We start from the raw sequence: 288,358 nt of genomic DNA, 5'->3' as shown, positions 1-288,358 counted from the left end.
ATCGATCAGACCGAATGGAGGAGAACAAATAGTCTTTATCTCAATCTGTTACTGAACATCTGTTTGGAATAGAGTTGGGGAAGCTAAGCACTAAAAGTTGTTCAACTACAGTCAAGTTGGCCTTTAAAAAATTTGCTAGAAACTCTTCAAAATATTATCTTTAAATAAATAAATAAGATGCATACAAAAATGTAAAACAATTAAAAATATATAACTTTACATATGAGACACAATGAGAGTCAACCTTAATTAGACAAAGAGTGAGAGTTTTACAGTTGCATTGACCATATGGGATCCATCTTTAAAGCAACCTCAATCAGACGTAAATCACTCCGGCTGTCGGATCGAGAGTGGATCATGTTTTCAGTGTTTTCTCAGAAACGGCAGGTGTTGAGAGGGTGACACTTTAACGATGCTTATAAGTGCCCATTACACTAAAAAATGGATTGAGAACCAGCCAGCATCAGTTAAATTACCAACAGACCCAGAATCACAAAAGTTTAAACGGTGTTCAACATAGAAAAATAACTCGAGGCAGGAACAGACTGATTACAGCTAAACTCAACTAGAGTAATTTGACAGCATCATTCTTCAGCATTTTGCAGTCAGTAACATCTCTTCTTCAGAATTTATATCTGCTAAAACACAACATATAGCTAAATTTCAGACTTGCACAACTGAATTCACCTCTATAACAACCCAAATAGTGTCAGAATGCATGTCACTGCAATTCAACACCCAAAATACAAAATGGCTGCCAAGTTTCAAAGAAAACAACACAATAAAAACTGAAACTGCACAAATATTACTCAGATTCAAAGAAGAAAATGGTTTAAATCTCAGACAATTTTGGCTTGATTGACAATTTGATGCTCCTATTGCGCCTCAGTGTTCTGTTCAAACAAAACGAACACCTTAAACATCCTTTTCATCTACCTCGAGTGCAATCATTGTCCATAATTACGCTTGTAATGTGGCTAAGGGTAAAATGACTGAAACAGACCACTTGTCGCTTCATGCGGAGAGGAAGAGAGCAGTCGTGATTGTGTTCAGAGTTCTGCTCTAATGAACACGCAGCACCTGCTTCCAATCGAGGCTTCTTGGCTGAGCAGGAGGAAGTTCGTCCTCTCTGATTATATCACAGAAATGTGCTTTTAATGTGTCAGTCCTCCATTTCAGCGCTGAGAGGGAAACGTAATGCTCTGTAATGAGCCTCATTTTTCTTTGCTTGATAAAGGGAGGACAGATAAAGCACTTCAGCGCAGTGGTCCTGCTGAGCACAAAGAAGTTTAATAGGAAGTGTTTGGAATGATTATTAGCTTAGATCATTTGCTTATTATCAGTTATGGTAATACATTTAGAAAGAATAGAACAGAATAGAATATTTTCATAAATGTGTTTACTTTATATGATTATGTTATATCAGGTTTTATCCTACATTTTGTTGACATTTTTGGTTATAAATTTAGAAAGAATATTATAGAATTTAATATTTTCAGAAATGTGTTTACTTTTTATGATTATATTATATTATATTAGTATTTTCCCAAAATTCTTACATTTTTGGTAGATATAGACATTTTTCAGAAATGTGTTGACTTTTTATGATGAAGAATTTCTAATGATATAATATAATTATTACTAATAAATGTGTAAATTATAGAATAATATTAGAATAATATTTCCAAAATCTATTGATTTCTTATTATTTTAGGACATTTATGAATATTATATTATATGATATTAGTATTTTTACTAAATAATATGTTGACATTTTTGGTAATAAATGTAGATGTAATAAAAAAATATGCTGTATCTGCTGTGCTGTTCATGCACATTTCATGCCTCCATTTTCTAACGTTATCTTGGCTTTTGCAACCTCCTACTAAGCATTTAAAATTTGCTGTCAATTAAAACTGACTCTGGTTGCTACGCTTCCAGCAACACCGAGCAAAACACGAGCCGAGATGTGCGCTCGCCCTGCTGGAGAACTCAATCTGATGTCATGCGCCCCGTCTCGGCCTGCCACGATCTTTACTGACTGTCAGTCAAGAGGGAATCTCAGGACCACATCCCCAAATTACTTCCTCTAATCCCCTCATTCTCATTGATGGCCCATAATCAGTGTATTTAGTGTCACTTCTTTGTCACATAAGATTTATGTTCCTTCTATATAGCTCAGATTTAGAAGATCTATATTTGACGACCACCCCAAACCCTGTACTACTGAGGTATATAATACCTGGAGAAAGCTATACGGTTGCATTCCCATTCCTGACTGGCTGCCTCAAGACTCCCAGGAAGTATATGACATGAAATCTGTGTGAATATACATATATACTTTAGGTCTAGATGTTGTATTCATGACATCTACCAGCTGGGGCTAACGGGTCATGCTAACCAGCCAAAACCTTGACCTTCCTGCATTTCAGCCATATGGCCTCAAACAAGCAAACAATGATCCCTATCTGCCCCCGACATCAGGATCCATGGAGATGGGGCAAAATTCAGATTATGCACTTGACAAATATGGCCGTCTGGAAGTGTGTGGTGGGAGTTTCTGAGGCAAAGCATTTACGTCTTTTGTTTAATAGAAAGAAGAAAAAATGCTCATTGAAGGGCTGCCAGAATCCGACACACAATGCTGCAAAGTAAACGTCCTGCCATCATTTAAAGGATCTTTTCCCCCTCTTACAAGCAGAGTTTCAAAGAAACTTTAAAGAAAAGATCCATTAGGCACTTAAAGACAAATGCCAGAAATAAGGCGTTCAAACCTGATATCTGGGAAAGAGCAGATTTTGTTGCAAAAACGCATTGGAATTTTGCTCAAACTCTCCAATGATTCATTAACTGATTCACTGGCAAAATCCAACATGGATGTCGTGGATTTTAAGTGAAGAATTTTTTTTTTTTTGTCTTTTTATCACCTAAAACTATCACATGACTTCACTAGACTTATAATATAGAGCACTTGTTTTTGTGTAATTTTTTTTACGCTTCAAAGCTTTAGTCCACATTTATTGTAATTGGATGGAAAAGAGGAACATATTTTGACGAATGATTCAACTGTTTTTGTCCATTTAATGAAAGTCAATGGGGTCCAAAACAACACGGCACAGCATTGACTTTCATTGCATGGACAAATAACACTGAGACAGTCTGTGTGTTCCACAAGAAGAAAGTAAGACATACCGGTTTGGAATAAATGATGACAGACATTTGAGATGAGTGCATTAAACATTAAAACAGTGTAAATGCAGCCCAGAAGTCTGAACAAATTTTCCTTTGGCTCACACACGTTTGTGACTCAAAGGAGTAATAAAGAAGCAAGAAAGCAGACTGAACTTAGACAGAAGTGTTCTCTCTTTGTTCAGGGCTGATCCTTGTAAACCTGGTCTGGCTGAAGCGATTAGACCTGGTCTATAGGGGGTCTCTCATGCAGACTTGACAGGAACCAGCTGAGACTCCAGGAGAAGTGTTAAACTGATAACTACCCCCAACACAAGACCCCCCAGCATTCACTGTTGACACAGGATGGACTTTCCCTTATCTCCTCTGCATCTGATATCTACTTTAAACACTGGATATACCGGAATCATTCCAGTTCTTTTTCCTCATTCACTTGAGCTAACATTCGTGGCACTTTTGGTATTTCATTTCCTCGCCTTGTTTTTAGAGCAAAACCTGCTGTAGCACACCGTAAAAAGTGAAAATGTACCTTGAGGAGCAATTTTTACACTTAAAAACTTATTTTGTTGTTGTAACCCAATGCAATCTGGTTGATTCAGTCGTACTAAATTATATTTCAACAAGAATAAAACCAGTGAATTTAGATGTTACCAAATTAAGAGTTTTTGCTTAGATTACCTGAAACTTGACTTATTTTTGCAGACTTGCCAATTTTTCATTGTATTGAAATTTTTACTTAACTTTTTTGCTATTTTGCATCATTTTATAATTATATAATAAAATATTTCAATATATGGTAAATGTATAATTATAATATTGTACATACTACTATTTTATATTATATACAGAATATATATATATATATATATATATATATATGAAGAGTTCAGATGCAAAGACCTCTAAGTGCCATCTGAAATTTTCTTCTAGAATGATCATTTTTATTTAAGTTCAGAAATTTCACTTAAATGGCAATTAATAGGTCATTTTCATCGCCATTTAAGTGAAATTACTGAACTTAAATATATGAGCTTCATAAAAATGATCATTCTACAAGAACATTTCAGATGACACTTAGAGGTCTTTGCATCTGAACTCTTCATATATATATATATATATATATATATATATATATATATATATATATATATATATATACACACATACATACACAACAATAAATAATATGTTATTTTATTAAATTATGTAATGTAATAAAATTATAATCACTATTGCAGTAGCATAAATAATTACATATTTTAATATATGACAATACATATATTAATATAATATTTTATGCATTACTAGATTATATATATTTAAGTATATATATGTGTATGTATGTGTGTGTGTGTGTATATATATATATATATATATATATATATATATATATATATATATATATATATATATATATATATATGTTACCGGCAAAGTGTGTAATCCGGCATTCTATAGAATGCCTAGGTAATGTATAGAATTATGTAATGTATTTTTTGCAAAAAACATCAGGCATTCTATACATTGCCTAGGCATTCTACACAATACCGGGATTTCACACTTTGCCGGTAACATATATATATATATATATATATATATATATATATATATATATATATATATATATATAAACAATACAATATACAACATATTAACAAATACATACAAAAAAATATATACACAATTATATATATTAAATCTTTACTAAAAAAAATTAAACACTATTGAAGTAGCATTTGTTTCCGGAGACTGCGTTGCCACAAGTTGCCATCAAACAGACTGAACGGTTGAGCGGTTTGTTTAAAAAGTCTGATAGAGAGTGATTGTTTTTTATTTGCCGTGCAGCCGCAGAGACCAGCAGAGGGAAGCCTTTCATCCCTTTAATGTGTTCCCTCTTTTCAAAGATGACAAAAGTTGTCCTCTGATTCTTAACAAACATCTCAGCTTCTCAGTTTGGAACATAATAAACCCTGCATGCGTAAGGAGCGAGTCTCTCAGGACAGATGTGAGCGCTAGCACGGATCAGACCTCCGGCTCTGCTTTGCTGGGGTTGAGTGCTATGACACACCTGCTGCTTCTAGATGCCTATCGACCAGTGGATACTGAGTCTGATGACTGGAGTTTGAGTATGGCTCGTATGTGCAAATGTATATTGTTTAATGGGTTTGTGTTTCTTTGACTTCTTTCCTTTTTTGTAAGGTTTGTATGTTTAGTATATTTGTATTAACTGTAATCACGAATGGATGTAAATAATCTCCTTATGGAATCTTGGACCAACAAAAGTCCATCATCACATTCATTAAAGTTTGTACTAGATGGAAAGCAATACCGCAACATCAAAAGAAACAACTTGAACTGAAGAGAGAAGGAAACTTACTATACCACCAAAAACGTTTAAAACACAGTCATTTTTATCATGTTACCATAAAGGGCCAATCATATATAGCCAACTGTAATTAACAGATTATCATGAAAAAATTACTGTAAGCATTTTTTTATGTTGAAAATAGCTTTCAGGTTTCATTTGGTAAAGATCTGGGTAAATGCATCCAAGTACATAGCCATTATTTAATATATTTAATTTAATATATTAAGTTTTAACTCCAATTTAATATATTGAATTAATATTGTTAATGAATAAAACAATTGTAAATGTACAACATATAAACAAACAAATATATTCACAACAATATATTAGTTATTATAATTACATAGTTTTTTCACTGTTGTGTATTTTATATTACATTATTAAAGTCCATCATTTTTATACATTTTATAATTGTTATCTCATATAATTTCCTAAAAATATGTCTTACATTTTGGTTAACTGGCAATAAATAAACCCATATAAATTAGGGTACAACAACAATGTACTAAAAAACTGAAAAGTTTTTACTTTGTGTTTTTCAAATACAGACGACAACATTGTCAAAACTTCCCGGATCAGTGAAAACGATTAAAAACGCTGTATTATTCATGCTAGACCAGTAGAAGTCACTTTGTAAAGAAACGCTACCCACCTATAGACTGAACATGTAATACACATACGCATGACGTCACCATTTTCACAAATTTGTGTTTTTGTAGTTTACACTGATACGAAAATGGTATAGTTTTTTTAAAGACTTGCACTGAACCCATTTTCAAACATTTACGTTTTCAGTGCTGTTGTCGTGTAAATGAACGGCCAAACGCATAAAAAGTTTTCTCTTTTTAGTTAAAAATGGTGTTGTGGCCCCTCAGTTGCTAAATTATTAGCCATTAATTAATAATAAAACATTTTTTTAACTAAAATGGTACCTTTGGGGTAAGTTGTGCCAGATGCATTGGGGTAAGTTGTGCCAGCGCCATCAACTAACAGTGATATTATTTACAGCATTTAAAGGCGAATCTCACTATTACAAATAATCTTTCAGTAGCAAATACCAATTCAAAGTGGTTGAAGAAATTGCCACATTTATATATTCTGAATATTAAAAACAATTCCTAGATAGTTTAAGCTAAAATAAATAATATGCATTGTGCATTACTAAACTGTTGGCTCTCATTTATGCAAATTGTTCATGTATTCCCCAACAATTAAACTTTAACCAATTTTCTTTCAATCCCCATTGCCTAGAGAAAATAGGTAAAAAAGTGGCACAACTTACCCCCACTCTCACCTAGTGTAATTTTCTGCTTCAGTGAAATGTAAATAAACACAAATATAAAGTGATTTATTTACTGTCCTGCGTCATGCATTCGTCTTCGGTTGTCCGTCAGCTCTTCGTGAGAACAAAGTGAAGGAAAACGTTTCTCTGAAACACGAAACCTGAGGATGTGAAACGTGCCCTCTGCCCTCTAAAGTGATACAAGTTGCAGAGTTGTCACTTAGGTCAGTAGTGATGTTTGGTAATCTTTTCAACATCCTCCTGCTCACTTGCACTTTAAACAAGGCCAAGGGTTGAGATCAACAATGTGAACATTAACGCAGGATTTACTAATATCACTGGACGCCACAAAGCCAGAAAAAACAACAAAGTCAAAAAAAGTTCGAGCGCTTACATTTTAAAGCTGAAAATCCGAGCGTTTGATCTCAGATCAAAAGGGATCACTAAAATACTCAGAGTGTACATTTAAACAACAAAGAAAATACTTCTGTTGTTTAACAGGGATCATTGTTTTTCCACCTGCAATATTGTTTGTTATACGTGCCAAACGTCACTCCTGTGACTAAATATTACGAACTGCAAGACGTTTGAAGTGCCACTGAAACACAACAGACTCTCGATGGCCTCAAAAACATATAGTTAATGTTAAGTTTGTATACCACTCTTTTTCACATGCCTGTTGTTTGCACCTCGGCTGACCGCTTGATAACTATCAACACCCTCTAAAGTTTACGGGCTGTTAAGGGGGTTTGGTCTCTCAGCGTGAGGGTCTGAATGCAGCCTATTAAAAGTGTAACACAGTGTCTCCACTGACTCTGTTTGAAAGGTACTTCACCAGCCACTGTTTTATGGAGACGGACACTCACATGCCCTTGCTTTGGTCTGTGCTCGTTTTTTGGGGTTTTTCGCTTTGTTGCAAAGGCCTGTTCAACTGGGCAAGAACTTTTATTGTTCAATTAATCAATGCATTCAAATGTGCTACGTCAGGACGTGTCACGCTAGTGATAGTGATCGTGGAAAATGGCATGACACGTCTTAACGCCCCATATTTGAATGAAAACAAATGCAAATTAATTTGGCAGAGCAAATTATAACAGTTTTGGTCTGTTAATTACACATCTTATGGCTTCAGATATATAATAAAATGAAATAAACATTAAATAAAAAAGTTATAATTTTTATATTATATAATTTCTTTAAAATATTCTATGTTGGTTAACTGCCGATAAATATTTGGCAGATTAGTCACAAATTATTAATGATTTGGGGTAAGATGTGCCAGTGACTTCGGGGTAAGTTGTGCCAGTGGCATCAACTAACAGTTATTTACAGCATTTGGAGGCAAGCTCACTATTACAAATATTATTTCTAAATATTCTAAATTATTAAATATTTTGAATATAAAATACTTTTCCTTGATAGTTTAAGAGAAAAAAATGCTGCAAAATAAAATGTTTTAATGTAATGTTAAAGTCAATCCAATTTCCCATGGCTTTTATCTTGTGACCAAAAAAATATATATTATTGTAACACTTGTTTGGCAGCTTTTCCATCACATTTCTTTAATTATAATTGTCTACAAAACAAATTTCCAGCATTTAAGCATAAGCTTTTAGGTCTTAAAGATCACAAAAAGTGTGCATTCAAACTTCTGCCTTCAGATACACCCGAATCATATAGAATCCTAAAATGGAGGGAATCTGCTGGTAAACTGAGAGCCAGGAAATACAGCAGCGCCAGTTAAGTGAAAGTCGACTACCAGAAAAACATGACATGAAACAAACAATAACAAATCGAAGCATTGAGAAACAACAATACTGAGATAACAGCAGGGACTCTGCTTTCTCCGCTCCTCTGAGAAGAGAAAAAAGATGCAGAGGAAGATAGAAACAAGAGAGAGAGAGTCTGAGTCAGACTATCACTGTTGAATCTTTGCCAGAACATTTTCAGACTTTCGCTGCAGAGAAGGTGGCAGTCGGAGGACAGGGTCCAGCCCCCCTCCTCCTTCATCCCCTCCTCCTGAGAAAGGGGGGGTGTTTCCCTCTGGTCCTCAGTCTTAACACTTCGCAGAGCTCTGAGACGCCACACTGAGCTCTGGAAGCTAGCTGTGACGGACAAAAGCCACACACACACACACAGACACACTTGGCATGGATAGCAAAGTTCTAGCGCTGGTGGCCCTGCTGACGCTCGCCATATGGAGCCCAGAGACTGACGGTAAGTGGGCTACGACTAACATTTACAGATTTACAGCATTTAAGTTTTCAGATGATGCTTTGACGTGTTGTGTTGCAATTCAGTTAATTATAAATACATTGTAAAATAAATTTGCTGCCTAACATTTTTAAGTACAATCAACTTGGATGTTTAATTAATTTCAGCTTAATTTACATTTTACTGACTTTAAAAAATGAGTTGAATCTTGTTTAACATAAAAAAGTTGAAAATTGCTTAACTTATTTTGATGAGTTTAAGCAATGTAAAAACATGTTGTCATAACTTATTGATCTTATAATTTTTTTAAGTGTAGCAAGACTGGTGTATCATCCTGGGCATCTTACACTAAAATAAAAAAAAATAAAACTTGTTTTATTTTGAATAACACATTTATAATAAATGAAATTAGTGTATTCATTATAAATGTAATAAAATAATATATTGTAATGTAACAATCAATGTAATATTGTAATGTAACAAAATAAATATGTTCAAAGTGACTAAAAATGTATTTTGTTATTTTGAAAAATACATTTATAATGTGTAATATTAATTCATTTTAAATTCGCCACTCAAAACAAAATATATACTAAACAAAATCAAAGCTAAGCTAAACTAAAAACTAAACAAAAACAAAGCAAAACTAAAAACTAAACAAATACAAAGCAAACTAAAAAGTAAACAAAAACAAAGCTAAAATAAACTAAAAACAAAAAACAAAACAAAAACTCATTGCTTTCCTATTAAACACTGAAGAAAATGGTGTAGGATTTACTTTGAAACAATTTTCAATAGTTTGAGAAATTGCTTGTAAAATTCACAATAATTACAAAGAAACGGCAAGTAACATTTAATAAAACAGGAAATATTTAAGTAGAAACCCTGAAATAGTATTTTCTTGCAAAACATACTCCAATAATCTTTGTTTTATTTACAACTTCGTAAAAGTTTTTACAGTGTATGTTCTGCTGAAATGTTTTATTACTTGAGCCATAAATTGCAGAACTGCTGTATTAAGTTTTCCAGAACAGTGACTGTTTTCAGTTAATGATCATTAAGGAGTTAACGGTCATTAAGAGGTCCCATTAATATCACCTTGCAGCTGGTAAATGCCCTGCATAAATTAGCATAATATGTCTTCACTATATAGCTGTACATGTCTTTACATGTTAGCGGGCCTGATCTAAAAGGCCAGAAGGTTTGGGTGAGATGTTTAACCAGCTGAAGTCTGGCTTTGTTGTTTCTGCTGTGCAAAAAAAAAAAAAAAAAACTAACACTGTTTACTTATCCGCAAGCTCTATTAATTACTGTCTAATTAGGGAATAGTAAGCAAAAAGTTCCTGCGCTGTTCACTTGGCGCAGTGTTTAGTCAAGGCTTAATGGGCCGGTGTTTAACATGATAAAGGGAACAGAGAGTGTCGGGAATATCTGTGGGAATTCAGAGTTTGACTTGCCTCATAACCGGGTCCGTTTCGGCAAAGTGCAAAGGGAAACCAGGGAGATGTGAAACCATTCAGAGAATGTTCTTCAGCAGATTCATTTAATGCACAAATTCAGGTCTAAACCTGGAGTGGCATAGTGTGATTATGGGATTGTGCCGTATTTAATGTTGAGGACCCTCAGAAAGGCTCCTGATGAAAAACGTGGCGAGTGAAAAGCCAGGCCGGCCCCTGTGTGAATGGACGAGGGCCACTAGAATGCAGACTAATCTCTTTTTAATGATCAGGGTTTGTTAATGGACGCAGGTGATCGGACACTTTCAGAAGATGCTTTCGAGAGTTCAGTGATTTGAGTTGTACTGTAGGATGATATTGCACTAACAGGAACTATGGATTGCTTTAGTTGGGAATTAAGTTTCTAATATGTGATTTCATTGCGTCTTTGTAAGTTCTGAATACAAAGGTTTTGTCAAGTAATTTTAAAGGTTCAGATCAGCTAGAAACAGCTGTTTATCCATCTTGTTATTGTATGCATTACAAAAACTTTGTGATAATCTGTTGCAATGTAAAAATATATATATATATATTTGGGTATTTTTTGGGCATTTTTTTACATAGGACACAAATCAGTATACATTAAATTTTAAAATTGAAAACAAGATTTGTTTTAAACTATATTTCCATGAATTAATGAAAATAATATGAAGAGAAGCAAGGAATTATCTTAAGTATTTTAAATATTTTAAAATATGTTTCTAATATAATATCTGTATTTTGAAGATCTTATACACTACTATTGAAACATTTGGGATTTTTTACATGCTATTGAAAGAAGTCTCTTCTGTTGCATTTGATGATCAAGAAATACAGTAAAAACAGTAAAATTGTGAAATATTATTATCATTTAAAATATTGTTTTTCTATTTGAACATATTTCAAAATGCAATTTATTCCTGTGGTGCAAAGCTGAATTTTCAGCATCAATCCTCCAGTCTTCAGTGTCACATGATCCTTCAGGAATCAGTCTAATATTTAATGTCCAAGAAACATTTATGATTATTATCAGTGTTGAAAACAGTTGTGCTGCTTAATATTTTTGAGGAAACTGAATAAAATGAATAATGAATAAAAAATGAATAAAAAAATTCAAAAGAACAGCATTTATTTAAAACAGAAGTAACATTATGAATGTCTTTACTGTCACTTTTGATCAATTTAATGCATCCTTGCCAAATAAAAGTATTAATTTCTTTCAAAAACAAACCAAACTTTTGAATTCATTAATTAAAGTGTATTGATTTATCACTTCAATACAAACTGTAACTTCAAATCTCTTTGATATAAGAGGCATTTTTCATATTTCTCCTGCACTGACTCCATACTTTCTGTTCTGATCCCGTCACAGCGAAACCCATCAGTCTGGTGGAGAGATGTTGGTGCCGGTCCACTCTCAACACCGTCCCGCAGAGGAGCATCCGTGAGATTAAGTTCCTCCACACGCCCAGCTGCCCGTTCCAAGTCATGTGAGTCGACATCCCACGGCCGTCTATCTCACAACAGCAAAACTCTACCACATTTTTCATGCTTTCCACAACTACATTAAAGTACACCAACGATAGTCCTTTTAAGAGCGCCAGAAATAGCTCTTAAAGTTGCAAATTTCCACAAACCATGTGGGAAAGAAGCAATGTGTCCTGTTATTCAGTAACAGAGTAACAAAAAAGGACCGAATGAGAACATTTGAGAGAGTGATTTTGTCCATCATGAGCGTTCAGGTTTTCATGACACAATAATTGTTAAGGGTCAAAATGATTAGCTTTGTGTTACGGGTGACCTTGTCCTTTTCATTTTACCAGCATTTGGTATTACTTCAGTGGTCTGGAATGTATTAAACCGAATCATTTGTACCCCGTCAGCAGCAGAAAAGCCAAAGCGCTAAAGGCGATCAAGGTTACAGGGGTTACGGAGGTTAGCATGTAGCCAAGGGTCATTTGGGGAACAAACTTTGGCCGGAGGAAATCACCTTTAATCTGCCACCTTCCACACATCTTGTTTAGAAATCCTTTCGGATTCATTGGCCTAGATGAAAGACAGCCACCTACCCTTTCCCCCCTAGACACGCACATCACTCATTTTGTTGTTAGCATTAGCTAGCTGTGAGGTAATTACTACCTGCTGGCTCGGTCCCAGACCACCGACAAGCTCGCGCAAAAGATCGTTTAGACTAGCTAGATTAACTCAGAGCCCTAATCACAAACAAACAAACAAATAAAGCAAACTCTCTCAAGATAAACTCAATGGAAGACATCCCGCCGGAAAACAAACAGGGGGTAGCATTACACTTTTAGTTAGCTTACTGATCGGGAGGTTGATTGGGAGGATTCGTGTAGAATTGGGGTTAAGCGGATCTTTTATCTGAGCCGACAGGCTCCATTTGTCTAGACAGATTGAGAGATCCGTATGTGTGTGAGGTGTAAGCAATACGAATAGGAGCCATTTGAATGGCAACGTGAGCCGCTAACTCTCAAACACAACCTTTTGCCACTGAGGTGCGAAGTCTGGGTGTCATTTGTGTTGTTTTCTCCATGTGTGGGTGAACGAAGCGTTTGAGGGGATTTTCTTGGCTGTGCCGAAGCAAATTTGGAGGTCAGATATCAATCAAAAAGATTTCTGCTCGAGTAATTTCAGACACTTTACTTTTTCTATTTGTCGTTAACCAACAAATTCTCCCAGCAACAGTTTTTTTTTTTTTTTTTTTCAAATATCACGGTAAATATTGCTGTAGGCCTAGTTATTGCAAGGATGTAACATAGATAGATAGATAGATAGATAGATAGATAGATAGATAGATAGATAGATAGATAGATAGATAGATAGATAGATAGATAGATAGATAGATAGATAGATAGATCAAATAACATAGATAGATAGATAGATCTTTTGACAAACTATATGCACAAGCACAGTTCTGGGAATCTCAGTCAAAATCTTCAGAATCATCAAAAATTCCGAACTTCCAGACAGCAGCACATTATCCTCACGAACCGGACCGCCTCTAATTCAATCCCGTTATCTGATGGAGTGCAGTGACTCCTGCCAGTACAGTAGAATAGAGGAGCTGAAATGTAGTCCATGACGGACAGCTGATACGATCTGATGAAACACACTATAGAACCGCAGAGGGAGAAAGGTACAGTCTCTCTTTTGCTCTCGTCCGAAACAAATCCCTTCTTTTCTCCCTCTCATTACCAGTGCCAAGCTGAAGAACAACAGAGAGGTCTGCATCAACCCCAAGACCAAATGGCTTCAGCAGTATCTAAAGAATGCCATTAACAAGTAAGAAGAAACTCTTTCTACACTAGAAAAAAAACAGTTCACTGGGAATCATGAGATAAGATACAGTCTGTTTCCTTATAGACTTAAAAACTGTGAATTAAAATGTAAACAAATCTACTGGAAAAGAAATCATGTTTAAAACTTAAACTACAAAATGTTTATTCTAAGGTGCTACGACACGGTTTTCAACAATACACTGAAAACTCTCTATGTGTTTTGGTCGTTCATTTACACAACAACGGTGTTCTGAGAGCCTGAAAGTGCAAACTTTTGAAACGGGTTTCAAAGTGCACATTTTTGAAAACGATACCGTTATCGTCTCCGTGTAAACTACAAAAACACGAATCTGTGAAAACGGTGACGGCATGCGTATTACGTGTTCAGTCAATAGGCTCGTAGTATTAATTTACAAAGTGACATCGCCATCTACTGGCCTGGCATGAATAATACAGCGTCTTTAGTCGTTTTTCGCCGATCCACTTGAACAGGGATCGTTTTGACAACAAAAAATGCAAAGGAAGCTGTTTTTAGTACATCGTTGTTGTGTAAACGTACCCTTACTGATCTCAGTAATAAATGTAACAAAAAGTTACGTGTATACACTTCACATACAAAAAAGTATGTAAAGTGTAGACGTAACATTACACATAACACTAGCTGCGTTTCCATTACCCTTCAAACTGCGCAAATTGAAAATGCGAATTTGAAAATACGCCCAATGGAAACACATCAATTTCACAAAAACTCCCATATATCGCAAAAAGGTTTTTACACTCGCATGAGGTGGTTTTTCTGCCAATTCGAAAAAGGAATATTTCGCAAAACTGCAAACAGTTTTTCCGCATTTAGAGATCACCTGGCGAGACACCTGGACACCTCACAACAGTTCCTCTGTGAAATCGTGAACTATAACCTACAGAAACATCTCATATGTTCTGCTCCCAAGTATAAGGGGCTTTTTTCTTGCCATTAATGCTTGGATAACACGCTTACGTCTCGTTCGATTAAAAATAATGGCTAGTGCAGTGGCTGCGATATACATAGACTTATCAACATTAGTTACCATGATTTCTGGAATGACTTATCGCGTGAAAAAAAAAAATGTTTTTGTCACATAACATCGGTTAATGGAAACGGCGTCATTGTGCAAATTTTTTTTAGCGACATTTAGGAAATATCGCAAAAGTTTTGCGCAAAACTGTAATGGAAACCAGGCTATATGCGATTTTTACAAAAACAAACATTTTCATGTACATGCAACTTGGGAGATTCGTTCTAATTGTCAAAACCGGAAATAGCCATGACCTTTGAGGTAATTTTACACCTCTAATTATAAAACGTTAAAAAAAAAAGTAAAACAATGCTTTACATAAGAAAACCTATCATGGAATCACACCGATTTATTAAAAAGAAATAATGAAATGTATATGTTCTGATGTAATCAGCTGTATTAAATTTGCAGTGAGAAGGATTTACAGAATGTTAATTTACGCAATTTACTTTACATCAAAAGCAAATGTAAAGGTGCTGTAGCATTAAGTGTTTTAAAACAAATCTTAGCTGCAATTTACAAGTTGTTGTTCCTGACAATTAAATGGCATATGTGGAATGTTATTGGGTAATTTAAGATTATATAAATTACACGTTTACCTAAGTAGGTAATTAGGCTCCACCACAGAGCCTTAAGCATTTAACCCCTGTTCATTGATCACACTAATTGTAGATTAATGTTGAGGTAACAGGCAGAGCAGAGAGGTTTTACACCACTATAATCGGCCTCCTATTGTGCCACTGAGCCAAACTGAATGATACCATTAAAACATAAAAAGGGAGAAAAAAAAAACACTATAGATGTGTTGATTATTATGGGTCAGTCTGGAGCAAAAAAAGCAAAACTAATAATGATGACAAAAGCACATAGCAAAATTAGTAAAACTTAAAGTAAAACAAATTTACAAATAAAAACCCATTCAAAAATATGAACAAGTGCTATATTAGTATATAAATAATACTAAAATAGCACTGCTCTACTATCTGCCTTCGAATTTATTACAATAAATCTAAAACTTAGTAATCTTTTTGTTCCAAGTGATGTACTTGCAAAAGACTTTTTGACAAAACTATGTTCTGGATTGATAAAAAAAAAAAAACGTTGCATGCATTAACAGAATAGTTCATAGAAATGTTCAAAGACTACAAGTTTCATCCTCAGAAATGTAATAAATGTTTCAGCACTGACATCTACAGTATTGGTCTTGAAAGTAGTACTGTATATGGAAAACAAAACAAGTGGTTGTTCATCTCTAATAACATGACTTTTCTTTCTCTTTCAGAATAAAGAAGTCAAAGAAGCGTTCAAAGTAAACGCGCGAGGATGTGCGGGGAGGACCATGGTGCATCTCTGACCTCTAAAGAGGCGCACGTCCTCTTCCCTCGCTCTCTTAGATCACTCTTCCTCTTTCTGGACTGCTTGCACAAACAGCACTTCACCTAAACCAGCCTGCAGCTCACCAAAACACAACCAAACACCTTCATCCCGACGCACTGCTACTGCTGGCTGTGACTATTTACTGGTGCACGAGTGAATGAAGCGATCGAACGCGACCTTAAACGTGTGAATGTGAAGGCAAGAGAAATATTTACAGGTTTTCCGCAACTTAAAGGGCAGTAAAAATGAGAGTTTGTGGATTTGTGTCATAGGGATGTTTAACCTTTAGGATAGTTTGGGATTAATAAGGGACGCAAGCAAGTGAAAAAGATGCAAAAAGTTAAAACTGCCCCTGTTCAAGCTTACTTTAGCTGTAGTCTAGGTGTTTAAAAGCTCATCAGCACACATGAATGATCTAGCATGCTAATGCTAGCTCTGTTCCAAAACCTAATGAGTCGCCTACCTAGACACCCAATGTGAAAAACGACTAAATAAACTGCCTTTTATTAAATTTAAGTCAGTATCAGTTGTATTTCACAATCGAAGCAATCCCAGAATGCATTGCGACAAGCTCAATTCAAAATCCAAGAAGGCGGACATGAAAAGCAATTCATAAATATACTCAAATTTCATTCAATTCTAAATAAAAAGTTAAACATGGACTATTCCCTATATTTCTATGCGTTTTTATTCTTAAAAATTGCGCAATTAGCTTAGCAACATGCTAACGCCAAACTGTTTGGAATCAGTTGTGAGCTTAACATTTTTGTGGAGTGTTTCAAATCAATCACTTACAAAGTTCCATAACAGTTTACGCGACACCAATTTCAACTAAAAACGTCAAACATTTTATGTGTTTTGGCCGTTTATTTACACGACAACGCCGTTTTGAGGGCCTGAAAACGCAATCTTTTGAAAACGGGTTTCAAAGTACACGCTTTTGAAAACGATACTGTTATCGTCTCTGTGTAAACAACAAAAATGCGAATTTGTGAAAACATTTTCAGTCTATGGGCGTCTAGTGTTTCCTTACAAAGTGACATCGCCATCTACTGGCCTGGCATGAATAATATAGCGTTTTTAGTCGTTTTCACGGATCCGTGTGAACGGAGATCGTTTTGACAATGTTGTCGTCTCAATGCAAAGGAAAAACGTTTGGATTTTTAGTACATCGTTGTGTAAACCTACCCTTAGAAGATAGTAGACACTATGTGTTGTGCACTTAGCAGTCCACTATTTAAGTAAGAGATAGCAAGGTTTTGGAACAGAGACACGTTTGGCACAGGGCTGCTATACTACAGGAAACAGAATCATAGTTTCCTGCCTTCCTCTTCCTCTCTGCTACCTGTGTGTAGCAAATGCCATACACTGAAATTCAAGAAATATGCAGTTTAAATGCAGTTTAATATGTATAAAGCAGGTGTTGTTAATGCAATCACGCCATGGCAGCTTAAAACTTCTGCTCATGTGTATCGAGCGATATTCCAGATCTGCACTGTCGAGTGGCCTAAATGTGTGTCATACTGGTTGTGACTTGGATCCAACAAGAACAACCAACATGTAAATATTCTCCAGCACTAAATGGCTGTCAGTAAATGGGTTGAACAGGGACCAAAACTGAACCGCATAAATGCAAGCGATTTTTGTAGACTAAATTAATATTACTTTATGTATTCCATATGTATCGTGAATTGTTTTTAGCCACAAAATTAAGATATGACTGTGATTATGGTCTCCATGACATTAACACATTTATCTAACACACATTGTTTCTGATCATGTTTTGACTCAAATGCCCAATTGCTGTTTTTGAGCCACTTTAAAAATATAAGGAGTTTGTAATGTAATGATTTATTTTTGTATTTTGTATTGATCGATATGAATAAAAACACAACTGTACAATGAAGGAATTTCTAGAGAGCATTGTATTACAGATCACACTTCCACAATTATTCACTTGTCCGAGTTATATGCTGTTTACAAGCTCATTTAAATGAAACATTTGAAAAGAAAATTTTATATCATATCATTTTTATAACTTGTAAAATGTTATTTTATACATATATATATATATATATATATATATATATATATATATATATATATTATATTAATTGCCAACATATAAAACCATATAAATTATTTGGCTAAAGATTACTCAATTATAAAGCCATAGATTACTAAATTATTAGTTTTACTAAACTGGTAGTGTATATATATATATATATATATATATATATATATATATATATATATATATATATATATATATATATATGTATATATATATAAAAGCACATTTTTAAAATATATATTTATATATTGTTTTTATATACAATATGTATACATACATAAATTCATCATCACATTTCCTTATATGAATTTTCCTCTGTAAACTCTAGGAACCAAAAGCAAACAGTCAAACATGTGTTTTTCATCAGCTCTTTCTAATAAGCACTGGACAGATGTATGTTTCTCTTGTTTTCCACTGTTACTAAATGCAACTTTTTATTGTAAAAATGTCCTATTAAAAAGGCCCCAGTGTGAATGTTGCCTCAGGGTCAGTAGAGCCAGACGTCTGCACCCTAAAACACGGATTTCTGGAAAAGACATTTGCTGGACCGTACACTCTAAAAACTGCTGGGTTAAAAAATAACCCAACCTTAACCACACGGCTGGGTCACTATTGGACAGAACACGCGCTGGGTTGGTTTGACCCAGGTGCTGGGTTTTACCATTTAACCCATATTTCTGGGTCATTCATTTGACCCAACCAGTGGGTGAAATTAACCCTCTTGCTGGGTTAAGTCTTACTCATGTGCTGGGTTATTTCTTGTCTCATTGCCTTAATAAAATTAGAAACAAATATTTGTTATATTATGAACTAAAATAATTATTATCTCTGTAATACAATAAACCAGAGAGGCCACTGTATGATTTAAATCTCATTTTTTTTATTTTATACATTTCTTTAATACTTTTCTTTATCGAATACAAATGTTAATCAATGTCAAAGGTCTGACATGTCCCCCTCATTTCATCCCTGAGGCACAGAATGTGCAGCAATTCACCAGTCATCTCATTTTGTAAATATTCAACCATGTTGATCCTCACCTGTTGATTACACAAGTCAAGTCATCTTTATTTATATAGCGCTTTTTACAATACAGATTGTATCAAAGCAGCTTCATAGTGATACTGTAACATGAATATAATACAACAAAGTTTGTTTCTAGAAGAATATTGCATCATCGTCCACCTTAAGTAAGGCAGATCAATAATATCGTTGAATATTAAATGTCCCCAAGCAAGCCAAAAGCCAAGGCAACACTCAAAAAAATGATTTTAGCTCTTTGTTCAATTTCATTAATTAAAATGAGCATATACAACACAACCCTTCATAGAAATGATTCCAGCTTAATTTCATTAAATGTAATCAATGTAATTTTTAAAAAATTTGGTTTACCAAATTTTTTTTAATTGAGTCAACATGAATATTTTTCGTTCGTCTTAACCGGATGTCACTCAAAAAAAGAATTTTGGCCTCTTGTTAAAATAATTAATTACAATAAGCAAAAGTAACACGATTGTTTAATATTGTCACAACTTAATTTAATTGTGTTCAATCAACCTAATTCATTTGAGTGAAAACTACATGAATCATTGTTGTTGACATCTAACTGGGCAGTGGATCTGTAGTTCCCAGCATGCTTTGCAAGGGACTGCATTAAGAGGGTCAATTTAGGGAAAAAGTGTTATTTTATGTGTTTTTCAGTAAATGGAAAGATGTTGTTAGTTAATGTTAGTGTTTAATGTTCAGTTATGTTATAAACTTAGAGGACTTTCTGTAATGTTTTTGAATTTTGTGGTTACCATTATGCAGAAGAGTGGCGACTGTGTTTAGGCTGTGGGCTCAGTATTATGCTATATGTGCATTAAACCTCATGTTCAGGCTGTGGGCACTCAGTATACACTGTGTAAACCTCACTCACAGACCTGCACAAGTAATAATTCAATTTAATAATTCAGTAGTGTCTATCATTAGAAGTGACCATAGAGTCTAATTAATTAAAATTATAATGTTGGTTATTTAAGGCAGGACAAAAACTAAATGTAGTTAACCTGACATAACTTTATCTAGCAGGAATGACTAAATTAATTTAAATTCATACAACAAGATTACAACAAATTATATCAAACTATTTAGATTTTGTTGGAAAAATGTAATTCAATTTCGTGGAAAACCTTTCCTTAATTTAATTAAGTTCGTTCAACAGATTATTTTTTTGAGTGAACAGTGGCAAGGAACCAAAACTCCATCAGTGACAGAATGGAGAAAAAAACCTTGGGAGAAACCAGTCTCAGTCGCTCAGTTCTCCTCTGGCCAACGAGCGAACAGTGTATGATTATGATCCAGGCAGCATTACAGGTCAGAAGTCAGATTGAATAAGAACATTCAGAATATTTATCCAGTTTCATCTGGTTGGAAGTTGGAGTCATCACACTGGTATGGAGACGAGTTTGTTGAGGATCAGTCGTGTCGATGAGGCCTTCACAGGGCTAATGAGGCTGGCACTTCAGGGATGCGTCATGGATGGGTCCAGGCGCAGGTCCACCTTCTGATCTGGATACGGCCCGGATCCGGCTGACTTCAGTAAACTTTAGAATGAACAGAAAGACAAACATTAGCATAGATGCCATTCTTCTTATTAAATAATGAGTACATCAGGTGTGAAAGCATCCCTGGTTTCAGCTGACCTATGTTAAATGTTGACCTATGTCAAGTTAAGCTTTTTTTGTGGAAGTATCAATTTATTATTGAATATGCAATTAAAATTATTGCAAACATTACCAAATGACCAAATGTGAAAAACAAACAAAATGTGTATTCAGCATTTGCAAACTGAATTATAGTAATAGTAATAAAATAGTAAGTTGGACAAATATTATCAACATTAAGGCATTAAAATAAAACATTATTTTATTAAAAGTAAAATATTACTGTAATGTTGAAAGTGTCTTTAACATTAAAACTCACAAACCCACAAAGCTGCTCGTTAATCTCCTGACTGGCAGCGCTGATGATCGCCTCGTTTAGATGTTAACTTACACACAATAAAATGAAAGATGACATGCATCATGGTAGGGTAGGCTATCATGTAAGTTTACATTTTTTAAGTTTTAAATATTGACGATCATTCGTTCAACTAAACGGGTATACTTTTCTTCTCAAAACTGGCGCCTGTCCATTTATTTCTCCTTTCCTCAGTCGATGTTTATAAAGATTAAAAGTCATACATTTACTAAAAAAAAAAACTAGGCTATATCAAGCTCTTGAAAGCCTTTTTTTTTTTGTCAGAAACTATGGTTCGAGACATTACAGAAGACACACGCAGACTGTGCTGGAACTTACCTCAGTCATTTCTTCTGACGAGTATTTCTAAAACTACGCCAGCAGACTTTTCACTCACAACTCACTAGCTAGCCTACATTAGAGACTCATTTCCCGCTGATTTTACGTGCGAGCCCTGTGAGGGAAACTGCGTGTGTGGATTTCATACAAGGGCAATTCTTAGACTACGGGCACTTTCATGTCCTTTGATCATATTTTATAAAAAACATTTAATTTTGAAAAATTAACACTTTCATAGTTAAATTTACAATGAAAGTACTTTAGGAACTTTTTACCGGTAGTCTATGATGATTTTTTCACCTTTTTAAACATCATTATACATGCAAATATTGCTGTTTTGTGCTTGTCCCACACCCAGACTTTTGATCTTCAATAATGAAAAAGAAGTGTAAAAAAATTATTTATCTTTTTTTTTTATTATGACTGAATAAAGTTTCAGTAAAAGAATCAAAACATAATTGAGGTATTTAAGGTCAGACAACTATTAATGTGATTTTATATACAAAATGTAGTTGTCCCACAGTATTGCCGTCATTTCCACCACAACGCTGTAATGTCCCTTTAAAAAGTTTTTTTGAAAGATTGTTTGGGTAGTTTCAATGGAGATGAACAATGACATCACAGCACATGTCTGACATGGAGGAGATTTTAAATTTCTTCAGCAACTTGGATAAGAAAACTCAAGGTAAATGTTGCTTAAAATGAAAATATTTTTATTGTATGTCATTTCCAAACATGGCGTAACAATAAATGAGTTTGTAAATAAATTAATTTTTTAACACAAATAGATGTATTTTGTAGGCATGCAATGCTAACTACCAATTCATAGCTAATATGTAATACTAGCTTGGATTTTTTTACAAAATACTGTAGGATTATCATTTCCACCACGGTCATTTCCACCACATTTCCACCACATTATTCTTGGGTGGAAATGACAAAGGTGTGGTGGAAATGACATTTATGCTTACAAGGTGGAATTCTTAGATTGAGTGGCTACATATGAATATTTTATTTATTGAAATGTACAACACTAATGTATTTATTCAAATATATATTTGTTTAAATGCCTTTACATCTATTTTTAAGATGCTGCGGAGGTCAACTGGATAAAGGTCTCACTATTTGTGGTTAAAGTTGTTTACAGTAAGACTGTAACTGTTCATCTGGTTATGGAACCAAACAGACTAATGACTAATGATTTGTTAAATGGGTTTCAACTAAATGTTTTCTGTTTTTCTACATGGACGTCCATTCATTGTCATTTCCACAACACCCAGTCATTTCCACCACCTCATAACTTTTTTAAAAATATGTACAAAATTCTAATCACTCATTAAAAAATTCTGCATATTTTATGGGATAATGTTCCACTTAATGTAATAACACAAGTAGTTATTTTTCTGAAATGTATCTAACCAATGCAATATTATATTTCAGGTTGTGGTGGATGTAAGCTTTGTGTTTGGGCCTCATGACAATTAATTAATTTAATCCACAAATCTATGGTAATTGCAATATAGGTATAAATTGGTCAAACTATGTGTGGAAGTGGTTTTACACTGTTGAGAAATTATGTATATCATAAGAATTTTAAATAATAATCAAATATTTGCATGTGATGGAAATGACATTTGTTCAGTGCGGATCGGAAAATATGTCAAAAAACACCAATTTGTCTTATAATGTAAGTGCGTTCTCTTATGGATCATTAAACTAGACTAGTTATATTTAACTGTAAGACTGTGACAATTTTGATTTGAACACTTTTTTTTACATCAAGTTCACAAGGCCAAAAGTGCCCGTAGTTGAAGAACCACCCACAAAACGCTTTTCTCACTTTTAAATACAACGTCCACAATGAATAGGCCTACGATAATTACATGATGAATTTAGAATTTAAACTGCATATTTCAAAAAGGCTGCTGATATAGCTGGTTTAATTTCAACTAAGGATTTAACGATGCGGCATATTGTCAAAAATTCTCACCGGCTAGCTGTGGCTAATTAATGTTTCACAGAATAAATACGTTACCCCTCACACTTCCATATCAAAGACTGTATGTTGAACAGTGAAATTAGCTTGCTGCTACCACCACAACTTATTAAAAATATAGGTAAACATCATATTAACTTACCATAAAACACTGCCTGCTCCGAGTGGCGTGCTCCTCGAGTCAGGTCAGAAGTGAAGAATCCAGAAAGTTCCGCAAAGAATGAAAAAAGTAACCAGTTGCTGGGTCAAAATAACCCAACCAGCGGTTTATTTGTGAATGACCCCCTTACAACTCATTTGACCCAGCATGAGCAACCCAATAATGTGTTTACAGTACCCCAAACAACCCAACTTTTTGACCCAGCACAATCAACCCAACAATTTGTTTACAGAAACAACCCAGCATTTTTTTGAGTGTAACATATCAAATGCATTTATATTTACTAAGATTATCAATGCTGATTTTAAGGACTGAGACCTGAAATTTGTACATTTATAAATCACCTTTTTCTATAATAATAATAAAAAAACGGCTCTGAGAATCTAAAACTACACCTACAAAAATGTGGTTCAGTTTAACCGAACTGTACCAAACTGTAGGTTTGTGTCAATCAGAGATTGTCAGTCAGTGAACAATAGAGTGCTGAAATCAATACAGCTGGTATTTATTGTAAAAATCACTAGATTTCTTCAAGATGTTTGACCTTGAGGAAAGGCTGGACCCCTGGACTCATTTTTAACACCTAAGTGTATGATATCTGTAGTGAAAGTTTGATATGAGTCCTCCGCAACAAGGTCGGTCTTCAAATACATTGAAAGTGTCACTTCTAAAACTGGAAACATATGACACAGATTGACTCCTCGTCTGACTAAGCTTTCATACTGAGAACAGAGGGAACGGTTTATGTGGACGGGTTTAAAATGTGCTTTCAAAAGTATTGTATAATACGCATAAATCATCAATATAATCAGTGTTGGGAGTAATTAATTAATAAATAATCTAATTGCTGAAGTTTAATTACTTTTCCCTTGAGGGATTACTCTTAATATTTCTCTTATTTAATTACAGCTTCTGCAGTAATTGCATTAAATACTGACAATTCTGAATAGTAAAAAAATATTGTTGGTTTTAATTTAGAAAAAAGTAAGTTAGTTGCCATTTAAAAATTTGAGTTAATTGAAGTTAAAAATTTGAGTTAATGCAATGAAGGAGATTGGTTTAATAAATAGAAACTCAAAATATTATGTTATCTGAACCACGTTAATTATCTAAGTTGATTTTACAAAAGAATAAAGTTAATTGTGCTAGAAAATCATGAAAATATTTTTTTACAGTGTGGGTTTATCATCAAAATTCAATGTTAAGTTTTAATGTAACCCTACACACTGGTCAGTTCAAGAATAATTCATGAAATTGTATATTGTTTATTTGAAAGAATCAAAAGTGCAGTTTCGTGTCTATCCCTTTATTGTTTAACTGGTCGAGGTTGATAGGATTTAATTAGTAATAGGCTAATCCAATATTTTGTAGAGAAAGTAATTATAATCTGAGAAGAATTACTTTTTTAGAGTAACTTAACACTGCTAATAATGCGCTACACAAGTAGGCTAGGTGAGTGGGTTTAGTTTTGGGATATAAATAGAGCCGCATACCAAAATCAAGCTCCAGACCTCCGGTTTTTTACATCCAGATGTTCATTACCGAAATACATTGACGTTCTGCATAATTATGTGTTGTAGTATACGTGCTGCGATAAAGAAATGTTTCTGGTTCAATCAATGACTAAATTCACGAAAGGCCATCAAACTCAGCTCGAATCAGCTCGAGATCAATCTAGAACAGCGGCGGTCCATGTTATCCCGTCTCTGGAGAGCTGGAGAAATCCAGGGAGTGAGATTAGGTCATGTTTAACTGTACGGCTCTGAACAGCTCAATCTAGTACTAATAAGAACCACACACAGGTCTCGCTCTTTGGGCGGACAGGAACCGCAGCGCGTTGGGCTCGAATCAATCACACGGTAATTTGTCCCGCCTTTCCTCGGCGCGGGAGAACAGGCTCGTGACAGCGCGATCCTGAGGGAAACCGACACCTTCATTTCCTCAACCTCAAACACAAGCCCATTTGTTCGTGAGCCAAATAAATGAAGACTTATCTGTATCGTGCTATTTCATCTGATGCGCCTGTACATCTTCATTTGGAAAGTTCTTGGAAGGTTCTCGGGGTTCTGCAAATTGTTATCAGAAGAGTGAATTAAGATGTTTGAAACCGCTCCAAGCCACACAGACACTGGGAAATCAGTGTCACTCGTCTATTTGATAATAGACTTGCTGCAACAGAGTGATTACACTGCAAAAAAAAGTTTCCAGTATTTTTATTAAATAATTAAATTCCATAAGATATTAAAGGGATAGTTCACCCAAAAATGGAAATTTGAAACTCGCCTTCAAGTTGTTTCAAACTTGTATGAGTTTCTTTCTTCTGTTGAACACAAAAGAAGATATTTTGAAAAATGCAACCAGTTAACAGGATTTTCTTATGGAAGTCAATGGCCACTGTCAACTGTTTGGTTACCAACGTTCTCATCTTATTTTATGTTCAACAGAAGAAAGAAACTCTTGGTCTGAGACGGAGCGGTCGGATATATTTTAATAAATAAATGTTTGATATTTTTAGACAAAAATACTGATGTATTCTTTCACAAATGACATAAGACTATTAAATCATGCATTATGTGAAATGGTTTAAGCAGAAGTCTGACTTTTTGAGAATATCTCTTTCCTCCAGTGTTGATGTATCGCTTCCTGGCGGTAGTTTTCATTCATATTTAATTCACTTTTTTAATGTCTTTTACAGAAACAAAAAGTTGATATAGGCTAATTGAAATAAAACCTCTGTGTTACACAAATGAATTCTACAAGATCAGGACGAATCCTGTAGTTGGGATCAAAAAGTTTGGATCAAACTGGGGAATTCATAGATTTTTACATTGTCAGAACAAAATATGATAGGTTAAGTACAAAACTCACTGCCACAATGCTACAGTGTTGTAAATGCGTTGCAAGGGCATTGCTATACAGTTGCCAAAATGTTCCTGGTGGTTTTTAGTACATTTCCGTAGGGTAGTTAAAAGAGCCCTATAGGCCTATCTAATGGTTTTTGTCCCTCTATCAGTGTGTCTATGGTATTTTTGAACCCATTTTTCATCTTCCAGGTGTAACTTTAATTACATTGAAAGCTGCACAAGTGTGTTCAGGACGAGTTACACACAAAAATTCGTTCAAGGATATGCTCCATCAAGCTGAAATCTGATGTTTGCCAGCAAAACAACATGAAAATCTACTAGCTTGAAAATAAAAGAGCTATTGCAGTTTTCTGGTTTGGGTCAGGCTGTCATAACTGATCAGAAACTACATTAAGAATATGGAGAATCACCATCCTTAAAGACAAATGTCTTCGTGCAGGACAAAAAGTTCATAGCATCCCATCAAACATCCCTCGTGTTTGACAAGCGACATCCATAATGGACCGTTTGTAACTGTAAACAGATCTGGAATGTTCCAAGATCCATCATGACTCGGGAAAACTGTTTCCTTAACCCTGGGATGGAGGGAAGGGTCAAGCTGCTGCAGTAGGCCTATTGAAAACAGGCTGTTCAAAGGAACAAGACAAAGAAAGATGGAAAAGGGAGAGAAAGGTGAGAGCGTTGATTCATATGCGGGTTTGGGCACACACTTTATTGATGTGATTTTAATGGGATGATTTCTCAACCATGTTATAGCAGCTCTGGTTTTTCACAGGAACAGAAATTTCGATGGCTATACAGGATTCATTCATTACTCATAGGATAATTTCTTAGTTTGTCTGTGAGGATTTGTTTAGAAATTATTCATTGGTAAGTTACGTCATGTCCATAAGTAAATTTTAATTTAAGATTAATCACTTCAGATTTTGGCTTCATGACTCCGAAAAGATTGTGGCGCCCTTGGACTTGGCTTGATTTTTTAAATAAATCATTATGTTTTCGTTGTATTATATGTGAGTTCAACTTCTTTCAAATAATTTTACTGAATAACTTGAGAATATTAACCAACAGGCCTATGTTTTGCATGCTTTGAAGCTCCATTATCATGTGACTCCATCTCTCAGCTTTAGGATATTTATTTTATCAAGATTTAACGACAACAATTTGAATGAGCATAGATAAATATATAGCCTATAAGCATACAGTAGCCTAATTCAGCTATTTCACTCGAGCAAGAGCGTTGTTGTTTCCCTTATGCCTCGTGCCACACGGACGACCAAGTCACGCCTCTATACAACAGTTCAATAAACAAGAAATTAATATTAAGTAGCCTACTCACGTTTTTAGGCACAGTATCGCCAGATATGCAATTCATTTTTGGTCCGCCAAAGAAAATAGTTCCAGTCCCGTTTTCGATCAACATTCAGCAGTGGTGATTCGTTATGAATCAATCAAAGTTTTTGAACAAATCAATTCAGCGAAACATTCAAAAACTCTCGCAATATTGCACTTGTCGCCGCCTACTGGAGAAATCATGTAACCTGCAGAAAGGCCACTAGAAATCCTCACAATTTACAGCCTGACTGAACTAAGCGGAGTGATACAAACAGTGAAAAGTGCTGTTGCCAAGTGCGGCTTGGCCAATCAAATTCGAGGGCTGAAACTAAATCGCAGAATCAATTTGGTCTGGTGACCTGCTGCCTGGTGTTGAAATCATTTAATCTAAATTACACAACCATAATGTTTGTTAATGTAGGCCGTGAGAAACCTTTTTCTGACATTCGCAACTTTCTTGAGAACAACAGGTTTCTGATATTTTGTTAGCTGTGATTTGTCAAAGCAATGGTTTCATATCTATGTCTCTTTTGCTGGCTGACCGTTGCATGGGTGAAAATAGTTCAGAATGAAACCAGTTTCTTGGCAGGACAATTTGGAACTTAAAACAAAAATGCAAAAACTATACTCTGGTCAGAGTTAAAAATTGTACAAGAGATGAAATATTAAGTCTTTCAAAACATAAATGTATAAGTTCAGTGAAAAATACATAGTTTGTCTATAAATCTGGCACGAATGGTACAAACACGAAGGACCAAATTTCACATCAACGTGAATGAAGTGGTTGTCAAATCACAATGAAGTCAGCCAAAAGTCCAGAGTTCCCAGAAAACCATTTATTCAAAAATGACAGTGTATATTTTCACAAGGTCAGCAACACAAAGTTGGTCATAAATGGTTTCACACATCGACCTAACCTTTTTTAAAAGCACCCAATATCATATTTACACACATTTCTGCTTGCCAGATATCCAAGGGTTAACAGTACATGGAAGAGCAATAAAACCATGCTAAATAACACAATAAATAATTTCTTGCACATTCTTCAGTGAATATTAAGTATTATTCTCAGTTCTAGACCTGATTTAATAGATGACGTGACCCTGCTGCTCCCAACCTGCTCTGCGATATGGCTTCCTATCTGCAATTAAAGGAAGTTATTTTTGGAGGCCGAAAAGCAAAGCTTTCATTGAGAGCAGATGAGATATATTATGGCCGACTGAGTCACGTCAGAGACATAAGGAGCCTCTTTTGGTCCTACAGGAGCAATAACCACAATAGCAAATGAACCGATCGAGGTTCCTCTAGTGCTGTCTTGGGAGCACATCAGCCTATTAAACAGACACCTTTTTAAGCCATGAGAGAAGATTCAATGAAGACCGGTCTGACCTTCAGAAGGACCACACAGGTGAAAGGTCATGGGACCCCGGTCTGGGTGGCATGATGGAATGCTCTCCAAATAGCGCCCCTGGGGTACCATGAGGACATTATGATGCAGCAGTGGGAGCAGTTTCACGGATCATTTTGGGTAGCGTAAAATCATTTATGCTTAAACCTGGAAGTTAGCATCAACTCTGGTTCCCTCGATTCATTTGGCTTTTGGATTATTGCAGATAATAAGCTCTGTGACCAACAAAAGTTTATGGTTCTTATATGTTTTGTTCATCAAGATAATCTTTACAAATGAACACAACTTTTAGGAATTTTGAAGCCTAAATACAATCGCCAAAAACCCATTCACAAATCCATTGTCTTCTGGACAACTGAGAGCAAAAATGTTCAATCGTTTCCTTAGTTTACGACTCATTTTTGCATCACTTTACTGGTTATCAGCTGGTCAACCAGCCACCATGTTCTCAAAGATGGTATACAAGCTCAGACTAACTACTAGCTCAGTGTTTCCCAATCCTTTTCCTGAATCCGCAGCAACACTACACATTTTCAAACTCTTCTGAATCAAACACACCTGATTAAATTCATCAGCTCATTGGCAAAGACTCCAAATCCACGACCTCTGATGACGACACAGCTGTTCCACGATTGGCCGAATCCACGACCTCTGATGATGACACAGCTGTTCCACGATTGGCCGAATCCACGACCTCTGATGACGACACAGCTGTTCCACGATTGGCCGAATCCACGACCTCTGATGACGGCACAGCTGTTCCACGATTGGCCGAATCCACGACCTCTGATGACGACACAGCTGTTCCACGATTGGCCGAATCCACGACCTCTGATGACGACACAGCTGTTCCACGATTGGCCGAATCCACGACCTCTGATGACGACACAGCTGTTCCACGATTGGCCGAATCCACGACCTCTGATGATGACACAGCTGTTCCACGATTGGCCGAATCCACGACCTCTGATGACGACACAGCTGTTCCACGATTGACCGAATCCACGACCTCTGATGACGACACAGCTGTTCCACGATTGGCCGAATCCACGACCTCTGATGACGGCACCGTTGTTCCACGATTGACCGAATCCACGACCTCTGATGACGACACAGCTGTTCCACGATTGGCCGAATCCACGACCTCTGATGACGGCACCGCTGTTCCACGATTGACCGAATCCACGACCTCTGATGACGACACAGCTGTTCCACGATTGGCCGAATCCACGACCTCTGATGACGGCACCGCTGTTCCACGATTGACCGAATCCACGACCTCTGATGACGACACAGCTGTTCCACGATTGGCCGAATCCACGACCTCTGATGACGGCACCGCTGTTCCACGATTGACCGAATCCACGACCTCTGATGACGACACAGCTGTTCCACGATTGGCCGAATCCATGACCTCTGATGACGGCACCGCTGTTCCACGATTGACCGAATCCACGACCTCTGATGACGACACAGCTGTTCCACGATTGACCGAATCCACGACCTCTGATGACGACACAGCTGTTCCACGATTGGCCGAATCCACGACCTCTGATGACGACACAGCTGTTCCACGATTGGCCGAATCCACGACCTCTGATGACGGCACCGCTGTTCCACGATTGACCGAATCCACGACCTCTGATGACGACACAGCTGTTCCACGATTGGCCGAATCCACAACCTCTGATGACGGCACCGCTGTTCCACGATTGGCCGAATCCACGACCTCTGATGACGGCACCGCTGTTCCACGATTGACCGAATCCACAACCTCTGATGACGACACAGCTGTTCCACGATTGGCCGAATCCACGACCTCTGATGACGACACAGCTGTTCCACGATTGGCCGAATCCACGACCTCTGATGACGGCACCGCTGTTCCACGATTGACCGAATCCACGACCTCTGATGACGACACAGCTGTTCCACGATTGGCCGAATCTACGACCTCTGATGACGACACAGCTGTTCCACGATTGACCGAATCCACGACCTCTGATGACGGCACCGCTGTTCCACGATTGACCGAATCCACGACCTCTGATGACGACACAGCTGTTCCACGATTGGCCGAATCCACGACCTCTGATGACGGCACCGCTGTTCCACGATTGACCGAATCCACGACCTCTGATGACGACACAGCTGTTCCACGATTGGCCGAATCCACAACCTCTGATGACGGCACCGCTGTTCCACGATTGGCCGAATCCACGACCTCTGATGACGGCACCGCTGTTCCACGATTGACCGAATCCACAACCTCTGATGACGACACAGCTGTTCCACGATTGGCCGAATCCACGACCTCTGATGACGACACAGCTGTTCCACGATTGGCCGAATCCACGACCTCTGATGACGGCACCGCTGTTCCACGATTGACCGAATCCACGACCTCTGATGACGACACAGCTGTTCCACGATTGGCCGAATCTACGACCTCTGATGACGACACAGCTGTTCCACGATTGACCGAATCCACGACCTCTGATGACGACACAGCTGTTCCACGATTGGCCGAATCCACGACCTCTGATGACGACACAGCTGTTCCACGATTGACCGAATCCACGACCTCTGATGACGACACAGCTGTTCCACGATTGACCGAATCCACGACCTCTGATGACGACACAGCTGTTCCACGATTGGCCGAATCCACGACCTCTGATGACGACACAGCTGTTCCACGATTGACCGAATCCACGACCTCTGATGACGACACAGCTGTTCCACGATTGGCCGAATCCACGACCTCTGATGACGACACAGCTGTTCCACGATTGGCCGAATCCCCCATATGACAACGATCACGTGCGCTTCGTGTTTATTCTCACACCTTCAGTTCCACTAACACTCTCAAATCTGTTTTTTATAACAGTAAAATCTCTTTTCATGTAGTCGCGATGTTATATTGTGTCATGTTTATCAAAATAAAACAGATTAAAAAAACGTAGACCCCACTTCATTGATAGTAGCTTATGTTGAACTTTATTCTTGTACAATACGCTGTATTAAGCAGTACATAAAGTATTGAATGAAAATGTCTCTGAAAAGTCTGTGTATTTGACAAATATTGCATTTATTTCACTTCAGCTGTTGTAAAGTATGCAAACACAGCACACGTCACTACGCGAAGCAGAAAGTGTCCGACTTCACGTCTCCATCTTCAGCTCCTCCAGCCTGCACATGGCAACTCTCTCCGATCGGTTTCATCCAGCCGCAGCCGATGTCAAACACACCTATTATCATGGACTAGCAAATGACCTATAGACTACCTTGAACCACCTAATGAGCTAATGTCCATCTTGGACTAACAAATAAGATTACCAACTTGAACTAGCTAATGAGCTAATGACCAGATTGGACTAACAAATGACCTATAGACCAGCTTGAACTGGCTAATGAGATGATTAATATATTGGATTAGCAAATGCCAGTTGGTGACCAGCTACCCTGTACCAAAACACAGCTATCATCTTTGGCAGGATTTTGTTTCAGTGGGATAAATTGGTGTACAAAAAGATATGGCTAATGCCAGTGGGTTCTGTGGGAGTGATGCTATGTGACTGTATTGGTCTCCATGTTCGCAGAACCGCTTGGCACAGCTTCATCACCATCCTGGGACCATAAACAAAAGGTTGAGACAGAGAGGTCTGACCTCTGGCCATTTATCTTCAACTTTGACCAGTCACATCAGTCAACGGACCCACCGGGCACCACTGGCACTCCCATAACAAAGAAAGAAACCTCCCTATGACCATACACAGTCATATCGAGCTACGTTAAATTATGTTGATGAATTAAGTAGATGACAAGATTGCTTGGAAAACTCACAAGACTTCAGTTAAATATGAGATATATTTAATGCCAGAACATGATCAGTGGTTTGATAGCCATCATACTTTTTTAGGATATAGCTAGCTTATGTTTTTGCCAAGCTAAGATGACAATGATATCTTAATCACCACTATAACTAGGGTAATCCAATATGGTTACTATTATTTTTCCCCTTCTGTTAAATCAACAAAGAAGAAAAAGCAGAGACAGTTAATGAAAACTGCAACAACAAACATTTTATTTCTTCAAATAATGCAGATTGGTGGTCTACCACTGATCTTCTAATCATGATCAAAATTACACAATGACATTTTTTTAAAGAAATAGGTCGATTGTGATTCATTCATTTTTTTTCTTTAATGCAAAAATCGGTGGAAAATCAAATTTCGGAAGTGGTTCTCACAGTTGTTATGGGAGTTTTGGATGTCATGTATCGAAGCATGTCAAAAACGGGGGTAGTTGTCCAGGGTCGGTCTACAGTAGAGAGGTCAAATGACTTGACTTTGGACTCTAGAGAGACGAACGCCAGTGGATATTAGCTTGAGACCTGAGATTCTTGCTAGGGCACATCAAATAGCTGTAAACATGAGAAAAACAGACTTTCTCTTCTAGAAACCCTTCTTTGGCCCCCCATCATTCAGACCACAGACGACCCAATGGGAGTGAGAGGAGCGGGACATTGAGTTGCAAATATAGGAATACAATGCCCTAGTGAAAAAAAACAAAAAAACTTTCTTGTATTTGAAATATTCCTTTTTCAAAAGTATATTGCATATACTAACAAAACATTTTTACTATCTTTTTAAATATATGCTTTTACCTATTTTCACATTACAACTTTTAACACACTTTAAAATAATTGTACTTTAGTATATTTTCTAAAAATATATTTGAGCAAAAAAAAAATACTTAAAGTGAAAATTCTGTTTATTTTTTAAAAGTGTATTTATTTGCATTTTGTTAAAAATATATTTTAGGTATATTTTAACTGTGTGCTGGAAAATGTCATTGTAACAATGCATTGAAAGTATGCTTTCAAAATACATTATAGTATACAATAGAATTTTGTATTTGTTTATTAATATGTATTTGTCATTGAAGACGAAGTTTGCAATTTGTTTGGAATAAGCCAAAGGTATTACTGAGCATGTACTTTTTACTCAAATATAATACACTTATGGTATATTGCTTGTATGTTTCGAAGACACTCGTAATGAATTTGTAATGTACTTGTAACACAAATAAAGTACACTTTAATATCACCAATCAAGCATGTAATTAGTCCCTACCCAGGCATATACTTAAGTATAATCGAAGTTCCAATTTAGCACACAAAAGTATACTAAATACGCTTAAAGTTATGCTTTACTACAATTTATTTACAACTAAAATATACTTAGTATAAAATTAGTTGTTTCAAAATGGCACACTTCAAGTTACCTAATCATTAACACACTTGAAGTATACTAAATTAGTCTGTCTGCAAGTATACTTAACTTTTTTTCTTTTTTTTTTCACCAGGGTGGGATGCAGGGATTTTGACCGTATTAGATCTATATATGCTTTGGCAAAATGAGTGAATGTTGATGGAAGTCATATTTATTGTGTTCAAAAAGACAATAGCCTATGGGTCAACTGAAAAAATTTTAAGAATTATTTAGCTGTTTCTAAATGGCATCTTATCAAGGATGTCTCAATTTCACCCCTAATTTTGTTGGCTTGATCTGTAAATTCAAGAGAAGCTTTTTGGAGCTCAATTTGTCTTTTTAATGATGCTCAGTGGGATTAATTTTGGTCGCTTGGACTGCTTTTTGTTTATTAGCACATCCTGTCATGTTCTGCCAAAAGAATTACTCTAAAAGTTCTCTAAAGTTTACACTATTTGCATTGACTTAAATTATCTCTCAACAGGCGTTTAACCTTTAACATAGAATAAAGCCATCCGTTTATGACTGCATGATTGTTCGCACCACTCTAAAAAGTAGAAATGTGTTTAAATCATCTGTTCAATAGCGTAAATGTGATTCTTCCTGGAGCAGTTATGAGTATTCCAGATGTGAGCCACGTTTTAAGTATTCACAAAGGACGTGTCACATTAAATTAACTGCTGGTGGTAAGTCCAGGGGCTTATTTTAATTGAGATGAAATGTCCTTTTATCATGAACAGAAAGACTTGTTTATTTTAGAGGCGAGGCAGTATTGAAAAGCAAGTTTCAGCTAAATAAATGTAACAGGGGTGCATGCAAGTTCATAGGAAATGAAAGAAATCGAACGGGGTATTTACACTCAAAACAAAATGAATATGTAGCCTATATAAAATTGTGTTTTCAGCGGGATATATTGCATGGCTTACATTAAACAATAGAACAGCAATAAAACAGATGTGTTAAGGTTCACCTGTCACATATTTTGCCAGAACAAACTTCAGTTCTCAATAGTGCAAAGAAACTAGTGATGACATGATGTGAAAAATAAGTTGTGCAGATACGCCAAAAAACATTTTTATACTACACCTCCAAAATCTAGCGAGCTGCCTACCTAGTACCTACTATAGACAGCATTTTTTTGGCAATGTAAGCTCAACACGAAGGCTGCGTTCCAAAAGGTAAGCAGAAGTATTATGTTTCCTTTTAAGATACCACATTTCGACCAAATTCTTAAACAGAATTGCATGGATCCTTCTTATACAAGGCAATCCCAAAACTGCGACAAGCTTAGTGGAAAAAAACCCATCCAAAATGGCCGACGAGCCAAGCGAATTGTTTACTACAAATACTTGTATTCTATTAAATACTGAAGTCTTAATAAAAAACCTTAAAATTACTATTTTACAATTCTCAATATTTGTGTTTATGTATATTTTGTGCATGCGTATTGTTAGCTTAGCAACATGCTAACATCAAACTGTTGGAATCAATAGAGTGCAATAGTTCCCGCCCATTTTTTCCATTAAATTTTCCCATAGGGATTTCAAAAAAGTATTTGGCTGTGTTCGAAATCGCCCCCATACCCTCATTTACTACTCCCTACATTACTCCATTAACATAGTCCACTTGGAGGAGTAAATGAAAACGAGTGAGTGAATTCGGACACTGAATGCAATGCGCAAGAACGGCTGCCTCTTTTGCATAGTTTGTCCTTGCTGTATAATAATCATTTGAAACTTAGCAAACTGGCAGCTCCAGTAGTAAAGAAAAGATTTATCTTGTAATCTGTCATGGAAAAAAAAAATTATAAGCCTTAATTAAACAAGTTAGCAATCAAGTAAAAATGAAAATCAGACAAAAATACCAAACTGTGTACTTAACAGCTTTAGTGAGGAAAAGAACTACAATCCAAAATATAGGATAAAAAATATGCATATATATTCAAAGATTTAAGTATTTTGAGAGCGTTGGGAAACCGACTTGATTACGTCATTCTAGTGCTTCATTGGAGTGGGCGGATCTAAATAACTCTTTTGGCAAGTTTGATAGTTTCGACTCTCTGATTGGTGGAATTTTCTGTACAGCATCATGGGTAATGGAGTTTTTCACCACAAATTCCACTATTAAACTATTTTAAATCTAAGTTGAACTAATGAGGACAGACGGCTTCAACAGAAGCAAATACAAAAAATAACAACTTAATAGCTCACAGTAGGGCTGACTTTAAAGGTTTATAAGGTATTGTTAAAAATCAATTTCCTCATGGAGGAAATGAATGAGTTTTACTTCCTGAACCGACTGTTGTTTCACGAGTAGATTCCTAAATTCCTAAGAGCGCTGCAAATCAGTCACTTATGTTCCATGTTGTCTTAGAAGGTGATGCATATGTAGGCAGTCCTCAAAAACAGGACTGTGGCATCCGCCTGATTCATTCTGAAATAATGTTACATACCAAAGATTGTTACATGCAAATCTTCAGCCCGCTGGGATTTAAAACTGACACCGTGAAGAGATGTACTTGAATTTCATTACAGGTCCATATGTTTTATATAAAAACCGTTCAGCCCACTACCACAACAGTGGGCTAACAAAGCAGCCTTTATCTATCGAGCTCTATTGAATGAAAATCCGAAATCATATTCAGGATAAAGGTTTGCGTAAACATTATAGATGGTGTATATTACACAGAAAAAAAAGCAATGCTACTCCCGGGTTATAGATTTGTCCTTAAAACGAACCGGGCTATAGCTGTACAGTGGAGTACATTAGGACAGTGTGCAGAGTTATTGAGAGGATTGTTTTGCCTGCACTTGTGTTGTGGGTGAAAAGGGAGGTTCTGATTCCTGTTTGACTTGTCGAAGGCCAGGCAAAATGTTTATTAGTCTAACAGTTGGACGTCAGTGACTCAGGGTGGGGCGCACTTGTTCAATACAGTTTTATATAAATCCTGACACATATTCATTGCCAATGTTAGCAAAGTCATTTTTTTTCGAAAAAAGTGAGCACTGCACAAAACTTGCCAACATCATTTTTAGGGTACGCTTACATGACAACAATGTACTAAAAACAGAAACGTTTTTCCTTTGCGTTTTTGCATGTACAGATGACAACGATTCTCGATCATCTAGATCCGCGAAAACGATTAAAAGCGATGTATTATTTAAGCCAGGCCAGTAGGTGGCGATGTCACTTACTACTCGCCTATAGACTGAACGTGTAACACGCATGCGCATGCATAGATATCATATAAAGGTTAGATGTCTTAAGGCGGAGTCACTTCCGGCATCACCGGCGGCCATCTTACTACAGGGCTCTGTGAATTAAGGTGAGTGATCAGCATGCACACAAATCCTCTTATCTCGGTGAAATCTTGACGGATTTACAAACGGTTTGGTTTCTTACAAACGTCATTACCGTGGCTATAATTCTTTCATATGGAAGTCCATTTGTATAATTTTTCATATGTATGCAGTTTCATAGCTACATCTCTGACGTTTATAACAAACCAAACCGTTTGAAAATCGGTAGAAAATTGAGCAAGTTATGGTTATTTAAAAGTACATGCACCATGTTACGAGTGAGCGAGCACCCTGTCGTAAGATGGCCGCCGTGTGCGGACGTCGACCTCCATTGGCCAGCAGCGCGGACGAGACATCTAGCCTTTATATGATATCTATGTGCGCATGACGTCACCGTTTTCACAAATTCACATTTTTGTAGTTTACACAGAGACGATAACAGTACCGTTTTCAAAAACGTGCAGTTTGAAACCCGTTTTCAGGCCCCCAAAATGCTGTTGTCGTGTAAATTAATACAAAAAAAAATTCCATTAAGATAATCTTATCATTTTAAAATTTAATATTTTTTTAAGTTATTTGCAGTATTTTTCACAGTATAAACGATCTATTAAACAAAATAACTCCAGTATGTGCATGTAAAGCCAGTCTTAGGGATGTAAAAAACCTACAGGCTTTCCTGAAGTTTATTTTCAGGAGTCTATAGCTTACCTTTCCACTACCCCAAATCAGAGACGCCCCTGGGGCAGCCATTATGCAAACTGAAGAGAGCGACCCGAGATCCTCAACGGTCTTCCAGAAGAGCTGGTAAAGACGCCCTAGAGCACCCGAGCCGAACATCACCCGCACATGTGCGTAGAACAGATCCAGCTGTAGGTGAGTGAGAGGGTTTGGTTAAAAACACTTTGTAGGTGTTAACATAATAAACCAGGACTTATTCTGAGAATTAATGGATAGTGATGTTGTTTAAGAGACTCGCTGAAGGCCTGTGGGCTTCAAAGTCTCCACACGGCAGCTGAGTAAATATAACGTAGGAAACCAGGGGTCAAAAAAGGGGGGAACATGATGAAGGCATGATGAGAAAGATGGTCAATGCAAATTTGAAGTTATCTATATGAATTACTGGGAATACAAGCATTTAGTAAGATCAAAAGAGTCTGAAAGCATAATTTATCGTAACTGCAGGTAAAAGGACACCAAATTAGTGCTCTTGTTAGATCAGAAGGTGAAAATATCCAGATATGAAGTACGTCGATATTTGGCTCATGATAGTTTTAAGTGCCATGCGAGACAAAAACCAGCCGTGGCCCTTAAAACACAATCAGCAGTTAAAACAGAGATGATTACTGAAATAATATTTCTACATATGACCCATCACATTCCTTAAAGAACATCTGTATTTCAGTGAGAAACTCCATTTTGTCTTTTTAGCACTGCTTGAGTGAGCCAGAATAAGATCCAGAACAAATACTTTGGAGTTTTGCTATGCTTCGCTAGTCACTAACTGTCAACGCTGTCAATGATGTAAATGTTGCGCTAATTCGCCAAATCCAACATAAATGGGGTCTAAATCAAATAAACCCTCTGCAGAGAGACCTCACAGTAGATAATCTGGGCAGTTCATCTCATGATGTAAAGGATCCAAGCTAAATTACGTGTCGTTCTGGGCTATTTGATTTTATACAAATGGAAAAATAACAGAAGTGCAATCGTGTTGCAGCCCGATTAATAAAACCTCACTCGTGCTCACAAATCTTGGCTAAATTATAACATTGTGATTTGGTAAAATAAAGAAAACAAACAGGATGCTGCTTTCTGCCATCACGGTTTCCTTTCCGTGAAGCTTGAGGAGCTCGTCACAAAAATTAATAGAATAGGCTAGCAAGCTCTTGCGTGACATCTGAACTTTTGTTTTTGGTTGGCGCATGGATCGTCTCTTCTTCTTCTGCTCTTTTTCCTGTTGTGACGGTTAGCAAACAGCGTTGCATTACCGCACACACCCCCTCCTGGATTGGAGTGTGGATCACCTGTGACTGACTGTAGTAGCTTTCATTACAGATTTGCGCAAAACGTTTGCGATGTTTTCTAAATGTCGATAGGAAACTATTGAGAAAATAGTTCCAGAAGTCCCCAGAATTCATTCCAGAAATCATGGCAACGGATGTTGGTAGGTTTACGCATACTTGCAGCCACTGCACTAACCATTATTTTTAATCGAAGGAGACGTAGGCATGTTATCCAAGCATTAATGGAAAGGAAAGTCCCTTATACTTGGGAGCGACTACCTATGAGGTGTTTCTTGGTGTTTCTCCCTCATATCTGCTTCAAGGTCTTGATAAATTGGCATTTCTTTGTTGTTTAGAATCCAGTATTCCAGTAATACTTTTGTCTTTCATGAGTTTAATGAAGAGCTCTGTCTCGTCTTCTGTCCAAACATACCACTCCATCTTTAAAGAATGATCGACATTTACGTACGCCAGGTGACCTGTAAAGGCGGAAAGAAAAAATGTTTCCATTGCAGTTTTGCGAAATATTCTTTTTCAGAGTTGCCTGAAAACCACCTCATGCGAGCTAAAAACATTTTTGCGATATATGGGAGTTTTTGTGAAATCGACGTGTTTCAATTGCGCATATTTTCAATTGGCAATTTCAATTTGCGCAATTTGAAGGGTAATGGAAACGTGGCTTGTATTCGCCGTCTGACTGTATGCACTGAAGCGTGATGTCCATAGCGTGACACCCCTAATATATATATTGGAAAATGTGACCTCTGAGCAGCAAAATGTTTCTAGGGTAGGTTCAGTGAAGATAAGTCTAGATTTCTTGAAGGCACGTTAACCAGGCATTTAAAAGTGACTCATGCAGGCCTGTATTTGATGGCTCTGACCAAAAGAATCAAGAGATGTTTACCTGCATCAGTGTTTACCAGGGAAAGTCCTCTCTCTCCCCAGAGACACACTGATCAGTGAGATTGGGAAAGAGCTATTCACACGGGTTTTGAGCACAATGAGGTATTGGGTGTGTGGTGTGCTAGTAGTTTGTGTGTGTACCCCCTAACGAGGCCAATGCCGCCCTCTACGGAAGCATTGGCGACTGCAGAGCAGTGACAGCAGGAGACAGGAAGAGCCACAAATACAGGAACACAGTTTACCAGAGACAGAGAGCAGACACAGGGAGTAATGAGAGGAGAATCACACGTCCACTAATCAGAGAGAGAGAGAGAGAGAGAGAGAGAGAGAGAGAGAGAGAGAGAGAGAGAGAGAGAGAGAGAGAGGGGACGGACGGACAGACGGATGCTGTGAAAAGATTTCTAGTAAGAACAGTATAGAGTCATGGTATAGTGACTATAGTGATGGGGGAGGGGGGGTGCAAAAGTATGACGTAGTGTCAATAAAATCATTAATTTCAGTATTTATCATGTTATGAGTATTGCATCTCAAAACCCTCGGTATAATCTATAATTTACAGCAATAAACACACATGACCTATTTTTGTCATTTTTCTGACTATGACTACTTTGACGCTCTTAAGCTCATAATTAGATTCTGCGACTTTAGCCGGGGTTTCACAGGTGGGGTCACAATTACTCACCCCTCATGTAGTTCCAAACCCGTAAAACCCGTTCATCTTTCTAACACAAATAAAGATATTTTTGATGAAATCTGAGAGCGTTCTGACGCCACATAGACTGCAATGTCATAACCATTTTCAAGGCCCAGAATGATAGTAAAGACATCATGTGAGCACACCGACGCATGAGTTCTGAGTCGGCGTTCTGACGTAGAACCCGGAAGCGCTGCACTGTTTACTACGTGAACAGCATCGGAGAAGGGAAGGGAAGAGAAAAAAAAATTGTTGAAAAAAGTTATTTTTGTTTTTTTGCGCACTAAAATTTTCTCATTGCTTCACAACACTGTAGTAACATGGAGTATTTTAATGATGTCTTTACTACCTTTCTGGGCCTTGAAACTGCTAATTACACTGCAAACTATGTGGGGTCAGAAAGCTCTCGGATTTCAAATATGAACGGGTTTTTATGGGCTTGGAACGACATGAGGGTGAGTAATTAATGACAGAATTTTCATTTTTGGGTGAACTAACCCTTTAACACACACTGCATAAAAAAATTCAGTGTTGTCATATTTCGAATACCTCAACTGTATTAAGGTAATTTATTTTATTTGTTGTTATTTTATTGTAATAGACTGTTTACTTGTCTTTTTTGCAAATTCAATACAGTTTGAAATCAAGCTCGCTTGTGCTGTGTGAGCTATTGCAACAGAGTTACCCTATTGTAAAGACAAATACACAGTGAGCAAATGTTTAAGTTAGATTATTGTAATGGTTATTGATCAATGTTTAAATATGTAAACAAAAGCCTAAATTAAAACCCGTTCATCGTATAAAGTGGACGTGTCTCTCTTCAGAAGACTTGAATTAGCCTAAACTTTTCCATTCAAATAGATTACTATTACAATGAGTTTTGTGCTTTTTGAAGCTTGAAAATAATGATTGCCTTGACAGAATGGATGGACAAACTTTTAGATATTAAAATATTAAAATGTAGTTTTCCCAATTGTATTGAAAATGATACTGAATATTGACATTTTTCAAAGTGTCATATTGAAGTTAGAAATTCTAGTATCATGACCAATAATTAACGCCCTTCGTCAATAAGGTAAAAATGTGTTAAAAGTAGCTATTTTCTACATAGATCTATGATTTGATTGAATATTTATTGGTAATACATTAACTATCGCTGGCTAAAAAGTAACTAGTAACTAGTACTCTGAGTATTTTTTAAGAAAAGTAATTTGTACTTTTACTTAAGTACTTTTTTGACACCAGTACTTTTACTTGTAATTGAGTATTATTTCAGCAATGTAACAGTACTTGTACTTGAGTACAAATTTTCAGTACTCTTTCCACCACTGATTAAGACCTGTGGCTCTACTCGCCAGGGTGACCCTCATTATCATTAACTATGATGAAAACTAAATGAAACTAAACGAAAAACTAAATGAGAAAATGTAACTAAACAAAACAAAAATGAGGAATTTGCCATAGTAAGTGAAGTAAAATCTAAAACAGAAATACAAATAAATTACATGATCTAAATAGTAATATTTAAAAAAATAATACAAATGACAAAAGCACATATCAAACTGACTAAAAATGTATCTTAATTAAAAGGAATACTGAAAAATAAAATTAAAAGTTAATTCAAAATATTAATACAAATTATTATAGTATATAAATACTAAAATACCCCACACATGCATAAGTACACGCCAACAAATACGTACACAAATGGCAACACATAGCAGCACACACCCTCACACATGACGGCAAAATATGCAGAAATATCAGTCAGCACACAAATATGTGCATTCAAACCTGAACACACAGTCACTGCTCTTTTGAGAACTGTATTTAGCAGCAGTTGTGCATTACTGGCAACACAATCAGCGGACCACACAATGGATCCGTGTCATAATTTATGTTTGAGTCTGCAGACAGACCATCTATGAATAAACAATTGTTTCCACGGCTGTATATTGTAGTAACGGTATGTGCAGCAGGAATCCCCCAAGGCTTTGTCCTCAGTCCCATATAGTTGTTGTAATGGTCTATAACTGGCCCTCTGTGGGCCGTTTCTGCGTAGGGAATCCGGATCACCTACTCCCAGAGACCTGATATCTGAAATCAGCCGCCAAACATAACACAACAAATCAACTTATCAGCCATAAACCATGTTCACTTCAGATTACAGACTTTGAGAAACAGATTGAGGGAGTCAGGAAAAGGGGTAACAGGAACCATGTAAATTGCAAGAGAGGGATTCTCATATGTATGTGTGTGTGTGTGTGCACATACATGTACAGAACAATCTGAGCCAGGCTGGGTGTATTCACTATGAACCCCCTGCTGAGACAGAGGCCTGGGATAGAGCAATACAGACATACAGCTCGATCCCTTTGTCCAGCCTTGAGAACAGACTTGTGGTCACCATACATCTGATGATCTGCAAGCTTAAAGGAATATAAAAATAAAAACAAAAGTCAGTTATCATTTACCCACTGTTATGCATTTCTAACATTCTATTTTCCATTCTATAAAAAGTAGAAATCACAACCAGGATTGACATCAGGATTACTGCATAAATTCAGCATATACTATTATCTTCTTATAACATCAATTAAAAGTTGACATTAACAATATTTAATGCAAAAAAAAAAAATTAAATATATGTATATGTAATACATTTAATGCATTATAAAAAAATAATTATTATTTTTGAATTATTTAAATTCAGTAAAAAGGGTTCATTATTTGGTCATAATACCATTGTGGGATGCTTTACCATATGTATAGTACATAAGTTATTTCCATGTTAGAAGACAACATACAGTATAATGCATCTCAAGCTTTAGTGGACAATTATATTTCATACATACACATTTAAGACTGGCATTCTCAGAACAGCTCTGTGAGTCTTCTGAATGTTCCTATATAAATCAAACCAATATAAGGCAGTTAATTGCCCATATAAGGGTGAATTAAGTTTAGAGTAAGTATATGAAATATATTTAAACCAGACCAAATAGGGCAATGTTTCTATCTTTAAGATCATTCTTCCATGACAAAGAATGAGAGAGATACATACAAAAATGTACAAGATAGAAAAATATAGGAGGGGGAAAAAAAGTTCTGCTGAGGATTCTCAAAAATAGCAGCGTTGTATTCTTAAAGGATTACTCCCAAGTGAAAATTGAAGGGGAAAATGGTAACGGTTCAAAAAGGAGATTATATGAACTCCAAAAATCAATTTAACAGACATTTGGCATGCTAAACAATAACTCCCCAAATGAAAACTGTCTATTGTCTATTGTATGGGGATGTCTAGCTTTGCTCATGTAGTGAAAATATTAGCGAACAGAGCACTATTACTGGAAAAAACACTAACTCAGAGAATGGACTCTCAGCTTGTTATCTTCTAACAGTCCTATGTGTTATGTCTTATGGCTAACACAATACGTGTAAGACACTTAGAACATATCAGAACTAAATAGAGCTTTGATAGAATCTCATAAAAACATGTAAGAAAATAATCTCATATATATATATATACAGTAAACCTTTATATAGGCCTACTGTGTGTATGTATGTGTGTATATATATATATATATATATATATATATATACACTCACCTAAAGGATTATTAGGAACACCTGTTCAATTTCTCATTAATGCAATTATCTAATCAACCAATCACATGGCAGTTGCTTCAATGCATTTAGGGGTGTGGTCCTGGTCAAGACAATCTCCTGAACTCCAAACTGAATGTCAGAATGGGAAAGAAAGGTGATTTAAGCAATTTTGAGCGTGGCATGGTTGTTGGTGCCAGACGGGCCGGTCTGAGTATTTCACAATCTGCTCAGTTACTGGGATTTTCATGCACAACCATTTCTAGGGTTTACAAAGAATGGTGTGAAAAGGGAAAAACATCCAGTATGGGCAGTCCGGTGGGCGAAAATGCCTTGTTGATGCTAGAGGTCAGAGGAGAATGGGCCGGCTGATTCAAGCTGATAGAAGAGCAACTTTGACTGAAATAACCACTCGTTACAACCGAGGTATGCAGCAAAGCATTTGTGTAGCCACAACACGCACAACCTTGAGGCGGATGGGCTACAACAGCAGAAGATCCCACCGGGTACCACTCATCTCCACTACAAATAGGAAAAAGAGGCTACAATTTGCACGAGCTCACCAAAATTGGACAGTTGAAGACTGGAAAAATGTTGCCTGGTCTGATGAGTCTCGATTTCTGTTGAGACATTCAGATGGTAGAGTCAGAATTTGGCGTAAACAGAATGAGAACATGGATCCATCATGCCTTGTTACCACTGTGCAGGCTGGTGGTGGTGGTGTAATGGTGTGGGGGATGTTTTCTTGGCACACTTTAGGCCCCTTAGTGCCAATTGGGCATCGTTTAAATGCCACGGCCTACCTGAGCATTGTTTCTGACCATGTCCATCCCTTTATGACCACCATGTACACATCCTCTGATGGCTACTTCCAGCAGGATAATGCACCATGTCACAAAGCTTGAATCATTTCAAATTGGTTTCTTGAACATGACAATGAGTTCACTGTACTAAAATGGCCCCCACAGTCACCAGATCTCAACCCAATAGAGCATCTTTGGGATGTGGTGGAACGGGAGCTTCGTGCCCTGGATGTGCATCCCACAAATCTCCATCAACTGCAAGATGCTATCCTATCAATATGGGCCAACATTTCTAAAGAATGCTTTCAGCACCTTGTTGAATCAATGCCACGTAGAATTAAGGCAGTTCTGAATGCGAAAGGGGGGTCAAACACAGTATTAGTATGGTGTTCCTAATAATCCTTTAGGTGAGTGTATATATATCCTTTTAGATAGATATATAGATAGAGATAGATGGAAGGATGAAGGAAGGGATGGATGGATGGAAGGAAGGATGGATGGAAGGATGAAGGAAGGGATGGATGGATGGAAGGAAGGATGGATGGAAGGATGAAGGAAGGGATGGATGGATGGAAGGAAGGATGAAGGAAGGGATGGATGGATGGAAGGAAGGATGAAGGAAGGGATGGATGGATGGATGGAAGGAAGGATGGATGGATGAAAGGATGGAGGGAAGGAAGGAAGGATGTGGAAGGATGAAGGAAGGGATGGATGGATGGAAGGAAGGATGAAGGAAGGGATGGATGGATGGATGGAAGGAAGGATGGATGGATGAAAGGATGGAGGGAAGGAAGGAAGGATGTGGAAGGATGAAGGAAGGGATGGATGGATGGGTGGGTGGGTGGATGAAGGAAGGATTGATAGAAGGATGAAATAATAGATAGATGGAAGGATGGATGAAAGGATGGATGGATGGATGGATGGATGGAAGGAAGGATGGAAGAAAGGGTGGATGGAAGGATGGATGGAAGGAAGGGTGGATGGAATGATGGATGGATGGCTGGAAGGATAGAAGGAAGGGTGGATGGAAGGATGGATGGATGGAAGGAAGGAAGGATGGAAGGAAGGAAGGAAGGAAGGATGGATGGATGAATGGATAGATTAGTTTAAACTGTAATTGCAGCATATGAAACAGGTAAACATATTACAGTACACGACTAAGTAGGTATAAATGTATAAGCTCTATCCATTATTACTATGACACCTGTGAAGGACAGACCGGATCTTCTCCAGGAATGACTGTGGACAGACACATCAGCGTGTGTGCAGGTGTCCTTGACTTGACAGTCCGGAAATGTGTTTTCTTTCGCCTCATATGCTGTTACTCATGGCTGATGTATGTTGGGGCAGTGCATCTGGTGTTCAGCAGGGCTCAGGGAAAGGCTTGTACATGAAGCCTGTCAGCAGGAGCTGTTTTTTTACAGTTCATAACCCTATCCACCCTTGAGACTCATTCATTGGCTTGCATGCGTGTCACAATGCAATCTCAGTATCAGAGGGGAAACTCTAAAAAATCCAATCTAAGACCCATTTCCATGTCCCACCTGTGATTATAGGCCTTGTATATTTAAGTAAAGCAGGCAGTCAAGCCAACATAAATGTTTAGAAGCCCTTCAAATGTCCAGTACACATTATTAATGGCTTCTCAGTCGTCTGCTACACAATACATGAATGGTGTCTTGGTGTTAGAGTCCTGTAGTCACGTATTATTCATCATTAGTCATCTATGAGCTGGAGTTTGTGTGCCCCTCGAGGCCTCCACTCCTTGGTACATTGGTACAACTCCTTGGTACTCCAATCCCGGTACATGCCTGCTTGATGCAAACACTTTCCTTTCTTTGTTATCCAAACTGTTTTCTGCGAGCAGCGCGAGGCATGTTTCTAATTATAGTCCAGCGGAGGCTCCCGCCAACATGTGATTCATGGAGCAGGTGATCTGGAGACTCTTCCCTTGAACGTCTGGAGGAGAAGGACTCGCAGGATTTACACTCAGACTCTTGCTGTGCTAAATCAATGCTGCACTACTGTAAACTATATATCATGCCCTATCACCTATTCGGTGATGTTTGCAAAGTCACTATTACTATTGCTAATACTTAAGCCATTTTGGTTTGTACCTCATCCTGCACCAGTCCACAGACATGACTGACTGAGATCATGCGGCTTGTTTGTTTGGACAATAAAAAGGGTGAAAATCTCATAGACTTCTATTGAAGAAGGGACAAAAATATCTAATATTTATAAATCTTTATATTCTGCACTGTACATGGCTCCTAGAAACATAGAACGATAGATAGAATGATGGATGGAACGATACATATATGGATAAACAGATAGACTGATAGACAGACAGACAGATGGACCGATACATAGATAGATGGATAGATATATGGATAAACAGATAGACTGATAGACAGACAGATGGAATGATACATAGATAGACAAATAAGATAGATGGATGGATGGAATGATAGATGGATAGAATAATAGATGATAGATGGATGGATAGAGCGATAGATTGATGGACGGAAAGATAGATGGATGGAACGATAGATAATAGACAAGATAGAAAGATGGATGGTTAGAACGATAGATAGACAGATAGATAGACAGATAGATAGATAGATAGATAGATAGATAGATAGATAGATAGATAGACTGATAGACAGACAGATGTAACGATACATAAATAGATGGATAGATAGACAAATAAGATAGATGGATGGATGGAACAATAGATGGATAGAACAAGAGATGATGGATGGATGGATGGATAGAGCGATGGATGGATGGATGGAACAATAGATGGGTGGATGGATGGAACGATAGATAGACAGATAAGATGGAGGGATGAATGGAACGATAGATGGATAGAACAATAGATGATGGATGGATGGATAGAGCGATAGATGGATGGACGGAACGATAGATGGATGGAACGATAGATAATAGACATAAGATAGAAAGATGGATGGTTAGAACGATAGATAGATAGATAGATAGATAGATAGATAGACAAATAAGATAGATGGATGAATGGAACGATAGATGGATAGAACAATAGATGATAGATGGATGGATAGAGCGATAGATGGATGGATAGATGGAACAATAGATGGGTGGATGGATGGATCGATGGAACGATAGATAGACAGATAAGATGGATGGATGAATGGAACGATAGATGGATAGAACGAATGATGATAGATGGATGGAATGATAGATAGATAGACAGATAAGATAGAGGGAAGGATGAATGGATAGAACGATAGATGGGTGGAACGATAGATAGAAAGATAAGATAGACAGATTGATGGAACGATAGATAGACAGATAAATGTACAGATGGATGGATGGAACGATAAATGAATAGATGGATGGAACGATAGATGGATAGACATAAGATAGACAGATGGATGGATAGAACGATAGATGATAGATGGATGGATGAATGGAACAATAGATGGATAGAGAGATGGATGGATTGATGGACTATAGATGAATAGATAGATAGATAGATAGATAGATAGATAGATAGATAGATAGATAGATAGATAGATAGATAGATAGATAGATAGATAGATAGATAGATATTAAGCCATGATATAATTTCCACATACAGCGGACACATTAAATAGCTCATTAAAACTAAAACACTAGCACACTCTATAATTAATTTAACGCAACATTATGGACTATGAGGCTTACTAAAATGTTCACATTCATCCCATTGCAAAAGCAGCTTAAGCCATCCTAAGTTAGCTGGTTTAAAGTGGTTAGGGGCAGTTGTCAGCTGGTTAGGCCAGCTAAATAAACTGAACACCAGCTTGACCATCAAAACCAGCTTAAACCTGCTCCATTTCCAACAGGATCAGCTCTTCAAACACAGTCAGCCTGTTTTTCCGAGAGCAAATGCTCCACAGATTTGTCACACCCTTGTTGATCAGTTTACTTAAACTGTACATTGGAGAAAACAAGGGGAAATCCTAACAGACAGGAAGGTTCTCCTTTTATAAAACGAGACTCAAAACTGCAGTGCCAAAAATATTCAGGCAACAAAACAATGCGCGAGCAAAATATCTGGATGACAAATTTGAGCCTCGACGACTAACAATTGATCAGAGTGATGTCACCGCCACTATCACCGACTCAAAGTCCTCCTGTGATCCGTGTACAGGAATCCAGCCCGCGTGATAATCACCCTCCAGTCCCAAATATGCACATAAACAATGGAACTCGCATTGAATATGAAATAGCACAGCGGTGAAGTCAAGGCCAAAGCAATATTGTTGATGTTAGGAAGTTTGTCCCTAATAAACACAGAGGTGGGCGGTCATCACGCGGAGCGCAAAATAAAGAAGTCAAAGCTGGAGCACTCGAAGACATGAAAGAGCTATGAAAGTGCCAAAGGGCTTTTCAATACTCGGACGTGGATTTGCAGAGGGAAAACGTCTTTGTTCCTTTGTTTAAGTGGAGCGGCTTGTCTGTAGTCCGATCTAAGGTGCATTATAATAGTGTTGTATCCTTATGTGCAGGTCATGTGCCCTGTCAAACTCATGGCAGGCGGATCCCATATTCATAAGAACACACTGACATAAATAGAAGGAAGTACTTCAGATCACTATAGGCTTTTGGAAAACACGACTTCCTGATTATGTGATAGTAGGCCTATATGCTGATTAAAGATGATGAATGTGTCTGACACATGTATCGAATTTTAAGCATGACTGAGATCATTTTCATTGTTATAGCAATAATATACAGGGCTCATGCAAGAACATAAATATGGAATGCATTTTCTGCCAAAATAAATCAATTAAATTATACAAATTAAAACTAAAACCAGATTAACCATTTAATTACAGAAAACTGTACGCAAAATATGTGACAAAATTGAAAATGAAATTAAATGATTTCATTTTCACAGTGACAGTGCATCATCCCTGTCAAATTGAAAAATAAAATGCAATTGGTGATTTCACGTTTCATTTTCACTACAATCTCGAGGTAAGACTGCCAATATGTGAGCCTGGACCACAAAATCAGTCACATGGGTAAATTTTCTGAAATTGAGATTTATACATCATCTGAATGCTGATTAAATAAGCTTTCCATTGATGTATGGTTTGTTAGGATAGGGCAATATTTGGCCGAGATACGACTATTTGAACATCTGGAATCTGAGGGTTAAAATTTAAAATCGCCTTTAAATTTGTCCATTTATGTTCGCGATTCTGCTGCATTCACTCACAAAAATAAATGTTTTATATATTTACAGTAGGAAATCTACAAAATATGTTCATGGAACATGATCTTTACTTAATATAGGCTACTAATGATTTTTGGCATAAAAGAAAAATCGATAATTTGACCCATTCAATGTTGGCTATTGCCACAAATTTACCCGTGCAACTTGTGACTGGTTTTGTGATGCAGGGTCACATGTAAACTGTATTTAAATGGTTAATCTGGTTTTAGTTTTCATTTTTTTAACATTTAATTGATTTCATTTAGGCAGAAAATGCCTTCCATACATATACGCCATGGGCGTTTTTAAAAATATGTTTTTAACAGTAAATATTGCTTTGTGGTCAAAAGTGTCATTTCTGCCTCACAGCAAATACGTTAACAAAAATAACACATTTTCTGATCATGTCAGTGCTGCTTGCTAGGACAAAACTCACCGTCACGACGTTGGCCTGAAAAGTACCAGAATATGCTAAAGCACTTCTGGACGGTTGCTTACCACCCTGAATCAAAAATAACCCCACTACCAAGTCTCAGTAGCATTTTAATGCCTAAATGTGTGTGTGGCCCCTTTGAAATGCACTGTGGTGGGTAAGTCTACGGTGGGATGCATAGACATAATATACATAGACGCCCTATTGGCCGCTGGATCGTACGTCAACGGCGCCGCCATACTGCGGAGGGCAACTTTCCCATACCTCTCATAACGAGAATTGAGAAAAATGCCTATTTGCTGCTTGGGGCTTTACAAATCGCCACACAATTGAAAACAGGTCTCAGGGAATTACCTTTCTCAAGCAAAACTGAAAATTTGTTTCTGGTTGCATTTCATTTACTATTTTTATTTTCAGAGGAGAAAGGCCACGAAATTTAAAAATACTACTGTTATTGTGTCACGAAATGTAGTTTTAAGAGTTTTTCAGTCGACAATGTAGTTGTTTAAAGCTCAAATCTGTGGTTTATTTATAAAGATAGCGCCTTTTTAAAAATGTTATCTGACGGTTTCGGAGTTGTGAGATCCAGCGATCCCCGCGGGCGCTCAGCGCTCATGTACCCCGCCGAGAACAGCCTTGCCTCGGCTATAGTGCCTGTCGTACACCGCTTCTGAGTTCTGACGTTAGTCGCTGTCAGTCTAGTGAGAATAATTCGTCTTGTGTTTATCTAACGGGCGATCTTTGGTTTCATTGATCTATAATTTGTTCCTTGGCAGATTGTTTTGGCTGAGGGCAAAGTGAAGTTTCATAACTTAATATATTTAGGCTATTATAACAGTGTAGCCTGCTGTATGTTTGACTGGATCGTTTACTTTATTTCTTGATTTGTATAGCTTCTTATACCTTTTAAAAACTGAAATTTAACAAAAAGAGACAGGGTTGCGTCATTTTTTATTTTATATAGCCTATGTAATAATATTTTAAAATGTATAAATTTACATTATTTATTATTGTTATTATAATAATATACCACTTACAATTATCAATCTATTATAGTTATGCTGTCAAATTATTTTACTATTCATAGTAACTATTTAACCTATTATTTTTTATTGTCTATATTCTGTAATTGATATTTCATATTCTACTGCTATTATTAAAGTATACATAAACTATATGCTATTATCAATATATTATTATTATTATTATTATTATTATTATATTAGTACTTATGATATTATATAATTATACTTTTCATTACTATTTTATTTACTGTATACTGTTTGTTTATTTTATTGACTAAACTATTTACTATTAGCCTACCTCTCACTTTATCTTATATTTACTATTTGCATTGCACTGTAGTTGTACCATATCATATTACCATAAAGGATCCATCAGTTATCTTTGTTATTGCTAAAATCGGGTCAATGACAGAATATGCTTTTCCCACAATAAGAAAACTTTATTTAATTTAATGTGAAAATTAAATTATATCTCAGTATGGGGGTGTTCACAATTCTTATCCAAGAATGAAAAGCTAAATACATGACAAGCCAGAGCTTTGGCCATTCCTTATTAAAAAAAATAATAATAATATATAAGTCTAACTATCGAGAGTTTAACTAACTACAGATGGAACTTTTTTTGTACACCACATACAAACCACTGAAATCGGTTGATAAATGTAATTTTTTTTTGGTTTTTATACAGAAAAACCGCAGCTCAGCAGTTTACTTGCATTTGATTACAGCGCAGTCTTGCCCTCCACAAAATGGCGGACGCGTTGACGTATCGCAGCAACGTTCCAAAGCGGCCAATAGGGCGTCTATATATATGTCTATGGTGGGATGCAGGTGATTGTTTCTTTCAACCGTTTTTACCGTCCGCCGCGTGATTCGAGAGATTATCTAGTTTCTACTGACATCTACTGGTGAAGGTTGAAATCGCGCCTGGATTTAAACCAGTTAAAATGATCAACAATATTACAATTTATCAAAATGATCATAGGTCAAAATACAACTTTGTTATATTATATTATATTATATTATATTATATTATATTATATTATATTATATTATATTATATTATATTATATTATATTATATTATATTATATTATATTATATTATATTATCTGATTCCTGTTATAGACAATATTATAATTTATTGAATTTATCAAAATGATCATAGGTCAAAATACAACTTTATTATTATATTATATTATATTATATTATATTATATTATATTATATTATATTATATTATATTATATTATATTATATTATATTATTGACCATGTCAGTTTCCTGATATAGACAACAATATTATAATTTATTGAATTTATCAAAATGATCATAGGTCAAAATATACATTATATTATATTATATTATATTATATTATATTATATTATATTATATTATATTATATTATATTACATTATAGACATTGTCAGATTCCTGTTATAGACAACAATATTATCATTTATTTAAATATCAAAATGATCATAGGTCATATTATATTATATTATATTATATTATATTATATTATATTATATTATATTATATTATATTATATTATATTATATTATATTATATTATATTATCATTGTCTGATTCCTGTTATAGACAATATTATAATTTATTGAATTTATCAAAATGATCATAGGTCAAAATACAACTTTATTATATTTTATTATATTATATTATATTATATTATATTATATTATATTATATTATATTATATTATATTATATTATATTATATTATAATATATTATATTATATTATATTATATTATATTATATTATATTATATTACTGACCATGTCAGTTTCCTGATTTAGACAACAATATTATAATTTATTTCATTTATCAAAATGATCATAGGTCAAAATATACATTATATTATATTATATTATATTATATTATATTATATTATATTATATTATATTATATTATATTATATTATATTACATTATATTATATTATATTATATTATATTATATTATATTATATTACATTATAGACATGGTCAGATTCCTGTTATAGACAACAATATTATCATTTATTTAAATATAAAAATAATCATAGGTCAAAATATATATTATATTATATTATATTATATTATATTATATTATATTATATTATATTATATTATATTATATTATATTAACATTGTCAGATTCCTGATAGACAACAATATTATCATTTATTTAATTTAGCATCGCAGACGTTTTTATCCAAAATGACATACGTTGCATTCAAGCTATACAATTTCTCCTCAGTTAATTTTTTCCTTTTTTTATTTGTTTGTCAGTTCAGGCTCATATTGTAGCCCACTGACACTGAATTGTTTTGATATAGACAAAAATAAATAAAAAATCTTAGCCTACAACTTACTGGTTAGTAATTGTCACTCACAACCTTTTGTCAAAAGTGTTCAATAAAAAAGACAAAATGAAACAAATAGATCGAATAAGAGACTTGTATAAACAAAGTACTGTGTCATATTGCTCACTCGTTCACTCATGCACTCTTTGCGATGACACTTGTCCACTATAAAGGTAAGGTAATAAGTTTTTTTTTTTTTTTTTTTTTTTTTTTTTTATTGCATAACAACATACATATACAGAGGAAACACAATGTATTATTATCTATTACATTCATAATAGCATCAAAGAAACAATAAAATTAAAATAAAATAATAAAAAAAAATAACAGGGGAAAAATAAAAAATTACAAAGAAAAGGATTCAAAAATTTTATACATCTGTTTTGCTTTTTTATTTCTAACATCTTTTAGGGCTTCAATATAATGTTTAAGCTCAATTTTAAATAATATAATGTTAGGTTTATTATTTGTCCATTTCTGCTTATGTATATGGTATTTTCCATACATAATTATTAAGTTAACAACAAAATTTTGTTCCACACTCTTATTTTTGTATAACAAAAATATATCTTTACCAGATAGTTGAATCTTTAATTTTGTGAATTTAAATATCAGATATTCAACATCAATCCAAAACAGTTGGGTAAATACACATTCAAAGAATAAGTGTTTTATTGATTCTTCTTCTGTATTACAAAAGTTGCATGTAGTTTCCATGTCTCTAAAAAATCTTGAGACTACTTGTCTCACTGGATAAATCAAGTGAATAATCTTATATGTAATTTCTTTAACTTTATTGGTCAGACAGTATTTACTGGGTAAGTTCCAGACCTCTTTCCAATCAATCTGATTATACATTGAGTTCCAAAAAGGTTTGCATTTAGGCAATAACGTAATCCTACATAATTCTCTAATATAAAAGTTGTTAAACTTTTTATCTATAATTTTCACGCCATCAATACTTAACTGATTAGTAGTATATATGGGGATAGCTTCGGAAGATACATTGCCTGATAAAAGTTGAATAAGGCCACTAGGAATGGCATCAAAAACCACTGCAAACTCCTTAGCCGCCACAGGGATCTTGTAATAGTTAAGGAATTCACAGTAATTAAAAAGATGTCCATTATTCTTAAATAACTGTCTGACCAAAATTATACCGTTATTGTACCAATTTCTGTAAAATAAAGATTTATTTTTAAATGTAATATATTTGTTGTTCCAAATCACAGATTTGTGTGGAGAAAAATTATGCTTAAAAATGAGCATCCATAATAGAAAAACCTGTTTATGAAAAGAAGAAAGCTTTATCGGAATCTTATTTACATCAAAATTACACCTCAAAAAAAAATCTAAGCCCCCCAGCTTATCAAAAATGAACTCAGGGATGATATTCTAAATTTTGCCTTTAGAGTTAAAGTAGTTCTTTATCCACTTATTTTTAAATACGCAATTAGCAGTGTTAAAGTCAAGTACATTTAGACCACCATCCTCAATTGGATTGCATAAAACAGTTTTTTTTAAATAATGAGGTCTGTTCTTCCAAATGAAATTGAACAAAATAGTATCCACCTCTTTTATAATTGATTGTGGAACATCTAATGCAAGAGCTGTATATACCAAGCGTGACAATCCTTCAGTTTTGGATAATAATATTCTTCCTTTTAATGAGAGATCTCTCATTAACCATGAATTAAATTTTTGTTTAATTTTCCTTATAATTGGTGTAAAATTTAAATTATTTCTCTCTTTTTGGTCTTTACAGATCTTAATACCTAAATAATCTACTAACTCCTTTACTGGAATACCAAAAATGTTATTATGATTACATGTTTTCAAGGGGAATAACACACATTTTTTAATGTTTAAACATAAACCAGATACAGAAGAGAAAACATTAAGACACTCAATAGCTTTTTTAACTTCAGTTTCACTTTTTAAAAAAATAGCAGTGTCGTCCGCTAATTGAGAGCATTTTAACTCTTTCTCCAAAAGTCTAATAGGCTACCACAAAATGTATCTCTTTTAATATGTATGGCCATGGTTTGTGTTACCAGTAAGAAAAGAAACGGTGAAATGGGACAGCCTTGTCGTATACCTCTATTAATTTTAAACCTTGATGACGTTCCATATGATAACTTAACTGAGCTGGGTAAGGTAATAAGTGAACGAAACGAGTGAGCGAGTTCAGACGTCATTCTGCTTCCTGTTTGAGGCGGGATTAGTTTTGTAAACACGCATTCAATATGATGTGAACTGCAGCAGACTGCAAACACAGCATTATCAGGTAAAATAACAGCCGTCCTGTTCTACATAGCTGAAGAACGCGTGTAATATCCATATTAATGTAATAACAATCATTTAGAGGGATAAACTTACTTGCCGACTGTCTTACACAAGTCAATGTCACGCGCATGACCAATAATGTCACAATGGGTATGAGTTGCGCAATGAAGACTGACACTAGACAGTGATGATTATGCGGTTTATCGCTATTGACAGAAGAGTATCTAAACATGTTTGCTTTTAAACGCCACAGCTCATCTTCTCTGTTTATCAAGCAGACATAAATAACTGGCACGAGTTCATGATGGCTGCAGATTCAGCAGAGAACACCCTCACTGAAAGCAATGATGATATTCTCAGGTACTCTGTTCTCTTACAGTGCTATTAAGACATGTATCTTAAATAGAAAGCACATCAAATTGACCTTGAATGTACTTGTTTTGAGGGTGCATTACATTTCTTCTCCTTAAAAAAAGTTTTACACCTAAAGAAATAAATAGTTGGCCTTCTTTTGACAAAAATGCTGAAACTCATGAAAGCTTTCATTCATATTGGCTTTGTCCAAACTTGACAGGCTTGTTTAAATATCAAACACGATTGTATTATTCTATGTATGTTTGTAAGTTTACTACTGTAGTATAGTAGACTTTATAAGTTATACAAGACTGAATGCATTTAAGTCAGTTTAATGTAATTTAAGTTGAAATGACTTAAACATCCAAGTTGTTTGTGCTTAATTTTTTTTACAGTGTATATACTGCCTACTTTAAATCTAAATCTGTAATATTTGATATAGAACACATTATGAAACCTATGGAAGCTTGTTTTTGCTAGAAATAAAGAAATAAATGCTAGAAATAAAGTCAGATTTGTGTGTTATAAAATAAAAAATGTGAGATATAAACTCGCAATTTAGAAAAAAACAGTCGATTTTTTTTTCCCCGCAATCGCGACTTTGGTTTATATCTCACAATTCTGAAAAATAAAAATAAAAAAGTCAAAATTGCGTGTTTATATCTCGCAAATCTGACTTTATAACTCGCAATTGTGGGGAAAAAAGTCAGAATTGTGAAATAAAAAAAAATAGCAATTACTTTTTTATTTTTATTCTGAGGCGGAAACAAGCTTCCATAGAAAGCCCCTTGATGTGGCAACACATGGTATCACATGACCTACCAAAACTATACAGTTCATCTCAGTAATTTACCCTCATTTTATCGGATTGATTAATCGGTATCGGAAGTTATTCATAAGTAATGCCATTCAAAACTCCAACTGGCTATTGCATGAATTTACATCCAAGCCAGTAGGTGGCGGTATAGAGCATAACAGATTTTTATCTTTATAAATCTTTTTTTTCAGTCCTGATGACCTGTCAGAAGTGTTGGCGGCTGGAACCAAGGAATCTCACGACAAAGCCGAGAACTCGCCATTTGTCAAGGACTTCCTGAGGGGCCGAATCAAACGAGAACTTTTTAAGGTGAGTCTAATGACTCTTGTGGGGTTTGACAAAAACAGCTCATCATGTTCTGACCTTCACGCTTGTGATATTTTGTCATCTTATCAACCCCAGCTTGGCACAACCGGACTGTACCATGTGTATTCTGCCATTGAGGAAGAGATCGAGAAGAATAAGGACCATCCCATGTTTGCCCCACTATATTTTCCCTCTGAGCTTCATCGGCGAGACGCCTTGGCCAAAGACCTGGAGTATTTCTACGGTGAAGACTGGGAGAGCAAGATCTCCTGCTCGGCGGCCACCAAGCCCTACGTAGACCGCATTCACGAGGTGGGTCGCAACGACCCGGTTCTTTTGGTTGCGCACGCTTGGACCCGCTACATGGGTGACCTATCAGGAGGGCAGATTCTAAAGAAAGTGGCTCAGCGGGCCCTCAAACTGCCCCCTACTGGCGAGGGGTTGAACTTCTTCCATTTCGAGGGCATCCACAACCCCACGGCCTTCAAGAGGCTGTACCGCAGTCGGATGAACGAGCTGGAAGTGGATGCTGAGACCAAAGAGAAGCTGCTAGACGAAGCCAACCTGGCTTTTAAATATAATTTGGACGTAAGAGGATTATCAAAGACCAAGTCTTTTAGGTTATGTGATGTGGGAATACATAGTCATTTTTATACCTCTCTCCATGTTCTTTGCTTTTCCGTCAGGTATTCTCAGAGTTGCAGGAGATTGGGAAAGACATTAAGGAGGAAGTGCAGGACGTTGGCTTCCCTGCACACGGGGATATGGGTGGGGACATCAGTAAATGTCCCTACTATGCAGCCAAAATGGGTGAGGAAGTTGTTAGCGACAACATTTAAAAATGTTTTAAAAGTGATATTTTTACTGTACTGCTTTCCTTCTCGTCTGTCTAGCGGTGAGTGGAAACACGACCCACGCATGCCAGTTTGCTAGGATGCTGCTTCGACAATCCACAGTACAGGTGATTCTGGCCACATGGGTCGCTGCTGTTGCCGGATTGGCTGCCTGGTACCTCATGTGATCACCTTTACCCGAGTCAGCCAATCAGAGATGAGAATAGGAAAAGGCTGGCCTTAAAAAAGTTAAAATCTTTCACTCACAAGGTCGTGTTGTGAAAATGTTCCTGCTGATCAAATGTTAACCCTCAATCTATACAACATATGTGTATTAAATACAATGCAAGTTTTTAAGTCATACTGAGAAGGGAAATGATGTTCTTTATCCTGTTTTCACTCTCAGTCAAGAGTGTAAGCACACTTTTAAGGGCATGCAAGAAGTGAAGACAATGAAACAATTTATGTCAGGACTTTATCTTTTCTGTTGCACAGTAATACATGTTCCCTGAAAATATATCCAGGTACATCACTGTGCTGTGAATGATTCATAAGAATGATGTCTGGCCTGATTTCTAAGTCCATGTTTTCCCAAAGAGGAGATTAGGAGATCATAAACTTTTTTTGGGCTGGGCTGTGTATGTCCTCACTGCGGCACTCTATTATAATTTTCATCAGTTATGTGAAATAAAATCAATATATACTTTAACACAACATCTTTATTTGTCACTTTTCAATGGGAAAACAATATCCAGTGGTGTAGCTTATGACATGACAACATTAAACCAAAAAAGTAAATTCATGACAAACTCCCGAAAACTTTCTCAAATGCATTTCTGTCCACCACTCGCCCCAGTCTGGTGGAAAAGTACATAGTGTCAGAACTGCTGTAGCGCTTTAATGAAAGGATCGGCTCTCCTTTGGTGTCCCCTGAGTCTCCCAGCGTCATGACATCAGACACGGGCACGTATACGTCCCGCCTGTGACCCCAGAAGGTCAGGTGCGACACCTTTAGGACGGTCTGCGTTGAATCCAGATACATCATGCCCACCACTCTTCTGACATAGTGGCTTATAGAGTAGAGCATGAAGCCAGCAAACACTGCTATGCCTGTGGTGTAACTCACCAGCATCCCTGAGGCCTGTCCCTGCAGGTACAGGTAATACACCGCGGGCAGTAAGACCACAGTGATGCCCGTCTGCATCAGTTTGAGTCTCGAAAGAGCTCGCAGGCCTTTGATAGCCGGGAAAGCATACATTAGATTGAATTCTCTCGAGGCAAGGTCAGAGCAGAATGACACAGGTTGAATCTGCAGGGTGCGTGAGAACGTGACGGGCATCCGTCGACCGGTGTGTGTCGGGTCACTGCTGTAGAGCACCTTAGCTTGTGAAATGAGTCCTGCATGATAACACCGGCACCCATATAGAGGAAGGCGGGAAATTAAGCGTGATGACATCATCTGAGGAGACAGTAACCATGGCAACAGTTGTTATAATTAATACAACGGCTGAGATTGCTTTTTAAACTTTAGTAATATAGCTCACTTGCTTAAAAATACTTTAAACACGTTTATTCTGTTTATGAGATTAAAGACACCGTCAAGGACAATCCTAATGCGATTAGGCGACTAATATATGATAAAAAAGGCCACAATAATTCAATAAAATGTATTAATAGTAACAATTCGTGCTGTTTTGAAAGCACTTACCATCTCTACACAAGTTTAGTGCATCGCGAGGTGCTTCTGTGAAGCTGGACATAGTAGAAAGTCAGGGAAACTTCAAAATAAAAGTATTTTAGTTTTATTGCTTTACAATATTTTTATATAAACTTGTCAAATGTAAAACTGTTTTCAATTGTAAGATACAAAATGAAGCAAATAATTTAAACTGTTGTCTTATTGTTTTGACACGTTTACATTTTTTGCGATCCCCCCCCCCCCCCCCCCCTCGTATCAATCAAAATCCTTTACGTTACAGGGACGTTTATGTTTTAGTCAAGTCACGTATGTCAAGGGCAATCCATGTGTGAAGGTTTGGAGGACATTTTCTACCGTATTACAGGCAGTAATAATAATGACAAAGAAATACACCAAACAAAATGGTCAAAATAACTATAACAAAATGCATTATATTAACAATTTGTGCAGTTTTTAAAACTCACCATCTCCTACTGGAGAGCAGTTCATCTCGCAGTGCAGCTGTGAACATGCACTTCAAAATAAAAGTCTTTAAGTTTTTATAGCAATAAAATAATTGTATGTAAACACACACACACACACACACACACACACACACACACACACACACACACACACACACACACACACACACACACACACACACATATATATATATATACACATACATACATATATATATATATATATATTATATATATACACACACACACACACACACACACACACACAAATGTTAAACAACAATAATAATAATAACAACAACAACATAAACCGTTGTTTTGATGCTTTGTCACTTTATGTTTTGCTAAATTTATTCTTATCATAATTTACACACAGGGACTTTTATGTCTTAGTCAAGTTATCCTGTTCTATTGTAGGACGTTTCCACCACGGAATCGCATAGATAGATAGTATTTTAAAGATCTTGCGCTCTTTGTTCGTGAAGCAGGTTATCGGCACGCAGTTTAAAAGGCATTTATTCAAGATGCCTTTAATATCAGATGACGCTCTTTATCGTGATGAGGTCAGGAGCGCGAGCAATTCCGAACGTTATTCGTGATGATGTCATCAATACAACACATGACAGTTCGTTAGCAGGTTTCTGACAGACGGTTGTGTGGCGATGAATGACTCAAACTGAACACTCCTGTGTCAACATTTTGATGACACTCGCAATGTGGATTTCATCTGAAAGCAACGATCGAGCAGTATCGTAAATAAGTAACATTTATTGATTTAGTTGCAGAAACAGCGCTTGGTTTGGGTTTGTAGGTTCCGTTTCCTCATCATGCTTCAGTTAGGAGACGGGCTCACCCTCTTCTCTGCGGTCTTCGTCGTGGTTCTGCTGGGAACCAGAAGCGCCGTCTGGCCCACGGTGCTCACGGCCTCTCTCTACCTGTTTCTGGTGATGTTTCGGTTCCCGCAGGTGCCCTCCAGCCGGGCCAGACAGGTGCTGCGGCCCGGGACTAGAGCGTCGGCGAGCGGCGTGTCAGCAGTGGCGCACCGCGGCGGAGGACACGACGCTCCCGAGAACACCATCGCTGCTATACGGACGGTGGGAACAACATAATGATTCATTTCGGTTTAATGTGAATATGTTTATTTTTTTCTCGCGTGGCAGTATTAATTTAAAGCCACTGTATGCTTATTTTTAAAGGCTATACATAAAGTGATATTTTACAGGTAACGTTAACGTCGTTAGGTAAGAAAACATCACTGACAACGTGAACGAATTGTTGTTTTGATTCGGATCTCGTATTGAATCGATTCAAATAAATGATTTTTAACGAATCAATCAAAGCGGTTCATTGACAGAATACTGAAAAACGTCTTTTTCGAGAACAACTAAAAAAAAGATATGTTTAGTCATTGATTAGGTGTTGTAAAACATTTGAAAAAAACGATTTTGGTCATGCTCGGGTTAATAAAAGTGTTAACCAACTGTTAGTGTTTGTTGTATATTAATTTACTGCGTTTTGACTGAAATGTCTGCTTTCATGTGATTTTTTATTAAAAAAAATTATAGAGTTCATACATACTATGCACGTGATAAGCATCACATGCTCCTCAACCTTAAAATAGCATTTCTCTTATTACACATTGTGAAAGCATTGCGTTAACTGTGGTTTTCCTCAATCTACAGATCTAAGCAGTGGTTTCTTCCTCTTTCAATGACTCTTGATTTCTAACTGAAAGGCAAGTGAGAATGGAGCCATGGGTGTAGAGCTGGACCTGGAGTTCACGGCGGATGGGGTTCCCATACTGATGCACGACGACACTGTGGACCGGACCACCAACGGGTCGGGACCACTGAACAAGCTGCTCTTCTCTGAACTGCGCAATCTAGATGCGGCCGCCAAACACAGATTCAGGTTAGATGGGAAGAACGACAGAGTAGTTTTCAAACGTAGAGTGTGAATAAGCAAGAGCAAGTTGAAGGCAGCAGGTGGTATGTTTGTGTTGATTGCGTGGCAGTGAGCGTTTCCGAGGTGAGAAGGTCCCAACGCTGCAGGAGGCTGTAGAGGAATGCATCAAGCTCAAGTTGACCATTTACTTCGATGTCAAAGGTCATCCAGATGAGGTACTGTCGCAACTTGCATTGCTCTGCGCGAGTCCATTATTGGTTGGACCGTTTCTGTGCACCAGTCTTGATCCTTTGAGCTCTTACTTCGCAATCGCTTATTGATTTAATGATTCCACAATGGTAGTGCTTTCATGCATGTTATCTGTTGTCCATAGGCAGCTGCAGCACTAAAAGAACTATTTCAGAAGTATCCAGTGCTCTACAACACTAGTATCGTCTGCTCATTTGAGCCCAAAGTCATCTATAGGGTAATATAATTCAGTTTATTTGCATCTGATGGGACTTGAGTTTATCTTGGAACATGTTTTAGGTACTTCACCAAGGCTGCATTTCTTTGATTAAAAGTACAAAAAATAAATAAAACATTAATATTGTGAAATACTATTACAATTTTAAACAGCTGTTTTCTATGTGAATATATAGTAAAGTGTAATTTATTCCTGTGATCAAAGCTGAATTTTCATTATCATTACTCAGTGTCACATGATCCTTCAGAAATCATTCTAATATGCCGATTTGATGCTCAAAAAACATATTCATCAAAGAATCCTGAATAAAAAGTTACACAACTGTTTTCAACATTGATAATAATAACAAATGAATCAAAATCCTCATAATAGAATGATTTCTGAAGGATCATGTGACACTGAAGACTGGAGTAATGATGCTGAAAATTCAGCTTTGATCACAGGAATAAATTACATTTTAAAATATATTAAAATAGAAAACAGTTATATTAAATTGTCATAATATTTAACAGTATTACTTTTTTTGTATTTTTAATCAAAGAAATGCAGCTTTAGTGAGCAGAAGAGACTTATTTTAAAAACATAAATCTCACCGATCCAAAACTTTTGAGCGGCATTGTAAATTGGACAGTAATACACTAATACTGAATTGTATCGGCTGCTCACCTCCTTTCCAGATGCGGCAGGCGGATCCCAATGTGGTGACCGCGCTGACCCATCGGCCGTGGAGTCTGAGTCATCTGGGCGACGGGACGCCGCGGTTCTCGTCCGCGTGGAAACATCACTGGATGTGTGTGTTGGACGTGCTCCTCGACTGGGCCCATCATCACCTCCTGTGGAAACTGTGCGGAGTCTCTGCCTTCCTGGTGCAGAAGAACTTCATCTCGCCGTGAGTTCCAAAACTGGTCATTTTCATTGACATTTTTACATAATTATTGTGAAGCCATGTTATTATGTGCATTACATTACCGTAGGATCTTTAACACACCTACCACAGGTCCTAAAATAAACTGCGCATATCAGTCACAGTAAAGCAACCACTGAAATGACCACTGTGTGGTTGTGTTTCAATACAGACTAAAGCACTGACCATTATTCTTGACCACTGCTAAACAACCCTAACACTTTTATTATTTTAGTCGTCTCTTGAATGCCACTGCTGGGACCTTCAGTGGTTATTGGTGCTGTCAGGGGTCATATTATTGCTTTTACCTATGGTTAGGGAGACATATTGACTGCTTGGTTATTCATTTACATTATACATTTTTCAACATTTTAGCTTTCGTGTTTTGGGGACTGCAACTCCTATTCAAAATAATCAAATATAGAATTTTCACCCGTGCAAAAATAAACACCCCTAGAAGCACACTAAAGGCCCGTTCACATCAAGCATGATAACTATAAAGATAAAGATATAGTTCTAAAATTCATTCTCAATATTAAAAAATAGCACGGGTCACACCACAGCTATAAGGATAACGGCACCGAGAAACGATATTGTTGGAATCACTTTCAGAATGATTTCATCCAGCTAATGAACAATAAAAACATAGACAGCCAATCAGAATCCATCCTGCTGTAACGAGCTTGGGCATTTAAAGTGACAGACAAGCACACGCTTAGAATAAACGGAACGATATTATGCGCTGGTGTGGATGCTAATATATATACGTTTTTATAGTTATCGTTCTTGGTGTGAACGGGTCTTAAGGCTATGAGAATGCAGCAGAGATGACAATTTTGAAAATGAAAATCGCACAGGGCTCTCGAAAAGTTGAAGATTTGAGTTGGAATAGTTTGCAAGAGTGCAATTCTAAACACAATGTGGCTGTGAAAGCGACTAGTGAGTAGATGAGTTTACCTGTTCAACGTAAAAGCTTTAAAAAAAAAAAAGTAAGTGGTGTTGTAGTACTGATGTATTTATGCTGTAGAATAAATGAGAAAACATCTTCACCACAGCCCTTTGTTCAGGCATTTAACCCCAAAAAACAGTCAAGAACATGGGAGTAAATCTGAAAGTGAATCTGTGTGGGAACATTCAAAGTGTATTTAAACATCAGCGCCATCTACAGCGTGGGAGTGTGTGTTGCGCTTCGAGATGGTCACTGTGTTGTTTCATCAGGGACTATGTGCAATACTGGGCAGCCCGAGGTGTGGAGGTGGTGAGCTGGACGGTGAACACGGCCGTGGAGCAGCAGTACTACCAGCAACTACTGAAGATCAACTACATCACCGACAGTCTCGTAGAAGACTGTGAACCGCACTACTGAAACGCCACTTGTACAATCATTAGGCCTTTTATAATTCCAGCAACTAACCTCTGTGGTTCTTTACTCAAAATACAACGATATGTCTGTATTGAATTGCTTTGATTTAGGCAGCATGCTATAGAGACTTAAATTACAGGGTAACTAAGTGCTTTCATTGCGTGAAATTTTTTAAATGGGAGATTGTAAGTATTACTGTTCGATTTTACTGTACACACCCACTCAGGTGAGCCAATTTATGACTATATAGATATTATTACATCATTCATTTGATACAGTTCCCCTTTTAATGCCATTATTTATCGAAGAAGGCTTTTATTTGTGTGGAAACAACATTGGAAATAAACTGCTGAGTTTAATGTATGGCTTCGTTCTCAGTCATGACATTAGTTGTGTATGCCTTGCTATTTAGGTTTGTTCATTGTTTGGAAGTTTGATATTAATAGCTGATGAACAGGTTACTTTTGAAACAACATGTCTAAAGTAATATCTTCCTTATGGGGGTCAATACATTTATTATAAGCAATAACAATGGTCTTAATCTGAGGTAGGTTCTCTGGCAGCTACCAAATGTCAACCTAATGTTGGACACATAAATACTAATCCAGGATTACTTGAAAATGTACACGTTTCTCTGTTTTCTCTGGTGATTATAATACAATAAAATGAATACATTCCTAATTAAGAGTCATTTTGTCACAGACGTTGCTTTTCAAGGACTGTTGTACAACAGTTGTTGTGTAACAATTGCATCAGACGGTTTTCCTATCTTTTACTCAATCATGTTTAATGAGTGAAAGGTGTAACTTAAGTACCTGCACGGTTAGTGAGATTAACGTTATGTTTTAATTAACCCAAACACAGCAAGGTTCGGGACTGTTAATGTGTATGAAGTAAAGCCTGTCCGGCTCCCACATGGTGCGTGAAGCGCCTCATAGCCGCGCACATTTGCGCAAACCGCTGTCTTTACTATTACGCGCTCGTTATGTTGTACATTAATCGATGTTTGAAGGCATGAAGAAACTAATGTTTAGATTTTACACAAGAAGAGTCAGTAGCTTGCATGTTTCCCACACGGTGCGTGAAGCCCCTCGTTGCAGCGCACATATGCGCAGCCAAGTTATCATTATCAAGCAGAGCGTTCATCAGTTGAACGTTTGTCGGCATGCATGATAAAACCCGTGTTTATACTGTACATAGTCTATTAGTACATTGATGTCCACAAGGTGAGTAGGTGAAAGGTGACCCCGGTTGTACGTCGCGGGGGGCGTGCCGTGACGTCACGGGGGAAGGTTGCAATCTGAACGTCCCAATTTTATAGCATAGTCCAGAGTCCAGACTGAACCAGAACTCAGAAAGTTTCTCCGCAGCGACACATCGCACACAGGACAGTCTGCGAATTAACCCGACGCGTAATTAGGGTAATAAACGCGCTTAACCTTCATTGACCTTACGCCTGCTGCTGTGAGTAAATACACGGCGCTTAAGTCCCGTTGGCTGCAAGCGACTGGACGACAGATTTGCGAACCGGATCGACGCTGCTTATTTCCAAGGTGGCTGCGTCAAGAGAGCTCCGTCCTGAAGGGGGATCGCGTGACGTTTCCTGGCGTGCATATAATCGTGACATTCGCACTGACCGATCCGTAGACCTCGCGTGGATCCATCGTGCCGCAGGGGTCCTTCAGAAACCGTCTCGCACATGATGTACACAATAACCAGAGGTCCCAGCAAACTTGTTACACAACGGAGAACAGGTACAGATTTGAACGGCATGCACAGTCTATAAAATAAGCGCAATCGCCGTCAATGGTCGGTAATTTAACGCAAGTACAGTAAGAATTAACCACCCTTTAATCTGGTTACTGACATTACTTTAGAGACGTATTAACAGATATTATTTCTTGCAGGCCCTACGCAACAGATTGAGAGCAAAGCGAGCGACCTGAAACAGAAGCAAAGCCCCTTGCTTGCATCGGAGTGAGTAATTCAATTTATATGCACTAACGTTACCTAAGCTCGCGATGCTCTCTTCACGTGAGTTTAGTCGCTGTGGTGAAACTTAAGAATGATTTAACTTCACCTTTAAAAATGTCCTCAGCGTCACAGTCTCGTTTATAAGCTTAACGCACTTTAAAGTATCCGTACTGAACAAGCTGGCCTCAATTATTAATCAGGACGTCCCTTTTACGCCTTTGCCAAAGTCCCTTGTTTTTTCTTGCGCCGTGTGACCTTGCAAGTGTAGCGCGTGCGCGCGTGGAATGACGGCGTGTTCGAGGATTCTGTCGCGATTCCATTCGTTATGATTTCTGTTGACGGTTTAATAACTAACCTTTTGCAGTTATTATAATGCGAGCACATGCTTGTCACACACCCCTCTTATATTCCCACAAGGACGTTGTGCTGCTTTCGAGGCTAAAGAGAGTCACGGCGCATTTTACGCCACACGTTCGCGTTTGTCTGTCATTTGTGTGTTTGATATTTCAATAACGATCAATATATGTCTGGGTTTATGCTGATATAATCAGCAACTGGGTTTCATAACGTGTAGCTAGCTGTCACTATAGAAACGACATTGTGTAAGGAAGGAAGTATTTGGCCTTAAAGAAACAGTTCACCCCAAAATTCTTCTTCGTTTTCCAACCCTCAAGTCGTTACAAAACATGTATGAATATGTTGAAGAATGTACACGCTCTTTTCCACATAATGGAAATCATTGGGTTGGCTTTCTAAATTAATAACCTGTTCTTTTATTTAAATGAAAAGCATGAGAAATTAATCGAATGTTAAATGGATCAATTAAATATAATGTATTCTGAATGGGGTCCAAATGTAAAAATTCAAGGTTATTGAAAACCCATATTAATCAACGTGATTTCCCTTTGTTTGTGTAGTTCACCAGCTATACCAGCAATACAACCGAAAATTGTATTTCAACGGCTGAACGGAAAGCGGTACCACGGATCCACCTCTCCAAACGCTGCCAACACTACTGAAGGATTCACCCCAGCACACGAGGACAATGTTCGATTTGTTTATGAGGGTGAGTTAATTTTCCAGAACACCAGTATTTTCGTTACCTTGATGTTTAAGACCTTGAGGAGGGCCAAGGTTGGGTAGTATTTCCCAAGACCTTAATACACTGAGGAGAGACCAAATGTATTCAAAGCTCTACAATAACTGGAAGTTGTTACAAATTTGCGGTTGCAAATGGTGCATATTAGGTGTTGAGCCATTAAAACAACACTAAATCACTATAATTGTACATTGCGAGGTAAGTTCAGCAGAGTTTGTGTGAAGAAGGGCAGTTGTTATCTTCAGGAGGAGGGTTTTTGTCTGCAGGCCAGACTCCACCTCCACAGGCTGATGCAACGGACCCTCAAGGGCAGGTTTATGCTCTTTTGTACAGTGACAGGCTAGTCAACTGAGGCTTTATACTTTCTAGAACTGCTTTACAGTCAATAGAAAAGACAACCGGTTTAGGGAGTGTAAAGGAATGTTCAGAATTGGTAAAAGTAACGACCTAATTCTAACAAGATCCCAACGAGAAGAGCATGTTTTTCTAGCTGTAAATTGTTCTTTTGGTGGAACACATGGCACTGTTTTCAGAACTACCGTGAAACATGTATTCCTAAAATGCTATTCACTGCGTCCCTGTACCTTTGTTCACTGAATAAAGGAGTTTAAAAGCCATTCAGACTGATTGATAAATGAATCATTCAGTTGATTTTGTGAATCTGTTAATTTATTAAAAAGAATCAAATTGACTTCTAAATTAGACATCAGTATGGCTTGCTGGCAAGTTTTACACTACAAAAGATCAATATAAAGACGATTAAATATATTTAGCATGTGAAAAATGTGTGTGTATATCTTTTACAAACTTGCTGGCAAACCATATGTCAATTATTTTCAATCAATTATTTAAATCTATTTCAAGTTGGATTTTAAAATCCTTTTAGTAAACAAACAAAGTAATTATTTATATATATATATATATATATATATATATATATATATATATATATATATATATATATATATATATATATATATATATATATATATATATATATATATAAATAAAATATATATATATATATACACACAATTTTTATTTTTTATATAAAGTAAAATACAACTCCCTTCCTCACTCATATACATGATATAATTTACGGTATACATGCTATAATTTTCAATATTTGTTTGATTGCAGCTTGGCAGGAGGTGGAGCAGAAGCTTGGAGAGGGATCCCAGCCGGAGAACGGGAAAGGGCCAGTGCAGTACGCGGAGAGAAGCCCCAATCCCAGCATGAAGAGTCAGTCAATGACTTCTGTCCTACTTACTCTCTTTAAATAGTCTCTTCTTTGCTGACTTGCTCTCTCTGCTCAGCCCCTCGTGGAGGCCTTCGCTGTCATTACGATATACATATTCACGTTATTCAAGTAAAAATAAAAATTCTGCCATTTACTCACTCTCATGTCATTCAAAACTTGCGTGACTTCCTGTCAGGAACGGAAAAGAATATATTTTGAAGAATGTTCATGTTGCTTCCACACTATGAAAGGAGAAAAAAAGTGGATATTTTGTTTGGTGTTTATCCATATATATGGTGAAATCTCAAGAACTTACTCTCTTTTGTCAGATTTTGTGCCTATTGATCTTGAGGAGTGGTGGGCCCAGCGCTTCCTGGCCAACATTGTCAACCTGTCATGACAGGTGCATGATGGGGCATGAGGAGATGGTCCTGACTGAGGCAGAGCAGCCTGACTCTCCTGAGGAGCTCAGGTGATGATGTGAGAGATTCACACACGCTGTATGAATTCAGCCCTTCCTGTGGAACTGTTAGCCCAGCCGGACCCAGATTTTCTCTCGTGCACACGGAAGACGATCAGATGTTTTTCTTCTGCTTGTCTGTCTTTGTTAGAATGTGAGATGTCTGTTTTTCTCTGCAGATCTTTGCAAAAAAAGTGATGTTATAAAACAAAACAAAACAAAAAAAGTAAACTTTTTTTCAAGACGTCTTGGTTCTGTGATTATTATTTTCCACTGTTGGTTACAATATAAAATCATGGGATCAATTTTGTAAAGATATTTGGATCATATTTTAAAATCATTTTTATTCTTTTAATTTTAATTTTATTCTTTTATTTAGTACAAGTGGGAATTGTATTTATGATACAATAATGAAAACTATAATTTCTGCACACATTACATATATAGTTTAAAAAAATTCTTTACATAATGCCAGTTGAGCGAGTGCAATTAAATGTGCTTGTTTGTCAGGAAAATTTGTTAAACTATGATCCGCATATGAAATCTTAACTGTTTGTTTGAGGCACATTTTGGTTAAAGGAATGTAAAACTGCTGGGTGAAATTTAATAAGAACAGTTGAAATGAAATGAATCAATTATTGTATAAAAACACGAGACACATTAAGAAATGTATTTTAATTACATTATCCAGACATTAAATTAAATTCATTTAAAAATATTTTCAATTCAAAAATTGTACAAAAAAAAACATCAATATGAAGCTGATAAAAAAAGGCATTATTTAAATCTTTTCACTCTTAAGACCATGAGTGTGTTTTTTTTTTTTGTGGAAAAGATGAACATTGTATTTTAACAATTTCTTCTGAAAATGATGTAGTTTCACATTATTTTATTTCAGCCCTCATGCAACTCCTCCATTGGGCTTAGCTGTTTTTTTCCTCCCTCTTCCAGCTGCACTTCCATTAGTTTTCCCACCTCGCTTCCTGCGGGAAGAGGCATTCTGGCCTTGTTTGGCCGTACTGAAAGTGATGCACTGGGAGTCCAGGAAGTCTAGTAGCTTAGCAGCACCTAACCTGATGCCTGCCGCTTTCAAGCTGGACCGCAGCTCCGCCAGGGAGAGAGGCTGGTACTGCAGCACTCGTCCGTACAGTTTGGGGTCGGATAGGATGAACTGACGAACTGCGAGGAGTTTGTCCTTCTCACGCACAACAGCCTGAGACGCTGTGATGCCCTCGCTGTCCGAGTCATCGTCTCCGGACACACACAGCTCTGGGTTCGACCTGGATAGAAGAAAACGGTTGAACAATACTTCTTTAGGCACTTTTAAACGACATGGTACGGCTCGGCTTTTCCACTGCAGTTTAGTACCGCTTGAAAGTGGGTGGGATTATAGACTGATCATTACAGATGTGCCGCCTCTACTACCGTGACATCATCGTGACACAAACACGCAACACAAACAAACGCACAACACAGGAGCAATGGAGAATATCGATGGAATGGTGTTCTTGATTCTCGGCTTGTGGATGTTTATCACTGCAAGACGAAGAAGTTTGGTGTCTCGTGTAGCAAATCCAATGACGCTGGTAGTAACGATGACCAATCAGTGATCTGCAGTGTTTACACGTCACATTTTAGTATCGGTACACCTCGCTTGGAATCTCATCTGAGGTGGTACTATTTAAGTTAGCCATACCATGCAGTGGAAAAGCAGCATATTTAGTATTAATTGTGTGTATAGCAGGGATGGATTATCACACAAGCTACTGAGCATGTGCCCAGGGTATAGCCGTATAGGAGCTGTACCTTTCGGACTCCGCAGTGGAGGACGTGTTAGAGTTTTGAGAGGCTGATAAAAGCTCATCTTCTTCACTTGTCGGTAGTTTCATAGGGGAGACAGCAGGGGGCGCTGTAGGTTGCTTAAAGGAGAGCGGCGCAGACTGGGAGTTGGAGGCATTCGGGGGGCGTTGGGGTCCAGAGGTCTCCTCCTCAGACTCGGAGCTCTGCAGCTGGTGGGTGTACTGATGGATCTCTTTCAGCTTCAGAACCATCTGTTTCTTGGGCAGCGGACGCACACCAAACCTAGACAAAAAAACATTATGCATCTCTGTGTTTTTGAGCATTTTGCTTTGGCTATGCGAGGGCAAAGTTGCACAACATCTGGATTTGATTCTCATTTGAAAGTTGAATATTTTAATACTTTAAAAAACGATTAGGATCTACATTATGATGATTCGGTTTCATAACGTGGCTACCACTGTCAATCAAGAAATGGCACGTAAGAATGTGCGTTTGTTTATACATTACAAAACAATAAACACACCCTATTCAAAATTAAGACAATGGATTAAAAAAAAAATCAGTCCATAGTTTCTGTGATGAACTCTGATGAATTAAAACTGACTAAAAATGATCCAGTTCATAACGTTAGTTCTGAAAATAAAAAGTTGCAGTATAATGTATTCCACTTGGTTTGATATTTTGCTAACTATTGCAATGACATGAATAATTTAAGTGTGACAGTGTCTAAATATCTCACCTATTGAGTTTGTTTTTGAGCTCAGGTGTGTCCATATCAGAGTAGCCTGGCATGGGAGTGATGGGTATCAGCGGTCCTTTATTCCTCTTTCTGCAAGCAACTGTGCAGAAAGTTGAAATTGATTTTAGGAAGGTTTTCTAAAACAAACTAAAATAAATGACTTGCAGGAAAAAATCTAACAGGGCTTTCTGATGCACAGATCTGTGCAGCCATATCAGAATAAATATGAGCTCCAGGGAAACATAATTGACATGATAAAAAAAAAAGAGGACAACATGTATTACCTGGAGTCTTAAGTTCAGCAACTCTCTTGGCAGAGGGAGCTGCCAGTCTCTGAGAAAGAGGAAGCGGAGCGTTCTCTTCCTCCCCCCAATCATCCCACATGTCAGGGTCAGGAAGGCTGTGATTGAACGGACCTGGACTTGGATCAGGAGTTTTGTTACAAGCTCCAGATGCAAGTGGAGACGTGGCGTGTAGACCTGTCGTTTGTCCCTTACCCTCGAGACCTGGTGGACTAACTGTACCTTCACTGCTATCAAGTCTTAGACTAAAGTGGGGCTTCTGGCTTACAACACCTCCATCCAAGCCCCAGGAGTCGTCAAACGCTATAGGAGGCTCATCCATGTCACAGAATGAGTTTCCCGCAATATCCACCACGTCTTCAACACTTTGATTGGGATGCTCTTCTCCCACTCTTCTTCCAAACTCATCCTTGTCACAGAATGAGTTTCCCGCAATATCCACCACTTCTTCAACACTTTGATTGGGAAGATCTTCTCCCACTTCCATTTGCTCCATCCCATCGTTCTCTCTCTCTCTCGATCTTTCAGGATGACTGTAACTCAGAGAGTTTGGGGATGGACTGGAGCATTCCTGCTGAAGAGAGCTTTTCTTCTTCTCAGGTGTTTTACTAGGGGAAGCAAAACTCAGTTGTAGAGACACTAGGCCAACTTTCCCCTCACAGTCACCAACCGTCGGGGAGCCGAACGTGATCTGACGTTGTAAAGAAGAGTCTGAATGGAGAGGAGTGCTACTTGAGGGCTGTGGGACACCCTGGATTTGTCGTCCCATGATGGTGCCGGTGTGGGAGCCATCAGAAGCCCTTGTAGAACAGACCTGAGACAGTCTTAGAAGTTGAAGTGGTCTCTGGTAACCTGGAGAGCGATCCGTATCAGTGCTCGGACGTTCTTTGGAGAGAATCTGATCTGGTTTGAACAGTTTGGACAAGGGAACCGGCTCTTCTCTAAGGCAGTTGCTGCTTAAAGAAGCAAAGCTGGTAAGTTTCAAACTGTCCGAGACAGAGGAAGAGGAAGAAGAGGACGATGCAGAGCAAGATTTGGGGAAGAGTTGGGTTCGGCGCATGCTAACGCATGTCTGGGTAGAGCTACAGCGTGTGGATGCTACCGGAGTGGCTGGAATCAGCCAGGAAACCTCAGCAGAGCCATCAAACACACTTTCATTTGCATCCCCAGGACTACAGTGCTCTGGTCGGTCAGACTTGGCTTCTGTATCAGTCGTCACCTGCTTGGAAGCATTTACCTGTTTCCCGGCATGGCCTTGGGATCCAGATTCTTTGAAACTGTTTTCTGCCAGTTTAACTTTGCAAGCATAGCTTGTGGACGGTTCTGAGGGAGATTTGAACGGAGACAGAGGGGACAAAGCACATTTAGTAGACGCTGCATTGTCACCATCCACATCCTCACCGGAATCATCTGAGAGTACAATGAGCTCAACCTCTTTGCTGTGTGATTTTGGAGGGGAAGGAGGGTTTTCTTTTCCCTGGCAGCTTGAGTTGTCTTCACTTAGGGGAGACTTGCCTTTATCTACCGTATCTTCACCATTATGTGGAACAGGAGACACCCCAGGCATGGGAAAGGAAGTTTCACCTGACATACCTGAGCTTAGCGGAGGGCTTATGGACAGGTCAATCACCTCACTGACACATGAAGGGCGAAATGGGGTAGGTGTGTTTCGCTGTAGTGTGCGTGACTGTTTTTGCTGAGAGCATGATGCTGGCGTCTGTGACGGTTCCATGTATTCGCCTACAGACTGGGAGAATAAACGGTCGTAACTCTTGTCTGGACTGGCATCTGGGTCCCTGTTTTCAGTTGTGCCGTCATCAAATTCTGGAATCAAACTAACTCTCTCAGTCTCTGGGCTGGGCTTTTTAAGGGTTTCTGTTGGACTTGTTACCATGGCAGCCTCTGTCCCGTCCACGCCTTGTTTGTTACTATGGCAACTGCCGGCAGACTTCTCAAAGAGGGATTCTGTCTCATTTTTCTCTATCCCTTCATCTTTCTTTTCATTTTCGAGGGATGAATTTGCATGTCCCTCCTCTTCCTCGGTCTCTGTCGCAGTCTCCATCTTCCTTTGTGTTGCTGCAAACTCATAGATCTCATCAAGCTCTTCCTCATCCACCTGGTCCTCTTTCTCTCCATCTCCTCTCTCTCTCTCCTCTTCCATGTCTCCTTCCTCTCCACCAGTCTCTTTAAAATCATCCTCTTCTTCGCTGTCCTCATGCTGCCACATTGATTGGAGGAGCTCCAAGAAGTTGCTTTCTGCCAAGTTCTGGTCTTCTTGGTCCCTGAGATGAGACTCAGGCGCTGGAAACATTTTAGATTCTCCTCTTGGGTTTTCCTCCACGCTTCCGGAATATTCCTCACACTGCTGTTGCAGCTCAGCCAGACCAAACCTGAAGCACAACACAGATTTATTATCCACAATATACGTCATCTATAATCTATATATATACAGAAATAATTGTAATATTTGAAACCACACCATACTAGTTGTAATACTGACCTATCAGCAAGCTCCTGTACGTGTGGTAGCAGTGTATGTGTCAGAGGACAGTGGGCTGTGTAAAGATACTGCAGGAGGGCCAGTACTGCCTCCCCAAGCACATCGCCCAACAACACCCTCTGAGCAACAGGCATACCCTCCTCCTGAACACCAAAACCTGAGTCATGAACCTACAAACACATGGTTCCAGCTTGGTTATTCATCTGCACTTCTTAATGGTTAACGTTTGTGGCGTCAGTGTAGAGATGCACTAACCATGTTGGCCAGCAGGGGGCATCGCGCGTACAGCATAAACGAGTGTGTGAAGAAGACGTCCCCACTGTCCACCTGTAACTGCACATCACTGAGTTGAGGGTTGTTGACCATACTGCTCAGATCTGATGATAGCTTTGAAACGTACACCTGAAAAACACAACAACGGACATAGTAAAGTACTCCAGAACATTTAATATTGAGCCAATCATGATAGAGTACAGTAACAGGAAGATACAATTGAAGGAAATTCTTACTGAGGCTGTTTTGGGTGTCTTATTGTCATTTGTCTCTGGAACAAACCCACTTGAGGGAAGTTCATTCGTGGCATCGTCTTTATCTAAAGAACAGGGGACAGCGTGAGTCGAGTGTAATAAAAAAAACTGAGTCTTTTTGTTTCACAATACCAGTATTACCTGACTTGTCCCCTGTGGCTGTGTACTGGGTGAGCGTCATGCCTTCCTCTGCAAGCTCCATCAGGTCCTGCAGAGCCTGGGTGCCTGGTGTACCCGAACAGGCAGTGAGAGGACAGGTAGACCTGTGCTGTGCTGGGCTCTGATCCGGAGGCTTTTCCTGGAACAAATCGGCCTCTGAAGTCACAGCTGGAGGTTTCTTGACTGGAGTTACTTCAAGAGACTTGACTTTTTCCCTCTGAAGTAGTAATATAAAGAAACTTTAAGAAACAGCATCCACAACTTCTTTAACAAACAAAATATTCAGTGAGAAATAATGTAGAACGTGATTTTATCCATTGGGATTTGAATGTGAAATGAAAATGATGGCAAGGAATGTAACAATCACGACTGTCCCTATTCTAAATTCCTAACTAATGATATGTACTAGCCTACATTTCATAATGTAGTAATGTTGGTTCATGTTTTTTAATAAATTATTTAAATAAAATAATTTTTACAGTTAACATGTTTAAGAAATGCATGTAAAATATTTATAGAATTTTTTCATGAAACTTTTTTTTCTGACACTGTGCAGAATCAGAAATTAAAGGAAATTAAAGTAAATTTTCCAGTAAAAATATTAATGAATACTCTAGCTGCCACAGAGTTATACTTTAAAGCTATTATTGTAAATTATAATTATATATATTTGTTGTACTAAAACATAAATTCTAACATCTACATAGGCTTATATATTCATGTTTATAAAAATGCAATTTTTATAGTTACATCATTTTGATAAAAATACACCTTATTTATGAACAAACTTTTTCCTTTGGAATAAGAATAAGACAAGGGGAATCTCTTCAAGTAGATGTCTCACCTCTGGTGCAACCCATGGCTGTATGAAGTTGCTTAGTTCAGATGTGTAAAACTCTGAAACCGAGTCTGGTCCTCCTCCGTGAAGAGCACTTTTGTCCCAGAGGGGGGCGTGAGGCTGGAGAGGGAGTGCGGAGGGGGATAGGGTGGGTGTTGGCGGAGAGGGGGGTCTGGAACGGAGCAGGAGAGATGAAACCCGCTCCTGTCGACGATTCAGTGCTGTCTGAGGGTCCTGAATGAGGAGTAGTGGTGGGTGGACAGGAGATGCTCCCTTCCTTCTCTTTCCACGGCCCTTTCCTGAAAGAGAACATGAATGATATGCTATGTGTAATACAAATCTACAATTTTACTGCTTAAACTGAACAAAAAGTGAGTTTACCTGCACCAGGTCTCCACTGTAAGACAGGAGCTGCCGTTGCTGGAGGGCTGGAGAGCTGAGCCAGTATCTCTCTTTCCTCCACCATCTCTCGCTCCTTTTCCATTTCCTGCTCAAGTAGAGAGCGGGACAGAGCCAGCGCCATGATGGTGTCCTCGTCCAACTTCTGGGCTTTCCTCCTGGTTCTCTTTTTCACAGGCACACCATCCCTCCTTGTTGTGCTACCTACTTGTTGTCTGAAGAACATGGAACATGAAATACAATATGTATTTACAAGATCTCCTAAGGGGCAATTTTTATTATTGTGGTGTGAAGCAGGGTGGGGCCGAGAGCCGTGGGAGCGGAGCGAATGCTGATGAGAGACACCTGCGCGAACACAACGCTCTCGCGTCCCATGGAGGAGCTCTGGAAGGATAAAAGGAGGAGCACCAACAACGAAGGGCGAGAGAGGACCAGGCCTGGGACATTTTAAGTTGATGTTTTATTATGTTATAGGCAGCAGTCTGCAGAACGCTCACTGCTGTTCTTTCGTTTGGATTATTTTGTCATTAAACTTTATGTTGACTGTTTGCCAGGTCCCACATCCTTCTTCCCCGAGCCTGAACTTTACTACAATTATATTTATTTTGAAAAATTGGTAACCCTTTTTGTAAGAAAGCTCCATTTGTTAACATTTACATGAACTAACAATGAAAAATACTTCTAAGCATTTATTAATCTTAGTTAAAGTTATAAAGTAAAAATAATAATGAACAGTTGGTTTTTTATAAACTAACATTAACAAAGTTTAATAAATACTGTAATAAATGTAGCTATTGCTTATTTTTAGATAATGCATTAACTGACATTATTGGGACCTTATTATAAAGTGTTACAGAAAAATTTATTTATGTCTATAAATATAATATATTTTTTATTTATTGTATTGAAAAACATCTGGACGTAGACTAAAAAATCCCTTGGCTAGAAAAATGTCTATAAAAGATCTTTTCTTCAAATGGCAGTGATTATCTTAAATCGTACAGTGTTTTAATTGAAATAATAGAACGGCTGGTAATATTTTTATATTTTATAAATCTTAGTGTTTAACTATATAATTCTTTGAATTTGTGCTGTTGATGTGTGATGTGTTTTTTAAGCAGTGAATGTATGTTACAGTGTCAAAGAAAAATTTCCGCTCTGTGAAAACAGACTGGACAATAAAGTTCAATCAATCAAGATCATTTATTTTATTAATTTAATTGACTGTTTTGGCCATAATTTTTATTTTTTAAATCTAATGGGATTTTTAAATATTATATCTTTATTTTTTCAAATTGCTGTGATGAGTTTTTTTTGTATTGCAGTAATAAAATGTGAGGGTAAAATTGTGCAAAGATGTCATGAAAATGTCACAATGGAAAATAATTAAAGTAAAAAAAAGATATAAAGAATATATATATATATATATATATATATATATATATATATATATATAAGAACATATTATTGTCAAACATATAAAGTCAAAAAGCTGACTTACGATTGGTCGGAGGAGTTTTGGCTCACTGTCTCAGCAGCTTGTCTCCTCAGAGCCTGGACAAGATCATTGGGCTTCACTCCCATATCAGTCGAGCAACGCTTTAGGTGGACAGACCGGCTTTTCTCTGATTTAAAACTCTTTCCACAAATGGGACACTCTGGGACCCGTGGTCTAGGGTGGGAATGATGGGATGTCGAGGGAGCGCTGCTTTCACTGGCATCCAGACATCTAAAGAGAGCAGGAGAAAGAGGCAGAAGACAAAGGTGAAACTCACACTGCATTGTTTGTGAAACAGAGAAGAATGATGCCACATAATCTAGAGTGTGTTGAGGTTATAATGCACCTGTTGATGTGCTGAGTGCGTAGCGGGGGACTCATGCTCGACAGATCTTTCTGACAGAGCTGGCAGAAGAACAATCCTGCCTCTTCCACGTTCCCAGCAGCCCGAGCCTCGCGATCCATCTCCTGCTGAAGCTGAAGAGCCAGGGCTTCATCTCCGCTCACATCTGCTGTAGGAAAACATGCACATTCACTTTTAGCAAAAATTACTTTCATCGATCACGTTAAAAAATGTCAAATTGTAAATGTTTTACTTTTTTTTTTAACTTTGGTTGAAAGTCAAAGCATTAGTCATGTTTTGCACCATATGCCACAATTTTTACAGTAGAAGTATAAATGTATAGCTGTTATGGATAAAGCCTAATGAATCTTGACATTGTCATCCTGGAATATGGCCATGATGTTTCTTCCTACATGGTTGTTTAAGAAATGAAAAGCTACACACTCCATCAATTAGGGTTAGAAGAACTGTTGCCAAACATATAACATGCTAGAAACATAATATTCACTGCAATAATGATCCAATCATAGACACTTAAGCATTTGCCTATTTAAAGCCAAACTTTTTTGGGAGGGGGTCGGGAAGTGTATGTTTATATATAAGCAAAACAAAAATACTTATTGCTGAGCTGAGGCCTGTAAACATACAGAAATCCAGTTATTAAGAAACCTCTAACTTCATACCTAATGATCTGCATGACTAAATATGATGTGTCAAAATAATTGAATGTGTTTATGAAAATTGAGAGGCTTGGGTGGGTGATCCCTGGGTCTGTAAAGATTCGACACCATACCTGTGTGCTGGATCCCGGCAGTGGTGGGACAGTTTCCCTCAGACTCTGTGGCTGTGGGTTGGTTGGTCTCAGCATGTAGGAGTCTCTCTGGACTGGCTCTCTTAAACTGTTGCATTCTGCGGATCACGGCATCTTTGACCTTCCCTGTGCCAGAGACATCAGGGACAGGCTGGGAAGCATCGCCAGATACTACAGCCTGTTGAGTCTTGTTGATGTTACTCTTTATTTTAGTCTTAGCAGCATCTTTAGTCTTCTTCCTCCTCTTAGGGGGGTTTCTTCTAGAAGAGGGGGAGGATGGCTCCTCATCCTTGGCTGCTGATTTTTTCTCATCTCCAGATCCTCCTTTCCTCCTCACTCTTTTAAGGAGACGAGAGCACAGGTCGGTGAAGTCCTGATCCGAGTCGTCCATGATGAGCCAATCACACACATGATCTGTCACATCAGTATGCATTATTAAACATCATTTGAATCTTTATATTGTGGATGAAATGCATGAAGCTACATCAAGATCGTCCGTTTGCTTTCAAAAAGTACAAGGAAGAGATATATGTAAGCAAATGCATCATATTTACCTTTGTTTACATTTTACTTTGCCACTATTCGAACCTTATAGGCTACTTAATGTCGGTTAACGTCCTTTTACCACGATTCATTTCATAACAGCTTAAATATAGACCGTTGGCAAGATGCACTTCATTTTATGTCTTTATTCGAATGATTTTATGTCGTAAAACGACGATTTTCTTGTAAAATGTGCGGCAGAGGTCTATGTTGTTCAAAATACTGTCCAGCAAACCGCCGCCGTCTACTTCCGGTGACGCGCAGTGCGCGGTGACGTAGTGACTGCGTCGATTGCGAAACAATCATCATATGATATAACCATCAACTTACGAAACAGTTAAATTGTTAAAAAGATTGTAAATCCCACTAAATATGGCAAATAACTAATTTAATTTATCATATTACAGTTTTTTTTTATCATATTACTTCTAAATCTGACAGGAATTAAATAAACCCACGGACGCAACAATCTAACGTTAACACACACATACATATTATATATAATAAATATATAAAAAAACATTAAAGACACATGTTTTTGATCTGTTGCACACAGTTTATTTAACAATATGGTATATAAGTAAGAAATAAGTTTTTCAACCAGTTTATACAATGATTCCATTCTCTCTTCCTTATATTTATAGTACTTTGCTTAATAACTTGCATGATTTACATTGAGGGAAAGAGTAGAGCCCCTGTTCAAGTTTGTTTGAGAGGAATGAGGATCAATACCAATACCAGAATCCATAACTGCTCGATCGCCCATTCTCTCTCGCTCAGCTTAAGGGCCCTCTCTCTCCCTCTTTCTCTCTCTCTCTTTCTAGCTCTCTTTACATTTATATATCTGTATAACAAAATCAGGACAAAAAGCAACAATTTTCTACATCTGCAAGACAGAACCTCTGGATCCAGGCCAGTGAGATGTTGTAAATGTGTACATGTCCTCTTGGATTCTGTGTTGTATTGTCTGAGCGATGAATATGTGTGTCTCTGTGTGTCTGCATACATGCGTATGCACAGTTCCTATCAATACAAACAAATAGTTCTCCTCATACAAACTTCACAATGAGGAGAGGAGGAAATGCCTCCGAATGCATGTCTGAAAAAAAAATGGTACAACACTAGAATACAATCGCCAGGAAGAATGACAGACAGAGCAGAGAAACCCTGACCTAAACTCCCAGACAAATTATTTTACAGTCTTTCAACACAAAAATGCTGTAAAGTTAGATAAGGTACAAAACAAAAGGTATGAATATTATAATGAAGTTTCGTAATTTTCTTAAAAAAAAGAAAAGGCATGAAACCAGACCCCCCGCGCGCCCCCGAAACAAAACAAAAATTAAACCGTAAAACAAAGCATTGACCACACACGGGTCTAAACTGAACAAAAAATATATTCTTTGTGATTTATATTTCTTTTAAACAATTTTCAAATCCCTCTTAAAAGGAAGAAATCAGTCTTGTTTTTAGGAAACAATAACATTCCCAATCCTTATCAACATAAATTTCTTTCTTTTTTTCATACATTTCTTCAAACCATCTGTCAGTACAAATGACATTACATGTCAGTACAAAATTTTTTGAATATTAGGAGAAAACCCAACAGAGCCACAAAAAAAAAAAAAAAAAAAAAAAGGAGGAACGGGGAGACTGTGGTGGGTGGAGTCTCCCATTAAACGCTACAATCCCTCCACAAATTTCTCCAGCGTGTCTCCCGTTGTGTCTCCCACCATTCCTAAGTCACTGGGCAGCCCTCCGCGGTTGGGCGTGTTAAGCTGCGGGAGCATTGCACTCTGCTCAGGTGTGCCCAGGTGTCCCTGCTCCATGGAGCCAGGCATGGGTGTCGTCAGACCAGGGTGTGGTGACCCTGTGTGAGACGGCACGTGCTGCGGTGACGGCTGTGGCTGAACCTGTGGGGAAGGACTGGAATGTGGAGGAAGTTGCCGCGACGGAGGTCTGGGCGACTGTACGGGAGCCGGTGAGCACACCTGGTTACTGAGTGCATTAGCCATGGGCTGGCCGGCTAGGTGCGCACCTTGCGGCTGACCAGAAAGCAGGTGAGCTTGTGGGCTCATGGGACTCGATTGCGCCGGTGAGCCCATTGGAGGCTTGAGGACGACCTGCTGCTGCTGTTGGAGCATGCGTTGGTGCAGGAGGTTGGGTGTGCCGTCCATTCCCATCTGGCCCATGGGTCCACCTGCTCCCTGCATGGCCAACTGCTGCTGCTGCTGCTGCATTCGGAGTTGCGTGTAGTTGGTAGCAGTCCCTTGTGCCTGCGGGAACTGGCCATGTGCTTGCGGCATCACTCCCTGCTGTTGCTGTTGCTGTTGTTGTTGTTGTTGTTGCTGCTGCTGGTGTCGCAAAAGCTGACGGCGGTACAGCTCCTGCAGCTGCGGGTTGTTCATGAGCTGACTCTGCGGTCCAAGAGCTGCCATGCCTTGTGGTGTGGGCTGTTGCTGCTGAGGTGCCATGCCAGGTCGAGGCACTCCCTGCATGGCTGCCATGTTGGGCATCGCTGGCTGTGCTGCATGCATGCCCTGTGGCGGTTGTTGCTGCTGCGGCTGGTTGGCGTGGTACTTCAAAGTCCTCTGTTTGATGAAGGCGGCCATGAGTTGCGGGTTTGATTTGAGGATGTTCAACACCTGCTGCTGTTGTTGGGGCGAGCTGGGTGACTTGAGGGTTGCTAGCAGCTCCTGCAAGGCATTGGAGGCGATGGCTCCAGGTCTCTGTGGTGCTTGCAGTCGCGGACCCTGTGTGGGCACCATCAGGCGTGGCTGTTGTGTTTGTTGGGGCATCGTGGGCCTCTGCATAGGCATGGTCTGCTGAGGGCCCTGTGCAGTCTGTTGCGGAGCAACCTGCTGCTGAGCCGCTTGCATGCCTGGTTGAGGGCCTCCTGTCCACTGCCCTTGCGACATGGGTTGCATCACCTGCTGTCCACGTGGTCCAACAAGCTGCATGGGCTGCTGCATCAGGCCTGGCATGCGCGGCTGCTGGTGGTTCATGGGAAGGCCGTTCATGGTCATGCGATAGTTCTGGTTGTGTTGAGCCTGTGCGATTATCTCTATGTGCCGTGCCATTTTGACCGCCATAGGCGGAGGCTGCTGCTGAGGAGGCTGTTGGGGCGCCGGCTGCTGTTGGGGAGGCTGCGGGAGCGGAGACGGCTGCTGGTGTAGCGGGGAGGCCTGTGGGCCAGGCTTGCCTTGTGAAGCTTGAGGAGGGGGATGTCCATTTCGGGGTGCACTGGGATAAGCCGGAGACATGACGCCTGCATTGGGCGTAGCTGGCTGGCTGGACAGCGGTTGCGGCGTTTGAGGGGTGTTGGGTTGCTGATGCGAGGTGGGTGTGCTGGGGGCTGTTGATGCAGGTGGTGACGGCAGACTCTGAGGCACGGCTCGGCCCTGCATAGTGGCCATGCGTCTTCGCATCATCTGCGCCTGCTGCACCCTGTGTTGCAGCTGCTGCTGACGCAGTTTGTGCTTGATATTGAGGCAGAAGGGCACGGGGCACTTGTTCTCCTGGCAGTGCTTGGCATGATAGCAGCAGAGTGCAATGAGCTGCTTGCACACCGGACAGCCACCGTTTGTCTTGCGCTTGCAGCCCTTAGTGTGCTGCACCACACGCTTCATCTTCTGGCAAGATGGCAGGGAGCAGTTGGCATTGCGACATTGGCAGGCATGCACCAGAGACTGGATGCAACGCTGGATGCTCAGACGCCGACTCTCCTGAGGACTCTTGGAGGCCTCGCCGCTTTGGCTGTTGCTGTCATCGTCCAGACCCAGACCCCACTTAACCATCTGGTGCTCATGGCCCTTAGTGTTGTAGCAACTAATGCACAGGTCAAAGTCCTGAGGAAAGATGAGGACACCGTGATCAAGCAAGGGATGACCGGAACATAAAAAGTAATCTCATAAGAAGTCAAGTAAAAGATGCATTAATAACTGGACAAAACATATAAGGATTTGTTTACACTACTAGTAGAATAATAGCTATCCCCAAGTTTCCCTAAGTTTCATACTCCCAAGAGGTTTATTTCTATTGCACTCCAATCAAAATAAAAACGATAAACGCACCCATCCACTACTGTTCATTAAAGACAGCTGTAGCATGTTACAGGAGCCTCTGGATCTTACCTCACAGAGAGTACAGTGCCAACGTGTCTCGACATGGTGTTTACATTCATTGCAGGTGTAGACAAAGCGGTCCTGGCCCTGGTTGTGCAATTCCACCAGCATGCACATGGTGCTCCACTTGCAGCGCCGCAAAGAGCTGAACTCCCAGTGCTTATCCCGTGCTAATGTCAAGAAGGCGTCCCTTCCGTCCATCAGGTCACAGGTCAGCGGGGGATCGGGGTCAATGATGGGTAGTAGTGAGTTGACTATGGGCCCAGAGTGCAGATGGATTACAAAAAACACCTGGGAGAACAAGCAGGAACAGGTAAGAGGTTTCTTCAAGTTATTCCCAAGAAAACCACTTGACTTACATGCATATCAAAAGCTGACATTCAAAACAAACAATGCAAATTAATCATGCAATGCCTCAGAGAGCAGGTTAACGGTCAGATGAAGAACATATAGTAGACCTCTTTGTGTTTCTCCATTGCGGCGTAGAGTTTCTGAGAAAGGTCATTGGCTACATTCGGCATCCCAGGTTTCTTTTTATTCGCTCGGCTCACGCTGCTTTTATTTTTATTTGTTTTCTTATTGTTCTTCTTCTTCGCATTCTTACTGTCCCCTGGCGTGCCCTGTTAGAAAGGAGGAAAATGTCAGGATGTCTAAATAGGACGTTTCAGGTTTATAAAACAACAGGAATTACTTAAACATCACATAGGCCAGAGATGTACATTCATCTACAGAGTATCAAAATATATATAAAAAAGGCTTCTCTCATTCACCTCTGGAGTTTCACAAGCAGCCGTGTTTTCTTCTTTTTTCCTCTCCTCTTCCTCTTGTTCCAACTCCTTGATGCTCTCCTCCAATACATTGGGCCAAAAATCACCCTCAAAATATGGAAGTTCGTTTGCACTCGTCAAACGGTCCTCTGTGGCTTGCTTAAAGATATCCTATCAAATACAAACACCTTTCATTTATACCATATACTAAGGTACTCGTTGGCATATACACAATGAATTGGTTTCTATTTTACAAAAAGATCATATGGTCTCTGCTATACCTTGTAGTCGTGCAGTATTCGCTCGGCAAAGGCCTTGTCCAACATTTTGCGGTACCAGTCTTGCAGGCGCTTGGGCTTGGGGATTTTCTGGTCGGCAGGGTGACAGTGGAAGATATAGTCATCGCCTTCACTAGGCGGACATGCCCAGATGTGCGCCGTAACGTATCTACAGTGGAAATGTTCAAAGTTCAGGGCATGAATGGCAACTGTACTTGTTGGACTTGAGTAAAAAGTAAATGGTGAAACCTACCCAAGCTTCTTGACGTATTCCAAATAGCCAATGAGAATTTCGTGATAGACTGCTGTTCTCAGCAAGCGAGGTCTGAAGAAGTGAATACTATCGAGGTACGATACGTATACCCGTCTAGGTAGGTAAAAAAAGACAAAGAGAGACTTAACTTCATTGCTTGCCAAGCACTATAAGCGTTGCTTTAAGTATCTGTTTTTCACTAAAGAACTTGGGTAAGAGTTTACCTGGTGTTAGGGAAAGGGCAATCAGAGCCGTACTCTTGAACGTGCATGCCGAAGAAACACACGTCCACTCCGTCAATCTCCTCAAAGGCGAAAAGTGCTTTGGTTCTGTAGGGGAAGCTCTCAGACATCTCTCCTGTGTCTACAAACCTGAAACGAAACAGGGGATTAAGCCACCTTTACCTTTTCAAAGAACAAATATTAACACGCCACTATAGCATCAACATTTTGATTAATGAACCAATATTGAAACAGGTGAAACTTTGATCAGGCAAATAAGTCTATGACAAGATTTTTTTCTTTACACAACACTGCATATACAGAGCAACCAAGCCAGTTAACTGATTGGTTTTGGCATCCATACTTGCCCCCTGAAGGATCATCTGAAGGTTAAAACACCAAATTGTGAGACTGGCTTATAGGAAAATAAAAGGTAAGCAAGGTTAAATTTACCTGGCCTTCATGCCAGGTTTGATTTCTACCATCTTGTCTGAACTGGCTACAACTCGCACAAACACCTCTCCAGCTTCCGGATGGTTCTGTCGCTTCAAGTACTTGTTCACCCGATCCTCTATGTACGTGCCTAACCGCGTTGTCTGCAACCCTGCATCGAAGACGACAACATTTAGCACAAAAACTATTTTAAAGGGATAGTTTTTAATGAAACCTGAAAGATTTCACCATCAAATATGGTAAATGGAAGCTCAAACATGCAAATGTTTCCATTTGATGCGCTTTATGTTTGAGATGATCAATGTTTAAGGGCTAAATTAAATATGTCCATCATTTAAATCAATCAAATATCTTCAGAAGACTTGAGATTAAACCGCTCAATTCATATGAATTACTTTTACGATGTCTTTATGAACTTTTTCAATCGTCCAAGTTTTGGTTGCATGGAGTTTCAAAGAAGGGACAGAAATCTCTCAGGTTTCGTTAAAAATATCTTCATTTGTGCTTCAAAGATGAACGAAAGTCTTACGGGTTTGGAACGACATGATGGTGAGTAATTGATGACAGAATTTTCAGTTTTCAGGGTTAACTATTCATTTAACATTAATGCATCACTTGAACAGACCTATCACTTACTTTTTGCTGAAAACTTGTTCTCTTTTCTCGACTTTCCACTCTTTTTCAAACAGTTAGCACAGATGAAACTGCAGAGAGAAACGCTCATTAGTACTGATTTCCCACATCGTGTCCAGAATCGATATCAAAGCAACACTGTTCGCTCTGAGGTGCCTTCAAACTCACCCAGAAGACCAGATGACATCATAATGCAGGACACATATCTGATGCATCTTCCGCCCACAATCTTTACATTCAACAAACCTGAGAAGAGGAAAATTGATTAACGGGGGATATAAGCTCTCTGTATTCTGGCAGGTTTCACTTTGGCATGTGTCTGAATGTGTAATCACTAACTGCAAGTGCAGGTAGTTAAGGTAAAACATCATTCGGATTCTTTTCCTCCAGTTCTTACGCATTTGCAAGCAGGCCAATGCAATTGCGCCTTTGTAGGAGGTGTGGACTTGGACAACTTTAGGATAATACTGATACTTGGAGACTGTTAGTGCTACGTTTGTGTGGTGGATGTGTTTGTATGCCATATGTTGGTTACAACAGGGGGCGCCACAACTATATGAGGCAATACCGACCATACGGCCATTCTATTAGAGCATGTGCTACTTGATAGTGCGTTGATTGCTGCCTCATGGAATTCTGGGAAACAAAGTTTAGCATTTACTCACGGCTCAGGATCTAACGTGTCATTCTTCTTCCTTTCAAACTGGTGTTTAGAGATCATGCTGCATTCAAAGAAGATCAGATATAGATTGAACATTCAAGACATTCAAAGGTTTCAAAAAAGATTTATTCTGAATGATTTTGATCCATAAAATCTACTAAACCAAGCTTGAATATATTGAACTATTAAAAGAGAAGGGGAACAATCACTTACGTCTGTGGCTGAGCAGGATCATCTCCTAGCGTCACACTGTCACCCTGAATCTCGTTGAAGCACTTTTCGCAGAAATGATACCTATACAGTCACAAAAAACACAAGTTGAGTCATGAATCACTTCAGGAATTACATGGAGGTGCACAAGCAATTCACACAAGAGCGATTTATTTATTAACATTTGTATGATGATTATTCCCTGAATGTCATGATATGCCTGTCGAATATCACAGTGCAAATGTAATGTGAATGCTTCCAAGAGTTAACTGGGAAACATTAATGCCAGGATGTATATAACTAAGAATAAGGAGAAACTCTGCCAAATGCTGACATAAAAAAAGACCAAATTCAGTGGATGTGAGTGTATAAGCGAGCGAGAGCGGCTGTGTCTGTTTGCCAGTGACATGCTCTTTGCTACAGGGGGCGCAAGGGAGCCTGTTCTGAGGTAGCAGGCAATTTGCAGCAAAAAGAAAAACTCACAAATGTGCCAGTGCAAATATTACAACTGCCAATAAATTAAGACTGGCTGGAGACTTCAAACTGAGTAACCGTGAAGAAAGAGAAAAGGGGGAGGGGGTTGAGAGCGAGTATGCCGTCGAATGTTTAGCAAATACATGTGAACAGGCCTGAGAGTAAACTATGCTAGCGTACACATATCCACACAGGGAGGTTTAATGCCAGTGTATGATCTGACGAATCAAAACAATTACAATTATCGCTCCGTGCCAAACCGCACACACACAAAACCACACCACATTTCAGGGAGCACATCTGCTTGAATTGAAAGTGTCCTCTTAAACGTTTAAGGCTGTTGACAACATGGATGTCACCTCAAGGAATGGCAAGCGTGTCGTCTTACCTGTTCTGATAACTGTAATAAGTGCCATCTCTGGGTATCGTACACAGTTGCTTCCCGTAACAGCACAGTGTCTGAGGAGAAAACTCGTACTGTTGGAGGAAAGGAGAAAAGAGAGTTTAGAAACATGACTGGAAAATCCTGTTTATGTCAGTTTGTGAACGAGTCAGTTGACTAGATATAAAAATATAAATATAAAAATACTGGAGGTTCTTCAACAGTTGCACTGAAAATATGACAATAATGGAACTGACGTTGTATTACTATTACTTGCACCACAAAAACCAAAAGTATGTTGGCAAAAATAACAAATTAATAATTAATAGACAAAACTGCATAATTTGTGTAAGGGATAATGTATAGAGAGGCGGTCGTTATAGCGAATAACAACCCCGACAGGCTGAACAGGACTTGAATCAGCCAGAAGGGGTTGTTATTCGCTATAACGACCGCCTCTCTATACATTATCCCGCTTATTACATGGCTACCTACAAAATAAATAAATAATTTGACACGAATTATTGATTTAAAAAGGAGTTTATTGATTTAAAAACGATTGTATTGCCTCCGCCAAAGAAAATAGTCCGTTCCGCGTCCATAGCAACGCGCTGTTTTTCATGGCAACAGTGTGTTATACTTCGCAGCGGTCTGTTATCAAGAAATAACAGACCGCATTCTACATTGGAATTCAGCCAAGCCATGTAATAATATATAATAATATATTTAATATAAATGTATTATTACTTTTGTGGAGAGATATTGTATAACCATTTACTATGCAATTTCTAAAATATTTAATACACATTTGCTTGCATTTATTATTATCATTATTGTCAGGCAAAATTATTGTAAAACCATTTCTTATATAATTATATATTTATTTGCACATAAGTATTGTTATTATTATTGTGGAAAAATATTATTGGATAATTTATTAAACAATGATATATTTAATACACATTTATTTGCACATTATTATTTTTACAACACATTATTGATATTTTATAATCATTTTTATGAAGATATTATAAAGCATATATATATATATATATATATATATATATATAAAATCACACACTATTACTTTTGTGGAGAGATATTATTGGATAACCATTTATTATACAATAATACACACACAACACATTTATTAGCACATTTATAATTATTATTAATAATAATAATAGCGCAGCAATATAACTGCACCATTTATTTAAAAAATCAAGTAAAGTCACCTTTATTTAAATAGCATTTTATATAATACAGATTGTTTCAAAGCAGCTTTACAGTGATAACAGGAAAATAACAGAATCAGATATGCAAAACTTCAATTCTGCAGTAAAGCAGCTCTTAAAAGACAATAGTGTTATTGTTCAGTTCTGTATTCAATAATACATTTATTTGCACATTATTATTACTTTATGTTATTATCTGTGAAATTAATATGACAACAGAATCGGAGCTGAAAGTCAGTGATCATCTCACCTTCCTCCCGCAGCAGTAGCCGAGGCCCTGCATGACCGGGTCGATCTCCTGCTCGAACACCTCCGCCAGTTTAGAGCAGTACTTGTACACGCGCGATGTCTTCCTGTTGTACAGCCACGCGTTGTTGAACATCAGCCACACGTCGTCTACGTACTGCCAGGGCTCCTGATACTGACCCGTGTCTAGTTTGCGCTTGATAGTGGACAGGTCAATGGGGTTCTTCACGATATCGAAGTAGTCCTAAAGGCAGGAAAGGAAACCCCTTCATAATTCAGTCAAATATGTACTCGTACAGTTTCCACACTTGGGTATTAGATATATTTTTCCAGTCATTTCACAGAGATGCAAGCACGTATGTATTTAAGACTCACAGGGATGCCCAGAAGTGTCGGGTCCACAGGCTGTCGGAAGGGCAGAGACTCTGGATCCTGCCTGTACAGAGACTCCAGCGTCGGCATCAACGCCTGTCGCAATTCTTCCGGCTTAAAGACTGAGAAGAAAGAGAGAGCAAGAAACACAAAAGACAGGGACAGACAAAAGATTAATGAGGACCTATTATGCTTTTTCACATTTTCAACTTTCTTTAGTGCATAATGCAGCACCATGTCACTCCAGAAAGAGTCCAGGGCTCGCAAAATTTCAAAATCGCTGGTAGCCCTTCGGGCAGGCACTCTTCAGATTTTGGTAGCCCGAAATGAATTTGACTAGCCCAGATAAAAAGTCAATTTTATTAATCTAGAATATTGGTTAGGAGTCAAAACAATGAATCAAAAACTTTTTCAAAACACAAAATATCAACAAATATGCATCTGGTTCTAACTGAACTGAAAGGTGTGTGGCCAGTATGGAACATGAATCCGTCTGTGTCTGTGGCTCAGCCCCCAATGAGGGTATGATAAAATAAAAAAGTAACACTTTAGTTTAGGGTCTAATGCTCACTATTAAGTTTCATTAACATGCAGATGGCAGGGTTTTATCATCACGGAGGTCCCGAATGTGAGGTAGGCTAGTGAGGGGGGTTCAGGGGCACCCCCGAGAAAATGTTGATTTCTCTGATCTACATATGTGCATTTTAAGATGTTTTGAGGGCCAAAAAAATTGGATAACAATAGCTTTAAATCCATGTAAGAGGGCAGCTGATTATTTTTCTCTCCTCATCAGCATCACACTCCTATTCTCTTTGTTTTTCTCTTGCTCTGTCTCTTCCCCTCCTAAAGCTGAGCTTTGACTGATATAGGTATATATTAGGTATATACTGATATATTTTCATTTTTGTCTGTCAGTGAAGTAAACTTAGGGTCAACTGATAGGTTGATTTATGAATCATTTTCTCAGACGCATTAATTTACTGAAAGCTACTAGGAAAGCTAGGTAGCCTAACTAAGTTTATTAAATTCATTCACAGTATGTACACATTCATTATTGATCTTATTCCTAATAAAGGGCTTTATAATCAAATAGGTCCTACATTTAAGGTTATTAGGGGGTTCAAATTTTTTATTTCTCTGATATGTCCATTTCAAGACGTTTGAAGGCCAAAAAAGGATAAGAAATAGCTTTAAAACAATGTCAGTGGGCAGTAGATTGTGTCAATACCTGCTCTCACTTCTTATCCATCACTCTTTCTTTTTCTCTCAGTCTCCTCATCTTGCCCTGTCTCTTCCCCTCCTAAAGCTGAAGTTTTTTAATTTACTGAAGGCTACAAATTGCATATTAATTCTCAACATGTACACATTCAGTATTAATCTTGTGCCTAACATGAAAACGGATTTGTTAATGCTAATGTCCCCTCACAATGACAGTAAACTAATTATTAGTCACGTTACATAGGCCTATTTTCAGTTCAAAATGGCGAGATTCGACAAAAGTATATTCATTTGTCTGATTAATTTTGTCATTCGTTTTACATTTATGACCTAAAAAAGCTGTCAAATATGAAATGTTTAGTTTAGCTACTTACATCTTATCTCGCACTTGGCCGTAAACTGAAGCGTCGAGTCGCTCTGCTCAAATTCGCGCTCTGCAGCTTCTTGTGAACATAAAGCCCGCCTACTTTGATTTGATTGGTCATCTCAAATATTCTGACATTGACAGACCAATGAGACTCAAATTAACACACACACACACACACACACACCCCTTTCTGACGTGCGCTCTCTGGCTCTGCTCTCCGCCGCTGCGGATTGAAGATGAAGAACGCGCTGAATCTGATTAAATAACAAAACTGAAGCGAACACTATTTCAGATAGCCCGTCGGGCAGGCTGGTTATGCATTTTGGTAGCCCGACTGGAAAACACAATAGCCCCGGGACGTCGGGCAGGCGATTTTGCGAGCCCTGGAGTCATTCTCTACATCAGAGCTCACTGTTTCTGAACTCCCTGAAATGCCTCCATTGTAGTCTTGAGTTTTCTTCCAGGAACGAACACATCACATAATCCCACATAATTTCTGTCCAAGGCATATGCAAAATAAAGAGGCGGCGCCTGGTTGGGTTAGTTAGTATTGTGTTAAAACTCATGGTTATGGTAAGGGGCGTGACATTTCCCAAACACGGCCAAAGTGGTCAACCAATTAGAGAACATTGTGCTTTTCAGAAGGAGGGGCTTCAGAGAGACAGAAACTAAACAGAACGTTACTAACAGACTGGAAAGAGAGGAGCTGCAACAATTGAGAATATGTGAAAAATAATTAACATTGTTGAACATGAAAACCTCTTCTTCTAGTGGACCCCAAAAACAAAATGAAGACTTTGAAAAGGGGCATAATATGGTATCTTTCATGAGACTAACAACAACAAAACCTACAAGGACAGAGAATTGTAGAGCTCACATAAGAGAAATATAGGTTCATACTTTTCCTGCGAGACTGGGGCGGCGAAGAGGACGTTGTGCCGTTTGTCCTGCTTTCATCCTCCTCTTTGGTCTCGGTCTTCAAGTCCATCTTCTTGTCTTCCGCCTCCATTGGCTCCTGCTTGGCCTCCAACCCCTCTTGCTCCTCCTTTTTGACCAATAGGGAGCCTGTGTCGTCCTCCATCTAACAGAGACCAGAAACATCATCAGAATCTGACACACTCATGCCAAGTTTGGGGTCGGTAAAATTGTTTCTTGGAAAAAGTCTCTTATGCTCAAGAAATACAGTAAAAACTGTAATATTGTATTTTCTATTTGAATATATATATTAAAATGTAACTTATTCCTGTGATTCAAAGCTGAATTTTAAGCATCATTACTCCAGAAATCTGAATATAATATACAATACATATATACAATCTATAAATGTAATACACACCTCCATCTTGGGCTCTGTTTTGATGCTTATGTCATAGTCCTGCTCTTCTGTTTTAGTGTCACTGGGCGGTACGTCAGGCACGGCATGCTGGGAGTGCAGCTCGGCGCTGGCTGCTGATGCAGGAGTGGGCACACGGTTTTCACCACTCTGAAAGAGAGAGTGTGTCTGATTTTCTACCTTTAAAACATTTTCATTTGAATTTTGTCTTAAAACTGAAAAATTACCGTCTCATTTTTGGCAGTTTTGCTTGATTACAATAACATAACTTTGTTCCAAAACCTAGTGAGCGGCCCTACTGAGGTCAAAGTTGAGCCTTTTCCCCTAAAGTTGGTGAAATTTCACGAGCAAAAAAGGTCCATGTTCTATTTTGTAGTGATGTATGAAGCAGATTTCTGTTGGTCAACACAGGCGAATGTGTGAATGACCTGAACCCGTTGCGAAATTTGCATGGGGAAATCTTTTACCATCTCGATTTCATGCTATTAAAATGACTGGATTTCAGCCACAAACATTTGCTGAATAACTGCAAAAGTTCCCGAACATTAAAGGCCGTTACACACCAAGACGTTGACCAATGTCAGGCCGTCGTTGAGTGTATGTACACATTTTTTTTTTTTTTTTAAATGCGTTCTGCATCGTCAGCACTAGTCAGACCCCTGTCAGCAGCTTTTTGGTCAACCGAGCGTGCTGAATCACTCTGACTGGCTTAGCGAACTAGTACACAAAAAGACAAATGGAAGTTACGCAGCAAGCAAACGATGGTTAACGATAGTCAAGAGGTAAACCAGCACTGTTTTATATCCTAGCTCTTCCGGTTTCCCTTTTTAAATAAGGAATGGAACAAATTTCGAATAACAACTTGAGTTATTTCCCCTCACGCAGGCACAGGACGTACTTGCCAGTTGGCCATTGGTTGTAGTCTTTGCTGTGTGCTCAAGAGCAACTTTTGGCCTGGATGCAGGCGACGCGAGGTGAAACCAGTCGGCTTTCGTCCAAAAATCATGCAGCAGTTCATGTATCCTTCATGAAAAATGTAATCACAGAATGAACTGCAATAAGCTTAAAAATGTAACCAAAGAGTGCAAAAAATTTTACCAAAATAAAAGCTTGATGGTTTACCGCAGGGGTCGGCAACCCAAAATGTTGAAAGAGCCATATTGGACCGAAAAAAAAAAAAAAAATCTGTCTGGAGCCGCAAAAAATTAAAAGCCTTATAAGCCTTATAATGAAGGCAACACATGCTGTAAGTGTCTATATTAGCTTTATTAGCCCCCTAGTATCAAAATGATAAGTAGGCTACAAATACATAATGAGCATTCATTATTAAATGTTTATTGTCCCTGCAGCACATCCTGGAGAGAATGACGCACCACGTGACTAATCTGCTGTACAATCGTGCTTTAAGTTTAACTTCCATTATCATTTTAATGTATTATGTTTCGATTTATTTATTCGTGTATTATGTTTACAACGTTGAAAAACTTTAACCCTTTCACACGTAAGTTTAAAATATTCTGACTGACAGTATTCAGTATTCTACTGATTCCCCCCTGCATGAGTTTTTCAAGGCGACCATTATTTAGAATGTCACTTTATGGTTTCCATGGTGACGCGGCATTGCGTGTCACGTGACACACCGCAGCAGCAACAGAGCTGAATGAATGATGATCTGCTTTTATGTCATTTTTCCTTTTTTATTCAAAATATTCACAAATTTGTTAGATATGGCATGAAATATCTGATATTCCGATTGTCAAATATATGCAAGTGGAAGCGTTTTGTTGTTTAAACACCTTTATAACGATCGCGTTAGTTGAGCTGTCGGATCTGTTGGATTTACAACACGTGAATTCATCCACTTCTCCCGAAATACATAAAAGTAAGTGGCTGGTGAAATGGGAGAAGAATAGAGTAAACTTTAAAGTTACTTACACAATGTGTATCTAATATGAATAAAACGTGTCTAATTATAATGGAAATGGTTATTATTGCCTCTTCCTTTAACATCAGTATGTATTTTACAAACTCTAACGTTAAATGTATTTTTTATTTTTTTTTAGTATTATATGTCTGAAACCTAAAATAAACATTATGTGGTTGAAAACACTGAAAAGTTGTGTTATATGACAGCTCTGAGCGCGCCTGTCTCTGGCTCAGCGCCAGCCAACGCGTGAGAGCCATAGGGTGAGAGCACATTTGAATTTAGCAGTTGATCACGTGATGCACTGACCGTTCTAATCACACCGACCGATGTGATCGTACGTGCGAAAGGGTTAAGAATGTTTGTCATGTTTTTCCTCCTACAGAAATTATATTAAAACAAAAAATATTTTTTCCATTTTCATATTTTTGAAAAAGCTCCAGGGAGCCACTAGGGCGGCGCTTAAGAGCCGCATGCGGCTCTAGAGCCGCGGGTTGCCGACCCCTGGTTTACCGTTTGAAAATTAAGATATTAAAGATATCGTTCCTCCAAAATGAATATTCATCATTTACTCACCCTCAAGTTGTTCCACTGTACGAGTGTTTTTTTTCTTCTGTTGAACACAAAAGATGATATTTTGAAGAATGTGGGTAACCAAACAGTTGATGGACCCCATTGACTTCCACAGTATATTTTTTTTCATACTATGGAAGTCAATAGCTACCGTCAACTGTTTGGTTACCCACATTCTTCAAAATATCTTCCTTTTGTAAAGAAAGAAACTCATACAGGTTTATGCAACTTGAGGGAGAGTAAATGATGACAGAATTTTCATTTTTGGGTCAACTATCCCTTTAAGACAGTCATAAATATTACTGTAATTTTACAGTTGTACTGTAAAATAAAATTATATTATTTTTAATATTTTATTTAGTAATAATAATTATTATTATTATAATTAGTATTATTATTTCTGGTTTAGGGTTAATATTTTATAGTCATATTGATATATAAAATCACACATATTTGGGCCAAATTGTGCAGCACTACAAACAAGCATAGCAAACCTGGCCTCTTCAAAACAAAACGCATTTTAAATTGCGATCAAATTTTTTTTTTAAAACAAAGAAAAAGGGAGAATTAATCGCAATTAATTCCTCCAAATCATGTAGCCCTAGTTTCATATGAAGTGCAATTTGTGTGGTGCCTAAAACATTTCTGTCCATGTCCTGAATGAGTTGGATATAAGGTTTCATTTGGGTCAGGATGCTGCCTATATGGGGCAGCTCACTAGGTTTGGTAACGGTTATTTGAGGACGGCTCTGCGGGGTCTCACCGGTGTTCCAGGGAGGGGCAGCTCCGCCTGGGGCTGCATGTGGGGCGGGGTGCCCTGAGCAGGGGCGGGGTTGGGTGTGGAGGCCTGACTGGGCTGCAGTGCTGCTGGCAGGTTAGTGGTGCTGGCGGTGGCGTTGGGGGGTGGTGTGGCGCGGAGTGGAGCCTGAGGGGGCGCGGGGCAGCCTAGTGAGGGGCCCAAGGGCCCAAGTGCATTCAGGGGGAGGTTAGCGTTCGGCTGCTGCTGGGGAAGGAGAGATTGCACGCACACAAGCAGGGACAAAACATGTTAAGAGGGGAAATCGCCATGCGGAATGAGGTTACTTTAGGAACGTGAGTGCATGTGTGCACCTGTGAAACGGCCGCCTGCGCGTTGGGCTGGCCCATGTTAACATTCATGGCATTGGTGTTGGCAGGGAACTGCGGTTGAGCCATGAACGGCGTCTGGTTGGCCGTCTGCGCCACCATGTTCCCAGCGTGAGCTCCCAACATGCCTTGCGTTGGGGGCATTCGAGTGGGAGACATATTTATCTGAAAGAAAAAAAAAAAGAGGAAAAAATTGGTGAGAAATAAACAATGAGATGCGTGTTCAGAAAATATTGAAAGTTTTAAACCTAAATGAAAAATACCTTTTTAGTGTGGCTTTCTTGTAATAGTACATTGACTTTAGTACATGTTTAAATTAATCAGTGTTTCCCCTAGAAATTTTTCCAGCAGCGGTGCTGTTACGTTTTGTTACGTGGGCATGCACCTCCGGAAGATTTTTTTTTAAATAACCCCTTAAACCATGACTTCTGGCAAGTTTTGTGGATAGAAATGGACATTTTGAGACATACAAATATACCATCAACAGATTCAAGGCATGATTATTGCAACACGTACCTTGAACTGGTCACAAACAGAAACCGTCATTTTATAATTCATGTTAACAGGATTATTCATGTTTTTCTTTTGTGTTAATTTTCAGCTATAATGTAGAAATTGATAGGGGAAAAATGAAACAGAACAACTCAGAGAAAGATTATTTACAATTTATTGAAAATTTTATCTTACTGGCAAAGGCCACACCCAATCTGTGAGCACTTAATTTTTCTGGGCTTTTCATAGAAGATCTCTAAGGCTCTTTGGTAATTGAATGCTATTGTGGGGGGGGCATTAATGGTGACACGCATGCACGTGGCCATGCTGTCCTTGTAGCCTATTCCTCAGGTCTGTCTTCACCTAGAAATAACTTAAAGGTGAATATTTTTTCTGTGATTTTTTTTTTTCACTGAAAAATGTTAATATTCGGTAAAAATTAGGGGTGGAACGGTACACAGAAGTCACGGTTCGGTTCAGACATCACGGTTCGTTACGAGTTCGGTACAATGGAGGGAAAAGCAAAACAAAAATGCAGAAGGCTTGTGCATGTCTCAGGCTGTACCACCAAAGGAAAATAAATTACTTAAGCCTTGAATTTTTTAAATAAGTTTTATTAATAAAGTAAAGGCATAGAACCAGTTTATTTGTAGTGCACTGACAATAGTTTTATATAATTAGTTTATTAATTAAATTAATAAAAGACCTTGAGATATGTTTGGTAATTGTACCTGAATGAATTGAAAATTTATTTGCTACATTTCAGATTAATATATTTGTTTTCCTTAAAATTTTAATTAACAGTAACAAACAGTTTGAATGATGTCCTGTATAAACAAAATGACGGGAGTATGTTTTTATTTTCCACTGTTCGATCGCGCCCGCGCCTCACACACACACACGCGCGCGCGCACACACACATACAAGTAAACACTTTACACGCCTCCCTCCCTCCCTCCCTCTCTCTCTCTCTCTCGTTGCTATGCAAACATGAACAGAGAGGACCGCCTGGAAAAACGAGCGTGCCGCGTCTGCATTTTAAATTTGCACTCGCAAAAAACGCGCTATGTGAACGGCCTCTTATGGCAACGTGACATTAGCCTAATCGAAAATATTTCCATATGTGGCTCTTTCCTCCTCTCTTGTCAACAAGTGGATTCAGATCCACCGCATTAGCAGCGCCGCCGGTCGTCATATCTCAGTGTTTTTAGTGTGTGAATGAAGTGAATGTCGTGATATTACTGATCATGTGAAGATTTTGCAGCGGCGCTGAAAATCCAGTGGCGGCGCTGCGCCGCTGCTGAATACATTGTAAGGGAAACACTGTTAATCATCACTAATTTTTTTTTTTTTTTCACCATTTTATGCTTTTAACTTTTAATGTTATTGTTATAATCTATTATTGGGTCTTATTTTAATCCTAGTGTCAATTTCTTGTTCTTGCCTCCTGTAAAATACTTTGAACTGCATTGATTTGTTTGGAAAAGTGATATATAAATAACATTTTATTGATTGATTGATTGATTGAGCAAGGAGCCAGAAATGAAGACTGACCGTAGGGACTTGGTTCATGTTGATCTGTTGATGGTTTATCGGAGAGGCAGCACGTGTTGCCATGGGAGCCTGAGACATCGGCACATTGGGAATTGCACTGAATGGATTCATCCCTGTTGGAGAACACATCACACAAGATTGATAACGCAGAGTTTTTTGTTTAAAGTTGAGAAAACAAATGTGTTTCCCCAGACATGATTTGCGGCGAATGGGACTGGCGAAGTACCTTGAGACACCTGCATGCGATTGATGATCGGATTTGGCACATTAGGCATAGGCACGGGTCCATCTGAAGAGAGGGACGAGACAAAATGAGATCAGAAAACCTGCAAAGTTCGTGCATTTGTGTGTTTTTAAACCTCATGTTGTGTTCAGGTTATTTTGACCGAAAGAGTTTTTTCTCCCTGCTAATTAATGTTATCACATTGGACTAAAACTTACTCACATAGGGTATAACAACTTCTCCCCCAATTGACGAAACGATTGAATCCAATATTTGGTGATAATGTAGCATAAATGACTCACTCTGCCGAGGTCCCATGACATTAGGCTGGTTGAGGGCCGGTGGCTGTTGTCCCGCTGCAGTCATGGGTGCCTGGTTAATAATCTGCTTCTGTAATCGAGACCTTCTCTTCTCCTCCAGTTCTTTCTGGATCTTATAGATCTTCTCCGCCAGGAAGTGATAGTACTCGTCCTGTACAACACACACAGACTACGTTATTAAAATCAACAGTACTGAAGAACTTTCACTTTACTTTATCCACCTTTAGGATGAGGTGTAAGCTTGACTGTTGGTTTGCGCTCACCCTGCTGTTGGCGGACTCGTACATATCCCCCTCCACTTTTCGTGCGTACGCCACCAGGTTCTCCATACGGCGGTCCTTCAGGGCGGCGGGGTCTGGCGTAGGGAAGATGGCCTGCACACTAAAACACACAGAGACCAAAACTACGTTTTTTCTAAGTTTAAGTTACTTATTACAAAGAACAATCCCCCTGGATTCAACAGGACAAATTTAAAATATACATAAATGTTATAGCTGAAGCCTTATTTTATTTTTTTTTACTTTAAGAGGTCTTAAATTTGGTCACGGAAACAGGAAACGCAATACAGCTCAATGTGAATATTAAACTTCAATAGGCGATGATTTGCTGAACATTTCAAAGTGAAAAAATGGCACTGTTGCGCTGTTCTACAAGCTCGAGGTTTCAGAAAAAACTGTTTATTAATGCCCAGTAAATGCTTATGATCTACTCTTGATGAATTATGACATTGTTTACTTTATGGCGTTTGTATTGTAATGTGTTTTAGATGGTTGTAAGAGTGCTTACTGTAAAAAGTAATCATTTCAAAATAATGATTAAAAAAAAAGATACTAAAAAAAGTCCCACGTAATGATGAACCAATTTTTATCTGCTTATTTTGGTTACAAAATAAACTGCATAGTGCATTTAATCCAATGGTAATATACATAATTCCATAATTATCAAATAAACAGAAAAAACCTAGCACACTTTTTGTATTCAAATAAATTAAATAATTTTGCTTGTACATGTCTCCTGTCCCATTTTTATAATAAGGAAAAACATCAATTATTTGATAAATTGTTATTGTGCAATAGTAGAGTAATGATGCTGAAAATTCAGCTTCGATCACAGGAATAAATTACATCTTAAAATATTAAAACAAAATATTAGAATTAAAATAATATTAAATATGAAAATAAAAACTTTCAAAATTGCAAAAATATTTCACAATATTACCGTTTTTACTGCATTTTTGATTAAATAAAAGCAGCCTTGGTGAGCAAAAATATTTAAAATATATGGTAACACTCTTAAGTTTAGGGTCCAATTCTTACTATTCACTAGTTGCTTATTAGCAGGCATCTTAATCCCACCCAATACCTAAACTTAACTACCTTACTATTAATAAGCAGTATTTATGAGTTTATTGAGACAAAAGTCATAGTTAATAGTGAGAATTGAACCCTAAATGACTAAATCTACATAGTGCAAGAGCAGCTTTTACTAACAGTTTGTGTACGAGGTGGTTACGGAGGTCCTGAGTGACATGCTCGTGCCAGGCTTTCCTCACACCGGTGGCTGACAGAGGGGCCGCTGTGGGCAGGTTACCCATGCTGCCTACCGTAGTGCCGTCCGGCATCAGCTGACTGCGCCAGGGGAATCAGGAGACTTAGTTAGCACACAGATTTAAAACATCAATTTTTAGCAATTAAGAGCTGGAGGTGTGTTTTGGTTGGTGTGTGTCCGTGTCGTACTTGTTAGAGTTAAGTGTTGACGACATGGTGCCATCTGGGAGCAGCTTAGACTGTTCTGATGTCGGGACGCCGATTTGGTTCAACTGACCACCCCCTGGACAAAAAAATAAACAAATAAAAATACATATATACAATTATAACAATAAATAAATATACATAAATAAAATACTATATATACTGTAGTTTATATATCATTTATATACAAATTTCATATATTTTAACAATATATATGTACTTGTTTTAATTTAATATATTTATTTATTTATCAGCAGCAATGGCAAAATCTATATTATTTAAATTTCCCCCCCCAAAAATGCATATATATATATATATATATATATATATATATATATATATATATATATATATATATATATATATATATGCATGTTGCATATTATTACTACTATTTACTACTATTATTATTATTAATATATTTCTTTGCAATAAAGTAATTAAGTGTTTACCGAGCGCATTGATGGTTCTAATTTGCTGCTGGTGTGGCGTCTGTGCAGTCGGCTGCCCGGGGCCCTGCGTCTGTGCAGGGGTCTGGGTCTGTGTGGGGCTCTGGTTGCTGTAGGGGAGACCGAGGGCAGCGTATGCCCGTTTCATGGAGCTGGGGTCGATGGGTGTGGAGCTGGGTAGAGCGGGCGCCGTCTGCTGCCCCGTGCCGACCGACCCGATGGGGGATTGCAGACCAGCGTTGGGGGGACTCAGCATTGCTGTAATGCAGGAAAGAGATGTTAGAAGCCTTCTGGGAAGGCGACATCTGCATATTTCAAACAAGATATAAAAAAAAAAAAAATCAAAACCTGCCAAACAGCCATCTGGAAGAAAACATTATTTGTGGGGAAAAAACTGAGGAAAGTAGAAAGGAAAGGGAGTGGGTCCGAGACGCCATTTGCATGAGGAAGAAATATCACAACACAGACTCTCCAACATGTAAATCCCGCAGCGCAAAAACAAACACTTTAACTGCCTCGCACTCTCAGAGTCATGATGAGAGACGCTTTGAAGAGGGAGAGGCAGTTTGCAGGTCTGTAACAGCGTGAGATTTTAATGAGTCACCGGCGCGCTCGGCCAGTGGGGCGGCACGATTCTCCTCATCTTTCGAGCCCCTCCTCCTCAGCAAACATACACGGGCCACATAAAACATTCACACACTCACAGCTACTGAACTACAATGACGCCTTTCCTCGCAGAATCCAACCGAATATCTACATATCCAGAAAACACCATGCAACTGAATTTGTTTTAATTCTGAATTTTGATCTAAACGTTTAAATGCTTCATAACAGCTCTGTGGACAAATATAAACAGTGATTACAACTATTTTAATGGATACTGTTTAAAGCATAACTTAGAAAAATAGTGTTTTGGATACTGTTGGATACTGTTTAAAGCTTGTAAAAAAGTAGTGCACTTAATTGTAGAAGAACGGAGGTTGCAGTGCACACACAGAAAAATTCAGAAGCACAGAATCTTGTTATCAACGCGGTCCCGCGACTTTTGGTAATAAAATAGCGGCTATTCTGAAACTCACAGCTTCGTTTGTTAATAGAAAAAAAGAGACTCTGAACTAGGGATGTCCCGATACCACTTTTTCACTTCCGATACCGATACCGATGCCGCAGCTTTGGCTATTTGCCGATACCGATATCAATCCGATATTTTTATTTTATTCTTGAACTAATACTACTAATAATAAAATATAATGGAAGCACTTTCCTCAATTAGCCACTTAAAAACATCTCACTCAAATGGAGAACAAATACTTCTCCAGTATATAGTCCACAACAACAGTTGATAATGAAAGACTGCCAGCCTTTATTCAAAAGACCTTGAGATATGTTTGGTAACCTGAATGAATTTAAAATTAATTTGCTATATTTCAGATCAATATATTTGTTTCCTTTAAATTTTAATTAACTTTAACTTTATTCTCATCTGAATTATAAATAATTTATTTCTGTATAAAATAATACTACTTTTAAAAACACATTTGATTTTCTTTTTTATTCAATGTAGAATGTGTAACTTAAAAATAAACAGATTAGTGCTCTGTTTTAGGACAAGAAATGAAAACCAATGCAATATGATGAATGTCCAAAAGATGAGATCATTTTTGCTTTTAAACAGCGTGTGCGCGTGTGTGTGTGTGTGTGTGTGTGTGTGTGTGTGTGTGTGTGTGTGTGATTTTGGTTGAGTGACAGTTACAGTTTGACAAGAGTTTACAGCAGGGTTCACCAATCTCGGTCCTGGAGGGCCGCTGTCCTGCAGAGTTTAGCTCCAGCCCCAATTAAACACACCTGAACCAGCTAATCAAGGTCTCACTAGGCATACTAGAAACTTTCAAACAGGTGTGTTGGAGCTGGTTGGAGCTAAACTCTGCAGGACAGCGGCCCTCCAGGACCGAGATTGGTGAACCCTGGTTTACAGTTTGACAAAAGCACAATGTTGGGTTTTACACAAATATAAGAAGGCTAAACACTTTTTCCAGTTTTAATGATGTCCTGTATGAAAATGACGGAGTATGTTTTTTTTGTTTCCACTGTTCGATCGCGCCCGTGCCTCTCTCTCTGACACACACACACACACACACACCAGCATTGCAATCTTGACATCGCAGCCTGTTCATTTTGCTGCGTTCACACCAAAACGCGAATAGAGCGTCAAATTTGCGTCTATCGCGTCTAGTTCGATGCTTGAACAGTTTGAATCCATTCGTGCGTCCAAAGCGAATAGGACGCGCCGCGCGCGTATAATGATAAAGTGAGCGTTTGAAGCGATAGACGCGCGTTCAGAGCTAAGGCGGGCTACAGATTAGGTGTCCCTAAAGAACCCGCATATGCGCGTATCTAACAGTAACGTTAGTTTCGTATTACATTAATTAATGTGCACGCGAGATTTATTTATTTTTATACCGTGTATTCTCTGTGTAAATCCATGCACCGAACGTACGTTCAGTACGAATACGTACCGTTCCACCCCTAATGGGTATCGGATCATAGGTATCGGATAATTTTTTTTCTCCCCTCCGATATCCGATCTAGCGTTTTGGGCCAGTATCGGCACGATACCGATGCCGTGGATCGGATCGGGACATCCCTACTCTGAACAGACGCAGGTAATTCACACACGCATCTCTCATCTCATTAATTCAAATAAATACTATAATTCATTCATTCATTCAAATAAATGTTATCTTAAATCTCAACAGAAGTAATTATGAAATTAAATATAAAGATGTCAAGTCCTACTTAAAAAAATGCATTTAATTTAAAATTAAACTATAAAACATTCTCATTTGATGGCAGTTAACATGTAATTAAGTGTCTGAAACATGTAATTAATTTTGAACTACTTAAAGGGATAGTTCACTTTGAAATTTAATTTTGGTATGTTTTAGCTTACCTGAAGGGCATCCAAGATGTAGGTGTCTTTGTTTCCGCAGTAGTTTCAATTTTGATATTTTTAGGTCAAACCGTTCTTGTCTGTCAGTCATATAATGCAGGTCTATGGTCACTGTCTCAAAGAGCATGCACAGAGTCCAAATTAAAACAATTCCCCGTCGTCCAAATTAACGCAGACTGGTGCATAGATATATACACTAGATGTCGCCTTGTCTACGGCAGTTCATTGGAACTAATGACTTTAAGGCGGCATCTAGTGTATACCAGTCTGCGCACACGTCACACACCAGGAAGCGCCCGCGCCCTCAGATCACTTGGACGTGTGCTGTGTATAAGAGGTAAACACGATATAAATACTGTTCGTTTTCTCACACAAACCGCTCGTTTCGTGTCTTAGGCCATCAATGTGTACTTACGATGGGGAATTGTTTAATTTGGACGATGGGGAATTGTTTTAATTTGGACTCTGTGCATGCTCTTTGAGACAGTGACCATAGACCTGCATTATATGACTGTCAGACAAGAACGGTTTGACCTAAAAATATCAAAATTGAAACTACTGCGGAAAAAAAGACACCTACATCTTGGATGCCCTTGAGGTAAGCTAAAACATACCAAAATTTTATTTCAAAGTGAACTATCCCTTTAAGTGTATTCTTTTAAAGTATACTGTGTCCAAATACTATTTTAAAAGTAAGCTAAAGCGTACTTTTTCCACATGGGGAAGTTAGTTGAGAAAGCATCCAAAGAGTGCAAAGCTGGAATCTAGACAAATCTACTTTGAATCATTGTCATCATTGTATATTTCATAATTTATAATTCTCAAGCTTCCATTTGTTCTTTCACAGACATTTAATTTTTTTTATAAACTAAATCCAGCTATAATACATAATTAGTATTATAATTTCAGATGTAATATAAATATATAAATAATTATCAACATAAAAATACAGAATTATTAACAGTACATAATTATTTTATATTGTAGTGAAGTAAAGAAGAGGCGGATGTTTGACGCCGGAAAGACTCACGTTGCTGGTTGCGCTTGTCACTGGCGTTCTTCAGCGGGAGGCAGACGGGACAGTCGTGTCTCGTGCAGTTCTTCCAGTGCGAGATGATCTGCCTCGATGAAGCACAGTGAGCCACTGCAGAGACAGAGAGAGAAGAAAGCCTGAGCCAAAGTACAAATGTTGCAAAACTGGGAGCAAAAAAGGTCCCGTGGGAAAGCAGGTCTTCACGGAGCTGTACGCAGCAGACGCACACACAGATGTGATTTTAAAGCATTCAGTAGCACACACAAAGCTGCCTCTCAAACAGCTCACAAGTGCCAAACTGAGTGCTTTTCCACGGATTATTGCACTTAAATGGTCAGAAATGCACAAAATTGTCAAAATGCCCGTCTTGGCAAGTACTTACATAAACACAGTCAGTCATGTCTTGATGTGAACGTAAACAGTTGAGAAAGAAAATGCATGTGTATCAGTAAATTGGATCTGTGCATTAGCTCTTAAAGTGACAGCAGCCTAATTACCTGCTGCTGTCTGTGTCATTAATGTTAATCAAACAACAAAAGATACAGAGAAGAATGAATATCTATTTAATTTATACAATGAAACATTCAATTTATTCAATATCTGTAGTATTCCTGTACCTGAATACTGTTGGTCCTACCTGAAAACCTTAAAGCACTCTGCCTTTCCTTTGTATTTTTATTTTATTGCATTTATTTGTGCTTCTGCTTTTTAATTTGTTAGTTTGTTCTTGTTTACTTGTCTTTTGAATTGAATTTACAAAATAATTGAATTTCAAAAAAAGCTTCCTCGTGCTGGGTGTAACAAAATTACCCCATTGTAAAAACACAAATGCATAGAGTCGCCTCCAAAATGAAATCCAGGCCCTGTTATTCCTCAAGTATTTTTAAAGCAGTGCTGTTAAGTATTTGAGTAAATATAATTAGTTACTGAACTCAAGTATCTTTTTTATATCATACACAGCGACCAAGTTGTCACATTGCCTGTTTCCAATATTGACAATTATGATTTACTGCTGCTGTGATTTACTGGTTTGAATGAGGTGCAAGCATAACAATGTTGATGGTTCTAAAAGGAAGCGAGTTCTGCCAAGAGAGCCTACAGGATGCTTTAAACACTGTCTGCAAGAACATGACGCTTTAAGAATGATCTCTACAGACGTTCACTTTCCCCAGGAGTCCGAGAGAGAGGGAGAGATACGGGTGTCACCGCGGGCAGGGAACAACAGGAAATGAGCTGGCAGCGTGGAGGTACGTTTGGCACCACGCTTGCGTTTGAGTTGAAATGAAGCCCTGTGCTCCGGGTCCAACAACAACTACGGCACTAAGAGCAAAGCAGCCGGGCAGCATCGGGCCGCCGTAAGCCCTCTCCTGCTGTTTGCCAACTCCTTAATACTGCATTATACCATAAAGGCAAGAGTTTCTCTCTAAATGGACTATTATATTTGAGACGGAGCAAAGCATTTGCTCGGGAAATTCCCTGTGTTTGTGAATGAAACGTTACTAGTTGTGAACCGAAAAGTGTTAGGCCAAAAATAAACATTTATTGTGGTGGTAACAAACCTCAATGGGGCGACTTTCGAATGTGCCATTAAATCGGATGTTATTAAAAAAGCTAGGTGTAAGCGCTGCAGCTCTTTCTGACGCACACAATGCTCCAAACCCCACATCAGACAAAAAACATCTCATTACCACTCTCGCTGAGACTAAACAGAGCACAGACAGCAGATTAAAACAGGTCTGCTACTGCACACCTCAACCCACAAAATACAGCAGACACACCTCAATGGATTATCCCTCTCCTCACACGCGCACACACACACAATTTTCTGCATGAAAATCACTCTTCACGCAACCCTTGTTCCAAAGATTTGAACTCGTTTTAATAAATATTTCATGTTGAATGAAAATAATATTGTATTACATGCATGAAAATAAGAAACATTTTTAATTAATGAATATTTTGTTTTCATGCATGTAATTCTTCACATTATTAATTCTTCATTAATTTGTATAAAATACCACAAATAAAAAAATGTGCACACATATTTGTTTATATTTTTTATAAGTTAACCTATCAATTCCAGTTAATGAATATTTGTATAACTAAAATTAATATCAATTAGCAAAATATGAACAAAATTAACATAACATTAATTATATTAATAAAAAAAAAGTAGTTAAAAGTTTGTGCATGAAACACATGGAATTGCATTTCTTATACTTATAGTACTTATAAGTACTAAAATAAATCTGAATGGAATCATTAAGGAACCAGAAGTGTTAGGAATTCAAATCTGAGAGAAATGGATCTTGTAATACTTTTTAGAACAACATTCTCAACCAATCTTTAGTAAACCTTTTCTCTATTTATTGCCTATTCTTGCCACCTTCTGTTTAGCAACTTTATAATATCGCCTTTCTGTAACACTATCAGCACAACTTTTCATGTTGTGGTCAAAAGCAGCGTGCGACACTCATTCAATGTCGACTCACCTTGGCAGGATTTGCCGGCCTGGCAGTGTGTCATGTGGTTGAGGACGTTCTTCATGGTCCTGCAGTGGGGCAGGGCGCAGGCTCGCACCTCTCCGTTGGCCTGCTCGCGCCGCTGGCACTTGTGGGCGTGGAGCAGCAGAACCAGCTGCTGCTGGATCAGCTTACGCTTCTCCGGGTCGGCCGTGGGGCCCGCGGACACGCTCTGACCCGCCACCATCCCCACCGACACCTGCTGCTGCTGAGGCTGCGGGTGAGAGAACGGGCGACGGCGTCACAGGATTAACTTTGGCCTGCAAGCTCCATACAGTTTGTGTGCATGATGGGAAACTCACCATGTTTGGCACGCTGGTGACCGTCGCTCCTTTTAGGTCCGTTGGAAACGGGGGCAGGCTGTTGGGAAGGCCGCCTTTATTCTGAGCGTTCACTCCGGTCGTGCCCATTTGTGTCCCTCCACCCTGGTACTGACCAAACGGACTGTTGCCACCTGCCATGCCCATCTACAAACGAAAGAAAAATGGAAATATCATTGCAGGTGAGTCATCAGAAGTTCCAGACACAGAATCACGCATCTAAAATTTCAGTTTCAGATAGCGCTCGTACACCGAATTGATTCCTCTTTTGTGTTTCCTTGCCCTTGAAAGGACACATGCACGCACAATTGTCAAAATACCCATCTAAATACCCGTCTCGGCAAGTATTCTCTCGGTTATGTCATAAGTTGAGAAAGAAAACAGATGTTTATCAGTTTTTTCGGTCCGTGCATTTGATCTCATACTGACAGCAGATGTTCATTAATGTTAATAAAACAACAAAATACAGCTTTAAGTAATAAATGAAAAGCAAAGTTGAATGTTACGTCATGCAAACATGCCGTGTTAACCAAAATAAAACTAGTTTGTTTGAAAGTGACTTATGTGTGAGCTGTGCTTCATACATCACCTCACTAGTGACAACAATGGACCTTTTCGGTCCACAAAATTCTGCCAAAGTGTCAGCGCACCCTATGAATTAGTTAACCCTCAGAGTCTTCGTTTAGCAGTCACACTCAGTGCCTTCCCGGTCAGAAGTGACCGGACACCTAAAAATGAAACTTCCTCCATCCCAGTAAAAACCAATGCAATTTATTTTTGTTCTATAATATTTATTCTTTTTAATTTAGTATTTTGAGACAATTTGATTGAACTTATTAATATTTATGCAATATTTATAGTCCATTTTTTACCGATTTGTAGATTGTACAGACAAAAATTCTGAGAATTTTTGTGTTTTTGTAAATTTCCCATTCATTTCCTATGGGTCGGTCATTTTTGACCGAAGGCACTGAGTGTGACTTTTTTTTACGACCACTTAGCATGCTCGGATCATGACCTCAATTTTTTTTTTTGCATACACATACCTAATGCCATAAAAGTCACCAAGTATCATAACCTTCCGATGAAGCTGTGATTTTTTTAAATTCAAAACAGAAAATTTTTCGGTCAGAAGTGACCGAAGACTCTCTGAGGGTTAAATGATACGAACTGACAGCGATATAGTTTTAACTGTGATTTTTTTATCAGTCAGGGGAATTCAATATGAGTGTTTATTTCTCCTTTTTTACAGTTAAAAGGACTGTAAAATTCCAGTTAAAATCACTTAAAATTCCTTAATTTAATAACACTTACATTTAATCTTTAGAATATCTCAAAATGAATATCCTAATTAATAATGAAAACAATCAATTATGTGTTATTTTAGTATCATTGAGTACTATTAGTTTTTTTATTATATATTTTTAATTTGAAAGTTTTAGTAATTTAAGTTTGTTTTTATAGTCTTTATATGTCTAACTTTTATTCTTTTTTATGTCAGTTTTACACCAGGTTAACTAAATGAAAATGAGAAATGCTGCTTTGGCAACTAGCTGAAATAAAATATGTTTATTTTTTATGTATATTTTATTTAATTTCAGTTAGCATTTGTTTTATTTCTGTTAACTAAAATGATTATGGTTTTAGTTTTAGTTAACGACAATAACCCTTTGATTAACAATGAATTTTATTCAGTGATGGCACTAAAAATCTTCATAATGCAGACATTTCTATGAAAAAAACACAAAACACATTTGGCCATTATATTCATATAATGTGAGCATTTGCACATGCATCTAAAATGCATCTAAATTTTCCCAGCTCAATATGATCTTGAGCATGCACGGCTTCCCCCTCCCTCTCCCTGTGCTGATCTCCGGCAGCGTGCCGGCCGTCCACTCTCCTCTGTTGACATCGCTCCAGCAAACCAGATAAAAGAGGCCAGCGGAGTGGCACACGCACCAACAGCCCCTCCTCTCTGCTCACTCATTCATGCACACCAACACACTTCTCACGCTACTCGCTCTGCTTACTCATCCACACACACATGCTCTCTCTCTCCCGGGGCAGCCAGGATTCCCTTTCCCAGCAGATCTAAAGGCCCATTCAAACCAAGCCTAACTATATAAATAATATCTCGAAAGATTTAAGGTAGTAACAAGGGACAATATTTGGGGAATCACTTTTAGAAAAAATTGTTCCAGCTGATAAATGATAAAAACATAAACAGACAATCAGAATCCATCCTGTTTGAAAGAGCTTGAGCATTTGACCTGGCAGAAAATATAAACAGAACGTTATCATGCATTGGTGTGGATGCTAATATAGTTATCGTTATTGGTGTGTGAATGGGACTTCAGGTACTTAATATGTAAAATTATTTCATTGTAACTGGACACTATCGTATACAAATGTTACATGCGCTCGAGATTCATATACTCCCACAGACTTCTTTAAAATGGCCCATCGTTTAAAAATGACACTGATGTGGCCAATAACAAAAGCTGAAGTATGTTTAACTTAGGGCTGGACGATATGGCCAAAATTTATGTCACAATAAATTTCGGCCAATACGATACAATTCCGATATCGATATGAACAATATAAAAGCCTCAGGAAAAACTGCCAAGAACGCACACAACGAATGTCTGTACCTACAAACTTCTGAAAAATTAATTTGCCAACTCTCTGAAAACTCTCCTCCTATAAAACTATATCATATTTTAGAAATAAAAATGGTACAAATAAATTGTTAATTTTTTATTTGTATTTAACCTTCATACAAACAAGAAATCTGAAATCACCGTCAAATAAACATAAGACTCAACTTATTAATATTAATATCTTTAACTTTCAACTATAGGCTAACATAGGCTGATTATATTATTCTCATAGCCATGCTTCAGCCAGGATAAAGAATATGAAGAGTTGCTGTAGAAAAAAAAAAGTGAGCAACGACAAAAACACATGTTGATGAATTGATGAATCTGAATGTAGTGTTTACATGAACGTTAAACAAGTGATCGGGTTGATGTGTGTGTTTATGTCAAATCGAAATAGATTTTTTGACATGCGCTCACTACACAAATAGAGTTTCCCGCTGTTTGCACATAATAACTATTCTCCTACGTTGATTCTTTATTTGTTTTAAACAGCAGACTTAATATTTATCCATTTCTGGTCATAATTTGGAGACAATGAACATATGAACCGTTGTGCCGTGTTGCTTATATTTATCACGCAGTAAAAATGCTCCTCACTGTGTCGTCTGTGGATGAGAATCTGAAACAAGGACTGGTGGGACGTTGTCCAGCTTCACTTCACAGACGCAGTGAAATGAGAATTTTAGAATGACGGGACTATCATTTATATGACAATTTATTCAACAGGAAAAATGGATCGTTCGCTCGTCATACATCATTACGCTATTTCAACGCCATTGCACATGCGCAGTCCTTTTAGTTTCGGTGTTCAATCCAATCAAGTGTTTTACATGTCCTCTAGATCGTATTAGAAAAGGAATAAACCACCGCTCTCAATTCGACCTAAATTTCATTCGGATCGAGCTCAATCGTATCGATTAAGGCGTTTAAATGAAGACTTTTCAGTCCGATTGAGCCATCAATCCGATTAATTGTAGTAAATAGTAGGCTTGTTGCGATAGTCGGTGTTACCGGTGATACACGGTGTTTAACCCACCTACCGGTCATAGCACTTGACCACCGGCACCGTCCCCATCGTGTTGAAGTTTTAGCCTATAGTAATAAAGCACTTAATTCAGTTAGTGACTACGTGCCTTCGTAATTTAAGCGGAACGAGCGCCGCAGTAAAGCAGCAGGTGTCCGATTTCATTTATCATTTGAGGAGAGTGAGGCGAGCTAACTGGCAAAGGATGGCGGAAGATCTGGTTTCAAAGAGAAATGCAAACGTGAGTTTAATTTTTATATTAGTTTTTTTTTGCACTTTCAAGTGTCCAGTGATTATTCGGGTAGGCTACCTTATTTAACGAAGTTTTTGATGTTCGTTCGTTCATTTTTTTTTGCTGAAAAAGGCAGGCACTTTATTTAACGAATAGTGATTTTTTTTATATAATTTCTTGTTTGATACTTGCACGATGTGTGCACTGTGCAGTGGTTCGTTTTGTTAATAAATGCACTTTAAAGGTGTTTCATAAGTGCTTTTGTTTAGTTTTTACATGGTGTGTTAAGTTATTATTCATTTTGCAATAAAGATGTGTGTAGCCTAATACAAGCGAGTAGGCTATCTTATTGTTTTGTGTATTTTTATTAAGAATAAAATAAATTAACCCATGATTAATTCAAACAAATGCTACTGAACTGCCGCTAATTAAAGTGATAGTAAATTGAGACGTGTGCACGTCCGCATTTTCGGCCACCCGAAATCCCCGACACGCAACCCCGGTGACACCGGGATTACCGTTTTTTATACACGTCGATTAACCGGTGGAAAAAATCCGTCACCGCAACATCCCTAGTAAATAGTAAATAAAGTATTAGCAGGGTAACAGCATAGGTATCGCTAGATCAAGATGTTTAAGTGACTTCGATATGTGGCAAACAATAAAGCGTGGATATAATGGTTTAATAAGCAAACTATGGAAGGCTACACACACACAACTAAACCAAGCAAAGATTGTATACAGAATCAAGAAAGTAAAGAAAAGTGAAGAAAGAGAGAGAGAAGAAAAGAGAATGGCAAGATTACAATCAGTTAAACACAACCTTCGAGAAACATCAAAGAATCAGGGTCACCTTGAAGGGGCAAAATAACTTAGAAACGCATCTAAAGGCTGTGACCAGGTACTTGCATTGACTTCGACTGTTGAAAAAGTCCAGATGCAGGAGATTCTTGAGATTCTTGATTTTGCCAGGAGTGCGCTTAAGCGTTCGTTTGTGTTCTTGGGGTGGTCCCACATTGAATCCAAAGAATTAACTTGAAGATGAAGTTGCCGGAAGAAGACAGGAGAATGTTGTCTCAAAGAGATTGAGCCAAGATCTGAACTAATCAGATAATCTTAAAGGTCATATCAGTTCACACCCATTTGTTGAGGTGACCGATCAAAGAAGGAGAAAGTCTTTGTTCATCTTATCCCCATTTGCATGTTCATGCTGGCATGGAGAATTAGTGCAGTCTTTACATAAAAGTATGGTACAAATATCATAATGCACTTTATCCTAACATATTGTACACCATTGATTATAAAATCAAAAGAGGATTCTTTTGATACCAAGAAAGGGGATTTGAAGACATTAAAGTAGTGATACATCATCTTTGGATATCAACATATGAAGTTACTCTAACATAACTAAAGAATCATAACTTGTCATAACTAATAAAACATAGGGGCATGCATAAAACACAGGAGAAATACTAAAAACATTTGGGAAAGTTTGTGGGTAAGAATGGAGTAAATGTCCTTGTGTATTGGAGTTTATCGCTATAGTCTTTAACCAAATGGCTAGTGTCGTCTGGACTCTCGTGCTGTCTTTGAGGGTGGCAGACACAGTCTCTTGCTCAGATCGTTCAGGAGAGCAGAGGTGATAACAGCCTTTGAAGAGAACTGGTTTGAGGGCCGATGACAACAGGAGAGAGGGGGAAGGTTTTATGAGGCCTAGAGCATTTTGGATTAAGTCCATTCGTTACAATATAGATACTGAATTATTGTCCAGCCCTAGTTTAACTTCTTTTAACACCATGAAACTGCAGCAGGATGGCACAACAAAAAAAAAAAAAATAGTATAACAATGCAACTGCCAAAGCCGCACTGGACACATGGCCTAAAGGGAAGCACAGATGCTTCAATGAGTTAAGCAGATCCGCTTGAGGTTGAGTTTGGCTTGAATCCTTATCGATCAACTGGAAACAACAATAGCACAGATAGAACGCAATGATACATGGTTTCACTTACAAACACTAACAGCAGAGCTCCAATACAAGGCGGACGGTTGTTGCTTTACCATTTACTTGAAATAAAATGTGTCTGAAGAGAGCAAGCTGCACAGGCCAGAGCCAATCCAGATGAGCCTCTTGTGCGGTGAGAGCATTCAACCGCCTGTGTGACACCGAAAGGGTACAACAGCTTCCTGATGATACCCTGTTAAACCTCAGGCCAGAAAACAATACCTCCCATCTGACACCACCAGCATCCAACTACGAGCTCGACTGCCTATATAAATGCTGATTTTTTATTTTTTATTGGTCACACTGGTTATGTGACAGATGGTCCAATGGTCTTTATTTGAAGCTGAAAATCATGCTGGAGAACATGATACTAGGACCCAACCAAAAACCAAGGGTGCTTTCACACTTTTGGTTTGTTTGTTCCCTCCTCCCCCGCTGGATTGTGTTCACATTATATTGCTATGTTACTTATATGTATATATCTCATTTGTGGGAGGCGTAGGACCATAAAATGTTCATCCAATCATTGCATTCAGTCCTGTCAACATATGTATTTCCATACCTCCACACTAGGGGTGCAACGGTACAGATAGCCCACGGTACGGTCCGTACCTCGGTTTTTGGGCCACGGTCTCGGTTCGGTTTCGGTACATGTTTTGTGCAGAAAGAGACTGCTATTTCATCCCAAAAATGTTTTATTTTTCTTATGAGCATAAACAGAATGTCACAGTAGGAAGAACATCAATGGAATAAATTAACACTCTAGTCTGTACTGAACAACACTAATGCCGAGTTCAGACTGCACGATTTTCAAAGTAGTCGGGTCACTGTTCTTTTCACACTGCATGACTATCCAGGGTAACATTCAGTTGCTGGTGTGTTCACACTGCACGATGCATCGCCGACAGGAGGTTTCACACTGCATGACTTTCAGGAGGAAGAATCGCCGACAACTCCTGTCTGGCCCGCAAACTACGTTTCGCAACCAAACACACGCGAGAAGTGATAAGGAAATAACGCAAAATCCCGCGTGCGTAAGACCGCAGTTCTCGCGCGAGTTTGAAAATGTTATTAAAAATGATAGCCTGCAAGAAGCTTGCGATCCAAATTGTCTGCGCACTGATTTGCAGCGAAAAGGAGAAAAAGAAAAACATTATGCGTGAGGAAATGGATGGGAAGACAAGGGGAGCAAGGACTGTGTGTTCTGCAAAGAGAGTTTGGGGTAAATAAATAATTTTGCAATGTGCTGCTGTTGCTGCTGGTCAAACAAATGTTTGTGCTTTGTTTCTGTTTGATATAATTGTAAATATATCTATTAAAATACTGATATTGAGGCCTATAACTCCTCCCCGAACTCCCCGCTGCTCTGTATCTTGCTCTCTCATTGGCTGTTGGTCATCGCCGATGTAGTTTGCAGTCAGAACACTTTCACACAGCAGGATTTGGAATCGCCGACAGGTCCAGATATTTAGCATGCCAAATATCTCACGAGCGTCGGCGACTCGTCGGTGATTCTCTCAGATCGCGTCTTTGCTCATTCACACTGCGTGATTGTCACTCGCGTGAACGAGCACCGATTTGCCTGTGATTTCGGGCATTTGTCGGCGATTTCTCAAAACCTGTCGGCGAGCCAAAATCGGGGCTAAAATCATGCAGTCTGAACTCGGCATAAGTAATACAACCTCTTCAATTATCACTTATATGAAATACAAAATGTAAACAAACACACTTCAAAATATTCAAGTGGATCCCAATTCCAAACCTTGATAACTGGTATATGAAGTGATCAATGTGAAAGAAAAAGTGCACTTTTACCTTTAACAAACATAAATTAGCTTGTGCTTTGAATAAAAAAAAGCAGAGCAAAATAATATAAAAAAAATACTGCATTCAGGATACAAAGTGCAATGTTATTTACTCATCCACTATTGAGAGATTCTTGTGCAAAAAGATGAGTCTATCAACACTGTCTGGTGCAAGGCGAGACCGGTTGGCACTAACGATGTCCCCAGCAGAGGAGAAAATTCTCAACTTTTCAGAATGCCGCAAGCGCACCGTAGGTCACGTGACAAGAACCAACCAGAGCGCAGCTGATGGTTGCTTTAGCAACGACAGACGCCTCCGGAGCGCAACCGCCCTAGCGCTTTGGAAAAAGGAGAACGCGGCGCGCCTAGTGTTTTCTACGCGTTTTTAGGCGCGATATGTGAACAAGATAAGCTAAAGCAAAAACTAAAAGGATCAGCGCGAACTCAAATGGCAAAACCGAAGTCCCGCGGGACACGAGGGTAGATTGTACCGTGCAGGGCTGACCGAACGGTCCGGGATTTTACCGTGTACCGTTGCATCCCTACTCCACACACCTACTCGCGCAGACATCACACATCATCAGCGCGTTTCAGCCTATGCAGAGTTAGACAGACGTCAGTCACCGAGCAGCGCAACCAAAACATCAGCCGCCATTTACAGTTCCTCCTGAACTAAAACAACCAGCCTATGCTGTGTTCACAACATAACTACTGTAATTTGAAGGAGATGGAAACCCGTGGCGTTATACTCGGTAGCGGTTTGTGACTAGAATTTATGCGTCTCAATGTCAACACTATCAACGCTGAAATGAATCTGCAGCAGTCAGATGGTACAGGTCATAGCTCTTTAAGTTGTTTATCTTTATTGTTATTGTAATATGTGTTTGAGGTATTGAGGTATTTTAACAACGTCTCTCGTGACACTTTTGTTTGCTCCCTGCTGTGTGTGTTCGTGTTTTTTGGAGGAGGAGTGGCTTTGGAGACGCTCTGAAGGGAGGGCGGGATCTTATGCTTTCAAAACTAGCTCGCTATTGTTGGCCGCATCGAAAATGACCTACCCTACCTTTAATGCGATTGCGTTCATATTAGCAGCGAACTATACCCCAAGACCACCCTTTTTATGCAGAATCATGTTTGGTTCGCGGGTGCACATTCAAGTTTGGAAAACAGTGTTCACAATCCAAACGAACCAAACTCTGACGTCAATCGCACCTGGGTGCGCACCAAGAGTGCTAATGTGAAAGCACTTCTTTCAGGACCACTATCGTCAAACACAATTGACAATTAGCATACAGTTTGGATTGGCGGTATGGTTCTGTTCTGGGCGAGAACTCTGTGCATCCATGAAGCCTAGCATGGATAAGAGCAGGGAGAGCAACAATAAGGGTAAACAGTACAGAACCAACATGAATGTATTTTAACCCTCTGGAGTCTGAGCGGTTTTTTGGGCCCTTGAGATGTTCTGACATGCCCTGACATTTGTGCTTTTTTCAGTTGCTTATAAACATATTAATGGCAAAGGTGTAAATTCACTCTATAAAGCACAAACAGGGCTACCATAATATGTGAGCCACGTGTATGTGGGCCAGTGACAAATAAGGTTTTCAACTGATAAAAAATTCAAATAGGTTAAAACTGCACATCAAAGTAGTTATTATCTTTATGGGGATGTTTTTTACTTATAACTAAAATCTCAATTTTAAACAATGTATTTTAAGCGGTTTAACTGAGAATCATGTGACAACACCAGTCAAAATGTCATACGGGATAACGTTAATGCATTTACTAAATATTATGATATTAAAACTTTTCAAATCAATAATACTTAATGAACATATAAAGTGATGCAGTAAACAATATTTAGAGCTCAGAAAAAACAAATTGCACAACAATTTTTTTCTCATTATATTGTGATTTCTTTAAACGTGACCCTACTTGTTCAAGTTCTTTACCCACATTTTAACACTGCAATGTGATTTAAAATGCAAAATGTCTGAAAATGTTTTACAGGACTTGGTATCATGTTATTATTGTTTCATCAACTCCATGAAGTGAAATTATGCATTTCAATGGAAAAAAACAGCGTTATCCCGCCTGACTTATATTGTTACTCGGTATGACACCATATGAGTTAACACATGAATTGTCATTTTTACAACACTTACACATAATAATGTTGATAAATAATGAATGTTTATGTTATGCAATGTTTTTCCAAGGAAATCAATTAGGTTCCACTGTAAAGAAATGCAGATGTGGTTTTCAGTGTGTAAACTGTTACACACAAACTCAGTGTGGTTTCTTCCCAGATTTGGCAAGTATACAAATACATTTAAACAATGTTTTCATGTTTATGAATATCAAAACAGCACAACTTTTCAACATTAGTTTTAATTTAGTACTGAAAAGTACCTTGAACCATTTTATTGATGATCATATCGATGGTCACTCTACATCAATTCATAAATAATGTAAAGGGTTAAATAGGCGACCTTCACTCATTTCACTGAACATCATTTATTAGAGTGGATGGCCTATTCTTAAAGGGGTGGATTCCCCAATATGACAGGTTGGACAATAATTAAATGTAATTGTAATTGAATATTATTATGAATTATATAATTTGCTAATATTCAACTAAACAATGTTAATATGTTAATATCACAATTTGAATGGAAATTATATGGAATTATATGAAATTATATATAAAATTATATGAAATTATACAAATTAAAGCTGAAAACTGTATAAGAATATATTGTCAAACACGCGTCATCCAAGATAATGGACGACATTATGGGTAGTTACAGAAAATAACTGTTATCCTATATGACAAAATTGTTATCCGGTATGACAAAACTCAGTTTAAATCTTAATCAGGCAGTATTTTTGGCTACCTATAGAAATCTGCAACCTTTACCTTCAACTTCCAAATATGTAAATTCATGCTAAATAAACATATTTACATAAAATCCACATTATATGTGTTATTTTAGCGTTATCCCATATGACACAGGTTTTTACTACATAGTATGCTAGTGAGGAAAAAGGGTAAGTTAAACACATTTTATGAAAGACATAGTTACCTTTCACCATTGTTTGGGGGCCCTTTAGGGTCTTCCTGTTTGTGTAACATGCTGTCTCACAACGTGTCAAAATAAAATTCACAATAAAATTGCTCCAGTTTGCTTGTTATCCCGTATGACATTGGCTGAAAGCCAGTTTTGGGACAGAATGCTCCAAAGCATAACAATCAACTGGATGTCATATTCTTTGTAATATTTAAATATATTGTTGTCAAGACTCATATAATAATGCCTGTGGCAGAGATGTTAGTGTTTATTAGATTTTTTACAGTTTGTTTGGCTTTTTTGTATGTCACTCTAAGGTCCGGACAGTTATCCGGTATGACATTATGAGACTATAATATCTAATAATTCTTACACTTTGTAATACCCTCAATATATGTTCATATCATTTGATAAACAGAGATCAATAGATTCAATTAATGTGCTTTTTATTAAACATTTCCTTATTTTGACTTCATAAAGGGGTTTGGACATCAAAATTGCACGTCACGTCATTGGGCCATGTACATGTTTTAATTTTTGAGAGAATAATGTTTATGCGTGGATATTGAAAAAACTAAAAACTAAAATTTCTGAAATAAGGCCACAAAACACATAGTAAATATGTGTCAATAAGACTTTTGACCAATGGATGTCGTCGCCTATAGTTTTTTCTTCAAAATTATGTGAAAATAGTCTTGCTTTATCGTTCAAATAAAACCATACATTGATTTAAATTGATGTAAAACAGGTTTTGCTTGGAAAGCCAATATGCGAGGAGGCGTGAACGAGGAGTGGTTTTCACCTGAATTACCACCCACTCTGCATAATGACTCTGTATAATGATGAGCCATTCACACAGGTGTGAAACTGGCTGAGCCACAATGCTTGGACAAAAGATATTTAGAAGAAGACTTATATTGACCATTTAAGATTTTGCTTACATCTATCTTGTACATATGTTGTGCTATTTTATTAAAAAGGTAATAAAAAACAATAATTACAATTTCAACAATATTTCAAGTGTACTCTTTCTTTGTAAAAAAAGAGAAAGATTATAGGCCTACATTTTATCTATGTATTCATTACTTTGAATATAGCCAACATTGGAACAGCTAACATCTTAGTTGATGACTTTATTTTTGACAAAAATATTAGGCTATTTTATATATAGAAATTGCTAAACAAAAGCTTATTTGACGAGGCAGTACATTCTACAGTAAAAACTGTACCCAAATCTACTAAACAAAATGTTGTCTTTCATATTTCGCCTGACTGTAAAGTTGTTTTCATGAAATATTAGGGCATATAAATGTTAATTTGCAGTTTACGTTGCTTATACAAATAGCCAACATTTTATTTCAACATATTTCAGTCGATTTTTACTCATCTCAGTATAGCAATACAGTTTGCTAAAACATCATTATTCGTTGACGATAGGCTTATTTACTTTAAATCCAGGAAAGTTGTTAATGAAAAAATTATTAAAATTAAGATACAATTGATACAAAACGAAATTCGTTTTAAAGAAAGGATTTGTACTTTTTGTTTTGAGGTCTCAGTAAAGTTTGAAAGTCTTTTAGTGTTTTTTTTTAGAGCTCGCGTCCAAAATGGAGAAAAAACAGAGCGCATGCCGTTCATTCGTCAATAAACAGAAACCCGAGAAGGAAAAACTTACTAGTATTCCTCAGCTCGTATTCCTCGTATTCCTCATTATTCCTCACAGCGCTGCAAGACGGTGTAAGCAAGTAATGTTCTGAATAAACTTGTGTTTTGGTTTTCTCGAGCTGATGGGGGCGTTCACAGGATTGCGCGGATTACCTCAGCCATTTGCGTTTGAATAGCGTGCGCTCTCCGTGGGCGGAGTCACATTACATTTGAATTAGCTCTAATTAGGTCGACTGGAATCGCTCTCTTTTAATACAGATTTCACAAGATGAGAATATTTGTTTTTTATATAAATTACTTCATTTAAAAGAAGAGATTTCAAGCTGCATAAAGACATATATCACGTGTATGTGTGAGAAGTATTCACTGAGTTTTGGTTCATTTTCGGACGCGTTTCAGAATGGACTACACGGACAGAGAGAAGGCAGAACTCGCTTCGTGTTTATTTTTCTTTATTTGTCGAAAAGCACAACACTATGTTTTTATTGTGAGTATACACAAAAATAATACACATTTAACAGAATCGATTGATGTATAGAACTCCTATGGAAAATCAAAGTCAACAGAGTATTCATGAGTTTCTTTTACACTGATAAAAAAAAAAGCGAGCTGGTATCGCCGGCGATACCGTCGACCTCAGGGGGTTAAAGTACAACATAATTCAAGAATTTCTTCTGATTCAAGGGGAATCAGAATGTCAAATCCTGACTGACGAGAGGAGGAGCTGGGGATGGAGGAGGCTAATTAGCTCCTGAGAAACGCGATAGCTGCTGATAACACTGAAGAAGCTTATATATGAATACGGTGATAGGCGTCGTATTCCTACAGGTAGATGTGGATCAGCTGACAGTCAGCTGATGCAAGCTTGACTAATGTGACCTGCCAGAACTGACGCTACGCTTAATCCCAAGACATCATCAAATTCATGATAATTTTTCAATTCAAAGTTTCACTCGAATTGTTTTACTTGTGATAATGAATAATAAAAATAATAAAAAAAGCTAAATAAAAGCACTTTCCAGGTCTAAGCCCAATAAATCACTGGCTATTTGTGCACTGGGATTTGAATTTGTAATACAAATGCACACACCTGCCAATTCTGACACCGGAGTGCTGCTTTCAGACCCCATCAGTCAAGAACCCATCATGGAGAGACACGCTCTATTCATAAAATTTGCATAGAGCACGGACGACATGTGTATGCATGTAACATGGCACTTTACATGGAGAGCTTTTCATTTGTCTTTCATCAAGCATAATACTGCCGCTGCTTTTATTGCAGGCCTTAAAACAAAATGGCAGAGTTTAAGAGCGTTCTGGCACGCATGCTCTCGTAACACAAGCATTTAAGCCTAATAAAAAAACACAAGTGCAGGAATGAGTCATGCAATCAAACAATGAGGCAGCAAAGAGCGGCTTCAGATAAAGAGTGATAAAGTGAGTCCGTCTGCTGCTACACTGGCAGATGAAGCTGGACATACAGGCTGATTTACACACTGATCAGATTCCACCAGCATACTAGAGCTCTAAAAAAAGACATGAAACAGATTTCACCAAACATAACTGTCATAATTTATTGCAGAGTGAAACAGGGACTTGATGGCACCCATGTGGATTTAAACGCAGGGATCCAAAGTTAATAAAATTCTACTGTTTTGCGAAAATAAATTAAACAAAATACAAAAAATAAAAAAATCAATCGTTGTAGATGATACAAGTGAATATAGGCATCCTAACATGATAATGTACAGTATGAAAAATGTATATTGATTTAGAAATTTGCTAAAGATTATATTTAAGTTTATTAAATTATTACTGATGTTACTGTTAATTTACAATGAGTGTTACATGATCTAAAAATAGGAAATGAGCTGCACAATTCAGTGTTATTCTAGTAATATTATAGTATTTATAAAAAAATTCACATTTTATATTTTAATTTTGGTTTTAGCTTTAGCAATTTTATTATGCTGTTATATTGTTTACATTTTTTAATGCTTCTATTTAGCTTTATTTTAGTTATAGTAATTTCAGTACTTTAAATTTCAGCAAGTTGCAAAGACAACATTTCTGATTTACGTTTAAGTTTTTCATCTAGTATTTATATTTTATTTCAGCATTTTAGTAGTTTTAGATTTAATAGAATAAAATAAATAAATAAATGTTATCGGCCAATAACTTGAAATGGTAAAAAGCAGAATATCCATAAGACTATAAAGCAGCATTTCCATCCCAAGGAGAACAAAATGGATAAATCAGAAAAAAAGAACAAAAAAAAATAGAAATAGAAGTTGTAGCCACCACTGGGCAAACCACCACAGCTATTTTATTAAATGTACCAAATTATGTGTGGTTTATAGTGTGCAAAACAAAACCACACACACACACACTCAGACTTCATGTTTTCTAGCGATTGGTAGCAGATGTTTATTTGTGTGTCAGAATGTCCTAGAATAAATTATTTAGAGACATGACGTGAGGTAAAGTTACATGATGCGCCGGCCGGGTATGTTACAAGTTCATACCTAATAAAAATCTATCAAACGTTTTGAAATTGTATCACATTCTTGCCAGTCAGCTTATTTATCCCAAAATGTGCATACAAATATCTGAATGGAAACCTGGCTAAGGAGTAGGGATGGGCATTTTTGTTAATTTCTCATTTCGATCATCGACAGGTCTCAAAAAACGAGTACTCTAGTACTCTGGGGGCAGGGCATGTGCAGGGGGCGGGGCGTGTCTGTCATTAAAATTAAAATATTTTAAGACTGTTATGAAAATTAATGTTGACAAATAAAAATATGACATGAAAACATGTCTGTGAAAACATTAAGTTAAAAAAAATAACTTCAATATTATTGAAAAAGAAACATCTTAAAGGAATAGCTAAAGAGTAAATGATCTCCAGTAAACTGAAGCACGTTCTATGACACATCCTATGAGATTAATAATCAGATATCCTAGATACATAACATAAAAATAATATTACAACTTGCATCTGCACAAAAGGATGCGAAAGTGAACTAGTTTTTTACAGAAATGGAAACTCTGGATGCGCTCTTGCCCGTGTATCACGCTGATATTATAACCCAATCATAGTCAATAATGTCGGACATTCCATTTGAGCTGAAACTGATGAGTGAACGGTCTGTAAACTGCTGCGTTTTGCTAGCTGGTTATTAAACTCAACCAAACACTTATTTGAGATTAATCAGATATAGACAACAAAAGTAATCTTACAACTTACATCTGCACAAAAAGACGCAAATGCGCATGTGAACTTGACTGTGCTAGTCTGATGTTGTGGACGTGCTTTCAGAGCGCTGAAAAACTAAAGCACAAAGAATTTACAACATTCTATTACAATCGTTTTCTCATTATACTGTTAGGCTATGATAGATTGGCACTTAACTGCATTTCATGATCAAAGTGATTCACTGCAGTGCGCGTTTTCAAATCCAGTTTCACTTTATTTCGCCGGTCTGGAAGGCGTGCTGTCTAACGCTAACAAATCAGACCTCAGGAACCACCAATCAAATGCCGCAATAACCTATCAGAAAAAGAGTTTTCTGAAAACAGTTTTCACGATCGATCGTCGCTGTCACGTACAAGTACTTGAGTACTCGGGTACTCGTGCCCATCCCTACTAAGGAGATGAAAAAAATGTATGTGTCATCTTAACACGACTAAATGAGTGAGAGTGAAACCACAGCAATGGAAACCGGTTATCTCACCTTGTTGATGTTGCCAGCTTGCTGGGCGTTGATGCCCATCTGCTGTGCCCCTTGTGTGAGAGCCTCTGCCAGGACACTAGCCGCTCCTCCTGGTGCTGCCGCCCCCGCTGCCCCTCCCGCCCCTACAGACGTTGCCACCTGCATGGCGGCACCCTGGTACTGCATCCCCGGCGCGCCTCGACCGCGGCCTACAGACCCATTGATCACCTGACCTGGCTGAGCGCCCGCATTCTGTCCCATCATGCCGCTGTTCAGCATGGCCTGGTTAAATCCCGTGCCGAGTCCCATGCCAGCTGAGCCAGCGTTATTGCCCTGCGTCCCTGGGGTACCACCTGGTTTCTGTGCTTGAGACGGGTGAGAAGGGGAGCCCTGGCCCAGGGGACTCTTTCCAAGCCCAGTCAGCTGAGGTCCGATGCCCACAGGCTGTGGACTGGCCGAGTTCCTCCCGGCGCTGCTTCCCGGCCGGAGCAGCTCAGAGAGCTGCTTGTGTTTGGCAGCAGCATCGGGGACCATGGGGCCGTGACCGCCTGTACCTGCACCACCGTTAGAGGGCATGGACATCAGCCCCAGGTCTCCGTTAGGAATCAGCTCATCTGGAAGATCGTTCTCCAGGTCATCCCAGGAAAGTGAACCCAACTCTGGGGAAAGAAAGAGAGGGGGAATGGTTATTTATTTGCTTCTTGTCTCTTAATGTGAAATTAATCAAACTTACGCGGCATAAACAAATATGCCACTGTCTACGTTCTGCAGTATTTTAAAGTAGTATTTTAAGAAGATTCTTGAATCTTCCAACATATTTTGCATGCCATGTGTTGTTGATTGAAATTTAGAAATATTTACATCCCAAATGAAATAATCGTGTTAAAATAAAGTACTTCATAAAAGAAAAACTTTTTTTTTGTCTACAGCTTAACCTTAACACATTTCACAGAAAGATGAATCTGCATTCCCGCAAAATAAATATCCTGTCTACACTAAGGTCAATTAAATTTCGTATTATTAAAGGGTTTAATCTAAGCTGTGGTTGACGCCATGAAAATATCGCTTTAGCAGCTTCATGTTGTGAAGGAAAACAGCAGAGAGTAGCAGCCTAAATCAATATGCCTGCATGAGGCTTGATCTGCTAATAGCCCTAATAAATCCACCTCATCTGTTAAAATCTGCTAATGAACGGCTGACACCTTATACACACAAGGGAGTGTGTGCGATATAGCAGAACAGCTGGGAGGAAGGAGACGTTCTCCATCACCTCCGTGACTGTGCGAGACTAACACTGGCTGTTAGCATGATTAGCAGAGTAAATGCCACCAACACATCAGGAGGGATGCTAAGAGATGATGTCACCACTGAATTAGGTGCGAGGACAATAAACTAATAGATTTGATAATGATTCACTATTTATCCCAATGAGAATCAGCCCATTTAAAGTAAAATAAATGGGAGAAAAAAAAATAAAATTTTAATAAAACTGCAGGTGTTAAGCTATATAGTATATACTACACACAATGCTGCACACTACTAGTGATGTCAAATGACAAAACGCTGACTAATGCATGTGAAGTTTATTGTTGAAGGAATGTTTCATATACTATTTTTATAAAACCGTAGGCAATAAACAGTACATACTGCAGTGACCCACACACAGGTGAGGACAAGCAACAGTGAAGTATACTACTGTTTGTAACATTTACCGTTCGAGACTGTTTTACATGGTAACTTTAAAAATCATTGGTAGAACAGTACATAGGCCTACAGCAGGGGTCACCAAACTTTTTTCTCTGGGGGCCACATTATCGTTCCTGACTGTGATGGGGGGCCGGGGCCGGGTCAGCTATATAACATAGAATTGTATGACCCAGACCAAAATGACCACCAGCAGGCCTCATTGTGTAGTAGAGATTACTAGCCTGGCACAGCCATCCCCACTACTATATCCACAATACTATATCAACACTTGATTCCTGGCACATATTTGTTTATCTTTACTAGTGGTTTGCAAAAGTTGTAATCGAGTCTTCACGCTTTGTTTTATTTAAAGTTATTCTTCACAAATAATCGTTGGTCCACTGTTCTTTGAAAACTCTCCACTCTCTTTTAGGGGTGGAACGGTACACAGAAGTCACGGTTCGGTTCATACCTCGGTTCAGACATCACGGTTGGGTACAATGAAGGGAAAAACAAAACAAAAATGCAGAAGGCTTGTGCATGTCTCAGGCTGGACCACCAAAAGAAAAATAAATGTCTTAAAGGAGAACTCCGGTCAATTTTAACATTGAGCTCATTTTATTGTACATTTGGAGTGCTGTCAATACAGAGAACAACTACAAAAATCGGTGTTGCCTACACCGAGTTATTCTATTTTTAAAATTTGCACCCTGTTGACTTCAATAGGGCAAGTACTAAACCATTTTTATACATATCTTTTACATCTACTGCAGTCAGATCCACTCGTGTTCACTCAGAAGGAATCACTACATTTTCTGTGCACTTGTAATGACACATCAAGGATGTTAAGAGGCTCAAAGCAGGTTTAGTACTTGCCCCATTGAAGTCAACAGGGTGCAAATTTTAAAAATAGAATAACTCGGTGTAGGCAACACCGATTTTTGTCGTTGTTCTCTGTATTGACAGCACTCCAAATGTACAAAAAAATGAGCTCAATGTTAAAATTGACCGGAGTTCTCCTTTAAGCCTTTTATTTTTTTTTTTAAATAAGTTTTATTAATAAAGTAAAGGCATAGAACCAGTTTATTTGTAGTGCACTGGCAATAGTTTTATATAATTAGTTCATTAATTAAATTAAAAAAATACCTTGATATGGTTGGTAATTGGACCTGAATTAATTGAAAATTAATCTGCTACATTTCAGATTAATATATTTGTTTTCCTTAAAAATGTAATTCACAGTAACTTAAACACTTTGCAGTTTGAATGATGTCCTGCATAAACTAAATGACGGAGTATGTTTTTATGTTTCCACTGTTCGATCGCGGCTGCGCCACACACACACACACACACACACACACACACACAAATATAAGTAAACACTTTACGACTTTTTGATCGCGCCCACACCTCTCTCTCAACATATTCCAGCATTGCAATCTTTACTCCGCAGCCTGCTTCAGAGCTTCAGAGCTAAGGCGGAGCTACAGATTAGGTGTCCCTAAGAATCCGCGTATCTAACAGTAGTTCCGCATTACATTAATTTAATTGCACGCAAGTTTTATTTATTTTTATACCGTGTATTCTCTGTGTAAATGTATGCACCAAACTGTGACGCCCGTACCATGACGTACCGTCCATAACGACTTTTGGGGATTGCCTCATAGGGCCGATTCAAGTGGTGGGGGGCAGAGGGGCTGGGGGGCCAGTCAAAGGGGGGTGGCGGGCCTGAGTCGGCCCGCGGGCCTTAGTTTGGTGACCCCTGGCCTACAGCATAGTATGCTGTACACACTAGTAAGGACAAGCAACAATGTAGCAGAATACTGTTTGTAACATTCATATGCTTTTTGTATTAAAATTACATACTGCATAGTGTGCCAAACACTAGTGTGGTCAAAAGACAAAGTTTGCAACATTTCCCACTGTAGACTGTTTCATACACTATTTGTGTTAAAATCACTGGCAGTATTCAGTACATACTGTGTACTAAATACTACTATTTGTAACGTTTACAATGGCGCACAGTAGTGTGGCTTAAAGGGATACTTCACCTCTGGGAAGATGAATGTGTATTTAAAATAGGTAATTTAAGTAGAAGAAATGTGAAGAAAATTTTGAATTTGGAGCTTTCTAGACTGAGAAAAGCCAGAAAATGTATTTTTGGCTTATGTGGATGAAAGACAACAACTCCCAGAATGCACTTGCTTCGCTGCCTTAGGAGGCCACGCCTACCGGTAAGAGTGCGCAGATGAAAACAACAAAGCTAGCCTACGTGATGAGTTTGCGAGGGATTTAGAGATCGTCCAAAATGTCCGGGATTCGGCTTTTGCGTTCTACAGTCGCCATTCATTATGTTTACTGTGGCGAGCAGGACGAGGCTGACGGCCGCGGGAGAACAGCGCGAGGCCGGTGGTGAGATTACTGAGACGCGCCGGGTCTCGCATCTCTCACGGAGGAGCGGGAATTTTTCTTAGCAATGGTAAAACGCACATCAACCGATCACTTGTTTAGCGTTCATGTAAACACTACATTCAGATTCACCAATCGGAATGAATTCAGTTAGATTGAAACAAAAGGTATGCATGTAAACAATGAATGGCGACTGCAGAAAGCAAAAGCTGAATCCCGGACATTTTGAACGATCTCGCCCGCCGGACAAGTCCGGGAAAAGGAGGATGGTAACCCCTACTACTCAGCTTTCTCCTATTATTCAGCTTTCTCCACAGAACAAGAGCCTGCTAGCTTAGCTTCCAAAGAAAGACGGCTGATACTGTGTACATTCTGTGAGTGAGATCCCTCCCTCTATGGGCGGGTTGAAAACATGCGGAACAACGCCATCTACTGGCTGTAGTCTTTAGCCTCTGGCCAGAAAATCCTCCGATGACGCAAAATGACAATTTTTGCGTCATCGGAGGATTTTTTCCAGACAAAAAATACATAAATCTCTTGTCTCAGGGGGATATGAGGGGGGAAAGCATGGTAATTCGAAAATACTACAGGTTTTCTACTAATACAAAGCTTAATGCTAAATCCTGAAGTAACCCTTTAAGTGACATCATAGCATACTACTATTTGTAATGTTTACCACTGAAGACTGTTTTACAGGCTATTTTTTTTTAAAGTTGTAGGTAGTCTGTACAATACACACTTCATAGTGTGCCAACACACAAGTGTGGTTAAATGACAATGTCACACGTTTCATATACTACTTTTATAAAATCATAAGCAGTATACAGCACAAGCAGCATGGAGTGCTGCACGCTAGTGAGGTCAAATGACAATGTCGCGTACTACATTTGTAAGTTTCCCCGTGGCATATCGTTTCACGTGTCTTTTTATATAAAATAATAGGCTGAACAAAGTAGATACTACACAATATGCCGTACACTTGTAACCCATTCAGATAGCAGCCTATGTTTTGGCAGCCCTGGAAAAAAATTGGTCAGTGTTTGAGCGGTATTTCCCAGAGCAACATTGTGCAGTCTATCCCCGGCTCTGATTGAGATGCAGCATGGGTAGCACTGAGGTCGCACCGGTCCAGGAGTAAACACAGACACGCACGCTGCCAGACACAGCAGGTGCTAAACACGAGGGAGGCAGGAGTAGGGATCATCCCTTTTCTTTTGCTCCCTGACGCGGTGGCTGGCTGCTTAATGACCCACATCACAAAGCCAGACTCGTGCACGTGCTCACTTACACACTCAGCTGTGTAGTGCCAACGTCCCGCCCCTTACAACCTTGAAGCCTTGCCAAAATGCAAAGTAACGTTTGGGTTTGAAAGCACCTTGGAGTCTAGAGTCCCAACGGGGATCCAGATTTCTCCCTCCATCATCGTGCTGAAGCCCGCTATAGTGGCTCCGGCGGTGGGCTAATAATAGTCTCTCAGTGCGGCAGTAGACCACAGCTGTCGTTCACACAGTCTAAAAGATAGCGGGCCGTCTGAGCTGGGACAGGTGCGCCTCGCCTGGGATTTCACTCGGATGGGGAGGATGGCAACGGATCCAAATGAACGGAGCCTTTCAGCTTGGCTATCCATCTCTGTCAAATTAAATATTCCTGAAAAAAAATGTGTCACGGTTCCATAAAAATATAAAGCAGCATGACTTTCAATATTGATAATAAAATAAGTTTTCAATATTGATAATAATAATAATAATAATAAATGGGCACCAAATCAGCATATTAGACTTAAAGGTGCTCTGATCGATCAGTTGCCAATCGTTATTTGCCGATAATCATTTTATATAGTTTGATCTGTTGACTTTAAAAAGGCTGATCAGAAGAGCAGAACAGATGATGCAAAACTCACGTGACAATTTTTCTATGCATAGCATAACAAAAACTTCACCGCATTCACCGGTCTAGGTTTCTCAAAAAGTAGGGGATGCACGATATTTCGGCCACCATATCGGTATCAGCCCATCCCTAACAAAAAGACAATACATTTGCAATGCCATTGTAGAGATATTACAATGACAGCAAGAAAATAGGGCTGTGCGATTATAGTGCATTTTTTTCCCTTCATAGCGATGCACTTTCTTTCCTCCCTAAAAGCCCAAACTTAACCTCCAAATCAGCTAAATAAGTGATTGTTGTAAAATACAGTCTATGTTGCTAAACCGCAGGACGTGCTCGATAATGAAAAGTTATTAATACAGCAGTAAGCCGCAAGAGCACACGAGATTTCTTTCAAAAACATAGATTTTACCGACCCCAAACTTTTGAATGATAGTGTACACATGAAGTAATTCTCTCAAAGCTTTTTGTAAAACATACTGGGAACCTTATAATGTGGTACATTACAAAAATCTGACTTAAAATTTAAGACCCAAGGATGACAATCAATAACCAAAAGCTCTTTGGATACCAAATGAAGTAACCTTTGAATTATATATTATAGCATATAATAACCATATTATTATAGCAATGTGTAAAATAAATCATTATAAACTCATAAACACTAAGGTTTTAAAATCTGCAGTGCTATGGTGAAAAGTGGTGCAGGAAACACTGGCATTGAGTAAAAGATCTTCGAATTTTAAGAATTGATATAATGATATTTAAAAGAGGATTGAATTTTATTTTATTTTTATCAATATTTTTTCCCCAGCCCTACTTTATGGCCTAAGAAGAGCAAAACAACAAATTGTGAATATTTCCCTAGAATTCCTTTTCAGGTTTAGGAGTGTTTGCACACAAGAGACTGCGAGCATGTGCCGGATCTGAGCAGCAGACGGGTTCAAGTTTCACGAGGCTGTTTAGACCAGACCTTCTGCTGATAGACAGCACTGGAATTGAAGGAGAGACGCGAGGAGACGCTTGGCTCCGTGGTGGAAGGTTAACACAGGGCTGGTTTGGTCACATGGCGTACCACTAAACGTTTTTATTGGGCTGAAACGCATCTTGTAAAAGTGTCATGTTTCCTCCTTTCATCCCAGTTCACAAACACTGCATTCTGTCTAAATCCATGCTTTGGTCTGAACCAATGCTTTTCACTAACAAATTTCACTTTTCCAAAGTGAACAGCTCATTTACACAGCATATTCAGCCCAGAGAGTTCAGAATTTTTGGTTTCTGCCAAGAATTTTAATTGTCACATTGCTAATTCTTATGATTTTTAGCTTTAGATTAATTATTTTAAAACTGGTGAGTAGAGCTGTCACTTTTGTGAAAAAAATCCTGTTAGATTTTTGAGACATAGCCTAAGTGTTCATTGAATCGAATGTAAAATCGATTTTCCATGTCTAAAGACGTTTCCATTTTAAATGCCAAATATGGGCAAATCCACGGACAACTAACAGGCATTTACGAACGTAAAGACGGCGCTTGAGACGCGCACAAGTCAGCAATATTCCTGATGATTTACTGGCGTGAAGTTTCGTGCACAATGACAAACAGGAGTGCAACATTCCCGAAAAACAATAAGCAGAGTGGACTGCCATAACATCAATGAAAAACAATACTGCAGGCTTCAACATGGCTGTGTTTATGATAAGAAATGTCAAACAAATTTCGCCTCCATAGGCGATAGTAGACCATAGCCCGAATCTGTATCTGAATACCAGCAGAATTCACATTTTTGTAGTAAAAAGAGACAATGCAGAAGGATATTTTGCTGTTATGTGTGTTTGTCAGAGCCTGTAGTTGCTGTGTGACGCGCGTTCACTGCGGGCGTATCGTGACGAGCTGGACGTGCTCCGAGAAAAGACAGCTAAAATCGATTCCCTATTTTCTTTTTCGAAAAATTGCGTTGGTTGGTCCGATCGATTGTGCAATTGATTTTCGAACGTAAAGTGACAGCCCTACTGGTGAGTTTAGAGAAGTAGATTCTCTGATAATTTTATAATGCTGACAGCATGTTGGGCTTTAGCAGTAACTGACTGACGTATTTCAGCCACAGCTTCAGCATCTATGTATGATGTAGGGGGTGGGACACTATAGATTCTAGAGTGCTTTTTGATTGGACACAATCTGATGAGAAGTGCTGAGTGATGTCATCAAAATCATTGATCCATATTGGTGAAAGTGAGAAACCATGAAACCATGGTGAGAAACTATCTTACACCCGGCACAATGCAGTGCCAAGCACGACACAAGTGTTTTTTGCTAGTTTCAGTTCGACGCAGTTCACGTCCTGTGCCACGCTGTTTAAATACCAAATGCATTTGCGCCCATTTATGCACCCATGGGCTGCCGGTCTGAAAACGATGTGTTCAGGCGCATTGTTAACGCGTTGCTATTTTGAGGCAACTGAAATAGACTGCAACATTGACCAACTGAAAACTGGTCTGAAGTCAATGGCGCAATTTTTTTTTTTTTGTTATTTAAAGAGCGCGTTAGTACTGTGCACCTATAGGCGGCTCCCCAACGCTCGTACACTCTGCTTATTAAACACACAGGGATGCACAGCAGTACACAAACACGCCAAATATTAAAAATAAAAGGATTACAATGTAAAACATTATTTTTGTGTACATAAAGATATGGTGGAATCCGGCTCGTCCCATAGATGGTCTGCTTGCGCACTTTTACCTCACGCATGAGCAGATCCGTTTGCACTCTGGAGATGCGTTCAGTCTTTCTACTATCAAATTTCGTCATGTAAATAGCGAATCCGCCATGGTGTGAGCGCAACTGGCATTTAAAGGGAATGAGAGATGAGAGACTGATTGGTTTAATGCACGTAAAGCCCAAAACACACCCATTACTCATTAAGAGAATATAGACCATGCACCGGGTGCGCCGACCATTTTTCCCGTCGTTAAACTAGCAAAAGTGGATTCGCCCTAACTGCACTTGTGCCCTGAGCTTTAGACCAGGGCTATTCAATTAGTTTCATTCGAGGGCCGCATTATCAAATCGAAAAGTTGAGGTGGGCCGGTGGGTTGGTTTGGGGGTTTATCTTATTTATTGAAACATAACAGTTTCAATAAATAAGTTAAAGTAACCCTAAAAAAGTGTGGTATTTACTTGGAAATGTGGTACCCAACAGTATGCAAATATATAAAACCATAATAAATAAAAAACTTGATAATTTACAGCTGTGTACAACTATTTTCCTTGGAACAAATAAATTAATTATACAAACTCGTAGCTGTTGTTGGTGAGAAATAATAATTATTTTATTTATAAAATGCTTAAATGACAATATTCTGACAGTGAGACTTGTTAACCACAGGCTCCCACTGTATAAAAAATGCCTAAACACAAGTTAAAACTATACGCACCTTTACAAAGAAACTGACATAAATTCATAACAAGCATTAATTATATATTCCTCTACCCACCTAATAAATCTAATGCAATATAAATCACTATATTTACTATTATACTGTATAATATTATAGTATATACAGTATATTTACTATATTTATTTATTACTACATAGTATTCAATATAAATATTGCACATTTCTGCCCAACCATGGTAAATTACTACAGTACATTCATGGTAAATATTTGTAAGGGTGATTAGGGGATTTAAAGTCTTCTAATTTCGTTCATGCCACAATGTTTCTCCTGCTTTGCTCATCAGTCTTGTTGGGAATGTTGAGGCTGTTTCATCCGATTTAATAAATCATCGAGTGATTTGTGGTTTGTAACAGAGAGGTTTCTGTCGAACTGAAACGCTTACTGGTTGTCGCGCTGTTTAATATAGTGTCCGGGAGTAAACGCAACTCCGCGCTGGGCCGTGTTGAAACAACTAGTGAAACAACTGAAAACATCGCTATTTGTTGTTACTGTACTGACCGAGAAACCGCTTCAGATGATTCAGTGACGGAGCGGTCCGAACGAATCCGAATAGTTTTAGACCGTTTTAAAAGCGCGTTTAGAATCGAACCAAAAGAATGATTCATTCACGAATGATTGGTATCGCTGGTTCAGTCAACATAAATTCGGGACACATATAATAACTGCTGAAATATTCGCACGTAAAACGTTTCTCAGGTCAATCGGAGCGAGTATCAAACTGAATTAGCCGCACCACCAGGAAAAGAGGAGGAGGGAGGTTGGTGCCGTCGGGCCACATGGAGATGATTGGCGGGCCACATTTGGCCCGCGGGCCGCCAATTGAATAGCCCTGCTTTAGACCATGAGCTTAGATCGTTAAAATAGGGCCCCAAGTTTAGAATGCTTATATCTCCTAAATGCAAATGTTTTAATTGTTTTGGAGCACACAGCTTATAGATAATGTAAGGCTAGCATATTCAAACTAAAAGACAAAAAAATTTATTTCATGGTGACTTTGTGTCGTGAAGTGTATTCAAGCCTTCAGGACCATGCAGAAAATGTGGATGGAATTGAGGAACCCAGTTATAAAAACAGAACTTACTGATGTGAAACACATTTTATATAAATAAATCAAAAATAGGGCTGTACAGTTAAATTCAAACTGCGATATGCATTAGCGTCTGTGACTGTTGTTTTAATATAAAGTCTGCATGTTCTGCAAATATGGGCAAAAATTAAATAATTTAGGAAAGATTTCACAGGGCCCTTGGCTAACTGCTAAGTGCTAACTATCAGCACAATTAACCTATTGGTAAGCCGCCGACCCCCTTAGTTACTGTTGCGAACTCGGACAAAAAAACAGTTGCTAACTGTCTTACAATGACAGCTGTCAGTGTGAAAACCTTGTCCCAAGATGTTTTTGATACATTTTGGACAGAAGGATCACCTCTCATCAAGGAGCATTCAAGTGAGACTTAAATATGCCATGGAGGGATATGTAAAAGAATAAATATGGTGGGTAACAATATTAATTTGGAAGCAAGGGTTTACAGATCACATTGCAACGGGGAGAAGCCTCATGTTACGGTCATCACGATCTCAGATGAACAACATCCAGGATCAACACTGTTCATGTACCGCGGAGTAAGATTAAATTAATTTACATTTAACCAGTTTAATATGGAGGCACTTAAATGTAGACCTTTGGAATTAAAATAGCCCCACATCCTCACATAGCCTTCACCATACCTAGAGATTGGCATGGAGTACTTTTCATAAGATCATCTCTCAATGCAAATCAAACCAGCTATTAGGCTAACTGAAATAAAACCATGCCAATCTCTAGGTATGGTGAAGGCTATGTGATGATGTCCATGAAGTAACTGGCCTTTAAAAATAAAAATCTGCCTGCCTCTATGGGAATTTAACATAGGGGTGTCCAAACTTATGCACCCTGTATTTTAAGGAAGAACATTTATTTATTTACGATACATTATTCATTCACAAAGAAAATTGGAGTCCTTAAAGGTTGGATTTTTTTTCCTAATTTTTTTAATTAAGGCATTAAGATCAATTTCCAAAAGATGATTTTTTATTCCTCTTTTTAGTCAACTTTAGCATGGGTGTCTAAACTTATGCATAGCACTGTATGTGTTTTTGACCTACACTGTACAGTTAACATTAGCTATTTAGGTTTGTACGTTAGCATGGCCTCACTGATTTTAATTGTAACTTAATGAGAGTATGACAACCAGAAAATGAACGTTTTTGTCTTTATTGAGATTGGGGTTGAATCCCTAGGGAACCAGGGTACTGCGCCCACATCAGTGATAAATTAACCGGGTTTCAGTCGCAGATAATTGGTCCGTTCGCGCAGGTCTTATCACACTTCTGAAATGCGCTGGTGAAAAGCGCGGAAAATTACGGTGATTCAAAACATGAATACCAATGCCCATCCTCTCAGGATACCGGGAATCAGCGTTACAAGTACTCCAGGCACATCGTTTTTTACCATTTTTGTAGCATAAACACCATCAAAACGATGAAAGCATCGGATCTTCCAATGTTTCTCTATAGCGCTGGAACCTACAGATGTTCGAGTTCCGGTCCCTGTGCAACTGATACTCAACTGCCATTGGCTCATCTGCGTTCGAGGGGAGGGGCTTACCGATGGGTCAATTAAACCATCTTTGAAAACATATTCATCAGAATTCACCCTTTTCTAAGAATTTCTAAGTATCTACTAAAAATATTATAGCTAAAAAAAGGAAAGAAAACACTAGTTCAACTAGTCAACCATCCTGACACCTTCCTAATTACAGCTAATAATTACCAAGTTGTGTACACTGAACCGTACAGTAGAGAAACTCTCCATTTGTGATGAATTACAGATCAGTTCTCTTGCTAAGTTAAGCTCTGTATTTGCAGTTAAATTAGCCTACCTAAACCAATAAAATTATCAATTAACTAGTGCTCACTGAATAATCAGAATTATGATAAACTAACATATTCTGCTCCTTTAGCATCATTGGTCTTCTATTTACAATGTATATTTTGCAGCAGTTGATCATACCCAAACACAGCCATCAAAACGACCATTAACCCAGGCACATCAAGAACTCTGGCCATATTCTTTGGCCTGCAGCACTGTCTCAAAGCATGTTACGGCACTCATTGGACAGCTCTGGTGTGCAGTACCAAAGCGCTCTAAGAGAAGGCATGTGTGCGAGGGAGTTGATAATCTGCCGACTAACCAACGATGTGCAGAAGTCTAAGTCCAAGCTGACTGTTGTGTGGTCTGTTGGAAGTTGTTAGGGATGTTGCTCTTCAAGCTGATTTCTCACTAGTCAACTAATCAATCTTAAGGAAACCCTTGCCTTTAGAATTAGGCTGGTTTCAGGTTCACCGTACCAAGATATGTAAATGTCCTCCTGTAAATGTAAACATGACCTAAGACAAGCTTTTGCGTTAAACAAAAAAGCTAGACAGAGTGCGACAAAATGCAGGGGCTTCGAGATGAAAACTGCACAAGGCATGACGCAACGGACAAAGATGTCTGAATGTCAATGACTGCAATAATGCTTTTAAAGTGCATTTTCCTACAGATTAATCCATTAACACACATATGGATGCTAGTTGATGTGCGGCCCCTAAAAGAAATAGATAAACTAGGAAACCTCACATCAGTTGACTACTCTGGTGTTAGCCTAACTAACCAACCACAATGCATCCGTACCTAATCAAGACCAGTTTCATAGGTTGTACCCCTAACCCTAATATATTCACAGCTTAGTTGTCTGCATATTAAAAAAAGAATAAGAAATGTTCAGTCTCTCCATGATTTCAAATAAAAAAATGTGAGTTTTGCAGCCCAAAATGAATGAATTTACCGTGGCATTTCTAAAAAACTAAAGTGATGATTGCAGCATTTTTTGTGGTGATTTGAAGTAAAAATCCACCAATAATCATTTGCCTATATTTATACAAGTTTAGCATGTGACAGTAAGAGTAGTAACCTAGTGTTGTCAAAAGTACCGACTTCGGTACTGAAATGTAAAAAATGTGACGCTTTTGAGCGCTGAGTGGTATCATAAACACTTCTGATTGGCCATTGTGTTCACGCGCTCATCGGATGTGTCTGTGATTGGCTACGATGATCAACGCACGGGAGCATTTGAGAGCACGCAGAAGTGTTTGAAAGTGTAAGCGCTCAGTGAAGAGCGTCACTGATGTACATTTACAACATGTTTTTGAAGTGACTTTCTTTTTTTTATCCAGGTCCAGGCACTCAATAGGATGCAAAAGTTAAAAAGCCTTTATTATTTAAAAAGGCTAAAGCATTAAAACACCAACGCGTATCGGCCCACTGGCCTTCATCAGGGTGTTGGTGATCACTGATCACTGTAGCCAATCACAGACAATCAGAGGCGTTTACGATTACGCTCAACAGCGGCACATTTTTTTAATTTCAGTACCGACTTAGTACCGAAGTCGATACGTTTTGACAACACTATAGTAACCTGTAAATTATTTTAGCAGAAACAAGAAAAATGCAAGATGCCACAAACAATGTGCCTTTTGTATGAATTTGCATTAATTCTTGCGATCACAAAATTGCTAAATCCTGGAGGCTTTTGCAAAAGCCAAAAACATAACCATTCTGGGCCAGTTGGATTAGAATACACGTTACCACAGTGGCTACATTTACATGCACTTAAATAATTAGTTGGTAATCAGATTGAAACGGCCACATGTAAACATCTCAATCGATCCGACTGAGCTCAATCCAAATGAAACTTCGATTTTGGTGTGGTGGTGTAGACCTGACATAATCCGATCAATTAGAAAAAAACATATTTGCTTGAAATCTTCTCAATCGGATTCAAAAATAACCTCACGCAAGTTGCGCACATTACCAGAACACTTCTCTGTTTACATACGTTTGACTTCTTACAAACATGTGTATGTTTATTTAAGTCTGAAATTTAATAAGAGATTTGTCAGCTTTCCTTCTAGGCAAGTCAATTATACTCTCTGTAGCTTTGATGACTTTCAGAATATGAAATCGGATTGGATTCATTCAGACCAATGAAAACGAGTGCATGTAAACAGGAGTACCAGCACTGCTCAATAGCAAATGCAACTGGAACATCTCGGACTGACGGTGGAAAAACAATTATTGAAACAAACTGCACACTTCATCCGTCAAAATCATCAGCTCATTAAGTAGTATAGTCTGAACGCACGAAGGCAAGATGGATGCTGAAGTGTGTGATGGTCCAACAGAAGCCAGAGAAACAAGTCTCTACAGGTGGAACAAGACTCCTCGGCTATTAAACCGAGAGCTCAAGTTTACATACACATGCACTAGCTGCCTGCGGACAGATAATCAGACACATTACATGCTGATTAGGATAAACGAGGGGATGTTGAACTTTATGCAGCCTGTATGCACTAACTGACAGCTTTTAACACATTTGAGCGCTAGTCATTGCACGCATGATGCAAATCTATTGCGTGCAGCCATTTATGTGGTTAATGACAGCTGAGGTAATGCGTCATAAGACATTTCAATTGGTTTGTTCAAAGTAAACGGAGAAACAGAACATGATGTTCTAACTGGACAATAATGCAAACCCCAAACAGGTTAATTAATCCATCCACACAAGCATCAACTATTATGGCTAACGAGATCAACAGTATGATCGCATGTGTCTGAACATGATAACTTGGGCATTAATCACACATTCAACAAAGCAGCAGAAGCCTACCTACTGCACTTCAGACAATCTTAGAGGATTTTGCTTTCTAACAAGAGCACTAGATAATGCATGTTCCGATAAAACATATACCTTTAGTCGCTTTTAAAAACCTACTAATGTGTAAACTTTCCAAGCACAAATGTATTGGGTGCACCTTTATGACTGTTTCATAGTGACCACAACTAAAACTTTCACTTTCAGAAACTGTCCCAGGACAGTCTCATGGAGTTGTCCATCCTTCATTCACTATCAACTGGAACTCTTTCCATGTGCAGATCTGAAAGAAGACTGAAGAATGGACGTGATGATTTTCATCAGACTGATGCAATACATAATAAAAGTGACACAAGTTTGATTGGAAACTACTTAGCCTCATGTCGACCAAGTTTAACCTTCATTCCCTAAACATTATTGGCAAAGCAACTATATTAACGCTATGCTAGTTTTATCAGTAACTAGACTGCAAGCACTACATTGGTGAAAACGAAAACGGTCATCATTTATTCACCCTCCTGAATCTCAAAACTCATGGGATTAACTTTCACTGTATGGAAAACGACGTTGTTTCTCCTTTAGTGCCATACGAGTTTTGAAGGGTTCCCAGCTAACATGAACATTTCTCAGAGATCTAGCAAACGGTCTGGCCATGTTCTCTCAAAGTTACGAGCAAACATTCTTACAGTAACGCTAATAGAAAGTTCGTTCAAAGTGATCTACTCTTTAATAACGTTCTCAAAACGTTATTTTACATTGTTCATGTAACGTTTTGCTGAAATGTTTTAGTTTGACGTTACTACTTGCAACAGAAGGTCCAGAGAACAAAAGTAACGTTCCCGTATTTGCAAAATTATCAAATGTAAAGTTCCCGCAACGTTCGGGTAACCAAGTAATAAACGTTTCCCAAAAGCATCGTGAGCCTAAGTTTGTTTGTGGAGACCATTGCCACGAGTGTTCTCTATGCTTTTGGGAAACGCAGAAACTTTCAGAAAACATTTACAAATAACGTTTTTAGCGAGAACTTTATAAAAACGTTCGTAGAGCATATTTTGGTTACACTTTATTTTAAGGTGTCGTTGATACAAATATGTTCCAGTGCATTTATATATTTAAGTGCAACATGTACTGAGGTTTAGTTGCATGTAATTATGCATAATTTACTGTTCGTACTAGCTACTATGGTAACATATGTAACGAGGACACTGTAACCTAAAGTGTTACCCATATTTTTGTTATCTGAGTGAGTATACGATGATGATAATGCTGATGACAGAAACTTGATTTTGGTGTGCCTGGTTCAGTCAAGCTGACTTAAGTGTTTCTGGGCTCATTTGACAGCTGCGTTACACACATGGCGCGTGAATAGGCGTATGGTAGTGCCTCATAAGAGTGTGTGAGAAGAGTTTGGGATCAGGCCTGCTGCTGCTGCTGGACTTTTACCTGGTGCGTCTGGAACAGGTGCTGTCAGCTTCGCTCGCTTCGCGCTTGAAGGACCAACATCGAGCACATTTTCAGCCATTGCGATAAAGAATTGCTTCTGGCCGAATGTTGAGTGGGGAAATGCAAAGTGAAGGATCCTTTCGTCAGAAGAACAGATGTTACCTTACTTTTGCAAGACGTGGGGAGTGTGTGGAGCGGCTCGGCGGAGGATTTTCTCAAAAAAGCAGCAACAGCGCCCCGCGTCGCCACCACCATTCACCCCATGATAATCCAACACCCAACACCCACATTATCATCGTTATATTGCCGAGAGAAAACGCCTCCTTTCCGCCAATTCAACGTAAAATCCCAAATAAAATATCCACGGGAATCCTCGCGCACGAGCGTCGTTAGTTTTGCAACGGAATGCGATCCATTTTCTGACATCAATTTTTTTCGTGCAAAAACATTCTGGCTCCGTGCAAAAATGCACGGTTGCATGAAAATGAGATATTTGTGCAAAATAGTCCCCTCGGCGCTGTCTGCCCTCCAAAAGCGTCCGGTAAACAATCCCCGCTCCGAGCGAAATACAGACGCAAGCGTCGCTCTGAAGGGGAAATCAGATATGCGAGGGTTTCGTGGCCGACGAACGCCGATTAAATCCAGGATTTTTCGCCAAAAATTCCTTCGCGGCGATATAAAGGTGTCATTTTCCGCTGAACGGTGTCGTCAAATCTCGGTTTGGATGCTCCGTGTTCAAAAATAAAAAATAGTGCTCTATCGAAATCCTGATTCCGAGCCGCGACAAGATGGCGGCTGTTGATTCCTTCGATACAAAAAGTTTTTTTTTTTCTTTTTCCAGATAGACGGAGCCGAGGGGGAGGGGGAGCGCGAGCGCAATCACGCCCTACGTCAAACCTGCTGTGAGCGCGCGAAGCGGCCGCTGGAGGCAGCAGACGATCACAAATGAGTATCTGGGGCTTAATAATTGTTAATTGCGAATATTTGGGATAAGAATTTGAAATAAATTAATAGTTTTAAATTCAGCCGATATTAGGTCTCTAGTAGTTTGCAGTAAAACAACTCAAATTGCACTTATACTAAAATGTATTGAACAAAAATAAATAATGATATTGTGCTTATATTTTTTGTTTCATATCTTCTGACCCACATAAATAGTAAACATGCCACTTGTGGCAATTTTAAAAATATGGTGTCACTGGTGAATAAATTTAAGTTTTACAGATATTCTACATACATATTAACTCCCCCCCCCTCCCAGCTGGCCCACACATAAAACAGACACACGCCATTTCTGATATCTTTTCATTGTTTCTCTACTCTCGAAATCTGGCACATGCACATGTAGCATCAATTTTGAAAAATAAAAATAAAACAATACATGATATGTACATACAAAGTGAGTGCACTGTGCAAATGTATACAGATTATGCTTTTTGCCTGAATATAATGGCTAATAAATCAATACCTGCTGTGTCTCATGTGCATAAAAACAAATGATTGAAGAACATGTGCTGCATGAAAAAAAAAATCTTGCCCACAATGCACAGATCTGTCTCGCAGCGTCTGCCCGCACTATTAAAATTCTTTGGTATACACATATTCCCACAAAAAGCCACAAATAATTAATACACAGTTAATAAAAGCCCGTGAAATCATATTTAAAGGGCACATTTTTTTAACACTCTTGAGCACCAATACTTTAGATTTGATTTGCACTCTGTCTCTTAACCAATTAACATTTGTTACATTTTCATAAAAAAAACAATATGAAGCAGTGAATGCCATGTGACGATGTTAATTGGCAAAATAATTAAAACCTGCTAGGATGCAGGCAGTGGTGAGAAAGTGGAAACAATCACACATAAAACAAACATCACACTTTTCCATTTTAGCTCATTCAAAATATCATAAAACTTAGTAGAATTAAATCTGAGGCACTTTTTAGAGTTCAGGCCTTGAGGACTGAAATAGGTGCTTGTTACGTTAGGTGGGACTGGTCATAAAGACCCGTCCCCTCCCTGCTTTAAGTGGCTCCCTTTCATAAATATGCCCTTTTGATATTAGGCTCTGTGGCTGCACACCGATTCATGCACAGCCCCAATAAATATGAATGCATTTAATACAAAACCACATACATTATGCACAAGTAATTATAATTCAATACTGTCAGCACTGGGGGCTTCTTTAGCCAATGGAGTGATACAATAACTCAAAGGTGAATGTGTTGGCTGGAGAGCAGTGCACCATAAAACAATTAACAGCAAAAACAAATCCCTTTTCCATCCCGAAAAGTTCCATTTAAAGATACACAGTGTACATTTTAAACAAAAAAAAGGCTGGAATTATAATTCACATCAAAAAGGAAATAATAATATGATACAATAACAATATTGCAGGTGTTCTGAAAGCAGATATTTTGACATTATGATATTTTGGGGGGAAATCAACAAAAAGGCACTGGATTTATTCATATTTTGAGAACAAATTAGTGATTTCTCTGTAAACAAAACAAAGAACAAGTTCGTTCCTCAACCTCAGAGGCCAGCTTATTCATTATACATGATGGCAGAGGATACTGATCTAACCGGTGTGGACTGATAGAGGACTTGCTGCTTATCTTGCTTCGCTCCATTGACTAATGTAAGACGCATTGCAAGATATACCGCAGATTATTCTCTAGTGTTCTGAATTCATCGGAGACGGAAATCACTGTAATGGAAAAAACGCACTAAACTGCCGTCTAATCCCAACAGAATCGACACCAAACAATAAAAATAAAAAATCCGGCTATAACATACATTTACTTCTGCCTACTTTCTTAGTAGATGTGATTTATTCCAAAACTGCAACTCAAGCTGCTCGCCGACTATGGCAACAAGAACCATTTTCCTCAAGGCCATGGAGTGAACAGGTATCATAAGTGCACGGTAATCAATAAAAACGATACCGACGGGCTCTGATATGAAAACGTTTGAGGCACTGAATGAAATTAATTAAAATGCGCTGATTGATAATTCAGCTACAAAACCTGTTCAACTGAACACTTAATTGAAGGCCTCATTGGCAAGAGTTCACTGGAAATATTTAGGGGAAAACAGTGCCACTCGTTCTGCTTTATATTGTAAGTGCCATGCTTATTTGAAAAATTAGTTTATTAATTTAGCTTTGAATCCTGTGGGACATCCCCTTACATGCCATAATTGTGCTAAGGAATGAGGGATAAGGACCCGTCAGTCAATGAGAAACAAATTATAAGGCCAACATTTTTGTATGCAAAAAAATGCATTGAACAACATGTTTACAACGAACATTACACTCTGAATTTCTGAATGCATTACAAATCACCAGCCCTTGTGTCCTCTAATGAAGTGCAGATATCGCACAGCATGGTTTCTGCCATCTTTCTTGATTGCGTTTCAAACAACTAAGGCTGATTGTGCCGTTTTTCTCATTTCATTAGTTCAGGGTGCTATTGTGCGTGAGACACTTTTACCTTCTACTGATAAAAGCTACATTATTTGCTGCCAGATATATTAGATATTAATATGGGCATTGTGGACAGAAGTGCCGGAAGCCCATCTCTATCTATACACCCTTGTCTTCCTTAACGTGATGTAGGTGACTGCCCAATGAGTAGTGAAACTAATACGCTGCATATTCATTATAATAACTATAATACATCCGCCTGTAATCCTGTCCTAATTAGCAACTGGCACTTTGATTATTTTGAGAGAAAAAAACACTGAAATTAAGGGGAAAAAAAAAAACGTACATTTTTACGTTACGAAAAACAGCATTTTTCCACTTTTCGAAAAGCCATGCTGATATATATTTGTTCAAATATCTCTGAGTTGTTCGTTTGACTGATCTTATTCGGTTTACATATCGTGAAGGCACTTTATAAACAACATTTTTTGAGAACATCAGAAATTAAATCCATTTCCCCTCTGTGCTACACTGTGATCCACACAGCAGATGCTTAGCGCACCCATTTTTCTATTTAGGTCACATCATCAACACGTATGCCCTATACAGGCTGCTAATGCTACTCATTGGAACTCCAACAGTTGTGGTCGGAAAAGCCCCTTCAAGGAAGTAGAGCCTCGATGTCAGCAGCTGATTGGCTCTTAAGGAAGGACCGCTGCTCAGCCGAGGTGAGGAGGACGTTTAAATCACTCCACTGCCCTGAGCTTTGTATGCTCATCTACTTCATCATCTTCTCCTTGTAAAGGTGTTTCTGGTCTGGCCAATGGTGCGTACAGTTGTGCTATTGACGGAGGCTGTGTGCCACTTAGCGATGGCTGTTGATAAGGGCTCTCGTAATCCTTTTCTTTGAGCTCAGGGACAGGAAAAGTGTCCTTAGTGTCTTGGTGCAACTCCTCTGTAATCTGAGACGAGCCTAATACACGGCCCTGAGGCGCACCGTGGCCACTGATAGAGACAACATCAGGAGAAGTGGATGAAGGGTTTAGTGGTGCGGCGGATGTTGTATTGGCGAGTGTGTTGGGCTCTAAATGCCCAATGGCAGCGTCCACCTGGCATTGTTCCAGGCTTTGTGTGGACCCCGATCTGCCCTCGTTCATTTGGGGATACAGGTAAGTCCTCATCTGCCCTTTCCCTTTTACGTTTACAGTGCCACGATAGTCAAAGGTATAGTTCATTCTGCTGAGCACACAGTGGCTCTCTTCGCTAACCTGTATGCGGCACTCCACTCCTGTGCTGTCCATGCGGCTCGCGATGTTGACCGTGTCGCCCCATATGTCGTAAAGCAGCTTGGTAGTGCCGATGACGCCGGCAGTCAGGGGCCCGTGGTTGAAGCCGATTCGCAGCTTGAACTTGAAACCCAACATGTTCTTGTTAAAATCGTCCACCACGCGCATCATTTCAAGAGCGAAGTCAAAGAGGGCACGCAGGTGAGCGTGCGGGTGCAGCTGCTCCTGGCACTGCTGCGCATTTAATCCAGATGCTGCCATGTAGGTGGCGCCAATGGTTTTAATCTTCTCTACATTGGAGAAAGCAGGCTTGCGCAACAGTTCATCAAAGTCTCCAATGAGTTCGTTGAGTACTCGGTAGCACTCTTTCCCGCCCTCGTAGCTCTCTTCGTAGAACTCGCTGAAGTTGACAATACTTGCGAAGATGACCCCGACAATGTCGTGATTTTTAGAGTAACTCTGGTTCACCTTCAGCTGCTCGGCAACATGGATGGGGATGATGTTACGCAGCAGCCAGTCGGCTTGATCTCGCATGGTCTGAATCTTGATGCGATGCTTGTCGGCTTCCACGTTACCATGGTAATGTAGACGGTAGCTGACCTCGAATTCCCGGTTGAGGAACCAAACCAGCAGCAACAGAAGGAAGAAGGAGAGCACGGTCTCGAGGACGAGCAGGTCGAGAGCTGTGGGCGCAGAGTCCAACTCACCTGTGTGATCTGCTTCGACACTCTGGTTACTCATGTTCCTGGAGCCAAGGGAAAGAGATTTTAGATTTGATTGAGTGGTATATCGAATTCTACAGAATAAAAACACCAACAATAACAGATGCTCAATTGTAAGATGTTTTATTTTTCAGCCATGGGCTGCTAGGGGTGGGTTTAAGCCCTGAGTTTTTTTTTTGGCCACCATTTCTTTATCGTATGGCATTTTAAATTCCTTTTTTTTTTTTTTTTAACCTTCTAACCTTTGGGAATGCATGTTGCTGAGATTAAAGGCTGGAATACATTACACAACTTTTTGCCCTGATTTGCAGTCTCAGGGAGAGACAACGCTTGGCAGAATTCAGAGCCAGTCTGCAGATTTTTAGCAGTCAAAGCTGAAAGATTCCACAGAAAATCGTGTAGTGTATGATGGGCACAGATTATGATTCCAGGTAGTTGGAGGACATCAAACATGAGGGATATTTTGAGCCGATTTTAGAACGCATATTGTTTTCATTTGTCACATGTCTCTTAGCAATGAGACCCGTTTCTGTGTGAGTTTGTTGCATTCAAAATTACTTAAAGTCAAGTGTGTGATCCTCAGTCATTAAGTGTATAGACCTTATTCAGAAAAGCGCCATGACAGGTAGAAAGCGAGGCTGTGAGGGATAAACTTACCGTGTTTTCAATAGCATCCACTGTAAAAAGCTGTATAACTAATAATTTTCCACATCTCATATTTTCTGGAGTTTTTGTCTACTGAAATTTCTTGGAAAAACTGTTTTGCAGTGTTTCCCCAGCAGAACAATAATAGTACAACCCACTGAAGAGATGTATGTCTATCCCTCACAGCCTCGCTTTCATTCCAGTTAAAAATCAAAGATGGCTCTGCAGTAAATAAGGTCTATGATGCCCAGTTTTTCCTTAGTGTGTGATGCCTTATGTTTTAAAAACAGTTAAGATTTTAAAAGTCATGTATATAATAAAGTCACACCAAGAACGATAACTGTAAAGATGACTATAACGATATTAGCACCCACACCCACGCATGATAACCTTGTGTTTATTATAAGCCCGAGCTACAGTTTTCTCTTCTGCTGCTTTAAAAGCTCAAGCTCTTTAAGTTCGGGTGGATTCTGATTGGTGGTCAAATGTTTTTATCATTAATCTGCTGGAAAAAAAACATCATTCCTCGATACATCATTACCATTCTAGCCGTGGTGTAGACTAGAACTATTATTAAAATATTATAGTAATAGTAACCATTATAGTTATCATCCTTGGTGTGAACGGGCCTTTAAAGTCGTGATGACACTAAGGTAGAGACAGATCTTTTTTTCTGTATTATGATGTCCATTTGAGTGTAACAAATTATCGACAAAGCAACAAAAAAGTAGGGTTGGGACTTGGTTCTACCCGTCGGATGTTGACTGGGTTTTGAGATGCGAGTGTTGCACTGAAAAGTGGAGGCAGATGAATGTGAGCTAGCACAGGGTTTAAGCGATAAAACGATTGGAGAACTTCTGCAGAAGTCAGTCATTTTCACAGGAAGATCCAGTTATGACATTGATAAATTACTTTTAAATGAATGCACGGATTAATTGTTCAGAAAAAGATCAATAACAAGAATTTAGAAAACTGGATGAATTTCCATTTCATGTCAACTTAAAGGTTTGGCTTTTACTTTTAGTTTGAGTTATAAATAGATTGATTAATAGATTCATGTAATTAAAATGACTTCCTGCAAATGTAACGTTTCAGCATTTATTTTTTACAGGTAAGTGCATCAAATTTGAGTATTATATCAACACATATTCATATAAAGAAAAAAAATATCACAAATATCAGCTCAAATCACTGTCAGCATGATGAAGCAGTTAAAGAAACACTCACCCAAACGTTTGAGAAGTGTCAGTAGCACTGCAAGAAGAAAAGAGTTATCATAAATCAGATTTCTCTACAGCAACTGTACAATCTGACAGTCACCGTACATGTCCACCTGAGATGAGCTGCCGTTTCAATTCACTCTCTATGGAAGCTGAATGACTATGGAAGCTTGTTTCCGCCACTGAATAAAACATTTTAAAAGATAATTGCGACTTTTTATCTCACAATTGCGAGTTTACATCTCGCAATTCTGACTTTATTTCTCAGAATTGCGAGATATAAAGTCAGAATTGCGTGAAATAAAGTCAGAATTCTGAGATATAAAGTCAGAATTGCGTGAAATAAAGTCAGAATTCTGAGATATAAAGTCAGAATTGCGTGAAATAAAGTCAGAATTCTGAGACATAAAGTCAGAATTCTGAGATATAAAGTCAGAATTGCGTGAAATAAAGTCAGAATTCTGAGATATAAAGTCAGAATTGCGTGAAATAAAGTCAGAATTCTGAGACAAAGTCAGAATTCTGAGATATAAAGTCAGAATTGCGAAATATAAAGTCGCAATTGCGTCTTATAAAGTCAGAATTCTGACTTTTTTTCTCGCAATTGCGACTTTATATCACGCAATTCTGATTTTATATCTCAGAATTCTGACTTTATATCACGCAATTCTGACTTTATAACACATAATTGCGAGTTTATATCTCGCAATTCTGACATCTTTTCTCAGAATTGTGAGATATAAAGTCCAATTCTAATGGAAAAAAAAAGACAGACTTTTTTTTTTACCTTAGAATAGTTTATATCTCACAATTCTGACTTTATAACACGCAATTGCGACTTTATATCATGCAATTCTGACTTTATATCTCCCAATTGCGTGATATAAAGTCAGAATTCTGAGATATAAAGTCAGAATTCTGAGATATAAAGTCAGAATTGCGTGATATAAAGTCGCAATTGCGAGAAAAGTCAGAATTCTGACTTTATAAGACGCAATTGCGACTTTATATTTCGCAATTCTGACTTTATATCTCAGAATTCTGACTTTATATCTCAGAATTCTGACTTTATATCTCGCAATTCTGACTTTATATCTCGCAATTCTGACTTTATATCTCGCAATTCTGACTTTATATCTCAGAATTCTGACTTTATATCTCAGAATTCTGACTTTATATCTCGCAATTCTGACTTTATATCTCGCAATTCTGACTTTATATCTCAGAATTCTGACTTTATTTCACGCAATTCTGACTTTATATCTCAGAATTCTGACTTTATTTCACGCAATTCTGACTTTATATCTCAGAATTCTGACTTTATATCTCAGAATTCTGACTTTATATCTCGCAATTCTGACTTTATATCTCAGAATTCTGACTTTATTTCACGCAATTCTGACTTTATATCTCTCAATTCTGACTTTATATCTCAGAATTCTGACTTTATTTCACGCAATTCTGACTTAATATCTCGCAATTCTGAGAAATAAAGTCAGAATTGCGAGATGTAAACTCGCAATTGTGAGATAAAAAGTCGCAATTATCTTTTTTATTTTTTTTTGTGGCGGAAACAAGCTTCCATAAATGACAGACGTGTGTGACGAATTGTGGGATTGACCGCAGAGCATCAAAAAGTTGAAAAAGGATTCTTTGACTTTTAATGATTGCTTTCAATAATAAATGACTTTTTTCACCTTGTACTGAAAGCAATCATAGACCATAGTGAAAACACCCATATCGTTGTACATTTTACAGACCTTATGTTGTTTTGGGTGGCATTGGGAATATTTCTTCAGCATCGGGTGGACATGTACCATCATGAACTGTATAGGTTTGTGTTTTGTTGAGTCTCATGACTATGCTCTAAAACTATAATACAGTTATTTAATTAATTCAAACACTAAGCTGATATTGGTAAAAACATAGCTAGTTGAAGTAGTAACAAAAGCTGAGGATGTCTGACCTGAGCCTGATGGTGGCGCTGTAGAGCAGGATGAGTAAAGACAACCCAGCAACAGTGGCCAAAACAGAGCGCATCCAGAAACTGAGCTGGCAGAAGTTACAGTACTGGATAATAGCAATAATGAGAGCACAGCACAGGAACATGGTCACCTACAGAACCAGAAAAGGAAAGAGCGCAAGTTTAAACAGTGAACCAATCACTGACAAACATATTTATAAACCAGGGCTGTGGGATTGTGTGTATGTGGACCTGTAATGAGCTTGTCAGCAATCTCAGCATACAGTATGTTCCAATATAAAATCCTCAATGCATTGTATACTATACAGTCACAATACAGCTTGATCCTGTAGAGTAACAGTGTTCTCAACATCCTCGAAGCTTCAAAATTCTTCCTCTAATTACCCTAGAGATACACTTTGATCAAACAGGCTTCAAGAAACTGGGGAAAATTAACACTCTGTAAGATGAAGGTATACCGTAATAAGCTTGTGAAACCACTTTTGTTGGTAAACACTGTGTTTTTGTGTTCAGAAGAATGTTTACTTTGATTTGCATACAGCTTTTTGAAGAATAAAACTCTCTAGGGATCTAGGGATGTCAGAACTAATAAAATTAAAAAACAAAGTAACTAAAATTTAATAGCAAAGAAACCCCTTAATAAATTTCCATGTTTGTTTTAATGGTAACAGTTTACTATAAGGTCTCATTTGTTAACATTAATGTATTAACTAACATGAGCAATACATTTGTTAGAATATTTATTAATCTTTGATAATGTTAGTTAATAAAAATAGTCGTTCATTGTTCATGTTACATCACAGTGCATTAATGTTAACAAATACAAATTCTGATTTTAATAATGTATTAGTAAATTATGAAATTAACATTAAGATTAATAAATGTTGTAAAGGTTATGTTTATTGTTAGTTCATGTTAACTAATGAAACCTTATTGTAAAGTGTAACTGTTTAAATGTTATTTAACATTTAATAAATTTCATAATATTCTATTCTAAACCTATTAAGTTACGAGTTTGTTAAAAAAGGCGGTTTACATTTACATTATTTGCATTGTACTTGAGAACTTTGAGTTCAAGTTGAGAGCTGAGAAAGCAGAAGTTGAAGTTTATATTCCATTCTTTTATTTTGTTAAAGGATTTCATTCACTTCTGATGTTCCAGCACAAACTTACACAAGTGTTCAAACATTTGGGGTCTGTAAGATTTTTAATATTTTTGAAAGAAATCTCTTATGCTCTGCATTTATATGATCAAAAATACAGTTAAAATATTGTGAAATATTATTACAATTTAAAACAACTGTTTTCTATGTGAATATATTTAAAAATATAATTTATTCCTGTGATCAAAGCTGAATTTTCAGCATTAGTCTTCAGTGTCACATGATCCTTCAGAAATCATTCTAATATGATGATTTGATGCATTTCTGATTTTTATCATTGTTGAAATGTAATAAAAAGTGTGTTATTTTTTTTCCAGGATACTTTGATAAATAGAAAGTTAAAAAGACCAGCATTTATAGGAGTAGGAGGGATGTTGAGGACATCACCTGGATGGGCAGCTCCAGAAATGCCAGGTGGGAGAAGACAGACACAGCAGGAAGTGAAACGAGCACAGCCCCGATCACATGACGTGGGATCCAGCCAGAGACCAGCTTCAACAGAGACCGGGTACAGTTCTGCACATCATCCAGGCAAAAGATCATACTGCAAAACAGGGATTAGAAAAGTTACACTCACATATAAATTATGACTGAATAAAGTGACATACATTTTCAATTTATGTCTGATAACTATTTTGTCTAAATCATTTCTAAATTATACACTAAAAACTAAATGCTTTCTAAACTAAATGTTTCAAATGCTTTAAATTAATTTAGGCTTCACAACATTATAATGTCCAGTATGAAAAGTGAATATTGATTTTGAGATTCGCTGAAGATTACATTTCACTTAAATTATTTTACAAATGATGGAGCCCCACATATGACACACATATGACTGCCTCTTTATTCTCTTCGGTGTATATGGGGATGTAATGAGAGTAAAAATCATGTTCAACAAAAAGGAGAACGCTCTCATACAGATGTCTGATGGGACACAGGCTCAGCTCGCAATGAACCATCTAAGCAGGCGGAAGTTATACGGCAGGCCCTGCGCATAACACTGTCCAAACACACGACTTATATACCGTATGTGTATATATATAGATATAGATATAGATAGATATATAGAGAGAGAGAGATATAGAGAGAGAGAGAGAGAGAGAGAGAGAGAGCGAGAGAGCGAGAGAGAGAGAGAGAGAGAGAGAGAGAGAGAGAGAGAGAGAGAGAGCGAGAGAGAGAGGCCATGAATAAGCATTCGTTCTGCTAATAATTAATTCCCTTGTTTGGTTAAATCAGAACTAGGGAACAAATTAGTACAAAGTGGCCACAATTTAGTAAAACAATGAAATTAGTTCTTAATTCGTGGTTACAATATCTTTTTTTTTTCTGCATGACATATGCAGGGCTCTGTAATAAATTATTAATCATTAGTGTTAATAATTTACACTAATAAGGTATTTATAAATTATTTAAATTATCAGTTTAATTATAATAAATAGTTAATTTTTAAAAACACTAATAATTTAAGTGAGCATCAAATGACAGTAAAAGGAAATTTAATTGTACAAACAAGGGAAATGAGCATTAATTAAATTAACCAATAACCATTTGTATGATATGTAAACATGGGTTGTCATATGATTTATGTATGATCGTTTTCATAAACTGTATGGGCTGCACATCAAACTCTCCATGATCTGAACCCTTTAAAATGTTTTCTTTTTCGTGTTGTTTTACAAGACAATCCAACTTACCGAACGGACAAAATGAGAGAAACCAGTTCCAACAGAGCGGCAGTGATTGCCAGTCCGAGCGTGGTTGCCATGGGAGTCTCCATGGAAACAAGGGGATACAGGAAGCAGGCGATGGTCAGGGCGAGAAAAACGGCACAAGACAGCAAAACATCAAGCAGAGAGCTGAAGACTGGACTCGCAAACGTCTGCACCGGCACGTGATTCACCACCTGGTGGAAACGCAGAACAGAAGACACTGATTTGATGAGATTGCAGTACTCTGAATAACCAGAAGAGGTCTATGCATGACTGTTTTAAGATCTACATGTTTCTTTGGTAGGAGAGTGTGTGCCACTGTTTTATTTCACCATCATTGGAGATATTTTCCCAACTTTTATTAATATTTTAGAAGGTTGAGTTAGTAAGTAGTGTGCTTAAACTCACGGTTATGGTAAGTGGCGTGACATTTCACAAACACGCTTGAAGCGGTCAACCAATCACAACACACAGGTGCATCTGACCAATCAGAGCACACTGTGCTTTTTGGAAGGAGGGGCTTCATAGAGACAGGAACTAAAGAGAGGTGTGTTGCCTGGACAACAATGGACTCGCTGATTAACTACTATAGTATGATGCATTATTGGAGAAACTAACCAACTAGTCACGACTGTTTCCTAAAGATGTAGTAACATTGTCGCACCTCTGTCGTTTGAACCACATTGGTTCAACAATATAGGCCTGTCGTTTATGGAATCATACGCAGGGCAAGGAGTAATAACTTCTGCTTATTAATCTATTCAAGGTCTCCAAGATGCTGAAGTAACGAACATGGCACCTAATGACTACTTCATTGTCATTTTGCTTTATTTGATGAATGATTCATCGTCGGTTCCCTCAATACGTCATTTTACGCACATGCGCTGATTGTTGACACGTATATATGTTGACACGCTAATTGTTTAAATGTACAGTAGTCAACATTTGAAGTGGATCAAAACCTTTCATCAAAGTTATACATGATTTAGAACAATACCTGTTCTTGTCTTAGCACAACTTTGATCAACTTTTTTGATCCACTTCAAATGTTGACTGCTGTATATACTGTATATTTAAATAGAGTTAAAGATATAGAATGAACTGAATATTAGCTTGCTTACTGTACCCAAAAGAGCATGATCTATTTAAAAGCAGGGTGGTGATTTGTTCCAGAAAATGCTTTTGTCATGCTGGTTGAAAGTCTCTTTACATCCTGATATCACTAAGTTAAGTGATCTAAATATATGTATATGTATACATGTTTATGTATATTGAAGTATGATATTACATTATATTATATTATATATTATATTTCATCTGTGGAAGGCATAGGACCATAAAATGTTCATCCAATCATTGCATTCGGTCATTGCCCTACCTGTCAGTCAACATATGTATTTCTATACCTGTGTTTCATGCTATGCAGAGTTAGACAGACGTCAGTCACCGAGCAGCGCAACCAAAACATCAGCTGCCTTTAACAGTTCCTCCTGAACCAAAAAACCAGCCTATGCTGCGTTAACAACATGACTACTGTAATTTGGAAGAGATGGTTCGTGAGTCGAATTTATGCGTTCCAGTGTCAACGCTTTCAGCAGTGAAATGAATCTGCAGCAGTCAGGTGGTACAGGTCAGAGCTCTTTCAGTTGCTTATGTTCATTATTATTGTAATGTTATGTGCTTTGAGACATTTTAACATTTGTATTTGAATGAAATTGTAGGTTTGCAGACTCTGCTGTGTGTGTTCATATGTTTTGGAGACGCTCTGAAGGGACGTGGGATCTTATGCCACATGTCCACATGTCATTTTAACAAGAAGCTTCTAACCACAGTTTAAAGATTGCAATGCTGTTTGAGAATGTTCGTTGGAACTATGGTTTCAGGAAACCTATGTTGGTAACAACGGAATTTGCGACCCATAGTTGGCTAACGATGCTCTCGGGAAACGCACCCCGGAGCGTTACTGACAAACTGGGAAGAGAGGTGCTGCAACAATGTAAAATATGTGAAAAAGAATGTTTTTTAACGTGAAAACCTATACTAGCAGACCCCAAAAACAAGACTTTGTAAAAGGGCTTAATAGGTTCTCTTCAGTATATTTTTATTTGAGGTTTTCTATGGTTTTAGTTAAGTATAACGACCCCAGCGTGTACCTCCTCGTGGTAGCTGTTGCGGTACGCTGACTCCAGAGGTTTTTCCAAGAAGTTCAAACTCAGCTTGTTGATGGGTGGCTTGAAGAAGTAATCCTTCATCAGACTAACACAAACACAAGATGGAGAGAACGGAAATGAAACATTGAATCACAAAAGGACTATTTACAAAATGTACAAAATCTTCTCTCGCTCACCTGTCTTCCTTTATCACTTCCACAAAGTGTGCGTCACTTTTCTCTCGAAAGTTTTTGGAGCGGAGCGGGAGGATCGCCGAGTGGTCCTTACTGCCGCCTCCTTCTGCGGTCAGACTTCCAGCCCAGCTCCTGTCCTTCTCCTGCAGTTTGTCACACAGAGACGACTGGCTGACTCCCACCCGCTCCTCGCACAGAGGACTCAACAGCCCGTTCAGGGTTTTAGGGCTACGGCCTGCAGGAAACTGTGCAGAAGAAACAGAACTCAAGAGTCGTTCTTTGGGAATCAGACTACAGTGGACCGGTTCCAAAAGATTCATTCGTTCAGGAATTTGACTACACTGGTCATTAGGTAGGTTAATCAAAATGAATCCGTTCAAAAGAGCCATTCATCCAGGAATCAGTTCTACAGCAGATCACTAAAATGAATCAGTTCAAAAGAGCCATTCATCCAGGAATCAGTTCTACAGCAGATCACTAAAAAGAATCGGTTCAAAAGAGCCATTGATCCAGGAATTTGGACTGGAGGCGTTACATTCATCAAAAAGAGCCATTAGTTCAGAAATCGGTCCTAGTGCAGATCAATAAAAAGAACTTGCTCAAATGAGACATCCGAATACACTGGCCACTGATTCATTAAGAACCCGTTTGAAAGATTCATTTGTTCAGCAATTGGACTACACTGGCCATTTTGTAAGTTTAAGGTTCCGATTCCTCAAAAAGAACCAGTTCAAAAGAGTCATTTGTCCAGGAATTGGTTCTAAAGCAGATCACTAAAAAGAAGTAGCTCAAAACATTTACTAAAAGGAACCAGTTTGAAAGATTAATTTGTTTGGGAATTGGACTGCAATGGTCGGGCTGTAGGTTTTTGATTCATCAAAAAGAACCAGTTCAAAAGAGCCAGTCATCCAGGCATAATTTCAAATGAAGATCACTAACCAGAACTAGCTCAAAAGAGTCATTGGTTTGGGAATCACGCTACATTGGCCACATTGTATGTTTTTGATTCACTAAAAAGTACCAGTCTGAAAGATTCATTAGTTCAGGAATCAGACTCCACTAGTCGAGCTGTAGATTTTTGACTGATCAAAAAGAGAACCATTTGTCCAGGAATTGATTCTAATGTTGACTAAATGATTGAACTTTAGTAGTGTGTATGGAAAAGAGCAGCGTTTTGGCCACGGCATATAAAATCTGCCATCTCCTTAAGTTAATTTGGGACTAAAACGTAAATAAAACCTCTCAGCTTAAGTGTTATACTCCAACTAATTACATCAACTAACATTGCACAATATATTTATTTACCCAGAACCAGTAAAGACTGGCATTTCTGCTTATGAACACCCGCTGAAATTGAGTACATTGGGTTCTTGCACCAAGGTGTGTGCTTCCATTGTGCAATTTTCTGAGGTTTTTTTTTTTTGTTGGTGCTCCTATCTGTTAGTTTAGTTTTGTTACATACCTTGCTGCTGTTGGCTCTATGTTCATCCTGGCAGCCATTTCGAGTTGCCTCATCTGCTATCAGATTGTCAACGGCATCTACGGAGATGCAACACACAGGCTGTGGAGGGAAAGAGACAATCAACAAAAAGAAATAGGATAGCTCACTTAAAAATGAACTGATAAAAGGTTTGAAAGGTCAGTAATGACAGATTTATTAGAACTGTACATTTAATATAATTTGTGTATTTAAAACAGCATTTCTGTGCGTGTTGAGGGACGTACCTTGCTGTGTGAGAGAGGTTCTGTGAGGGCGCTGTATGTGAGATCTGGAGTGTGCGTGTTTGAAGATGGATTTAATATTTCGCCATAATCCCGGCCCAAACTGAGCTGGAAACAGCCACACTGTGAGCCCATCTTCCGGCCCGAGATCAGATACGTCTTTAAACCTACAAACAAAAGAAAAATGCATTGAAATCACCTCATGACAATTTCCTCTACATATTTCCCAGCAGTCCTTAGAAAGTTTTTCACAAATCTATGAGGAGATTTGTTACAATCTCACATCATGTCATCACAATATTTAACTACTGAATGGGTTCATATAAAACATCTAGCTTTAGGCTAAACGAGTAATGATTTATTACTTTAAAATGAACTGTAATTAGATCATATACTTTCAGCAAATCTACTTTTCCTATGAGGGCAAACAAGGTCTGATCCCCGCTGATACTAAGCAGACACACATCAAGTGCTTGAAAGCACCTGAGCACGTTTGTTTCAGCACTGGTGTTTACATTAAACAACACTAAGCACGAGGATGAGCGCTTCTGTTGTACCAACACTCACACACACTTTAGTGTCCGGAGGAGAAGCTCTGTTGCACCAATACAGGCAAAAGCAAACAGAAAGTGATTACAGCAGGGTAGTATCAGCCTGTTCAAACAGAGGGCTTACAAGCTAACCGTGTTACACTCATATATAATCTCCTAAAACACACACAGGCTAAGTGTCAGCGCTAACACTGCTGCAGGGAAATGTCTGTGCATATTTGTGCTTAAACTACATTGTATAGCCTCCAGGGACATTTTCTCAAAACCTCAGCCGAGTTGCTCCAGCAGCTTCTGTGAGACATGAAAGACACGTCTGAGAATAAACAGGTCCGTCCTCTCGACTATAACTTACCCGAGTTGTGAGCGTCCAGCCTAACAAACATCATAAAGATCAGCTCTTCTGTTTCTCATACACATCAACACAGTAGCACAACCATGAAATACTCTAAACGATTATGTGATACGTTCATGGAATTGTGATAACCATTATCGTGCACATGAAAGGCAGGTCAAATGTTGCCAGCCAAAAAAAAGTATGTTTTAAACATTTACATTAAAAGCAATAATTAAATAATAACGATAACATAAACTTTATACTTAATATAATTATGTTAAATAAAACATTACAAAATTACTGTGTGAGAAAAAATTAAAGTTTTCAAAGTTTTAGTGTGAGTACTACATTAAACTATTATATATAATGTTGAATATAATGTACAATAACGCAATGGGGAAATATTTGAGCTTTGTAGCCAATCACAGACGTATCTGTTGAGCACGTGAACGCATTGGCCAATCAGATGCGTTGGTCAGAAGTTGGTCAGAATCCGCTCAAAACGGCAGAGTATTCGTTCAGTGCAGGTTCTGCATGCTTGCGATTCCTTTCATTATTATATATCATGGTAAATCATGCTAGAATGTAGTAAATCAAGGTAAACTAAGATACATTTATGGTAAACTATGCTAGAACAGGGTAAATCATGGTAAACCATGGTAAATCATGATAAACTATGGTAAATCATGCTAGAATGTGGTACATCATGCTAAATCATGCTAGAACATAGTAAACCAAGATAAATTCATGGTAAACTATGCTAGAACAGGGTAAATCATGGTAAACCATGGTAAATCACGATAAACTACGGTAAATCATACTAGAATGTGGTATATCATGCTAAATCATGCTAGAACATGGTAAATCAAGGTAAACTAAGATAAATTCATGGTAAACTATGCTAGAACAGGGTAAATCATGGTAAACCATGGTAAATCACGATAAACTATGGTAAATCATGCTAGAATGTGGTATATCATGGTATATCATATAATATAGATTTTCATGCTGAATGAACACCTGATAATTGCAGATTAAATCGGTTGAAAATTAAAACATGCTCTACATAATGTGTTACTTTGTTGTTTATTTTATTACTTTTTTTAAATCAGGTCACTTAACTTTTTATATATACATTTACAGATTTTTAAATATAGTTCTAAGCACCTTGTTCTATGATCCTACAGTGATTATTTTTTATTTAAAGAATAAATAGGATAAGTAAATATTACAAACAGTTTCTTTGCATTTATTTTGGATTTATTGTCAGTACAGGGCTCGCAGTTCTCATGATTGACACTGTTTGTCTGCCACCACTGTAGACCATTTTTGACCCAGGGAAAACCCTGTTAGATGCAACTTTAGGATGTGGCAAGTAGTCCTTTTCAAAAGCATGTACTTTTCCATCACGAGCACATAGCACAAGTATGCAAACTGATATACAGCCACTGTTTCAAGCTCAGCTACAACGAGCCACAAACACAGGCCCACTTCCAAACAAACTTGGTGCCAAAGTACATACAGATCTGTACACATAAAATTGACAGTTGTTCAAACACAATGGGGCCGCAGAGGCCACATCAATGAGCCATTCACGAACATCAAGCCCCTTTTAGCCTCTTTGTGCTGGAGACACAGATTGATGCAGACCCGAGCCACAATTCAGAACAGAGCTAATGAGCTTCTGGGTCAGAACCTGTCTGAGCTGGATGGCCATATGGGCCCGTTCCTCCCAAGAGATCTGGACTCAAGGAAGTCATAAATAGTTATTTGACCTCTCAAACATGGGAACTGAAAGCAGGCTGGGATCAGGGGATATTCTTGCAGTACACACAACCCCGGAGGCACTGCCTTCTTCCAGGGAACTGCCATAAAATAATTCAACATGGCTGGGAATCCCAGCCTGTGATTAAACCACGAGGTTCCCCGGACTAGAATTTCCATTGAATTACATTAGCATATGCAGCCACAGATATACCGACACATGCAAACATTCATCTATAGTTCATTGGTAACAGTGCAGGAACAAAGTGGCACCTTCCTGTCATGGCTGCCCCTTGATGATAGTATCCCCATTATATTTTGCCAACTGTATGTGTAGCGCATGAATTTAAGTGCTTGTTGCTTTATTTACAGTATGCCTGGTTAGGACACACTGAGCTTTTATTTTTTTAGAAGCCATTTACAGATAGAAATCAGAAAGATACAGTAGCACAAACAGTATATTTAGTAAGCAAGACGGTGACTGACTTACTACTGACAAACATTAGTGAGATTCAGTGGGGGGGAAAGCAAGCAGAACTAAAAGCAGGTGCTTCGCCTCAGAGTTGCAATATGCCATTTCCTCTCTAGCAGTATCTAATGCTTCAGGCATTTACAAGAGAAACTGTTTATTATAGGTGCACCTGGGAACCTTATAAAGTAGCATCACAACTGACATTAGTATCATAAGAAAACACAAGAAAATGCACGTTATACCAAGCAGAACTGACACATTGTTTCCTCGCATGACTCAAAAGGATAAATGAAAGCATTTTTTCATTAGCAGCACTGCAGCAAACGATGAACAACAACAGGTGAAGAAAAACAAGATAAAATAAGATTTTAAATATTAATATAAAAGATCTGATAAAAAGCAGGTCACCGCTCATTTATCTGTTGGTGGTCATTGATCAGAGGATGGACCATCTGCATGTAAGAGAGATGGAGAGAGCGAATTATCTCCTGATGGACTTTATTGATTGCCATTAACCGAGTGAAGAATCCACCCAGCATGCCTCAGCAAAGTTCTGCTTGGGATTTTGCATCTAAAACAAAAAGATGTAAAAGGGATGCACAATAATGACAATACCTGTTCATTTTTAATGTTATATTTATCGACCGATATATTAAAGCAGATAAATAATGGATTTTTTCCTTCAACTGAGACACTTCAGATGCGCACTGTTCGAATGGTGGTTTGAATTGCTTGAAATATGATTAGAATCACTTCGAAAAGGAAAACACTTTCACTTTCAAGTCTGTCATATAATAAAATTATAATGAGAACACCACTGTAAAAGAATGTTGTGAATTCTTTGTTCGCCCCCGTTTTAACGTGTTGTTACGAGAAGAGCGCATCCACACCTACACGACTAGCACAGTCAAGTTTGCAAGTCAGCCTTTTAACTTGGTGCAACTGTAAATTGTAATATTGTTTAGTCTGGACCCTCCTGGAAGGCACAGGTGAGTATTCTTAAAACTAGTATAGATGGCCAATCAAAAAGCAAAGACCTAGACACCAAGAAGGAACCATCTGAGACCTGGGGGAATAAAAGAGTTCATCATCACATCACATTACAGCTAGGCTAGGCCTACATGAGGTGCCTCTTGTGGATCAAACTTATTGGATATTGCAACCCAAATCTGGTCAACCCTGGAGCAGGGGTTTCAAACTCTGCTCCTGCAAGGCCACTACGCTGCAGAGTTTAGCTTGAACCTCAATTAAACACAGCCAGATGATCAAAGTATTAAGGATTACAGGCAGGTTTGTTGGCACAGGGTGGAACTAAAATCTGTAGGACGGTCGGTAACCCTTCAAGAACAGGGTTTACCACAGGGGTAGAAGAACATACTGCAGAGTTGAGCACCAATCTATATCAAGCAAATCTGAACCAGCTAATAAAGATGTTCAGGGATTACTTAAAGATAACTTTCCAAGACTTCCCAACATTACGCATTTTGGATGCCACCAAAATAGGGTTGGGTACCGAACTCTGTACTTTTAACGGCACCGACAGAATTACGTCGGTGCTACAAAGAGCCGATTTACATTTAATCAATCGGTGGCAAATTTCGGTACCTGAGAACACATCTGGGCGCGAGAGCAAGACTACTTAAATACGAGTGTCATATGAGAACATGAATGCATTTCCAGAGCCGCTCTGAGAGTCACTGAAGTTCACCAGCATTTTACAGTTTCATTTAAGAAAAACTATCGTTATATCATTAACACACGGAAACTCAAAAGGTCTTCACCACAACCTGTCAAAATAAAAGTTTGGTTTAATTTGATAATATATTACTGTTGTACAGTACCATTTAGATATCTCAATTTAATAATACTACTAACACTAATAATAATAAATTATCAAAAATGTATTAAGGAATAATCACACTTTTTCCTCTATGTTGTCAGATGTGGCGCATGTTCGAAAAAAAAGTTTAATTTCATATAAAATATCAATTAAATTAATGTTTTATGTCTTCATTTGATTACAAGAAAATTCACAACAGAATTTGTGGGAATTTTCTTTTTTCTTTTTTTTACTAAAATGGTTGTTTTTATTAATATTCAAGCATTACAGAGAATGGCAGACAGCGACCAAGGCAGCTCTGACATAATGTCAATAACACTTCTACAAATGCCTTTGTTTCTTTACAGTTATTGAGGTAAACATGCCTAAATTACAGAAAAAAGGTACCGTTGGGTACCGGCACCGAATCTCAGGAACCGGTTAAAATGTGAACGGTACCCAACCCTAATGTCGCCCTCATCTGACATGTCAATTTCCGGTCTAGAGCCTCTACTAATGAACTAATGGTTGAGTCAGCTGTATTCGATTATGGAGGCATCCAAAGCAATGCTCTGTTTTTGGAGCCTCCAGGAACAAGTAAGGAAGCACTGATTTAATAACTGTTAAAAGGATCAAAACCATGGACATGTAAATCTAAATTATGATGTTTTAGATGTTTTAACCATCTAAGTGGACTTCAGGGGAAGTAGAATAACACCATTTAAATGAAATCTTAATACATCAGTTTCATGTTTCACTGCGAGTGCACTTTTCTGACTTCTCAGCTGATTCGATCACTGTTTCACCATCACACTCTCTTTATTTTTGGCGTGTTTTTCTGTGTAAAGAAAACCAAAGATAAGCCTAGTCTTGTCAGGGCAGGATGCCCACGGTAGGTCAGGTGAAAGAGAGATTGAGAGACTGCCTCTTCACATGGACTGACTGTGACATTCCTCATGAGCATCCAAAGTCTCCAGAGTCAGTCCCTTCATATTACTCCATTCATTGCAGAAGTGAAGGAATGAAGGAAGAACAGGAACCCTCCAGAAAATTAAACTTACCGGGTCAAAGTAAACAATTGCCCAATCAGTTCAGTCTCTAGGATACTTTGGTACCTAGTTATGACTGAGGATCCTCCTTAGTACGTTAGGGGTCATGGATTTGCTCCAATCCCGAAGCTTTAAGTAGAAGCAATAGTTTGCCCAAGGAAGCACCCTTTGAAATGTCACAGATTTTTGTGTGGTTTTCCAACAATGCTTCAGAGCATCTTATTACTGAGATCTGTACTGTTAACAGATCGCGGCAAGCTTGCCCTGCATTCACTTCCTGTCACATGACCTTTGACCCAAGCAACTGTGGTCTTTGCCCTGCTGGGTCACGTGCCCTGCAACTCCAGAGATGACAACTTAACGCATCTAGTGCATTGGTTTATCCCAAAACACATCTGAAATAATCCAGTGGAAATTTAACAAGCTAATTAGCGTGATGCAAGGACGACCTGTCCCTAAATCTCAAAGTGTCTCTTCCTCTGAAAGATGGCAGTAACTTACTCCCACTCGCTCTCTCTCTTCCTCTCCTGGCTAACCACAACTTTCCACTTGCCCTGGAAACCTTTGTAGTGCAGACAAAAACAGAGGGAAGGGTAGCAAAGATGAAAAAAAACAATGCAAAGAGGTGATAAAGAGATCAAACTGAACAGACTAAGTCAGTGTGTGAAGCATTAAATTCATTTTTTTTGGGGTGCAATCAGTTGAGGTTCATCTTGCAAGACTTGCTCACGTCACATTTTAAGCTGAATGGAAAGATGTCTGTCGGCTCTAGGCCAGATGTTTTCACACCGCTTCCTGTTTGCTCATCTTTGGTTTTCTCTTTATGAATGTGTCTCAGTCTTTTCCACTCGTCCAATAGCCTCGTTTGTTCTTCTTTCTGACTTCCTGCCTCCTCTTTTCACATGTGTGTCTTCCGTGAACTGTGTCCTTGCTGTTCTGTTGATCATTTTGTTTCCATTTCTCTTGCTTTCTCAGAGATGGGCGGGGAATGAAGAGATGAGTAGAAGAGGACAGAGAGAAAAAGAGTGTGTACTGTGTGGTTTCAGATGACACCATATTAGGATACAGTGATGAGCCCAAGGATACGCACAACTCCCTCCCCTCGACTTGCTCTCTCTCTCTCAATTCAATTTAAAGCTTTATGTGAATGAGAAAAATTGTTTTGTATTATCAAAGAAAAGACAAAACTGAACATTCATCATTTAAAAAACTAAATCTAGGACGGTGAATTTAAAGCATTAATTTAGTGTGATTAATCACACAAAAAAAACGGTTAAGTAAATTCTGTGATGAAATTTACGGAAAATAATAATTATTAATATTAAAGCGGTGGAATACTAATCGTTTTTACTTGCATTGTGATGCTGAGGTGAACGTTTCTGCATCAATGCATAAAAACAAAAACTTTTTTTAAAAATGTAATAGGCCTATCATATAGGGCTGCTTGATTATGGCAAAAATCATAAACATGATTATTTCAGTCAAACATTGAAATCATGATTATTTCACACGATTATTGGTGGGCGATATGATAAAAGTCTTAATTCATGATACGAGTCATTTTAGAATTATCAATACTTTATCAAAAACTAATCCTAGGTTAACTAATGTAGCCAAGTTAAAGGTCCTCAAAACAATTACAGAAGATAAGTAAGCAATCAGCAATACAATAAGAAAAAGGAAACTATTTGCAACCAAAGCCGACAAATAAATACAACAGAACAAAAATACAAATGAAATAAAGAGTGCGTTAAGTTTTTCAGAAAGATGTACTAACAGTGGTATTCAGATAAGTAATAGCCTACAACAGAAATTGAATAAATCACATGTAAAATAACACAGCAGAGTCTTCCCTGTAAACATTAAATATAGACTAATCTACGGAGTCATGGTGAAAAAAACATATGAGATGGAAGGAAAAGCATTGACATACATTTCCTCCCATCTCATATTTTTTTCCATCACCATGTCCGGCTCCGTACTAATCCTTATTAAAGCCACAAAAGTTATTCACTCAAGAGCAGTGAGTAATGTTATCTTTGTCTTTTGTTGATTAACATTAACAGTAACTTTAAGAGCCGCACAGATCTGATAAACTGTTACACACATTTTCTCTCAACTGTTTACATTCACTTAAGACATAACAGAGTTTAGCGTTTACGAGGATACGTTCCAAAATGGCATTTTTATATTTTTGTGTGTAGGCTATTTAACCGTTTAGGCATGTATACGAAGCCTGCAATATACGTCTCAGAGTTTAAAGTTACACTTTATTTGGGAACACTTTATTTTACAGTGTCCTTGTTACATTATGTAACATGTAACAGTAAATTATGCATAATTACATGCAACTAACCCTCAACCAAATCCTAACCCTATAGTAAGTAGTACATGTAGTTGCTTAATATTACTCAGTACTTAAATATATAAATCACACTGTTACAATGAAACCTTAAAATAAAGTCTAACCCTTTATTTTAAAGGGTAACTCTCGCCAAAATGCAACCTAGGGTCTTTTTGTTAATCTACCCAAGGCAAACTTTCGTTTAAAAGCATAATAAGAATGGAAACAGCACTTGTTGTTAGATCTTAAAAGTGTCGTTTCCATTCTAATTATGCTTTTAAACGAAAGTTTGCCTTGGGTAGATTAACAAAAAGACCCTAGGTTGCATTTTGCATTTTGAGAGTTACCCTTTAAGGTGTGATGTAGTAACATTGTACTTACTCCAGTAAGTAATTAACTAAATGTACTTAGTTTCGGTTAGGGTTTGGGGTTATTTACTTGTAATTATGCATAATTTACTGTTATTACAATAGTAAGCACATGTAATCACATGTAACTACATCAACATAAAATAAAGTGTTACCCTGTTTAATATTAAGCATGTCCCGCAGTTTAGCAAAAGTAGACTGCACTTTACAACACTCACTCACTCAGCTGATTCGGATCATCGGATGTTAAGTTTGGCTTAGGGAGGAAAGAAAGCACACCACTGTGAAGGAAAGGATGGTGCGCTGGGAGGAATGCGACAATGGCACTATAATCATTTTGCCTCGGTTTTCTTGTTTTCATAATTGTTGGAATGCTACGCATTCTCTTCGGAAGCAGAGCACTCTCGTCTGATGTTTGCAGATAATGTATCGGACTTCTTGAAAGCATATATTTGGGGGGAAAATTCCGCTTTTTATAGAAAAGAACATGCATAAATGAGAAAAAGTGAGAGACGTGCATGATGTTAAAATTAGTTAAGTGCAATAAGCCACAAAAAAGATCTCAAATCGTTACTCTCACTGACTAACAACACTGCATATGTTGTGTCTGACAATAAATGTCTAATACATTTTTTTTTTCTTTTGTAGGTATACATTTTTTATGGGGTCAAATGTTTGTAGGCATCTCCTACTCTCTTCCCTCCATTCCAAACTCTGTTGTTGCTTACAACACTTAAATGAGGCCAGGGAATGCAAAGGGAGTCTCTCTCTCTCCTCTCCATCTCTCTCCATCACACTCTCCATTTCTCTCTGGTCTTGAGCACACAGGATGACGCACAGGGTGAGTGAGCTGCGTCATACTGACACACGTGGACCTGCAGCAATGTCCCTCAGTCGAACAGTGACCAAGATGGATGAGATGCACATTTTTATCTTAGTTTCTCTCCCTCAGACAAGCACACAACGGTATAACGGATTGCTGAATCATTGATACATTAAACCATATCCTGTCCCAAGAGCACTTTATAATCTGATGGCATGATTGTGCATTCTGCCTGTGTCTCTTATTTCTCTCACACATTCTGCCTGTGTCTCTTATTTCTCTCACACATTCTGCCTGTGTCTCACTCTCACACTGATACATACTGATAAAGAAGACACTAAGTCTAGAGTTGGAACTGCAGAACTGATGATTCAACACCTATGATTCACAAACTTCTACACATCTCTCACCCCTTGCTTGTATGTTCGCTGATTAAATATTTAGGCAAATTTGAATACGCTTCGAGATGCCAATACGAGTTCAGTGCTCTCCACTCCGTTTGACACGTTTTATTTACATGTGTAGATCCTAGGACTGGGCTGGACATATCAATTCCCTGGTTTTAATTTGAATGAACCGATATAGATACGAAATTGCAAGACCAATCTATTAAGGCAAGTTTACTCAACAACGATGTACTAAAAATGGAAGTTTTTCCATTGCGTTTTTTGGATACAGACGACAACGTTGTTAGATCTACAAAAGCGACAAAAAAAGCTGTATTATTCATGCCAGGCCAGTAGATGGCGATGTCACTTGAAAAAAAACACTAGACTGAACATGTAATATGCATGTGCATGATGACACCGTTTTCACAAATTTGCGTTTTTGTAGTTTACACAGAGACAATAATGGTATTTTCAAAAGTCTTTTTTAGGCCCCCAAAACGCTGTTGTCGTGTAAACGAATGGCCAGAACAGACGAGAGAAAAAAGTCGAGAGACTTTTTTGACCTTGACAATGTACCTACAATACTTCCAAACGAATTAATAGCATATATAGATCCAAATCAAAACGAATGGAGTGCAAAATCGTGAAACACCAACATCTAGCCCTAGTAGGTTCATTTAGCAGAATCCCTAAAATTCACACAGAATCTGGACTACACGCAAACAAAAACTTCAATTTAATAGCATCATAAAAAATCATTATTACTTCACCTAAAAAAGTAACAATCAACTAAATTTAATAAAAGAATATAAAAGAGGCAAGAAAATAAAATTAAAGTAGGGCCCCATGAAATCAGTTTTCTTTTTTTCCCAAATTCATTTTTTCCATTTTAATTTTTTTTGGACCCTCATTTTAAATGGTTAAATTATACTTTAGTAATCAAAAAGCAATTTAACAATAATTTATGTAAAAGTTTTTTTCTTTTTTTTTACACATGTTTTGGGCCCAATAAAATACTCTCATTTTTTTCTAAAATTCCATTTTATTATTTGCACGCTGACTGAGACTTGCAGCTTTCTGCGTGTGCTTCGATGCGTGCGCACACAAAACTTCTCTTTTGAGTCTTTGTGCGCTTGAATGCTTAAATTGGCAAGTCTTGAAAACACGTAAAAACTATAAACTTTCGTGAACATGCAGCACTGGCCCGATCGGGACAGTGACAGTCCCTTAAACTGCTGGAACGTCTTTCACGCTGAAAGGCGTACCTGCATCCGAATGAATAAAAGGGTCCCCACTGTAACATTGTGCCAGGTAAATAAGAGACTAGTAATAAGATTAACGTCTATTAGATATTATGTCCAATGTTTGCAGAAATAAATACGAAAAAAAAAAAATATCGCTTCACTTTATCCCTTAAAACTCATCTTTGATCACCAAAATGACATATTTAAATGTTTTTTTCCTTGAAAAAAAAATATTCGTGCCTTAAAATAGCTTGAATGTACTTCTTTGCCTCATTTAGTATACGTGGTTCTATGAATATGTAAATTAGCCCCGCCTCCACACACTCACACCAGATCCACTCGTTGACGATCACACGTTGTTGATCTGATTGGTTACAAGATAGTTTGTGACCTCAGAGACACCAGTGATTTCAAACCAAATTTTTGAGACCGGAGAAAATACTCAGCAATGGAGTTGACTAATGAATTTGCACATGGTTTGTCTTAAAGCATATTAACATATAAACAACATTAAAAACTTGATTTTCACCACAGGGGGACTTAAAAAAAAAAAAAATTAAATGAAAGAAGAAAAAAAATTGCCCAGCAACATCAACTGCATCATTGCTTTTAAAAATCTACACACACACACACACACACACACACACAAACACACACACACACACACACACACACACACACACACACACACACACACACACACACAGCTTCATATGTCACCACTGGGAATCTGACATACCAGATCTGAAGCGACAGTCCTGTCTATGTGGGCAGGTGTGTTGACGTGCGAACATGCAATGCATGTCATGCAACTTGAAGGTCACAGTGCATGTTTGTGGTTGAGCCTGTAGTCTGAGTCAACCTTTTGTAGAAAAAGTGTAATGAACACATTACATATTACATATATATATATATTATTATCTATGCTCTAACATAGGCATAAAAAAACCTCTCACAGCGCATGCTCTGTAATGCACACTTTCACACGCACACACACAACATGACTCTGACCTCTGGCTACAGGAAGGTGCCTTATCAAAGTAATTCCCTGACCTGTTCACAAGCAACGCCAAGGCCGAAGCCTGGCAAACACACAAAACCAACCAGCTGTGTCAACACACACGCACAGTGGTGTGGTGATGTAAAAGCTGAGTGTTAAGAGAAAGAGAGAAAAGGAAAGGAAAAAACTAAAACCTCCGGAGCTTAAATATGCCAACAGTTTCAGAGCGCGAGTCAGAGAACATGCCACGGCATGTTTCTCCAGAAAAAGAGGAAGATTTTTTAGATTAGTCAAGAACAGGTCATGACATCACCTGGCAAGACTGTTACTCTACATCGTAGTCAAGAGCTTGCAGCTCAAGGCAGAGAGGAATCTGAAAACATGATAAAAAATATTTACGCCCATTTTAGACAAACTGTTTTAGGTGAATACTCTCCAAGCCAATACTCTCCAAGTGTAGCCTATACTTCTCCAATACCCTCATTTTGACATTTTTGCGTGTATTTGATCGTTTAGACGTGCATCTGAAGCTTAAAGTATAATTTGCTTGTCTAGTTGCAGTCTGTTTTTGACTAGTTTAAACCTGATAAACAGACTGCAACTAGACAAGCAAAATATACTTAAACGTACAGTATGGCATTTTTCGCCAATAGGGGTCGCTAACCTATTTACAATAACAAAAGGCGTAGATTGATGTCGCAACACTTGCTAAGAATTATGGATCTTGTCGTCAACGTCAAGCCGACCGATCTAATAATGTTTATGGATGACTGAATACATCGATGCTTTTATCATGACTGTGATATGAAGCAGTTCGGGATTGCTAAGAGACAGCTATCAGCTCCACAAGCGACACGAGTCCCGCTGATATAAAAGGAATACGGACATTTCATTCTACCGAACTACACGCAGAATTACAACTCACAGGTCAGTTTATTAGACAAATTAAACTTGTGAGGTAACGCAGCGTTGTTTCACTTGGTCTAACATTACACTAGCACACTAAACTGCATTTGAATGTGTTGAAATGTATGTGTTAGTCTGTCTGTATGAGACTAGCAGTAAGCTAGATCAACATTAGAATAACATACAGATCATATTCTGACATTTTATCATTGTTGAACGTTATAAAACATTGATTAGTTTTATGTAAATGTGCTCACCTGTTTAATAAAGTACATGTAGGAGTTGTCGAAGTCTCGGACGTGGAGCTCTCGTTTATATACTGTCTATGGGAGCTCTCGGCATCTCGAAAACACCGCGCTGATATTGATTCTCGTTTTAGTTCTCCTTTTTTATCCAAAGTCCGCTTGCCATGGTCCATAATGTTTGAACGAAACAACAACAGTGTGCAAATAGACATTACGAACTACAAAGTTGTCCGCGTCAGTCGCTTTGGTTACTATCAAACGGCTCATAGCTCTGGTTGCCATGGCAGCACGAGCGGAAACCAGGGACAACACGGATATGACGCCATTGGCGGCGACAAAACAAAAATAAAGAAACGGGACGTTTCTCGAATTAAATTACAAATTTCTCCTGGTTTGAAAGTTGTTGGAAACAGTCGGGATAATGTAAGTACACAACTAAAAAATATATATAACATAGATATAGTGATTTTTGCTATTTTTAAAGCAAAAAAGTTACATATTGTGCCTTTAAGGCTTCAGATGAATCAGCGCCGAAAAACCGGAGAAACACTGTGCGCAACGATACAGTCAGAAGGCTTGGATTTACAGTAGTAACTAACTGCACCATGGTATTTTATTATATTATTAATTTTTAACTAAGGTATTAAAGGTGCATTGCGCAAGTCTCTGAGTTTTTGCAGAACTATGCCCCCTCTGGCGGCAAGCGAAACTGCAACCAGAAGTGTGCACGCTCACGGACAAAAGTTTTCTTTTTTTTATCTTACGTGGAGTTTGCATTGGTGTTTGAAATGAACTACAAGCCGGTCTCTTAGAATCCATCTTCTACGGAGAATGGCGGCGAATACACAAACCTGCCAGACATAGCCAGGTGAGCGTGCCGTGAACGCGCATGACGTCACGCCCAGTCTAAAATTACGGCCCGAATCCCTCTTATTTATTTTACTTTACAGGATTATAGAGACAATCTCAGTGATCAGAGAAGGGCTCATTCAGCCTATCAGGCAATTGTTTAAGCATGTATGGGTTAGAAAACGGGTATTTTTAACATGAAAAGTTGCTTAATGCACCTTTAAAGGAGTAACATAACATAATTACAATATTTGTTATTAAGCTGACACATTTGTGCATTTGTATTTAATACTAAATGTATTTAGGCTACTGTTTTTCATACAAATACCATAGAAACTATATAGCTACATTTTACCATGGTAGTGAGGTGCTTTACGCATGGTTATCATGATCTAAATGTATGATGCTACAGATGACCAATGGTTAATTTTAATAAAAGTAGAGTCCCAAACAGTCAGAATATGTACATTTTACCCTATTTAGGTTGTTACAATTGTATATTGTATTGTATGTGTTACTGTTTTTGTTAATGAACATGAATCATTCCAACTCAAGCTACTCCTATACTGTCAAATCAAGTTATAGTCAAATGTGCATTTCTAAGAAACAAAACGTGCAATATTAATATTGCAGTCTGCACTGCAAACTGAGCTGAAGAAGCACATCAAAGTCAGGCAACATGATTTGAAACAATATTACCTGTTAGAACATGCAGAAACTAAGAAATTTATTTTTCTATTAAGATATTTAATGAAAAAAGACTGGAAACGTTTAAAGAACGTCACAAAACCTCAGATTTGTGAGATTCTCACCTGTTTGGCAAGTGATTGTCATGTTCTGATAATAAAGAGTAGTTTAAAACCACAACTAACGGTCTGGTTTCTACAACTTTTCACTCAGGAGCAAAAATCTGCCTTTAAACTTGAATGAAATAAAGATTTGACATTTATCGTAATAATTATCGATATCGAATGATATGATTTTTTTTATTGTGATAATTTTAAATTATCGCCAAGCTCTACTATTACATAATTCAGTGTGAAGTGCAAAAAAAAAAAAAAAAAAAGGTTTACAGAAATCCCATTGGGAATCCATTCGCCGAATTAAACATGCAACGTAATGAGGTCATGAATTTAGAGTCGGAGCCATAGCTGTGTGGGCTGGGCAGTGGGTGCATAAATGGTGCGATTGCACTTTAGTCACGGCTCAAGGTAAACCAGATTTGATTTCGCTCTGCAGCTCAGGCTGGAAACCTGTACATTTTTCTATCCTGCTTCCATTACAAATCTGTGGAGACCAATCACAAACTGGTTTATCCACATTGCGCTATTGGCGGGTTTAACACAACGATAGAGAAGCAAAGTCGTCGGTCTGATTGGTTGAAGGACTATCCAATTGCGTACAGAGTCATTTAAACTATGCCCGTTGATCACGCCTCTTGTGCAGTAGAAAACACAGCAGACTCCCCTGACTAATGTTCAATCTTAAAAGATTGAGCTTGGTCTGGTGATAGCCACACTAGGCTCAAGGTCCTTTCACAGTCCAATTGCCTTTTCTCTTCTCCCACGGTTCCCAGCCTGTCTGATTAGGCGAAAAAGCCCAAAAACATGCTTTAAAAAAATGTCGTGCAGAATATAGCAAGCTAGTTTTCCATTCCAAACATTTCCTATATATAGAACAAACTCATTTTGGGATAGATGAACCAGCAGTTTACTTGCTCGCTTCTTCAGGGACTTCCAATTCACGTCAAAAATGTCTTTTACGTCACATAAATCAAAACCAAGATAATGGAAGTCTAAAGAAAGAAAAAGCCTCACACAGCTGTGTGTATTTGTACCCGCATACACTTGTCCTGTGGCTTAAGTTCCTCGACAGACTGGACAAACCTGTCCAGCTTGACCAGACTTGTGACCTTGGAGTGAGAGAACTATATGAGAAGGAGAGGAATGAGGATAGACTCTCCTTGTGTGTTCAATGGACAGACTCCTGCTCAAACTCTGTGCCCTTCATGTATATACTGAGAGTATATGTACATGACACAAAAATATGACTGTTTACGCATGTCTATACGACATATGGAGGAAGGGAATTTCTTTCCCAAATAAAGAGCTTGTCTATATCTCCTGGCACGAGTGTGTCCATGTGTGTGAACAGGGTTGGGCTCCTTATCTGCAAGAACACACTCCGATCTGCTCCAACCAAACAACTTGCTTTGGGTCTATGGCTGGCTCACATAGCTTAAAATGCAACATTGGCATTTCAAGATGTGTCTCCATTTTAATATTTAAAACGGTAATTTAATTTTGTTTATTTAGATTCTTTTTTAATCAGAGGAACCAAGTAAAATACTGTAAATTATCAAGACATACTAAAGGAACACTAAATGCACCAATGTAAACAGCAACATTTAATTACATAAATATTACTAAATCAGATTTTTGAATAGAGATGTTGCAATGGAAACTGACTCAAATTAATCAATCTTACAGAGTCTGTGACCAGTTTCACTACAAAGTTTAATCTATGAACCCTATAAAGCCAACTGTATCATATTTGACACACAAATTTCTATGGCCTCTAAATGATTAACATGATAGACACCTGTTTTACATAACCTACTACGTGCCGTACTTTTTATAAACTTTTTAGTATAATTGTAAAAACGTCCCCCTTCAGGTCGTGGTACCGGTGTCTGTGAAATCTTTACTGATTTTTATAAAGTAAACGCAAGAATAACTTATATTGTTATTAATATTTCAAAAGGAAAACTTACTGGACTGAAGCAATTTTACTTGATTACCCATACACACACACATAATATATATATATATATATATATATATATATATATATATATATATATATATATATATATATATATATATATATATATATATATATATATATATCAAGTTACAAGTTTATAGTCTTTAAATTAATGGCCAAATGAAAATCACTGTGATATTCACAAGGTTTAATCTAATATAAGCACCAAAAATCGTGCATATTACACTTACTCTGGATCTGTTGACCAGGGTTGGATCACAGCCCCACAAGGCCCCTGGAGCCATTTTTGGCCAGTCGTCCTCTGGCTGCCGCCACGGGACAATTTGGTAGGCTAACAATAGACATTTTTTTTAAATAAAATAAATAACATAGTAGTCTGTGGTCCCAGTGGTCAGTGTGTGATCGGGGGCCAGAGGACTGCAAAAGTGAAACAGGCAGGAGGAAATAAACACATATAATTGGTTTCTAATTAGACTCCATGTGCTGCAGTGATAATTCACAGGTCTGTTTGTTTCACAGTGTGGGAGCACAGCAGTGGAACGCATTATAGCCAAACTGAGCACATGCAAATATGAAACTACACCTGCACACAAACCTGTCAAACATGCACACAAATCCAAACATACACTACAGTTCAAAAGTTTGGGGTCAGTAATACTTATACTTTTTAATAATAATAGCGTTTTGCAGCAACAAAATGAAAAAGTTATTCATTTGCAATGACATTTGCCAAGCATGAAAGTACGATGGTGGTAATAATAATAATAATATTGCTAATTATTCATTTAATTTGATAAAACGGATAGTTCCAGTCCTTGATTCTGATTGGTTGAGCCGTGTTCGAAGTCGTTGTAAAGTACTCAACAAACATACACCTGTGACCGCATTACATTAGTATTACTGCGCAATTCTTTGTTGCTGCATGTGTTGATGAGCAACCTCTTTGAAACTACATTGCTTGGCGGAGGAATAAATGTGTTATAACGTTATATTTTTTGTTGCTGGTGTTTATTTTATGAATAAAATAAATATTAAAATTAATATTTTTTTGGAAAGACCATTTTATAAAAGAAATAAGCCGCTTGAAGCCGTGTTTTCACTCCGCTCCGCGTCGTGCCTAACAACGACCCTTAGCTGTTCTAAATCCACTGTAAAACACGGCTTCACTGGGCTTATTGCCAATGCTTAAGTAACTATTATTGGTATAATGGCCATCTTAACCCCAGAATGAACCATTATAAATATAGTTTTACAGCTTGTGTCCAGACTGAAAGCAGAACACACAAGGTGTACAGCAGGGTCAGACAGGTAACGTCCAGGGAAAACACTGCAAATAGAATCGCTTGCTGCGAGACAGACAGTGACACATCCCTCACACAGCTGGGATACTAGCGTGTGCCATTGTTCACACCCACCCACCCACTGGAATCAGACGGTCACATGGGGTGACATGACTGGCACCAAGGCAGAGGGCCATTTGCGAGACCACCCGGTCCACAAACGTCAGCTTAACTTCCTTCTTACAGAGGGAGTACAGAACTTTCTAGTCTACTTGAAGCTTGAGTTCAACAAGTGTGCTAATTGTTCAATGACTTTTAGGAACCCGGAGCCCTAATTACCAATGCGCAATGAACCTTGTCATCAACAAGGAGCGAATCTAAAGATGCTGGTGAAATACAGGAGCGGTTTTCTAAACCATAAGGATTGGGTTTACAGAGTTGGTATACTGTTATGATTCAGTATATGACAAGAGGATGTCTGAAGGGGTGTCGCTGATAAAGAGGGAGGAGATCCCGAAAGGTTCAGTTAGGGAGAAAAAATAAGGGTTCATATTAAGGACACGGGTAGGGAGAGAGGCCGAGAGAAGGACCAGGGTAAAGAAAAAAAATAGAGACCTCTGCTTGTATCTGTCACTACGACTTTAAATCAACAGCTCTGCTGGATACAGGCATTCATACAGACATTGATGTTATTGAGAAAGCAGAACCGTGAATGCAATCGTGACTGTTACAAAGGGAGGCCACAATGAAAAGAGCTACAACAGCGATACAATAGAGCTACAGATGAACAACGAGCCTTGACAGCGAGTCTACAATTAAGATACAAAAGAGATTATATGAGGGCGCAATAAAAGTGAAAAATATCTGCAGCCAAGATTAGCTTTTTGCCACACCTGGCTGTGGCGAGTTAATGAGAAACAAGAGAAGGAATATTACCTACTGTAATTTTAATTATTTTTACATTTAATTTTTATAAAAAGTATTTTATTATAATAAATAAAATATATTTTCCTTCTTACAATTTAATATTACAATTATTACCAACCAACTGGTTTTAATTATGTTCCAAATGCTGATTTTGTTTAGCTTCTGGCACTAGGGGAGTTAATTTTGGACTGTGATTGGAGCCCTTTATACAGGGTCCTGAGGAGGACACAGCGACAGACTGCAGAAAAAGTCTAAGACAATAATCGTTTTCCACAGTTCACTTCAGTTAAGTAACTAAAGAGATTAAATGAGGGTGCAATAAAACTAGAGAAGAGTTGCAGCCCTTTGTACAGAGTCCTGAGAGGACATAACTACAGGGTGCACAATAAAAGATGATCATCTTTATCTTCATCATCAAAGCAAAGCTGGGAAACAGCAGTCAGTAAAAAAAGTAGGGAACGACACAAATATAAAACAGCTTGACAAAATACAATGAGTGCTTAAGTGACATAGATTGGAGTGCATTACAAATCTGTGGCTCAAAATGAAATTTAAACCTGAAAAAAGAAATAGATTTAGGATTTAGAAAAAATTCAAGAAATATTTGGGATATTTAAGTAAATGTGGATATGTTTTTGTTTTGAACTGAAGCACAAGACGCTCATTGGATCATTCTCAAATCACACTGGATAACACGATCATCAGGTTTTGCACGATCTTGTGGAGCTCATGAAGCTGTAGTGCTGCTGTCATTAAAGCAATCAGGAAAAAACTAAATATGAAGACATTCTGAAATTCATGTTCATTCTCAATTCAATTTCACACTCAAAGAAAGTGCAAATCAGAAGTATTTTGCACCCCAGTGTATGCATTAAAAAAATGAAAAAAATCTTGATAAAATTATTCTTGATTCTTTACCTTTCAGCTGATCAGCAACACTGTGCCCGGCACGTTCCATCACTCGTCCGTCCTCCCTCTCGTAACAGTCATCCAGAAAACTTGCTGTGACCTCCGACAAGTGCACCTTTCCCGCAACGCCCAGCTGTTCCATTAGATTGGCCAGGTTGACGTCGTTGGACCAGACGTCAAACTTAAAGCGCTTCATTCCCAGAATGCCACAGAGCACGGTGCCGGTGTGAACGCCAACACGCATGTCCACGGTCTCTGATGTCTCCTGGCAGAACTGCTCGATGGCCTGGATCATCCCAAGCCCCATTTCCACACAGCAGTATGCGTGTTCGGGGAGAGGCTCAGGGCAGCCCGCCACACAATAGTAGCAATCTCCTAGAGTGCTGATCTTCTCGCAGCGGGTCAACTCGCAAAGACGGTCGAAGCGGCCGAAGAGGTCGTTCAGAAGTCCTACCAGTGCATGGGCGGACTTGTTGGCACTCATTTTGGTGAATCCCACAATGTCAGCGAAGAGGATGCTGACTGGCTCCATGCGCTTCATGTTGAAGGGCCTGAAAATTATTTGTCCACGAGGAATGGAATTCTTCTTGCGTTTGTTGTTTTTGGGGCTGGGCGAGGTCGCGGCGGCGGCGGTGCCGACGGAGCACGTACCCACGCTGTATCGTTTCCCTGAGCTCTCGCTCTCCTCGTCTCCCTGCTTCATCAGCTCGTCCGCCACCAGCCGCGGCATCACAGAATGGATCATCCGCTCCTTCAGCGCCTTCTCAACCTCCAGATCCTTCCCGTGCATGATCGCCTGACCCACCTTGAGAAAGGTACTCCGAGAGCGCACTTCGGACATGATGAATATGTGGATGCCAATGACGTGTGCGCACAGGTGCAGCAGGACTTTACCTGGGCCGAGCCAGCTTGGAGTACGCCAGTCTGAACTTTCCACCCCTGACCCTACATAACTACCGTCCAACTGAGCAAGGGGCAGCCAACCTAAAGCCTCATAGAGGACAGAATACAACAGGCCTAGAAGCACCGACGCATACAAGGGCAAATGCAACACACTGTACAGCAAGAGCAGCACTTCCATACAGAGTGAAAATGTCCCAACTGGTGATATACAAGGAGCATTTGGAAAAGCATGTAGTAGTGAATGATTGCTTGCTTTCTGGCCATCAAAAAGAGCAAAGAGAGCTGTTTGCGTCTGGGGCGCCAGGGTGATGCCAAACATGATCACTGTTAGGAAGAAGGAGGCATGGTTGTAGAATCGCGCATACAGCCTTGAGAAGGTAAACCAGAGGAGGAGAAGGCAAAGCACAAGAAACCCTGCCGTGGGGACCAGGAAGTTTGTAGAGTCACACCTGTTGCTATTGATCCCAAAGTAAATCCCCCACAGCAGCGCAGCGGTGGCCAGGTAAAACAGGATGTAGCGGAATCTTCTCTGCATCTGCGGGAAGCAACGTTCCCTGCATGCCTCCTCTAGTATGGAGGAGTCAAACTTGGGGTCCCAGCACTGCGCGGCAGACCTCTCGAACAGCTGCGGGACTCTCCTCGGCCTGCTCAGATGAGTCCTCATAGCCCTGGGAACACCCAACTCCCCTGAGCTGCAGCTTGACGAGATGCTGTATTTGCAGGGTTTGGAGGAGCCCATGTCGACAGGGTCAACCTCTTGGTCTGGATCCACCTGTTGATCCCGGCTGTCGGTTATCTGCACAGTAACAGCTCCCCCTTCACTATCACACCTAACTTCGGTCTCGTGTAGCGGCTGGTGCTGCTCTGGCAATGCCATGGCAATGAGACAACAATTGACTTTTAATTATCACATATCACCTACTGCTGACAGTACAGAGGAAGTGGCATTTGACACGAAAAACACTGTTTTGTTTTTGAAAAGAGTCCAGCCAGAACGAAATTGCAAGTGCATTCACTATGGAGATGGACCGTCTTGGACTCTTGAGCAGTTCCTTATCCGATTACGTCAGCACTCGAATTCCATTATATTCTATGGCTCAGGGGCGCGTGAACGCGCACGTGTGCACTTTTGCTCCGAGAGACTGACGCACTGTCATCCGCTCAGCCTCCTTTTTTGAGCACATCGTTTTAAATTTGCATTCAACACAACAAGAGCAAGTAAGTACGGCTGAAAATATGAGGTTGGTTCACATAGGGTGTCCTGAAACGGTTTTTAAATTAGCTTTTTTAATCCAGTCAACACTGTCCCTCAAACACCCTCTCCAATGCTCGACGATGTTTGAATTTACTTTCCATTTCCAAATGACATGCAAAGGTAATGCAAGTTTATATTTCATATTTCCAAATGCCAGATTTCACACATTTCTTGTAGTACTCGGTTTCGGTCAAATGTCAGTTAACTTTACAAGTCAGCAAATTCACAACTGAACGGTTGCTATTTGTCGAAAAGAGTATTAGCTGTTTTCTCTGAGAAAACTTTTTTTAAATGCACCGCTTATACCTTTTTAGTGTCAAAAATCACAGAAAATTGATTCAAAAATATCTAACAACGCACTCCCTTATGTCCCGACATCACGTAGAAGCAAGAATCGTCCAATATATCCCGTAAACGGAGGGGGAAAAAAACGCCTGATAAGACATTAAAGCTGCCCGTCTTTTCCCGTCAAAACTCGGTGCATATCCCGTTACTGCCCCACTTCTGCCCCTGTCGAGGGTCAGAAGACGGCCTATCCCCATGGAGGAGCCCCGTCCTTTCCTGAACACACACTCCGGATGTCAACCGTGAATATTCCAGCTTTCAAAGCGCATTAAAATGCTTCCAAGCTCAAGCTGACGTCGTGACAATCCCAAATGACATCAGGCGTTCGCGCTAGGGGCCAACGCGGCTGTGCATATCTGCCAACTCCAGAAGACGAATAACACTTATGATTTCAACTTCCAAGAAGAAGAAAATACTGATGGCATCGAGGCACTCTGACAAGTCAAAGTGGGCTGAAGTTAAGTTTATACTCGTTTGTGCGTAATCCCTTTTAACCAGTTACTTGGAGGTAATCTCAAATTGTCTCAATGCAAAGTGTTCAAAATAAAGCCTAAAGTTTTTTTTGTTTTGTTTCTCCCCCCCAGGCCTCAAGTCGTTTGATCGGGCTGGCAGTTCAACACTCAACGGAGTTCAGAGAAAGAATGAGATCTCACACTCCATCGCTTAAAATCCCACGCCAATGCGCCAACATTATCTGCCTCTTTAATCCCCACTTTGTCTGTTTAACATTCCTCCAAAACTCAGTTCAAGTCCGCTTTTTTCGTAGACAAGCGCATGCCAGGCGAGCGCACCGCAGCTGTGTCGCGTTGCGTCCTCTTCCGTTCGCTCTCGGTTCTCCTCCCTGTCTGTCTGCACGAGCCTGTTGAGAGTAACGGCTGGTGTCGTGAGAGCCGAACGGCTTCAGGTAGGAGTTGAACACCGCTGGTTGGCGCTTACCCGGGCGCTGCGTTCACCAGCAACACCACCATGTTCTGAGCACACTCGGAAAAGATGGTTGTGGGCGTGCCGTGGGGTGGACAACTTAACTACAGTGTTGAAATGTTGAAATACAGGGGAGGGGGCAAGTTACTGGGGAGCGCGCACGCTGGGCTCTTTAACGGCGGCGCGCACGCACGAGAACTCTTCATACTCAAGTTCTGAAGTTCTCTGGGCACTGGGCCGTATGGAAGCTTGTTTCCGCCACAAAATAAAAGAAAATTGCGGCTTTTTATCTCACAATTGCGAGTTTACATCTCGCAATTCTGACTTTATTTCTCAGAATTGCGAGATATAAAGTCAGAATTGCGTGAAATAAAGTCAGAATTCTGAGATATAAAGTCAGAATTGCGTGATATAAAGTCAGAATTGCGTGAAATAAAGTCAGAATTCTGAGTTATAAAGTCAGAATTGCGTGATATAAAGTCAGAATTCTGAGATATAAAGTCAGAATTGCGAGATATAAAGTCGCAATTGCGTCTTATAAAGTCAGAATTCTGACTTTTTTTCTCGCAATTGCGACTTTATATCACGCAATTCTGACTTTATATCTCAGAATTCTGACTTTATATCACGCAATTCTGACTTTATATCTCAGAATTCTGACTTTATATCACGCAATTCTGACTTTATATCTCAGAATTCTGACTTTATAACACGCAATTGCGACTTTAAAACACGCAATTCTGACTTTATATCTCGCAATTCTGAGAAATAAAGTCAGAATTGCGAGATGTAAACTCGCAATTGTGAGATAAAAAGTCGCAATTATCTTTTATTTTTTATTTTTTTTTGTGGCGGATACAAGCTTCCATCGTGCAGGGAGCTCGTGTTACGTCATAGAAAGAACAGGCACGTTGAGTATAATCATGACACTATCTAGCATTTGACCTGTTCCTTGAGTAATTGATAATTGTCACTGTGGTAATAATTAAGTATGAGTAAAGCATGGAGTCAAATCCAGGACACATAGATTTGCAAAAGAATAAAGTATTGTAAAAGAAAATTAAGTTTTGCAAAACAAAAATAAAGTGTTGAGCAAAAAAAAAAAAAAAAAAAATTATATACTTTATTTTTCCTTTGCAATTCTTTATTTTTGTTTGCACATTGTAAAAAGTGATAAATTGACTTCACTTTAAAAAAGCGAGGAAACCCGTTGCCTTAAAATTAAGTAATAAACTTGCGGAATTGAAAACATTAAGTTATGGGAACTTGACAATTCCACATAACTTAATTTTTTTCAATTATGCATTAATTACTTAATTTTAAGGCAACAGGATTACTCACTCTATTTAAGTTAAGTCAACTTATCACTTTCTGCAGTCGATGTAATTATTATTTTTATTTTATTCTTATCAGAATGTGGCGTCAAAAATAATGAAAGCTTTTTAATGGTGACCTCTGGTATTCGAGAGAAAAAATAAAGTAAAATAAATTATAATGGTTCCCACAGTTATACAAACCTGTAAATATGTGGACATTTAAAAAAAAAAGTGATTTACATGCCTAGAAATGTAACGGAAATCTTAAAAAGTAATAAAAAAGGATTATAATGAATGTATTTTTTTTTTTTTATGTTCCGAACTCTGAATATTATATTTCACTTTTTGTAAGTGTAAATTGTCAAATTATATTTAAAAAATCATTATCCAGTAATTACGAAACACTGGTGAATTTTCTTCAGGGTTATTCTTAATCTGTTGTACGTTTAATCCACTTTACTTAAAAACAATAGAAGTATAGTATGAATGGTATTTTCCCACTGAGTGTGTGTCTTTATGTTTCAGCATCATCTAGGAACATACCTGAGATTCTGGGTGTGTTTTGACCTTTGATCTATCAGATAAGTAACATCCAAGTGATAATCGTCCCGCACTTCCTGTGTCAGACATTAATCATGTCCAGTTTCTGAGACATGCTGTGTCGTGTCAGATGGGAAAGTTTATGGCACAAGAGTGTGTTCAGGAATTTGACCAACACCAGGCTGTGGACTCGCCATGCATGTACAGCTTTTATTTCTTGTACACACAGCTGCAGATTGTTAAACAAACAAGAGAATAACTAGCAACACAGTATTTAGTGCAAATCTCAATTAAAAACTCTTATCAATTGTTTACTCAGGCTACAGCATTCACAATTCTAACCCTTATATAGGAGCCATAAAAACTTGCTTTCATGTGTATAAATGTTTTACACAAATTACCTTGTTGAAATTTTATTTTTCTATATAGATAAATGCATAGATTGCCGCTATCAAAACAGATAAGACTAATAATTTACCTAAACAGTGCTTTTTATTAAACCAGAGGTTATTGCATTGAGCTGTGATCAGTCAGTTTAATGATATGCCACGCCATCTAGTGGACATTTTGGGTTCTCGTATGTTCTACATGTTGAAGTGAAAAATCATTTTCATTTGTCTCACAATTCATCCACTTATTTAGGTATTTTATTGACGTAAATATCCAGTTTATTTTCCATATTGTGTAAATCAATAGCCACAAAAAAACGTTAATGTCACCACAGGATTAACATGCAGTAATATGAGCGAACTCAACATGAAATTCTCATCTCCTTGATCAGAAAATGATCAGTATGTACAAGTGGAACTGAAGTATAATGAAGTCGAGATAAACTTTCTACCACATATCATATTCACATGACATTCAAACAAGAAATAAATAATATGCATGTTATATTTATTCTGAACATAGTATAAATAAGTAATGTTTTGCAAACCGATTTAAATTAGAACAAGGAAGAAAAAGAATAACCGAAAGAAAAGACACTGATTCCCTTCGTTCAGATCTGTTTTACACAGACTGGTAAAAGTCTCTGTGTTTAACTGGCTGCCCAGAATCTCACAAATGTTATGTCACTTTTACTCCCTCCCTTCCTTGCTTTATTTATAACCATTTATTCATAACTGTTATTCTCATCCATCCATTCATTCAACGCTTTGGTGCCCTCAGACTTGACTGATTGTGCCTCAGGTAGAAAATAAACCCTCACTCCGTTCTTCTTTTACTGTCTCCGCCAACGGTTTTGGGGTTTCTCCTTGGTTTCTGCAGCTGCCTCTTCCTTGGCTTCCCTTTTCTCTGCCAAACTGCTGAGCAAAGCCGGCAGGTCATCTGTGATGGCCTTATCAATCTTCTCCAGCATGCATCCTCCTGTCCAGCCACAGTATGAGGAGAGGACCTTAAAGCCGCTGGGAGGATTCACTCCGAAGAAGTCCCGGTACGCCTCCGGTTCTGGCAAGTCGAACTTGCTCACATTGGTCTTGGCCAGAATGGACTTGAAGATGTAGAATTTGTCAGGGTCACTGACGATATCATGGAAAACCTCCTGTGGGTCACTAAACCAGCCCAACTTCTCATGATACGTCTGCAAGTAGCGGTCGACCAGGAGGGCGTGGATGCGCACGCGGATGCCGTGCTGGCGGATGAAGGCGATTTTGTTTTCCAGGCGGTTCTCAATGACCTGATTTAGGTCCTCCAGCAAGGAGATCTCCTCACGTTTAAAAAGGTCTCTGTTGGTGTCAGGATTGTAGTCCTGCGGCCAGAAGGAGCTCACGTAGACGCGTGGGGGTTCAGTCACATTAATCAGGGGGGCCATGCTCCAGAAGAGGGCGCCGTATACACGCATTAAGTCCTGGGTTGTCAGACTGTCGGCCTTGTTGAGGATGATGCGGATCTGCGACTCGCGTCCCTTCATCTGTCTGAACAGCATTTCCAGTTCTAATCCTACATCCAATTTGGTTGGGTCAAACACCAGAAAGATGAGGTCAGCACGGTCGATAAACCACTGGCACACTTCGCTATAGGGGTACCCTAAAGGACAACGACACAAATTGTAAACGTGTTCAAAGGCAGAATGTTATACTTTTATCTTAGAATCTGATTCTTATTCAGAAATGGTTCTTTTGAGAGAAAAAACGCACTCAGATGCTGAGGGAATACCTACTAAAATACGTATTCAGTGCCGCCGAAACACCATGAATCTGTGGTGCGAAAACTAAAAAACTGGGGCCTGGTTTCACAGACAGGGCTTAGAGAAAGCCAGGATTATGTCTTAGTTAAATTAGGACATTCAAATAGCTTTTATAAACATGCCTTAGAAAAAGAAAAAACATTACTGGTGGTATGCATCAAAACAATGGCACTGATATATTTTAAGATTATGCCAGTGCAAGTTGCTTTCAGTTAAACCAGCTCACACATGCATTTTAGTCAAGTATAGGCTTAAGCCTTGTCTGTGAAACGGGTGGTAAATGTGCAACCAGTGAAGTATTGTCAGGGTTGTGCAGGTTTGCGTAACAAAACCAGCCCAATTGCTATTCAAAGCCCGCCCAATCACGGCCAAAACTCAGTCCTCATGCGAATGATTCATACGAACTGGTTCTTTTAGTGAATCAAATGCATTCAGCGCAAGAAGTGTAGTCCAATTCCCAAAATAATTACTTTAATGAGTCAATTATTTTTAGTGAGTCAAATATGCACAACTAACTAGTTACTGACTGGTCGATCATATAATGTGTAGTTAAAGAAATACACTACCATTCAAGTTTAGGGTCTGTAAGATGTTTTTGATTTTTAAAGTCTCTTCACCAAGGCTGAACAAATATACCGTATAAACAGTAATATTGTGAAATATTATTGCAGTTTAAATACCTGTTTTCAGGGCCGGATTAAGAATTCAGAGGCCCCCGGGCACAATGTCTTGTAGGCCCCCCCTTAGGCAGGCCAAATGTATAGTTTGTCCAAGGATATTTAAATTTTGCATTAACAGTTTTAGTTTACTGACTTAAAAGGAACTTTGTTGTACTATGCTGGAGTAAAGTTCATAAATGATCGTTCTTTCCCATAGGATTTTGTAAAACTATGATGGGTGGACCTCTGTCCCTCTAGGGGGGTTTGGGGGCATGCTCCCCCGTAAGAAAATTTTGTACATTTTAAGGTTAAATGCATCAATCTGGTGCTCTTTGAGAGCTCAAAATTAAGAGCTTCAATGGGCTTCAACCCATGAACTGTGCAAAAAGAAAAAACATTGACTTGTACCTGGACATTAAAGGGGGCTCAAACTTATTTTTTAGTTATGATATAGAGTTTCAGTCTACATTACATTATCACTGGTGTTTTAGTATGCCAAACAATTAGTGATATATATATATATATATATATATATATATATATATATATATATATATATATATATATATATATATATATATATATATAAACTGTATATATATACTGCATATAAGAATATGACACATAGGCCTAATGAAGATTAATAAAGTATAAGGCTATTAAATAGCAGTTCCAAAATAGTTTTTGTAAATACAAATAAGTTAGAGTAGACCACAGTCATTTAGAAATATAGTGCAAAAACACAGTGAAAATAAAGTGGCATTTTTGGGTTAAGGAAACAACAGTAACCATGGTAAATACGCAATACTAACATGAGCTGTTAATGAACATGACCACTGATCCTGATGAATAGAATGAAAATTGAATGAATATAAACCAGCATGTAAATAATTACAAACATGAAGTAAGTTGCGGAATTTATTGCCACTTTTTGGTAATTTCATGACTTACAAATTGACATCAACTACGATGTTGTTGCATCATGCTTGTAGTTTCTTTTGCGCTTTATTTAATAAAGTGACATAAAGCGCTCTGCCGCGCTGCGCGTGTAATTGAAGAGGACGCGAGACTGACGGGACAGGAAAGTACGTTTTTTTTTAGGTGAGAGACTTTTTATTTCGTAACAAGTTACAAATAACGTTAGAATAATGATACAGATCTGTATTATGCTATTGTTTTTGATAGTGTTGTACATTTCTTACAGATAATCATGATCACTGCGTTTGTCTTACCGAATTTGGTATCTTCCTGTCAGCAATTACAGTTTGTCTAAGCTTCTTCTTTTTTATTAATGCCACGAAAAACATTTAAAAAAACAAAAAAAAATAATAATAATGAGAAATAAGTTCAAAGCTTGTGTTTTGGAAAAGAAAATTAATATATCACTAGGCCTAACATTCAACTTCCCACTTTATTAACGTCCTAAAGTGTCACAATAAATGGGAAAACGAGTCCAAAAAGACGTAGGTGAATCTGGCAACACGGAGGCTGCACCCGCGCCCTTACTCACAACGCGCTCTCAAGCCCCGTTCACTAGTCAGCGACATGAATTGCAAACACACATATGACGCGGTTTAAACGGCTAATTAATCATTCAGAGAGCTTGAAATTTTATTTTTGAATATAAAAAAATGACCGAGGTCCGGACCTCGGTGACGTCATAGCTGGCTACGGCCATGCCTATATTAAACCTTTCACGCTTAATCCAAATGTATTGTTTTACTCGGTGCTTGCTTATATGTATTGAAATGTCTGAAACCTAAAATAAACATTATGAGGTTGAAAAAACTGCATAGTTGTGTGCTGCATATAAATTTTAACCATATCATATCAAAAGTGAGAAAGAAGAAGATCAAGTTCGGCCAAAGGCAGATTCGAACCCGGGTCCAACGCGTCAAAAATCTTAAATACCAACGCTCTACAGTCTACGCCACTGACTCTAGATATTATGCATTGACATGAGTCTTTTTGCTAGAAAGACAGACACTTAGCGCAAGTTGCGCAACTATACAATAAGCTCCGTAAAAAGAAAAAAAATATACTTTCTTTAGAATTTTTTTCTTTTTTTCTTTTCTTGGGCCCCAAGTGCGCATGGGCCCCTGGGCACGTGCCCATAATGCCCATTGGGTAATCCGGCCCTGCCTGTTTTCTATTTGAATATATTTTAAAATGTCATTTATTCCTGTGATGTCAAAGCTGAATTTTCAGCATCATTACTCCCGTCTTCAGTGTCACATGATCCTTCAGAAATCATTCTAATGTGATGATTTGCTGCTCAAGAAACAGTTCTGATTATTATTAATGTTGAAAACAGTTGTGCTGCTTAGTATATTTTTGTGGAAACCGTAATACATTTTTTTAAAGGATTCTTTGATGAACAGAAAATTCAAAAGAACAGGATTTATTTAAAATATATATATTTTTTAACATTATAAATGTCTATACTGTCACTTTTGATCAATATGAAGCATCCTTGCTGAATAAAAATATTATTTAAAAAATCATACTGACCTCAAACTTTCTTTCTTTTTTTGTATTATTGTTTAATAGTTAAGCCCAATAACTTGATTGCATTTATGCTACCTCTAAAAAAGCATTTTTTCAAGAATTGTTTTAAATTTATTCAAATTTAAACGATCTCATAATTCATAAATGGAACTTCATTTCTTTTTCCAAGCATGTTTTCCTAAAATAATCATTAATGCAACCATTAAGGAACAGAAATGGTTAAAATCTTCACAATTACTATCCCTGCTTCAAATAAGCCAGAACGTTTAACATTATTAAATGCGTTTTGAATATCCTCTTTCAAATATTAGACTCTTTATATTTTTGTGTCTTTGTCAATGCAGTCTTTTCACCTCTCTCTTGTTGTTTGCGGTTCTCAATGATTCCAGGTGTGTCCACAAATGTGACGCGCTCCAGGAGTTTGTGCGGCATCTCGATTCCCACCAGCTTTTCCAGGAACCCCTGACCAAACTTCTCCAGTGGCGAGAAAGAGCGGGAACTGTCCGCAGCCATAACAATGCCCTCGATGTTGCGAACCTTCTCACCGTGCATTAGGACAGTGTATTCTGAGGTTGTGGGCTCAGCCCCTGAGAAAGCAAAAGAGCGAGATGAAAGAGATGTTGTATGTTGAACTAATATGCTCTTATATAATAGCTCATTTAATGTGGTTCTTTCATTGTGCATTCATCCATTTATTGACTGATGTGTTACCAGTGTAAAGCTGTTGTGAAGTGTCATGGAGACCCAGCAGATAATTGATCATGGAGGACTTGCCAACGCTCCAGGGACCAAGGAACAGGACCATGGGCTTAGAGGTGATCTCTGCATCTGATCAGTGTGAAGAAAACAGACCGTTTAACTGAGGTGAGGGCTTCATTTTGACACTTTTTGTGATGTTGTAAAACATCCGTTCACCTGATACTTCATGCTGCCTGAGCTCATTGTATTTGTAGGCATTCTCCAAGGGTTTAATCGCAGTGTGGTAGATATGCTGCAGCTTCTTCAGAGCGTCTATGAGAGGTAGAGTTGATGAAATGATTACAAAACAAATAATAATAGCAGAATGAACTTGTTTATAATTTGATCATTTTCTGGGGACTGATTTGAGACATTGCTACATAGATTATATAAACATTGCAATGAAGATTCAAGATATTGAATAAGTAAAATCGATAAATAAGATATTAAATTAATTATTGTTTTCACTGTAAAAATTTTAAGTTCATTGAAATTAAAAAAATTAGTTAATACAATGAAGGAGATTGGTTTAACCAACAGAAACTCAAAATATTATGTTATCTGAACCACATAAATGATTTGACAAAAGAAAAATCACATTTACAGTGCACATTGTGGGAAGTTCAATAAATTCTTGAAACAGTAATAAGCAAGATATTTCTGAGCAAATAATTAATTGCTTATGATTTTGTATACTATAGGTGATGTGTGACCAAAAAAATTTGCTTTTTGTCTAAATTGTTTTAGTCAAGCTAAAATGTCATTGGTTAATGTAGACATAACTGGCCTGATGTGGTAAATACTGAACAGGATGTTATACTTTATTTTATCATTTTGTATTTTCGTATGACTCACCGACAAATTCCCGTGAAGGTTCAGCTGTTGCCAGACGCAGCGTCTCTTCAATGTGAGATCGATCTCTTGCGGCAGTACCTGAGGGGGTTGTTTCCTCCACTGCCAGAGGAAAAATAGCAGGCATAAAACCTCAATCTCATGTCATCAACATTTTTTTTTATACGTTTTATTGTATTTTTTGTTAAATAGTTACCATTCGGTTTTTATTTTATGGACATATTTCTATTTTGTTTTTATGTATTTTGTATTAGTGGCATTCTTTGTAGTTAAAGGGATAGTTCACCCAAAAATAAAAATGTTGTCATCATTTACTCACCCTCAAGTTGTTCTAAACCTGTATACATTTCTTTCTTCTGCTGTACAAAAAAATAAGATATTTTAAAGAATATGGATAGACTTATTATTTGTGGATTATATATATATGGATAATTCTTACAGGTTTGGAGCAACATGAGGGTGAGTATCATTTTTGGGTGAACTATCCCTTTAAGGAATCAGTTGTGGAATCAACAGAACATTTCCACAGTTTGAATTTACACCTGAAGTAAACAAGATCTCTGAGGAAAGAAGCTGCGTCTATATTTACACTAGAATCACAATCACAGGAAACAATGTATTGACTATTATCAATCTCAGCTGACAATAATAACCTAGCTCCAAAACAGAATACAACTGTCATTTTGGGTTTATCTACTGCAACATCTACATCAGCTCTATTTGGAGCCAGTTAAACACACTCACTGTACTATTAAAAGCATCTGAAACATTTCTTCCCCATTACAAAACTGTCCTTCATGCAGGCCAGAGAACATATTGTTATAAATGGCCCCTGGTCTTGTGCCAAGTGTTATTTCTGTTTGGTTATTTTGGTGGTGGGTTTATTCTTGTGCCCCCTTTGACCAAAGTATCAGGTGAAGAAGCACGAGGAACTGACTTTTACAATAGTGTCCCACCCTGCCCCCTAATGACGGGACAACAACATAGCTCCTTCTCTCTGATTATTTCCAATATAACGGGGTTTAACCAGAAGCTTTGTGATTATTCTGAAGCTCTTTATTACATTGGATTTTAAATTAGAGTAAAGGTGACATTAGTAACAATTATGTGAAATTTAGCTAAAAAAAATTGTCAACCAAAGTATTTTCTAAAATTCGTTAATTTGTCTAGCCGAACAGCAGCAGAGGTGCAGTCAGATTTACTGTTGTTTAGCATATTTTTGCAGGCGAAATCCAGTCATTTCTACAAGATTCCAAGGAATTGAGAATTTAGCAAAGATTTCCACACACAGATTTTGCAATGGGTTCAAGTTGGTCATGCAAATTTGCTTCGTTGACCTTCGCTGCTTTGTTTTTTCAAAATTTTAGAAAACTTTAAACTGAAACGCAATACAACAATTAGACATTCTCTCATCTCATATTAACATTAAATGTTCAATAATTATTAATGCTGACTGAACTATACTGTACCAGATGCTTTAGATGCTGATATATCATCTGACACTTCTTCCACCGTTACTTCTTCAGCAGGTGCAGGGACTTCTTCTTGGACCATGATTTGCTCTGAAGTTGGTTCTACAAGCTTCTCAGTTGCCTCTTTGGCCAATTCAACAACCTCGTCAACAACATCTTCTGCAAGTTCCTCGATCTCTTCTGTTTCCACCATTTTTAAGGCTTCTGGTTCAACCTCAGGAACTCCTTCTTCCTCTGTTACAGCCTCCTCTTCAATGTCCTCTTCCTCTGCTACCTCTTCTGATCTTTTTTCCACCTGCTCCAATAGCTCTTCAGTCTGAGAAAGTTCTTCTTCTTCACCTGCTTCTTCTTCAGTCTGAAGAACCTCCTCTACCTCAACTACCTCTTCTTCAGTCTGAGTAAGTTCTTCTTCTTCACCTGCTTCTTCTTCAATCTGAAGACCCTCCTCTACCTCAACTACCTCTTCTTCAGTCTGAGTAAGTTCTTCTTCTTCACCTGCTTCTTCTTCAATCTGAAGACCCTCCTCTACCTCAACTACCTCTTCTTCAGTCTGAGTAAGTTCTTCTTCTTCACCTGCTTCTTCTTCAATCTGAAGACCCTCCTCTACCTCAACTACCTCTTCTTCAGTCTGAGTAAGTTCTTCTTCTTCACCTGCTTCTTCTTCAATCTGAAGACCCTCCTCTACCTCAGCTACCTCTTCTTCAGTCTGAGAAAGTTCTTCTTCACCTGCTTCTTCTTCAGTCTGAAGAACCTCAACTACCTCAACTACTTCTTCTTCAGTCTGAGAAAGTTCCTCTTCTTCATCTGCCTCCTCTTCAATCTGAAGACCTTCCTCTACCTCAGCTACCTCTTCTTCAGTCTGAGAAAGTTCATCTTCTTCAACTGCCTCCTCTTCAGTCTGCAGACCCTCCTCTTCCTCAACCACCTCCTTCTCATTCTCCTCTTCGACAGATTCCTCAACAACCATTTGTGCCTCTAAATCACTGTCTACCTCTGAATTCTCCTCCTCCTCTTCCTCCCTCACGTCATATGCCTCCTCAAGAACTTCTTCCTCCACCACTTCATTGGATGCCTCTAACTCAACTTCTGCCTCCTCTTCATGTGCTTCCTCCTCAGATATCTCTTCAGAAGAGGCCTCCTCATGACTCAACTCATCAGATTTCTCTTCTGAAACAACTTCATCCTCTTCGTCCTCGTTAGAGCTGACATCTTCTGCCGCGGTGTCAATATGAGCACCGGTGCCACAGGGTTGGCAGACAGGTCTGTTTGGTGCAGGAGTGTCATTGGAGGAGCTTTGACTGATATCCTCTGTGCCATCACAGCAGTTGAACAGCTCGCCTTCAGACTTCAGCTGGAGCGGCACAAGCGGCTCAGTCTCAGACCCCACTGCATCTGCTAAGGAAAACAATCAGATTAACCAATATATAACTCAGCACATTCCCACATTATGAAGTATAATTCACGTTTGTATACATGCCTTCCTGTTGCTCAAACAAGGTCATGAGTTCGATTCCCAGGGTAAGCAAGAACATTAAAGGGATAGTTCGGCCAAAAATGATATTAAACCCATGATTTACTCACCCTCAAGCCGTTCGAGATGCATATGTCAATCATTTTTCAGACAAACACATTTTCAGTTATTTTAGAAAATGCCTTAGATCTTTCAGTGGTTATAACGTGAAGTTATGGGGTCCACTCCTTCAAGTCCCAAAAATGTGCATGCATCCTTCACAAAAGTAATCCATCCGGCTCCAGGGGGATAAACGAAGGCCTTCTGAGGGTAATCCGTGCGGTTTGGTCGTAAAAATATACATATTTAAAACTTTATAAATGAAAATAACTGGCTTCCGGAAGCAGTTGACGCGCGTTCACGGAGATGGATGCTGGCGTATGACGTAGGACGTAGCGTAGGAAGTGTCGTGACGTAGATCGAACGTAGAATTTTGTTTTGCTCTGCTCTCTGGCGGCGCTGCCACGTTCGTTCTACGTCACGACACTTCCTACGCTACGTCCTACGTCATACGCCAATAAAGTTTTAAATATGTATATTTTTACGACCAAACCACACGGATTACCCTCAGAAGGCCTTCGTTTATCCTCCTGGAGCCGGGTGGATTACTTTTGTGAAGGATGCATGCACATTTTTGGGACTTGAAGGAGTGGACCCCATAACTTCACATTATAACCACTGAAAGATCTAAGATATTTTCTAAAATAACTGAAAATGTGTTCGTCTGAAAAATGATTCACATATGCATCTTGAACGGCTTGAGGGTGAGTAAATCATGGGTTTAATTTCATTTTTGGCTGAACTATCCCTTTAAATACAACGTACCTTAAATTCGCTTAGGATAAAACCATCTGTCAAATAAATAAATCTAAATTACTACAACACAATGGCAACAAAAATGACTATCTACAAGTTAGTGATGCACCAAAATAGTTTTTTTACTGAAACGCCAAAAACGAATAATTTTTTTTTTATTTAGTTGAAAACTAAATATCATGTTTTACTAATAAAAATTGGGTAATTGATTGCGTATTCTGGTCAAGGTGTTGTTAACAGGTCATAAACCAGTCATAATAATTTGTTACATTTATATTTTACGCATTTCTTGGCATTCAAAGTGCTTGGAAGGGGGAATCTCCCCAACCACCACATACATGCAGCATCCACCTGGATGATGCGACGGCAGCCATAACGTACACCACACCAGTTTATTGGTGGAGAGGAGACAGAGTGATGAAGCCAATCAGTATATATATGGGAATGATTAGGAGGCCATGATGATGGACAGACGCCAATGGGCAAATTTGGCCAGGATGCCGGGGTTACACCCCTACTCTTTTTTTTTTTTTTTCAAGGAAATCCTGGGATTTTTAATGACAGAGAGTCAGGACCTTGGTTTAACACCCCCATCACTATACTGGGGAGTTAGGACCCACACAGACCACAGGGTGAGCGCCCCCTACTGGCCTCACTAACACCTCTTCCAGCAGCAGCCTGTTTTCCCAGGAAGTCTCCCGATAGTGACCAGGCTCAACCTTGTTTAGCTTCAGTGGGCAACCATTATTGAGCTACAGGGTGATATATAGTAAAGTTCTTCAGCAACAAGTCGCCTCACTATATTTCAGACTGGCTCGTTTTAAATATTGCTGCTCTAGCATAATTTCTGGTCACAGGGAAGTGCAAACTAATTTTTTGTTTTTGGCAGAATATTTTCGGTTGCCGAAATATTGGTGCATCACCAGTACAAGCCGCATCTCTGCCCTCCTCATAACATCACTTCTCCTGAAGAGAAGTATCTGACATATAACATTAGCATTTAGCATTCTGTGTTTGAGACCATACCATCTACAACGTCACAGTAAACAAAACACCCATGGTTACCGTCCTAAATCCTGTAAAAAACTATATCTTAAAATATTATAGCTGTAATACCATGGTTTATGAATTTGAACAACATGACTTTGGCTGCTTTGGTGTGAATATGTGAGTCTGTGGTGATGACCCATGTCTGTGATTCATGCGGCGATGAATGCGCTCAATGAGAGCTAAATGCTTTTCATGTGAATCACATCCTGAAATAGGAAGCAGAGCTGGCAGGAGAAGAGAACGCCAAGTCTTTTCTGTTCATGTGGATCATAAGAGCAAGGTTTATTTTTCATACTGTCCTCCAGCTCTGATGAGGGTGTTAGCATGGCGGCTTTGTACCAAGATTCCCACCTCTAGGTTTAACTTTACACTGAAACATACAGCTCTGCTTTCATGCAAACAATCATCAAATTGTAAATATCGGTGCATTAATTTGTGGATTAATATTGTTTTCTGGTATAATTTGTTGCAGACTGAAGTTTTTCAGTTCATATCCATTTCAGTGGCCTTCAATGCAATTCATGGAGATTTGTTATGTACTACAATATATGCCTACTTTAGGACTGCATTAGTCAAGAACCATAGGTTTCTCTACAGGAACCCACTGAACTAAGAGTGTACCCTTAAAAGACAAACCCCAAATTAATCTGTAGGCCCGGTTTCACAGACAGGACTTAGATAAAGCCTGGATTAGGCCTTTCTTCAATTAGGACATTTTATAAATGGGCCCTAAAACATTACTGACGTGCATCTTGAGACAAAACTGGCTCTCATATATTTTAAAATACTGTTGCTTTCAGTTAAAACAGCTCAAACATGCATTTTAATCTGAGACTAATTCTTGTCAGTGAAACATCGGGGGAAAGTGTCTTCGAAACACTTGAACAACTTTTCAAAATTGTGCTGACAGCAGAGGGCAGCAAATTGGCTATAGTTAGTTCAGATAAACATGTTCCACCTTTGGCATTTGACCACTTGCTTGTAAAAGTTCTCTCTTGACAGGCTTGTGTGTTCCTTAGAAGTCTCTAATTGATTGAATTGGCTCTGGTCGGTGTAAGTGTGATATGTTTTGCACACTTAATACGCTCACAGACCCAGGAGAGCTGTATTTAAGCCATATAGACAAAGTGTAAGAGTGTCATCAACGCAACCATGAGTGTGCTAATACGTTTGAAGGCCTAAGGCCATGTTATGTCATAAGAGTTACTCTTTACTGCTCCTAACTTTACCAGTCCAAGATTATGTTTACATCATCGCAAAAACGCTATAATGTGAAATAGTACAAGAAAATAGATGAGGGAATGATAACTATTTATCTGACCTCATAATGAGGTCTTTATTTAAATGCCACTGAAATTGACAGAAAGGCTAGTTGTCATGTGCTACAGAATAGTGTGTATAGCTCTGCCATTTGGATTTACTTAAATCCACACAGGTATTGTTTTTTAGACAATGGCTGGGGAGCAAAAATAAGAGCAGCTCTATCATGAATTACCCCAATATGAAACCAACTAAGTCATATATATATGCATTTTTCAAGTTGTAAGGGACGGAGAGCAGCCCATCCCCCTTTGACAGTATGTTCTGAGGTGAGGACAGGAATGGACAGGTGCTCGATCCCAAGTCCCAGGTCTTCACCATGACACAAATAGCCTGCCCGCTGAGAAAGAGTTTCTCTGTTATTCTCTGCTAAAATGACATTGAGGTTCAGCTTGTAAATGTACATTCCTTTTTTGATACCATTGACTTTCTTCTGCCAAGCTACTCTATTCTACTCTACAAGCACACAGTGATGGTCGTGTCTACAGGAGGGATTTTTCAAAGATAGCTCTGGTCACTAGGGAAAATCCAATGCAATCATGTGAGACACTTCTGGAAGGTCATTATACCAATTCATTTTGATGACAGACTTTGGCTCAGGCATTTCAGAATGATCAAACTAACATTTGAGATGCTGCGCAATGAAATTGGTCCAGTTATCAAATCACATCCACAGCTGAGGCAAAGTCATGCAAGTTTTTTTGTGTTGCACATCAAGGGATTTATTTGGTAAATGTGTTACCATCGGAATTTATATGAATGTTGTTTTATCAGATAAAAAAATATGCATTTTTAGGATTTATGCACATTTTGGTGTTTCCATCCAGCTTTTTTTAACGCAATATCCCAAAATGCACATGAAAATAGGTGGATGGAAACTTAGCTTTTGTTCCACTGAATACTTTGAGAGTTTGCTGCATTACTAATCAGCCGGAAATATATAGTACTGTAAAACCCAACAAGTTAACTCAAACCGATTGAGGAAACTGATTGCGGCAAACCATTTAAGTTTAAAAATAAATACATATGAGTATTGTGAACTTATATATATTGAGTCATCAATATATATAAGTTCACAATACTCATATGTATTTATTTTTAAACTTAAATGGTTTGCCGCAATCAGTTTCCTCAATCGGTTTGAGTTGAGTTAACTTGTTGGGTTTTACAGTGAATCAATGAAGTCTGATTCACAAATGAATGACTCTTGGTCCTTCTTATTAAATATATAAACATACAGCACTAAGTCCAATTCCTGAGAGAATGATCTTATGATCTGGATCTTTTTAGTGTATCACAAACACTAGCAATTTCTCAATTAATTTAAAATATATTAACCTGAACTATTAAGAAGAATCTGAACCAGATAAATTCAATATGTTTTCCATCCCTAGTTAAGGTTCAGAATTGTTCCAGTAGAAATGCACAAATGACTGCAAGTTTCAAAAGTTGCACAGTTTCACTAATTATTTGGATCAGTATTCTAAAATGAAAAATATGATAACTCTCTAGTAATGACTTGAGTCATTGTAATCTTTTGAGGTTTTTGTAAGGTTTTGGATAGTGATGACTCAAGTGTTACTACAGTACATCCTTTTAAAGGAATTACTGGTCATTTTGGATCAGTTTTCTAGAATGAAGATCATGGAAACCCACTAGTAATGACTCAAGTGTTACCAAATCCATCTGAGGCAATTACTATCTGAAACCTTACAAAAACCTCAAAAGTTTACAATGACTTCAGTCATTACTAGAGAGTTATCATGCTTTGAATACTGATCCAAATAATTAGCAGTTCCTTCTAAAGGATTTGGTAATAGCTACTTGAGTCATTACTTCTGATCTTTACTTTGGAATCAATTATACAATGTGCATTACTCTCATTAATTATGAAACTGTAGTTCTTAGTCCTGTGAGGTATTAGAAAACAACAATATTGATTAGCTAATAGTGTAGAGTAGCTAACTGCCACATTCAACTGAGCGCTATTACTTACTATTCGTTAATCAGAATTTCTTGTTAGTTAATAGTAGTTACTAAAGTCGAGTGTTAAACCCATGCAAGAAATCATTTGACAAATAGTCACTTATCAGTAACAGGCTAATATAGCATTGCATTTCACGTTCCTTTCACCTAATTCATTATGATGACATAAAATAATGTGATCAAACGTACAGGTAATACAAAATCTAATTAATTACCTCATCCGTGAACATGATTAGAGAATTCCATACATCTCAGGATGGTGAAAACGACATTTCCCATCGTTCCAATCTCCTTCATAGCGTCATCAAGCTTCGCCTTTGTAATTGTTTTGAAAAAGCGATCTCTGGTGGCGAAAACCTACATATTGTACCTTTTATGATGGACCAGTATTCTAAAGTGTTACCGATAATTCACATGGCATTTTGTCAGCTTGATTCAACCGCAATCTCATGAGGAATCTTTTGTATGAGGTGGCAATTTTATATAAATTCACATGCCGTGATTTGTACGTAAATATATGATTTTTAGGAAAAAAATATGATGAAAGGTCCACACCTTTAGGCCCACGGTTTAGCCACCCGTTCGCCAAAACGTAAAATATTTACAACTTGCCTTAAGAGTGTATTGATTTGGTTTCAATTTGTATTGATTTGGTTTGGTTTTATTTGTATACTGCATATGGCTGTGTTTTAAAATACCTTAAGTGTGTACGGCTTGCTGATTGTGTGCGTTTGTGTAGCAACATTGTTTACTCTGGTTTGCGCGTAATGTCTGCGTATGCTTGGCTGCTGTGAGTGGACTGTACAGGGAAAACCCCAGGTGCTAAAACAGGCTGCATACAGTAGGCAGGACAGAGGCTTTAAGTCCTGTTAACATAATGGTTGCCCCTACAAGGCCTGCAAGACAGAAATAAAGTCTGATTGAGACAGTACCGTTGTGACAGCAGCTGTGGACTGGAAGTGTAAATGCGGATAGAAAGTACAAGGGGGCGTGTAAGTGGAGCTGTGAAGCATGACCACGCAACCGGCCGAGGAAGGGTGTCTGATTTCATAGTGCTCTAGGCCTTTCCACCTGACCGTACAGACACAGAAAGAGAACAAGAACAATGCAAGGACAGACAAGGATAATACTTAAAAGCAAGCCAGAGGAAGCTACAGCCTCAAATGATTTGACCAACAGTAACTGGCTTTCTTGCACTACTTAGAAACAAGAAACCCGCCAACTGTTTCTCTTGCAGTTGATTGCAATTTTGAATAGAATCATGAATTCTATTGGAGTTTTAGAGAACAAGACATAAGAATTTAAATTTACTAGGGATGCACGATATATCGGCCACCATATCGGTATCGGCCAATAAGAAAATTTGGCCGATATTAAAGCCGATAAATAATGTATGATTTCCTTCAGCTGAGACACTTCAAATGCGCACTTTTCACCAAGATGGTTTTGAATTGCTTGAAATATGATTGGAATCACTTGAAAAAAAGAAAATACAGTTAAGAGCAACATCTGTCATATAGGCTACATAATATTATAATGAGAACATCATTATAATTGTGTGCTTGGGACATGGATTTGAATGGTGATACTTTTGTTTTTGTAATCAGGCTCTCAAAAATTATATAAAAATTTGGATTTAGATTTATCGGACAATATCAGTTATCGGCTTTCAAATATAAAGAATTATCTGTTATCGGTATCGACCAAAATGTTCATATCGGTGCATCCCTAATATTTACATCTGCAAGAATGCAGACTACCTTTGTGCCAATAGCTTCTTTGATGCATCCGAGATTACAATGGCCCTGTTTATAACTGGTATTAAGATGCGTTTTGGTCGATCGGATATTGGACTACCTTCGGTAGTGAAAAGTGCATCTGAGCGGATTGCTTTTGTAGTGTAAACGCTCATGTGGTTCAATACGTTCAAACAGCCACACAAGACACCTACTCTCCGCCAACTGACCTAACGCGTTAACATTATGGGAAGCGCTCTAGCCAGACGGGATTTAAACTTTACCGGCTGAAAACCTAAGTTTGGTTTGAAGACGAAACAAGTACTTAGCACAATGTTCTCTCACCATTCCTGATATTTATGGATTGTATAGTTCTGTATTTATGGATATTATGATATTAATATATATTTGTGAATAAATAATATTTGTATATTTTCAAAGGCATATTTAAAAACTTTTACAAGTATGTAACCAAAATGAAAAAGAGGAGTATATTTCAGAATATAGTGAATAAGCACACTTGAGATCAAGGAACAATTTAATTGCATTAACTTACTCTAACCACATATTCAATTTCATAAAGACAAAAATAAGAGGAAATTCTGCTACCAAGAAACCCCACATATCCATTCCATAAAACACTTCACCGTATACATTAGCTATATGAATATGCAACCGATGCAGCTCTCATCTTCACCAAGGACAAGCAATCCGATCTAGGATTTCAGATTACAGTCTTTATCTTTGCTAAACCTGAGGCCAGTTTGTCCCAGACAAAAAGCCAGTCACTCTTAAACAGCTCTTGGTTCAGCAACCCGCCTGTGTTCAAATTCCAGTTTTTTAAGCTTCTTACCTGCAGCGGTGAGGGCCAGTAGAGACAGCAGGCAGCAGAAGGGGAGGAAAAGCCTCATTTTGACTGCCAGGACTGTCCAGTTCCCTTCTCAGTCTATATATACCCCTGGAGAGACGCAAGAGGGCCTGCGGAGGGTCTGGGGGTGGGGCGGCGCTCATGGACATTGAAGCATTTGCACAAGCGTCAGCACTGGGAGCAGCTGCCTACTCCAATCAGATGGCCTTTAACCTTTGCCTACTTTTTGGGTAACCGGACTAATGTGGAGTTGTAAGGAAAGATTCAGTTATTCGCTCAGAGGGACCGAATCTGGTCACTTAAACATAAACAAGAGCTTAGTTGTGGTCACCACTTTGGTGCACTTATATTGACTACGTTTATACACTAACATACATATTTTTCATGGTAAAACAATGTAAGTTGGCATGAAACGGAAGTTGCGATATTTTGACATATGTCCCAGTGAAACGGCAAAATAGACTTGATTTTGTTAATGGGGAATTGATTGGATTGTTCTGGTTTTGAGCTATTGCTGTGATATCATGCGTGCGACAAGTGACATGCATTGCCAAGCCCTTGCGCCAATAAACACATCATTAGAAAAGTCCCTGCAAGAGTTCAAGGGCACATGAATTTAAAATAAATAATTCATTTAGAGTAAATACTCCAGTATTCCAAAAAAAAACAACGAATTGTCCATTTTGATTTCATGGGGACTTTAATTTTAGACAGTATCTCAAGTGACCACCAGATGGCGCTTCTATTGACTTGGGTCCTGGAGGGCCACTGTCCTGCAGAGTTTAGCACAACCCTAATCGGACACATCTCAACCAGCTAATCAATGTCTTTAGGATTACTAGAAGGCTAATGCAGGTGAGTTTTATTGGGGTTGGGGCTAAAAGGACAGTGGCCCTTCAGGACCGAGTCAGCCCATCCCTGGACTTGACTGGACGCTTACACTAACAAAAAAGTGTTAAAAGTGCCAGTATTACCATAATACATATAGCTACAACTTGGTATTCTTGTACTTTATAGCATTCATATACATTAGCCTATATGGTTATGTGAATGTAGTAAAATACTTTTTGTATACTATATTTTTTTTTCACAGAAACATTTTAACAAATGTCGGACTAAAGCACAAATCCAGACATGTTGAAAGAATTAATGGCTTTAAAGGAAGCAACCTGGAAACCTTCTTTTAAATTGTTTTATATTACACAAGCAAAATGAGAGTTGAGTTGAGGATAAGACTACGACAAGACACTTCACCGAAGTCGAGAGTTTTCACGACGCGAGACAGACGTCTTCACGATACGTCTCCATGGGGGGGGGGGGGGGGGCGGGGTCACACAGTAGGGCGGGATGGAGGAGAATAATACCGTAATCTGAGAGAGAGAGAGAGAGAGAGAGAGAGAGAGAGAGAGAGAGACCACATCTGGAGGAAAAAATAAAGAATCATCATTTCATGTCCTCCACCCTCTGTCTTATTCTCCTCCCTCTCCCTCCGTCTCTTTTTCAGATTGAGGAAGAAGCCGGGAGACAGTAGACAGGCGTCGTAAGCAAGCGATGCTCCTTTGAAATGTATTTATTTAGGAACGATTTATCGTAACTTGACAATATTTCCCGACAATTGTATACGCTCTTACCTTAAACGAACAGTTTACGTTTTTTAGCCTAAGCAATTTCGCATTGTGCGTGGGTTAGAAATGGTCAACTGGATCCAGGAGTGTTTTTGATGAAGACATCTGGCGTTTTAATCTAAGCGTTAAACGGACCGCGCGCGCTCCTCAAGTCGTCTCAGCGGGTCACGTATTTCGGAATCCGACGGAACGTCATTATTGAGGTAAAACCGCCGGGCATGTCGCGTGCATCTGGACAGACACAAAATGTATCGGCACACCTCTAGAAAAACATTAGGGTTGTGTGTGTGTGTGTGTGTGTGTGTGTGTGTGTTATTTTGCTCAAGTTTTATCCAGACTGTCTGACCCAATTTCTTAATAGATATTGAAGCCCAAATGGGTTTGATAAACACAGACGCCGTCATAAACAGAGACCACCAGGTGTTATATAACTTATGACAATGATCATGTCAGGGCAGCTACAGGTGTGAATGGAGGACACCTGAGCAAGTGGGAGTCTGTTTGTGTTCCAGATGCTGTAATATCATGTTACTTTATACGGCTTTCTAGAATACTTGATTCGGATTGATCAGTTATTGCACGTCAAATATTTTTGTATAATGCCAGTCTCTCTCTCTCTCTCCGTCCCCCCCCCCCCCCCCCCCCCAGTCTCCTACAAAGATATTCTAGCTGTGCTAGTTTCACATTTCCCGTATTACTTATGTGGTCTCTTTCTTTTGCACGTTAAAATATTTCATGTTTGTTCATGTTTTTATACGGTAGGTGTGTGAAAAGTTGGCTACAGTCAGCAGTCCATTATTGTGAAATAAACCCCCTAAACATCATACAAGACACTTTTTATTGCAAATGTTGGGTAAACAAATAACCTATCCTGCCTTATTGTGATATCTTGTGGCTAATCAGAATAACTTTTCTTAACCACTTCACGCTATGCTATGCTAGTAGGCTAAGCTGTTAACTAATTTGAAAGACATTTTTGTGATTTGCAGGACACTTGGCGTGCTTTTATATTGCATTTTTCCCACTCACATTAGTAATCATCATAAATTAGAAAACAAAATTCATCCTGTGAAACCCTTTTTGAAATTGAAAGTTGCGTTACCATGAAACGGTATTTAAAACCTTTTAGCGGGCTCAATTTTTGTGATATCAACTTCAAATTTGGAACACAACTTGGTTAGACATGGCTTTGAGTGTCTATACATTTTAGATTCCAAATTATTTAGAAAAAATATAATTTATAAAATAAATTTTTACACTTTTACTTTTTGAAGTAAACAAAAAGTATTTTCATGTCTTTTCTCAAAAAAGAATGACAGTATTTAATATTGAGGGCTAGTGGTTGAATTAGGTACTGCAATCCAAATTCAAAATACTAGAGAGGGTTGTTTTCCCCGCCCCCTCCTCCTCAGATTCAATGCTCATGCGGGTTGCCAGATTGAGAACACGCAACAGGAGTGAGCGCAATTGGCAATGAAGGTGACAAGCTTTAAGTTGATGAGTTGATATATCCGCATTTTAATAAGTCTCTGGCTGGATGCCAGTGCTTTTTAGGTCGGGTAGAAATCTTCAATCTCTGACCCAGTTTGTTTTCTGGCTTCCATGGCTACAATACGCCGTTTTCTGCCAACTGGCAACCCTGGGTGTCTAAATACTTTTGGGTAAATTGGCAGTGGGCGGGGTCACAAAGTCTAAAACAAAAACAGACATTTTGACACCGAACAAACATTTCAAAAGTAGAATAACTGGCTGTAGCATTGGTTTTCAGAGAAACAAAGAAGTGAACTAAGCATGTTTCCTAAATCACTGCAAACATATACAACACCTTTAACAGGTTTATTTTTCTCAAATGAAAATGAGGATGTGAGGTATATAGTACATTCCGTTCAATAGATCATATAGAGGTCATATATCATATCTAATTTTTGCGAGCCATATTTTTACTAGAGTTTTTACTGTAGCCTATGTAAATACGCATAATTCGCAAACTAGTTTATATGGTGTCTACCCTTTCTAAGGTCCATTAACTTTTGCATATATCGCAGATACATTCAAGATTGGAAGCTATCAAATGTGCGTCAGAAGAATCGGTTATTGAAAAACCCATTGTGATTATTGCTAATCCGAATCTGTGGGTGTTTGCTGAGTCCAGCTCAGTGTCTTTGGTGGTTATGGCAGTACTTTGGGAGGTTCTCGGTGCAACGCCAAGCCCAGTCCTGATGCAACAAACTGCAACATTAACAGAGAGTCTAAGGAATGGAATGAGAGACAGATTGTGGCTGAATGTGTGTGGCTGGGGAGTATGCGCATGAATGTTTCAGTGGGTCGTGAGACATTGTTCACTGTGATTTTTCACGGATGTGTTCGTAATACTTCTGTTTTGACTCATAATGTGGTTTTTTCACTTGCGTTGAGGTTCGTTGGGTTCAGCGGAGAGAATGGGTGAGGAAAGCAGAAAGAAGAGATAAAACCGCACATTCTTGTCTTGTGAAACGCCAACCACCAATGGCTGCTTCTGAAATTCTTTGTCTCCAGTAGTTCCTCGTGACATTGTCCTAAACTTTACCTATACAAGTGCGCTTTGTACACTCACGGTATTGAGCAATATATGTTCATTTCCAAAAGAAACACAGAGAATTCATTCCTGAGCTCCCTCCCTCCCTTTTCTCTTCATCAACCCTTATGTCTCATTCTATTTTCTCAATCTCTCTCCCCCCTTTGGCTTGAGTTTGAGGTTGGACAGAGTTCCTGGAGGCCTTTACGAATCATGAGCAATCCAAGGGGAGGAGGAAAGCCATGGAAAATCAGAGCGAGCGGGAGAAAGAGAGAAATATGAGAGCGCGAGAGGAGAGAAAATGATGTCTGAAGAATTTCGAATTGCACTTAATCCACACCGTCCATCTCATTCTCTGCCGCGTCGTTCTCCCAGACTTCCTCTCTGCTCCGTGTCGCTGGAGAAACGGCGCACGATGGCGCTCGCTCGCTCCGCAGCTGCTTCTTGTTATTGTTTATGAGCTTGGCTCTCTCTTTGCATTTCTAGTGTACACTTAAAAGCGCAGTGGAAACAAATTGAGTGAATCTGCTGTGGCCAGAGGAATGTGTGTGTTTGTGTGTGTGTCTGGATGACAGACTATACGGAGAGAGAGAAGGAGAGTAGAAGGAATGGGAATTTTAGAGGAGGGGAGGCTATGTTGACCTTGTCCTGTTGCCAGACGCAGGGGGTGGAGAGTGAAGAAGGAGTGATGAAGAAAAAGAGATGTGGTGTTCATTGCCTTCTGTAGGATGTTGTTGTTTCTTCCTCATCAGTGATTCATTATTAAGCTGTGTTTTGCTCTCCACCCTCATCCTGTTATGGATGAATGGCAGAGAGTGTTTTTTTAATCACGGGTCTTCAGCATAATCAGCTCAGTCTGTTTCTTCTGCCACACTGTAAAATATTATATGATCAATGAGTTACGACAACATATGTTTTTACATTGCTTCAACTCATTAAAATAAGTTAACTTCTTTTATAAGTCATAGAAGATTCAACACATTTTTTAAAGTCAGTTTAATGTAATTTAAGTTGAAATGACTTAAACCTCCAAGTTGATTGTACTTAAAAATTTAAGTTGTTGTTTTTTTCAGATGCGCTCATAATATCAAGCTACTGTGTATCGATATAAACGGTATTGTCGCATCATTATGTGTCGTTTATAAAAATACGTCGATATATCGCACAGACTTGATATATCACCCAGCCCTAATATATATACATTGTATTTGGGGCACTAGCACTCCATTCTCATTATTTCTTTTTCTGTCTCTCTTCCTCATGCCAGACTCTGAGATTGCAAGCTAAATAATGGGATTGCATCACTGAGATTTGGAAGGAGGGAGTGAAAAGGAGAAGTAGGAAAGGAATGATCACCCACTGCTTTTCAGTGAAAGTCAACCAAAGAAGTGAAAGGGCCAGAATTACAGACACTTGCAAATGTGGAGGAATGAGAAACAGAACAAGAAAGAGAGACCTTGAGCTTGTCTGTCTGGAGATTACAATCATAAACGTCGATTTTTAAAATACATTTCTGGGTGGTATTTCACGCCAAAATTAAAAGAATAAATAATAAAATATTTAGAATTTATGCGCATCTTTGCGTTTCCATCAAGTGTTTTTTATGCGATATCCCAAAATGTGCATACAAAGGTGGATCGAAACAGGGCTATTGAAAGGCAGCTTCACATTTTTAAAACCTGTTGAATGTTACCAGCAGGTCGGCATTCAGAAATGCGTGCAATGTTTGTGTGGTGTTTGTACTGTATGTCTCAATGTTAGTGTGTATATAACACTCAGAAAGTAAGGGTGGAGCTCGAGGAAGAAGTTGAAAACAAACCCCCATGCCAGCGACTGAGAGCGAGCGAGGGAGGAGACTAGGGGAAGTGTTCGGGAATCAAAGCTTTTGCAATACTGTGTAATATCACAGAGAGAGAGCAAATCAGAGGAATGAGGAAAAGAAAGCATGCAGAAGTACATGAAAACCAGAAGTGTTTGCAGGAAGATCGACATTTCAACAGTTATGGCAATGTTCTCTGCAAGAAAAAGGCAACTTTGGGCAATGATGAATGTGGGGGTGTTTTAAAGGTGCTGTATTTCCCCATTCCTGTGCAAGTGAAGAAAGTAATTACATGGTTAGATGAATATTTATGTAATGCACATCAAGGCAGGAGAGAAGTCATTCAGCGGGCCCAAAAACTATTTACACGTGGAAATTAAACAATAGAAAGTCCCCTTTTCACTTCCCATATAAATTGTTAATATATTCACTGTAAAAAGTGAACAGTTGGATCAACTTAAAAAAATTACTTCAATTGGTAACACCTAAAGAAATTAAGTTTTCTCAACTTAAATGATCACGTTTTATCGTGAAAAATGTGATAATTTAAGTTGAGAAAACTTAAATTTCTTTAGGTGTTACCAATTGAAGTAATTTTTTTAAGTTGATCCAACTGTTCACTTTTTACAGTGTATTTTATAATTTAAAAAAATACCTAGAGATGCACAATGAATTTATATTTATATTTTTTTATTCGTATTGGCCAGTATTGGATATTTTTTTCCCCTTGTGATGTCAAAATCAAGTTTTATTTTATATATATATATATATATATATATATATATATATATATATAAAATCTCAATTTAAAAAGATTGATTGAAGTTTTATTTTTATTTTCATTTTATTTACACAAAATAGTACAAAATTAAAAAAATTACCATAACATGAAAATAATTATCAACCACAATTTTAATATCGGCACATTCCTAATTTTAACTAGTGGTCTTAGACTATGATTGATTTAAATTGTATTTATTTTATTTTATTTACACAAAATAATACAGAATTCTAATATCGACCATAACATGAAAATAATTACCAGCCAGAAATTTTATATCGGCACATTCCTACTTTAACTAGTGGTCTTAGACTATTGATTTAAGATTTATTTTATTTTATTTCATTTTATTTTTTAACTAGTGGTCTTTGACTTTTGGACCCCCTTGTACAAACACACACATACCCATGTGGAGCCAGAGGCCCACTCTTCATCAACTTTTCCTCTGCATCACAGAAAGAAAGCGAGACTGGGGGGAAAAGAATGAAGGAAAGCAAAGAACTCAGATCTATATATCTCTGTAATGCGTTCTGCATGTTTTGACTGCAGTGTGGCTGCTGGTGTGATGAACTGCTTCTCTGTGTGTGTGCGTGTGTGTGCGCCTGACCTGTCTGGCAGAAAGAAATGTAAATGACTTACAGTTGCTGAAGTGGAGCTGCACGTGTGTGGGAGTGTGTCTGCGAGTGTGTGTGAGAGAGAGGGCATTTCCTTCTAAAAAACAAACTGCGAAATCACTGCTGTCTCACAGTGTTGGTGCCACTGTGAAGTCGGTAACATTATAATAATATGGTTTGATTTTCTCAGGATCGAAGCCATGCTGTCGCTGGACGAGCCCCTGGACTTGAAGATTCTCTCTGGCCCTGACAGGACGCTCAGAACGTCCATCTGTGCCCCGCTGCACTTTTCTCGTGCGCGAATACCCCGGGCACTGCACAAGTCCACAAGCCCTGGTTAGTCAACCACACAAACCACTACATAACAAGACTATACAGATGAAGCTTCAAGCTAGGGGTGTGAATCCTTGTGTAGAGTAGACAGAGAATCGATTTTGGTTCACAATACACAGGTTTTCAATTCCATTCAAGAACTATTTTTGCTAAACAATTCGATTCTAGACGATTCAGAGAGTGGGGAGACAAAGAAAAATACTTCAGTCCATTGTTAGATCATGTTAGTTCTTAATGATGCTACATCTCTTTCTTTTAATAGCCTATTAAACATTGGCATTCTGTATGTAGAAATTCACATAAGCCGAGATTTAAAAAGGCTTTATAGGTAGTGTTAGTTCATGTTAAAGGGATAGTTCACCCTAAAATGAACCCTAAAATCCTGTCATTAATTACTAACCCTCATGTTGCTCCAAACCCGTAAGACTTTCGTTCATCTTCGAAACACAAATAAGATATTTGAATGAAATCTGAGAGATTTCTGTCCCTCCGTTGACAGTCCATGCAACCACCATTTTGAAAAGTTAGAGATTGTAAAACGAATCCATATGAATTGAGCGGTTTAGTCAAAATTTTCTGAAGAGAATCGATTGCTTTATATGATGAACGGATTGAATTTAGACTTTTATCCACAAAAAAAGCCCTGTTGGTGGATCTATCTCGAGACTTGGCAACCCGACTGTTTGGGCGGATTAAAGGAGAACTCCGGTCAATTTTAACATTGAGCTCATTTTTTTTGTACATTTGGAGTGCTGTCAGTACAGAGAACAACGACAAAAATTACAAAAAACAAAGTAGTCGATTGTCGAGTTCACTCGAACTACTCGATCGACAATCGACTACTGTGGACTTCGACCGAAAACAGGATGTAAATACAGGTATGTGCGCTGACTGAATTAACATCATTTTTATTCATATCTTTCACATCTACTGCAGTCAGATTCACCCGCGTTCACTCCGAAGGAATCACTCACATGGCTGGGCACTTGTAATGACACATCAAGGATGTTAAGAGGCTAAAAGCAGGTTTAAAACTTGCCCTATTTAAGTCAACAGGGTGCAAATTTTAAAAAGAGGATAACACGGTGTAGGCAACACCGATTTTTGTCGTTGTTCTCTGTACTGACAGACTGAGGTTAGTCAAAAAACTGTTCTAGTGACGTCATTAAAGAAGGAAGTAGAGGGATGTAGTCCAAACGGGCCGTTCGATGTAGTCAACTTCTGTTAAATAAAATATCTCGCTTGGCATTGAACTTTGAGCTTTATAATTTTACAGATGTTATTTATACTCTAACAACAACATTACACACTAACTAAAGTTTGAAACATGGGATCACGAAGAACGGGACCTTCAGACACAGATAGTGCTGTTTAGGTCTCGCGCGCTATCAACACCCGGGTGATGACGGCGTAAATGACTGGTCATATAGAGCAAACGGCACTTGCATTGAACAAAGTTTAGGGGAAGCCAGAATGCGCATCCACCAACTAAAACATTTGCCGAACTCTGTCAGTTTTATGTGTTGTTCTTTTCAACAAAGCCCATTATAGATGCGTCGTCAGATTTAAGAAGAACCGCGGTGCAAGTGCATTTATAGAGTTTGTAGAGTTTATAGTGCCATGCAGGGAAGCTCCATAAAAAAAAATTCTCTCAAATTAGAGAGAATTTTCTCTCGAATCTCACACCTATTATCCACTTTCTGCATCCACCACTGTTCACGATTCAAAAATCTGTTTCAAGATTGATCGATAATCAATCCATCGAGAAAATTCGTTAATTGTTACACCCCTAGTCAGTACCTTGTTTAAGTCCTGAAAAAACAGTGGATTTGAACCAATTGCTTCAGTGATGAATATTTCAGTGACTCAGTGGCTGCATCTGAAAACTGATAAATGCTGTCTTCGGAGGACGCATTGCAAGGTAGGAAGGGATCAAGGCACGTCTGAATCCAAAGTTAACTTCACTTCCTGTCTCCTGAGATCCCTTCATCTGATGGAGGTTTGAAGGCAGCAAACAGTAGATGTATCCTTCGCTGTCTTTGATTTCCCACAAACCTGTTTTCCATTCCGTGACGGTTGAGCTAGAAAATAAAGATTGCGCCTGAAAGTTGGTGGTCAGTTTGTGTACTGTAAATGTATGTTTTTGACCATTGTTTTCCACTTTTGAGGTCATTTCTAGCTAGAAATTACTGTTGTAGTTATTAAATATTTGCTTCGTTTTCTCCAAACCTCGCTCTATTTTTCTGTAGATCATTAAACTGCTACTGTTTCGTGAAGAACCTTCGTTCACAAACGCTGCCAGCAAAGTCATGTCAAGTCTGATAGGCCAGCTAGGCAACAAGTCACATGCCTACGTTTTCGGATGCAGCCAATTAGATAGTCTCTTGACCACCAACTGGTTTAAACATTTAACTGCAGGAAGAGCCTGTAACAAACTAACCTCCTCTCTTCTTCTCTCCAGATGCAGCTGATAAAGACATGTCAGACTCTTCATCATGCACAGCTGTGGATCTGAGTCTGTCTCCATCCTCCTCTCCCTCACCACCCTCTCCCATAGACAGCGGCTCCAGCTGGAGCCCCACAGCGCCTCTGCTGGCCTCAGTGAGTAACTTTCCCACAACTTTTTTTGTTTTGGAACAAAATTGCTAGGTGAACAATACATGACTCTAAGGCTACGTTTACACGTAGGTGGCTATTTTCATAAACTGACATTTTAACCCCTCTTCGTTTTCAAAAATAACATCGTGCACACGAACCTGTGTATATGCTGTCAAGAGCATGCCAAACCTGTAGGTGGCAGTGTAACGAGAAGCTCAAGCCCACCTTAGCCAATCAGAATCCCGAAAAAAGTCACATTCTGTGACGTCGCTACCTAAAACTCCGGTTTTCTCTGTTTACATGCAAACGTGCAAACGAAGATTTTCAAAATCTCCACTCTGGCCGGAGTTTTTAGAAAGAACCGGTTTCATTGGCGAATCCTCCGTTTGCGTGTAAACGAAGGGCGCAAACGAAGGGAAATGTCTCCGTTTTTCAAAATAACCATGTACGTGTAAACGGGGCCTAAATCCTATATGCATGTTACTGGTGTTACCAGGGTCCAAAATGAACTCTTTTTTTGCCTCAAATCAGTAAATGAATAAAACAAATTTGTCTTGTTTCCGCCAGATATAAACTCACAATACAGAGAAATAAACTCGCCACAGAATAAAACATTTTAAAAGATAATTGCGATACATTTGCGAGTTTACATCTCCCAATTCTGACTTTATTTCTCAGAACTGCGAGATAAAGCCAGAATTGCATGAAATAAAGTCAGAATTGTGAGATATAAACTCGCAATTCTGAGGAAAAAAGTATTTTTTTTCTTTCTTAGAATTGGACTTTATAACTCTTTATATAACTATAAAGTCAGAAAAAGTATATATATAAAAAAGTCAGAATTGTGAGTTTATTTCTCGCAATTCTGGCTTTATCTCGCAGTTCTGAGAAATAAAGTCAGAATTGGGAGATGTAAACTCGCAAATGTATCGCAATTATCTTTTAAAATGTTTTATTCTGTGGCGGAAACAAGCTTCTAATGATTAAAATCACTGGGATGAATCAAAGTCTGTGGTGTAGACAACGTTTCTTCTGCGTTCTGCTGGAAGAATGACTGCCTTATGCACAGTCCCATAATTCAATTCACCTACACACTAATTCATTTCAGTCCAGTCTCTGAACCCCTGATCGGAACATGTTCAGACTTGTCCGAGCACGAGGTGGTCTCCTACTCCTGAACCATGATGAGTCGGGCATGATTCAGAAATGAATTACTGACACATACGCTCTTCTACTCACAGGAATCCGAAAGTACCACGTATCACGAGGATAGCGCCTCTCCTCCTCCAGGTTTCCAGTTCTTTCTGCCCATTGGTGCAGAGGGTGCCCTGCGCCTGCCCTCCTCGATGCTGATTGGTCGGCACTCCCCTGAGCCCTCTAGTGACGAGCAGCTGGCCTGTCGCTGGCGTAAGGTGAGTGACAGAGAGCCTGTTTTACTGTTTTGATCCATGATCATGAGGTTGATGACTAAATAAATGTCATAAATGCCATAATCGGTTTCCAAGAGAAACACATTAACAAAGACAGTGCAAACGTATTATTAAACAGGAAATAATGGACATGAGTGACGTGAGTGAATGGACATGGGTGATAAAATACAAAAAAATCAAGAATGATAACTATAATAACTATAAAGTTTTAAGCTGTACTTGCATGACTGAAATAGTTTCCCGAGAGGCGTTTCAAAGATGGCCGCCGAGTGAAATGACTTGCCTTAAAGTGATTTTGGCAACCACCCACAACATCCTAGCATTGTTGATGCTAATTTTGTATAGTACATCTCAAAGTAGAACTTGCTGTAGCATTGTTTTTTTCTGAGAAACGTATGTGAACGTAGCATGTTTCCTAATTCTCTGCAAACATATTATGGTATTTTTGTGCTTTAGTACAGTAAAAAATAAATAAAAAAATGACATACAGCACCTTTAAATATTAAAAGCGCTATTCACACATTATGTTCATTCTGTGCTCCTCATCTTCCTCTCTGCTCCTCCTGCGCTCTCTGTCTTTAACTCTGTAGTGCCATCTGCTGTTCGAGAGCCTGCAGGATCTGGTGGACCATGTGAATGACTCGCATGTGAAACCCGAGAAGAATTCAGGATACTGCTGCCACTGGGAGGGCTGCGCGCGCAAGGGAAGAGGCTTTAATGCCAGGTCAGACAATATACGCGCATTCATGGGATTTAAGCATTATTTCTAAGCAAAATTAGGTGAGGTTTATGCTTAAAACAAGAAAAATAAAGTAGGTAAGAAAAAAAGAACTCAAGATATATTTGCATTTATGTATTAGTTTTTCATAATCATACTTTTTTCATAATATATTTATATTCATATTCATTCTTTAAAAAAAAAAATGTTTGATTATGAAATTGCTTCTAAAACCATCACTCCGAGATATGTTTGCTTTTGGACAGTGTGTGTGAACAGTAGGTGAGCACTAATCCAGGATCCATTTGTTTAATGCAGGTACAAGATGCTGATTCATATCCGGACTCATACCAATGAGAAACCTCATCACTGTCCTACCTGCCACAAGAGCTTTTCCCGCCTGGAAAACCTGAAAATACACACACGCTCACACACAGGTGAGATCCACGCATTTGCAAGAAGAACCAGTTTCTGTGTGTGAAACATCAAATATGCACACACACATAATATGGTACACATCAGATTACCCCATGATTTACTCACCCTGAAGCCATCCTGTGTGTATATGACTTATTACTTGAAGAATGATTTACTTAAAGGGATAGTTCACCCAAAAATGAAAATTAGCCCATGATGTCAGAAGAATGTCATATACACTTTTCATTTTTGGGTAAATATTCTTCAAGGAAGAAGCCAAGCCTGTTAATCGTGTCACTAGATCAAATAAAGATAAAGTAGACTATACAAATTAAGTAAATGGTGCTTGATGTTTTTCAGGTATCTAACAGTTTTCTTCAAGTTTTCAAGAAAACATTCAGATATTGAAACTATAATACAAAAGCAATCAATGTTAAATAAAAGTACTTACATTATTTTATTTAATAGTTAATTAATTCTCATTAATAATAATATTAGTAAATCAAAATGATTTAATAATTAATTACAATTAAATCAATAATTATTGTATAAATATAATTGTTTTTTTTTATATATTTTTATATTTGTAAATTTATATGATTATAATTATTTTAAATCGTTTTTTATATTGCTATCAGACAATATTTTTAATAGGTGCACCAATATTTTAATCCGTGCTCTGCGTACCGATCTGAGTCTGTAGAATTAACTGTAGAATTACATTTGTATTGTTAACGTTTTAAATACCAGAATACCAGTACGTTTGACACTCCAAAAAAAACCTCTAACATTCAGACACATCACCATTTCCCCACACAAAATGACAGGTCTCTACAGGCCTGTGCCGTCTGGTTGTCCCTGACGGACCTCAGCTGTCTCGAACCCTGCATTCCTCCGGTACAAGCCTTTGATTATCTCTTGCTCTTCTGCCCTCTCAGGAGAGAAGCCGTACATCTGTCCTTACGAAGGCTGCAACAAGCGCTACTCGAACTCCAGCGACCGCTTCAAACACACGCGCACGCACTACGTGGACAAGCCCTACTGCTGTAAAATGGTGGGCTGTCTGAAGCGCTACACCGACCCCAGTTCTCTCCGAAAACACATCAAGGCACACGGCCACGCTGTAGTGCAGGAACGCGCCACTTCTCCCAGAATCAACAGGCTGGAATCGGACGGCGCATCACCGGTTGATGGCCGACGTATGGATCGATCTTACCCAGGGGCGGCTCATTTCATCTTGCCAGGTGCGGCGACAACCTTATTTGGAGCTCACACCTTTACCAGGCCCCTTGGGGGTCACCCCTTGGATCTGTCCAGGCTCGGCCCGCTTTTAGGAGCAGGGCATGTGCTGTACCCCAGCTCCGGTGCTCTTGGGCTCGGGAAGGTGCCTATCTTACACCCCTTGTTGTTGCCGCCATTCGGACTCAGTGGAGGACAGTCTGAAAGAGGGGTTGAGGAAGAGGAGGATGCTGATGATGATGAAGATGAAGGCAGGATGGGAGCAGGACTGGGCCCTCACTCATGGGTCGTGATCCCTCCGGGAATGCTGTTCTTGAAACAGATGGCGACCACGTAAAGAGAGTCATATTGCCTTGTTCACACTGCACACAAATCTGATTTGGATTTCACACCTGATCAAACTGAAAGAAAGCAGATCCGTTACATCTCGTCTCGAATGAGGCTAAAAAAAAACTTCTTGGAAATATGATCTAACAGTTGAGAGTTCAGAATTTGAATTGTTCACGAATGTGATGTGAATCCGGTTTATTTGTTTTCTGTTCACACTACAAAAACAAAACTGGTTTGTGTCAGATACACCCAAATGCTTCTTTTGTTTCTGAACAAGGCCTTACGGGCTGTTTACACTAAGGACAATAACGATAACTATAAAAGGTTTTAATAATTGTCTAACTCTGTGAGAGTATCACAGTCCACACCACAACTATAACGATAACTACACAGAGAAACAATGTTATCGGAATCACTGTGGATAAATTATGACAGCCAATCAGAATCCATCCTGCTTTAAAGAGCTGGAGCATTTTAACAATGATAAACAATGTTATCTTTATTTGGTGTGGACACTATTATAGTTATCATTAAAGTGATCTTTAAAGTACACTTCTTAGAGGAAACCAATTCAGTCAATCGTACACACAATATTTGGATTAGTCATTAAGGTGCTGCCTTTTAGGAGAATCATATGTTTACATACAGAGTTATTACACAATATTATGTGGCAACATTCAAATATTAATTTTTCAGTACTGACACAGTAATATTCATGTCATCAAAGACGTCAGAATGTATGTAATGTGATGTCTGACGAGAAACCTAGTTGGCGAGCTTCCTTACTCATAATTATGCTGTGTTGACTCACAGTGGCCAAACAAAGTGACCAGGATGTGAATATAAAAAGCATATAATACGACGCTGTGAGCTAACAAAGCAGTTTGTACTAAACCATTTGCTTTTTTTTCCACAACTCGGACAACGAGTAGGCCGGATATGTTCAATTAGAAAATATATTACATGAAAAATAAAACCCTAAAGTCAGTCAAGTTAATTTAGGCATCACAGCATTTTAATGTACAGCATGAAAAATAAACATTCCTCACTCATTCTTACTTTTAAAAGTGTTATCCAATTATTAGCGTTGTTAACGTTCAATGAGCGTTAGAGTAAGGCAGAGATGATCTAAACTGAAAAATTAGGGTGAAATGTGATATCTTTTAAAAAGATTATTTTTATTAACTGGGATGCTCCCTATTGTAGTGTGTACCAAACCAACTAGTTAAAAGAACAACTAGTCTCTCTGGACCAATTCGGGACATATATGAAAAGTAACTTTTGAATGATTTTGTCAAGCAAAATTTGTGATTGCTATAAGTAATCATCAGCTTTTATTCTTCATTATTAGCCATTTAATGGTGCAACTGTGTTTATGTTTTGTACGTTTTCGAAGACGAGACATTGACTGTGTCAAAACTGTGTCATATGATGACATGAGTCCACTTGGATTCCACTATTTTTTATCCATTATTAAGTTCTGTGGCTAGCGGATTACTAAACCTTTATGCATGGCTGACCTTTCTCACTTAGACGGCGCCTGGTTTTGCACCAGGAATCCCATATGTATCGCTCTGATTTGATATCTGCCATGCACAATGGATAAATGCTAAGACTATGGCCTTTCAAGGCCAGCGCAAGTATTTTAATGAAATGTATTTGCACAGGATATTTTATTGATCATATTTTTACCAGTACCAAGTGCCTTCTATTGTAAGGTCGTTATTGACGAAATACAATGTATTAAATACATTTGGATGTATATTGTAAGTGTGTTTGACCAGATTTAGTTCAATAGTCTTCTATCGTAAATGTTTTCTTGACGTTGAGGCTAATGTCTCATGAAGTCTTTCCATACAACAGGACGTCTGTCAATGTGACCGGAATGAGATTTTGAAATCGAGGACTGTGACGCAAAAGTCTAATAAAGAGTGCAATGACCAAAGTGTGTACATTGTTGTTTTATCGAAAGGGGATTAGAGGCTTTTACGTTTATAGTCAAAGGGTAAATGTTTGGTTAGTTTAATGTGAGGTTAATACACATAATCAGCGGAAGCATATTTTGCTTTATTTGTATTACAACTGGAAAGGAAGTGCTTTGCATTAACTACGTATGGAAAATTTGTGGTCTATTTGAAAATAAACATAAAACACTAGCCCACTAGCCCAACCCCCTTCCTCAGTGAACACCTGTATGAGGTGGGAGGGGGTGGGGCCACCTGTAATTCTAAGGCATCCTTAACTCTCAGGTTTTCAGCTAAATGGGCCATTGATTGCCTTGAAACCAGATGCACACACACCAAGACATGGAGGTGAAACTCTTCAAAGGAAATGGCTGGCAAAGGTGAGCTCTTGCATTTGTCTTTCGTTTAAAGCTTGAACTTGTGTCTATTAAATCAATATTGTGGGCAGTTTTTGGTCATCTAGTATTTCAATAATGCACTGGTTTGGTAATTTTGTAAACTGCATGGATATGACAAATATGCTGAATTGAAGAAAACTCCTACACTTATTCAGGGACAGCTTTCAGGATCCGTAAAAAAATAATGTACTTCGTTTAGAAAATTAATTTAGAAACATTTGAATCTGGGTGGGAAGTAAAAGACCACATTAAAATTAAATAATTCCAGTTAATTAAAGTTCTTGCTGCTCCTGTAGATGCTTAATGTCTAGCTTGGAGAACGGGGATGGTTGTAACATGGAGAGAGTTGTAACACTATCAATTCCACCAATTAGGGATACGATTTGAGTCATGTGATCACTTCAGTATTTTCATCACTTTATATTATATTAAATAGTAGTTTCTTAAGCAATATGTGATGCATTCCCCCCCCTGCTAATTTCAAACCACTATGCTAATACAGCTAGCTAAACATTGCCTAACAATGTTGGGTGGGGTGGGTTGTAACACTTATTTAAAAAGTGTTACAACCATCCCCTTACTAAGAATATAACTAAGAATTTTCTTGATTTGAATGTTTTTAAAGAATAACCAGGGCATGGAAAAGAAAGAATGACAGAGGTGTCTCTGCCATTGTTTTAAATATTAAAGTGGTTTGCATGAAGGAATTTAACAACTCAAAGCCAAAGAAGGTTTTGGTGAAATGCACCCTATGGAGTTTCTGGGCCCATCAAGCCTGCACTCCAGGGTTACCAGCATCATTCATCTGTCAGAACTGTGACTGATTAAGAATACACACACACTCACACGCACATTGACTTTATTTTTTGTTAGACTTAAAGATGTACAAAGATGTTATTTAATTAGGTACTTTTTCAGTAGTGTTATTATTAAGTGTACTGTTAAGTAAGTTTGTTCTATTAGACAAATTTTAACACACACACGCAAGTCAAACAGATATAGTCTGTTATTGAGAGAGAGAGAGAGAGAGAGAGAGAGAGAGAGACATTGTTCTTTTATTTCAGTAAATCTGTTTTTGAACAATATCATATGTATGACATCCATTTTTACTTATTTTGTCTATTGTTACAACTACACACAACTACTGTCACAACCCTAGTGGGGTAAGTTTTAACAAAGAAACACCATGTATTTGACATCAACTCACGCGGTCTGTGATATTCTTGTAGAGGGTTGAATTGGTTCCTTTTGTAGTAAACAGATGTGGGCACTTTGTATAAAAGTTTGAGAACTCAAGCTAAAAAATCAGGCGAGTTATAGGTGCTGAAGCTTAAAGTGTTAGCCTAGAAATCTAGACGCACCCTAGCGGCAGCAAAATGTATTTTGCAGCCAGGGTAGTCTAGCAACTCTCCGTTGACTTTCGGAGCTGTAAAAACCTAAATTGGGTCAGGCCAATCACGTCGTGTATAGAGTAGGCGGGGCGGGCTTAACATAATGACGATAGAGTTGCGACGGTTCCCTGCTACTTGAAAACAAAGAATGGCGGCTGCTGCTGGAGAACAGTCTTTCGAATCGGCTTTGTCCGCGACTCTGGAGGACTTGAAGGAAGATGTGTTCGTAGTTTTGCCGGCCAGATTCAAAAGTTGAATCTATCAACTAACGTTAGCTCCGCTGTTGGGAAAACGCTCTGGTTGGTTGAAGCGCTGTCCTATTGCGTGCAGAGTGAATTTGAAAGACAGCCGTTTATCCCGCCCCTCGGATTGAGCCGTGTCTATGGTGAGTTGCCAGACCTAACATCTTGATGTTGGTCTGGCTTGCCAGGCTAAAAAAGTGTTACAACCATTCTCGGTCTCCCCTACCTTAAATGCAAGTCATGTTGACAAAATTGTGTAAACTTGCAAATGTAATTTCGCTAAATCATACAGCTTAAACCTCAGAAAGAATGGGCTATGGTAACAGTGTTGTAAAATGACTGACTTCACATTCCTTCATAAATGTTCCAATAGGTTCCATAGAAGAACCATTGTTTGTTCCCCGAAGAACATTTCAGTGACATTCTTAAAATAACCATTTTATCCCCTTTAGTGTGAAGAACATAATTATCTAAAGAACCCTTTTCCACTCTAAATAACCTTTTGTGCAATGGAAAGGGTCCATAAATGTTAAAGGTTCTTCGTGAAACCATTTATGCCTAAAGAACCTTCATGACAGAGATCACATTACTGAAATTTTGAGGCAAAAAGGTCCATTGTTTATTGTCAATATTGTAGTGATGTAAGAAGAACAGCGCACACAGAACCCAGCAAACACAGAACGTTGACAATGTACCCAAACAACTTTTTAACAACATGGCCAAAAGGTTGCTAACTACGTTGTGTGGTGAAGGTTGTTACAGCGTTGTCACAGTGTTGACATTGAGCCATTAAGCCAATCAGTTCAAGTGTGATATTGACTCTTTGATTGTCTGTTCATTCATTCAAATCTCCTCACTCTTGTTGTGCCATTGTTTCTGATAAAATTATAAGCCTAAATTATATCAATGGAATGTACTTCATTTAATACCTTTACTGTTTTTTGTCTCTCTTAGATGCAGTTTGGCTCAGAATAGAGGTCCACACAGGTGCCACATTAAAAAAGGATTCTTTCTGCTGCTCACATTGACATTCTTATTGTCTGCCATCATTTACCTCTCTGTTTTCTCTCTCAAGACCACTGTGCCTCCTGGCACCTTGTATAAAAATGTGGTAAATCAGATACGCTCCTATTACGTGGCTATTGAGTTCCCTTCTGGCCGTGATAATCAAACAACATTTTTAGCACCTGCGCCCGCACCCAATGCTCATCAACAAGTCCAACAAAGAGCTACACAAATTTCTACACAAACCACTGACAAATCAGTGCATTATCATATAGCTCATCCAAGCAACTATCAGTTCATTCTGGATGAACCTGATAAATGTCAGCAGAATCCGTTCCTGGTCTTGATGGTCCCTGTGGCGCCCCATCAGGTAGAAGCTCGTAACGCCATCCGGAGCACGTGGGGGAGTGAGAGCACAGTCCAGGGAAAAGCAGTGATGACTCTGTTCTTGGTGGGTTTGACTGGAGGATCCGACTCGGAAAAAGCTCAACAGCAACTGGAGGAAGAGAGCCGACAACACAGAGACTTACTGCAGAGCAACTTTGTGGACTCGTACTTCAACCTGACCATAAAGACCATGGTGATCATGGACTGGTTGGCCACTCGTTGCCCTCAAGCCAATTTCAGTATGAAGGTCGATTCTGACATGTACTTAAATCTGGACAACTTGATGACTCTCCTATTGGCACCCAACACACCCAGACAGAACTACATCACTGGAGTGGTGATGTGGGACCGGTCCGTTGTCAGAAACAAAAACTCAAAATGGTACGTGTCAGAGGAGCTGTACCCCGAACCGAAATACCCCACTTATCTGCTGGGAATGGGATATGTTTTCTCCAATGACCTACCAGAAAAAATTGTTGAGGCTTCCAAGGAAATAAAGGCCTTTAACATTGAAGACGCATATGTGGGCGCTTGTGTGAAACATGTGGGCATTACACCCTCATCCCCCCCAGACCCTTCACAGTTTAGAATCTATATGGGACAATATAATCGAGAGGATTTTCTCAGGGTCATTACAACAATCCTGGGATCCCCGCAGCAGCTAATAGACATCTGGAAGGACGTAAAGAGGCCCACATAAAAGGGACCAAATTTGAGTGTTTAGTGGTTGCCTGAATTTGATTTACATAAAACGCAATACATATTTTTTTTCAGGATATTTTTTGAAACATTTGTTTCAGACACAATCAGTGAACTCAATTTTTTTTTTAAACGACTACTTGAATGTAAAGGCCATTAAGTAAGTAGTTATTTATAAATGTATATTTTAACTTATTTTGTCTTTTAGATTATTTCTTTCTAGATTGTCTAATATGTATAATAAATATTATATATATAATATTTATAGTGTATGTATATGTGTGTGTGCGCGCGTGTGTATCTCTTGAAAGAGTAATAATTGAAAATAAGTTAAATTCGAGAATCTTTTATATGTTGCATATAATACTCAACTTTGTCATGGCATTCAGGTACCAAATTGTGTGGTTACACTTTATTTTAAGGTGTCATTGTTACAGTGTAATTATACATTCAAGTACTGAGTAATATTCATTAACTACATGTACTTACTATAGGGTTAGGGTAGGATTAGGATTTGGTTGAAGGTTAGTTGCATGTAATTATGCATAATTTACTGTTATTACTATGGTAAGTACATGTAACATATGTAACAAAGACACTGTAAAATAAAGTGTTATCAATTGTGTTTAATGTTCATAATTGTAACAGAGGCTGTCATTCCTATTTTAAATTAAGATTTATTAAAGTAAATAAAAAACTTTTTTGTTAAAATGTTGTACAATTTTTGTCTCAAAAAAATTGTCATTTCTCAAAAAATCTTTTGTCTAAAATTTTAAAGATTGACAACCAGGACATGCACTGTGCGATTTCAGCAAGGTTACCAACTCACACTGACGCTTCTCGCGTTTCCATGGCAGATCTAATCTCAGCGTGGCGCGGGACATAACTTCCAGTAACTTGTCATATGCGGGGCAGGCAGGATAAGAGCGCTCGGAAGCATCATCGTCACATCAGCCTTGTCCTGCTTGTCATGGCTCGAAGCCAGGAGCACGCTCGCTCTCGTCAGCCGCAGATGAATGAGAAATATCCATACCTTTCTCGAGTTTGCTAGGGAATTTACAGTTAAAAACCCAAGGACCAGATATGATTAAGACCAGGAGTTAGATGTGCAGTCAATTGAAGACAAGAGTCAGAATTATAATAAATTATAGAATTTTTTTACTGAAGATAGTTTGTAGTTTCATCAAGCAAGAGTCAAGACTCACAAAGAGTTCATAGGCTGCTGTATGGAAGTAAAATAATGTCAAATGTTTTTGAAACAAAAAGCGTGTTGAATTGCACTACTTGAAAAAAAAAGGCATTGCATTAACCATGCTTGCATTTTGATACATTGTATTTTTAGGGCTTGCATTTTTATAGGCTGAAATTCAACATGGTTGAATATTTAAGCTGTGAATATTTCAATTAAAAACATTTCAAACACATTTTCATTATTAAAAATTCAATAATCCATATTCACCTTTCATATTTCACCTCCAAAATATTCAAACTGTTTAAAAATACAACCTATAATATTCAACAGGCAATTTTCGGTCCATTTTATTTCGCTTTGCAAAATTCGCTTCCACAAATTCAGTGGTTCAAATTTGACAGTAAATTCAACGGAACTGCAGGAAAAGCAATAGATTACCGAGATACTCTCCATCTGCTGTTAGTCAACCTCACCAGCAGGAGGTGCAAAAGCGCTTGTTGTTGACGAAGACAGAGCAACAGTTAGAGCAAGCCATTCATTCATAAAATGAAAATGAGCTGTGTCAGTATATATGCGGAAAAGATGATAAAGACACAAAAGCTGTGTTTATGTTTCATTCAATAACTTCATTGTTACTTTCCCTGAGTATCATGTCATCAGCTTTCTCTACATGAACAGGATTATAATCGGTTTCCCTCAATACCTCACACTCGAGGATTGCCCTTCTGTCGGGACAAAACGCTTAACGTAGTTTATGGACTAATAGTGATATAAAAGACCAAACTCGCACCTTATTGGGGATGTAGGCTATATAGGCTAGATGGACTAAGAATATGAACGTAACGCGCAAAGTTTCATGCTGAGCGTTTCGTGATATACTGGCATAAAATCAACACTACTAACACTTTCTCTTCTCTTTTCTCTCGCTCTCTCTCTACAGTATATATATATATATATATATATATATATATATATATATATATATATATATATATATATATATATATATATATATATATAGTATAGGCTATGCATACGTGTATTGCATTAGCTTAAACTGGGAAGAGTCATAGCACTTGCATATTGTTGTCCTCCTATTGTTAGTTTAACTGTAAATCGCTTTGGATAAAAGCGTCTGCTAAATAAATGACTAAATGTAGCCTAAATGTAAAATTGGCTTGACATTGGACATTCGCACATTTAGGGACCGTCTCAAAAGTTGCATAAAACATTGGCATACACGTTTCTAACTTCAATAGCAAACTTTAATTTATTTGAATCAAAAATCCAAAGGGTGCGCATTATGCCTGACACTACATGAACACTTTACAGTTGGTTTTATGACTGTAAGTCGTTCTATTCAAATGCTATTGAAGTTAGAAACGTGTATACCAAAGTAGTATACACTTTAGAGACGGTCCCTAAATGTGCGAATGTCCAACGTCAATGCCAGTCTATCACTGGGAAACGCTCAGCATTAAACTTTGCGCGTTATTCTGAGTCAATCTGCTCGCCTGCGAGTTTGGTCTTTTATATCACTGTAATTAGTCCATTAAGCTATACGTTAAGCGTTTTATATGTCCAGCTGGGGAATCCTGAAGTATTGAGGGAAACCCTAATAGCTTGCATGCAGCACATCGCCACAATATAAAGTTAAGGCAACTAAACAACCAAGAGAAATATATGTCAACCTCAAAAATGTAATATTGGATCTGTATATCCGCATCGGGGAATAACATTATAATCTTGTTCACGGTAGAGAAAGATGCTTGTAGGCTACACAGGGAAAGTAACCGTGAAGACACTGAATTTAACATAAAACCGCCGTCATAATAATCACAAATACACTTGCATTGCTGTTAAATGAGTTCTCTTACGAGAGGTTCTCTCGTATTGCGTAGTTGCTTACGCTACGGGAAAGCCTTTCTTTCTCGAGATACTGAAGCCAAAAATTATCCTTAATTTTTATAATCTTGTCAACGCAGTGCGGCAGCCTGCAGACCTAGGGCAAGCTAACTAGCGTGCCCATTGGCTGCCCTGCGGCAACTGCAGCAGCCTACCGCTGAGCCCTTGGCGTGACGTCACGACCAATGAGCGCGCTTGGCGCGCTTAATGCGTCACAGCCCGCGAAAAGGGGTGTGGCTTAGCGTATATAAACAGGGCTCGGAGGCTGCTTCTCTGATTTCTGTCTTTTCAGCGAAGCTCTTCGCATCGCTGCTCTCTGAGGAAGCCGCCGTCGAAACAAGCGACCAGCACGCCGAGGATCTCAGCCTGAGGACGCCGGCCGCCTTCGCCGCCTTCAGCTTTCCCTGCCTGCTTCGCTATCCGGCGATCATATCCTTTACTGCTCTGTGTTGTATGTGTTTGTGTGTTCGCCCCGCGACACACTTTTGCATCTAAAAGAGCGCGAGGCGTTGTTGCAAATGCCTCGCTCATCTTGTGGCTCGTGCAGAGCCCCGCTCAGCGATGGAGACCGCCACGTGGTTTGCGCTCTCTGCCTGGGCTTCGACCACGCAGCCCGCGCCCTCTCCTCGGGCGGCTGCGAACAGTGTGAGGACTTGCCGATGTCGACCCTGCGGGCTCGACTCGCCATGTTTGACGATCCTCCACCTTCCCCGGCTGCCTCTTCAGGGCCGCGTAAGAAGAAACGCCGCTCTCAAAGGCCTCCCGAGCCGGTGGTTATAGCTGAGCGCTCGCCGGAGCCCCTCCCGCGAGCCTCGCTTTCTCCTTCTCCCCCGCCCTTCACCGACGCGCAGCGGCCGGCTACTGCCCGCACTGCCGTCGCCTCAGGGGATGAAGCAGATGACGCCGCTGACAGCTGCTCTCTGCTTGCTTCGGACAGCGAGGAGTGGTCGGGCTCTCACCGCTCCGCCTCCTCGACTCCTGAGTCTGGCAGGTCCCGCTCCAGTGTCGACGCGGAGCTTTTCCGCCTCCTCACCAAAGCGGTCGACCGACTGGGATTGGACTGGTCCCCACCCAAGGAGCCCGCGCCTAACCGACTCGACGGGTGTTTTCTGCCTAGCCGCCGCCAAGCGCCAGCCTCTAGGTCAGCACCCTTCCTGCCTGAGCTCCACCAGGAGCTATCGAAGTCGTGGAACGCGCCCTTCTCCGCTAGACTCCGCTCGTCTGTCTCCTCGGCTCTCTCCCAGGTGGACGGGGCCGCCGAGAAAGGCTATACCGGCATCCCTTCCGTTGAGGAAGCGGTGGCAACGCACCTTTGCCCGCCGTCTGCTAGATGGCGCTCAAAGTCTGCCCTGCCGTCTAAAGCCTGCAGGACCACATCAGCTCTCGCCGGCCGCGCATTCGCCGCCTCCGGCCAAGCTGCTTCTGCCCTGCACTCGATGGCTGTTCTTCAGATCCTGCAAGCCGACCTCCTCCGCGAATTGGACGAGAAGGGCTCGGATCATACAGCCTTAACAGATCTGCGCAGCGCGACGGACCTTTCGCTCCGTGCTACCAAGACCGCTGCACAAGCCATCGGCAGATCTATGGCCGCGCTCACCGTCATCGACAGACACTTATGGTTGACGCTGGCGGATATGAGTGAGTCAGAACGCGCTGTTTTCCTCAACGCCCCGCTCTCGCCCACCGGCCTCTTCGGCCCTGCGGTCAGCGGGATTGTGGACCGCTTCTCTGAAGTGCAGAAGGCGTCGCAGGCTATGAATCTCTTCCTGCCTCGCCGCTCGAGCCCAGCCGCAGGCCGCTCTCAAGCTCAGCCTCCTGCGCGCAGCTCCACACAGCGCTCGTCTCGGCCACCAACCACTTCGCAGCGACGCCAGGGCGGCCGCCCTAGGTCGCGCTCGACCAGCCGTCACAGACCGCCGCCCCCCCGGGGTCCGCGTCCCAAGATAACGCTGAAGTCTGAGCCCGCGAAGTCCTCCTAGCACCCGCAGGGAGGAAGAGATGGCTGAGTCCCGCTGCGGCCGGACCGCCATCAAAACGCCCAGCTCTGTCAGTCCCCTCAGTGCAGGCTACTGCAGCAGCTTACACCGCAGCCAACGAGCCAGTAATACCACTCGCTCGCCTGCACACAAACGCCGTTTTTACGGCGGCCCAAATAAATCTCAGAAAGAGTGTAAATTCGGGCTTTCCGGCTCCGGCCGAAGGTGTTGTAAGTGTAGAAAATGTGCCCACTCCCACGTGCTCACTGCTTCACACAAACACGGTCCCCATGGTAACGCGTTCAGAGCGCTCTCTCATAAAGCGGTCACACGCCGCTCGAGTAATAAGTGTAGTAAATGTGCCCACAACTCTGTGCTCACATCTACCTGTAACTCGCTCTGCCACTCGGTTACCCCGGGCAACAGCGGCTCAAGCCGAGGGTGTTATAAGTGTAGAAAATGTGCCCACTCCCATGTGCTCACTGCTTCACACAAACAGGGTCCCCATGGTAACGCGTACAGAGCGCTCTCTCATGAAGCGGTCGCAAGCCGCTCGAGTATTAAATGTAGGAAATGTGCCCACAACCTTGTGCTCACACCTACCCGCTGCTCGCTCTGCCAGCCAGTTACCTTGGGTCACGGACCCTCTAAAGCTCCCAAACACTGGCCGTGTCATAAGTGTAAACCCTGCGCCCGCTCACGAGCACGCGCACTCACTTGTAGACATTATAATCCCCACGCCTCTCTCGCGCCTGGGATGTTTGACAGCAAATCACGCTCCATCCGATGGGACCGAGCTACTGAACGCTGTACAGTCGGCCAATACTGTTTACCAGCCCCCGTGTTCGAGCACCAGCGGCGCGCGCGCCGCGCCTTTCTCTCTGATACAGGCTCCCCATCCCGCGCAGCGCGGCGATCTGAGCCCAGAGACCATTCGACCCCTAGCTATGCATGCGGAAGCATGGGAAGCGATTCAGGGCGCGTCTGAATGGGTGCTGAAAACTATAAAACACGGCTATTCGCTTCAATTCGCTCGTCGCCCTCCGCGCTATACAGCACAGACGGAGACGAGAGTGAGTTCAGAAGCTGCGCACTTGCTTCAAGCAGAAATAGCGAAGCTGCTGCGCAAAGGGGCTATAGAACAGGTTCATCCTTCTTTGAGCGAGTCGGGCTTTTACAGCCGCTACTTCCTCGTGCCCAAGAAGGACGGAGCGTTCAGACCTATTTTAGATCTGAGACATCTGAACAAAGCCCTCATGAGACGGCCGTTCAAAATGATCACAACCAGAAAAATCCTCGCGCAGATTCGCCCAGGAGACTGGTTTATCTCTCTCGATCTAAAAGACGCATACTTTCAGATCCAGATAACTCCCCGTCACAGGCCATTCTTGAGATTCGCCTTCGAGGGTCGAGTATATCAGTACACAGTCCTGCCGTTCGGCCTGTCTTTGGCACCCCGTACATTTACGAAATGCATGGACACGGCCCTCGCTCCCCTGAGGAAACAGGGAATGCGAATACTGAATTATCTGGACGATTGGCTTATTCTAGCGCAGTCAGAGACGGAACTTGTGTCTCACAGAACAGCGCTTCTCAGCCATCTGGAGGAGCTGGGTCTCTCGGTCAACTGGACCAAGAGCTCGCTATCACCCCGTCAGTCAATTTCCTTTCTTGGAATAGAACTGGACTCGGTGGCTATGACGGCCAGACTGTCGGAGCAGCGCGTGCGCCGCATCCGCCTCCTCGCCGCATCCCTCCAAATAGGCAGCCGGGTTCCGCTGAGGATATTCCAGCATATCCTGGGGCATATGGCCTCAGCTGCAGCAGTGCTCCAGCTGGGTTTACTGCGCATGCGCCCGCTCCAACGCTGGCTGAAAATGCGCGTGTCCCACCGAGCCTGGGCGGCCGGCGGCTTGCGAGTCAGAGTGAATCAGGGATGCATTTCAGCCCTGCAGCCCTGGCTGGCAGCCGAATGGTATCACACAGGAGTGACTATGGGAGTGATTTCACACCGGAAAGTTGTCTCGACAGACGCTTCCAACCTAGATTGGGGAGCGCTCTTCGAAGGCAGACCGGTCTATGGCCGCTGGTCAGACCAGGAGAATCTCCTACACATAAACTGTCTAGAGATGCTCGCGGTCGAGAAAGCGCTCAAACACTTCCTCCCATTCCTCCACGGTCACCATGTTCTAGTCCGCACGGACAATACATCGGTAGTGGCCTACGTGAATCACCAGGGCGGTGTCAGATCAAAGATGCTCTGCACCCTGGCGGAACGCCTCCTCGTGTGGGCTCAGCACTCTCTGCGCTCGCTGAGAGCCGCGCATGTGCCTGGCCACCTGAACAAGGGCCCCGACAGACTGTCCAGGGACAACGTTCCCCCTGGGGAGTGGTCTCTACACCCCCAAACAGTCCAGTCACTGTGGCGACGGTTCGGCAAAGCGAAAGTCGACCTTTTTGCGTCAAAAGACAACGCTCACTGCCCAGAGTTCTTCTCGAAGAACGAGGACGCGCTGGCCCAGATCTGGCCCAGCGGCCCGTTGTACGCTTTTCCCCCGGTCTCTCTGCTGCCTCAGGTCATCGAGAGAATCAGGGAAGCGCGCCACTCAGTGCTCCTCATAGCCCCATGCTGGGAGAACCAAGCTTGGTTCCCGGATCTAATACAGCTGGCAGACTCAGCCCCCTGGCCGATACCGGTGAGGAGAGACCTCCTCTCTCAAGCACGCGGATCGATATGGCATCCCCATCCAGAGCGCTGGTCTCTGCATGCGTGGAGCCTCAACGATTACACGCTAATCTGCCAGACGGGGTCATGAACACGATCATACAATCTAGAGCCCCCTCTACGAGGCGGCTCTACATGTCGAAATGGTCAGTGTTTAACACATGGTGCACTGCTAAGGGGCTCGATCCACAGACATGTGGGGTATCGCGAGTACTGTGTTTCCTTCAAGAGCTACTGGACGCGGGCAGGTCCCCCTCCACGATCAAAGTCTATGTTGCGGCCATTTCAGCGCTCTCGGTTTCTGAGCAGGGCCGCGCATTAGGAAGGAACGAGCTCGTCATCCGCTTCCTTAGGGGAGCCAGGAGGATGAACCCCCCGCGACCCCCCTCGGTTCCTATGTGGGATCTCTCTCTGGTCTTGGAGGCCCTGAGAGCGCATCCCTTCGAACCCTTGGAAACTGTGGATATGAAATACCTCACGCTCAAAACCGTTTTTCTGATAGCTCTGTCGTCAGTCAAACGAGTGGGAGACCTTCACGCGTTATCTGTTAACGCCGCGTGCCTCGAGTTCGGACCTAATGACTCCAAAGTCATTCTCAGACCGAGGCATGGGTACGTTCCAAAAATTTTGGGCACTCCCTTCAGAGCACAGGTCATTTCCCTCTCAGCCCTGCCGACGCACGGCAGCGAGGCCGATAGTAATCTCCTCTACCCGGTCAGGGCGTTGAGAAACTACATTTCACGGTCCGCCGCTTTCAGGCGCTCGGATCAGCTCTTTGTTTCGTTTGGTGGGCGCACCAAGGGTCTCGCCGCCTCGAAACACAGCCTGTCCAGATGGATAGTGGACGCTATTGCTGCTGCTTATGCGTCTAAAGACCTGCAGTGCCCATTGGGCGTTCGAGCTCATTCCACTAGAGGCATGGCCTCGTCGTGGGCATGGTCCAGCGGGATTCCCATTCATGACATTTGTGCAGCGGCAGGCTGGGCCTCCCCCTCCACGTTTGTTAGGTTTTACAACCTGGATGTTCCCGCCTTGCAGGCGAAAGTCTTATCAGTCTAAGTCTCGCGTATGCCAGCCCACTATCTGTGCGCGGGCTACGTTGTGTGATTTAGCTCTACTGGTTGAGCTGCACTATGCAGGGAATTGTCAGTTAGGACCGGCCGTGCCGCTCCTAACCCCCTAGTGTGTGCTTATGTACGGCGCTAGCCCTCTTCGGGCTGCCCGGCTCTCCGCTATCACGTTCCCCGGGCTCTCCCTGGGACTCATTCAGTGGATGCTGGGCGCGCACGGCGTTGACAAGGGCGTTCCCGTAGCGTAAGCAACTACGCAATACGAGAGAACCTCTCGTAAGAGAACGTTTCGGTTACTCACGTAACCTCTGTTCTCTCTAGAAGAGGGAACGAGTATTGCGTAGCCCGCCGTGCTCACGCCACGAGCTCATTTCGCTTCATGCGACAGAAACCAGAGAAGCAGCCTCCGAGCCCTGTTTATATACGCTAAGCCACACCCCTTTTCGCGGGCTGTGACGCATTAAGCGCGCCAAGCGCGCTCATTGGTCGTGACGTCACGCCAAGGGCTCAGCGGTAGGCTGCTGCAGTTGCCGCAGGGCAGCCAATGGGCACGCTAGTTAGCTTGCCCTAGGTCTGCAGGCTGCCGCACTGCGTTGACAAGATTATAAAAATTAAGGATAATTTTTGGCTTCAGTATCTCGAGAAAGAAAGGCTTTCCCGTAGCGTAAGCAACTACGCAATACTCGTTCCCTCTTCTAGAGAGAACAGAGGTTACGTGAGTAACCGAAACGTTTTATGAATGAATGGCTTGCTCTAACTGTTGCTGGTCTTTGCCAACAAACACGCGCTTTTGCACCACCTGCTGGTGAGATTGACTAACAGCAGATGGAGAGTATCTCGGTAATCTATTGCTTATTTACTGTCGAATTTGAACCACTGAATTTGTGGAAGCGAATTTTGCAAAGCGAAATAAAATGGACCGAAAATTGCCTGTTGAATATTATAGGTTGCATTTTTAAACAGTTTGAATATTTTGGAAGTGAAATATGAAAGGTGAATATGGATTATTGAATTTTTAATAATGAAAATGTGTTTGAAATGTTTTTAATTGAAATATTCACAGCTTAAATATTCAACCATGTTGAATTTCAGCCCATAAAAATGCAAGCCCTAAAAATACAATGCATTAAAATGCAAGCATGGTTAATGCAATGCCTATTTTTTCTCCAAGTAGTGCAATTCAACAGGCTTTTTGTTTCAAAAACATTTGACATTATTTTACTTCCATACTGCTCCTCTTACAGTTACAAAGATCACAGCAATTATACCCTTCACCAAGGTCTAAGCTATGTCATTACTTCAGATTGAAAGATTCTGATTGGCTAAGAAATAGATACACATAGTAAATTTCCACACATGGACTGATAGGCAGTAGCACATCTCCATAGTCTTTGCGGCTGCCACCAGGACCCTGAGTTAGGTACGAGTGGCCCTCCGAGGTCACAAGACTGTGTGTCTAGGCGCCAGCATGTCGAAGAAAACAAGTCAGTCAGTATCCAATAATGTCACTTGTTCCTTAACCTGTAACCAAGAATACTAACACACACAGACACACAGCTTCTTCAAGGCTGGATTTGGTCGGGCTCTAACTATAAACAGGAGACTCTTCCCAAAACATCCAGATAACAAGTTCTTTCTCTTAGTGAGAGGACAATGTAATATAGAACCGTAAAGTAAATGCTTTACAGTTTTTCTCGATTGCTTAAACACATTTCTTGAAACGCCTCGTATTCTCAAAACAGTAAACACAAATCCATACTGTCTCACCCAATTCCCCAATCATCCTATTTTCAGGTCAAAATGAAGCTCTCCACATCACAAGCTATTTTGGCCCTAGCCAGGCAGAGGGGTAAAATCCACTTGCATACATGTTCCCCGCTGAAATTTTTGGCAGGCTTCTTCCATTTCATCATCTCTGTGTCCTAGAAAAATAGAAGTACTGATTACTGTCACTGTAACACATCCTAAATGGAAGCATTCAGAAAACTCGATCTGTATGTGAGGCAATTTGATGCATTTCTTTTTATTATAGGACAACAGCTACAGTACATGTATGTGTTGTAACAGCACATAGTACAGCTCTCAAAAGAGACAGTAGAGAGCAGTCTGAAGTAGGGTACATCTACCTGTTTTTCTCCTGGAAGGTTCTTGTGATCGAGGCTACGGTGAAGCGACTCAAATTTGGCCTTCCTCGTAGCCCAGCCTCCCTCATAGTCATACCATGGACAAGGACACGGGCAACTAGAGTGGCACGAATTTCATCCGAGATTTGTCTCCTTGCCCTTCACCTTCCTCCTCCTCCTCCTCCTCCTCCACTCCAGTGTCCTCGACCTCCTCCTTCATGTCTTTCTGGATCCATTGTTCCAAAACTGAATTAACTGACTTCTGACTGGTTCTGATTGGTGTGTGATCAATTGTGACTCTTAGTGTTTTCACTTGGGTAATTGTGTGCTAACTGAGCTGAAGCTGTGCTGACTTGAGTGAACAATATTGAATGCTAGTGCTTTCTAAATGACATGGTGTAGGCAATGAGAAATGAAGGGATTTGTGTGTAGAGTTTTGCAGTGACAGTTCAACAAATCTGACTCATGTGTCAAAACAGGGAATAGTGTTTATAGTTTAGGGAAATGGGTGTGCTTTTTGATAAATGGCATTATGGTTTTAAAATTTTAGTTCAAAAGCCTGGTTATAGTGTTTAAGCAATCAAGAAAAACTAAGAAATGGTCACTTAAACTATTGGTTCCAATGACCCTTGTGACCTATAGCTGTCATGGTGAACTAGAAGAACATGTATAGGTTTTAACACTTGGTGAATACCTTTCTCAAACAAAAGGAGCACATATTTAATTTCTGGAAGGCGGGCTAAATGAGCCAACACTGTTACAGCATTCCTGCCTTCGACCAGACCCTCACTCACCTCTCAGATATTTAATACAGACATTAAAGAATACATGAAAAGAACATTTCAGTAATTACACTGAAAGCAAAGTCTCATAAGCCTAGAGAAGTCAATCAACTCATTTTATATTTAGAAGGAAAAATATTGATTAATACCTTGATTATAATCACTCATTAGATATACAATGAAGCAGCAGTGGATTCCAGAATCCACTCCCTTCAAATTCAACATCTAAGAGCACAACGACTTCAGTTTCCTACTCGCCTTAGCCGAAGCAGGTCCTGAACCGCGAGGCACAGATGGCTGTACCGATTTCCTCGAGAAAAGATACAGACGAGAGACTGAGAGTGCATGCTCCTCGCCCATGCAAATGACGCACATATATCGTGTGTGTCATCGGGTGTCAGAAAACGCTGACTCGGATGCATACACTGCCTGAAAGACTTAGCGCCAGACATAATCCCCTTGTTTAGACACACGTTCAAACAAACAGGTCTCCTGGAGACAAGAAAGAGGATGACGTATTTCACAGGTACCCTTTTATACTCGCGGTCGCTACGGTGACATCATCATAGCCAATGCCCACCTGCCAATGCCAAGTTCATTGTCGTTTTTAGACGTATGCTACAGACACCAGTCATGCCGGAGACATTCCCCTTAACGACCCTTAGGGGACGCAGTGTGAGTTCCCTTTCGAAAGGGAGCGGAAAAATTTCCAATATTGCGACATGACATCTTTCTTTATAACCAATTGCGAAAATGATGGACAATGGTTCACATTTCCCGTGCTAATAAAATGAAGCAAATATTAAAGGTCCCGTTCTTCGTGATCCCATGTTTCAAACTTTAGTTAGTGTGTAATGTTGTTGTTAGAGTATAAATAATATCTGTAAAATTATAAAGCTCAAAGTTCAATGCCAAGCGAGATATTTTATTTAACAGAAGTTGACTACAAAAAACGGCTCGATTGGACTACACCCCTCTACTTCCTTCATTAGTGACATCACCAGAACCGTGTTTAGACTAACCTCCGCCCACAGGAACACAGGCGTATTGATGGCGAACGACAGACGTGGTTGATGTTTATCTATAATCGGATACCGCAAAAGTTTAATTCGAAGTTGTTAGTTTGCTCTGTCCATCTCACCACGGACTGTTTTTCTAACCTGGGATAATATCAAGCAGGCTTCTCTCTCGGCGTTTCATACTGACGAAGGGGACAATTTCAGCTATATTCCAGCAAGCAGTAAGTAGTGATTCACTATGGAAGTAGCGATTAACTTCACATCGTTTCTCTTAGTAGGATGAAAATAATCTTACTTAAACTGTGATTAATATACAGAAAGCGATGAAAGAACAATCCCTTTCCAATCGCCCAAGCTATCAATCACACAGCGCGAGTTTATCTGGACACTTGCCAAAACTCGTTATGAAATCAATGACGCTGTTACACTGCACAACGAAGCTCTTACTGTATTTATATGCCTCATGTTTGCATTGGTGAAATCATTAGTGAGTGCAGAAACTGCGTTGCAATGATAAGATCTTTTTTCACGCGATCAACAGGCTGTCATCTGCTCAATGCTCATCATCACTGCAACCTTTTATGTGATGGGAATAGATCTAAATACTTAAAAAACTTCTCAGGATTCGTTAATCCAGATAGCTGTAATAGTAAAAACGTATAATAGCTGTAGTAAAAGTTTTCCAGATAGTTCCACATGCAATGCCAGATATTTCATATGCAAGCATGTCAGCCAATTACAGCAGAGGGCATTTACATTGAAGTCTCACAGCAGACACGCCCCTTCAAACAGAGCGTTCAAACCAGGGAATAAAATCAGGCTAGGAAATATGCCTTTTATTTCTAAATTATAACAATTTTTGATCTAAAAAACATACTAACATTATAAGGGCACCCCTAGAAACATTATAAAATAATAAAAATAATCCATGGAATGGGACCTTTAAGTGAAAAGTGAAACAAGTACATTCATGATCAAGTAAATTATTAATTTATTTTTTTTAAAGGCACCAGTGTTTACACGCAGGTATACACTAAAGTGGTTGTTTTCTGAGTGTTTGGATTAAAAAAAATATTTCCTGGATTTCTCCATTATCGTGCGCTTCTTTGATATATCCACCTGTGACAACCAGCTTATGTCTCATACTCAGGTCTTTGTTGTTTCTTTCAATACTTTACAACTCAAATGTTGACAAGGTCACGTTGGAACCTTCATCTTGTGCTTTGCATGTCATGCAAATATATTGGTAAGGTGAGGCAGCAGCTTCCAGACTATCATAATGCCTTAGATCATCAAAACATTTAGACGTTAAAATACACTGTATTCAGAACCATCTGAAATATTAGGAGCTATTTTAAGTAACAGTTGGCATCAGAAACACAATGGAAAACACTTTTCGACAGAGAATGATTGAGAGCTCGGTGGTAACATGATCCTTTTGAGTAGCAAAATGATTATAGATCTTCGCAAACTCACTGTTACACCTTGACAGCCTCACCAGGTGTTTTTAAAGGACAGAACAGGTCAGGAAAAAGAACAAGAGGAGGAGCAAACCGGATACAGCGACACTGAGAACACATATCCAGTATCGCTGTACTCTCAAGACAAGATAAGGTATGTGCAAACACTTTACAGATTTGATTTTGTATTTTGTAATGGCTTTAAGCATCTTAGAGTAAATTGCATCATCTCAGGTTTTTATACTGAGAAAGTACTGAATTTGCATCAGGGAAATTTAATATGATTTTGTTGAAGAGCCTTCGAGCACAAAATAACCACAGTATTTTTGCATTTTACCAATTGTGCAACAATGACCCACTTAAAAAAAATCTTTACATTTAAAGGGATAGCACATTCTGTCATCACATTCCCATCCTTTGTCTGAACTATTGCTTTAAAGTTTAAATTCAAAATTATGGAGCCCCTAAAAAGGGACATGGTGATGGAAAAATAATGAGATGGGAGGAAAAAATATATTTCTATGCTTTTGTGTTCGCTCGCAAAACTTTTGCATTCCCCTGAGAAACTTTGCATTCACTCGCAAAACGTTTGTGTTCCCTTTCAAAACCTTTGTGTTTCTCTGAAAAACTTTGTTTCCTCACAAAACTTTGGTATTCTCCTGAGAAACTTTGCGAAACATTTGCGAGAGAACGCAAAAGCATTGACAAATAATTTTTCCGCCAATTTTTTGGGACGAATTGGAAATTCAGTCTAGAAATAAAACACATTTTTAAACAAAAACTTTCTTTTCTCTTCAGCCTCGTTCAGATGTTCTGTAAGAGTTGGCTACTGGTTATTCTCCTCATCCTACTTAATGTTTTATTGCTGTATTTCACTGCTTCTACCCTCGAAAGAAGAAAGGGGCAGAAGGTGGCGAAAAAAATAGGGAACTACCATGTTCCTTACCCTCAAAATTACAGATTTATCCTCGACCAGCCAGAGAAGTGTGAACAACAAAAGCCCTTTGTGGTGGTCATTGTTCCTGTGGCTCCGGAGAACTTCGAGGCACGTAATGCCATCAGGATAACGTGGGGCAGCGAGGAGCTCGTCCGGGACAGAGTGGTGCTGGTTCTTTTTCTTCTGGGCTCGCGAAGTGATAACGAAACACTGCAGGAGCAACTCCAGAATGAGAGCCAACAATACAAAGACCTTCTGCAGAGCAACTTCCAGGATTCCTACAGGAATCTGACCATTAAAACCATGGTGATGCTGGAATGGCTCAGCAGAAAGTGTCAACAGGCGTCCTACGCGGCTAAAGTGGACGCTGACGTGCTCCTCAACATGAACAACCTAATAAATATGCTTGTGGGTCTGAAAAAACTACAACATAACTACATTACCGGCCTAGTGTTGTCTGGCAACAGTGTCTTGAGAGATCCATCCAACAAGTTTTATGTTCCTCACCATGTGTATCCTAAATCCAGGTATCCTCCATATCCTCTGGGAATGTGTTATATCTTTTCTATGGACATGCCGGAGAAGATCCTACAAGTCTCGAGGCACATTAGACCTATTTTTATTGAGGACGCATATCTGGGCATGTGCTTGAAGCATTTGGGAATTACTCCTAAACAACCACCAAATATCAGGCAGTTTGTGGTCAAACCGCCGCCACAATTCAATCGCTGTTACTATTCTGGACTAATAGCAATACTTACAGACAGCCGGACTCAGCTGATTTCCTATTGGATGGACATCCACTCATCCAGCAAACCTTGCTGAGATGCAAAATTTCTGTAGCTAAAGGTTCAGTTTAATTCATTTTACAAAAGTAACCTGTTAGTTTTACCTGACAGCTGTGTATCTCTCTCTCTCTCTCTGTGTGTGTGTGTTTGTGAGTATTGTTCGACACATTTGCATCCTAAATGATACACTGTTTCTATGAATTTTAAATGTAAAACAACGCTGTCAACATTCTGTTTACACGACTTATGTAAATTTCATTCAGGACATTTTTTTTTAAGGCTGAGTGATTACAGTTTTTTTGAATTGCAAAAACACATTTCTTGAAACCATCACTCACTTTTGAGTCGTTGAGTGTAAGCGATGGCTACTGTGTTAAAAACTCACGTGCATCACAGTGTGAAATGTGTTTTAGTGAGTGGGAATGTGTTTAGAGTTTTGCAAAAAGAGTGCATAAGATTTGCAAACAGTATTTTAACTACCTGAAATTGTTTAAGGTTTTACAGAAAGAGTGATTTATTCGACAAATTGGTTTAGGCTATTGAGAATTTGGTTCAGAGAATGGGGTTTAGTGTTTTAGCAATTCAGAAAAACTGTAACGACAGAATTTTCCTTTTTGGATGAACTATCCCTTTAACCAGGTAAAGCCTAACATGAAATAATATATAGTCAGGAAAATGTAATCATTTGAAATGGAACAGTTAATAGAACCTTAATAAACACACATACACACACACTTGCAGTTTTTTTCAACTGCTTACACACATTTTCAAAACTTTGCCTCTTTTTTTGTTAAAACTTTGCCTCAAAATGCCTCACATCTCTTGCAAAATGAAGCACTGCATTTGTCATAATATTATTGTGATAAGGTTAGAGGCCGTTCTCACGCCGTTCTCTCACGGCCCTTGGCCTCGTCCTGCTCGCCACAATTATATTTTGCCATAATATTATTGTAACACCAGCTTTGCAAAATTTGTGATAAACCAGATCAATGGACCAATCAGAAGACACAGAAGTCAGGGAGGCAGAGCTACACAGACTTTTCCAGCCACACTTTTTTATATATAAAAAACTATCAATGGAATGAAATAATTAAAAAATAAAGACAAAAAAAAACTAGATATGAATAAAAAATTCACCCTTTAAAGAAAATAAATTGTACACAATTCAATTGTGACTTAAACTTAGTTACAAATAAAATCAATTACCCAAATGAAATACAAACAATGTCAACAAAAGACAAACGTCAAAGTTTTAGTTCCTTTCTTTTCCCCTTTTAGCTAGTTCGTTTCTGATTTGAGTGTCCTTATAATTTAGAATTTGCTTTATTGGCTTTTCATCTAATTTAGTTACACCTAATTAACTGGTTTTATTAGTTATTTACTAGTTTTGGATATATCTCTTTCATTTCCTAATTTCAGTGTATTTTGTGAAATGACCTTTTCACAACCAAAATTTAAATTACAATTTCCCAACAAAATATTTGAAATAAATGTACAATACCATTCGTTACCACATTAACAATGAAAGAAAATATGTAGGGGATATATCTCTTATCAGATCAAATAATTATTTTCAGTTCAAAGATTTCAGTCCAAACAACAACAAAATTAGGATTTTCCCCCTTAGTTCTTAGAAAATGTCAGTTCCAAAAAACAAAAAAAACAATACCTCAATCCTTAAAGGTCCCATATTGTACACCTTTCTGAAGTTTTATTTTAGGTTTTGATGTCCTTAAGAAAATATATTTTGCGGTATAAGTACCAAAAACAATCTCAATATATTTGTACAGCTCCTTTCTCAGGAGCTCTGCCAAAAACAGGTCGATTTTGGCCTGTCTACTTAATATTCATGAGCCTCTCTTCTGATTGCTTGTTGTTTTCTGAGTGACACAAGGCCAGGCCAGAGCCATATAGAGATAGAGTTGCGACAACTCCATTCACCCCAATGGAAGGTTTTTTTTTACAGTAATGGCGGCTCGTGGAGCCTCTCAATAGTTCCCGGAAGTAGCAGCAGCGCGGTAGAACAGACCGTTTGTGATGCACTTTTAAAAGGTAAGACGTTTAAAGAATAAGATTGTATATTATCAGTACATCTGAATCAAATTAACTTGTGTATTAAAGCATGCTTTATAAAAGCATATCCTGTAGCTCAAACAGTAGCGCTTGCAACACCAAGGTCATGGGTTCGATTTTATTGAGAATGTAAAAAATGTGAACCTTGAAATGCAATGTAAGTCACTTTGGATAAAAGCGTCTGCCAAATGCATAAATGTAAAATGTAAAGTTAGTAGTGCATAACAAACCACGAACAGCCTATTAATGGTTAAACCCGTTCTATTAATGCAGTTTTATTCTTTGTTGTGTAATAAGAGGGAAAGGCTTCTAAACAGGGGTTAAATATAACATTGGGGAGTGTGATAGTGATAGATGGAAGTGATAAAATGAGAATATCCGTTTCATTCCATTTACAGTTTTTTACGATTGTTTACACACTAAAATAAAAATTTCCACTCAATTTGCAAAATTCTACTCCAATGAGCAAAACACCTCCACAGATATGCACAACATTACACACAATTTCTGCTTCACCCTTTTTGCAAAACATTACACACAGTGATTTGTAAAACTCTACACACATTTTCACACCTTAGACACAGATAAGGATTGTGAGGTTTCTTGCTTGTCATTACAAAGCCCCGGATTGCCAATGACCACACTAATGAACGAATTGGATAATCACATCCACCAGGTGTGGAAGCACACATGTGCTAATTTTAAAACGCAGCACTCAGGTGTGCTATAAAAGGCAGCAGGTGAGTTCACCTGTCTTCAACAAAGATGGAAGGAGCTAGAAGAAGAAGAAGAAGAAGAAGAAGAGTGAGAATGAGAGGGGGAGCTCAAAGAGGAGATGGAGGTAGAGGAAGAGGAGAAGGGGGTAGAGGAGGACGCCCAGGTAGATGAAGAGGAGAAGCAGATAGAGGTAGGGGAGAAGGGGGTAGAGGAGGAGGCCCAGGTAGATGAAGAGGAGAAGGAGATAGAGGAAGAGGCCTAGGTAGAGGAAGAGGAGAAGCAGATAGAGGTAGAGGAAGAGGAGAAGGAGGTAGAGGAAGAGGCCCAGGTAGAGGAAGAGGAGAAGGAGGTAGAGGAAGAGGCCCAGGTAGAGGAAGAGGAGAAGGAGATAGAGAAAGAGAAGGAGGTAGAGGAGGAGGCCTATAGGTAGAGGTAGAGGAAGAGGAGAAGGAGGTAGAGGAAGAGGCCTAGGTAGAGGAAGAGGAGAAGGAGATAGAGAAAGAGAAGAAGGAGGTAGAGGAGGAGGCCCAGGTAGAGGAAGAGGAGGAGGAGATAGAGGAAGAGGAGAAGGAGGTAACATCACCCTTTGCGCTGCTATTACACAAAATGGGGTCCTCCACCACCATGCAAATCTGGGACCCGATAATGCAAATCTAATACTTGCATTTCTTGACAGATTGCACGAGATTGTCACAGCATTAAACCAAGTGGACCAGATGCGGTACATTGTCGTTTGGGACAATGTCTCATTCCATAGGGCTGCTCTGGTCCAGAACTGGTTCCATGAGCACCCTGAATTTGAAGTCTTATACCTTCCCCCATACTCCCCCTTCCTGAATCCAATAGAAGAGTTTTTTTCAGCATGGCGGTGGAAGGTATACGACCTGCGGCCCTATGACCGTTTGCCCCTCATTCAGGCCATGGAGCAGGCCTGTGATCATATCGAAGCAGCTTCTATGCAGGGGTGGATTCGTCACACGAGGCGATTCTTCCAACGGTGCCTTGCCAATGAAGACATAGCCTGTGATGTGGATGAAAACTTATGGCCTGTTCCAGCCAGACGGAGAGATGATGAATAGTTACAGTATTCTTGTTGCTTTTACAGTAGTTTTTCTTCAGAGTCAAAGTGTATGTACTTCATGCAGTAGTTTTTATGTGTCTACAGATTTTTTGTTTCATTGATTTCATTGTTGGTTGATTACTGTAACTGATTATGGTAAGAAATACTGTAAGTATTGAAATAAATACTTGAAATATTCAGTCAGCATCATCAGTGTTGTGCAGTGCTTGGTAATCTCAAACTAATCATGAAGAATGTTGTGGGTTTGTCACTATTTTATTTATTTTTTTCATCTAAATTATCCCTTAAAAAAATCTGGCCATAAATCTAGCACATGCTATTTCCTAAAATTCGTTTTTTTTTTTTTACAAATGTGTTTTTCATTTATCACAGCAGCGTGAAACTGGCTGCAATAGTGTCTGATCATTGAGGACTGTGTTGGTTAAATGAAAACTAATAGCATTTTCACAAAGATGTGTATATGTTTTGACTGAAGTGTGTCATTTTGCAAACAATCTAGGAATTATGCAAATTGAGTGTGGTGTTTGGATAATTGTGATTGTATTTTGAAAAAAAGAACCCGGTTTTCAAAATTGCGTGTAAACAATTGAGAAAACCTGTAAAATGTGCAATAACGAAAGCAAATCCTTATTTTAGATTGCATATTTGAGTAAGCAAAAACATATGGGTGGAGTTTTATAGGCATTGTGTTTCTGTTGACTATTACCTGTCTATATTATGTTTCAGCTCAGCTGATTTTTGGATTGATGGGAAAGAAGGGAGATGGAAGTTTATAAGTAAGATTAAAAACAATGCTTAAAAGCAGCAAGCCATTAAAAAAACAAACAAATTACACTAAGACTAAATGGGGAATCATACTAAATACCATAACTGTATTATATACTACTACTACTACTGTATTTGTCCCGTTTTTGTCTCCTTTATCTCTTTCAATACAAGAAGCACAAAGGGGATTCAGTGGATCCTGAAGGCTCCCTGCACTGACGCTGTACCCTCACCTTCAGTTTCAGCTCCTTGGATTTTACAAGACTTTCCTTGCTCCTTATTTTTAATAAACATTAATCTTCCCAGTGTTGGTCTTTGTGAAAATGTGCAGATACACCCAAGTATGATTAGCGCACAATTTAGCACAAAATATTCAGTTCTATTTAGTTGGATTGCTCCTGCTGACTTGAGCATATTTTCTCCTCTCTGTGTCGGACACTACAAGAACAACATAGAGGAAATGACAGACAGCATACTTGACGTGCAGTTTATTAGACATTTATAAATCCCATTGTTCTAAATCAATGCAAAAGTCTCTCTCTCTCTCTCTCTCTCTCTCTCTCTCTCTCTCTTTCTATATATATAAATAAGTCATTGACAAATAAACCTCAAATAAATTTCCATTTTTTTTTTTTTTTTTTTTTATCTTTTCAAAACTGATTTCTTCAAAATTTAAACAAGTTTCAGTTGTACACATTTCTAAGTGTTTAAATTCACCTGACATGGAAAGTGTACCAACCACCTACCCATACTTGAAAGCAGTTTTTACCAGTTACTGTGTAGTAACCGGTCTGGCTGGAAGGACCAATTTGTTGTGTAGTAACCGATGTGGCTCGGGTTAAATTAATCACTGTGGTAGGTTCTATAAGACAAATAGAAACCAATATATCAATACTTTCATAAAATAATTATTAATCAATAACAAAGACATTTCAATAGTTAGAAAGGCATTAGAAAATATCCAGAAGTCATATTATTCACTTTTGCAATCTTAAACCCGTGGCCGTTGCGTTAATGACGTCACATCGACAGCACGTGCATAACAGAATGACGAAGCACTTTTCTTAGCATACTCGTCAATATCAACAAACAATATAAATATACCTAATGAAAGGCTATTACATTAATGCTTGATATAAACAAGAACGTACTGTGTAAACAATTATTAACATGCAAAGAGATAATAAATATGCAGATCGATCGGCCGTACAGACGACTTTAATTAGGCCTATTTAACCTAACAAATAGAATTATGCTGATAACCCATAAACCACAAATGAAATAAGATCCATAAACATAGAAACTTACTTATAGATGCACGCACACGATTAATAACACCACTTTCTGAAATGAAGCAAACTCTCGTGAGCACTGCAGTCCACACTCAACGGATTCATAACAACTAATACACTTTCCAGCATATTCCAATTACTCCGTTATTCCACAAGGGGGCGTTAACAGTCCATAGTCATCATCTGTCAACTCTCAATAAGAAAACCCTACTAATGTAAATCTATTACTTGAAGTGCTAAATACAAGGCCCTTTGTAACACCAGTATTTGAGAGAGGTCTACAAACCTTTTCACTCATTATTAAGGTTCCTCTGGACGATAAATTATCATGTATACTGTAATTACCATAATAAAAGAACCATGTTTGCAGGTGTGCCATCCTTACATGCAAATTGCTGTACAAAAGTTTTTCAATTATCTCAACAGCTTTAAAACTACTGAAATTTATAAAATTTGTTTATATGAAAGGTTCAAATGATGCCATAGAATTTAGTTTGAAAATTTTTATACCATTTTAAATAGTTTTTTAGACTGTTCATTTGTGCGGACATTTTTGGGGGTTTAAGATAACAAAACGTAAAATATGTATTATGAACTAAAAATGAATTTAAACTAAATAGGTTTTATAGATTATTGTGATGTATGTCATGAATTTATCTAATTATGGTAAAAGGAAATAATGCACTTGACTGCACACAAATAGTCACTGCTCAAAATCCCATGACACTTCTCACAGCTTCCTGTCTAATTCAGGCGGCTGGAGATTGTATTATTGTCAACAGGCCCACTGCACTGCACGCGCCTCTACAAACAAACGCCGTTTCACAGCAACCCACGTAAAGCACAAAAAGAGCATGTTTCACAATCACAACACACGGGTTCACGGTCCCCCTTCACTAAGCGGCCCCCTCCCAGTTGTTACACTGACTTTTCCCCAGACAAAAGCCTGTACAGTCAGTCTAACACTCAGTATGTGCACAAATCACAATGTAAGGGTATCAGGTCCCCCTGTGTTAGGCGGCCCATCCCAAATTGTGTATCAAACCCTAGCCACACGGGCGTGGGCCTGGCAGGCTTCGGGGTTCTACAGCCGTTATTTTCTTATTCCGAAAAAAGACGCCGGTCTCAGACCCATACTAGATTGAGACATTTGAACAAAGCTCTCATGAGACAGCTGTTCAAAATGTTGACTATCAAACACATCCTCGCGCAAATTCGCCCGGGGGACTGGTTTGCCACGATGGATCTGAAAGATGCATACTTTCATATTCAGATAAACCCTCATCACAGGCCATTCTTGAGATTCGCCTTCGAGGGTCAAGCTTATCAATACACAGTTCTGCCTTTCGGCCTATCCCTAGCACCCCGTACATTCACGAAGTGCATGGATACAGCGCTTTCTCCCCTGAGACATCAGGGAGTGCGCGTGTTGAATTATCACGACGACTGGCTAGTGCTGGCACAGTCGAGAACCGAGCTAATAGCTCACAGAGATTTGATTCTCGGCCATTTGAAATGCCTGGGTCTCACAATCAATGTTACCAAGAGCAAACTGACCCCCAGCCAGAGCGTAGTCTTTCTGGGCACAGTTCTAGACTCTGTGGCGATGACAGCTCGGCTCATATGAGAGCGCGTGCTCTAAACGAGGCTGCTAGCGTCTGCACTGAGAGCGCGCGCTCTCATGTGAGCCCCTGAGAAAATTTCAGAAACTTCTCGGTCTCATGGCAGCGCCATTGTCAGTACTCTGTATGGGACTACTGCGCATGTGCCCGCTGCAGCACTGGCTGAAACGCAGAGTGCCAACCCATGCATGGCAGTCAGGCAGCCTGCGCATCATGGTGAATCACGGTTGTTTAAGAGCCCTGGTTCCCTGGCAGGCTCAGGACTGGTACCTCAAGGGTGTGACCAGGGGGGTAGTTTCCAGAAGGAAAGTGGTGTTTACAGACACATCCAACCTGGGTTGGGGTGCGCTGCACGAGGGCAAGCCTGTCTCTGGCCTCTGGTCGAGCACGGAGCAGAGCTTACACATCAACTGTCTGGAAATGAAAGCGGTTGGTTTGGCTTAAAAAGTGAAACTTAAAAAGTTCAAAAGTTCAAACTTAAAGGGTCACCATATCCTGGTCCGCACGGACAGCTTGTCAGTGGTGGCTTACATAAATCTCCAAGGCGGCATCAGGTCATGCAACCTGTATGCCATGGCAATAGACCTCCTCATATGGGCACAGACCAATCTGAGCTCTCTGAGGGCAATGCATATCCCGGGCGCTCAGAATCTGGGCGCGGATATGCTCTCACGTGGCAACACTCCCCTAGGCGAGTGGTCCTTGAACTCACAGACGGTCCGTCTGATATGGAGTGTGACTGATACGGAGAGGCCGAAATTGTCACGGTTGTGAATTCATTGTTTCCTCTGCGTCTCGTGTCTTTGTTGTTTACATGTCTGTGAGTTTGCGGGAGTGGGCGTTGTCCCGCTCACGTGTTTGTTCAGTGCTCCAGCTGTTCGCAATCATCCCATTCCCCACCTCAGCTGTTTCACATTACCGTTCCCTATTTATACTCACTCATCTCTCCATTCCAGTGTCCATCCGTTGTTTGCTGTGCCTGCGTGTTTGTTCGTGTCGTCTTCCGGGTTGTCGTGTCTTCAGTGGATCCCTGTTGTTTCACCGCACCCGAGCACCGATCACCGAGCACCAGCACCCAGCACCGAGCACCTGACCATCGAAGTCCCTGTGTGTCCGAGTCTGAGCGTCTCCCCCTGTGTGGACCGTCCGGAGCTGTTGCTGCACGCGAGATCGCGACCGCACCCAGAGAGGAACCTTCATTCCTGAATTGTCTTATTCTGTGTTGAGTTCCTAATAAATATTGTTCACCCGCAATTGTTTCCAGTCTTCTGTCATGACAGAACGGATGGACCAAACGATGGGAGCAGCGGGTGATTCATCTGCTTCACTGGAGGATTTCATTCGAGTATGCATCGGCCGGATGGATGCACAGGATCGCAGCCAGGGGGAGACAGGACGCGCCATCCAGACTCTGGTCACACAGGTGTCCGAGCTCACCCAGCGATTTCATCAGCTACAACCCCCCACTGCGCCAGCACCTCCCGCCGCACTTGCAGTTCCTCCCACACCACCTGTGCCTCTCTCCCAGTCGGAACCCAGACTGCCCACGCCTGAATTATACTCTGGTGAGCCGAATTTCTGCCGTCCATTTCTGACACGTTGCAGTATGCATTTCTCATTACAGCCCAGAACTTTTGAAAGGGAGGAGGCGAAAGTAGCCTTCGTTTTGACGCTACTGACTGGGAGAGCGGCGCTTTGGGGAACTGCAGTGTGGGAGAATCAAGACCAGTGCTGCTCCTCGTTCCAAGCCCTCTCGGCGGAGATGAGACGTGTCTTCGACCGAGCCGTCGAGGGGAAGGAGGCTGCCAGGGTCTTGACTGACCTACGCCAAGGAGATCGATCGGTATCGGACTATTCCATCGAGTTTAAGACCCTGGCGGCCGGGTGTCGCTGGAACGAGGAGGCGCAGTGGGACCATTTCCTGCATGGGCTGGCCGAACGTGTCCAGAGGGAGATCTACGCCCTGGACCTCCCTTCAACGCTTAATGGTCTCATCGACCTGGCCCTGAGAGTGGACGCCCGTCTGTCCAGGATTGGGCAGAGAACACCCACCAACCCAGTTCAGAGTCGGAGTGAGAGCCAGCGGTCCAGCGGCCTGGACACGTTCGGCTCCCACGATCCCGAGCCCATGCAGGTGGGGCGAGCTCGGCTTTCCCGGGAGGAGAAAGAAAGGCGGAGATCCCAGGGCCTCTGTCTCTATTGTGGTGGCAACGGACATTATGCCTACAATTGTCCAGTAAAAGGCCCAGCCCGATAGTAAGTTTGAGGCTACTATCGGGTGGGATCTCCGCAGGTAAGACCTCATCCACTTCCACCATCCTCCCGGTAAGACTGAGATGGTCAACTCTGGATCACCACTGCACTGCACTCATTGACTCTGGGGCAGAAGGTAACTTTTTGGATCATCAGTTTGCACTACAATTACAGATTCCACTTCGTACACTTTCCCAGAAGATCACAGTCAACGCATTGAACGGACAGACTTTACCCACTATCTCCTTGGTTACCGAGAAACTCACACTCATCACTTCTGGAAATCATGCTGAGACTATATCATTTTACATTACGGACTCTCAACTCACACCCATAGTTTTAGGACACCCCTGGCTCAGTTTACACAACCCCCGTATCGACTGGAAAAGACGGACCATCTCAGCTTGGAGCACTGAGTGTCATAATTCGTGTCTTGTGTCTGCTTGTTCTGTTGTTTCTGTCCCTGTGTTACAGGAGGAAGCGGTGGATTTATCAAACGTGCCCGAGGAGTACCGTGACCTGAGTGAAGTGTTCAGTAAGTCTAGAGCTGCTTCTCTCCCTCCGCATCGTCCCTATGACTGTGCTATAGATTTATTGCCAGGTAAGTCTCCGCCTAAGGGCAAGATTTATTCACTTTCAGTTCCTGAGAGAGAGGTTATGGAGAAATATATTTCTGATTCTCTAGCAACCGGGTTCATCCGCCCTTCCTCTTCTCCAGCGGGGGCGGGGTTCTTTTTTGTGGGGAAGAAGGACGGTTCTCTGCGACCTTGCATTGATTACCGAGGACTGAATAACATCACGGTAAAGAATACTTATCCTTTGCCGTTGATGTCTTCAGCCTTCGAGAGGTTGCAGGGAGCGTCTCTCTTCACTAAATTGGACTTGCGTAATGCTTATCATTTGGTCCGCATCAGGGAGGGGGACGAATGGAAGACTGCTTTTAACACCCCTAGGGGGCATTTTGAATATTTGGTTATGCCTTTTGGGCTTTCCAATAGTCCCGCAGTCTTCCAGGCATTAGTCAATGATGTGTTGCGAGACATGATCGATCAATTCATATATGTTTACCTGGATGACATATTGATTTTTTCTTCGTCTCTCCAGGAACATGTGCAACACGTACGACTAGTGCTTCAAAGGTTGCTAGAGAATGGGCTTTTTGTCAAGGCGGAGAAATGCGTTTTTCATGCACAGTCAGTTCCTTTCCTGGGACACATCGTGTCGTCTGAAGGTATGCTTATGGACCCTGACAAGGTTAAGGCTGTGGTAGAGTGGCCAATCCCGGATTCCCGCAAGGCCCTGCAGCGGTTTCTGGGATTCGCCAACTTCTATCGGCGTTTTATTCGCAATTTCAGCCAACTAGCCGCACCTCTGACTGCCTTGACCTCTCCCAAAACTGCGTTCAGGTGGTCAGACGCAGCTGAGGCTGCGTTTGCCAAACTCAAGAGCCGCTTTGTTTCTGCTCCTATTCTCATAGCCCCTGATGCTTCACGTCAGTTTGTGGTTGAGGTCGATGCGTCGGAGGTGGGGGTAGGTGCAGTGCTTTCACAACGTTCACCTTCAGACGACAGAATGCATCCCTGCGCGTTTTTGTCACATCGATTATCTCCTGCCGAACGTAATTACGACATTGGTAACCGGGAGTTGTTGGCAGTCAAGTTAGCTTTGGAGGAATGGCGTCACTGGTTAGAGGGCTCAGGGGTACCCTTTACAGTCTGGACTGATCACAAGAATTTGGAGTACATTAGAACCGCTAAAAGATTGAACTCCAGGCAGGCTCGGTGGGCACTTTTTTTCGGTCGTTTCGATTTTACACTTTCCTATCGTCCGGGTTCCAAAAACGTCAAACCCGATTCTTTGTCGCGTATTTTTGATCGTCCCGAACACGAAGCTACTCCTGAGCGCATTTTTCCTGAGAACCTGATTATCTCTTCGCTCACATGGGAGGTCGAATCGAAGGTCAAGAAGGCCTTAGAAGGGGTAACGCCTCCGATCCGGTGCCCACCTAACCGCTTATTTGTGCCGGAGGAATTACGATCAGATGTCGTCCAGTGGGGTCATAGTTCCAGTCTAGCTTGCCATCCAGGGGTGAGTCGTACCATATTTCTAGTTAAGCAGCGATTCTGGTGGCCCCTGATGGCTCGTGATGTTCACAATTTTGTTTTGGCTTGCTCTAGTTGTGCCACTGGTAAGTCGTCCAATCGACCCCCAGCTGGGTTACTTCAACCGCTGTCGGTGCCTTCGAGACCTTGGTCCCACATCGCTCTAGATTTTATCACCGCCCTCCCACCCTCCCAGGGTAACACGGTAGTTTTGACCGTGGTGGACCGATTCTCGAAGGCAGCCCACTTTATTCCCTTGCCCAAATTACCTTCAGCCAAGGAGACAGCGGTGGCAGTCGTTGATCACGTCTTTCGGTTACATGGCCTCCCGACAGACGTGGTCTCTGACAGGGGACCCCAGTTTGTGTCCAGATTTTGGCGAGAGTTTTGTAAATTACTGGGGGCGACGGTCAGTCTGTCCTCTGGGTTTCATCCCCAGAGCAATGGCCAAACTGAGAGAGCCAACCAAGATTTGGAAAGATCATTACGATGTTTGGTCTCCAAGAATCCCTCCTCCTGGAGCCAACAACTTTCCATGGTGGAGTACGCCCACAATACCTTACCAGTGTCATCCACGGGCCTATCTCCGTTTAAGTGTAGTGTAGGGTACCAACCACCTGTTTTTCCTAGTACTGAGTCCGAAGTCGCGGTCTCCTCCGCCCACGCCTTCATCCAGAGGTGTCACCGTACTTGGACGAGGGCCCGAGAGACTCTCCTCCAAGTGCGGGAACGCACCAAGGCCAAGGCCGATCGCCACCGGTCAAGGCCTCCCGTATACGTCGTCGGTTCCAAAGTGTGGCTTTCTACTAAGGACATTCCGCTCCGCTCCGTTTCCAATAAACTGGCACCCAAATTCATTGGCCCGTTTGCTGTCACTAAGATCATTAGTCCAGTGACAGTCCGCCTCAATCTTCCTCCAGTGTACAGGAGGATTCATCCCGTTTTCCATGTGTCTAAAATTAAGCCCGTCTTTTTTGCACGAATTAATCCGCCAGCCCCGGTTCCCCCCCCGCCGCGACTCGTAGATGGGGAACCATCCTATTCGGTTCGTCGTATCCTGGATTCCAGGCGGAGGGGACGCGGATTTCAGTACTTGGTGGATTGGGAAGGTTACGGTCCGGAGGAGAGAAGTTGGGTTCCTGCTCGTGACATCCTGGATCACTCCCTTATCGATGATTACAATCGACAGGTAAGGAGTTCTGGGAATGCCGTGAGGCATTCCTAGGAGAGGGGGTACTGTCACGGTTGTGAATTCATTGTTTCCTCTGCGTCTCGTGTCTTTGTTGTTTACATGTCTGTGAGTTTGCGGGAGTGGGCGTTGTCCCGCTCACGTGTTTGTTCAGTGCTCCAGCTGTTCGCAATCATCCCATTCCCCACCTCAGCTGTTTCACATTACCGTTCCCTATTTATACTCACTCATCTCTCCATTCCAGTGTCCATCCGTTGTTTGCTGTGCCTGCGTGTTTGTTCGTGTCGTCTTCCGGGTTGTCGTGTCTTCAGTGGATCCCTGTTGTTTCACCGCACCCGAGCACCGATCACCGAGCACCAGCACCCAGCACCGAGCACCTGACCATCGAAGTCCCTGTGTGTCCGAGTCTGAGCGTCTCCCCCTGTGTGGACCGTCCGGAGCTGTTGCTGCACGCGAGATCGCGACCGCACCCAGAGAGGAACCTTCATTCCTGAATTGTCTTATTCTGTGTTGAGTTCCTAATAAATATTGTTCACCCGCAATTGTTTCCAGTCTTCTGTCATGACAGAAATAGACCTTTTTGCCTCGAGATCCAACACCCATTGCAAAATGTTCTTCTCGAAAAGCAGGGATGTTGACCCATCACTGGCCCAACCGTCCCCTTTACGTTTTTCCCCGTCTCGATGATTCCACAAGTCATCAAACGGATCAGGGAGAGCGGGTGCCCAGTCCTCACACCACATGGAACTTCCTGTTGACGAATGCGCATGCGTCGCGTCTGAATGCGTTGTTGTCTATGGAGCTCCATCGATTGATTTATAATTCTGATCCAACATCGGATACTCTTATAGGTTACTCCTGGGGATCACGGCTGGACGCGTCTTCTCCACACTCACTTACAAACAAACATTTTTTTGCCTATCGTGCGTCTACTCTACACCCGTACCACTAAAAAGACGGATTATATCCAAGACTTCAGTCATAAATTAGTATTAATATTGATAGCATCACTGGTAGCGTCGTTGCTACCTTACTGTCCATCTGTTAAAATGGCGAATATATCAGATGTAAGTAGTCTACCTTTTGGTGCAGGTGAGGACACATTTGAGCTGCACGCTGTGCAGTCTGAGCTGGAAGCTGTTGAGAAACAGATCCACGACCTTTTAGTGAGACAAGCCAAGCTGATAGACCGGCGTTTAGCTCTTGAAACATCACGCGCCGATGCACACAAATCAGTGATTAACGTTACTAACCCGCTGACTCCGACCTTGTCTACTCCATGCGTTTCTCAGCATTGGTTCCGAGCGCCCAGGTCACGATCAGCCATGGTTTCGTTCACTCCGGCTCCGACACGCCACCACGAACCTTGGGTGGTTCCGCAGCGGAAGACGCGGGCCAGGATCAGAGCAAGAATCTCTCCGCCCTTCCCGGTTTTCGAGATCTCCACCCAGAACCGTTTCTCCCCTCTTCGCGAAACGGAACGCGATGCTGTGATCATCGGCGATTCCATCGCCCGGCACATCCACGCTATGTTAGGTAAAAGTAAGGTGCGTACTCACTGCTTTCCTGGTGCTCGTGTTTTCGATATCGCTGCGCGGGTACCCGAGATCTTGAACGGTAACGAGCGTGTCGGAGCCGTCGTGTTGCACGCGGGAGTGAACAATATCAGGCTGCGGCAGACGGAGGTTCAGAAGATAGACTTCAGGAGCCTGATCGAGATGGTACGCAGCACATCGCCTGAAAAAACGAGCGGTCTGGACCGCTTCCCACGTACCGACTAGAATGCGGATCGGGCCGAATTTTTCTGTCCGAGCCCGGCCCGTGTCCGACAGAGCAGTAAACAAACCCGACTCGAGCCCGACAGGCATAAAGATATTTATGTCCGAGCCCGACCCGAGACTGACAGTTAAAATCCCATTTTTTTCTCATACTAATGACACATGTACGTTTGTTTGTGTGGAAAGCCCGCTTTTATTAAGCAACTGTAGGAAGGCATTCGGAAATGTCAACAGGATGAGTGCATCAGCGCGCATGGAGCAACAAGCGCACTTAACACAGACGCACATGCATGTGTTTCGTTGTCACGGCTACATAAACAAATTTCCGCACACAGGAACAGATGTTATGGTAATATTTTACATGTAACATTATTTTAATCACAAAAACGAACGTTTGCATCGAGTGAAAGCATCAGGCACATCATAATAAGCTGTTTTAAATTTTAAATGTTCAATGCCTTATCGCGCTAATGTGACCGAACCCAAACCGAACCCGAAAATAATTTCTAAATATCTGTCCGAACCCGGCCCGGCCCGTCGGGTACCGGCGGGTCCCGTCGGGCTCGGGTCGGGTATCCATCCTCTAGTACCGACAAGGGCATGAAAAGTTCAGTAGATTACTGAATGGTTAATGTCATGGTGTAATGAGCAGAAACTGCTCTTTGTAAATAATTGGAATCTGTTTTGGGAGCGTCCTAGGCTCTTCCGCGCTGATGGCTTACACCCAAGTAGAATCGGAGCAGATCTTCTATCTAATAACATCTCCAAGTCGTTAAATACCATTTGACTAGTAACCAAAAGTCCAAATTACAGTCTCTGCGGCACCAACGTAATTGATATAAATACTAGTGTAGAACATTGCATAGAAACTGTGTCACTGTGATCACTCACACCTAAGGCAGTTATTGTAAATGAAATAGTCACAGATAATAGCTTTGATGTACTTTGCCTTACTGAAACCTGACTTAAACCAAATGATTATTTCGGTCTTAATGAGTCTACTCCTCCTGGACACTGTTATAAGCATGAGCCCCGTCTGATTGGTCGTGGCGGTGGTGTTGCAACAATCTATAGAGATATTCTTAATGTTACCCAGAAAACAGGTGACAAGTTTAATTCGTTTGAAGTACTTGTACAAAATGTTACGCTCTCAGATGCAAGAAAAAAATCCCTATTATCTCTAGCCTTGGCTACCGTATATAGACCGCCAGGGCCTTATGCTGATTTCCTAAAAGAGTTTGCAGATTTTCTCTCAGATCTATTGGTCAACATCGATAAAGCATTAATTGTTGGAGATTTTAACCTACACGTACGTTACCTTGCTTGCCTTGGAACCGTTGTTTGCAGGCAAATCCTTAAAGACGATGTGTAGTCATGGAGACTGAAGAGCGCATGATGGGCGGGGAGATTGAAAATGCTCTGCACATGGCAGATGTTGATTATGTGTTCACGCCCAAAGAAAACACTGTGCAAATATCACTAAACAAGTGATAAAGCATATAATATTTGTAAATTAACACCAGATTTTATCACTAGCTGCCCAACACTAGGTTTTTTATCACTCAGAAATTTGCTGTGTAGCTTGGCGACTCAAGTCAAGTCAAGTCAAGTCAAGTTTATTTATATAGCGCTTTTCACAACACAGGTTGTATCAAAGCAGCTTCACAGTAACAAATTAGAACAATACATCAATGTTTGTTTCTAGTGGAACGTCTACGTTCGGTAATGCTGATCAATAGTATCGTTGATTGATTAATTCAATTAAATATCCCCAAATATCCCCAACTGAGCAAGCCAAAGGCAACAGTGGCAAGGAACCGAAAAACTCCATCAGGTGACCTAATGGAGAAAAAAAAAACCTTGGGAGAACCCGGGCTCAGTCGGGGGCCAGTTCTCCTCTGGCGTTTATGAACTAAAGGTCGGATTTAACTGTAGGATTAAAAGTATTATATGAATGCCTGGCTGAAGAGATGCGTCTTTAATCTAGTTTTAAACTGGGAGAGTGAGTCTGAGCAACGAACAGTATCCGGAAGACTATTCCAGAGTTTTGGTGCTAAATGTGAAAATGCTCTCCCTCCTTTGGTGGATCTGGATATCCTAGGTATGACCAAAAGCCTCGAATTTAGTGATCTTAAAGAGCGCGATGGATTATAGGGCGATAGAAGATCGGTTAAATAGACTGGAGCTAAGCCGTTTAGGGCTTTATAAGTCAGTAGCAATACCTTGTAATTAATACGGGACTTTATAGGTAACCAATGTAGGGATGATAAAATCGGTGTTATATGATCATATTTTCTTGATCTAGTTAGAACTCTAGCGGCGGCATTTTGGACTAACTGTAGCTTGTTTATTAAGGATGCAGGACAACCGGCTAATAACGCATTACAGTAATCTAGTCTCGAGGTCATGAATGCATGAACTAACTTTTCTGCGTCAGAAACTGATAGCATATTACGTAGCTTAGCAATGTTTCTAAGGTGGAAAAAGGCTGTTCTTGTAACATATGAAATATGATTTTCAAAAGACAGGTTGCAGTCTAATATAACACCCAGGTCTTTTACTGTAGAGGATGAAGTAACAGGACATCCTACTATGTTAAAGTTGTATTGTGAGAGGTTTTGTGGGTGGTTTTTTGAACCGATAAGTAGTACCTCTGTCTTGTCTGGATTTAATAAAAGAAAATTATGCGTCATCCAATCTTTTATATCTTTAACACACTCTGTCAATTTGGATAATTTAGCGTTTTCATCTGGCCGTGATGAAATATAGATTTGAGTGTCATCAGCATAACAATGGAAACTAATTCCATGTTTCCTTATAATATTTCCAAGTGGCAGCATATATATTGAGAATAATAGAGGGCCTAACACAGATCCCTGCGGCACTCCATAGTTTACTGGAGTTATGATAGATTTTTCTCCATTTAAATAAACAAAATGGTAGCGGTCAGATAAATACGATCTAAACCAGCTTAATGCTTGTCCTTGAACACCAGTATAATTTTGTAGTCGATCTAAGAGTATTGTATGATCTATAGTATCGAACGCAGCACTAAGATCAAGTAAAACTAATATTGAGATACAGCCTTGGTCAGAAGCTAAAAGTAAATCATTTGTGATTTTAACGAGCGCAGTTTCAGTGCTATGATGCGGCCTGAATCCAGACTGAAACTTTTCATAGGTGTCATTTTCTTGTAAGAAAGAGCCCAGTTGAGCGGACACAACTTTTTCTAGTATTTTAGACATAAAAGGTAGATTTGAAATGGGTCTATAATTTACTAGATTATTCGGATCTAATTGTGGTTTCTTAATGAGAGGTTTTATAACTGCCAATTTAAATGTTCTTGGAACATGACCTAAAGATAAAGACGAGTTAATAATATTGAGGAGAGGCTCTTCCACTACAGGTAACACTTCTTTCAATAGTTTAGTTGGTATGGGATCTAATAAACATGTTGTTGTTTTAGAGGAAATGATAAATTTATTTAACTCTTTTTGTTCTATAGTTGAAAAGCACTGTAATTGTTCTTGCGGCGTGATAATTGAGGCTGAATTATAAGGCGCGATTGAGGATTGAACGTTTACAATTGTGGTTCTGATGTTTTCTATTTTCTCAGTGAAGAACTTCATGAAATCATTACTACTAAACTGTAATGGAATACTTTGTTCAGGAGACATCTGTTTATTTGTTAGTCTCGCCACGGTGTTAAATAAGAACTTAGGATTGTTATGGTTGTTTTCTATTAGTTTGCGTAGATGCTCAGCCCTGGCCGCTTTTAGGGCCTTTTTATAACGTGACATACTGTCTTTCCATGCGATTCTAAAGACCTCTAAGTTGGTTTGTTTCCATTTACGCTCTAAATTACGGGTTTCTCTCTTTAGAACACGCGTAGTACTGTTGTACCATGGTGCTTTACTTTTCTCTCTGACCTTTTTTAATCTAATGGGCGCAACAATATCCAATGATCCAGAGAGAATGGTGCTCATAGTGCTAGTTAATTCCTCAAGTTCATCTGTTTGTTTGGGTTCACTGAGCAGCTGAGACAGATCCGATAAGCTGTTTGAAAAATTATCTATGGTGGATGGAAGGATTGTTCTGCCTAATCGATAACGCGGCGCAGCATGATATATTACAGGAGTACGTAATATGCAAGTTACCATGTAATGGTCAGTGACATCGTCACTTTGTGGAATGATATCTATATCGGTTGGATCGGTTCCATGTGATATAATTAATATATGTGACAGACTCACACAAGAGCTGGGCGCCATTAACCAATTAATTGTCCCACTTGTGCCAGTCGTCCTCAACGCGCCTACTATGATGAATTCCATACCATGTAGGCTACATACGGGGTTCAAAGCATTAAAGACTTCAAAGTTTCCTGGGACTTATAAATTACTGTAGGCCTAGGTCATCCATATGTAGCCAGGTCAGTAGAGGGCGCTACTGAGGGTATCAGTAGAGGGTGTAATTTCCCTTTAAATATGTCACTTCCTTTTGGGTGGAATGGCTGCAGTGCTTGAATTGTTTGGCATGGTCGGTCGCTGGAAGAACAAGCTCTGTTGTTTTGTTTAGGCATGTGGTTTAAATACCTTAATGGTGAGAAGGTTTGACTGGATGAGTTGTGGACACTGGGTTACCATTGCAGTACACTGCACAGAAGTTTCCTTAAAAGCCCTCACATTGGCTATGCTGAACGAGACGAGCAGTGGACATTAACGACAGTTGTACTTCCAGTGTCTTCTGAAATAAGAATTCGATCCATCCAGTGCAAATGACCACTGTTTTTCCCTTCCTTTATTTTTAAGTTTCTTAATAGGATTATGGTATTGTAATCGGTTTATTTTGTTAATTTGTTTGGTTGTTGGCCCAAAAATTAATCCATTGTATTTTCTTTATGGTTTATTTTGTGAGCTCCAAGCTAGGTCATATCCAACAGCTCCCAATAGAGTAACTAGTGGGGGAAGATACTCATTTTGATTTATACACCCGTGTGGTGTGGAAAGTTTGGTGTGTATTTGTATATGTAGTGTGCGGTGTAGAAAGTTTGTAATTTCTTTTTGGGGTGTATTGTATTTATTCATTTGTTGTGTATATTTTCTTTTTTTGAAGTATTGTTACCCCACATAGTCTCTTCTATTGCCACCCTGTATCACTAAACGTGGCTAGCTTGTGAAAGAAATCGAATGAGACCAGAATCCATGTATTTAATAAAAGCGATGTATTCATTTTTATAGCAGTCTTGCCTTAAGTTTATTCATTTAATTGGATAGCCTCGCGGGAAATCCCTTTATTGACTTGGGGACTCCTACCCAAACAAAATTGGAGTGGCGTAGTCGAAATCAGTAACCAAACATCTCTATTGCCTCGTCACATTTGGCGTAGTCGGCAGGATATTGCTTGAAAGCTTTATTGCTATTGTTTTTGATTATCTGGGCCTATATTATTTTTTTTTTTGTTTTGTTTCTTTTTGTGTGGTTGTTTTGAAAGGTGGGAAAACAGTGGTCAAGGATTCAAGTCATCGGTCAACGTGGTCAAGCCTGAAGACAGCGGTGCCTCCTGTAATTTAGTTTGATTAATTGTCTTGTCTTGAGTTGTTGGTTTTTTTGTTTTTTTCTGTTTTATTTAGGATGGCAGATGAGGATGTGTCAGCTCAGCTTAGGACACTTACTGAGTTGGTGAAACAGCTCCAGGTAGAAAATGCACAACTTAAATCAGAGGCACAACTTAGATCAAAGGCAAGTCAGAGCTCATCCTCTGCCCCTACGGGTGTTCTCCCTATAAGAGAACAACAACCTCATTCTGTTGGTACAGGTGTTACGGGTGGTTCTACTACACCAAGTTCGGTGGGAGCCATAGAACGTTATGTTTATGTACCACGAGAACGCAAGTGTCCTAGATTTTCTGGGAGAATATCCCAAGACTCAATAACTGTAGAGGATTGGGTTTAGGAGGCCCGACATCATCTGTCTATGCGACCAATGCTACGTTCTGAGCAGGTTTTGGCCATTTTTGATCTACTGGGTGGTGAAGCTAGGACAGAGGTTAGATTCCGTCCAGTTTCTGAGCGAGACGACACTGAGAAAATATTTAATATATTAACCAGTGTTTATGGGTGCTCTCAGTCTTATATTAGTCTTCAGAAGCAGTTCTTCCAGCGACGACAACTAGAAGGTGAATCATTGAGAGAGTATTCTTATGCTCTTATGTCCTTCATAGACATGATTCAATGTAAAGACCTAGCCTGTTTGCTAACTCAGACACAGTTTTAGGAGAGAACTTTAGAGAATCATTGAGAGAGTATTCTCATGCTCTTATGTTCTTCATGGACGTGATTCAACGTAAAGACCTAGCCTGTTTGCTAACTCAGACACTGTTTTATGAGAGAACTTTATAGAATCATTGAGAGAGTATTCTTATGCTCTTATGTTCTTCATGGACGTGATTCAACGTAAAGACTTAGCCTGTTTGCTAACTCAGACACTGTTTTATGAGAACTTTTTAGAATCATTGAGAGAGTATTCTTATGCTCTTATGATCTTCATAGACGTGATTCAATGTAAAGACCTAGCCTGTTTGCTAACTCAGACACTGTTTTATGAGGGAACTTTATAGAATCATTGATAGAGTATTCTCATGCTCTTATATCCTTCAGGGACGTGATTAAATGTAAAGACTCAGTATGTTCTGCTAACCCAGATACTGTTTTATGAGATTAGTTTATAGAATCATTGAGAGAGTATTTTCGTGCTCTTATATCCTTCAGGGACGTGGTTAAACGTAAAGACCCAGCATGCTTTGCTAACCCAGACACTGATTTATGAGATCAATTTATAGAATTTGTGAGAGATGGCATGCTTCGTTGTGAATTACGTCGCCATGTTAGGCTGGATCCTACCCTAAGTTTTCTAGATGCCCGACAGGAAGCTTTGTGTTTGGTAGAAGAAGGTGACGACCCTTGTGTACTGCGGCCTCGTGCCCAGTCTTGTAATGTTGCTAATATTATAGAATTCTCAGCCTATTTTAATGCTGTGCTTGGTAAATCCCCTTTAGGCCTTGGCAGTAGTGATTGCCTTTTGGGTGGTTCACCGGGACGGTGACTATTAAAGCAGGGGTGTATGTAGCCAGGTCAGTAGAGGGCGCTACTGAGGGTATCAGTAGAGGTTGTAATTTCCCTTTAAATATGTCACTTCCTTTTGGGTGGAATGGCTGCAGTGCTTGAATTGTTTGGCATGGTCGGTCGCTGGAAGAACAAGCTCTGTTGTTTTGTTTAGGCATGTGGTTTAAATACCTTAATGGTGAGAAGGTTTGACTGGATGAGTTGTGGACACTGGGTTACCATTGCAGTACACTGCACAGAAGTTTCCTTAAAAGCCCTCACATTGGCTATGCTGAACGAGACGAGCAGTGGACATTAACGACAGTTGTACTTCCAGTGTCTTCTGAAATAAGAATTCGATCCATCCAGTGCAAATGACCACTGTTTTTCCCTACCTTTATTTTTAAGTTTCTTAATAGGATTATGGTATTGTAAACGGTTTATTTTGTTTATTTGTTTGGTTGTTGGCCCAAAAATTAATCCATTGTATTTTCTTTATGGTTTATTTTGTGAGCTCCAAGCTAGGTCATATCCAACAGCTACCAATAGAGTAACTAGTGGGGGAAGATACTCATTTTGATTTATACACCCGTGTGGTGTGGAAAGTTTGGTGTGTATTTGTATATGTAGTGTGCGGTGTAGAAAGTTTGTAATTTCTTTTTGGGGTGTATTGTATTTATTCATTTGTTGTGTATATTTTCTTTTTTTGAAGTATTGTTACCCCACATAGTCTCTTCTATTGCCACCCTGTATCACTAAACGTGGCTAGCTTGTGAAAGAAATCGAATGAGACCAGAATCCATGTATTTAATAAAAGCGATGTATTCATTTTTATAGCAGTCTTGCCTTAAGTTTATTCATTTAATTGGATAGCCTCGCGGGAAATCCCTTTATTGACTTGGGGACTCCTACCCAAACAAAATTGGAGTGGCGTAGTCGAAATCAGTAACCAAACATCTATTGCCTCGTCATACCCGACTGTGCATTTCAAGACAAACAGTTGACGATGTTGATTCGCATTTTACACAATTGTCTGCCGCTTCAAATTCAGAATACAGGTTTGTGTCTGCGAGTGCAAATTTCAACATTCAACTTCAGATTTTTATTTTACAAGTTTTCACATTGGAGCTGTGAGTGTAATGTTCACGTAGGCTACAAGTAGGCCTACGAATATTTATTGTGCAAGTTCTTAAATTCTTGCAACTCTTTTAGCTTTTTTTGCTCGTTTTGCTACTCTTTTACCCTAATACAACAGCATGGCACAAGCATATAGACTGTAAAAAAGATTGACGATGCACATTCATTTCATTGTAGAAAAGTGAAGCCGCCAAAGTCCCAATATGGCGCTGACGTCTTGCGCTGATTTGGGACCGGATTCTGCGCAGTAGTGAACGTGAAGAGAAAAGATAAAGAAGAATATACAGAAAATAATTTCTTAGGATAACAGAATTTATGTTTTAGGTTTAGGCTACATAATTCATTGAATGTTTATAAGGAAACATAATTATAAGTTACCTTATGGTAGCCTATCAGTCACGGCTGTACGTAGGCTACGCTTGAATATTCTGTAGATCGCGATGCATGCTTTTGTTTTCCGTGTCGAGTGTTCGGTGTTGCTTTCTCTGAAAATGACGCGTTCGTTTCGACAGGTTTTCGAAACTGGAAAGCAACATTATAACGTGATCGCGGTCTTCAAATACATGCGTGCAGCCAAGCTCATTTACAAGCCTCGACCTCATGGACAGAGTTTTGCCGCCGACTGGTGTTGGGAGAGACCGTAGCATGTTTGCTCGGCCCCCAACAGATAGAAAAGAATCGCTATAGACTATAGTATTACATAAAAAGCACGCAGGTGTTGTGAAATTTTTAGCAGTCAATGAGCTTCCACTACGCGGGGACTGTGAAACGTGATAGTGAGGAAGATTGCATGGATGCCAAAATTTCAATCACTTCTTTCTGGATGGTTTTGGAAGTGTAGGCTACTTTGCATTTTGTGGATACCTGATGTAATGTCAGCCAGGTATCTTTTTCCAACGTGTATTTAAACAGCTTGGCAAAAAGCCCCGCAGGTTCTGAAAAATAAAATAAAAAAATAAAACAGAACTGCTGATTCAGCTGCATTCTGTTTAAAAAGTTTCTGTTTAATGATCTCGTTAAATTTAAGACCGCTCAATTAATTTATAAAGCAATAAATAAACAGTTGCCTGGAAACATACAACAGTTATTTACAGATAGGGTTGGGGGTTATAACTTGAGAGGGGATTTAAATTTGAGTCAACATAGGACTCGGACAAAACTCAAAAGTAGGCTATGTGTATTTCGATTTGTGGGGTGATTTTGTGGAATGGTCTGAGTAGTTCGATAAAACAAAGTGTTAATATGTTGCAATTTAAAAAAAAGGTACAAAAGTTTTATTTTTGATAAATACATAAGTGGAGAGGGTGAATGATAATTCATTATGGTTGTAAATGCTGCTTGAAATGGTATTTGTTTATGCTTTTTTTCTTAATATTAAGATAAAGCATTATTTAAATTTATGTTTAATTGTTTTATTATTTAAAACGTTATGTTTGATTTTTCTTGTTTAAATGTGAATTGGTATGGGTAGTTACTGGGGTAGGTCTTGATAAGCCTGATAAGGCTTCTACCTATCCCTTTTCGAACAGGTTGATTATCATGCTAAAACTTGTTTATTTATTTGTATGGATATTTCATACGCATTGCTGTCTTTTTTAAATTTATTATTATTATTATTTTATTAATTGTTAGAAATAAAGATTTCATTCATTCATTCATTCAAAAGTGATGGCACAAGGGATCGCGGTGCGACACTGAAAATGTGTCCGTTATAATTCGTTTTGTGTGCACTGGTGCCAACTCCAGCAGCCTGATGCAGATTAGGCTACATCATACTGGAATATTACAACACTTGTCTGGCAGGCATATCCACTGCTATAACCAGTTTCACCTCACCGCACCCTTTAATTCTATAGCCTACACTTCACAAGTCCATGCGATAACCTGCAGACACAACTGCAGAACGACGTTCAGGGTATGAAGTAACATTGTGCGCGACGCCTAACTTGACAATAAAACCGACTTCATAGCATTGCTGGCTATTTAGGGACTAGGATGACCAGCAGGGGCGATTCTAGGATTTTAATTTTAGGGGGGCTCAGCCCCCAATGAGGGTATGATTTAAAAAAAAAAAGTTATCTGGTCTAATGCTCATTATTAACTAATTTCATTCATTCATCCAGTAACATGCATATGGCAGGATTATATAATCATGAGGTCCCGAATGTGAGTGATTTAGGGGGTTTCGGGGGCATGCTCCCCCGAGAAAATTTTGATTTCTCTGATATGTGCATTTTAAGATGTTTTGAAGGCCAAAAAAATTGGATAACAATAGCTTTAAAACCATGTGCGGGCAGCTGTTTTTTTTCTCACCTCATCAGCATCACACTCCTATTCTCTTTGTTTTTATCTTGCTCTGTCTTTTCCTCTCCTAAAGCTGAGCTTTGACTGATAGGCTATAGGCTTTTCACGTTTGTCTATCAGTGAAGAAAGTAAACATAGGGTCAACTGATAGGTTGATTTATGAATCATTTTCTCAGACAAAGCTACCAGGAGGAAAGCTATACTAAGTTTATTAAATTCATTCACAATATGTACACATTCATTATTGATCTAGGCCTAATATATGGCCGTAGACAGGGCTTTATAATCAAAGAGGTCATACATTTGAAGTTGATATGGGGTTAAACATTTTTATTTCTCTGATATGTGCATTTCAAGGCATTTGAAGGCCAAAAAAGGATAAGAAATAGATTTAAAACCTGCTCTCTCCTCATCTCCATTAGCCTACATGTCTTTTTCTCTCAGTGATCTTGCCCTGTCTCTTCCCCTCCTAAAGCTGAACTTTTTTTTTAATTTACTGAAGGCTACAAATTGTATTAATTCTCAACATGTACACGCATTATTAATCTTGTGCCTATGAAAACGGCTTTGTTAATGTTTCTTGTCCCCTCACAATGACATAATTAGGGGAGACCGGGGACGGTTGTAACACTTTTTTCTTCAGCACCTAAAACGACCCTTCACTTGTCTCAATTGAGTTCCAATGGGGTCGCAGTGTCCATTTCTTTTACTGTCTATGGTTTAAATGAATTGATAAGGGAGCGCAAGTTGCCACAGCCGCGAGTAGCCTACAGTGCAGGCAGCCAGTCAAGGAGTGATTGATTGGTCGCGGCACTGTGTGCAAAAAAATACTTCGGCCTAATGTCTGATGTCGGGTTACACAAAGCAAATCATCTACACAATTATTTAGTTTTCTTATTTAATGACCAACAATTTAGTCGTAATACTAATTTTGGCCTGAAATGTCCGATTTACGCAATGTTACAACAGTCTTTTTTTATTTTTTATTTCACAATGACATTTGAGTTCATGATTTTAATGTTGTTTTTTTTGTGGCAGACTAAAGACTATGACAGACTGTTGATCTTTGAATAAAAATATGTTTGGTTCAGGTTTTAAATTCATTATAGAACCAGTTCTTTTATTATAGGCTATGTAGTATAATATTATAGTAGCTACCCCAAAACTACCAAAGTGGCCATTGTTAAAAGAAAAGTGTTTGCACATATTTTACTCTCTGTTTCGGAACAACATACTGTACCTTTAAGAGTCAGAACAGGAACTTGACTTTGGATTTTCTATCAGCTATACTTGCTTTAAAGCCACTAGAAGGCAGCAAAGCTCTGCTAAACAAACAGGACGCTAGCTCATCTATTCAAGTGGTTGTTGATAGTGAAAAAATGTAGCCTACAGGCTATACATATAGGCTATACACTATGACAAATATGAAGCCTGTCTGTTCTGATTTTGATTTTGATTGGAATGTTTCACGCTGTTCTGAAACTCTGAGGATGCTGTTAATGTAGAGATTGTGTTAGTAATTAACGATGATGATCACAATTTGATGCTCAAACATAAATATAATTTCAAATACCATACTTCAGTTTTTAATTATTATTATTATTATTTGTGTGTGTGTGTGTGTGTGTGTGTGTGTGTGTGTGTGTAACAAATTGCACAAAAAAAGCTGTCAAGAAAAAAAAAAGACAAATTAAATGTAGGCTAAAATGTAATTAGGCCTAATAATTTTTTTTAAAGGCATCAAAGCATATCCCATATTAACTTAAAGAGTTACATTTTTAACTTAAAATTCGCTTTTACAATTAAATTATGTATTTAAAAGATCAATCAGTCAGATGTCCTACTTTGACAATAAATGAAGGCGCAAAATAGCCTAAGGTGGGCGGGTGTGGCTATAGCTAGAGGTGAGGACACACTTGTTGTTTTGTCTTAAACAGGATCCTGTTTGCTGCCATAAGAATCGACTGGAATACTTGGACATTATTGAATATTTCTGTTATTGTGCTGTTGGCTGTCGAAACGGCCAGAGTAAAACGCAGCATCAGGTATTAACGCGTTTCGGAGCTGGTCGCCAGGTGTTGCTGACGTAAACCGCGGACTGATGTAAGCAGATATATTTATTTTCCTCATTTCGAGAGTTTAATTCACATGACAGTTTTTTGCCGTACTTTACAGTGCGCATTATAAGGAAGAAACATGAGGTCTGGTTTAAGTAGCGGGGTTGTCAAGATTACAGCGCTTTGAATTAGGCTAATATGTGAGGGGAATGGGGAATTGTTTAGATTTTTTTTGTTGGCGGAAATTGTGGGTCATAATTTTGGTCAAAATTCGATTATGTTTTTTTTTTATCGGTAAGTCTACATGATTAGGTTCATGTGTAATGTGTAATTTGCTCTTAAAATTTGCTTATTGTACTTGCCTTCTGATAAAATAATAAACCATTTCAGAATCTAGGAAATGAAGACAAAAGGTCAGGGCCAGCAATTAGGGAAGATGTTAATCAGTCTAAAAAGATAAATGAAGATATTTGATAAAGTATCTACTTTTTGTTCTTACAAATACATTGTTTATTTGTAAAACATCAATACAATTAATATTTAAAAGAACTAGGCGTCCCACTTTGACAATAAAGGTTAGTTTATTGCATGAAATTCATGGAAAATATATGAATATGAACAAGTTTTTATATAAATAAAGAAGAACCTGTATATTGTTGTCAAGATCTTTAGCTACTTAAAACGGTTTAGTATGAGGAAGTCATTTGGAACATATTTTAACACAGAACCAAAGACAAATTACTGTGTGAGAAAATGTCCCACTTTACCTGTATTCACCCCGTTTAGAACGTTTAGATATGAAAGCAAGGCTGTGAGGGATAAACTTACTGCGTTTTGGCTGTATTGAAAAAAGCTGTATAAATCTCCTATATCACTTATAATTTCCCACAGCCCATATTGTCTGGAGTTTTTTGTCTTCTGAAATTTCTTGGAAATATAGTTTTGCAGTGTTTCGTCAGCAGAACAATCCAAAAACACTTTAAATAACAGTACAACCCACTGAAGAGATGTATGTCTGTATTCCTCATAGCCTCACTTTCATTCCTGTTAAAAATCAAAGATGGCTCTGCTGTGAATAAGGTCTATATGTCGTCAAACTCGATACCTTGGGTTTTTAATGAGAGGCATTGGATTTAAGCCATCGTCTCAAATGCAGGGGTAGCCTACGTTTACTGTTTAACACCTCAGACATCCAAAGTCTCCCGGAAGTTCCGGGAGTCTCCCGCATATTGATAGCGGCTCCCTGATACCCGCAAATGAGTTAAAATCTCCCGGAATAGAGCGAGCGAGCCAGAGCGAGCGAGCCAGAGCTCTGCTGTGAGAGGGAGAGGGAGAGACCTTGCGTGTGTGCGCACGTAAGATAGAGAGCATCTGATTGGTTTCGTTAAATCAACCAATCAATTGTCAGTGTGGGCGGGTTTTATCTCTGCTCCCGAGTCCCGAACCGAATTAATCAGTTCAGTGTATCTAGAAACAGGAGCGCCATGGCAACGGGAGAGTGCCACAAAAAAACATTTTACATTTTACAAGATACATTTTACGGCAGACTACATGAAAGTGTACCCCTGTCTTATAAGAGTAAAACATAATGATAGTCTTGCACGCTGTACAGTTTGTAACAGTGACTTCAGCTGTTCAGCATTGCCCATGGCGGGTTAAGTGATTGTAAAAGACATGTTGAAGTTTCATTTCATTCATGTGCATATTATTCCTGTATTAGACCTGTTTAAAGCTGCAATGGAATATAAATAAAAGCAGTTTACATGAATAGTATAGCTTATAAATAGTAAAAGTAATCTACAAATTGTAACATTATGAACAAATAAATACATAGGCCTATAGCCTATAGAAATTATGTATTATGCTTTTATATATTTTAGGGACAACAACTTTGTGGTGAAATGTCATATCCTTGTCCTCCTTCCATTTTTTTTTGGGGGGGGGGGGGGGGGGGGGTACACCTCCCTGAAATGAACTTTTGTAGGTTGGGATGTCTGACACCTGACAGTCTCATGTCTATCTTCAGATAAAGGTTCGGCAACGTGACAACGGTGTGACCCCTGCAGACCCTCGTGACTGTGTGAAAAGGTCAGTTAGTTTCTTAAAATAATCAGATAACATCATGTGGTACTTCCCCAAAACGTAATGGTATCCAAGAATACAATAAAATAATATTTCCAACACATTTAAGGTGCAACATGCAAATCATTTATTTCTTTTTACTTGATGTTTACGCCATTTCCGAGTCATTAAATGTAACTTTTCTTTCATTAAATGTAAAAGTTGTCATTGACCTAGTCTCTTTTTGTGCTCTTTCAGCTGTGCCTCGTTCACAAAGATGTCCTTAAAGAAGGGGTTACTGGTTTGTCTCCTGGTTTCAGGAACATTTTTACTGCTCTCTCTCACTTATATCCCTTTGACAAAAAAGTGGTTGCAAAGGACCGAAGAACCAACCAAGGAACCTTTTCAGGAAGTATCAGGGATTTACTATGTTGCTTACCCCAGAAAATACGAATTCATCATTGACCAGCCAGATATATGTGAACAACAAAAGCCCTACTTGGTGGCAATTGTCCCCGTGCCCCCTGGGGACGTTGATGCACGCAATGGCATCAGGAAGACGTGGGGTAAACAAAAGGTTTTTGGGGACAAAGTGGTGCTGGTTCTGTTTCTTATAGGCGTACACAGTGGAAACGATGAAGAGATGTTGCAGGAGAAACTCCAGAATGAGAGCCAACAATACACAGACCTTCTGCAGAGCAACTTCCAGGATTCCTACAGGAATCTGACCATTAAAACCATGGTGATGCTTGAATGGCTCAGCGAAAAATGTCAACAGGCGTCCTACGCGGTGAAAGTGGACGCCGACGTGCTCCTCAACGTGAACAACCTAATAACTATGCTTGTGGGTCTGAACGCAGTACAACACAACTACATGACCGGGTTAGTGTGGGATGACAGCATTGTAATACGAGACCCATCCAACAGGTTTTTTCTCCCCTACGACGTGTACTCCAGGGACACATTTCCTCCCTATCCTCTGGGCATGTGTTACATCATTTCTATGGACCTCCCACAAAAGATTCTACTAGGAGCAAGGGAAGTTAAGCCCATATATATCGAGGATGCATATCTTGGAATGTGTTTGGAGCATTTAGGTATCGTCCCTACCAAACCGCCAAACATCGAACTGTTTGTGGTGAAACTACTGCAGTACAATCGCTGTTACTATTCTAGATTAATAGCAATACTTACAGAAAACACAAATCAGATGACTTCGTATTGGACAGATATTAATTCATCCAGCCAACCATGCTGAGTATCCCGAATATTCCTCATATTATGTTTCTGACCACAAAAAAAAAACGTTACATTGGCGTACTGGTTCACTTTACATCAGTTTACAAAATGTGTATAAAAAGTGTGTGTGTGTGTGTGTGTGTGAGAGAGCATTTTATTTGTTTCTTTCAAGTGAAACCATTTGTATCATGAACATATCCTCAGGAACAATTAAACAAGTGTTACATGTTAAAACATATTTTTTAAAATTATTTAAAACTTGCTTATTTACTCTGATGATTTACAGTTTTGTTTGAGAACTGACATGAAAACAATATAAAAATTTTACTCTTAATACATCCATTTTGTCACGGTTTGGGTTTTCTTATCATTGTCATGTTTCTGTGTCTTGTCATGTGATTCCCTGTTTGTCATGTGATCCTGCCATGTGTATTGTCATTGGTTAATTGTCTGATCATTGTTCACATTGGATTGTTGTGGTTTGCTATTGGTGGATCTCATGTGAGTGACAGGTTGTCCCGTCCTTCTGCCAGTAAACACATCATCAGAGAATAGATGACGCTGCAAGAGGGAGGGGAAGCTCTTTTATATCAAGAATATGAAAAATTGCACAGATAAATAATTTATTATAAACTGCAATATTCCATAAAAAAATAAAAAGAATTGTCATGGTGACTTTAAATATGAAGTGTTTACTATAATATAATAATTTTCTTTCTGAATAGCCTGCCAATTTAAATATCATTCAAGTCATTGGTCATATAAACCTACATGGACACTCCCACAGCATTTATATAACCATACTTTCATCCACCTCAAACTTGCTGACTCTGAAGGACAACTTTACAGTTCACACATACTAAACATTTTCACAAAATAATTAAACCTTTCAAAATATGATCTTCATGATGTTTTAAACTACCTAAATTACGTTATGGTCGTCATTTAACTGAAGAAGAAAGTAAATATTTGCTTACATGAATTAAACTATCTGGACTATTTGATTCTTGTTTTTTCTGCTAGTTTATAGTTAGTTCAATTATTAATGAGAATTGTGGATTTTTAATTAATAAGATAGTAAACTATTTATATAACTATTCATTATAAAAATCTGATAACTTCTCCTTCGAGTCTATATGACAAACTTTTACCTGACTTCCCCTTCAAGGTCTAACAACATACCAAACTAAATCTTACTAAATCTTAGGTCTTTAGTTTTTTGTTGTTGTTGTTGTTGATGATTTTACTTATGCCAGTAACAGGGTAAAGAAGGCAGGGGCTTGCTTTACCAATTAAACCAATCATATTGATAGAAGGTGACATGTTAGTCACGCTGATCTTATTTTGATGTGTCTGTCTTTATCCTATGAAACCTGATGTATTCTTCTGCTTGGGTGAGATTCTCTGAGAATTGCTCGAGTACTCTCCCGGCCGTGATTAAAGAATCTGAAGGACATTTGCTGAAGTCTGTCTGTTAATTTAGAGTTAGTTTAGAGAGGTAGACTATATATTAAACGTCTATTGGAGACGTTAGGGAACGTCGATTGGAGACGACCCAGGTAGACTATATATTAAACGTCGATTGGAGACTTTGAGAATTCGAGCTTGGCCTGACAGTGGAAAAGCTGTTCAAATATTTAAAGATCAACAAGACCTCCAATTACCAATTACCTCTATGTGAAATCAGCTACAAAGCAAACATGACTAACCAAGTCTCAGGTCTCGACTCTCAAGTTTTGAAGACAGACAAGAGTGACATTCCTCTCAAAGGGCGGGCGGGTTGGACGGGTTGGACGGTTTGGGCGGGTTGGACGGTTTGGACAGGTTGGACGGGTTGGACAGGTTGCGGGAATGGGGGTGTTTCATTAATAATATTATTATTAGTGTTTTTGTTGTTGTTATTAATAATTGCTCAAATACAAAGTATTTATTCAATTTCTGCATGTCCGTGTGTATGTGTGTGTGTGTGTGAGAGAGAGAGAGAGAGAGAGAGATTATGACTGGTGTTGTTTATTGTAAGTGTTTGTTGCCTTTTTGGACTTGTTGCCTTCCACCTGCACTGTCTCTTCCTCTGTCTCGTCCTCTAATGGGCCTACCCTTTTCGCCACCTTCTCTGGGACAGCATCCTCTAACCTGGCCTTTTTAGGGGACTTTCCTCTCAGGGCGAATGAGAGGATGCTTAATTGCTTTTTACCGGACATCTTTGAAAGACAGATGCAATGATTAATGCATCCATGGCCAGGATATAATTATAAAATATGACATGATTTTAAAAGTGACCTATCACATCGACTATGCAATACACTTTAATTTATTTAGTGCTAATAAGATTATTAAGCCTATTTGGAGAATTGGACCCTAAACTAAAGTGTTATCAACTTGCATATGTTGCCATTGCATATGTAATCAACTCCTCATTCACACATTAATTATTATTTTAATTATTACTAAGTTTCAGTGAGTTATTTAACCATACATTAATGTCTTTGGAAGGCTTTTGTCTTTCAAACACATTAAAATGTACAAATTCATATAATTTCATTTACATGCAATGCAGGGATTCCCCAACTTTTTTGTCAGCTGAAATTTCTTTGACCTAATATATTCACTTGAAGTACCCCCTGAGATTTAAAAATTTAAGTTAGGTTAATAATAAAATTAAGTCAATAAAAATAAAAATAAAAAATAAAATTAAGTTCACGGTTCTCTGATGTCGTTAATGGTCACATGACATGCAGCCAAAACCAATAAAATATTTTTAATAGTGTTTGTATTGTTTTTATTAAAAAATATATTTATTTTAATTTAAAATGTTTATGATCTAATTACTTAATAGCTTTTCATTAAACTCAGTGCCCCCTGCAGTTCCATCACAAACTCCAGTCTGAGAAACCCTAACATAAGCTGTGTCCCAATGAAAAGGCTGCATCCTTCGAAGGCCGCGGACTTCAAACGATGCAGCCTATGCGTCCTCTGGACGACACACCGTGTAGCCTTCGTAGGATTTCCTAATTGCGCAGCCAGGTGTTCCCGATCATCGCTCCAGGCACCAAGCAACGGTGCGAGTGTATGCTGCCATCCTGACAATTCATTGATATAATTGAGTAAACAGCTATGGAGCCAGAATTGGCTATTGCCATTTTTATGTTTTATATTTTACTGGAGGACATGGTAAGGATGTTTCAGGTCATGTACTTTGATTCAAATGTTCATTTATATGATATAAATGAACATTTGAATCAAAGTACATGACCTGAAACATCCTTAGCCTACCATGTATCAATTAGGCTATATCTTACCTTGATGCGATTTTGTGTATTCTTTTTATTATGCACATAAATGGACCTTGGTAAATATATTTACACAGGTTTTCAACCCTATTTGAATATAAAACTCAGTTGAATATAAAAAGTCCAGTGCGATGTTACTCCCGCTCTTCATCGCAGCTGTCAGTCACTGTTGCTAAGCGACAAGAACAATCGTCCGTAGGCTAGACCGGTCCGAGCGCTTCAGATGCGCCCTTTCATATGGGACGGAGCTGTAGTTAGCGACAATTTGTTAATATTGTGACAATAGGCCCAAATTTTGTTACTTTAATTTTCAAAATAACCAGTGGTGGTAAGGAACTACATCGTTAATACTTGAAGTGATTTCCCCACATAGGACAGCAACACTACAAAATTATGTTATTTTACAATATGATGCATTGTTTTACATTAAACTACACAAAAGTATATAGTTTAAAAAATGTAGCCTATCAACCTTGAAAATATTCAGAAGTAAAATGCAACATATGCAGTAATATAGAACCATCATAAAAATCCTGACAAGGTTTTTTTCCTGCAGAATTCCTTTACTTTTACTCTTGATACCTTAAGTACATTAGAGTATGCAAGATAATTTTGCTTAACTAAGGTTTGAAATGACTAGTAGTTTTTCCCCAATGCGGTATTAGTGGTTATTAAAAGTACTTTAGTGTAATAAAGTATCTCAATATTTATTCCATGAGTCAGCCCTGCAAACCTGTTGGTAACAGTTGATAGTGGAAATATGCAGTCAAACACTCTGGAGAACATCCCAGATGATGTCCCACCAGCAGGAGGCCTTACCAGGGTCTCTATTGTGGAGCCCATCCCGGTCCAGCAGCAACACCAGGGTCTCCCACTCAGCTGAATAAAAGTCTACTTCATTTTTTCTTATTTTATGGACTGTAAATTTAAATGTTTATGTTGATTTTGATATGTTTAACGTATGTTGTAAATAGTTGGGGGAAAAACGTTATAGAAGAATTTGTTTCATGTAGAAATTATGACTGTCATTACAGAAATAATCAATGTCCAGAGCAATGAATTCTCTTTTATTTACACATTTAAAGTTGCATTTTTTTTTCCTTTTAAAAAATAAAAGTTAAACAAGAATATATATATATATATAGGCTATATATTTCTCAATCATTCTTTCAAGAAGAGAAAACAGCCTGTCCATTCTCTCTTGTGCTCTCCTCGCCTCTGCAGTCCCATGTCTTCTCTTATCAAGTCCAAAAACTCGTCCTTTCTGTCTCGCCTTCATCGTGGTGCTGGTGCTGCTGCTACCCCTGGCTCCTCCTCTTCTTGGTCACACACTGCTGAACTCGGCCCTGGTGTGTCCTCAGCACTGTAAAAAATGTTACTGCTATTTACTTAAAAAAATTATGGTAACAATATTACACATACTATTTTTGAGTAGTTAAGCTTGATTTCATTCATGGAAATCTACCTGAATAAATCATGTAAAATGCCCTAATTTATTTAGACATAATGAATTAATTTTTTTTAGTGAAACGTGCTTTTTTATTTTATGTAATTTTTATTCTCAAAATTGTGTGAAGTCAAGTAAATGGATATGACCTGTTTATATTTACCTATGAGATATATTGTTTTATAATAAGACTGTATACTGCTAGGCAGGGGTTAAATTGGGATTTATTATGTGGGGGGGCTCTCCCTAGGGGGGTCCGGGGGTATGCCCCCCCGGGATTTTTTTTGAAAAATAAACTATTAAATGGTATTTTCTGGAGAGTTTTGTGCAAAGAAATGGAGAAATTGAGTCTTACATGATATGTGAAAAACTGCAAGGTTAAGAGCATATTTGCATTGTTGTAGTATCAACAGGTATTAGGACATTTAGCATTTACATTACTGTTAATCAGCAGTGGTGGAATGTAACGAAGTACAAATACTTCGTTTCTGTAGGCTTTACTTAAGTAGAATCATAGTGCATACGTTTGACTTTTACTTCGTTACATTTTGCAGCAATTATTATACTTTCTACTCCACTACATTTCTACAACGTTTCGTTACATTTTCTGATCAGTTTTCCCCCTGCCAAAACAGGGATTGAAAAAAATGTCCTGTTTTCGGTGCTGATGCGGTGGTGACGCGTTCATGTAAGGGTGGCGCTGCCAATAAAGCACCTAAAAGCTGTCACAAAGAACCATCAAAAGTAATGATTATGAATATGTAAAATATAGCAAGGAGACATTTTAATTGTTTATTAATAAACAAGTGTTTTCTGTGTCAGTGCCCTGCATAGATGAAGTTGACGATGCAATCTTCGCAGTAGTAAACTCGCCAGAGAGAAATGCACATTTCATACGGATTAGGCTACACAAGCAGCGGTCTGTTTACTTTCGTTTTGAAAAGAAGACCTTCCAAGCTTTCTATAGATATATTTATCAGGTCTGTCAGGCAAGTAGGCTCCCTTATCCACGACTTTCCCGAACTCTGACCTTTCCCGTGATCTCTATGGCAACGTAGAACAAGCCGGTAACGAACTTCCGGTTTACGTTAGCCTGAAGATACCGCTATCATAGAGCCTCAACAAGCACAAACAACTTGCTTGGATAATGAGGAGTAGAGCTTAGATCGGGCCCAAAAAAATCAAGCTCGACCCTACCTGAGCCCGTTGTGTCCGAGCCAGCCCGACACATTAACTGTAATTATGAGCCCGAGCCCAATTTTGACCCAATCATTTTTAATACGTGGGCCGTTATAACCAGGGGTGGCGCCAGATATTTTTTTAACGTGTGCTGAGGGGGTGCTAGATATATTACATATAAATACTTTTAATAAATTAGCAAAAATTGGCCACTTAATATTTAATATTCAATTATTTTAATGATCACAATTAAAGTATTAATTGTATTAAATTGCACAAGCACAACATTCGGCATTCAATCAAATATTATTAAAGATTTATTATTATTAATAATGTTATTTCAACACAATATCTCGTTATTTCGACATCATATGTGTGCCGAGTGTGCGTGCAATAAGCAAGATGTGCATTTGTAAATCCAGAGACACGCGTGCATTGATTTTTAATGTGTTTTCTGTAGTGTTTTCTGTCAGTGTCTGCTGCAAAGATGAAGTTGACGATCGCCATCTCCGTAGTGAACGCGCCTATAACCTAGAGAGAAATGCATCTTGGATTACATAATCAGAGAGTGTTTCGTTTAAAGACATTTAAAGCTTTCTTAAGATAGGCTATATTTCTCATGTCTGACCCCACTATGTCTCCCGATGCATCCTATCATGGTGTTCACTTTTCATAATCAACATAGATGGAAAAAATGACATTATAATATTTGAACAAATATGAAACTAAATGGTATTTAATGGCTACAACAAATATAGTAGCCTAGGCCTACATACTCTCTATCTGTACAAATTGCTGCACATTCAAGTTAATTCTCGAATTAATTTTCAAATTATTGAAAACAATAAACATACCACTTAAAAATATATACAGTTGTACTATAGCGTTACAAGAAACACTCTTTCTGCGTAGAGGGTCCGTTTATATTGGAAACAACTCCCATTCATTAAATCCTTCAGTTTTCGCGTGTTGTTTGTACACCTGACAACGTTACACGTTGAGCCACAAGGAGCCATTGCTTATCTGTCAGCATTACTACTTGTCAGTAATCAGTTTCACCCGTTTGTACCGCGACGCGAGTATCCCCTGTGTGCTATTTTTATTAAGCGTTAGGCTAAACCGGAACTGAGATACCGGCAACAGGAAGTATCGAGTGTCATGGCGACGCCCATTAAGACTCGCAGGAAAGTTGTGGATACGCTGAGTTTCGGTTCATTTATGAGACGAGAGTCCAGTTTACTCGCCGGCGCGTCCGTGTCGTGATTAGGCTATCTATTGTCTATATACTATATTTACTTCTTATTTTTGAAATGAAACATTGATTAAAATTAAGATACAATTAATACAAAACGAAATTAATTTTAAAGAAAGGCTTTGTGCTTTCTGTTTGAGGTCTCAGTGAAAGTTTCAAACAGTCTTTTAGTGCCACATTCAGAGCGGTCCCGTCCGTGACATGGTTTTTTCCTCATAAATGCGAACATGAAAAATAAAATAAAATGAATATGTTATGTTCTGTGGAGAGCCAACCCTTCCCAGCAAACACATTTACGTTGTGGCAACGTCTCTGGCACGTTACATTTCTGCTATGGCAACGTCGCTATCTAAGTACTCGCAACATTTTCACAACGTAGAATTGTAAGACGCGACAGGGCTGTAGCAACGTTGTTGCGCGACATTCAGCAACTGAGAGACGACGTTCTGACAATATTTTTATATGGTGTATTTTCTTAGATAATTATATACTTTTTATAGTTTATCTATATTATTATTTAATGGGGCTATCAACACTTGCAAGTGTAGCCTACACTTTGAAGAGTAAAAATTACAGAAGGTTTCGTTAATTCAATTTATTAAAACTGCATATAATCAAATTGCACTTCCAAAAGTCATACATTTGTGAAAAAAAAAAAAAAAAAAAGGCAGATCAGAGATTCAGAACATTTAATGAACAAAACCGTGTCTGTATGGCGGACAGTAGCCGAAAGCAGGTGTCACCGGGGAAACATCCACAAATCCATGCAGCAAAGAAACGAATGAGACTAAATAGCGGAAAAATCAAACGAAAAACTAAACAGTGCGAGCGATGCTACATTAATCACATTAGAAATTTAAGTTGTAGGTTGTGTTTGATATAGGCTAAACGCAATACTCACGTATCCTTGCTCGATGATGAATGAGAACACAATGGAATGAATAAAAAGGCTGATTTTCCCGCTTCAGGGCAGTGACGAGTACATTATGTAGTCCAGTGGTTGTCCAGACACCCTTGGCACAACCTTAAGCAATGGCCCTGAACGGTGGTTTAATGTCAACATTGTGACAACGCTGTAACAACCTTCACTACACAACGTAGTTATAGCAACCTTTTGGCCATGTTGTTAAAACGTCGTTAGAAGGTTGGCTACGTTGTGCCGACGTTCTGTGTTTGCTGGGTTCTTCATCCGGTGGGTAGTACTTTGGTTTGCAGTGTAATTCACAGAATTACAAAAAAATATTTTGCCACCTAAAAGTTAAAGATTTTTTGTGTCACGTCCACGGCATGTGTAGCCTATTTCCCTCATATTAAATATAAAACGCTTGATTACACATTGTATTACCTTGTTATGATATAGTGACCCATACAATGTGCCAAACATTTTTTCCTTACCTTGTTATTCAAGGCCAGGGCACTTTTTGTACAACCAACGTTGTGCTGAACTTGACAAAACAGATCTGTTGCTGCAGCGGCGATCAGTAGCTCGGGGTTTTTTTTTTTAAGGCAGTAGAAGGTTCTGGAACTTTTGCGCGCTTCCACATCCCGCGCAACTACGGATCTCCCAGGAACATTCATTATTGCTGCGTACATTTATCCATGTCGGAGTTCTGAGTAGTAGTTTATCTGTAGATGCGCATGGCATGCGCGAGCGGTGCGCGATCATGGTCGACAACGAGATTAAGCAGCTGAACTAGAGTACGGCCGTGTTCCGATTGTTCTCATCTCAGCTCCGCCGAGACAAAATAGACATGCCATTTCAAAATCTTTCATTTATAATCAGAAATATGTTTTCAAAAGCATCACTTTTATCAAATTTTATGTGACATAATTTCCTATAGGCAACTGACTGCAAACGAGCAGGCTTATGTGCCGGGGCTGAGCCCCGGAGAGCCCCGGCCCAATTTAACCACTGCTGCTAGGACAGCACAGAATCAAACATATTACTGCACTATCATTAGCAGAGTTATTGCTACATGTATAAAACAACATGCTTCAAAATATTTAAAAATGCAGTTATTCACAACCTAACCATAAGCCCTACTCTTCTGCACAATGGTAACGATCAAAACTTTAACATAATAGAAACTCTTTCAAATGTCAAACATACCTGAACATTAAACATTAACAGATGTTTCCCTTTACTCGAAAACACATGAAATAACACTTAATTTCAAGATTTACTCTCCATTTCCAGCCATGTGCAAAGCATGCTGGGAACAAACAATGGTGTCTCTAAATAAAACCGCATAAATGAGCTAATTCTCTTAAAGGTCCCATGACATGCTACTTTTTGTAGGCTTTAATATAAGCCTTAGTGGTCCCTAGTACTGTATCTGAAATCTCTTTTCAAAAATTCAGCCTCGGTGCAGAATTATAGCCACTATAAGCCAGTCCCAGAATGAGCTTCCTTCCAACAGGCCGTTTCGGTGTCTGTAGCTTTAAATACTAATGAGGAGGAGAAAGGCATCGCAAGGTGGAGGGTGGGTGTGGCCTTGACCATCTTGCGCAACGGTACCGAGGCGTGCATGTTTACGTTGGATATAGCAATGGCATGAGGACACGCAGTCGTTCAAGCATTTCAGTTTGACCCAGAATCTGATCCGGATGGAGAAGCAACAACTCAGCGGTTCCAGCAGGACGTTTCCGAATGGTTAGTTTAAAATATTATGTCTGGATACGGTACTTTATTCGGATGGTTTACAGTTATTATCATGTAGCTAACGCTAACCTACTGTTGCCTTTTCATGAGAGATCTGTAACATCTGTAATTTATCTTATTACAATTACATCATCAAGCTCTGCAATCTTGAAATGCGGATATCGCGCGCGCCGTATAACCAACAGGAAAACGGTTATCCAAATAAGAAGTGTACAACACTCGCGTTTCAGTGTGTGTATTCACACACATAAACTGCATAGCTGCATAGCTAATGTGACAGCCACATTCTACGTGTAACAGTCTAGGCAACCATAAACAGTAAAGCAACACACTTATATATCATTAGTTGACTTACTTGTCCGAGGTGTGTAGCTGAGCCAAAGAGAGTGATCCAGACTTTAGTTTCAGACGTTCAGCAAGCCCAGCTCTGTATTAACCCTTCGGTGTTCATTTGTAACTTTACATCCAATTATTGAGCAATTGTTATGCTTCGCTCGCTCAAAAGCCATGATATCTCTCGTGGACAAACTAAAATCGCGCGCACGCGTTCCTACTTCCTTCCTAGCTCATTTTCTCATGGGCGGAAAATATTCTCTGGGCGGGCAAAGCAGAGACAGGGGAGGTAACATTCCTCCTTATAACGTCACAAGGAGGAGATTCAAGATCAGCGCGATTGAGCGTCCATTTTCTCAAAGGCAGAGAAAGACAGCAAAAGCTCGATTTACACCGATTGAAATTTCTAGAAACTTGGGGACCATATACAGGCTAGGGGAACTCATATTAATGTTAAAAAACCTCAGAAAGTGAAAATTTCATGTCATGGGACCTTTAAAATAACTAGGTAGCCCCTTTTCCTTAATTTTATGAGGTTTATCAGTTCCTCAATTCAAGCCTTAAAATTGTGTATGTTTCCTTAAAAAATTTAGGAAAATGTATCTCTTGGTGTTATTAGTGAAATGTTCTCAATATTTTCAACAAAAACTGAGCCACAATTTTATTAATAAAATATACGCAATATTTTTAATGATCACCTAAATTTTTTTAATGAAAATTACAAGACTCATGATTCATTTTTTACAGTGAGGGATTGAGGCAATGAGGGTGCAATGCCTCTGTCCCAACATCTCATCCATGAGGATAAACCAGGGCCTAGTTTCAGCAGTGGGTTTCCCACTCACACCCTCACCTGTCCCAGGACACTTGCAATCCTAAGGCAGAGCAAATTAACCATGGCTCGTTAATAACAACAGCACAATACAACAGCACAATACATTTCAGCAAAGATGTGATCTCAACTTTCTTACTTTGTATTTTTAAAATGATATTCATATTCAGAAATCATATTTATGAATACTCAAATTTGGTTAAAACCTTTGTAGACATAGCTTGCATGACAGCACTACAAAAACACATGCTTTTCTTATTGTTGTGGGCTTTATAGGGTGAGTGATATTTCTTATTTACACAAGTTAGACAGACTACTGCAAATATTACAATAAAATTTAATTTATTTAGTTTATTTATTTTTTAATTGCAGTTTAATAAATTGAGCTGTCTGCTCCTTGCTCCCTGAAACAATTATTAAACTAATATTAGCACAAGTTTTGCCTCAGACCACCTGACAAATGAAGCCACGCAATGGTGACGAAGGAGTTAAGATGAAGTTTATAAGAAAGAAAAACTTGTGGCTTTTAACTCTGGTTTCGCTAGCTATTTGAGTAAATGAAAACACAATACTTACATTTAAATGTGAATTTGCCGTCCACCAGCGAACTCTCGGCCGTCATTTTTTTTTTCTTTTTCTATAAAAATGCTGTCGTCACCGCCGCGCGATGACTTATGGGGTAGTATAGTCCGCTAAGTGTCCATTTATGTATCCTTCCTTTCACGGGTGTCGCCATCCGTACCGGTAACACGATCTGTTCTGCGCATGTGCGAGGACGAAGTTTTTCTGCCATTCCTGTCATCGTCAATGTTTTTACGACAACGTCACTGTCACTACTCGATCCGTACTGTTTTTAATTTTTTTATTGCAATATTAACAAACAGAACAAGTCGATACATACAAGAAATATAAACAATCTTTCAAACAAAAGAGAAATTGTGGTTCAGTATACATTAAAAGAGGAAATGTGAAAGAAATTTAAATTAATACAATGTATAAGGGTGCAATACGTTTAACACCCCCACTCACTCTTAGCCCATTGTATTTTCAGAACAACAAATTAGAAATCAAATAAAATTTTCTCCTTTACATAAATTTAGTGTATACAAACATTTTTTACACTTTTATGTTCCAAACATGTCCCGACTAAACCTCTTTAACTTCTGCTTGGTGGCTGGCTTTGTCATTATGTCAGTGTTAATGAAAAATTCATTGTTCTTGTGTCCATTCATTTAAAACTTGTTGATTTCATTTGAGTGTGTGTAAAAGCATTTCTAACAGCTGAATTGGGGGTAGGAAAGAGCAGATGTAATAAACCAGATAGCCCGGGGAGATAACAAACACCTAGGCACGAGAAAGAATCTTAGTCGAAGAATACAGGATGTCATATAGTAGGGTCCCAGGCCCCCTCCTGAGGAAAGCAGGAGGTCATTTAGATTGTAAATGAAGGCCTTTTGGCTTCTCAGGGACAAAGAACAGCATGACCTGCCCAGGGGGGGGGGGGTAGAACCAGTCCATACTAGATGTCTTTAAGGAAATTTACAGAGACTGGGAAAGGAGGAGTCAAGAATGTCAGAAACCTGTATAAAATGTCTCAGTTTTATTATGTCAGTAGGCTTTCTGTTTCACATCTGGGTGGCTGCGGTTGCGAAAAGATTCCTCAAAGAATAAAGCCTTTTCTTCTTTATTACAATTTTGCCTTTTGAGTGTTGTCTTACACCTGTGATGCTGTTTTTCCAAGTGAGATAAAAATTGCTATTACAGCTGGTGTCAGAAGTGGGATCCTGTGCGGACGCTTCTTCTCCTGGTCCTGAGAACGGATTTGACAGGAAAGTGCACGACCTCGGCAGCAACAGGCGGCCGTCTCATACCTCGATGGTTTGAGATAGAAACTCAACAGATTACGAGAGAGAGAGGCAAAACTCCGCACTCAGGGCCAGTGAAGGAAAACTCCCACCAGGATTAAAAAATCCGCGACGATTGCGAGAAAAAAAACAGAAAAGCATCTCTGGGTAAGAAACGGCAAAATTGTTTTATTGAAGTTGAGTGTAATTTGATAATTGTGAGTGAACGTGAACCATATTGGCTGAGTTTTGCTTTTTGGTACGAGCGAGAGGTGATTCAGGGGAATCACAATTTTTTTGGGGGTAACAAGGGAAAGAATTGATCTGAGGAATTCGGATCAGTTTCTACCTCACTTAGCTCGTTGGTGGACGGAAGGGCCACAGGTGATTCAGGGGAATCACAGATTCAGGGGAATCACAGTTGTTGATTAATTAGTTTTACTCAAAAGCGCTAGTAAACAAAAAAATAATAATAATAAATAATCGATTTAGGTGGACGGAAGAGCCACGTCAAATCAGAATTAATCGAGCGCTGGAAAGTGCTTATAGGAATTTTTTGAGTGAAACGTAATTACAAACCACCCGACCGATCTTGGGGTAAGGGAAAGATCGGGTCTGTCGAAGACGTTTGACAGATGTTAGACACGTGTCGAATTGTGAAATCCAGAAAAGAGGAACTCAGCCAAAAATGGGGTCATCTAACAGTAAATTAGATATTTTTTTACACACCTATTTTGTGTCGAATGAAAAATTACGGCTAGAAATGCATGCAAGAAATTGTGGAAACGGATAATTGTTTAACAAAAAGGTTGTTGTAGTCGTGTTCAGCATGGTTGTAAAACTGTGAACAGACAGTAGTTTGTTGAACTAAAGAAGATAGGGAAAGATAGGATGTTTTTCTTGATGGAAACAGTGAATTGTTGGATTGAACAGATACAGAAGGAAGTGGCATGTAGGGAAAGAGTGTTAGATAAAATAAGGCATTGAGTATGATTAACAGGGATTAACATGATATAAAGATTAGGAATCATGTACGCAAATGTAAGCAAAACGGGAAAAATTCTATATTTTGAAGATAAAATAATGATTGAAATTACGATGTGAATGCTTTATTGTATTAATGATATGAAAACAAGAGTATTGAAGAATAGATTGCCATATTTTTGAGTTGAGGATAGCTGTCTGTGTAATTTAGAGACTGAGAAGAATTAGGGAATCTTGTGGTCTCTGTGAAACAGTAGAGATAAGTAGGACTGAATAATTATAATACAATCTTGTGATTTATGTTGAATCTGCAAACTAACCATTTGATAGAAGAATAAGCTTTTAAAACCAGTGTTGATGAAATTAATTACACGTTAAAGTTTTAATACTGTATGAAGAGTAACTGAACAGTCCTGATAAATAGTGAGATAAAAGAGAGCAAATGCTGTAAGCAGTTCTGCTCATGCTCTGAAGAGATTTGCAGATGATGTTTAGTAAAAGTTTGATTGTGATTGGAAAGATAAACAATAACTTAACTGGCTCCGAACAAAGAAAGTGCCAAAATTACACAAATTTAAAGAAAAGTCTGTGTTAATATGGGTTAGAAAGTAGATCAATGTTAATATGATGAAGATTATAATTTGGCTATTGTAATTGAATTTGCAAACGAGACTGTAATAGAAAAATACAGACAACTGCTTATCAGTGGCTCTGTTTACATTTTCATCACACACACACACTGCTTTGGGGGTGTAAAGTAAGGTGGAGATGTTAGAAAGATCAGAGTGATAAGACTAGGCAAGATAACAGAGAGTGTTTTATTGCGGTCAGCGGGGTCATTCAGTGACTATAAATGCCCACTATATGACTGTAAAAGTAAATGAGGGAGAAATAAAGTTGATAGATGGAACTTTTGAAAGTTGTAAGAAGGTTGAAAGATTTAAGTCTTAAGGGAATCCTTTTGAAGGAAAGAGCTAGTGAATTGATGAATACAGGTTGATGTAAAATTACAGATAATGACTAAAAATATGAGTTGCAAAATACATAAAAGTGATCAAATAAGTAGAAGCAGTATTACTGGATTAACAGTTGCTAAATGTAAAATGTAGAAAGGATTAAACAAACAGCTTGTTAGTGTTTTGAACGTGGAGAAATGGTGTTGACCATGAAAGAACTAGGAGCTGATGTTTTGCTTTCAAAAGATAAGCTTGTGATTGGCTGAAACAGTTTGCTTATCTGAGACTGGAGTGTGCTGTGGCTGAAACGGCCAGAGACACAATCTGAGTGAAATTTGTGATGTCTAAATTCCCTGATGTGGGCAAAAGACAAATGTAAAAGATGGTTGTTTGAAAATACATGTAAATTCTGGCAAAGATGCCTTAAGCTGGGCTAAAGTTAAAAGATGGTAGATAAAGTTTGATTTTAGAAGAGAGTACAGTATACCAGTCCTGAATGCCTCAGAGTCTCTCTCATTCAATGTCAGCTGAAAGCTGTTATCTGAGCCTGTGTAAGGCACATTGTTTTAGTTGAAAACCATAGACATGGATGTTAAAAGAAATCATGCTACAAGGCAGTTCAGATTTCATACATTTCAAGAGAAATTTGTAAATGTTTTAAAAGTAAAACTGAATGACTTTAAAGAAGTCTTAAAACGATAGAAGTGACATTTTTAACTAGTTTAGAACCAGTAACTTCTTTGTCTGATTTTAGCCTCCACCATGGAACAGGGCTGATGGCTCCGGCTACAGATGTAACAGTACACTGAATGGACGGTTGCTTCAATTGCGATTTTGCTGATTTGAAGATGTTTAAAAGATTTAGGTGATTAAATACTGTTGTTATTAACGTGTCTCCCTGTGTTAACACTATTAGGCAGTCCAGAGTGCTCTGGTGACTCTTGAATGTGCCTTCCCTAAAGCTTCAGAAAACAACTTAGTCTGTTGGGGAAAACTGATTTTGCGGTGGGAAAGAGCGGCTACCAGTGTGCACGAAGTGGCTACTCAAGGACGGGTAAGAACCTTTGGCCAGAGGTCAACCTAAGGCAGGGGGTCACGCCGACACTGGGCATCTCCTGAAGGAAGGTGTTTTTATGTGAGAAAGGTATTAGAGTTGAGCGATGACTGTGAGGCCAGCAGCATCAGCAGAACATTGAGAGGGGAGATGGAGCTGTAAGGAGTTATGGCAGTCTGCCCCAGAAAATGTGAGTTTCTCTATATACCACTTGCAAGAAACCGCATTCATTGTATGGCTTGTTTTTCATTATGACAAGTGTTTGCAACCATGCCAGGGGACAACACCCTGATGAAGATTATAGATAAAGAGCTGATGGGAATGGGCTTTCAAGAGCCAGCTGAGACCGTGAGGTGATTGTCATTATTTGTTGTGGAGACAGTATACTTAATTTTTATCAGGAACATGATGCTGGTTGCCTTATGGGCAAGGGAAAATATTATAGAAGTTGATATTGAAATAATATGTCTTTAAGATATGTAAGATATGTTTTGTAAGTTTTAAATCCTGAAGGTCATTAGACGTGGTGGTGGCTAAAGGTGAAGACAGCTTTTGTAGATTCAAGAAAAGTCTGGATAAAGATTAATGGTCAAAGGTTATTGAAATGAATTTATTATTAGATTTTGTCTAGATTACAGTCTTAGGAGGCTGTTGAAAAGATGATTTGCTTATAGTGAGAGAGAAAGAGACTGCTTGGGATGGTACTCTGTCTGTTCTTCTGTTATCGGTCAGCCAAAGAAAAGCTGAAGCAAAATAATGATAATGCACCAAACCAATCCAGCTGACTTTTCTAAAATCAGATGGATAATGAACAGACATGCTTTGAAACTGGTTAAGAGGCCATAAAAACATTAGATAAAAGATACAGGAAAATGTAAGGTTAAAATGTCATTTAAAATTTAAATCTTTTTAGAGAAAAGATATGAATAAGAAATATGAGCAGTTCATAGTCAGGGATGAGTGTGAGTGTTAATTCATGTTTTGTACAGTATGTGTTAGTTTAGGACAACTATTCTGTCTGAATAGTGTGTATAAATTTGTCATTAACCTCTGGAAAGAGTGTTTTAGCATTATAGATGGGTTAAGGCAAATGACAAATTTGAAAGTAGAATGAGGACTGTGAGTCAATCTGATGAGAAGGCAACACAGAACAGAATGAGCTTTAAGTTGATTGATCATCGAGCTCTGTCTGTTAATTTTTATTTTGATCATTTATGATGTGCAGTAGATTTGAATTACTTTCTGGACAGATTTAAGTATTGATGTGTAAATTAGAATTGTGAGGTCGTAGATAGCCGTCAGTCATGTGTTGAGACAATGTTATAGATTTGACAGCGACAGCAAAGTGACACTTTGGCTAAGTTAATATCAAATTGTTCAGAGATCCCCTCACATTTATGATTATTGTGAACAAAGGAAGGGAATATTGTTTTGACTGACATTGACACACCACGACCTGACCTGACCAATTGATGACCTGGAGAATGTTCGTAGATGACAGTTGCTTAAGAGACCAAACAATAGGCCTGAAAAGCAAGAAACGCTGTGAAACTAGGGGCCGTTGCCTTAAAACAATTTGATAAGAAGATGAAATTGTGGCTTTAAGTAATATTTTTATTTCAGAGGCAGAGAAAGATGTCTAAAATAAATTTGGCTTAAGGACAACGTTTGAGTTAGCAAACTTTATCCAAACAAATGTTACCAAATAAATATTAACAAATATTGCAGTTTTCCTATAGCTCAAACAGTAGAGCGTTAGCGCTTGTAACGCCAAAGTCATGGGGTCAATTTCCGAGGGAAAGCAAGAACTGATTAAGAGAATTTTATTATGTTAAATTTATGCACAAGATGGGTGTCGTGCATCAAGAGGAGGATGAATATGCTCATGGCGGGAACAAGAGAATGCACAGTAAAACAAGTGGTCAGATGAGTCTTTGAATTTTTTAGTATGGATAATTTGTATTCAGGCCACAAACAAAAGACATTTCGGCCTCACAGGTGGGAAAACAGTAAACCCAGGGGGGGAGGACTAAACCCATTGTCTTCACAGCAGGCTGAGAGGTTATCTAGCTTTGACCTCATCGGTATATGAGGACAGTAAAAGTCCAGGAGGGGTTTATTAGAAGAACTTTATTTGTCTTAACCAGCTAGATCTGGTTTACTAAGGGGTTCACATTTGCTGAAAGCCATCGCACAGGTGGGAAGATAAATGTTGGGAGGACATTGGGTTTAATTGTGTGCATTGTTTGTATTTTAAGTGTGCTAATAACAAGAATTGTTTTGACAGGAAACGCCGGAGCAGATGTGGCAGCACAGCAGACAAAAGAAAACTATGTGACAATAACCTCAACATTTGTTTTTCTTTACAGAAGATGCAGACTTTTGCGCATGGCATGAGCAAAGTGAAGAAACAGTGCCTAACCCTGTGTAATGCCTAACTTAAAATTTTCATTTTGCAGGATGTCAGGATGGATTGAACCAAACAGAACTGATTCTGTATTGTTTTGTTAACATGAACAACATGGGTTGAATGTTTTTTTTTTTTTCAGGGGAACAAGGACCCTGAGTGCTATTCAATGAGCAAAAATTATCTGGTGACAATAATGTTTCAGGCTGTTGAATCCACAGGTCACACCAAAGGGACGACAAGACAAGCGGTCACTAACAAAATCACTTAAGGTCTGCCTTCACAGGTGACAGCAGACAGTAAACGACTCATTCCAGTGGGGGTGCGATCGTGATCTAAGGGAAAATCTTGGAAGGATCTGGGTCCAAGCATCTCACCTTAAACTATACCAACCAACATCAGCAACCCCATACGCCACAACGAAGAATAAAGTGGAAGATCAAGGATATGCGCTAGAACATACCTCTCCTGCCAACGTTGGAAAAACACCATTTCAACAGCACACAAAGTGTCATATTGGTGAAGATGGAACGTCCATGAGGCAACGAGATGATCAACATATCTGGAGAAAATGTTGACCAATT

The 288,358-nt window shown here is 39.1% G+C and overlaps 12 protein-coding genes across 45 annotated transcripts; 7 read left to right on the top strand and 5 right to left on the bottom strand.

Moving 5' to 3' along the window:
* The first annotated feature begins 8,911 nt into the window (after positions 1 to 8,911).
* On the top strand, positions 8,912 to 18,163 carry cxcl12b (chemokine (C-X-C motif) ligand 12b (stromal cell-derived factor 1)). The gene is made up of 4 exons (XM_081385295.1): positions 8,912 to 9,056; positions 11,901 to 12,018; positions 13,748 to 13,831; positions 16,165 to 18,163. Exons 1-4 carry the CDS (start codon positions 8,990 to 8,992, stop codon positions 16,193 to 16,195), a joined length of 300 nt encoding a protein of 99 aa, XP_081241421.1. The 5' UTR covers positions 8,912 to 8,989; the 3' UTR covers positions 16,196 to 18,163.
* Positions 18,164 to 57,254: 39,091 nt separating this feature from the next.
* Positions 57,255 to 60,317, top strand: hmox2a (heme oxygenase 2a). Its single transcript, XM_081384477.1, has 6 exons — positions 57,255 to 57,375; positions 57,653 to 57,734; positions 58,737 to 58,854; positions 58,948 to 59,439; positions 59,538 to 59,661; positions 59,745 to 60,317. The coding sequence occupies exons 2-6, from the start codon at positions 57,676 to 57,678 to the stop codon at positions 59,870 to 59,872; spliced, it is 921 nt and encodes a 306-aa protein (XP_081240603.1). The 5' UTR covers positions 57,255 to 57,375; positions 57,653 to 57,675; the 3' UTR covers positions 59,873 to 60,317.
* On the bottom strand, positions 60,142 to 68,691 carry tmem186 (transmembrane protein 186). 28 transcript variants are annotated; one of them, XM_081384488.1, is made up of 5 exons: positions 68,496 to 68,590; positions 64,885 to 65,081; positions 61,848 to 61,912; positions 61,393 to 61,436; positions 60,142 to 61,143 (listed from the first exon to the last, which is right to left on the bottom strand). In XM_081384488.1, exons 4-5 carry the CDS (start codon positions 61,393 to 61,395, stop codon positions 60,484 to 60,486), a joined length of 663 nt encoding a protein of 220 aa, XP_081240614.1. In that variant the 5' UTR covers positions 61,396 to 61,436; positions 61,848 to 61,912; positions 64,885 to 65,081; positions 68,496 to 68,590; the 3' UTR covers positions 60,142 to 60,483. The 28 variants fall into 28 exon arrangements, with proteins under 28 accessions (XP_081240614.1, XP_081240610.1, XP_081240609.1 ...); XM_081384484.1 differs by having other exon boundaries at positions 64,885 to 65,120; positions 68,496 to 68,589; XM_081384483.1 differs by having other exon boundaries at positions 61,848 to 61,897; positions 64,885 to 65,120; positions 68,496 to 68,589.
* Positions 62,271 to 67,166, top strand: gde1 (glycerophosphodiester phosphodiesterase 1). Its single transcript, XM_081384476.1, has 6 exons — positions 62,271 to 62,941; positions 63,583 to 63,758; positions 63,862 to 63,967; positions 64,126 to 64,218; positions 64,896 to 65,107; positions 66,341 to 67,166. The coding sequence occupies exons 1-6, from the start codon at positions 62,675 to 62,677 to the stop codon at positions 66,486 to 66,488; spliced, it is 1,002 nt and encodes a 333-aa protein (XP_081240602.1). The 5' UTR covers positions 62,271 to 62,674; the 3' UTR covers positions 66,489 to 67,166.
* mcrip2 (MAPK regulated corepressor interacting protein 2) lies at positions 67,348 to 71,883 on the top strand. The gene is made up of 5 exons (XM_081384508.1): positions 67,348 to 68,239; positions 68,393 to 68,462; positions 69,377 to 69,525; positions 70,699 to 70,800; positions 71,128 to 71,883. Exons 1-5 carry the CDS (start codon positions 68,185 to 68,187, stop codon positions 71,196 to 71,198), a joined length of 447 nt encoding a protein of 148 aa, XP_081240634.1. The 5' UTR covers positions 67,348 to 68,184; the 3' UTR covers positions 71,199 to 71,883.
* Positions 71,884 to 71,897: 14 nt separating this feature from the next.
* On the bottom strand, positions 71,898 to 82,006 carry slx4 (SLX4 structure-specific endonuclease subunit homolog). 2 transcript variants are annotated; one of them, XM_081384473.1, is made up of 14 exons: positions 81,729 to 82,006; positions 81,157 to 81,588; positions 80,367 to 80,532; positions 80,024 to 80,251; positions 78,505 to 78,737; positions 78,130 to 78,422; positions 77,268 to 77,502; positions 77,109 to 77,191; positions 76,855 to 77,001; positions 76,600 to 76,769; positions 74,082 to 76,489; positions 73,798 to 73,897; positions 73,065 to 73,340; positions 71,898 to 72,538 (listed from the first exon to the last, which is right to left on the bottom strand). In XM_081384473.1, exons 2-14 carry the CDS (start codon positions 81,563 to 81,565, stop codon positions 72,160 to 72,162), a joined length of 5,127 nt encoding a protein of 1,708 aa, XP_081240599.1. In that variant the 5' UTR covers positions 81,566 to 81,588; positions 81,729 to 82,006; the 3' UTR covers positions 71,898 to 72,159. The 2 variants fall into 2 exon arrangements, with proteins under 2 accessions (XP_081240599.1, XP_081240600.1); XM_081384474.1 differs by having other exon boundaries at positions 80,367 to 80,529; positions 81,729 to 81,860.
* A 256-nt stretch (positions 82,007 to 82,262) lies between these two features.
* On the bottom strand, positions 82,263 to 143,785 carry crebbpa (CREB binding lysine acetyltransferase a). Of its 3 annotated transcripts, none has more exons than XM_081384267.1 (31): positions 142,972 to 143,785; positions 126,378 to 127,015; positions 110,163 to 110,327; positions 109,831 to 110,074; positions 107,336 to 107,449; positions 103,359 to 103,613; positions 102,892 to 102,985; positions 102,646 to 102,783; positions 101,419 to 101,536; positions 101,138 to 101,306; positions 100,839 to 100,901; positions 100,613 to 100,725; positions 98,552 to 98,731; positions 98,205 to 98,444; positions 94,948 to 95,094; positions 94,512 to 94,692; positions 92,030 to 92,148; positions 91,659 to 91,898; positions 90,180 to 90,268; positions 89,321 to 89,401; positions 89,112 to 89,168; positions 88,615 to 88,692; positions 88,450 to 88,517; positions 87,814 to 87,964; positions 87,364 to 87,510; positions 87,140 to 87,253; positions 86,890 to 87,055; positions 86,612 to 86,779; positions 86,300 to 86,461; positions 85,851 to 86,132; positions 82,263 to 85,565 (listed from the first exon to the last, which is right to left on the bottom strand). In XM_081384267.1, exons 1-31 carry the CDS (start codon positions 143,048 to 143,050, stop codon positions 83,400 to 83,402), a joined length of 7,026 nt encoding a protein of 2,341 aa, XP_081240393.1. In that variant the 5' UTR covers positions 143,051 to 143,785; the 3' UTR covers positions 82,263 to 83,399. The 3 variants fall into 3 exon arrangements, with proteins under 3 accessions (XP_081240393.1, XP_081240394.1, XP_081240395.1); XM_081384268.1 differs by having other exon boundaries at positions 98,205 to 98,441; XM_081384269.1 differs by lacking the exon at positions 98,205 to 98,444.
* A 29-nt stretch (positions 143,786 to 143,814) lies between these two features.
* LOC308701724 (adenylate cyclase 9) lies at positions 143,815 to 182,728 on the bottom strand. Its single transcript, XM_081384145.1, has 10 exons — positions 179,268 to 182,728; positions 159,202 to 159,365; positions 158,939 to 159,037; positions 157,480 to 157,721; positions 157,286 to 157,388; positions 155,118 to 155,326; positions 153,808 to 153,964; positions 152,240 to 152,388; positions 150,281 to 150,307; positions 143,815 to 148,431 (listed from the first exon to the last, which is right to left on the bottom strand). The coding sequence occupies exons 1-10, from the start codon at positions 181,036 to 181,038 to the stop codon at positions 147,147 to 147,149; spliced, it is 4,206 nt and encodes a 1,401-aa protein (XP_081240271.1). The 5' UTR covers positions 181,039 to 182,728; the 3' UTR covers positions 143,815 to 147,146.
* A 1,993-nt stretch (positions 182,729 to 184,721) lies between these two features.
* LOC308702320 (uncharacterized protein) lies at positions 184,722 to 202,382 on the bottom strand. 4 transcript variants are annotated; one of them, XM_081385084.1, is made up of 8 exons: positions 202,227 to 202,382; positions 193,641 to 194,350; positions 192,953 to 193,484; positions 191,487 to 191,585; positions 190,809 to 190,904; positions 190,605 to 190,721; positions 190,247 to 190,480; positions 184,722 to 186,566 (listed from the first exon to the last, which is right to left on the bottom strand). In XM_081385084.1, exons 1-8 carry the CDS (start codon positions 202,282 to 202,284, stop codon positions 185,761 to 185,763), a joined length of 2,652 nt encoding a protein of 883 aa, XP_081241210.1. In that variant the 5' UTR covers positions 202,285 to 202,382; the 3' UTR covers positions 184,722 to 185,760. The 4 variants fall into 4 exon arrangements, with proteins under 4 accessions (XP_081241210.1, XP_081241211.1, XP_081241208.1 ...); XM_081385085.1 differs by having other exon boundaries at positions 193,641 to 194,347; positions 202,227 to 202,367; XM_081385082.1 differs by having other exon boundaries at positions 192,953 to 194,350.
* Positions 202,383 to 203,613: 1,231 nt separating this feature from the next.
* Positions 203,614 to 218,641, top strand: glis2a (GLIS family zinc finger 2a). The gene is made up of 7 exons (XM_081385626.1): positions 203,614 to 204,069; positions 209,825 to 209,970; positions 212,429 to 212,568; positions 213,807 to 213,977; positions 214,586 to 214,719; positions 215,032 to 215,150; positions 216,069 to 218,641. The coding sequence occupies exons 2-7, from the start codon at positions 209,835 to 209,837 to the stop codon at positions 216,704 to 216,706; spliced, it is 1,338 nt and encodes a 445-aa protein (XP_081241752.1). The 5' UTR covers positions 203,614 to 204,069; positions 209,825 to 209,834; the 3' UTR covers positions 216,707 to 218,641.
* A 349-nt stretch (positions 218,642 to 218,990) lies between these two features.
* On the top strand, positions 218,991 to 238,799 carry LOC308702206 (uncharacterized protein; the record flags this gene model as incomplete). Its single annotated transcript, XM_081384871.1, has 4 exons — positions 218,991 to 219,043; positions 221,649 to 222,768; positions 237,070 to 237,191; positions 237,836 to 238,799. The coding sequence occupies exons 1-4, from the start codon at positions 219,006 to 219,008 to the stop codon at positions 238,797 to 238,799; spliced, it is 2,244 nt and encodes a 747-aa protein (XP_081240997.1). The 5' UTR covers positions 218,991 to 219,005.
* A 27,258-nt stretch (positions 238,800 to 266,057) lies between these two features.
* On the top strand, positions 266,058 to 269,871 carry LOC308701409 (beta-1,3-galactosyltransferase 2-like). Its single transcript, XM_081383681.1, has 3 exons — positions 266,058 to 266,280; positions 268,261 to 268,322; positions 268,554 to 269,871. The coding sequence occupies exon 3, from the start codon at positions 268,573 to 268,575 to the stop codon at positions 269,551 to 269,553; it is 981 nt and encodes a 326-aa protein (XP_081239807.1). The 5' UTR covers positions 266,058 to 266,280; positions 268,261 to 268,322; positions 268,554 to 268,572; the 3' UTR covers positions 269,554 to 269,871.
* Positions 269,872 to 288,358: the final 18,487 nt, after the last annotated feature.

This window comes from Scardinius erythrophthalmus, assembly GCF_964197995.2.
Source record: "Scardinius erythrophthalmus genome assembly, chromosome: 14".
NCBI lineage: Eukaryota > Metazoa > Chordata > Actinopteri > Cypriniformes > Leuciscidae > Scardinius > Scardinius erythrophthalmus.
The sequence above is the reverse complement of the archived record's forward strand: the minus strand, read 5'-3'. Positions and strand labels throughout refer to the sequence as shown.

What these genes read in the sequence shown, in the direction of transcription:
- gde1 (XM_081384476.1), top strand. Translation starts at nt 62,675, where the DNA reads ATGCTTCAGTTAGGAGACGGGCTCACCCTCTTCTCTGCGGTCTTCGTC. An exon ending in CCATCGCTGCTATACGGACG is followed by an intron (nt 62,942 to 63,582) that starts GTGGGAACAACA and finishes TCTAACTGAAAG; the next exon opens with GCAAGTGAGAATGGAGCCAT. An exon ending in AGCCCAAAGTCATCTATAGG is followed by an intron (nt 64,219 to 64,895) that starts GTAATATAATTC and finishes CCTCCTTTCCAG; the next exon opens with ATGCGGCAGGCGGATCCCAA.
- LOC308701409 (XM_081383681.1), top strand. Translation starts at nt 268,573, where the DNA reads ATGTCCTTAAAGAAGGGGTTACTGGTTTGTCTCCTGGTTTCAGGAACA.
- cxcl12b (XM_081385295.1), top strand. Translation starts at nt 8,990, where the DNA reads ATGGATAGCAAAGTTCTAGCGCTGGTGGCCCTGCTGACGCTCGCCATA. An exon ending in AGCTGCCCGTTCCAAGTCAT is followed by an intron (nt 12,019 to 13,747) that starts GTGAGTCGACAT and finishes TCTCATTACCAG; the next exon opens with TGCCAAGCTGAAGAACAACA. An exon ending in CTAAAGAATGCCATTAACAA is followed by an intron (nt 13,832 to 16,164) that starts GTAAGAAGAAAC and finishes TTTCTCTTTCAG; the next exon opens with AATAAAGAAGTCAAAGAAGC.
- mcrip2 (XM_081384508.1), top strand. Translation starts at nt 68,185, where the DNA reads ATGATGTACACAATAACCAGAGGTCCCAGCAAACTTGTTACACAACGG. An exon ending in TGTTACACAACGGAGAACAG is followed by an intron (nt 68,240 to 68,392) that starts GTACAGATTTGA and finishes TATTTCTTGCAG; the next exon opens with GCCCTACGCAACAGATTGAG. An exon ending in TGTTCGATTTGTTTATGAGG is followed by an intron (nt 69,526 to 70,698) that starts GTGAGTTAATTT and finishes GTTTGATTGCAG; the next exon opens with CTTGGCAGGAGGTGGAGCAG.
- crebbpa (XM_081384267.1), bottom strand. Translation starts at nt 143,050, where the DNA reads ATGGCTGAAAATGTGCTCGATGTTGGTCCTTCAAGCGCGAAGCGAGCG. An exon ending in TCGCATGCAGGTGTCTCAAG is followed by an intron (nt 100,726 to 100,838) that starts GTACTTCGCCAG and finishes GTTCTCCAACAG; the next exon opens with GGATGAATCCATTCAGTGCA. An exon ending in GAATACGTCAAGAAGCTTGG is followed by an intron (nt 87,056 to 87,139) that starts GTAGGTTTCACC and finishes TTTCCACTGTAG; the next exon opens with ATACGTTACGGCGCACATCT.
- LOC308701724 (XM_081384145.1), bottom strand. Translation starts at nt 181,038, where the DNA reads ATGGCATTGCCAGAGCAGCACCAGCCGCTACACGAGACCGAAGTTAGG. An exon ending in TCTCTCATTTTGTCCGTTCG is followed by an intron (nt 153,965 to 155,117) that starts GTAAGTTGGATT and finishes CCTGTTTTGCAG; the next exon opens with TATGATCTTTTGCCTGGATG. An exon ending in GACACTTCTCAAACGTTTGG is followed by an intron (nt 148,432 to 150,280) that starts GTGAGTGTTTCT and finishes CCTTGGCTCCAG; the next exon opens with GAACATGAGTAACCAGAGTG.
- hmox2a (XM_081384477.1), top strand. Translation starts at nt 57,676, where the DNA reads ATGATGGCTGCAGATTCAGCAGAGAACACCCTCACTGAAAGCAATGAT. An exon ending in TCAAACGAGAACTTTTTAAG is followed by an intron (nt 58,855 to 58,947) that starts GTGAGTCTAATG and finishes TATCAACCCCAG; the next exon opens with CTTGGCACAACCGGACTGTA. An exon ending in CTTTTAAATATAATTTGGAC is followed by an intron (nt 59,440 to 59,537) that starts GTAAGAGGATTA and finishes CTTTTCCGTCAG; the next exon opens with GTATTCTCAGAGTTGCAGGA.
- LOC308702320 (XM_081385082.1), bottom strand. Translation starts at nt 202,284, where the DNA reads ATGAGGCTTTTCCTCCCCTTCTGCTGCCTGCTGTCTCTACTGGCCCTC. An exon ending in ACCTTCACGGGAATTTGTCG is followed by an intron (nt 190,905 to 191,486) that starts GTGAGTCATACG and finishes TACCTCTCATAG; the next exon opens with ACGCTCTGAAGAAGCTGCAG. An exon ending in CAGGCAGCATGAAGTATCAG is followed by an intron (nt 190,722 to 190,808) that starts GTGAACGGATGT and finishes CACACTGATCAG; the next exon opens with ATGCAGAGATCACCTCTAAG.
- glis2a (XM_081385626.1), top strand. Translation starts at nt 209,835, where the DNA reads ATGCTGTCGCTGGACGAGCCCCTGGACTTGAAGATTCTCTCTGGCCCT. An exon ending in GCACAAGTCCACAAGCCCTG is followed by an intron (nt 209,971 to 212,428) that starts GTTAGTCAACCA and finishes TCTTCTCTCCAG; the next exon opens with ATGCAGCTGATAAAGACATG. An exon ending in CAGCGCCTCTGCTGGCCTCA is followed by an intron (nt 212,569 to 213,806) that starts GTGAGTAACTTT and finishes TTCTACTCACAG; the next exon opens with GAATCCGAAAGTACCACGTA.
- slx4 (XM_081384473.1), bottom strand. Translation starts at nt 81,565, where the DNA reads ATGGACGACTCGGATCAGGACTTCACCGACCTGTGCTCTCGTCTCCTT. An exon ending in CAAAACTCCTCCGACCAATC is followed by an intron (nt 78,738 to 80,023) that starts GTAAGTCAGCTT and finishes CATGTTCTTCAG; the next exon opens with ACAACAAGTAGGTAGCACAA. An exon ending in ACAGTGGAGACCTGGTGCAG is followed by an intron (nt 78,423 to 78,504) that starts GTAAACTCACTT and finishes GTTCTCTTTCAG; the next exon opens with GAAAGGGCCGTGGAAAGAGA.